Raw genomic sequence first — 249415 nt, forward strand, 5'->3', positions numbered from 1 at the left:
CATCGCTTATCTTCAGTTCATTCTCGTAATTACGGAGTACCCAGTTTTAACGCTAACAATATCAGTTTGACTCTCATATTCTTGACTGATAGTGTTTCCGTTAAGTCTGGTTATTCTGTACCTATAAGACTGGCCGACACTGATTATTTTTAGATAATAAAAGAGCGATCTACAGGCTGAAAATAACCGTTTCTTTGAAATGGAACTAGGTAAGCAACAATTTAATTTGGAACAAACTTTTATTTTCCTGATACCCTAGTATGAAATATTTGTTTTTTTTTCTGAAACAGTTATTAAATGTATTTGCTGCTTTGTTACAACATAATTTGTGTAAATATCTTCATTGTTTCCCTTTTTTGCAAGTGTTGAAAGGTATGTTATTACAACTATCAACAACTACTGAAGAATACATGTGTAATAATTTAAAAGTGAAAAAAAAATTGAAAAACTCGATGTTATATTTTCTCGAATTATTACAGAAATTTTGAAACGGTTCTAATGGCTCTGAGCACTATGGGACTTAACATCTGAGGTCATCAGTCCCCTGGACTTAGAACTACTTAAACCTAAGTAACCTAAGGACATCACACACATCCATGCCCGAGGCAGGATTCGAACCTGCGACCGTAGCAGCAGTGCAGTTCCGGACTGTAGCGCCTAGAACCGCTCGGCCTCACCGACCGGCCGAAACTTTGAACATACCTCACTTGTTATTTGGGCTAAATTTACGTTATGTCCACTTTTGAACGTGAGTAAAGGCCATGAGCTCTTTTAAAACAGTGTGACAACCGATCGACTGAACTTTAATGTGTAATATTCATGGAAGATTTGGAGGAAAACTCTCCATCTGTTCCACCTAACGCCAAAGCTCACAATATGACTCCATATAATGAAGATGCAATGGTCATATGAAAGTGAGGCAATTGATCACACTCCAAACCTGACTCTGGCTCTGATGGAAAGCTTCTTGCTAATTTCCTTAATTCTTGGATAAAATTTTTCTCGTGCGCGAAAGATGTTCCCTCTGAAGGGCGGTACTTCCACTTTATAATATTCCCATAAAATCGAATTTCAGGTTATGATGGTGGATCATTTTGTGACTTGGGTTAAAAGTTAGATATTATTGTGTTTCATTAACAGATATGCAGTTAGAAAAGTCATAGTTTTCGAGATGATCAGTTTAGTTTGTAGTGGATCCCAGTGGCAGATATAGAAAAACCTCAAGGAGAGGGTGCTGAAGGTACCTTGAGCTACCTTTACTTTTACCGTAATAAAAAATAATCAAGTCACTTACAAAATTTAACAAAGTTTATTTAAAACTGATTATACACATACACAAGACAATGCCATAGTATGGTATAAAAAAGTTACAATTGCGGTTCTCTTGCTTAAAGATGAATTCTATGTGCCTATTCTTCCTGGCAAATTAGTTAATTACGTCGTCAATATGACAATCAATGTCAGGGTCTGTTCAACAGGGCTAAGCCATTAAGTCGATCCTCCTCCATTGTCGGCCTCAGCCATGTCTTTGTACGGCGCATTGTTGAAAAGCTCCTTTCTTTTGTGGCAATAGGTGCAGGTAGACAAGCAAATATTTTGTACAGCGTGTGCAAAGTAAGGATAGTCAGATCTAGGACAAACAAACAACGGTTGTCTAACAGAATCACGCTTATTAAGGGCGTTTATACTCGTTTGCTCGTATTGAAAATCTCTCCCATTAGTCTCTTTTTAATCACGAAGAGTGAGTTTTCTCAATAACTCGATTCAGCCGAGTCGACTGACGAAAGAAACGAACGAATAGCGTGCGGGCTGACTGGCGGGTACGGCGCGGGTGGAAATGCGGGCGGCCCCGCAAGGGGGGAGGGAGGGGGGCCGCCCCCATATGTATCCGCCACTGGTGCAGCCAGACTCTTGAGAATAAAACCAACCTGTTTTCAGAAAAATGTGTTTTGGATTACTTACTGAATGCCTCTCGTAAAATGAGGTTTTTGCCACTTTATTATTATAGCATTTTCAAAGGCAGTCACACTGTGGTATTTTCGCATTTTATGCGTGAAATAGCTTTTCTCTTTTAGATCTGTCCAAACTGTTTCATTTCGTCTTTGTGTAGCTCCACGTTTAACTTGGCTGTAGACAACCTTTAAAGTCGTAATTTCGTTTCCTTGAGGCAGTTTTCTCTCGGTTTATGAATCAGGCTTTTAGTCCTTTCCTTCATATTGAAAAACAAACTTTTCTGACACTTTAGTTTTCAGGTCAGTTTTCGGTTAAATCTGCAATATCTGGAGCAGCATGTGGAGGATGTGACCTTAAGGGTTGCGTACGGACTCTCAACAATAGTTCGACAACGATCAGACGTACGACGGGCGTCAAAGGCTAAGTTACACATGTCGTCCCACGCTAAAACCATCGCGCAACCAGAGCGGCGCACTGTCGGAAGAGTGTACATGTTCTGAGTTTCCTGAAGAGAAACTTCTGTTGCGGTACTAGTAACAAGAGCCTCACACGGTGGGAGTGGAATGGCAGGGCAGCTGGAAACGTACTCCAAAGTTGAAGTACTCAGGACGGTACGATGCGTCTAAATGGCGCACAGATTGACCGAGAAATTCTGTTGGTGTATGAGAGTGCCGCGTCCAGCCGCAGTGCCGCTAGCTTTACGAAGGCCGCACAGATGCGGGCGAAGCTGATCAGGGGGGGAGGCGATCGACGGCGACTACAGGAGGCAATGCCTAGGCCAGAGATGGGCAGCAGGCGGAAGGTCGAACCTCGAACCGCCAATATTCTTAATTACAGTCCGACGTCCAACCAAGTATCCCGGCGCCTCGTTCGCACTAGCTGTTTATGTGGGTGACTGGGTGTGCGAATGACAAGCGTTGCTATAATTATTAGCGAAATCCATAGATTCAGGCTATCAGAGAGGAAATAAACGACTAACAGGAGTTACAGGTAAGAAGGATTACGTATTATTTCTCGCTGTATCCAAGAAAGTGAAACTACTAAGGTCCAGTTGTACAGCCACCGCTTATTTCTATTCTCGGAATAGTGCGGAAAAGGAGTTGTACGAACACGTAATAACACCTAACTGGAGAATAAAAGCGGAATAACTGAACCAGTGTTTATGCCGGATTAGTCAAGTTAACTGGAGAATAAACAATGGTAGGAATAGTTACACAATTAGTGATGGCAGTATGGTTTGTTAGAACGAGAAAGGAGGAGAAACGAGGACATCACACAAATTACGAATGTATGGAGGAATATGACGATTCCAAATTTATATAAAAATTTCCTACTACTACGCCCGCATCTCGTGGTCGTGCGGTAGCGTTCTCGCTTCCCACGCCCGGGTTCCCGGGTTCGATTCCCGGCGGGGTCAGGGATTTTCTCTGCCTCGTGATGGCTGGGTGTTGTGTGCTGTCCTTAGGTTAATTAGGTTTAAGTAGTTCTAAGTTCTAGGGGACTGATGACCATAGCTGTTAAGTCCCATAGTGCTCAGAGCCATTTGAACCATTTTTCCTACTACTACGACTAGTACTTTTCGATCTCATGCTTGAGAAACTTGAGTATATGAATGAATAGTAAAACTATTTCCCAACCTAAAACTTTTTGCTTGTATCAGGCCTAATAGATATTTTATATTGGTACTTGGTGAATTATATTCAGGCGTGTTATTTTTGTAAATGAGGTAGATAAAAATGATCGTTTGTGCCAAAACAGCCTCGCTTATTGGCGCTTTTTACAATTGCTGCAATATTAGAGAGGACTGTTTCGTTTTATCTAGCAGCCAGTGACAAAATAGATGTAATCAAATCGAGAAACCACTCCAAGGTATTATTCGTATTAACAGCTTTTTCAGCATTAGACAACGACATTTTGATTTTTCATGCAGCGAAACGTTTGATGAGCTTTGATGAGGCAATAGATTGTCACTAGAACGAATTCCAGTCCAAGTTGCACACCTTTATTTTTTATTCATTCGATGACTAGTTTCGGACCGAGACCCATTTCCAAGCCAACGTAACATAGTCGAAAATGCCACTTCCGAAGATGTTTTCTGTATGCACTGTAAATGTTCGTTGAACATTTTTGACATCTTCGGAAATGTCTTTTCGATTATGTTATGTTGATTTGTAAAATCATCGAATGAATAACAAGCAAAGTCTTGCAGCTTGGACTGGTTTTTCGTTCTACTGGTTAACAGAAGTTACTCGAGCTACCAAGCTCTCCCAACATGCTGGAAGTTCGTAATAGATTGTTTCGCAGAAAGGAAAGCACGCCGTGTAAACCTGTAGCATGATTAGAGAGAAGAAAATGTTAGGACCTAAGGTCTGAAGAAATGTGGGCTTGCCTTGCTTGTCTCTTGTCTTTACCGCTTTTATGTCACGCAACAGAGAAAGTTATTACTGTAGCTAATAGGCAATAAAGAATGCAAATATTTTGAAGAATTCTTATTTCCCAGTCGTAAATGAGCCCACCCAGTATAAATTGTGAGTTTTAAAGGGGGGTAGGATGTCAAACCGTCCGACAAGGAGCAGGAGAGGCACCATAGGACACTTTAATTTCCACTGTCCTGAATATAGGTTTGATGGCTTCCGTTACAAAATATACGCGCTTCAATTCCACAGAGCGAAATACAGTGACGTGCGATAGAAGAATGCTGTGCGAAGAGTCGTGGCACTGCACTTTGGCACACTTAAGACCAAACAACATCTCATACATTTCCTCGAACATACATGTTTTATATATCAGGCTCTTCAGAAGATGTGCGCTACAAAATGGACACATTTTTGAACATTCGATTTAGCTTTAAATTTTTAACTGCCTGTCTCAAACGCTCGAGGGCGGGGGGGGGGGGGGGGGGCGCCACTATCAAGTTTGTGCCCCTATCAAGTTTGTGCCCCAATTTAGAAATATCGTAGATGCGGAGCTGGACGTCGTTGGGACCTTTTTCTGTAAATGCAAAAGTACAGGGCTATTACAAATGATTGAAGCGATTTCATAAATTCAGTGTAGCTCCATTCATTGACATATGGTCACGACACACTACAGATACGTAGAAAACCTCATAAAGTTTTGTTCGGCTGAAGCCGCACTTCAGGTTTCTGCCGCCAGAGCGCTCGAGAGCGCAGTGAGACAAAATGGCGACAGGAGCCGAGAAAGCGTATGTCGTGCTTGAAATGCTCTCACATCAGTCAGTCATAACAGTGCAACGACACTTCAGGACGAAGTTCAACAAAGATCCACCAACTGCTAACTCCATTCGGCGATGGTATGCGCAGTTTAAAGCTTCTGGATGCCTCTGTAAGGGGAAATCAACGGGTCGGCCTGCAGTGAGCGAAGAAACGGTAAGTTTCAACCGTAGCCCGCGGAAGTCGACGAATAAAGCAAGCAGGGAGCTAAACGTACCACAGCCGACGGTTTGGAAAATCTTACGGAAAAGGCTAAAGCAGAAGCCTTACCGTTTACAATTGCTACAAGTCCTGACACCCGATGACAAAGTCAAACGCTTTTAATTTTCGGCGCGGTTGCAACAGCTCATGGAAGAGGATGCGTTCAGTGCGAAACTTGTTTTCAGTGATGAAGCAACTTTTTTTCTTAATGGTGAAGTGAACAGACACAATGTGCGAATCTGAGCGGTAGAGAATCCTCGCGCATTCGTGCAGCAAATTCGCAATTCACCAAAAGTTAACGTGTTTTGTGCATTCTCACGGTTTAAAGTTTACGGCCCCTTTTTCTTCTGCGAAAAAAACGTTACAGGACACGTGTATCTGGACATGCTGGAAAATTGGCTCATGCCACAACTGGAGACCGACAGCGCCGACTTCATCTTTCAACAGGATGGTGCTCCACCGCACTTCCATCATGATGTTGGGCATTTCTTAAACAGGAGATTGGAAAACCGATGGATCGGTCGTGGTGGAGATCACGATCAGCAATTCATGTCATGTCCTCCACGCTCTCCCGACTTAACCCCATGCGATTTCGTTCTGTGGGGTTATGTGAAAGATTCAGTGTTTAAACCTCCTCTACCAAGAAATGTGCCAGAACTGCGAGCTCGTATCAACGATGCTTTCGAACTCATTGATGGGGACATGCTGCGCCGAGTGTGGGAGGAACTTGATTATCGGCTTGATGTCTGCGGATTCACTAAAGGGGCACATATCGAACATTTGTGAATGCCTAAAAAAACTTTGAGTTTTTGTATGTGTGTGCAAAGCATTGTGAAAATATCTCAAATAATAAAGTTATTGTAGAGCTGTGATATCGCTTCAATCATTTGTAATAACGCTGTACAATAAATACAGTGTTTAGTATAAACCGTCGGTGAATTGAAAAAACCTTTCTCACCTTTTTATATGCATAAAGTGCATCAGGTTATGAGGGGGATTGAAAATATAAATTTGATGGGGCGTGTGTCACGTAGGCGCACGGGAAAAAAATTGTATTACTGTGACACGTGTACCTTGGGTGAAGCAAACCCACCGACACTGTAAAACAAATCAACAGTCTGTTGCAATGGAAAAATAAAGTAGCTGAAATAATTCATTATTCAGAAATAATAATTTTAATTCAAATAATAGTAGGGAGGCTTACATAGTGCGGTGGCGAAGTTCCCAGTTTCTGTTATTTACACATGGGGCGCCTTTCAACGCTGATGATGTTTTCAGCTGACGTTAACAGGCTTGTATAGAATGACGGAGAGCTATACGCCACGCTCGTCTGACGTCACCAGTTTGTGTTTTTTTACCAACTTGTGTGTGATTTACTAATAGAGCTTTCCAACCCGTTTAGATGACGATTGTTGTCTGGTGTTTATTGAGTATGTGATACCACAGTTTATGTGCCACCATGGAAGATGTGCGCCACCCCACCTGAATATAATTGTCCGTAAGTACGTGAGCAGAAAATGTCCTCAGCGCTAGACTGGCAAGGAGGAGGGAACGGGCGTTCCTGTCCCATTACCAGAGCCGTAACGAAATCTCATTCATATGGCTTTATTCCTCTGTGATTACCCGAAGTTTCTGGAGTACCAGACGGCAATAGACAGTCAAGAGGAATACTTGGTAGAGTCCTAGCTGTCTTTTGATATTGTTCCACAGACAATATGGATATTTGAAGGAGGATGGCAAACTTTGTTGCCTGGCTGTAATCCATGTATTCAGACAGTCGGTTGTCGCTTTCAAGAGCTCTTTCCATAAGGTGGAAATTGCGTATGTCAGCAATAAATTGAATATTCCTACTCTATCACTAGCGCCGCGTCTCAAAATTCTCTGTCTGTGATCTAACACTTGTATTATTTTGATCCTGAAGATGTGCACAGTCTGCTGTCGTGTAACCAATTATCCTTTCCTACATTCAATGTGTAAATCGATCAGGAAGAAACATGCTTCACGTAGTTGAACTAAAAGTGCTGTTTGTCTAACTATTGCAGTAATATACAGGTATGATCCGTGGATTTAAAGTATAATTTTTACCACCCAGCACAAAGCGGGCGATTGTGGCAGAAAGTTGTGGCGAATCTTGTATCGAGTGGCTCTGTATACACTACTGGCCATTAAAATTGCTGCACCAAGAAGAAATGCAGATGCTAAACGGGTATTCATTGGACAAATATATTATACTAGAACTGACATGTGATTACATTATCACACAGTTTGGGTGCATAGATCCTGATAAATCAGTACCCAGAACAACCACCTTTGGCCGTAATAACGGCCTTGATACGTCTGGGCATTGAGTCAAACAGAGCTTGGATGGCGTGTACAGGTACAGCTGCCCATGCAGCTTCAACACGATACCACACTTCATCAAGAGTAGTGACTTGCGTATTGTGACTAGCCAGTTGCTCGGCCACCATTGACCAGACGTTTTCAATTGGTTAGAGATCTGGAGAATGTGCTGGCCAGGGCAGCAGTTGAACATTTTCTGTATCCAGAAAGGCCGTACAGGACCTGCAACATGCGGTCGTCCATTATCCTGCTGAAATGTAGGGTTTCGCAGGTATCGAATGAAGGCTAGAGCCACGGGTCGTAACACATCTGAAATGTAACGTCCACTGTTCAAAGTGCCGTCAATGCGAACAAAAGGTGACCGAGACGTGTAACCAATGGCACCCCATACCATCACGCCGGGTGATACGCCAGTATGACGAGTAAACGCTGCCAATGTGCGTTCACCGCGATGTCGCCAAACGCAGATGCGACCATCATGATGCTGTAAACAGAACCTGGATTCATCCGAAAAAATGACGTTGTGCCATTCATGCACCCAGGTTCGTCGCTGAGTACACCATCGCAGGCGCTCCTGTCTGTGATGCAGCGTCAAGGGTAACCGCAGCCACGGTCTCCGAGCTGATAGTCCATGCTGCTACTAACGTCGTCGAACTGTTCGTGCAGATGGTTGTTGTCTTGCAAATGTCCCCATCAGTTGACTCAGGGATCGAGAGGTGGCTGCACGATCCGTTACAGCCATGCGGATAAGATGCCTGTCATCTCGACTGCTAGTGATACGAGGCCGCTGGGATCCAGCATGGCGTTCCTTATTACCCTCCTGAACCCACCGATTCCATATTCTGCTAACAGTCATTGGATCGTGACCAACGCGAGCATCAATGTCGCAATACGATAAACCGAAATCGCGATAGGCTACAATCCGACCTTTATCAAAGTCGGAAACGTGATGGTACGCATTTCTCCTCCTTACACGAGGCATCACAACAACGTTTCACCAGGCAACGGCGGTCAACTGCTGTTATGTGTATGAGAAATCGGTTGGAAACTTTCTTCATGTCAGCACGTTGTAGGTGTCGCCACCGGCGCCAACCTTGTGTGAATGCTCTGAAAAGCTAATTATTTTCATATCACAGCATCTTCTTCTTGTCGGTTAAATTTCGCGTCTGTAGCACGTCATCTTCGTGGTGTATCAGTTTTAATGGCCAGTAGTGTACAAGTCGGATGCACCAGGATATTGTTATCTATCCGAGTAGACAGCACACAAGAAGGCCGGAGGTAAAGTCCCCTGTCTCCGCTATGGTAGTTCTTGTTGTTGTTGTTGTGGTCTTCAGTCCTGAGACTGGTTTGATGCAGCTCTCCATGCTACCCTATCCTGTGCAAGCTTCTTCATCTCCCAGTACTTAATGCAACCCACGTCTTTCTGAATCTGTTTAGTGTATTCATCTCTTGTTCTCCCTCTACGATTTTTACCCTCCACGCTGCCGTCCAGTGCTAAATTTGTGATCCCTTGATGCCTCAGAACATGTCCTACTAACAGGTCCCTTCTTTTTGTCAAGTTGTGCCACATACCCCTCTTCTCCCCAATTCTATTCGTTACTTCCTCATTAGTTATGTGATCTACCCATCTAATCTTCAGCATTCTTCTGTAGCACCACATTTTGAAAGCTTCTATTCTCTTCTTGTCCAAACTATTTATCGTCCATGGTTCACTTCCATACATGGCTACACTCCATACAAACACTTTCAGAAACGACTTCCTGACACTTAAATCTATACTTGATGTTAACAAATTTCTCTTCTTCAGAAATGCTTTCCTTGCCATTGCCAGTCTACATTTTATATCCTCTCTACCTCGACCATCATCAGTTATTTTGCTCCCCAAATAGCAAAACTCCTTTACTACTTTAAGTGTCTCATTTCCTAATCTAATTCCCTCAGCATCACCCGACTTAATTCGACTACATTCCATTATCCTCGTTTTGCTTTTGTTGATGTTCATCTTATATCCTCCCTTCAAGACACTGCCCATTCCGTTCAACTGCTCTTCCAAGTCCTTTGCTGTCTCTGACAGAATTACAATGTCATCGGCAAACCTCAAAGTTTTTATTTCTTCTCCATGGATTTTAATACCTACTCCGAATTTTTCTTTTGTTTCCTTTACTGCTTGCCCAATATACAGATTGAATAACATTGGGGAGAGGCTACAGCCCTGTCTCACTCCCTTCCCAACCACTGCTTCCCTTTCATGACCCCCGAGTCTTATAACTGCCATCTGGTTTCTGTACAAATTGTAAATAGCCTTTCGCTCCCTGTATTTTACCCCTGCCACCTTCAGAATTTGAAAGAGTATTCCAGTCAACATTGTCAAAAGCTTACTCTAAGTCTACAAATGCTAGAAACGTAGGTAGTTCTTAACTACCCTGAAATATTGACTTATCTGACTCCAAATCTCAGAGTAGAGAGAAAACACAACTGTCGTGATTGCTAAAAACTGCAACTTGACTGAATCTTTATTTCTGTCTCAGAACAAATTAAATGTCAGTTTCACATAAATAATTCTCTTGCACTTGAGGAATTTAACTGATCAGTAGTAAACGTCAAATGAATCACTACAGTGAGAGAGACCCTTCAGCAGGATCCAGCTACTTATCGCAAGTCGATGAACGCACATGTACAGGAATTGGATATACATCCTAAACTCCTTCCCCATCTTGTGTCTGCTGATCGCATCCTTCTATCCCTGTTTTTGTTCATTTTGTTCTGCTATCCTCGTATCATTCTTCCTAACATAGAGCCTTGTGTATTGTTAGTGCATATGAGACCTTGATTGTGAATTGAAGTCACTTAAAATGAGAGGGTAAATCAGTGGGGAACATTGGTATGTGGGGTATGAAAGACACCTCTTGAGCTGCTGGATCTATGAGGATAGTAGCTTAGATGACAGTATTTCGCTTAGTTCCAGTGGGCGGTTGGGTGGGATTAGAAAATGTTAGAAAATTCTGCTTCTTCTGTAGCAGTATTCTAATCATAAAGCGAGAAAGAAAATAAAACAGTACAGTGTTGTGTATAGAATTTTAGTTTGAAAATATACAGGGTGTAAAGGTTGTAAAGTGCAGATATTTTTAATGGTGACTGTGGACAATGTACTGAACAACATCAGTAGTTACTTCATCTGGAGGCTAATAATTACAGTTATTAGGAGTAGTATGTTTTTAGGTTGGTTAGTACCTCCAAGTACATGTTGCAGAAGCAAGCCATTAATGCTTATTCTTCCCCTGGCCCGGTGTTGGAAGTGTGAACGTGCGGAAGCGAAACAGTTAAGCCTATACAGACAGGCGTAGTCCACTTACAATTAGTGGTGCACTTGACCACGCAAAAAACATCAGGTAGTAAATTATTGATGTGTTTGTGGGAAGAAACAACCAACATACTGATGTCTGTATATACTAAGGTATTCTGCGCTTGTATCTGTTACACACTGTATATGAGGAGAAAGTATAACACGTAGGAGCAGTTTGTCTACTGCAGTGGTTGTGAACGTGGTCCCTATCACCTGTTAGTTGGCGTTCCAGCCTTCCTGTTGGGTAGTGGGCGATAGGAGTGTTAAAAACATTTCCATTACTTCCTTAAATTTTGACGAAGTAATTTTTAAACTAGTTATTATTGTTATTATTGTTATTATTTGCTTTAACTAGCTGTGACGCTGCGTTATCAATTTTGTAATGGGAAGTTACTTCGCTACTTTATACATCACCATTACGGCATAACCGGTGGGTGGTAAGTAAATTGTACTGATAACAGAGACGCTAAAGTGGGCACTAGGCGAGAAGGGTTGATTACCTCCGGTGTAATGGTTTACATGGTCTCCTGTCGTAGCAGAAACTGGCCGCGAGAAAGAAATCGAAACAGCAGTTTCACAGCACAGCATTTTCTTTCTCGTAATCGGTTTTAACAGAAAACCTGTACATTGTCGTTTAGAAAAATGTGTAACTTATGGCCATCCGAATATTCGTTATAGTGCTGTGTAAAAATTTGTAGTAAATCGATCAAGTACTTTTTGACAGTTTTGGTAACAATGATAAACCAAGACTTGCCTTTATGTAGTAGTATAGATTAGGTCTATGCCATTGATTCCGTGGCTATCCGTTACCAAGAAATCCATTTTGCATTAATATCAAATCATCCTAGCCTGGCGCGTACGTGCTATAGAAGACATCATACATGACGGCACTACAAGGCTTGGTACAAGACTGGTTTTTAACAATAACATCAAATATTTTCAGCCATCAGCGGATACAGTCTTTCGTTCCTTGGTCGCCACCGCATTTTCGCCACGCTTTCGGACAGACCGTTGCCAATGGGCCGTTGCTGCTGGTCCACCATTCGCATCGGTAGCAACGTAGCCCGAGTAGTTACAACATTTTCAAAGAGTTTTAATCCACGCAACACGCAGAAAATTGTCTCACACCGCCCGTTCGTTGGCATCTTACGGCAAGAAAGGAAGAATGAACTGATTGTTCGTGTTAATAACGATAATCCTCCTTTACCTCCTGTGCATTACTGCAAGTGACGTGTCGCTGAGCACATTTGTTCTGTGCATGCAGAACACGTGAGGCGCCTAGTTGTTTCCACTGCACTGTGTGGGATACGAAGGTTCTGTTATAGTTGACCAACCTGCTGTCTTCAAGTTGATGTCCCCAGCGCAGAAAACAGCACGCAGGTCGTAGGTTCTGTATCTTGAGGCTGAAACTGACTTTTAGCGAGGTTCTGTTCTGAAATAATGTATCACTTCTTTGGGATGCCACTCGCGTATTTTAATATAGCCACACGAGAAGACTACATGGTCTTAATACAACACCTTCTGATACAGCAAAGTACACGATCAAACACAATGTTTACGAAAATGTATCTTTATACTATTTGTGGCAAGTGTCTGTGCCTCATGACTACCGGAATGAATCTTTTAATACTGAATACTGGCAAACACATCCTGCGACAGACAACATGTCTGTTATTCTCGACTGCCTAATACGGAGTGACGAACAGCTCGAAACACTTCGCGCGCCATACCAGAAAAGGCGTGACCCAAACGCTTCCGAAGTGCTTCGTCTGCAATTTCGTCAGTCTTGTTTTTTATTTAAATTGTTTTTAATAATTCTAAAATGACTGATTGATAGTCATCTGTTAAGATATATTTATATTAAGAAGTGAAGTCATTCCAATGAGTAGTTTAACTAATAACTATACTTTAACGTTTTGGCGCCCTTGCTCCGAACACGGCAGCCAATCACAGAGCAGTAGCATTATGCAGGCGGTCGTTCTCCGGGAATGATACCGAATCTAACATCTGTCACAGGTACCTCACACCACATTTCGTCATCTATGTACTTCTTGCATCTCCACTGCTCTGGGAACAGCTTCTTGGAGCCTAATATGATGGCTGACTAAGCCAGAAATATTACAGTCTCAGCAGACTTGTTACTCCGAGGTTAGAGAACTAGATCGCTTATCGAAATGTTAAAAATAAATTTTCTCTTTGTACTAATGTCGAGAATGAGAAACCATTGAACGAGAAATGAGAGTAGAATTGCGAAATGTGTTACAGGCTGTGAATTTTTTATGGCCAGCTCCAAAAGAAATAAAGCTGAAGACGATGAAAGCGGGTGCCGTTTCGCTAAAAGCTGTTCCGTGCGATCGCAGCGGTGGGGCGTGGCGCAGCTAGCCGATTAATGGCCAGCCGCAGAGCTCGGGGGATTATCGAATTAACGGTTAACACGCCTAATGGCCCACAATCCTCTTGCTTTCGCACCCACGGGACGCTTGGCACCCTTTGTGGAGGAAGTCAGTCGAGAACCGGATTATGCGAAAAGGGACCGTTCGGAAGCAGCTAGTTCCCACGGTGTTCTTAAAGAAAGAACTGGCCAGATAAGCGTAGGGATCGCGATTTGAGGGTTCCGTACAAACTTAATTATAAATATCTGGGCAGTGCATCCAGTACGGGGATCCAGAATTTCGACAACTTTTGCCTGTTATCGACACTGATTCTGGTAAGATATCGGTGCTGGTAATTCCAAGACCTTCGAAAATGTTTTAATTTTAAATCTGAAATCGGATAACGAGTTACAGAAAATATCTTTATCGCGTTATATAATTACAGATTAAGATTTTCTTTCTTTACATGTACTCTTAAACCTTGCTTCTTGCCAAATTTCGTGATTCTACGTGAACGGGAATTTTCCTTTAGGCTTTCATGAGTAAGTTATCCAGTATCAGAATATGTGATATAAATGACCGCATCTTTTAATTGCAGTATCTTAGGAGCTTAACTGTTTTACACAGTCAGTGGTCCGTAGACCTGAGTGTGTGACACCAGTTTGAACATGAGACCTCTGCTCTTTCCTGAGAAAAATAGGTCTTAACAGACGGAGAGATACACAGTCGGACAACAAATGACAAAAATAGTTTTTCTGTGCGATGTAATTACAGATTCACAATTTTAGAATTTTTTCCTTTACTTTTACTGTTATACCTCGTTTCTTGCCAAATTTCATGATTCTAGGTAAATGGGAAGTGCCCTAGAGGTTTCCGTGAGTGAGTTTTCGAATGTCAGAATAAGTGACATAAATGGCTGTTTCTTTCGACTGCACTGACTTAGAAACTTAACATATTTTGCACCGTGGAGGGACGACATAAGTTTTAACTCGATGCATCTTCCCGTTGTTGAGAAAAAAGGGCCTTAACAGACAGACGGACCGACACACAGTCAGATAACAAATGACCAAAAAAAAAAATTCGTGTGATGTAATTACAAATTAACAATTTTCGGATTTTCTCCTTTTCTAATACTGTAAAACCTTGCTTCTAGCCAAAGGCATGATTCTAGGTCAAAGGGAGGTATGCTATAGATTTTGATGAGTGAGTTTTCGAGTATCAACGTATGTGACATAAATGGCCGTATCTTTTGATAGCATTGAGTTAGGAGCTTCAATTTCGTATGCCGCTAAGAGACCGCAGACCTTACAATGTGACATAAACTTCAACTAGTATAGTGCAAAGAGTGGACTGTACGGTCTGTTGTCGTTTTACTTAGTTTCCCTTCTGCTGCCTGCTTCCCAGGACAAACTCATCGCAATAAGAATCAGCTTTATTGTTTCGGTCTGTGTAGTACTCTTGCATGTGGTACTGGACAGGTCCAGAGAAATGAACAGGGTTTCTGAGTTTATAGAAAGAGAGAATTTTATCGGTTGGCCGAAGTAAAATTGGCCCGAAAAATATTTTCGTAATACAAAATAAAAAGCAAATCCCCCTGTTGTGGCGCTATAGGGGCAGTCGGGACAAGCCGACCACCGTGACGTCCTCCGCTAGTGTCGTCGTTAAGATGCGGTGTGGACAGGCCTGGAGTCAGCGCACCATCTCTCACGGCGGTTGTCAGCTTCCTTGACCTCTGGGACGCTGGTCCTCCCTCACGTGGCTCCCCCCAACCGGCCGCGCGAGCCTCAGTGCACCCCTTTCCAGTCCTCACATCAAGGAAAAATCCCTGCCAGTACTGGGAATCGAACCGGGGTCCTTCGCATAGCAGCTAGTTCTTACCTTTGAGCTACGGAGCTGGACTAATGCAGTGCAGGAAGAGGTAATTAGAAAATTCACCGAAACTACTCCGAACATTTCTCGAATGAAATATACTCTGCAGAAGAGCCCAACAATATCGCAACACTCGTTACCTGTGTCCACTGAAAACATTAAACATCGTCAAAAAAGACCTGCATCACCAGTTTTCTATGAGCTAAAGTTTGCAGACCAATTTGCGAGTATTCATTCCTACCGGTGGTTTGTGAATAAAGTGGTGAAGTGCTGTCGCGGTATTTGGATCCTCAGTTTTCCATCTTTTCAGAAGAGACCTAGTTTAGCCTAGCTAGGCATGTGAACACGCACTATTTTGCGGCAAAAATAAAATTGCTGAAATGACGTGAGGGCGTACTAAAAAAAAATGGCTCTGAGCACTATGGGACTTAACATATGAGGTCATCAGTCCCCTAGAACTTAGAACTACTTAAACCTAACTAACCTGAGGACATCACACACACCCATTCCCGAGGCAGGATTCGAACCTGCGACCGTAGCAGTCGCGCGGTTCCGGACTGCAGCGCCTGGAACCGCGAGACCACCGCGGCCGGCGAGGGCGTGCTCAGTCAGGTGTAATAGCGCGAGGCGGTGTTAGCGAAGTCCGTCAGAAACACCGAGTCTGCGATGTAATTAACATGTCGGAACTCATTTATCTCGTCTTAGTGAATTTCATATCGTTGGTAACTGTTTATAATAAGATGTTGAGTTAGAGAAAAGCAGAGGGACCCAAGTCCGATGGGTTAACTAAGCCCATCTGGATCTAGGGAAATGTGATAACAGCCTAAAGATTATGTAGGAAAGGGAGAAATTCAGACAAAATAAGATATTCAATCTGTCCAACGAGAATGCAAGAAAAAGAGGAAGAGCATTGTCACAAGGTATTGGCCGTCCAGGATTTGAATATGAAACTCAGGAGATCAATTCTCTAATACGGTACGATGCTAGAGAGAGAGAGAGAGAGAGAGAGAGAGAGAGAGAGAGAGTGAGCCGCGTAAATGTCTACCTTGATACCAGTGCCTACCAATTTTAATTGTATATTACAGGCATGTTCCTACCAACTGTTATGTTCGTACGCAGGTGTAGTTGTGATTTTCGGTTTTATACTCTCTGATAGTTATGTGAAAATTTTTAACTTGTAGCACTGAGAATGGTCACTTAGTGACCGAAAATCGATTTTGCTGACAATAAAACAACAAAATACGGCGAATGCTGATTTTCCTTCCAATTCTAGCTCGAAATGTATTGTAGCAAAAAGCCGTCGAAATTCTTCTAATTTTCAAAGGTAACCTGTTTGAAGTTTTTTTGAAAATTACGTCGTACTGCTCTAGGAAATTGATGCCCGGACATTGACCAACAAATCCTACGAGGTGCATTCAAGATATAACACCTCTGACTTTTTTTTTATCACAACCTAATTACACGAAAACCGTGAAACTTGTGGCACTTATTGACGTAATGTCCATGCAGTCCCCGCCATGAATCCATGGCCGCTGCAAACGCTTCTTTAGGACTCTGGTTTGACCACTGGAAAATCAGATCCTAGTCTTATCCATTGTCACAGTCGATGGAGAGAAACCCCCATTCATGCCATCACCGCCCGTCAACATTGCGAGGCAACGCGTCTCGCGCACAGCCTTGTGGTCTTCCGTCAGCATTCGTGGCATCCAGCTAGAGGACACTTTTCGCCACTTTAAGTATCAAAAACAGTCCACACCTTCGCATCTGCCGCCAGAGTTCTGTGTGTGCCTTACGGCACTGCTGTCTGCGCCACGCACTCACAAAGAGTCCACGCGTATATTACACTACTGGCCTTAAAATTGCTACACCAAGAAGAAATGCAGATGATAAGCGACTATTCATTGAACAAATATATTATACTAGAACTGACATGTGATTACATTATCACACAGTTTGGGTGCATACACCCTTAGAAATCAGTTCCTACAACAACCACCTCTGGCCGTAATAACGGACTTGATACCCCTAGGCATTGAGCCAAACAGAGCTTGGGATGGCGTGTACAGGTACAGCTGCCCATGCAGCTTCAACACGATACCACACTTCATCAAGAGTAGTGACTGGCGTATTGTGACGAGCCAGTCGCTCGGCCACCATTGACCAGATGTTTTAATTTGGTGAGAGATCTGGAGAATGTGCTGGCCAGGGCAGCAGTCGAACATTTTCTGTATCCAGAAAGGCCCGTACAGGACCTGCAACATCCGGTCGTGCATTATCCTGGTGAAATTTAAGGTTTCGCAGGGATCGAATGAAGGATAGAGCCACGAGTCGTAACACATCTGAAATGTAACGTCCACTGTTCAAAGTGCCGTCAATGCGAACAAGAGGTGACCGAGACGTGTAACCAATGGCACCCCATACCATGACGCCGGGTGATACGCCAGTATGGCGATGACGAATACACGCTTCCAATGTGCGTTCACAGCGATGTCGCCAAACCCTGATGTGACCATCATGATGCTGTAAACAGAACCAGGATTCATCCGAGAAACTGACGTTTTGCCATTCGTGCACCCAGGTTCGTTGTCGAGTACACCATCGCAGGCGCTCCTGTCTGTGACGCAATGTCAAGGGTAACCGCAGCCACGGTCTCCGAGCTGATAGTCCATGCTGCTACTAACGTCGTCGAAGTGTTCATGCAGATGGTTGTCGTCTTGCAAATGTTCCCATCTGTTGACTCAGGGATCGAGAGGTGGCTACACGATCCGTTACAGCCAGGCGGATAAGATGGCTGTCATCTCGACTGCTAGTGATACGAGGCCGCTGGGATCCAGCATGGCGTTCCGTATTACCCTCCTGAACCCACCGATTCCATATTCTGCTAACAGTCATTGGATCGGGACCAACGCGAGCAGCATTGTCGCGATACGATGAACCGCAATCGCGATAGGCTACAATCTGACCTTTATCAAAGTCGGAAACGTGATGGTACGCATTTCTCCTCCTTACACGAGGCATCACAACAACGTTTCACCAGGCAACGCCGGTCAACTGCTGTTTGTGTATGAGAAATCGGTTGGAAACTTTCTTCATGTCAGCACGTTGTAGGTGTCGCCACCGGCGCCAACCTTGTGTGAATGCTCTGAAGTAAAAGAAATGACATGTGTCTATGTGTTCCGAAAGAGAAAAGAACTTAATAAGCAAAGGTAGCCGTGTAATTGTTCCCTATAGGCGGGTGCAGCGTCGAAAACACTAAAAATAATAATGCTGGTGATAAACTAGCGGCATATTCTGCGCTGAGGAGCGAGAAGCCCGCTCTAGAGGTACACACTGATGAGCCAAAACGTTATGACCACCGCCCGCCGCGACGCTGAATGCCGCCTGGAGGCTGTGCAGGACTTGACGCGGCAGCAGAAGTGTGTAAGCGGAGGAGACACGGACGGGGGGGATCACCCTGATACGGGCTGCAAACAGGGAAATGCATTGAAACAAGCAACTTTGACAAAGGGCAGATTATTATTAAGAAGAGCCTGTCTATGAGTATATCGAAAACGGAGAAGCTGGTCGAATGTTCACGGGCTACTGTCTTAAGCATCTACGAAAAGAGGTAGAAGGACGGTGAAACTACCACTAAGGCGCTGAGTGGTTGGACGTTCACGACACTTGACAGAACGTGGAGTTGGGTGGCTCGTCTGCTCTGTAAAGTAGGACAGATGGTGATCTGTGGCATCTTTGCCGAAAGAACACAATGCTGGCGGACGCACGAGTGTTTCGGAGCACACAGTTCATCGTACATTGTTGAACATGGAGCTCCGCAGCAGGCGAACCTAGGTGTTCACATGTTTACCCAGTGACATCGTCGATTACGATAGCAGAGGGCACCGGACCGTCGGGATTCGACCGTCGATCAGTAGAAACGTATTGGCTCTTCGAGTGAATCCACTGGGTCGGTGGTTGTGTCCACAAGCGGCACCATCGAGGTGAACGGCGGCTCGAAAAGTGCAGCGCGCCACGGACACAGGGTGGTGGGAGCTGTACTACGCGTGCACGGGACCTGTAGGAGTAGTCGGAGACGGGCTGGCGGCTGCGGACCACCTTCACCCCTCCGTGCTTCGTGCCTTGTCCGACAGCGAGGTCATCTTTCAGCAGTATAATTGTACCGTGTCTCTGAGCCAGAACCGTGCTGCAGTAGTTTGAGGAGGTGAACTGACGTTGGCCTCTCGGCGACCAAATGCACCTGACGTAGATCCTACGCAACCCATCTGGGTCGCTGTCGGGCGCCGTTACAGCACACGCAAATCAGCGGCCCGTTATCACCGCGTACCTGTGCGTAGGCGTCTAATGCCGTATACCTCCACAAACCGTCTGATTCCTGGTACGCAGATTCAGTGATGTATTTCGTTCCAAAGACCGACAAACAATCTGTTAAGCAGGTAGTCATTTTGTTGTGGTTCAGCTGTACACTTTATTTGAAGTATTTGGTTCTCAGCCGTGTTCCTCTTGCGTAAGATTTGAAGCCGTTGCCGTGGGGAGCGCACAGTGCACTTGACGGAAGTGGGATTTTTTAGGGAGAGCGGGCGCGGAGGTTGCGGCGGCCAAGTGTCGGCCGGGAGATGCGGGATGCGGCGGTCGATACGGGCGCACAGCACAGCACAGCGCGGCAGCACACCACACCACACCACAGCACACCACAGCACACGGCTGCTGCCGCTGCCGCTCCTCCTCTGCGTGCGGTGCTTCCGCAGCGGGGCCGCCCGTGCGCTGCTCTGCCGCGCCGCACCCACCGCCACGCACCGTTCATTTCCCCCTCCCCCTCTTCCTGTTGCTTTCTTCCTTCCGTGCCGAAGCAGAGCGTACTCACCAGTGTTCCAATCTACGACGGCTGTCTGGAAAGTAAAATCCCCTTCGGCTTCCAACATCTACATCTACACCCTGTAAAGCACCGTGAAGTGCGTGGCAGAGTGCATTGTACCAGTTACAGCGCTTCTTCCAGTACCATTCGCTTGTGCGGCGCGGAAAGAATGATTGTTTCAATGCCTCTGTGAGTGCTGTAATTATTCTAATCTTAACCTCACGATCTACACCTACATCTACATCCATACTCCGTAAGCCAACGTGTGGCGGAGGGTACCTTGAGCACCTCTATCGGTTCTCCCTTCTATTCCAGTCTCGTATTGTTCGTGGAAAGAAAAATTGTCGGTATGCCTCTGTGTGGGCTCTAATCTCTCTGATTTTATCCTCATTGTCTCTTCGCGAGATATACGTAGGGGGGAGCAATATACTGCTTGACTCCTCGGTGGAGGTACGTTCTCGAAACTTCAACAAAAGCCCGTACCGAGCTACTGAGCGTCTCTCCTGCAGAGTCTTCCACTGGAGTTTATCTATCATCTCCGTAACCCTCTCGCGATTACTTAATGATCTTGTAACGAAGCGCGATGCTCTCCGTTGGATCTTCTCTGTCTCTTCTATCAACCCTATCTGGTACGGATCCCACACCGGTGAGCAATATTCAAGCAGTGGGCGAACAAGTGTACTGTAACCTACTTCCTTTGTTTTCGGATTGCATTTCCTTAGGATTCTGCCAATTAATCTCAGTCTGGCATCTGATTTACCGACGATCAACTTTATATGATCATTCCATTTTAAATCACTCCTCATACCTCCTCCCACATAATTTATGGAATTAACTGGGTCCAGTTGCTTACCTGCTATATTGTAGCTAAATGATACTTAGGGAGTTTTAATGTATATTCTTAGAGTCATCATTTAAAGCCGGTCCTTGAAATTTTGATAGTACACTTCAATCTTTGTCTTCCTGTTCAATTCCTTCAGTATCTCTTGTGACACTTATCCACGGATCAAATAAACCTGTTACCATTCGTGCTCCCCTTCTCTGTACGTATTCAATATCCCCTATTAGACCCATTTGATACGGATCCCAAACACTTGCCGGCCGGGGTGGCCGAGCGGTTCTAGGCGATACAGTCTGGAACCGCGCGACCGCTACGATCGCAGGTTCGAATCCTGTCTCGGCCATGGATGTGTGTGATGTCCTTATGTTTGTTAGGTTTAAGTAGTTCTATGGGACTGATGACCTCAGTAGTTCAGTCCATAGTGCTCAGAGCCATTTGAACCATTTTTGAATCCAAACACTTAGCGATATTCTAGAACCGGCCCCACGAGTGATCGTAAGCAGTGTCCTTTGTAGACTGCACTTCCCCAGTATTCTACCACTAAATTGAAGTCACGATTGACACCGTGTGATCTTTCCATTATATATCCCTGCAAAGTGTTACACCCCCCTAGTACAGAATTACAGCCAGATATTTGAAAGCGTTGGTCGATTCGAACAGTGACTTATTAATATTATAGTCATAACATATGACATTTTTTCGTTGTCTGAAGTGCACAATTTTACATTTCTGAACATTCAAAGCAAGTTGCCAATCTACGCACCACTTTGGAAATTTTATCAAGATCTGACTCACAATATTTATACACCTTCTTTCAGACAGTATTTCATTATAGATAGCTACATCTTCTGCGAAAAGTGAGGGTTTACTGTTGACTCTGTCTCCCTGGTCATTAACATACATCATGAACAGCAAGGGTCCCAACACACTTCCTTGGGTCACACCCGATGTTACTTCCACATCTGACGATGTCTCTCCATCCAAGATAACATGCTGCGTCCTCAAACCAGTCACGAATTTCGCTTGATACCCCATGTGATAATAAGCGTAGGTGTGGTACGAGGTAAATGGTTTTCGGAAATCAAGAAATACTGCTACTACATGACTGCCTTCATCCAAAGCTTTTAGTATATCGTGTCACAAAAGTGCGACTTGCGTTTCACGTGATCGATGTTTTCGGAATCCATGCTGGTTGGCATGGAGGATGTCATTCTATTCGAGATACCTCATTATGTTTGAGCTCAGAGTATGTTCTAAGATTCTACAACAAATCTTTGTCAAGGATATTGGACGGCAGTTTTGTCGATCACTTCTACTACCTTTCTTGTAGAATGGTATGACCTGCGCTTTTATCTAATAACTGGGCCGGTTTTCTGACTGACGTGTTCTACAATAGCGTACAGTTAAAAGAGGGGCTAACTCAGCCGCAAATATTGTGTAGTATCTGATAGGGATTCCACCGGTCTATGGAGATTTGTTAAATTTTAACGATTTCAGCTGTTTCTCAACCCCACTATACTGCCTGACAGTTGAAAGCCAGCCCTCTGAGATGCGAAAGTTTTAACTTGCTGTCTTCGTGGAAAAAAGCTGCCAAGACACTTGCCATGTTCTTGAAGGTACTGAAATCGCTTACGTCCTCTTGGGACTTCGTGACTGGACGTTACTGCCAATTCAACTTTCATGGTGACAGAAAAAGCATTTATACTGTAGTTCTGTAAATGGCGGTAGTGTGCTTTTCCAGAGCCGCGCGCCACAACACACACACTTGCCCATCACAGTTTTCCAACACACGCACTCTTTTCACCCACTGTGTCGTTCCGTATAATATTGATTTAACATTTCGTAGTTCTCTTTTATTTTGTTGTCAGTTATTGTTTTTCGTTTAAGAGGACTAGTTCAAAAAATGGCTCTGAGCACTATGCGACTTAACTTCCCAGGTCATCAGTCGCCTAGAACTTAGAACTAATTAAACCTAACTAACCTAAGGACAGCACACACATCCATGCCCGAGGCAGGATTCGAACCTGCGACCGTAGCGGTCGCTCGGTTCCAGACTGTAGCGCCTAGAACCGCACGGCCACTCCGGCCGGCAGGACTAGTTCCTGAACACAAGGAGAAATCATAAAACTCTTGTTAGTTTTGTAAATAGTGGAGCTCAAACAATAAGAGTTGTTACCCTATGTAACTATTACCATATTTTAACAGGTCCTCTGAGAACAATTTGATGTATGAACCCCATCTTTTGGTCTGTCCCTTTTTTCTGAATTGTGTTTTGTAGTGTAAGTGACATAAAGCATATTAATAACTTATGTGCAACATACAATATAGTACTCGAAATAGAAACAAAGTAGTAGCTTGATTTTTTTTCTGGAAGTTCTTTACACTTCTGTGTTTAAAGTAGACTTCTAAAAGATGTTGCGATCATGTTACGCTTCAAAAAATTTTTAATAATGACTGTAAAAAATTCAATAACTCATAGTTTTGTAAAAAGGTCTTTGATTTTCTAAATTAAGTCATAATAATAGTCTGCTTTTTAGTTAAGTAAGTTTCAGAATGTGTGCAAAATTTCAGCTCTCTATCTATAATAGATTTTCATCAGTATGTACCAGAACATGAGAGAAGTGAACTTATCGGAAAACTCAACTTAAAGTTTGTTTCTCCATTTACCCTACATAAAACCAATGCATCCTAGGTCCATGTTCATCTTGTTTCTGGTGTTGTTCTCCCTCTCTTTTCTTTTTCAGACTTCTTCTTAGTCTTGCTTCTTTGGTGGCTTCCAAACTGATGTCTCCTCTTCGGAGAGCCTCCTCGATCAATGGCAATTAAACATTTTTCATATTTAGTGCACCAGGAACACCCATCTTATTCTGTTAGCTTAATCCTTGACACTGAACCATCACTGAAACGTAGCACGGCGATCAGCACAACTATTTAGTCCTACCAGAACAGTCTTTGGTATCCGTTCGCTTATACGGTTCTTAAAACCGTCATTTTAGTTCTGAGCCCTATTATGTAATTACTTCTCTAATAATCTTGTGTCACTAAGACATTTGAGGCTAAAAAGCTACAAAAAACAAAAGTGAGAACAAAATTATGTTTTAAAGAGCTGTGTGCATGACACGGAGGCGTCGTCATGTATGCAGACACATTTAAATTCTTCTAATTTTGGTACTTTCGTCAGCACAGTTTCCTCGAAGTAAACTTTTTCTTGTTTCAGAAAACTACAGGGAATTTTTTAAGACAGAAATGTAAAAAAAACTTTTTTTTTGCACTTATTCACGTACTAGTACCCTCAATGAATTGAGCGTGTATCCAAAGCGCCCGTAAAAATGAAGAACACGATAACTCTAATAAATAAAGTGCTGTGTCAGTTCTCATATTACTTGTGTCTCAGATCTGATGCATACGTATCTCGTATTCTGGCGTCTCAGTTATTTAAACTGTTCGATTCAGAACTTTATGTTCATTAACAACGCGCGAAGTTGTAACCATGGTCAATGTAGACTCAAAACTGTCACGTCCAAAGGAAAACACACACACACACACACACACACACACACACACACATACACACACAAAATTCAGAACAGAAACTGTACCGAATGTTGCTGTTTGCTGTTGAATCATCTCCGCGAACCCTTTTGTTGTGACTTCCGCAGGAAGTCTCGCAGATCCCAGCAGTTCTCAAAGGGAGCCGTGTCGTCTCAGCATTGCCGCTTTGCTGGCAGCGGTCAGTTTTCCCTTTCTAGGACGCCGCCGGCCCCGTCTACACTCTGGCGGCGGTTTCCACGTCCTATCGTTCATCATTATCTCTGTGCACCGACATCACTAGTTGATACCTTGCTAAGCGTAATGTTCCGATGGTTATTAGCGCTCACAAATAGAACTACAAACAAACTAATATTTCTTCTAGACGGCCGGCCGGGGTGACCGAGCGGTTCTAGGCGTTACAGTCTGGAACCGCGCGACCGCTACGGTCGCAGGTTCGAATCCTGCCTCGGACTGTGTGTGATGTCCTTAGGTTAGTTAGGTGTAAGTAGTTCTAAGTTCTGGGGGACTGATGACCTCAGAAGTTAAGTCCCATAGTGCTCAGAGCCATTTGAACCATTTGTCACTCGTGGATATCTTCGTCGTGCGTTATGCGGACTAGCTATTGTAGTGTCAAACACTGCTACGACTCTCAAGCTGAGTCAGCTGCCTCGGCTGTTGAGGTAGATCTAAATCGAGTGACCATCAGTATTTCATTTCTCGAGCGTCCGGTCTAATCAAGTAGATCTGCAAGCTCTGCTGCCTTTCCACTAGTGATGCTTGGATTAGGAAATAACAGGGAACAGTGGAAGGGCCGAGGTGATGTTGCAGCCCGATCGATGGCGCGAATCCCCGATCCGACTGGGGAATGTAATTACTGAAGAACGAGGCCGCGTGATGAAGGAAGGGGCAATATCTAAGAGGCCGGTAATGGATCACCCGGCGAAAGACGGGGCGGGGCGTTGGCCATCGGAGCCGCCGCCTCAGACGTGATGGGCATTTCACGTCGGCGGCGCCGCCGGGCTCTGACGGGGCGTTAAAGCGGACGTTCCACGTCTCCCCAGCTTCTCACTTTCCGTCTGCACCGTTAAAGGCGCGCCATATTCGGTTTGGCGTTCCTTGTTGATTTGATACTCACGACTGTGTTTCGTTACTGTTACTGTTACTGTTTCTGTCACCTTGATGTGTTTTTGTTGTTTGGAAACACAAAAGGAAATTTTTTTCAATAGTACAAAAACGGGAAAAAATCCCACACCCAAGAAATAATTAGTATACATAAAGAAATTTCGGGAATAGATTTTTCTAGGTAACATATTTAAGTGATTAACGTTGCAAGATCACAGGTTAACGTCAGCGCGAGATAAGCTGTAGCAAATATAAAATGCTGCTACGTCAATAACCGGTGCAACCGCCAGAATATGCAAACAAACGTGCTTGTATTGTACAACAAATGTATTCGCAGTTACGAATATGGGCTACCATCAGAAACTGCGAATTTATTTCGTGTATTTCATGACGGCTGTAGTCGCCGCAGTGGCTGTTCCTTCCGACATGCACGCCTGTCCGAAGGAACTTTGCGTCTTAATTCGGAATAACACAGGCGCTGCAATATCGTATCCATGCACTGTGTCGCACATGTGCCGGATGTCAGTTTGTGGGGTGGATTTCCACGTATGGTATATTTGACTGCTCAAATACAGGGACTGCTAATGCAGTTGGTGGATGTCGCTGGACACGCCGTCCCATGATGTCCCATACACTCAGTCGCAAAAGTATTCGGACAGTGGCAAGTTTCACAATGAGTACTCGAGAAACACTGACTGTGAAACCCAAACATATTTATTAGCAATATATATGCGTAACAACATTAATTACAAAAGAATTATTGTATTATTTCGTTTCCAAAACATAAATAACAGAAAAATTAACAGCAAAAATGAAACATCGTGCACACCCTCCTGCTACAAAAGTATTCGGACACTGTCCAATAAATGTTGATAAATTGTAAGACGAAAATGTTAATACCTTGTGGGTCCACCTTTCATTTTCAGTACCTCCCACAATCTACTACGCATACTTTCCACGAGTTTTTTCGTGAAATCTGGGCCTATATTTGCCCATTCTTGGCGCAGTTTTTCTTTCAAGGTCTCCTTCGTCTCCACGCGGAGAGTCCGTTTCAATTTATCCCACAAATGTTCGATCGGGTTCAGGTCTGGTGATTAGGGAGGGGGTGCAATATTTTCGGACAGTTGAAGAGCAACCACATTTTTACAATACGCGCGGTAAGCTTGGGATCATTGTCCTGATAAAAATGAAAGTTGTTCGCAATATCTATGTCGTGCACTCTGCTTCAAATGTCCTCGCTGTATATTCAAATACGCTTCCTTGTTCATCGTATCATCAATGAACACTAAATCATCCACACCATTGCCGGACATGCATCCCCACACCATGATGCTCCCACCTCCAAACTTTACTGTTGGTTTGAGGCTCCTGGGATTCAGCTCTTCATTGGTCTTTCGCCACACGTTTGCCTTTACGTCGCTTTGCCATAATGTAAATTTATATTCGTCGCAAAATATCACCCGATTACACCAAGCCTGATCGTATTCGGCGTATTCCCTCGCAAACTGCATACGTTTCTTGTGGTTCACTGCATTTATGAATGATTCGCCGTGCCACTCAACCACGGTACTGCGATCGTCGTCGTACTCTCCGCACGGTTTCGGGATGAACTTTTATACCGAGGTCTCCCTCCACCTCACTTGCAATTCGTGTGGCAGATATTTTCGGATTCTGTTGTACCTTTCGCACAATCACACGTTCATCTGTGAAAATGTCCGTGGCCGTCCTGTATTGCAACGGAATTCCAATCGGTCTTCTTTCTCGAACCGTTTAATAATGTCGTGAACTGTACTTTTCTTCATGTTCACTACTGCGGCAGTTTCCCTGCAGGTTTTCCCCTTCGCGTGAAGATAAACGACAAGTCGCCTTTGCTCGAACGCAGAACACTTCCCTCTGCGTCCCATCGTCGACCTGCACAGGCTCGCAATACGTGTTTACTAATCATGGCTATCGTCTCGCGGAAATGTCGGACACACTGCAGTCGCTTCACCCTCTGTGCGTCTCGGAATCAAGTATTCTCTCACGTTGTCCGCCTTTGTCCGAATACTTTTGTTGCACCTTCCCATGCCGTTTTCAGGAAATATTACGTAACAGACATGTCCAACAACAATTCTTCGTATTTGACGCGTGTTTCACGTTGCGAAATCGTACCCAGAGTCCCAAATACATTAGAAAGTGCAATTTCTGTATTTGTTCATGCGGCAAACTGCAAAATTATGCGCCGTTACGTGCTGTCCGAATACTTTTGCGACTGTGTGTATGTGGTCGATTGACGACAGATCTGGTGATCGACAGGCTGAGGCAACATGTCGACTCTCTGTAGAGCGTGTAGGGTTAAAACAGTGGCGTGTGGGCGAGCGTTATCCCGTTGGAAAACACCCCCTGGAATGCTGTTCATGAATGGGAGCACAACAGGTCGAGCTACCAGAATCACGTACGAATTTGCAGTTGTGGCGCATGGGAGGAGCACGAGAGTGCTCCTACTGTCGTACGAAATCGCATCCCAGACTCCGAGTGTGGGTCCAGTGTGTGCAGGCCGCAGGCAGGTTAGACTCAGGAACTCGCCCGGCTTCCTCTACTGCCATCGTTGGCACAGAAGCAGAACAAGCTGTCAGCAAAAAACGCAGCAGACGTCCACTTCGCCCTCCAGTGAGCTCTCGTTGGACACCACTGGAGTCGCAAACGGCCGTGGTGTGGGGTCAGTGGAATGCAAGCCACCAACCGGGCATCCGGCTCGGAGCCGTCCTCGAAGTAACCGCTTTGTAACAGTTGCAATACGATGCGCCAGTGCCATACGCCGAACCCGATGGTCTTTCCCTCTCGTTAGTGGCCGTCCGTAACGGATCTTCTTCCGACACACCTTCCCGCGACCACCGCCGCCAGCAGTCGCGTGTAGCAGATACATTCCTGCCAAATCTTTCTGCAGTGTCGCAGAAGGAACATCCAGGTTGTCGTAGTCCTACCTCGCCTAAACTCGCCTTAAAAGCATTCTTGAGTAACGTTAGCTCACTACGTCCGGTCTCAAAGGCAACTGACACGCACGACCGTTACATCCCGTCTTTAAAGCAAACCTGATTTGCATCCTCATAGTGGCGATGTCGGCGCCACTGTTTAAACAAATGGCGCGAAATGTGAAGAGACATTACTCTTTCAGACGTAGAAACACGCCAACCAACTTTCGTTTATCTCGCACGAATCCTTGGGTTGGTGTAGGGATTTCTTCCACAGCTCCCCACCCCCCCTCCGCGGCGTCAGTGTGTATAACGTCACGCAGTGTGTACTTCATGGGAACTTTTAACAGATCGGAGCCGCGGAGGCAGCCGAGCGGTCTTGGGCGCTGCAGTCATGGACTGTGCGGCTGGTCCCGGCGCAGGTTCGAGTCCTCCTTCGGGCATGGGTGTGTGTGTTTGTCCTTAGGATAATTTAGGTTAAGTAGTGTGTAAGCTTACGGACTGATGACCCTAGCAGTTAAGTCCCATAAGATTAAAAAAAAAAAAAAAGAGAGAGAGAGAGAACAGATTGGAAGATCGACGTAAAAGCTTACTAAAGAAGGCACTGTTGAAGAGAGTAAATTTCGAAACCTAGATAGTGACTCGGTCCAGTATAGTCTCCGGCCGTAAGAAGGGGAAAAGTCATTTAAGACTGTGTGTCAGACAGGATCAGTAGCTGTTATACATAAATGTGTTACGAATTTTGCTAAAGAAACGCTTCACCGCGAATGAAACATCGACGTAAGATTAGAACTGACACCTCATTGATTGATACCCTACAGTGTGTACTTGAGACCTTTGTATCTACAGTTTTGTGCGATTATGATAAGATATTGGAACGGTTTTGTAAGGGTTTTGGTATGGTTCCTCATTTTATTCTATCGTTATTATTGCATTTCATGCTCTGTGAGCATCTCACAATACAGGTAGGACATCTCCTTCCAAGAATTTGATTTTATAATCACCCATTCCGGTCTGTCATCATCCACCCACCTCTTACAGGTGTACCTATTTCTCTCTTTCCATTTAGCCGATAGGTCGTTATTTATTTTGACAATAGTGTATTTATATGATTCTATTAACATGATCCTTCCACTTCATTCTGTTCTCTTCTGTCTTGTTGTTAATTCAAAAGATATATGCAACTGATTATATTGTTTCATGCCTTATTTAACCCATTGTATTACAGCCCTTTAACGTATCTCAAGGACTTCATCTCTGCTTCCCGTATGGAATTTTTTCTACGGGACCATATACAACTGTAGGTACAGGCGTTACTTATACAGTTTCGTTGGTTTTTTTTTTTTTTTTTCCACATCTGTTTTCCAATTGTTCCGCAGATGGTTAGAAATTTATTAACCGTTTTCTCAGTGTCTCTGTCATAGTTAAAACTAGTATCACATCATAAACAACTGACGTTGGGAGATTTGTTTCAAAATTTTGTCATTTACTATTACTTTTAACCTGACTGAATATTTCCCTTTTAAAGCCATTTTCTTTGGCTTATTTACAGATATATTCATATTGTATTATACTGTGTTTCGGGTCAAGTTCGCTTTTGTTGTCTGGAATCCATGAAGTTTAGTGCTGCATCTGTTGGAAAACTTATTGACCACTTCACTTACATTTTCTCTTAAAGGGGAAGTACATTATTTCTGTGAATTGATATCGCAGTCGACAACGCCCATGCTATCGTGTACACATCTGTGCCACTACAACGGCGCTGTTTCTTCGCACGCATTCACGCCCACTACGTCTGTGTTCGGACCAGAGAGAGAGAGAGAGAGAGAGAGAGAGAGAGAGAGAGGCTGCGGCGTATTACAGCCACCAGCGGTGTCTCTCCATACTCTTGCCAACCATGTTTGTCCTGTAGCTATTTTGGAAGCAAGAATATTCGTGTTTAAGGAACGTAATTGCTGAGCACTGCGTAATTTGTTTTCCAAATGGTTGCCCTCTGCTGGCCATGGAACTGGGTGCGTGATCTGCCTAAGGTTTACATCCTGGGTTTTCTGATATTCATACAACCTTAATTCACCCCAATTGTTGTTTGTCACATTTTCCATCTTTCTGCTGAATTATCTGATGAAATATCCATTGTTTTATAAATGTGTGTTACAGACAGAAAGATAATTCCTCGAATAACGTTGTGGAGAGATAAATAAGAATTTTAAATCCCTTTTCGTGCAGAACAGTGTAAGTGGTCCAGAAAGAGGGGAAAATAAGGTAGTATTGGCCTCTTACACGGTATGGTGATAACTTTGTGTTAATGGTTTAAGCGTATTTTGAATAATTTAAACAGAATTCTTTTTCCACTTGAGCTTTACCTTCGGGTAAAAGGAAATGAGTGTCTTTGTTAAATTGTGGAAATGTAACTTTTATACTTTTCCCCAAAGAAGATCGACATTCTGATCAGAAATCCCAAGGCGAATCCAGTGTACATACGGGCTGTGTGCAGATAGTTGGAATTCTGTAGTATTCGGGACGTCGATTTGTAACATTTTCATTTATGTAATCTACGAATTACAAACTGCTTCGGGAGAATCATTTCAAAACTCTAATGACCTCGTTGGCGACGGGACGTTAAACAATAACGAGCTAGTTTCATAAATTTAAAATCAACCAGAAGCCTCAGTGCATATTCCCCTGGTTTTGTGGCATTTGATGGTTATGTACCTACCCCTCGGATCGGCGGATGTTCCCGATCAGAACCTTGTGACATGAACGTTTCTTTCCACCTATTTCAAATTTAAACAGATGTTAACTGTATGCTACTTACAATTTAGATAAAATACGGGTTAATGAAACAGCTGAGAGCCAAAGTATATGAAGCGCTCTTTCGCTACAGTCAGGGACACCTTCGTTTTTGGTGTTATTGCTAACAGCTGACGGCTGGATGTTATTTCGTCGTTACTTGCACATTATCAGTTACTGTCCTATACTTCATCCATTTGTATTGAATACATAAAAACAACAGCGGAATGCTGTCCGTGTTGTTCTACTTGCTTCACTTCCGTGGCCGTGTGACCTCTGTTGTGTCATTAAAAATGTATTTTTTTTTTAGCCAACAGCTTAGTTCATGGAATCAGTAGTAGGAATAAGAGTAACTTTCACAAAGATTTAAAGTCATTTAGTTTGGTTCATAAAAGTCTCCACTATTTTGTGCTATACACTTTTTCAGTAGCATGCTAGCAGCCATAAAAAGATTAGGTAATAATAAAGTTCAGTTTGAGAAGAGTCTAAAGGATTTATTGGTGGCCATCTCCTTCTACTCATTGATGATTTTCTTAGCAGAACCAATTGATGCGTGTATGTTATTAATAATATCACATAATGTGAATGTTGCATCCAGTTTGTACAGTAATGCGATCATTGTAAATAAGTGCTGTAAAATGTTTTTATTTTTTTTATTTGGTGATTCGTGGCTATAATACCCTAAGAATTATCGTATACACGTAAGTGTATTGAACATTTAATACGTGGTGACAAGTTTTATATCTTTTTAAATGTAAATATGCTTAAGACTTTTTTTGTTGACCGTTTTCACACACACAAGGGCAATTTCATTTGGAATATGTGGAAGATAAATTAGCATATGTGTTCTTATTTCTTGAATATTTATTGTGTATTCTTGTTTTTTGACATTTTCCACATCCCAGAGGATCTCACAAGAATGAGTCAATTGGAAAGAAAAATACATATAATCTAATCGTCTATTGAGACTGTTGGAACATCAAGCACTCGTTTCAGTGTTGACGCAAGTGTAACAAAGTGGAAGCGTCCAATAATTTTTAATCTGCGTAATAATGAACATAAATATTAGATGAATTTTTACCTAGCATGAAAACTGTATTATTTAATCGTAATGTTTTTTCTTCTGTTGCAGGTAAGCTGCGCTTGGCTCGTCGACACACGCCGTCAGTAGAGGACGGTAAGTCGGTCGCCGACGTTCTAACAGCTACCCACACTGTACTCGCGGTGCCCTGGGCTTGGCCCTGGCCCTGGCGTGAGAGATGCGAACACGTAACTTTTTATGTTTTTAATGTACTCGGCATTCTTGCCGCGACAAATTAGAAAAAAGGTCGAGCTTTCCACTATAAGCAACATCGTCTGCTTCAGGAATATCTGGCTGCCACCATCTTAGCAGAGACGGTGGCCATGTCTGCGCTGTTAGCGGCGCCCATAACGACATAAAAAGCGAATTTGGTAGTAATCTATGAGCATTTCTATCAGAATTAACAGCTCGCTTCCATGCAGCGTTAATATTAAAGCCGCTGACCCGACTGAAGCTATTTTGACATCTGCGACCTCTTTCATGACAGTTCCGCTAGGTCAGGTTTCCCACACTGTGTTCCGCGGAATGCCGGTGTTCCATGGGAAGTGAATAAGTGTTCCATGAAAGACCGTCAATAGCATGGCCTTTCTTCGACATTTTGACGATACTAATAATTTATTAAGATTGCTGTGTTTTTATTTATGATTTAAAATTGAATTAATCAACGAATGAAACAAATTTTTCTCATTTTTTCGAAATGTTTGAAACTTCAAAATAAACAAGATGTTCTATCAAAGTACCAGGATTCTCAAAGTTTTCAATCAGAGGAAGAGTTTGGAAACCCTCTGTTCTAGTTAATGCGTGGGATAAGATGTTTTCTTTTTTCATAAAACATCTTTTTACTTTTGACTGTGCCCAACGATCACTCATTTTTCATAAATTCGCGATTGTTCAAGTTTTTTGGGTTTCTTCAGAACATCTAGAAAGTCTACTAATTGACTGACCTGTACTAACTGTTGAAAAAAAGTTTTTGCACGCGTTATATACCTGCAAACGTGTATGGGCTTATATTCGAGTGGGAATGACAGAATAAGGATTACGAAACTGAAAAAATAGCTTTACTGTGCAACGGAAACAAAAAAGAATCAATATAAACGCGTCATGTTTCAGAGTGCAAAAGCACTGCCTCTCAAAAGAAACGTGAAGCACCCAGAAGACATAGTCGGATGTAAATGATTACAGTTGCAGTTCTCTGTGCATATAGAACAACCAACCTGGTGCTTTAGTGTCGTTCGTGTTTAGTATTGTTACTAGCCATGCAGCGGTTGGGAAGGGAGTGAGACAGGGTTGTAGCCTATCCCCGATGTTATTCAATCTGTATATTGAGCAAGCAGTAAAGGAAACAAAAGAAAAATTTGGTTTAGGTTTTAAAATTCACGGAGAAGAAATAAAAACTTTGAGATTCGCCGATGACATTGTAATTCTGTCAGAGACAGAAAAGCAGTTGAACGGAATGGACAGTGTCTTGAAAGGAGGGTATAAGATGAACATCAACAAAAGCAAAACGAGGATAATGGAATGTAGTCGAATTAAGTCGGGTGATGCTGAGGTAATTAGATTAGGAAATGAGACACTTGAAGTAGTAAAGGAGTTTTGCTGTTGGTTGGTTTGGGGAAGGAGACCAGACAGCGTGGTCATCGGTCTCATCGGATTAGGGAAAGATTGGGAAAGAAGTCGGTCGTGCCCTTTCAGAGGAACCATCCCGGCATTTGCCTGGAGTGATTTAGGGAAATCACGGAAAACGTAAATCAGGATGGCCGGACGCGGGATTGAACCGTCGTCCTCCCGAATGCGAGTCCAGTGTCTAACCACTGCGCCACTCCGCTCGGTGGAGTTTTGCTATCTGGGGAGCAAAATAACTGATGATGGTCGAAGTAGAAAGGATATAAAATGTAGACTGTGCAATGGCATGGAAAGCGTATCTGAAGAAGAGAAATTTGTTAACATCGAGTATAGATTTAAGTGTCAGGAAGTCATTTTTGAAAGTATTTGTATGGAGTGTAGCCATGTATGGAAGTGAAACATGGACGATAAATAGTTTAGACAAGAAGAGAATAGAAGCTTTTGAAATGTGGTGCTACAGAAGAATGCTGAAGATTAGATGGGTAGACCACATAACTGATGAGGAGGTATTGAATAGGATGGGGGAGAAGGGGAGTTTGTGGCACAACTTGACTAGAAGAAGGGATCGGTTGGTAGGACATGTTCTGAGGCATCAAGGGATCACCAATTTAGTATTGGAGGGCAGCGTGGAGGGTAAAAATCGTAGAGGGAGACCAAGAGATGAATACACAAAGCAGATTCAGAAGGATGTAGGTTGCAGTAGGTACTGGGAGATGAAGAAGCTTGCACAGGATAGAGTAGCATCAAACCAGTCTCAGGACTGAATACCACAACAACAACAACTAGGCATGGTAGGGTATATTAAGAGGCGTGAACAGTTAGAGATGTAGAGTGATCTCTGTGAAGAATGCGAAGATACTTGGTACTAGTGGGAGACGGTGTATCAGCACTTGGAAGGATTTGGAAGGGGTTTCATTTTGGGTCTCCATTTGGCTGGGTGGCAGATTCGTGCAGTATCCAGATTTGTGGGGCATTCGGATGCGGCAGTGGCTCGATGCTGGGCTGCGTGGGAAAGGTAAGGCAGGCACACTCGTCACCAAGGTTTCGTTCCATCAGGTCTGACCTCCACAAGGGAGAATCGCCGTATCGTGCTCCAGGCATATCCTGATCCCTCCACACTGCTTTTGGTGTGTTGCCTTGACAGGGACGCATGAACTACTGATGGCATTCAACGATGAACTGTGTTTCTGCACTACTCTGGATGACCATCGTCGGAGCGTGTGTCGGCGACCTGGGGAGAGGTCCCTTTGTTCCAATGTTTTGGAGAAGCACGGCGGTATTATTCCTGGCTCCGTGGTGTGGAAAGCCGTCGGGTATGATTTTAGGTCACGGCTGGTAGTGACTGAGGGAAGTCTGGCAGTACGGTGGTGCGCCGCGGACACCCTGCGTCTTGCGTGTCTTACCTCTCCTGCGACAGTATCGCTGTGCCCTCATTCAACAGGACACAGCTCGTCTACACATTCCACGTGTGTGTATGCACACTCTGCGTCATGGTGAGGTACTCTCGTGGACAGCAAGCCCTAAATCTACATACAAACTCCACAGCGCTACATATGGTTTGTGGCAGTGGGTTCGCCGGCTGGTGTGGTCGAGCGGTTCTAGGCGCTTCAGTCTGGAACCGCGTGACTGCTACGGTCGCAGGTTCGAATCCTGCCTCGGGCATGTATGTGTGTGATGTCCTTAGGTTAGTTAGGTTGAAGTAGTTCTAAGTCTAGGGGACTGATGACCTCAAATGTTAAGTCCCATAGTGCTCAGAGCCATTTGAAGCATTTTTTTGGCAGTGGGTTCCATGTACTGCTACTAGTCATTTCCTTTCCTGTTCCACTGGCAAATGGATCGAGGGAAAAACGACTGTCTATATGCCTCCGTACGAATCCTGATTTCTCTTGTCTTGCCTCCTCCGTCGTTAAGCGAAATGTACGTTGACGACAGTAGAGTCGTTCTCCAGTCAGCTGCAAATGCCTGTCCTCTAAATTTTCTCTATAGTATTTCGCGAAAAGAACATCATCTTTCCTCCAGGGATACCCATGTCAGTTCCAGAAGTAACACTCGCTTGTTGATCGTGTCTTTCGGTAACAAATCTGGCAGCACGCTTTCGTGTTGCTTCGATGTCTTTCTTCAATCCGACCTGGTGGGGATCGCAGACACCCGAGCAGTGCTCAAGAATGGATCGCACTAGTACTGTGTACGCCATATCCTTTATAGATGAGCTACGCTTTCCTAAAATTCTCCCAATAAACCAAAACTAAGCATTCGCCTTCCCTGCTACAATCCTTATATGCTGGTTCCATTTCATATTTCTTTGTAACGTCGGCCTAGGTACCTAACCGACATGACTGTGTCAAACACTAGTACTATATTCGTAGTCATCCTGTATCCTCCTCCAGTCACTCAGCTAAATACTTTTCCGTATACTATAGATTCGTCAGCAAACAGTCGCAGATTGCTGCTCGCTCCATCCGTCAGTTAATTTATGTACTCGTAAGAGAGAGATCGCCCCGATAGAGCTTGTAGGACCAGATCGAACATCAACTCTGTCCCGTTGCCTATATCCAAGATATCAAAGACCATTTACAACAGTTGTGGTCCAGGTTGCCTCAGGAGAGGATAGAACGGCTCTGTAACAGCCTCCTCAACCGAATCGGGCCAGTGGGGATGCGGAGTCCGACAGGTAAGTGGGCTCTTACTGCGAAGTCCTTTGTAAAAATGGACTCGTTGTTGTACTTACACAAATAACGTCGCATACTCTCTCAACCCGTCATGTTTCATTTCTTTTCGTTCTCCCCGTTTTGGGTGCTTAACTTTTTTTGTAGAGAAGTAAATAAAAAACCAAAATACATTGCTGGTTAAGATTTTGTATGTGCGTTGTAATATCCATAGATTCTCCTCGCAAACTGTTAAAGTGATGGATACGTTGCACCTCAAGCCTTTCCCAGACTTCGGCGGCGACCTCCTCAAGTCATCAGGTGTGTGAGGAGCGTTCCCACGACAGCGAACGACAAGTTTCATCTGGGTGCAAGCCTGCTTTGTTTGTTCCATATCAGCAGCTACCGCATGCTGTCTCAGTTGGTTGACTGAAGGAAGGTGTTCACAAGGGTGGCGCAATGTGCTGTCCAGTATATGCGTGGACCTCAGATTCCCCTCGCTAGCGATGAGAGTAGTCCGACACCTGTGAGTGACAATTGCCCGAAACCGGAGTTACTCACTTCCTTGCAGGACCTGTGGGACTACATGCCTGCGACGCCAACTGGTACTCTTCTGTGGAGATCAACAACCTCTAAATTCACTCGTCGTTCCTTTGTCACCACGGTGCTAGGGAATAGCTACTGTTGTTCGTAAAATACGTCCAGAGGGACGGTTGTGTACTGTCTGGATCGACATAGCCCTCCTAGCTGCCTCCAGATCGCAGTTCGGACCCTATTTGGTAGGTATCGGTCACCAGGTGTGTTTCTGTGTGTGTGGTTTGGTTGTTTTGGGGAAGAGACCAAAACAGCGAGGTCATCGGTCTCATCGGATTAGGGAAGGATGGGAGAGGAAGTCGGCCGTGCCCTTTCAAAGGAACCATCCCGGCATTTGCCTGGAACGATTTAGGGAAATCACGTAAAAACTAAATCGGGATGGCCGGTCGCGGGATTGAACCTCCGTCCTCCCGAATGCGAGTCCAGTGTGATAGCCACTGCGCCACCTCGCTCGGTGTGTGTGTGTGTGTGTGTGTGTGTGTGTGTGTGTGTGTGTGTGTGTTAGAGAGAGAGAGAGAGAGAGAGAGAGAGAGAGAGAGAGAGAGAGAGAGAGGGGGGGGGGGAGAGAAACGATGAATAGATGTTATCATCAACATGGACCAAGGGCACAGCAACAACGTAAAAACTGTCTTTTATGAAGTAGGAAGTTTGTATGTGATTCAGCTCAAAAATATAAAGTGTTAAAATACTGCCTGTTGGCATCTGTTTCGGGATCTTCGGCGGAAGTTAGTTTGGCGATTTTTCTGACGTTTTGCCAGCACGAGCGGCTGGCATTGTCACAGGTTCACCCTCCATTGCTGGTGAGCTCGCGGCCGGAGATTGTACAGCGTGGTCAGTAACAGACTAAAAAGTGTGTTGCAGGGCATTTCGTGCTGAGAAATAATTGTTAAGAAAAATACTCGATACGTCGTGACGTTTCCGATTTAACTAGCATTGAAGTTAGCCAGTCAGGCCATTGCGCGCGGAAATTCAAGCGGCCCGGCAGATAAAATTAAGTGTAAGTTCTTTTCATAATGTATTTGATAGAGCACGAGACTGCTCAGCGTTTGGTTTGTGTTCGATTGTTACTACCGTCCCAAGTCCAAGTTTTATATCGCTCTCTCGTTCAGTTGTAGGAAACCATACGAAGAATACGTTTGGCGACACCGTCTCTGGTGAACCATTGGAAATTGTCCACTCAACGGCCTAATTGACTCGAAAATGGCGCTACGTATCGATTTTTTTCTTAACATTTATTTCTCAGCACAACCTACCCTGCAAGTTTTTCAAACTGTTTCTGACCACTGTCGCGGCAACGTCTGAAGGCTGTTGCGCGCTGTATACCGTTGTAGTTGTCCACTTGATACGTACAACGGTTGTTGGCTGCTGCAAATGAAACCATGATCCGTTTAGCTTGAGGCTCTCCTCTTTCTTACTGAAGCTATTGTCATGTTCGTGAGTAAGCGGACGTGGTAGCTCTTCTCCACAGCGAGAACTTCTGCGTCAGTGGATTTCATTACGTGGCCGGTCTCACACAGCACATGCTCCGCCACGGTCGATTGCTCCACTTGTCCCGACGTGCAACACCGTTTATGTTCGGTGATGCTGGTGTCGATGCAGCGTCCACTATTCCCGCACATACAGGATACGCGGCATATTCCCGACAATGCAAGTGTCCTCTGACGATTTGAGACACTCTTTGGTCTTCTGGAACGGTTTCTAAATAGTCTTTACGTCGTGTTTGCGCAATATACCACCTTTTTGTCCGTCCTCTTGAGGATGTATGGTAAAAAGGCCGTACCCGATATTTCTTCTGCCGTCGTGTCACTTCGAAGATTGTTAGGTTTCGTGACGTTTCTTACACAGCTGGTTGGAGTACTTGTTGCTCCTCAGAACACTTTCCACGTGTCGCCTCTCTTCCCACGACCTCGACTACAGTCCGTCACCAGCAGTGGAGGGTGTAGCTTTGGCAACGCCAGCCTCTCTCGCTGGCGAAATGTCGGAAAATCGTCGAACGAACGTCGGCCGAAGAACCTGAGACAGGAGCCAGCAGGTAAAATGTCGAAAGTAGCCACCAAAAGTAGCCACGAAAGCCTCAACAATTTTGTACACACCCTGTTTCTGTGTATGTATGTGTGTGTGTGTGTGTGTGTGTGTGTGTGTGTGTGTGTGTGTGTGCGTTTCTACAACAGATGAACATGCAGCTGAGGACGAGTACGACGAAAATAGCTGCAAGTAATCCCAAAATAGAGTCCCGAAATATTCCCGCCTATTGCCAACCAACCTCCGAGTAACACCATTTGGTTGGAAACGACAAGCTGTATAGTAATGTTAGTATGGTGCTACAGAACCCAACATTCTGTAGCAGTGGTCGTCAAACTGCGGCGGGATCAGGCATCCGTGCGGTCCACGGTTTTATCGTTGCAGGATCTAACAACTAACAGCCGTATCCAAAAACATCAATTTATCAGGAGTGTAACTTTCGTGCTCAGGAACAACCAAAAATACGAATACTTTTAATTAAAAAAAAAGCCTCGTCAGAGAGATCCACCGCATGAGCGTCTAGGGAAGTGATTCCAGTGGTGGTTTCCCGTTGCCTTTCACTGATGATGATGAAAATGATAATGAGGATAACACAACACCCAGTCCTTGAGCGGAGGAGATCTCCGACCCAGCCGGGAATCGAACCTGGGTCCCTTGGCGTGACAGACCGCCGCGATCATCACTCAGCTATCGGGGCGGACTAATTTTAATTAGCGGCGGTGAATTCGGCCATGAGCTAAGCAAAGTTAGCTGAGAACCTGATAATCAGAAGGGTAAGTAGCGGGGCCACTGCGGGTTTAGAGGATGTGAGACGGACAGTGTTTTATTGTTGGTCTTCCATTACTCAAAACTAATGGGCGTGCGCGACTCGTACCGATCAGCTGTTATGGTTTAAAATTTTGACACAGAAGTAACATATTATGGAGACGGTCATTGCGAATGCGGTATATACCGGGTGATCAAAAAGTCAGTATAAATTTGAAAACTGAATAAATCACGGAATAATGTAGATAGAGAGGTACAAATTGACACACATGCTTGGAATGACTTGGGGTATTATTGGAACCAAAAAAATACAAAAGTTCAAAAAATGTCCGACAGATAGCGCTTCACTGATCAGAATAGCAATAATTAGCAAAACAAAGTAAGACAAAGCAAAGATGATGTTCCTTACAGGAAATGCTCAATATGTCCACCATCATTCCTCAACCGTAGCTGCAGTCGAGGAATAACGTCGTGAACAGCACTGTAAAGCATGTCCGGAGTTATGGTGAGGCATTGGCGTCGGATGTTGTCTTGCAGCATCCCTAGAGATGTCGGTCGATGACGATACACTCGCGACTTCAGGTAACCCCAAAGCCAATAATAGCACGGACTGAGGTCTTGGAACCTGGGAGGCCAAGCATGACGAAAGTGGCGGCTGAGCACACGATCATCACCAAAGGACGCGCGCAAGAGATCTTTCACGCGTCTAACAATATGGGGTGGAGCGCCATCCTGCATAAACATCGTACGTTCCAGTAGGTGTTTATCAGCCAGGCTGGGGATGATGCGTTTCTGTAACATATCGGCGTACCTCTCACCCGTCACGGTAGCAGTTTTGCTGTCCAGCGCCATCCGTCGGACATTTTGTGAACTTTGTTTTTCTTATTCTAATAAAACCCCATGTCATTCCAAGCATGTGTGTCAATTGTTACCTCTGTATCTACATTATTCCGTGGTTTATTAAGTTTTCAAATTTATACTGACTTTTTGATCACCCGATAGTTTGCAAAGACGGCTGCTGTCGAGCTTTCAAATTGAACGACCAAGCTTACATACATTTACGGCCACCGAGTTTGACGTTTTCTGTGCTTTCCCGAAGCCACAATGAAGAGGCCACTGTTTTTGAACTCCAGAAGACAAGAAGAAAAAGAATGCAGCGGGACCTGCGACCACAGAGCGCGGCGCAGCCGGCCCGCCGGCGCGCCCACGCCGCCCGCTCCCCGGCGGGCGTCCGCGGCGGCCTCGCGGAAGTGGTTCGCCATTGTTTGCCTCCTGCCTCTGCCTCCGCCTTTGACCCCATTGGCTCGCGCGACGCCTCCGGCCGTGTAATTCGGTTACGTTGTGTTCCCTGGCTGCTGGGCCGGGCCGGGCCGCGCCACGTGCACAGAGCAGAGGTCGCGCTAGAGCTAGTGCTCGAGCCGTCGGTACACGGGACAAGTCCGCCAATGCCGACGCGCACGTAAAGGTACACAGCGCCGTAGGTACAAGGGACGATCTGGGTAACGTGTCCTGCGTTCTCGGCGGTCTCCAACAGCTGTTGCCGACTTTATACGGCTCGCAAGCAATGCAGTTCGTCCACAAAAATGGGCGCGCATAAAATTCCAATATTAGTTCTGTTAAAACGCACATTTCCTGCCTTGTCCATATGCTACCCATGTTATTCTGGCTATTGTATACATACACTGGGGTGACAAAAGTTATGGGATACGTCCTAATATCGTACTGGAACTCCTTTTACCCGACAGTAACGACTCGACGTGGCATGGAATCCACAAATCGTCGCAAATCCCTCGCAGAAATAGTGAGCCACGCTACCTCTGCTGGCGTGCATAATTGCGAAAGTGTTGCCGGTGCAGGGTTTTCGGCATGCACACACCTCTCGAGTACGTCTCACAAATGGTCTATGAGATTACTGTCCGGCGATATGGGTGGCCAAGTCATTCACTCGAACTGTCCAAAATATTCTTCAAACTAATCGCGAACAATTGTGGCCCCGTGACAATTCCATCGTTGCTTGGGCTCATGAAGTCCATGATGGCTGCAGATGCTCTCTAAGTAGGCGAACATAACCGTTTCCAGTCAATGATCGGCTCAGCTGGATCAGAGGACCTAGTCCATTCCATGTAAACACGGGCCACGCCACTACAGGCCCACGAGCAGCTTGCAAAATACCTTCTTGATAACCTGTGTCCATGGCTTCGTGTGATCTCTGCCGCACTTGAACCCTGCCATCAGCTCTTAGCATCTGAAATCGGGTATCTTCCGACCTGGCCACAGTTTTCCAGTCATCCAGGGTCCATCGATACGATCACGAGCCTAGAATCCCGCAGGGGGCTCACCACTCTGTGGCGGGTTTGTGCCTGGCTACCAGGGGGCCCCAGCCTTTGCAGCCTTTTTTCCCTTCCGTTCTGCACGTCTCTCCTCCTGCTATTCTTTTTCTTCTCCATTGGGGAACATGTCTGGGATATTATTGGGTATGTTCTGCATTGTGTCGCTGCCATGCGAACAGTCTCATCTTTGTTTTTCGCCCCCTTTTCCTTTCTTTGTTTCCCCTCTCCTCTCATTCCTCTGCTTCGGCGTTTGAGGATCCTCTTTTTTTTTCTTCTTGCTCCCTGTGTGCTCCTGAAGGTCGGCCCTCGCGTCTGACACCTAACAGGTGACTGGGTAACGCGTAATTACCAGCCCCAGGTCGACAGGTAGGGTTCGCATGTACCCCCTGGTGTAGGCCAGGCCCAGGGAGGAGTGATTGCCTGAGCTGTAACCTTCCTAAGTTTCCGATTGGTCCCTCCGTCAGCTGTTTGGTAGATGTGACCTGAGGTGTGAACAATCATCCAAGGCGGGTGCGCCCACTTGTGAAGGGGGCCCCCAGTTGGAACGAGCGCGCCATCAGAGATGCTGGCAGTCATGGGGGATTTCCTCACGATCAGACAATCACCTTCCCACTCAATGTCCACAAAACGTAAATGCAATGAGGCTAATGATTCAAAGACGCTTCCCGCTGCACCGCAGTTGCTCGTGATCTCACACACTGAAAATGGTCAGTCCTTCGCCACGGGATAAATCCGCTTATTATTCAGAAACGTGTAGATTGCAATTGCTGGCCCTGTGAAATCCTGCTCTCGTTTATGGAATGGCACTTTGCTTTTGGAGAACACTTCTGATCCTCAAAGACGACAGCTGCTTCCTGCCTCACTTCTCTACAGTTACCCTGTTCATGTCGAGGCCCAAAGAACTTTGAATTCTTCCCGTGGTGTAATTTACACCAGACTGCTTGACGGGCTAACCAAGGCCGAAATACAATCTTAGCTCTCTGATCAGGGTGTCATTGCCATTCATCGTGTAATGAAAACGATAGATTCCACCTTAGTGCCCACCCGCAATCTCTTTCTCACCTTTGATAGAGTGGTGCTTCCGTCCAAGCTCAAAGCAGGCTGTGAAATTATTGTGAACCCAATGCGTTGCTACCAGTGTCATCGTTTCAACCACAATAGAACGTCTTGTCAACACCCAGCCAAGTGTGTCACCTGTCGTAGGGATGCGCACAAGGGCGATTGTCCACCTCCTTCTCCCTGCTGTATCAACTGCAATGGCGGCCATGCCGCCCCCTCTCGGGAGTGTCCAGTGTATCTTGATGAGCGGGCTGTTCAAGAGACCAGAGTAAAGGAAAAGGTGGCTTATCCAGTCGCTCACAAGTTACTGCCTAGTTGCAAACCCTGCATTCTCCCGTCTGGTACCTATAGTTCTGTTCTGGTCAGCCCTTGCTCTGTGAAGGACATGGCCACACAGACATGCGACCTCCAATTCAGCTCTGAGATTGTGAAATCTCCCGGTGTCAAGGTAGCATTGCCATCCCTCCATCCAGATGTGCAACAACCCATCAAACTCTCGCCTCAAGGGGCGAAACCACCAGCTGCACAACTGGTGGGCTGGAAAGGACAGGAGGAGTACTCCCATGAAGACTTCCTCTGTCCCTCCAGTCAAACAACACCCGAGTCTTCATCTAACCGGGAAGTCTCGAAGAAGTCCACCAAAGGCAAGCGGTATTCCCCCTCGCCACCTCAACGATCCTCTTCGATGGTGTCGGCACGTGATACCTTAGTACGGTCAGCCTCCATGTCGCTAGTGCACACCAACAACCGTTTTTCAGCGTTGGACTCCACAGATCGACCACCAAGCAAACTTATACTTCTGTGGACCCCATGGAACAGGATCCTCCTGCCTCTGAGCCCTGTAGTAGCGCCTCTTCCACAGCTGTCACTCGGCAGCTGCCGAGGTGTCACCCCTACGTCTCTTCTTCCTCGTGACTCTCCTCCAATGGAACGTTCATGGCCTTCGGTCCCACAAAGAGAATTTATGGCTGGTTTTAGCATCACAGCGCCCCCTTGTACTCTGCCTTCAGGAAACGAAATTGCGCCCTCACGAGCACTTTGAGCTTTCACATTTCTTACCGACTCGTTTTGAGCTTCCCCATGAGGTCGGAATTCCCTCTCTTGGGGGCGTCATGCTGCTCATCCGGGATGACATTCGCAGGCAGTCCATCTCCCTGACTACCGATCTTCAAGCTGTTGCAGTTCACCTTTCCCCTCCCCACCTGACTTTTTCTCCCTGTACTATATATGTCCCTCCACCATTCACTGTCACCAGGGCAGGTCTCCCCCACTTTTGCTACTCGGTGACTTTAATGCACATCATTCCCTTTGGGGTTCTCCCAGGACCTGTCAGAGAGGTGCCCTCTTGGCTGACCTTCTTAACCAATTTAACACTGGGTCACCCACTTCCCTTTCCAACTCCTTGCACACCTATTTCCATTTGGGTCTATCCTTCTGCACTGCCCAGCTTGCCCATGGTCGTGAGTGGTCCGTTCCTTGTGACACCTACACGAGCGACCATTTCCCGTGTGCTCTCCGTTTGCTGACCCCTATCCCATCCACGTGTACGCCCAAGTGGCAGCTTACTAAGGCTGACTGGCAGCTTTACTCCTCCCTGGCGACCTTCGAAGAACAAGATTTCCCCAGTTGTGATGGCCAGGTGAACTATCTCACCCGCATTTGGGAGGACGACGGTTCAATCCCGCGTCCGGCCATCCTGATTTAGGTTTTCCGTGATTTCCCTAAATCACTCCAGGCAAATGCCGGGATGGTTCCTCTGAAAGGGCACGGCCGACTTCCTCTCCCATCCTTCCCTAATCCGATGAGACCGATGACCACGCTGTCTGGTCTCCTTCCCCAAACAACCAACCAACCAACTATCTCACCAACGTTATCCTTACTGCTGTACAACGTTCCAGTCCTCGCACTTCCCCTGTGCCAAGTCGTGTCCCCGTCCCTTGGTGGGCTGATGCATGACGTGACGCAATTCGCTCACGTAAACGTGTTCTCCGCGTTTTTAACCGCCACCCTACGCTGGCAAACTGCATTCATTAGAAACAGATGCGTATAAAGTGTCGTCGCGTTCCTCGGGATAGTAAAAGAGATAGCTGGATTTCATTCACTAGTTCTTTTAACAGTTCCACCGGTACCTCTGTCGTGTGGGCCAACCCCCGACGGCTCTCTGGAACCCAGATCTACTCCCTTATTTCCGGCCAGACAGTCATTCACGAAGTCATTGTGGACCCTGCTGCTATCTCCAACATCTTGGACCGCAATTTTGCGGAAGTTTCGAGGTCTGCCCACTATCACCCCGCCTTCTTCCATCGGAAACGAGCGGAGGAGGCTCAGGCGATACCCTTCTCTTCTCTGAATCGTAAGTGCTACAGTTCCGCATTTACTAGATCATGCTCTCAGTTCATCGCGATCCTCCGCCCCAGGGCAAGACGCCATCCACATTCAGATGTTGCAGCACCTTTTTGCTGTGGGCAAGCAATTTCTGCTTAAGACGCACTACCGCACCTGGACACAGGGCACATTTCCTGGACGCTGGCGTGAAGCCACCGTCATACCTATACCTAAGCCCGGTAAGGACAAAAACCTTTCTTCTAGCTACCGCCCCATCTCTCTTACCAAATGCATTTGCAAGGTGATAGAACGTATTATTCATGCTCAGCTGGTATGGTGGCTCGAGTCTCGAAATTTTCTGACGATTGCACAGTGTGGATTTAGAGTGCGGCGTTCTGCAGTTGACCATCTCGTTACTTTGTCCACCCAAGTCATAAATGGTTTTCTGCGGTAATCGCAGGTTGTCTGCATGTTTTTCGATTTGGAGAACGGCTATAACACCTGCTGGAGAACTGGTATCCTCCGTACTCTTTACATGTGAGGCTTCCATGGCCACCGGCCACGTTTCCTTCAGGTGTTTGTAAAAGATCAAGTTTTCAAGGTGTGTGTGGGTTCTGCCTTGTCGGACACCTTTATCCAGGAAAACGGTGTGCCTCAGGGTTCCGTCCTGAGCGCTGTCCTCCTTGCTATGGCCGTTAACCCTATAACGGCCTGTCTCCCGCCGCGCACCTCCGACTCCCTTTTTGTCGACGATTTCGCCATCTGTTGCAGTTCTCCACTGACCAGCCTCACTGAGCGGCGTCTTCAGTGGTGCCTTGATCGTCTTTACTCCTGACGAAACTGTCTATATGAATTTCTGTCGGCGCAAATGGCTTCTCCCACCATCTCTATATCTTGGGCCTTCTGCCCTTCCGTTCGTTGAAACTACGAAATTTCTGGGTCTCATGCTCGATAGGAAACTCTCTTGCTCCTCCCTTGTGTCTTACCTGGCAGCCCCTGTAAGCGGTCCCTCAATCTCCTACGTGTCCTCAATGATACTTCCTGGGGTGCCACTCGAACCACCCTCCTCCGTTTGTACCGGTCCCTTGTCTGTTCGAAACTCGACTATGAGTGCTTTGTTTATGCGTCTTCACGCCCATCCCTCTTATGCCATCTCAACAGTATCCACCATCATGGCATCCGTTCGGCCACGTGCGCGTTTTACAGAAGCCCGGTTGAGAGTCTGTATGCTGAAGCACCACTGTCCTACCGCCGTGACTTTCTGCCATGCGAGGCCACCCCCTCCTGTGCCTCCTTATTTAATGATTCCTTTGATCGTCAGTATGGGGCTCGTTCCCCTTCTCTGTTACCTCCTCGAGTCTGCTTTCGCCACTTGCTACGGCGGCTTAACTTCACACTACCTGCAACTTTCACAGTGGGTGTGCACCCTTCACGACCTTGGCTTCGTGAAGCAGTGCATGCTAACCGTGGCCTTCAATCGCTTTCTAAGGACACTGCTCCAGCCTCGGCCAATCGCCTCCAGTTTCACGACCTTCGCGATAGTACCTTTGTCTACACTGATGGCGTTTGTACTGAGCATGGGGTCGGCTGTGCCTTCGTCATTGGCACCCGTGTCTTTCGATATTAGCTTTCGGCACACTTCACAGTATTTACAGCCGATCTCTTCGCCTTGTATCAGGCCACGGAGTACATCCGGCGATACAACCTTTCCAATTGTGTCCTCTGCCCTCCAAAGTCTATGTGCTCTGCACACTGTTCATCCCTTAGTACAGCGGGTCCAGGAAAACTGCCACCTGCTCACTCTCGGTGGAGCCAGTGTCACGTTTCTGTGGACCCCTGATCATGTCGGTCTGACAAGAAACGAGGCTGCTGACGCTGCTGGCAATGCTGCAGCCCTCGTGCCTCAGCCCGCGAGTGCCTCTATTCCTTCCGATGGTCTCTACGTTGCCGTCTGTCAGGAGGTGGTGTCCCTTTGGCATCGCCATTGGTCCCCCCCTTCACGGGAGTAAGCTTCAGCTTATTAAGCCTGTCCAGCGCCTTGGACGACCTCCTTTCGGCCCTTCCGCCGGGAGGAGATTATTTTAGCTCGGCTGCGCATTAGGCACTGCCTTTTTAGCCATCGTCATTTGCTCAGTGGCTCTGTCCCACCCCTTTTTACGCATTGCGTCCAAATTTTGACTGTCCGCCACTTCCTGCTGGAATGCCTTTGTTTTAACCATTTCCGTTCCAGCTTGGGTTTGCCGTCTGAATTATCAGCTGTGTTAGTGAATGACGCTCGGGCTGTCGACCGCGTTTTACTTTTTATCCGCCGAAGCAATATGGCGAAGGCCATTTAATTTTTAGTTTTGGACCTCCACATCTGTATGATGTTTTTTAGCCCTTTTTCCATGTGCCTGATTTTAGCTGTCTCCTTTTTTCTCTGATGGGACTGACGTATTGTTTTTTAACTCCTCTCTGTGTTCGTGTTCTATAGTTTTGAGTTGGGCACGTTTGAACGCGGCTGTTTTTTGCTCCCTGAAACAAAACAAACGAACGAGCCCAGGAGAGGCGCTGCAGATGATGTTAGCGAAGGCTGTTGGCAAAGGTATTCGCCTCGGTCGTCTGCTGCCATATGCCATTAACGCCAAATTTTGCTGCGTTGTCTTAACGGATACGTTCGTCGTACGTCCCACATTGATTTCTGCGGTTATTTCACGCAGTGTTGCCTGTCTGTTATCACTGACAACTCTACGCAAACACCACTGCTCTCGTCCGTTAAGTGAAGGCCGTCGGCCACTGCGTTGTCCGTTGTTGTTGTGGTCTTCAGTCCTGAGACTGGTTTGATGCAGCTCTCCATGCTACTCTATCCTGTGCAAGCTTCTTCATCTCCCAGTACCTACTGCAACCTACATCCTGCTGAATCTGCTTAGTGTATTCATCTCTTGGTCTCCCCCTACGATTTTTACCCTCCACTCTGCCCTCCAATACTAAATTGGTGATCCCTTGATGCCTCAGAACATGTCCTACCAACCGATCCCTTCTTCTGGTCAAGTTGTGCCACAAACTTCTCTTCTCCACAATCCTATTCAATACCTCCACATTAGTTACGTGATCTACCCATCTAATCTGCAGCATTCTTCTGTAGCACCACATTTCGAAAGCTTCTATTCTCTTCTTGTCCAAACTATTTACCGTCCATGTTTCACTTCCATACATGGCTACACTCCATACAAATACTTTCAGAAACGACTTCCTGACACTTAAATCAATACTCAATGTTAACAAATTTCTCTTCTTCAGCAACGCTTTCCTTGCCATTGCCAGTCTACATTTTACATCCTCTCGACTTCGACCATCATCAGTTATTTTGCTCCCCAAATAGCAAAACTCCTTTACTACTTTAAGTGTCTCATTTCCTAATCTAATTCCCTCAGCATCACCCGACTTAATTCTACTACATTCCATTATCCTCGTTTTGCTTTTGTTGATGTTCATCTTATATCCTCCTTTCAAGACACTGTCCATTCCATTCAACTGTTCTTCCAAGTCCTTGGCTGTCTCTGACAGAATTACAATGTCTTGGTTGTGAATGGTGATCCATAAAGAACGCCAGTTTCAACTGTTTACAAAAGCTTTATTAACACAGCGTTGTCCGTGGTGAGAGATAATGCCTGAAATTTGACGTTCTCGGCACACGCTTGAGACTGTGGATCTCGGAATATTGAATTATCTAACGATTTTTGAAATGAAATGTCATGTGCCTGTAGCTGAACTACTGTTCAGCGTTAGAACTCTGTTAATTCCCGTTGTGAGGCATAATCGCACCGGAAACCTTTTCACATGGATCACCTGAGTATAAATTACTTCTCCGCCAAAACACTGACTCGAACTCCGTGCCGACCAAACCTCTGGTTCGTAATGTGGTACCTTTACTCAATACACTAGGGTAATAAACTGGTCAAAAAGTTTTACACCACCCAGATGACTTGCATACGTCACATTTTTTTCATTTATTGTAAATTGGGAACCTCTTTTTTCCTGTCCATGTGACCACAGGGAATCGCTACATACACGTAACTACCTGCGCAATTCAATTCAGCGCTCTGTTTCTCCTTTCGTCAACAGTAAATGCGGTTTATGTGCACTGTTCAGGTTGATCAGTTTGTCAGCATACCTCGACGGGACATTTCGGCCTTAGACATTCGACCGCTATAGTGAAACGTTGTGTGAGATCGACCCTGGCTGTATGAAACCGACTCCACGATCAGTTTTAACAACAGTGCAACCCGCCTTGGTTGTGAATGGTGATCCATAAAGAACGCCCGTTTCAACTGTTTACAAAAACTTTGTTAACACAGGCCTTCATGTTTTACAAATTCAGGCGTTATAGTGGATCTTCGGAGTTTCGTGCGGTAACAGGACTCGCTTCTCATATATGACGCCACACAGACGAGCGCCGCCTTTGCGTAGCAGCTCCACAGCTAGTCTGCATGGGTGCTACGATAGAGTGTTCTCCAGTACAGCAACAGGAATACCGGCCACTTCTCTTCGAATGTTGGCCTCCAGCGCCTGGATTTTGCTATTTTCGAACATTCTGGACTCGAGATATCCCCAAAGGAAGAAATGGGGAGTGTCAGATTCCGCAGTAATCTTTATCTCAGGTGTGCTAGTATACAAGAGAACATCTGTGAAGTTTGGAAGGTAAGAGGTGAGGCACTGGCGGAGGTAAAGCTGTGAGGGCGAATCGTGAGTCATACTCGGATAGCTCAGTTGGTAGAGCACTTGCCGGCGAAAGGCAAAGGTCCCAGGTGCGCACTGTTTTAATCTGTCAGGAAGTTTTGATGAGTGACTCCATCGCCTTCCAGTCTATTTACATTTACAGATACCTGCATAAGCTTCGACGTCCCTGGTGACAATCATTATTGTCTGGCGAACGTATCTTTGAAATACCTTCAAAATTAACTCGGTGAACGCACTCGGTGAATGCACCTTAACGACCGCGGCGCGGAGATTGATGTTCGGGTGCATTTAAGGTTCATTATTTCACCTCGGAATTAGTTTGCTTCTTCCGTACCTCCACGGCTTTACAAAACTGTTTTTTTTTTCATAACGTATGATGTGCTGCGTACTTTGCAGTCCTCACGTAATGAGCTTATGAAGATGTGATTAGATAACGGTAGTAAAAGCAGAGCCACTTAGGCAGTTTATTCCCACGCCTCTTCATCAGAGGGGCAGAAACCGCGCCTGGGAGTCTGATACCATCATGACCACCCACAGCCTTTGCGCTTCCATGTGACTGCACAAATGATGTCGGAAGATTTGTCTCGCGAAGTAATTACTTTCGGCAAAACACTGCCGTTTCGGAGGCCGGTATTCAGTGAGCATACCTCAAAGTGAAATTTTCGCTTCTAGACTCTCTTTCTTCCAAAACTGTGGAGAACAGGAAGGAAGATAATGGCTTAACGTCCCGTCAATAACGAGGTTGTTACAGACGGAACACAGGATGGCGTTGGAGAATGAGATCGGCCGTGTTATTCTCAAAGGAACCATGTCGGTACCTGCCTCAAGCTACTTAAGGAAAACACAGTAGGTGGCCGGACTGGGATTTCAACTGCCACCTCCCCGAAGGAGATGTCAATTTCTAACCAATTGCGCTGCGTTGGTTGATCGTGAAGAAAATGTGACAAACCTCTGAGGACATCTTGAAAGTTAGAAAATGAAAATAAAGATTTTTGATCTGTGATGCAAGGGTGCGCTGAAAAGTAATTCCTCCGAATTTTTTATTCTGTTCTCAATATAGTTTGAGATGTTACGTGTCATTTATGTAATTCGGATGACTTTCCCACTTCGCTGACGCAAGTTGCAACTCTCTGCGACTAGAGGACTTCGAATTGTTATGTGTGACATGGCAGTGTGTAACGTAACCATGTCGGGGCGTGAGCGTGAGCGTTGCTACCCGCAGAAAACGTGTCTCCAACTGAAATCCATACAAGAATGAAAGGAAGGTACTATGGTGATCGTATCGGCATCAGTAATGTGCGACGTTGGGTTGTTCGTGCTCCGTCTCATAAATCGTCATCCTCCATGCAGTCTCCACGTATGGCCTCATCCGATTTTCATCTGTTCCCAAAACTTAAGGAGGTCTTCGCTCTGATAGTGACGAAGCGGCGGCAGCAGAGGCGAGGCTGTGGCTCCGTCAGCAGGTCGAACACTGTACAGTGGCGGTGGTCAACAAACTGGTCTCTCGCTGGGAGACGTGTGTTCGTCGTCAGGTTGACTATGTTGAGGAATAATTATGTAGAGGTGAAGAGTAAAGATGTTTTCACAAAAAAATCCGAAGGTATTAGTTTTCAGCAAGCCGGAAATCAAGTCCACATGTACAAAGAAAATAATTTATATTTTTCTTGAATGAGATATATATAATCATATAATACCAGGTGTACCGGTATGAAATGAGCATTTTTTGTGAAAATGAAACACTAATTTTGAATTGAAAAGTAAAAACATTTTATTCAAAGTACTGACAGTTGTTTACTATACATTTTGACCACCTTTCTGGCAGTTTGTGGACACCACGCCAATAGAAATGTTCGTCTTTTGAAGCAAACCAATCAGACACCCAATTTTCGACTTGTTCGTAGGACTCGAAGTGTTCCCCAGCCGACGCGTGCCCCATTGATGAAAACAAATGGTAGTCGGAAGGGGCCAAGTCTGGTGAATACGGCGGGTGGGGTAGCAGCTCCCAGCCAAGTGTTTTGATTGTATCCTGAACCAGTTTTGCTTTGTGTGCAGGTGCATTGTCGTGTAAAAAAATTACTTTGCCATGTCTTCTGGCCCATTCTGGTCTTTTTTCCATCAATGCATAGTTCAAATTGATCATTTGTTGTCCGTAGCGATTAGTATTCACAGTTTCACCGGGTTTTAGAAGCTCATGATACACCACACCTTTCTGATCCCACCAAACACAGAATCTTGGCGAATCGATCTGGTTTTGCAGTCGATGTTGATGGTTGTCCCGGATTAACCCATGATTTTCCCTTTTAGGATTCTTAATATAAATCTATTTTTCATCGCCAGTAACAATTCGAAGCAAAATTGATTTTCTTTCATGTCTTTGAAGCAAAATTTGACAAATGGTTTTTCGGTTTTCCATCTCTCTTTCATTCAATTCATGTGGCGCTCATTTTCCATTCTTTTGGATCTTTCCCAAAGCTTTCAAACGTTCAGAAATTGTTTGTTGTGCGACATTTAGCACTGCTGCCATTTGCTTCTGACTCAAAAGTATCATCTTCATCCAATATTGCTTGCAATTCGGTGTCTTCGAACTTTTTTGGTTGTCTTCCACGTTCTTCATTTCTTACATCAAAATCGTTATTTCTTACATCAAAATCATTATTTCTGAACCGTTAAAACCATGTTTTGCATGTTGCTTCTGATAGAGCATGATCACCATATGGCTCGACAAGTATTCGATGCAACTCTGCAGCACTTTTTTTCAAATGAAAACAAAAAATTAATTCTTTCTGAAAATCATCATTTTCTGGTACAAAATTCGACATTGTTAACACGATGAAAACACATGATGTTGTTTGTTCCATGACTTGATGTATACTGACTTTCTTTGAGAGATGTCATACCAACCTATCATCATCATAAATGATGATGATGATTGGTTGGCATGACATCTGTGAAAGATATTTAGTATACATCAAGTCATGGAACAAACACTTGATGTATACTAAATATCTTTCACAGATGTCATACCAACCAATCATCATCATCATTTATGATGATGATTGGTTGGTATGACATCTGTCAAAGTAATTTAGTATACATCAAGTCATGGAACAAACAACATCATCATATGTTTTCATCGTGTTAACAATGTCGAATTTTGTACCAGAAAATGATGATTTGCAGAAAAAATTGGTGTGTACTAGATATTTTTGACAGATGTCATACCAACCAAACAAAAAAAAAAATAATTAAGGCTCGTTCACAACAAATGTTCCCTATCGACACATTTGTATCTTAACGCTCATTTCATACCGGTACACCTAGTACATTTTGAACGAGGCTTTGTTGCCTTCGACTGTTAATAATTCCACTACGGGGAGTCGAGTCTTTGCCTATTTTCAGGCGAAATACTGCAAAAGTCTATTGTACACACAAAATTATGGTACGTCACTAGTATAGTGCCGTGCAAGATGAAAATTTAGTACGTGAAGACGCATTACTTAAGTTTTCCGGCTTTTCATTCTTATTAGTTCTCCTAGTAATTTTCAGCAAATCGTTTCTCACAGTTCTCTGTGCCGAATCTACCTACTGTAAGATTTAAAATCCGAGACAAATGTGCTTACACTATTTTAGTTTTCAGAGAGAATATAGTGGAAACATAATTTAAAAACCATAAAGCGAAGAGTCAAAACATTATTACCACCTGCTAAATGGTCTGTTGGTCCACCTTTGAAACGCTATACAGCAGTGATCGCACATAGTATGGGTTCGGCGAGGTCTCGGTAGGTTTGTGGCAGCAGATGTCTACGCACAGATCCCGCAGTTCCCTGAATCTACGGGCCAGTACGTTTGTCGGCGCGTAACTGGCGCCCCGTAGCGTCCTCTGTGTTTTACTTCATGTTCAGATCTGGCGTATTTGGTGGCCAGGGCATCAGCGTGAGTTCACTGCCGTGCTACTCAGACCACAGTAGCGTGCTGCTGCACTTGTACCACTGACAGGCCCCGGTAGCTGAGTGGTCAGCGCGACAGGATGTCAATCCTAATGGACCGGGTTCGATTCTCGGCTCGGTGTTGTGTTGTCCTAATCATCATTATCTCATCCCCATCGACGCGCAAGTTGCCGAAGTGGCGTCAAATCGAAAGACTTGCACCAGGCGAACGGTCTACCCGACGGGAGGCTCTAGTCACACGACATTTACGTTTATTTAGTTGTCTTCTGGAAAGTGCCGTGGCTACCGGCGAATGAATGAAGCGTGAAGGCGGGTGCAGTGGTCCGCAGTAATGTTCAAGCAGTCCACAGACGTCATGTCGCCTTCAGTCACTAACGTAGGTCCCACAGAAGCACAGGCGAATGTTCTCCATAGCACAATACTGCTCCCATCTCACTGCGTCCGAGACGCGGTGCTCCTTTCGTATAGCCGTTCTTCCCAAACTTCCTCGAGGTTGCTACGATTTCACACAAAACATCGGAGTATCACGATCAGTATTACTAGCTGTTTTGTCAACAGCGAGCATTGTACCCGGTCTTTCAGCGAAATCTGGAACATTCGCCCTGCTGACATTGTCACGTTTGACGAGTGCTCCCAGCAATTATTTGCCTCACCTAGAATCAACTCGGATATTCAGATGTAATGAGATATTCTCTTATTGACTTAGACGATGTTTTAATCCATGTCATTTTCCCACGTTACGCATTTCAGTGGCCCCGAACGAGCGTCCGTAACAAATTAATTGCTTGCCGGCCAAGACGCACTTTCGAGGAAGCTTCAAGGAAAATTGTTTTCGTAGGAAACATTTCGCACAACTCATTTACTCGCTAGTAGCAATTCTGCAAGAATGTATATTTTGGTAGTAAATAGCATCCACGTACTACTGTTAAACTCCAATATCGAACCTCTTCTATTTCTTGATTTAGAGCCCAAGTGAGACAAATTATAATTCACTTATAATGTATAAATGCAAATGTATTTCATGCAAAAATATAACAACACTCATACGAAAGATATTCTACACGTCGTTTCTAACCTAATGATCTCATTGGTTGTCCTTACCCATCACTCTTAATAGACCGCCCCTGTGTTCGCGTGTACATCTGTGACATACTGTACAAATGGTTCAAATGGCACTGAGCACTATGGGATTTAACATCTATGGTCATCAGTCCTCTAGAACTTAGAACTACTTAAACCTAACTAACCTAAAGACATCACACACATCCATGCCCGAGGCAGGATTCGAACATACTGTACATTTACAGTATCCAAATTGCATACAGGGGGGAATAAAAAAATACTTATGACTATTAATTTTGTTGTTGAAACTTGTATCTAGCTACAAACATTCAATTTAAAGTTTCAGCCATTAATGGAAGTGCTGGACATTTCTGGCCTCTATCCATGTTTACGACAGGGTGGACGAGAAAAAGATGAGAAAACGTCCTCCAGAAACAAGCCTATCGAGAGAAGCGCGCAGAGGGAAATCAATACTATAAAACTGTACAGAACTAGATCTGACAATGAGAGCAAATCACCTACAGCGGACGTATTTCCGGTAACATATATGTTCTCAGGACTGGAAAACTGCCTTCAAAATGCAGTATGTTGAAGTAGTACCATGCGATTTAGGTCATCGAGCGGTAAATATTAATTTGGAGCTGATAAAGTGTTTTTAGTGTCCCTATCCACTGCAGGTTAATCGATAGCGATGACAAAAAAATTCCACTGTAAAACCTTACAGCGGTAACGACATGCTTCGTCCAACACCGCTGTTCACATTTTAGAAAGCCGTTTCAAACAACTGAAAAAGGAGTATTATTCTGTAGCACATGGACTTTAAAGTCAAGCAGCACATTGCAGTACGTGGAGACATGTGAAAATGAGAAATCTGCGGGAAGGACATAATCACTTTTCAGGAAAAGATTACAATCAGTCGAATAATAATTGTAAAACTTTACGTAAATATCTGTCAGTTTCCGAAAACAGCTACTGTAAGAACGAAATTACATGTGGTACTAATAAAGTATCTGAAGCCTTTGGTCACTGTGAATACCAGAGTATCTAAGAAGAGGTGTACACAATGAATGGCAGTAGCAAAGATCTGCAATTATCATCACATAGAAGGCAATACTGCAGTGTACTTGGTGTGATACAGATAATGTAAAATTAGCAACTACGGCGGTAAATTACACCAATGTAGGAAACAGACAAGATAGAAAAACAAAAATGTCCGTTTAATATGAAAGCATTTCTGATAAAGAGAATGAATACGTTGTTTATGATAACATAAGGTGCAGAATCTGTATAACTTGTCTTGGTGTAACATGCATCAGTACAAGTAGTAAAGGTCTGCATGAAATTTATTCAGGCGGAACTTTTTCTATAAACCCTTATGTAATGAAAGGAAGGAGATTAAATGTGTAACGTTCCGTAGGTGGGGGGTTCATTCGAGACGGTACACTTGTTTAGATTTGACAGTGGTGGTCAAAGAAATCGGCCGAGTCCCTTTTGATTTTATTTACTTATCAATCAGATTCCATGGGACCAAATGAGCGAGAGCTACCTTGTGAATTAACGACCCAGTAAACACTTTGCAATGACATTTAAAAAAAATACAAACAAAAGAACTAGAGCAGTAATAAAACATTGTAAAAATTTGTGAGAGAACACGAAAAAATAACACATTACAAAAAAAAAAAAAAAAGAGTTCACGACTACTGTGAAGAATTCCTGTACAGAATAGAAAGAGAGTGCCACAAGGAAAACTTTTAACTTTGATCTGAATACTTGGGGTTTATCACTCATACCTCGTTTTGCTGGAAACTTAACTGAAAATGAAAACTGCTGAACAGTGCAAACCATTCTGTGTAATGCTCGAAGAAGTGTTGTCCAAGTGCATAACCACTTGCCGTGTTCACTGAATGAAGGTTGCAGTTTCTTCTGAATGAATCTGAAGGAAAATCCCGCCATTCCACGTAATCGGTTTTGTGAAGAAAATGTATCACGTAAATGAGGACGGTCGAACAGGAATTCAAAGCCCGCTCCTCCAGACTGCCAGTTCGGCATGCTAGGCACTGTGTGACGTCGCCTGAGTAAGGAAGAAGGAGCCAAGTCTGCCGGCCGGCGTGGCCGAGCGGTCCTAGGCGCTTCAGTCTGGAGCCGCGCGACCACTACGGTCGCAGGTTCGAATCCTGCGTAGGGCATGGATGTGTGTGATGTCCTTAGGTTAGTTAGGTTTAAGTAGTTCTAAGTTCTAGGGGACTGATGGCCTCAGATGTTAACTCCCATAGTGCTCAGAGCCATTTGAACCATTTTTGAAGGAAGTCTGCCACAAAACACACGCACACAAATATGCGGAAGACTTCAAAAGACAGAGTAATAGTTTGCTCGTTCTCTTGCAAGAATTGAACAACTAATGGAAAAGAGCTGTTAGTGAACTGGCGGAAAGCCTGATTTGCGGTGTCTGAAAGAAAAAGTGCCGCCGTAACATAATGGCCCGTCTCCAAAGTTTGCTGTACCAGTAGTGACTACTCTCAGATCCAGTATTGCCGGTTCTAGGAAAGCACTATCTGTGCCGCGAATGCCATGTTCCACCGTTCCTCCTTGAACCGTTACCTGAGCAACGTACCCAGAAGACAACAGCAATGCACGGAGGAATCGGCATTGCGGAAAAAACAGAGTGTTTCAAGGGAAACAAGGAAAGCAATTCGGAATGGAAATTTGTGGTAAGTGCTATGGGACAAAACTGCTGAGGTCATCGGTCCCTAGGCTTACATGATACTTAATCTAACTTTAACTAACTTACACTAAGGACGACACAGACACACCCATGCCCAACGGAGGACTCGAACCTCCGACGCGCGAACCGTGGCAAGGCGCCTAGAACGCACGGCTATCCCGCGCGGCAATTCGGAATGCTCGGATCAGTACTTCAGCGTATGGATTTACCAGATCGCTATTTCCTATGTGACTTGATAACTGCAGGTGTATTGTTTCGTGCCAGAAATTATCACAAACGACAGCATTAATTCAATGACCGCCAGGCGTTAGCAGTACGTCAATTACGTAAACTATACCTCAAGGCACACTGATTAGGAGTTCCTCCGATTGTAGCAATCGCCCAGTTTTGTCATTTTGTTAATTATGACAGCTGATGAACTCCAGTTATCTGGAAAGTCGCCACAACGAACAATGCAAAGACTGCTTGCAGTCACAAGAACTTCAGGGACAGTTTGGTTTCTCACTAGCACACTTGCATTCACTGTAAAAATTTTGAGAAAGTATTGCAAATTTCTGCTTCAAGAAACAAGTTCTGATCGTCGCAAAGTCCTCACAGTGAAATGATGTGGGTCAGCTCCTCCCAGACCACTCAGTGGAGCACATCGTAGATGTCTTTGGATAAATCACTAGAAACAGTTGTAGTTTTCTTGTTATGTGAGATCAATTTCGCAGATTAGAGGAAAGGCCTTCTTTTTAAATATTACCCGTAGTTGACTCGCATTTTTTTTTTGAAACTTTCTTAGTGCCTTTAGCACTTGGTGGGTTCACTGATGAGCCAAAACATTATGACCACTGACCACCGCGAGACTGGCTTGTGGAGAAAATATACAGGGTGAACATTAATGAAACCGACAAAATTCAGGGACAGATTCGTGACTGGAAATGGAGGGAAAAAAGGTCCTTTGAACATGGGTCATGTGTCCCGAAATGGACGGTGCGTGTGTGCAAGGACAACAAATCGTCCAGGAACACAGTACAGAGTTGCATCGCATCCACATCTTCAACAGGTGTTCAAAGTAGAGATGGGGGATCCGCTCTTGAACTAATTTATAGAGTTGAATCTTTCAAAGGAGTGAACAATCAGTGATTCAGAAAAAAAGAACGGTAGCTCCAAACGTTTCCCACGGCAGAGAGAGAGAGAGAGAGAGAGAGAGAGAGAGAGAGAGAGAGAGAGAGAGAGAGCATATCAGCAGCGCCTCTGCTGGTCAGAGCACAGTGCACGCCACACAACACAGCCAGCGCCGGCCTCTGCCCTGCTTCTACCTTGGCTGCCTGCATTGTGCAGTGCCCCATTGGATTTTGTTTCACATATGCTGTGCCGTCTCTATGCGTCGTCTGCCGTGTGCACTCAAAGTGGCCTCCATAGGTTGCAGTGCACGCGTTCACTCTCGCATCATTGATTGCCGCACTCTTTCGAAAGTTCTGACCTCTCTCCGAATACCATCACAAGCGTCATGAAGACGCTGTTGGAGGGTCTGCACATCGGGAACTGGTTCAGCATACATAACGCTTTTCGATACTCTTAGAAGTAAAAATCCAGGAGGTTTTAGACCGGCGATCTAGCAGCCCCTGCCATGGGGCCCCTGCGTCCGATCTAACGTTCGGGAATGATGATGTTTAGGTGCTGGCGAACAGTAATGCGGAAGTGCGGTGGCTCTCCATCATACAGGAAACACATGACCTGTCGTATTGCACATTCTGGAGTAGCCCAGGTGGAGTACTCCGCAGGAAGTCGGGGTACGGTCCTCCGTCGAGGCGTTGTTTGTCTAATAATAACCGCTTCAAGTATGTGGTCGCCAAGAATCCACGCCCACGCGTTGATGCTGAACCGATGCTAATAAAACGCCGCAACCATTCCCCAAGGATTGTATGTAGGCCACAGATGATGCTTATGCACGTTGATGATGCCAGTTCTGGTAATGGTTGCTTCGTCGGTAAAGAGGCCTGATGACAAAAATCCCATAATAGTGATGGTGTGGTGCAAAAACTATCGACAAAATCTTTCCCGTAGTGAGAAATCCGCTGCTGATAATCCTTGCATTCGTTGCGGTGATAGGGATCGTAGCGGTTCTCAAGCAGGATACACACAAAGGTACTTTGGCTTGCACCGTGGTGGCGGGCCACTTGTCTGGACATTCGTCTCAGTATCCTGTAGAATTCGGTCCTCCAAATGTGGTGTGCGCACAGTCCACCGCCTCCTTGTACGTTCATCTGTCTGGAAGAAGCCATGGCCACACAAACGTCCAGAAAGGGCCTGAAATGTCGTGTGAGGCGACCGGTGTCTGTGAGGGTGCTTGTATTGGTGTAGCCGCGCTGCCTCCCGACCGTTTCCGTGTCGACTTGTTCCCGACACGAATACCGGCCATTCTGCTGCTAAAGTACGTTGGGTCAATCACACATCCTGCAGTACACGAGGAACACACGGCACGTGGCCAGAGGAACTGTCATTCATCAACGCATCTACCACGGCAACGATGCATTTCCAGACACCCGTTCATAGGACCTTTTTTTCCCCCATTTTCAGTAAGGAATCCGTCCCTGCAGTTTGTAGTTTTTATTAATGTTCAACCTAAACAACCGGAGCAGAGGCGAATCACTTTAACAGCTATAGGGAATCCAAATGGGAAAAATCCACTGACATAGCGACTCCAGCAGACATATTGTTATAGCCCGGCGCCTGATAACGGGCATCTCGGAGAGGGCGAACTGGCTGTTCGCCAGCGTGGTGGCTGAAGGACGGTGAAATCACGAGCAGGCGACTAGTTGCTGGACGTCTACACCTTATCGCAGAACGTGGAGGACGGAGGCCTGCTCGTTCTGTAAAGCAGGGCAGGTGGCAGACCTGAGTACAGAGTACGTTCGTGTTTCGGAGCGCAAATTGTTGAACGTGGGGCTCTGCAGCAGGGGACCGCTACGTACCCTTACATTAGCCCAACGACGTGATGTATTACGATTGAAGTGCGCACGAGACCATCGAGATCGGGCCGTGGATCAGTGGAAATATGTCGAGGGGTCGGATGATCCACGTTTATTGTTACACCCGGTCGATAGTAGTGTCCTTAATAACATTATTCCAATAGTTGGGCGTGCACCGGTGATCCTATGGAAAGTGACAACATAGAGTGACCTCGTGTGCACTTCCAGCTGTTGGAACACAGTTTCCGCGGAAGCAGTTGAGATTAAACTTGAAGGTAATCTCATAAATAAAGACGGAGGTTTTTGCTTAACTTATGCTTGTAACCGTGCTCTCTCCCCGGCCAGACAGCAGAGGGACAAAGTTAGTGCTACTTACTCACCTATTGGTAATTAATATTCATTATCCATAACTTACGTCGTTGGTCATCTAGTAGTTGTATGGTAGCGCTAGTCGTCGAGATGGTGTGTGTGTGTGTGTGTGTGTGTGTGTGTGTGTGTGCTCGCGCGCCCCCAGTATTTTGGTTCTTGGTCGGTGGTGCCCGTATTTCCGAGGGTTTAAACTTCCTTGCACAGCGCTCTGTAATATACAAGTGTTCGCAAGTTCGTGTTACACACTTTCAGCACTTTAGAGGGGACTGATAACATTCTGAATTTTAGAGGGGACTGATAAAATTATGAATTGGAACCCATGTGCAACATCCTTTTGAAAACATGTAGTTAACGCGATCACTTTGATTACGATAAGTCAGTCGTTTTACAGTTCCTCTCATTAATAGCCAAAGAAGTTGCCCTTGTACTCGCTGACGTTGTGCAGTGCGGCCTCTGCCGGTTCGGGCGTGCGCGTCTCCGTGGAGCACCACAGTCACGCATGGTGACGGTCAAGGCGCCCTTTCTAGATGTCGTTGCGTAGTTGTGGCGAAATAAGGATCACGTCGATGTATTCTGCAAACGTGTATCCGACCATGTTGCTCTAACACACGCGGACACGTGAACCGGGGAGGTCCCATGGACGTCAGATGTGACATCAGCCACTCCCACTGAACCGTCGGTTGGGGCGGTTCACAAACAACAACTCAGCTACACACGTTATTCCATAACGTTATCGTGGAAGTAGGGGTCAGGAGGCGCTGGTGAAATAACACACACTGCTAAAGATACCTTTTTATTTTAAAGACTTTCTCAATAATAAATTTTTAAGTGTGGCTTTAAAAAAAAAATTCCAATAGCTGACAAATTTTATTTATGAAAAAGAGATTTCAAGGTATGACGTTAACAACTTCCCGATAATAAGATTTTAAACTTATCATATATGTATAAAAGAACAAGTCCTTTAAAAAAACCTTTAAGTACCTAATTTATACTAAATTTAAAATAGTTGTCTCTTGTCAGTTAAATAACTTATATTACACCTGTCAGTTGTTACAAGATAAATGTGAATAAGCCAGCACACAAACCTTCACATTAAAGGCAGTTCCCAAAAAAAAATTTCCTTACCTCGGTGAGGGAGTGACACGTCTAATGGGGCCCAGATCACAATAGTCGGAAAAGTTGTTGGTGGTTTATAGGGCCTCAGCCCCAAAAGTTACATTACAAGTCACCATCTCTCCGAGTTACCCAAAACCCGAAGATGTAGCAAGGGTGGTGCCTGTACAGATTCTGAACCACAGAGACACACAACACCGACCCTACATCACCCAATGAAACGGCCCGACCAAGAAGCAGTTACCACATTCCCGCGGACAGGCAAACGAAAACTGTGGTGGGAAGACCCCAACAAAACCACTGGTGAAGAAACTCATACACTTCACTAGAATTTGAAAAACCCATTTATATAACTCTGTTACATAAAAACAGTACTCAACTTCTCACACTCCACCACAGTGCCGGGGACACGTCGCACTTCCTTATGCTCATCAGAGCCAACCGCTGCCGGTGGTTTCAACGGCCGATAAGAAGACATACGGTCCCACGCGCTGACCTCCTACACCACGGCTTCTAAGCTCCATAGGCCGGCCACGTACACGCGGCTGAGGCAGACTCAGCCCCTGACAGCCGAGAGGCCGGCCAAAGCGCGTGGCAAGCAGCTGACGGCCCCCAGCAGCAGGGCCCCGCTCGCGCCGCCACCTCTCCCGGCCACCGCCCAGTACGTACTCCATGATCGTCACGCGACCGTACGCTTGCTCCACCTCCCGCCAGAGGGCGGTAGCGATCCAAACTCCGCCTGGCGTGCTTTTCGAAGAGCCGGACACAACTACGGCTCTACCCCCCCCCCCCCCCCCCGACTATCCTGTTGCAAACCTACTTAACAAATATGTTTTCAAACGTCTGTTACACAGAAACTGTACATTTGTGGTCATGGGTTCCTATTAAAAATATTATGTACTCGCTCCCCTTTACAAGTGCTCGAAGTTTGTAACCGGAATTTCCTTACAGCCTGTATTTTTGCCTTGAAACTGACGTGGTGTTTACCTTTCGAAATATCGGCGGTTGTCGAAGACGTCCATTCCCATAAGCTGTTCAGACATAAATAGAGTTATTTTCTAATTGTTCTTAAACTGACAATAGCAATTATTGCGCATGCAGAATTCTATATTAACTCAGTAATAGTTATTAGTAAGATCGGAACTCAAAGTTAAACCTGGAATGGAAAAATATACTTGTTTCACGCACAAAATGACTGTCATTCACCGTACTATAGCGGAACCTGTGGATCCACCTTCAGATGTTTATTTTCTTGCACCGTCAACATAATTACACCATTTTTTGTGTTTTTGGAGTTAGTTAACGCTGCTACCCTAATTCAGAAAACCATTTAAAAAGACGCATGTTGACTTAGTAACAAAAGAAAATCGACAATAGCGGTAATGATACAGAACATTTTTTAATTAAGTTTAATGTGACTGAAGGCGGTATCTACGCATATTTTCAGGTGAATTACCGCGTTCACGGGATATTTGCATCCTAGTTTAAGTTAAAACCTACAGTATTAGTGCGCACACTTCTGTGACTCGAGACAAATGCAGTAGTACCCGGTTGCCAGCAGAGGCTCCACCGCGGCCGTAGTTGGTTTTACGTGTGTGTGTGTGTGTGTGTGTGTGTGTGTGTGTGTGTCGGTGACATCCTGTCGCGCCGCGGGCGGCTGCACTGGTAAATATTAGTAGAACGGGAAAGACAGAGGGCGGCGTATGTCGGAGACGCAGATGCGTATGTAATTGTAGAAGGCCGCAGCGCGGCTGCAGTCGGCGCAAAAAGCCGCGAGCAGTGACGTAAGAAGCGGCGCGTGTTGCGTAGCGTTGCGTCTGCCGAGACGGGAAGAGGCGGCTGTTCTCACGCGGGGGCCACGGGCCGGCTTCCGGGCTGCGCTGCTGACGTCACGGGCCGGCGCGAGCTTGTTTACTGTCCGCGTGCAGGTGGCTCCGGCTGCATCGTTCTCGTGGTCTCTGGTTTGATGCAGCTCTCTACGGCAGTCCATCCTGTGCATACCTACTGCAACGCACATCGTCATGAATCTGCTTACTGCATTAACGCCTTGGTCTCGTCTTCATTTTTATCCCTCCCCATACGCATTTCCTTCCATTACCAAATTAAATATACCTTGATGCTTCAGGATACATGCTATCAATCGATCCCTTTTTTTACTCACATTCTGCCACGAATTTATCGTCTCCCGGTTCAGTTCTGTACCTCTTTCGTTGGTTATCCGATCTGAGGAAGCTCAGCGTTCGCACCGCAGTTAGTGAGCCCCGTCTATATGGTTGTCTGCCTCCGCTTGACGCGACCTTGTACTGGGGTCACTATCTTGGGTTCCCTGTGGAACCAACGTTGCCTCGGTCTCCCAGTAGGTCATTTACCGACTTGCAACGAAATCCTGCCTTTTGCTATTGTTTCTTGTTCCATACACTGTAGGCGGCTTTCCCTCAGTTGCTCAACGGTAGGTGCCTCTCAGTACCCCCTGCGAATTGCGTCGCACGGTCGTGAAACATCACGACGGATGGCCGCCGAAGCATTACAGCAAGTCGTTGCTCTGTTTCGTTTGTTGGGGACCAACATTCGGCAGCGCAGAAGGCAATTGAACGGATTCAAAACTACTATATTTTCCACCTGAGCATTCTCCGCCAATTAAACTAGTCGGTGAAGGTCGTTCTTGTCTTCAGCCAGCCAATGCAACATTATCAGCTTACAACAAAGTAAAAGGTGCTGATTTCCGAAAATCTCTCCCGACTAAGTCAGTCAGTGAGATGGGAGAAAGAGCAGATCTCTGATGAACATCCACAGGAAGAGGAATGTCTCCTGATACCCGTGTAGCAGACAGCACTCGTATTTTAGTATTCTAGGGATTGTGGTACAGCATTTGGACTCATTCAGTTAGTTCTTCCCGTAGCAGACAACCTCTAGTAGTGAGCGACATTTGTATTCTACATAGATTTTTAAGACTTCTAATTTTTTTTAGTCTTTATCACTTGCGATTACAAGCTCATGGTCAGCAACTTATTAACTGTCCAATTTTCGATTACGATCTTTATAAACATTACATTTCACATGCCGTAACTCTGGTCGTAGATGTATCAGATTTATGAAATTCTTAGTTCTCCCACTGCACTGGCGAACCACAGCGAAATATTAGCATAAACGTTTTGATTAATGAATAGCCGGTCCAGTTACAACATTTAATTTTTATTTCTAAGCATATTAATCAGTTCCTTGAATCGAACCATGACACCGATATAAATGTCTGGTAAAGTGCATATACATGAGAAATACACTTACGAACAGGTCCGTTGAAGTTCTGTAGCCGGCCGTGGTCGCCGAGCGGTTCTAGGCGCTTCAGTCACACGCGCTACGGTCACAGGTTCGAATTCTGCCTCGGGCATGGATGTGTGTGATGTTCTCAGGTTAGTTAGGTTTAAGTAGTTCTAAGTTCTAGGGGACTGATGACCATAGTGCTCAGAGCCATTTGAACCATTTGAAGTTCTGTATGAATCACCAGTATCCAAGTAGCCAAAAACGGAAGAGCTATCGACTATCTAGTTATTGACCGATTTACAGTTTTTCGTGTTGGTCAGGTCTTATCAATTCTCGCACGAATTGCTTCTACGATATATTCAAAATTGTGCTTTTTCATGGTGGAAGAGATATGTATTTAGCATCAGTTGGTGAGTTACAGTTTCGAAGGCAATTCACTTACTCAAAAAAGAACGCATCCCAACCCGATTTCCCTTTTCTTCGCTAAGTTTTTTTCCTTGTGGAACGCAAAAGCGGAAGAACTACACTCGCTTTCGGCGTCAGTACTGTGTGGCTCGCGTTAACACTCCTGGCCCGAAAATGTACTGCCGCAGACATTGCAGGCGGGCGGTAGTCGTGAGTATTGCCGAAAATGTGGCTGCAATTCGTGTGGCGAGCAATGTTACTGGGCAAGTTTACTTTGTCGGCAAGATGCAGCTCCAGCGCCCCGTGTAAACTTACCTTAACGAGAGGACTGCAGAGAGGCTGCAAACTCTACTGAATCGGGCATTGCCAAGGCTCATTGTCTTTTCTCTCTCATGCGGGTTATTCAATTAGCAGTTCACATTTGCTACTGGGAATCTGTCATACTTGTATTTGATATATTATTCCTCCCGACGTGTTTCTTTTGGCCATATCGGGAATCAACACTGCTTCGCAAACAAACATATATATATATGGTTAGGTATTTATATTTTTACATATTTACCTAATGAAACTGTCATACTGATCACCGGCTGCAGGGTAGTGAGTGTGGCGTGATAAGGAGTATTTCTGTTGTCAGTGTGCGATAATTACGATGTTATTAATTAACGGCTATTCTAGTCGGTAGGCGTTCCTGTGGGAGATACTTTCTGCACAGGACTCAGTATTCTCCGAGTTCGCATTATAGGCTCTCCATTTTTTATTTGTAGAAACGTTGGTATGGTGCTGTAGTACCTTAAGTGATGCGAGTAGTCTCATTTACTTTCGTACAAAGTAATAATCGTTTAGCATTATTATGCAGACTGCAGGATTGGAGGTCTGTGTAGAGGAGTTCGCATTAGAGGGAAATCTATTTCCACGTGACAGTGAAATGCATTATATCTTGGCCTTCTTCTCCTGTGCATTTCTTCCTCGGAATAAAATAAAGAGCAGATTGATGGACCATCGAATTTCAGGTATCCAGGGAAATTTGAATTTTAGCTTCCATGTTACTGATGCAATTCTTGAACTTTGCTTTGTTGATACGAAACGAATGATGACAAGTTTGAATTTTTCTGTGCCTCAACTAATAGAAAGCAGAATTTTGTTTTTGTTGTTTTCGTTAGCAGACAGACTTGATTTGGTATTAGAAAAGCGGCACCAATAAATACCTTCTTACAACCTTAGTTGCTTCAGTTAGTACGGTTGAAGAAACTCATTACACCATCCGTTGCTGAACGTACCGAGCCGCAGCCCTAAACCGAGTAACAGCTGGTGATTGTGACAGTTGGTTCGATGCACGGAGGACACGCGGCTGGGGAACGTGGCTGGGATTCAAACGACTCCCAGTGGGAGGAACCACTGCGCGTGTTGGGGGGTGTCGGATTGCGGCCGCCGTTCCTGGTGAGGTTAACACCTGTGGACGATGTCGAGGTTCCATTTGAAACTGCGCATTAGAGCTATTAGCTTAGAACACACCAATCACTAGTAGACCGAGTAAAGCATCGGTAATTACTCGGCGATAGACGGTTAGTGGGGATTGGTCAGGTAACATTGCTATATGCTCAATGATCTTGAATGGGAATTTTGTTCTGTTTTTTAATCCGTATGGCATTCTTCATACGATTCTTATAGACCACTCATTGTCATCGTGTTTTAAAGGGCTGGACCTTCTTGCCGCAAGCACATCGGTTGATCTGCTTCAGTTTCCACCTATTGTTTACTTTTGAATCTCAGTAGTGTCCTCTTCAAGTCTTGGAAGTCTGTGTCTCCTACTTTACATGCGTCGTACCCCTCTTGCATTTCTGTCTGAATTTTAGGAGAGTATTCTTGTCCTGTTCGTATCATGTTTTTTTTCTGGTTAAGTGAACTAACCACCTGCTTTATTAATAGAAACACACGTGTTACTGACACAGCTACTTTCGTCCATCGTCACCCGGCAGCTACTCCCTCCCCCCTCCTAGAACTACACCTGTTTCTTCATAGTGTAAAAGAAAAATTAAGTTCTTTGCATCATATCTTTCAGACTTAATTTTCTTGCTATCGTTGTTGGTATTACAAACGATTTAAAAAACACCTTTTTCTCTAGAGAATGTGGAAACGGCACAGTGGTACAAAATTTCAGTGAGCTCAGCCCCCCTCCGACCAAAATCCTGGATTCGACTCTGATCCTACCGCTATGCTTTTCGGAGCACTGCATGGCAATCGTAGACCAGGTAGACTTATCTAACATGACGAAAGATAGCCGGTTTGTACGCATGATTATTGTGGACAATCCGTGCTGCTGCCAGCACGGAGGAAGGTGAAAAACAGAATGTTTTAGTCCACGCAGACGCTCCAAAACAGTCATCACGTGGTTGGATACGTAAATAGAGAAGTAAGGTATCGTTCAGTGGTCGGCTGACGTATTATGAACTGGCAGGAAGCAAAGAGAGTATACTTCGAGGTAAAATGTATAGAATTTATAATGATTCTGCCAGTACTGACGAAGTACATACAATATTTTATGTTGATCCGCTGTGTGTGTTTGTGAGTGAGTGAGTGTGTGTGAGAGAGAGAGAGAGAGAGAGAGAGAGAGAGAGAGAGAGAGATTTGGGGGAGGGGTGAAAGGGGGCTACAGAGGGGACGAGGTTAAAGGAGTGGCAGTGTGTTTAGTTGGCGCACGGCGTAATGTTCACATCACCTTTGGTAATATCATAGCTCTTAATTTAGCAAATTCAAGAGTCGCCTGCAGGGTACACAGGGACTGTTACAGTCTATAGAAAAAACAGCCAGATATCGCGTATTACTTGATCCACCTCACACCACTTTGTGATGACGATGGTGCAGAGTGATGCTTTTAACTTGAAACGTGTAGCCATTGGAGCAATGGATGCCTGAGGATACTAGCGTTTGACGAGCGTAATCGGTAACTGTAACTGATAATCGGCAGTTTTGTAGAAGAGAGCATTGTCCGTACTAGGCTCTAAGTTATGCTTTACTGAAACTTCCTGGGAGATTAAAACTGTGTGCCGGACCGAGACTCGAACTCGGGACCTTTGCCATTCTTTCAGGAGTGCTAGTTCTGCAAGGTTCGCAGGAGAGCTTCTGTAAAGTTTGGAAGGTAGGAGACGAGGTACTGGCAGAAATAAAGCTGTGAGGACGGGGCGTGAGTTGTGCTTGGTTAGCTCAGTTGGTAGAGCACTTGCCCGCGAAAGGCAAAGGTCTCGAGTTCGAGTCTCGGTCAGCCACACAGTTTTAATCTGCCAGGAAGTTTCATATCAGCGCACACTCCGCTGCAGAGTGAAAAATCTCATTCTGGTTAACCTTTACTTGTTGTACGGAGCCGGCCGCAGTGGCCGAGCGGTTCTAGGCGCTACAGTCTGGAGCTGCGGGACCGCTACGGTCGCAGGTTCGAGTCCTGCCTCGGGCATGGATGTGTGTGATGTCCTTAGGTTAGTTAGGTTTAAGTAGTTCTAAGTTCTAGGGGACTGATGACCTCAGAAGTTAAGTCCCATAGTGCTCAGAGCCATTTGAACCATTTAGCCATTTGTTGTACGGATGACCAATTTCGACGCGTAAGTAATTGTCCAGTACTTATTCATAAGCAGTACGCTGTATGTTCTGTGTGCTGTGGCGTACAATCGATAAAAACTACTCTATACGTGGAATAATACACCTGCATTGCAATCTGAGATCGAAAACATCGTACTAGAAACAAATGACCTCTTCATCTCGTGTGTAAACTACAAGACATTCACATTCACATTGCTTTGTATGCCACAGTACGTAGCCCTATATAGCGTACTGCTTATGAACAAGTTCTGGAAAATGACTTACAAAATGACTTATCGTCGAAATTGGCAATCACACAACAAATAGTCGAATTTGGCCCATCACAGAACAAATAAACAGTAACTTACACCCTAGTACGGCAACGCTTACTTCCACAAATTTCTTGGAGGCTGTGGACCCACAAAACCGACACTTCATTAGAAAAGCAAATAAAGACACCTTGCAGCTCTAGGCGTACTGTTTTGAAACGTACGATCAGAGGTATTTCGGAAAAGCAACTCGTACGTGTTCGTGAAGGAAGATTTTTTTAAAGAGCGAAAAGCCTTGTGATTTTGCCGGTTCTCGTGGCCCGACGCCAAGGTGCGCTCGGCTGCCTCGCTCGCTGCGGCCAGTGCGAGGCGCGCGCAGACTTCCGGCTGGCCGGCCGAGAAATGGCGACACTTCCGGTGCGTGGCGATACGCAGCCCGGCGGCACTGTGCCTGCCGCCTGCCGCCTGCCTCCACCACAGTTTTTTTGCTGGCGCGCGCGCGCGAGCGAGCGGGACGTCAACTGACACGCGTTGTTTGCGGCAGCGGCGCTGGCGCCGTAGCGCCCCGTCCTCACCCGGCCGTGTCGCTGAGTGTGTTCGTGGACGGCAGCATGTCGCCCGGGTAAGTTGCCGGCCGCGCCCGGCTCACTATAGTTTACGCGTACTGCCCCCCCCCCCCCCCCTGCCCCCCGCCCCCCTCCCACTCTCGTTGGCTCCTATTGTACTATTGCATTTTTTGTGCTACCACACCCCTACTGCACGAGAGCATTTTTCTCCACTAGCAGTGTTCCCATTCTACGAGTAGTTGTTAACTTTTTTTGCCTCTGCGCGAAGCGTGTACCGAAGTAGACATGTTCCCTTGTTTGTGTGCTGAATGCGAAGGGTCCTGCAAGAAGCTACACTACTAGAAAATAAATGAACGCTCTGTGACAATGGCTGTACATACGTGCGGTTTCTCTCCTATACCGGGTGGTGACAATTATAGTGCAGTTGCTCACGGGGGGTACAGGGCGTATGTCAGAGGAACTTAGCAGATATGTTGTTGTTGTTGTGGTCTTCAGTCCTGAGACTGGTTTGATGCAGCTCTCCATGCTACTCTATCCTGTGCAAGCTTCTTCATCTCCCAGTATCTACTGCAACCTACATCCTTCTGAATCTGCTTAGTGTATTCATCTCTTGGTCTCCCTCTACGATTTTTACCCTCCACACTGCCCTCCAATGCTAAATTTGTGATCCCTTGATGCCTCAAAACATGTCCTACCAACCGATCCCTTCTTCTAGTCAAGTTGTGCCACAAACTTCTCTTCTCCCCAATCCTATTCAATACCTCCTCATTAGTTACGTGATCTACCCACCTTATCTTCAGCATTCTTCTGTAGCACCACATTTCGAAAGCTTCTATTCTCTTCTTGTCCAAACTAGTTATCGTCCATGTTTCACTTCCATACATGGCTACACTCCATACAAATACTTTCAGAAACGACTTCCTGACACTTAAATCTATACTCGATGTTAACAAATTTCTCTTCTTCAGAACCGATTTCCTTGCCATTGCTAGTCTACATTTGATATACTCTCTACTTCGACCATCATCGGTTATTTTGCTCCCCAAATAGCAAAACTCTTTTACTACTTTAAGTGTCTCATTTCCTAATCTAATTCCCTCAGCATCACCCGACTTAATTTGACTACATTCCATTATCCTCGTTTTGCTTTTGTTGATGTTCATCTTATATCCTCCTTTCAAGACACTGTCCATTCCGTTCAACTGCTCTTCCAAGTCCTTTGCTGTCTCTGACAGAATTACAATGTCATCGGCGAACCTCAAAGTTTTTACTTCTTCTCCATGAATTTTAATACCTACTCCGAATTTTTCTTTTGTTTCCTTTACTGCTTGCTCAATATACAGATTGAATAACATCGGGGAGAGGCTACAACCCTGTCTTACTCCCTTCCCAACCACTGCTTCCCTTTCATGTCCCTCGACTCTTATAACTGCCATCTGGTTTCTGTACAAACTGTAAATAGCCTTTCGCTCCCTGTATTTTACCCCTGCCACCTTCAGAATTTGAAAGAGAGTGTTCCAGTCAACATTGTCAAAAGCTTTCTCTAAGTCTACAAATGCTAGAAACGTAGGTTTGCCTTTCCTTAATCTTTCTTCTAAGATAAGTCGTAAGGTCAGTATTGCCTCACGTGTTCCAACATTTCTACGGAATCCAAACTGATCTTCCCCGAGGTCGGCTTCTACCAGTTTTTCCATTCGTCTATAAAGAATTCGCGTTAGTATTTTGCAGCTGTGACTTATTAAACTGATAGTTCGGTAATTTTCACATCTGTCAACACCTGCTTTCTTTGGGATTGGAATTATTATATTCTTCTTGAAGTCTGAGGGTATTTCGCCTGTCTCATACATCGTGCTCACCAGATGGTAGAGTTTTGTCATGACTGGCTCTCCTGAGGCCATCAGTAGTTCAAATGGAATGTTGTCTACTCCCGGGGCCTTGTTTCGACTCAGGTCTTTCAGTGCTCTGTCAAACTCTTCACGCAGTTAATGCGGAACCGATTTATGCTGGCAAAAATTAGTTCCAATTTTGGGCGCCAGGTGCAAATCTGACTCCGTGAATGCAAGAAAGACGTACAGAAATGTTTCCATATGTTCTGGATTAGAAACGGGACCTGGGCGGGAAAGGTCAAACAAATGAGCAGGGCATAATGTAGATTTTACTATTAACTAACTTGCAGGAAGATAGTGGTTTACGCACGCTTGCGTTCCTATAAAGCGAGAATCACATGCTGCACAAGGAGGTCTCAATAATGTGCAGACGTCACGGCGCACCTGACGGACCTTCAGGGTGTATTCTCTTCAAAGAAGAACGGATCCATAATAAAGGTGCTCATTTGTCCACACCACACAGTTACATAAGGTGCGTCCACTGACTCTTCCTGCACATCACACGGTTTAACAAGACCCAAATTCGTCAGTTCTGTGTATTCGCTGTAACCTGTACTGCAAATGCACCTCGTCATTCCATAGAATATAGCCGGTCACATGTCGTCAACGTCGATCCGTGCCAGGAGTCGAAGAGCAAATTCAGAACGTTGTTGTCGATCATGAGGTTTCAGTTGCGTACGGGTACCAGCGTACTCAGCTACCGGGGGCTGACACCAGCCTAATTGTAGAATGCAAAACTTTTCGACTTGTTAACCATGTTGTTGTTGTGGTCTTCAGTCCTGAGACTGGTTTGATGCAGCTCTCCATGCTACTCTATCCTGTGCAAGCTGCTTCTTCTCGCAGTACGTACTGCAGCCTACATCCTTCTGAATCTCCGTAGTGTATTCATCTCTTGGTCTCCCTCTACGATTTTTACCCTCCACGCTGCCCTCCAGTACTACATTGGTGATCCCTTGATGCCTCAGAATATGTCCTACCAACCGATCCCTTCTTCTGGTCAAGTTGTGCCACAAACTCCTCTTCTCCCCAATTCTATTCAATACCTCCTCATTGGTTATGTGATCTACCCATCTAATCTTCAGCATTTCGAAAGCTTCTATTCTTTTCTTGTCCAAACTAGTTATCGTCCATGTTTCACTTCCATACATGGCTACACTCTATACAAATATATTCAGAAATGACTTCCTGACACTTAAATCTGTACTCGACGTTAACAAATTTCTCTTCTTCAGAAACGCTTTCCTTGCCATTGCCAGTCTACATTTTATATCCTCTCTACTTCGACCATCATCAGTTATTTTGCTCCCCAAATAGCAAAACTTCTTTACTACTTTAAGCATCTCATTTCCTAATCTAATTCCCTCAGCACCACCCGAGTTAACTCGACTACATTCCATTATCCTCGTTTTGCTTTTGTTGATGTTCATCTTATATCCTCCTTTCAAGACACTGTCCATTCCCTTTTGTTAACCATGGGATGGACAATTCTCGTGACACGGCACGAACAATAGCACTACACTGGGTACGTGGTACACGAACAGCGTCCCCGTCAGTGCTTCCCCCGGGATAGCAGACCTTCCTCTTCTAGATGTCACACCAAGCTCGCCAGTGTTTTAGAATGTCAGTGTTGTCTTATTTAATCATTTAATGACGTTCGGCTTCTCCTCAGACCTTTCAGTCAGCGATACTCTCTCAGTGCAGCACTGTAATTGCTACCATTCATATAAAAGCTTCAGTAACAGCGCGCAGTCTCTCTTCTACATAGCTATACTGTTTACTGACGTTATGGCTTGTCAGATGACAGTGTGGATGTCATACCGTCACCAACAATGTACTACACCAGATTTACACCTGGTGGCGAAAATTGGAACTAATTTCTTTCCGGCGTAAACCGGTTTCTCATTAACTCATTAGCGTACAGTATCTACTATGTTTCGTTGCCGAAACTCGACCTCCGTCAATCGCTGCATTTTAATTATAAAAAAGCACTCCGTCGTCAGGCTACGTGTGGCCTATCGGGCCCATCCGACCGCCGTGTCATCCTCCGTGGAGGATGCGGATAGGAGGGGCGTGGGGTCAGCACACCGCTCTCCCGGCCGTTATTATGGTATTCTTGACCGAAGCCGCTACTATTCGGTCGAGTAGGTCCTCAATTGGCATCACGAGGCTGAGTGCACCCCGAAAAATGGCTACATTGCATGGCGGCCTGGATGGTCAGCCATCCAAGTGCCGACCACGCCTGACAGCGCTTAACTTCGGTGATTTCACGGGAACCGCTGTAACCACTGCGGTAAGGCCGTTGCCCGCATTTTAATCATAACCATCTGATATTATTTAGACGGTACACTCTGTCTGACAACTACATGTGAACAGGTTGTCGTCAGTTTTTTTTGTTCCTGTCGTTACTTAGCTGCTTCTGTGTTATTACTATTATTATGTCGAGCCTGGTGGGCTAGCAATAAAGCGCATATCTCAAAACGAGAGGACGAGACTTCGAATCCTACTGGAATCTTGGAAATTTTCAGTCTGTGCCTAACCTTGCCTTGAGCTCACAACGATGTGAAAGTCGATAGGAATGACACGTGGTTCGGATTGCAAGGTAAACTGTAGGTCCCTTTTCTTCGCTTGCATGACTGGGGTAGGTTAGGGACACTCAAGTCGCCGATTGGGCGCTCAGTTGAAAGACTTAGTCGGCCGTGGCCATGCTGACACACACACACACACACACACACACACACACACACACACACACACAGAGAGAGAGAGAGAGAGAATTATCTGCTTGGGGATGGAGTTCATCTATGCAATCAAGTAAAAGGCTGTTTCTTTTTATGCCATATGCGTCTCCTTTTATTTACGAAGTATCCTCGTTATTGTGTTATTGTTAGATAAGAAACAACTTTTTGTGGTGCAAGTGTCGTAATGTGAAACTGGTTCTACTTACGATTTTTTGGTTTCTCGTCATCACATACGGCACCCTATAAGTGTACCTCGTTACCCTGCGTACACCTGGGTGTCCAATTTTCGGCATTTGCGAGCACATTTCACTTAGTAAACACACACAGCCGACATAGGTTTAGAAAAAGAAAAAACAGTGAAAGCAAAATGTGCTCGCAGACGCCGAAAATCGAATATGCTGGTGCGCATAGGACGACGACGTACATTACATGTGTGATAACAAGATCCCAAAAAATTCCAAAGTAGAACGAATTAAATGTTTTTCTTGTCTAACAATGACAGACAACGAAGAAACTGTGATATAGTAATATATCGCGAAACAATATGCAAAACATTCATTACACAACCTGAAAAAAGCGAAGAACCAAGGACACTTCGTCGGATGTCAGTGTAACTTGGTACGCGAGTAACATGTAAATGATTACAGTTGCAGTGGCCTGTGACAGGTAGAACGGCCACCACAGTGCATTAGCGTTGTTCGTTTTTGTTGTTGTTACGAGTCCTGGCAGGCAATGGACTTGCATTCGACAGGGCGCCGGTTTAAATCACTGTTAGACCATCCCGATTTACGTTTTCCATGATGTCCCAAAAGCGCTTATGGTAAATGTCGGAGTGTTTCCTGTGGAAAGGACTCTGCTGATTGCCCTTCCAATCCGAGCGTGTGCTCTGTCTCTAATCCCCTCGTCGTCCATGTGAAGTTAAACACTAATTTTTTTTTTCATTCTTCCAGTTTAAACATAAATCTTAATCTGGTGATGGTATGTAGTCCTAATTGTTTCGTGAGGATTTGACACCCGCTGACAAATATTGGTTTTAAACAATTGCAGTTTCATGTCTTCCTAATGTTGCCGTGTTCTTAAAGAAACTGAAGTGCCAACGCGTGTGCGACAAAGCACCGGTAGTTTCGCCGTGGTCGGCGACTGACAAACAAAAGACTATTGGGGATGATTGCGGATTCATGTTCTGACTACCCTCCACGTGCACTGAGAAATATCAACGCTACCGATGTTTCATGTTCTGTTATCTTCTTGGAAAATCTGCAGTCTGCACTATTCTAGGTGAGGCGTGCGTGTCAAACTTGGTCTGCACCGATGCGCCGTTTCGTGCATGGCAGATGGAACGCTCCACTGTACCGGGGTTGGTAGGACGTTTCTCTGTTTCATTCACGAATGTAGCGCGGAAGAAAGATTCTGTAAATGCTTCTGTGCTTGCTGTAATTAATCCGATCTTATTCTCAAGATCTCTATGAGACCGATATGTAAGGCGTTTTAGGATATTCCTAGAATCACAATTTAAAGCCGGTTCTGGTTCTCGAAACTTTTTTAGTAGACTATCTCCGGATAGTTTCCTCCTTTCTTCAACAGTCTGCTACTTCATTCCTCCAGCACCTCAATGACAGTCTCCCGTGGATGGAACAAACTTGTGACAACTCGTGCTGCCCTTCTGTGTATGCGTTAAATATCTCCTACCAGTCCTGTTTCGACTGTTTTGCTGGATACTGCTTCGGCAATGCCTCGATAACAGCGGCAAGGCGGACTGGCTGACTGGTCGGCCTTTTGTCTTGAAAGACGTTTTGGCATGGCGGTGTGGCAAATACACTACTGGCCATTAAAATTGCTATACCACGAAGATGACGTGCTACAGACGCGAAATTTAATCGACGGGAAGAAGCTGCTGCGATATGCAAATCATTAGCTTTACAGAGCATTCACACAAGGGTGGCGCCGGTGGTGACACCTACAACGTGCTGACATGAGGAAAGTTTCCAACCGATTTCTCATACACAAACAGCAGTTGACCGGCGTTGCCTGGTGAAACGTTGTTGTGATGCCTGGAGTAAGGAGGAGAAATGCGTGCCATCACGTTTCCGACTTTGATAAAGGTCGGATTGCAGCCTATCGCGATTGCGGTTCATCGTATCGCGATATTGCTGCTCGCGTTGGTCGATATCCAATGACTGTTAGCAGAATATGGAATCGGTGGGTTCAGGAGGGTAATAAGGAACGCCGTGCTGGATCCCAACGGCCTCGTATCACTAGCAGTCGAGATGACAGGCATCTTATCCGCATGACTGTAACGGATCGTGCAGCCACCTCTCGATCCCTGAGTCAACAGATGGGGACGTTTGCAAGACAACAACCATCTGCACGAACAGTTCGACGACGTTTGCAGCAGCATGGACTATCAGCTCGGAGACCATGGCTGCGGTTACCCTTGACGCTGCATCACAGACAGGAGCGCCTGCGATGGTATACTCAGCGACGAACCTGGGTGCACGAATGGCGAAACGTCTTTCTTTTATGAATCCAGGTTCTGTTTACAGCATCATGATGGTCGCATCCGTGTTTGGCGACATCGCGGTGAACGCACATTGGAAGCGTGTATTCGTCATCGCCATACTGGCGTATCACCCGGCGTGATGCTATGGGGTGCCATTGGTTACACGTATCGGTCACCTCTTGTTCGCATTGACGGCACTTTGAACAGTGGACGTTACATTTCAGATGTGTTACGACACGTGGCTCTACCCTTCATTCGATCCCTTTCTGGATACAGAAAATGTTCGACTGCTGCCCTGGCCAGCACATTCTCCAGATCTTTCCCCAACTGAAAACGTCTGGTCAATGGTGGCCGATAAAGTGGCTCGTCACAATACGCCAGTCACTACTCTTGATGAACTGTGGTATCGTGTTGAAGCTGCATGGGCAACTGTACCTGTACACCCCATCTAACCTCTGTTTGACTCAATGCCCAGGCGTATCAAGGCCGTTATTACGGCTAGAGGTAGTTGTTCTAGGTACTGATTTCTCAGGATCGATGCGCCCAAATTGTGTGAAAATGTAATCACATGTCAGTTCTAGTATAATATATTTGTCCAATGAATGCGCGTTTATCATCTGCATTTATTCTTGGTGTAGCAATTTTAATGGCCTGTAGTGTATTTACATTCTGCAGGCAGTGCACAAAGAATGTACCTGCGTAGCCAAGAAAGGAATATCGTGCCATAGTTAAACGGGACACTCAATAACAGTACTGAGTACACGGAACGTTGAAGACAGACTTACATAAAAACATACGCGTACGTTAACATTGATTCCGGCCATGTAAACCTTGTAGTTTCTTAGAATGCTAGCCATTTTTGATGGGTTTTCAATGTTTTTGACCAAAAAAACTAGCCGTTATTTAACTGCAATACTAACCTTTAATTAAAGCCTGAAACGTCTTCTCCTATATTTCATATTTTTCAACCTCTTTGATTTTCCATATACATTTTATGTTTCAGGAATGTTAAGTTGTACATAAAAATATAATAGCTAACGACAGGAAATTTTTTAATAACCATTATTTTCAGATAATGTATTACTATACTTTCACTAACTGAAAACTAACGTCGTAAAATCGTAATTATGAATTATTATACATTATTTTCTCATGATATAATTTTTTTATGTGGTGCAATCTCAAATCTGGATCTTTGCACATGGCGATTTTCCACTTGCTTCACTGATATGTTATGTCTTTTCCTGCAGCCTTTTCCTGTTTGCCTTTTTTCTATAGCTGAGCTTACTTTGCACGTCCTCTGGGTTCTTGTTTTGCGTGGTGGAGATGGATTTTTTTTTACCAGTAAATGGTTTCCTGTAAATTGCTTTCCCAGTTGACCGCGAATGGAATTCTGTTTTTTCGCACAATTGTAATTCTACACACAGTACATTTTTGAATTTAAACACAGGCACCGTCCTATTTTGTACTTGATTGTGGACAACGCATGAAGGAAACAGAGATCAGTGAATATTGTTCTGTGCTCGAGTGCCCCGTACGACAATCTCCGATCAGGTAGATGAAACGCGACCTTTTTTATGCATTTCCCTAGGAACACAATGAAGACAGGTCGAGCCCGTCTGTATAAGTGATTTCATATTTAAGCAGGGAAAAATTGAACCTCTCTAATGAGGGTTCAGCAGTCTATCGAGATTTTCACGTCCCAACAGCTGGTGGGATTGGCAGTTAAGGTGCCGTATGTAAGCATGTCTCTTCGCTATGAAGGGTACATTGAGTGCATCAGCAGACTAGCATATGTCGATAGCGCTTGATTATCAAACACAATTAATTTTTTTGTAAGTTACCAACGTCAATTGTTTTTACTTTGATATGCGCCGAAAGTAAACTGTCATTCACATCTCAGCAGGAAGAGGATTTTCGGACATTTACACACGGCAGATTCAGCGTTAAGGGTACACTTGAAACCCATATCCGTGGCCGAGGTGGGAGTAAAGGGGCGACCTAGCGGCGACACTCCGAGGCATTGCAGGCCACTTACGCGCCACCTTTGTGCTGACAGCTGCAGATTTTGTGGTGAGTACGAGTGGCTTGGGAATACTGTTCCGCAGAACCATGCGTCATCCCATGTTTCGCCTTTGTTGTGACGTACTACGCATAACGCTGACCCCTGGCATTCTGACCATAAACAGACGCAGAAATGTCCTTCCGTATTTACACTGCACAGCAGATAGGCTCACATTTCAGCGACGAGTCGTGCCGAGCTGTTCCTCGGTTCGCAAGTAAGTAAGTAAGTAAGTAAGTTAGTAAGTAAGTAAGTTAGTACGTTACCTATGCGGGGAGACAGCGTGGTGTAATTTATCGTTGTATCCTGTATGTTTTCGCTCACGCAATACGATCGCATATAGCGCTAGGCAGCAGGAACAGATTTAAGTTCGATCAGTTAGTCATTGGCGTAATTTTGTCCAGACAAATTGTTGTCGTTGGCTTTCTCTGTCGTAACAAATGATAAAAATCTGAATGTTGGACTTCTTTCTCCATAGTTAGCGAAGCAGGTGTATTTGTAGTTTACGAAGCATATGATTCAGATGAAATAAATAAAAACTGTTGAACTAAAAAAAAATGCTACTAATTAGTACCTTTTTTACGTTTACAAGTGAGTGGCTTCATCCGACTAGTATCGACGATGTAACATATTTACAGGAAGTCAAACCATGTTCCGATAAAAATGTTATATTTCCCGTCGTGGGAAGTTCCTGGTGGAGATACCCAACCTGTTATGAAGTTTCAGGCGTGTGTCTGTGTAGTGTGGGCAGCAGTGATGACTCCCTGTTCAGTGTAGTGATGTGCTCGCGATGCTTTCGACGGTAGGAGAAGGGAGAGGGTGAAATCGAGTGCCGACACTTAGCTGCTTCTCTTGAATAGCGCCAAGGTAACTGCCACATTTAAGTCCCCATCCGAGGCATGGGTTGCCATCAACAATATCATGCCATCATTTCATGCGGCACTGCAAGAGGCTTGGAATTTAATCTGGAACAGTGGCGTAAATCCTGATACACCACCACCACAGCTACTACCTCCTCCTATCATGTCACTGGCTGACAAATAGGGGCGGTAAAATTTTTCGAACTATGGGTCCTCCGTAAAGGCGGATATTTGCATGTTACCTGATGGATGTGGCAGACATTGTCCTACTTACGTAGGCCATCTATCTTTCCTGAACCATACCCTTTCATCACAAATACAAACAACTAATCGTACGTGACTTTTCAAGCTTTCCCGGCGGATACGTTGTAAATAGTCTTCACGGTTTTGCCGCCGGATCACGTTGTGCAAATTCCACAGTATTTCCTCGAAGCAACTGTCCGACATCTTCAGGTGCTTCAACCTTGCTGGTGGCTAGGTACGACTGACTGACCAGCAAGGTTGAACCACCTGAAGATGTCGGGCAGTTGCTTCGAGGAAATACTGTGGAATTTGCACAACGTGATCCGGCGGCAAAACCGTGAAGACTGTTTACAAGTAATCGTACATATATCTGGAAGAAAGATCACTCAGATTCTGCAAGGAGCGATTATAATTTCTTTTTAGTTTTTTAATGGGTGGACGCTGGGGGGAGGGGGAGGCGCAAATCTCTTAAAACCGTTACAGCATTTGACTGTGTGATCACGTACCTACAGTTTTCTCCACGTAGCTACAGTTTTCTGGAGTTAGTGCATAGGTTCCGAATCGAAATGGGGAAACATACTAATCACTGCCGAGATTGGGAATGACGACTCACTGCCGGCCGAAGTGGCCGAGCGGTTCTAGGCGCTACAGTCTGGAACCGTAAGACCGCTACGGTCGCAGGTTCGAATCCTGCCTCGGGTATGGATGTGTCTGATGTCCTTAGGTTAGTTAGGTTTAAGTAGTTCTAAGTTCTGATGACCTCAGATGTTAAGTCCCATAGTGCTCAGAGCCATTTGAACCATTTGAATGACGACTCACTCAACTATAATATTTTTGATACGAAATTGTGAATGAATAAAAGTATTAGAGTTGGTAGAGATCTTTCACGGTAACAGATATTTAGGCTGACAGAATAATTTAGTAGTTTGAAATGAACCTAGGTAACTGTGAAATCTTACGATCGTCAGTCCAAGTGGAAGAAATTCACGGCAAAATTAGCTGATTACAGCACTGGCGTACGTAATCTAAGATTGCGCATACTACTCAGTTATATGTAATTTTGTTGCATAACCTGCTGATGCAAATATTCCCTGCGATTACAGAATTTAGCAGGCCTGAATCACTCTGCTCAATAATTTTGACAAAGCGTTCTCAATACGATGAAAAACGCACAGTGATTGGAGTAACATTGAAATGACCTTGAACATAATACATAGACGTCGCAGGATACTAACGCTTAACTTGATAACCTTATTTTTAGATGAATTACGGATGACAGTAAAATAAAACTTTCAAACTAATGAAGCAGTTGTATTTCAATGTTTATATAATGCCAGCATTCAAATAAAATAACTACTTTTAGCTGAAAGAATACTAGGCTGGAGACCAGTCATTGTATAAAATGGCTGTTAGTTTATTTAGATTTACTGATGAATTTTTCAAAATAACAGAATTTGAATTCTGTTACGTCTTTATGATACTCGATCGTGCCAATAGAAATCTTGGAATCAGGAACGTATCCCAGATAATAATGATACAGGCCAGTACAATCCACAGTGGTACGTAACACTACATTACAGAAAAATTAATATTTTCAAAAGAAATTACTGATTGCTGCAAGTGTGAGGGCGTTGTCGAACGGTTGATCGGCGTCAGCATTGGTCCAGAACTGCTCCAATCCCGAAGTCTGCGATAGCTCATTAATATTGTGCAACGGCCTAAAGTGTTGTCAAAGTTTTCTCCAGTCCCTACGAACTGCGATTATAAAAACAAATTGAAAAGACCAGACGTTAGGAGGAAAATAACGAAGCTATTAGTAAGTGATATGCACGACGCGAAAAACAAAATTATGTTGTTATTGACATCTTTTCGCTGTGAACAGCAAAGAGAAACAAACAAAAAAGCGAGTGACTATTAAATTTCTGCTGTACACCAGTCCTAAAAGAGGTGGAAGATTTAGGGCCTATACAATTCAGTGACAATTCCAAATACGCAGCTTTCATTAGGGTTAAAATTATGAAATAGCCCATATTCCGATTCAGCTTTAAGGTAGACATTAACTTTGTCCCATCACACTGCTCGCTACTTTTTGAAAAAGAGCGTCGTTTCTTCTTCGTCTTTTTCTGGCGATCAGCTTACAGTAAAATAAATGCTGCATATTCGACGACTGCTTAATCCTCTTCTTCCCTCACAATTTGAAACTTTTTCCCTCAAATTGGAACTAAAACGATACTTAATAACAAGACGTGAACAACGTCGGCAAGTTATCAGAGACAACTGCGATTCCACACGGCTGACTCCCGTGGCCCCGAGCCCTTCGTTTGGTGTGGGTGAGAAGCCGAACGCCATTGCATCGGCAACCGAGCCTCTGTCTTTCGTCAGCCTTGTGTATACGCGCCTTTAAGTCGAGCCCCGCAATTGTTCGCGAGCGCAGTCTGCCGTTTACGAGCCCGCCTCGCGGGTCAAACCTGCTGCTAGCGATACGTACGGCGGCAAGATTCCTTTCTCGCTGTCAGCACGTGCACCCGCACACGCGAGTTTCAAAGTCATTGTTAACAAGACGGACTAATCTTAATCTTCGCAATTCTCTGTGCCCAATCCTTATCCCAGAGATAAAGATTTTTCGCATTAACGTTACAAGCATGGATTTTTTTTTAGTAAAATGCACTTCATCAAAAATGCACAGGAAACGATCAGAATGTCAGTTTATGTTTGAGAAATAAAAAAGAATTTGCACAGAATTGACATTAAACTCCCTGGCAGATTAAAACTGTGTGCCCGATCGAGACTCGAACTCGGGACCTTTCCCTTTCGCGGGCAAGTGCTCTACCATCTGAGCTACCGAAGCACGACTCACGCCCGGTACTCACAGCTGTACTTCTGTCAGTATCTCGTCTCCTACTTTCCAAACTTTTACAGAAGCTCTCCTGCGAACCTTGCAGAACTAGCACTCCTGAAAGAAAGGATATTGCGGAGACATGACTTAGCCACAGCCTGGGGGATGTTTCCAGAATGAGATTTTCACTCTGCAGCGGAGTGTGCGCTGATACGAAACTTCCTGGCAGATTAAAACTGTGTGCCCGACCGAGACTCGAACAGGAGTGCTAGTTCTGCAAGGTTCGCAGGAGAGCTACTATAAAGTTTGGAAGGTAGGAGACGAGGTACTGGCAGAAGTAAAGGTGTGAGGACGGGGTGTGAGTCGTGCTTGGGTAGCTCAGTTGATAGAGCACTTGCCCGCGAAAGGCAAAGGTCCCGAGTTCGAGTCTCGGTCGGGCACACAGTTTTAATCTGCCAGGAAGTTTCATATCAGCGCACACTCCGCTGCAGAGTGAAAATCTCATTCTGGAGAATTGACATTGTGTTTGGGCGTTACAGGGGGTTCTCAGTTTTTTTTTTTTTAATTTTGTGGTCATCGGTCCCTAGGCTTACGCACTACATAATCTAACTTAAACGCTGACGACAAAACACACACCCATGCCCGAGGGAGGTTCGAACCTCCGATGTGGGAAGCCGCGCGGACCGTGGCGCGGCTAACCCGCACGCGGCAGGTTTATCAGTCTTCTGAGTGGTTTGCTGCGGGCCGCTACGTATGCCTCTCCCGTTCGCTTCATCTCACAGCAGCACTTACACCCAAAGTCCTCCATTATTCGTTGCGTATATTACTATGTCTGTTTTCCCGTCCTGTTTTTACGCTTTACTGCTCCTTGAAGTTCCGTGGAAGTTATTCCTTGATGTGTTAACACACGCCCTGTCTTCCTCGTACTTGTCAATATTTTCCACATCTTCATCTCCTCACCGATTCTCCGGAAAACTTCCTCTTCCTGTATCTTAACTGTCCATCCAGCTTTCATCGTCCTCCTATTGCGCCACATTTCAAACTCTCGTTTCCGGTTTTCCCATAATCCACGATTCATTTCCACACAATTCTGTCTTCCAAACGTACATCCTCAGAAATTTATTCCCCAAATAAAGGCTGATGTTTGAGTCTAATAGATTTCTTTTGGCCAGAAATCCTATCTTTGCCTGTGCTAGTCTGCGTTTGTCTTTCTTGCTTCCTTCGTCGTGTGCTATTTTGCATCCAAGGTTACAGAATTCGTTCAGGTAGCCTGCTTGCTGGTGGTCCCCAGTTTTGCTTACTTCCTGTTAAATTCGTGTCCAGATCGCACGTTTTCCTTTCCGTCTCCGAACAATCTGTACTAGGTGACCTTTTTTTTCCTGTAGTAGATTTATGACTTGTTTCTATACCCTGTCATCTTCCTGACTACTGTGATGTGATGGAGCCTGATACACGTCCGCAAGACATTGATACCAGTGAGCATCGATAATTTCATTGCCAAGTAAAAAATCGTCTAAGATTATGTTGACAAAGATTTGTTATTTTGTGCATAACTATTTATATTCTATGTAATCAGGATTGTCTTTGATGCTTTAATATGGAAATCTATAAATCTATTTTACCAATTGTTCATAAATTATTCGTCAGTTAATCGAAACACATCTTTCATAACAATGTAAATCATTTAAACCTCTTTACCTCAGATGTTATCTTTGCACGTATTGGGAATTGGCCGGAAGAGTGGTTGCATAATGAAGTTTTGGAAAGACATTTGTTTAAAGTAGTATTGTTTGATTGTAGAAAGAAGACACTTTTGAAATCTTTTGTGAGACACTTCTTATGAGTTAGCTGTCTAAAAATTTATGGATACAGAAGGTTCAATGAAGAAACTGATTTACTTGATATCTGACAAACAATGAACACGACAGGTCTAGAAATAGTAAACTTTTTGTACAGCCAAACCTCGAGACCTAAGTCATACCCCAAAAAGAAGACAACGAGGTCAACTTCAAGGCATTTAGCTAATTAAAAAGATACATTATGTGCTCAAAAACATCCTGACACCTCCAAAAACATAAGTTTTTCATATTAGGTGCATCGTTCTGCCAATAACTGCCAGGTACTCCATATCAACGACCTCAGTAGTCATTAGACATCGTGAGAGAGCAGAACGGGGCGCACCGCGGAACTCACAGACTTCGAGCGTGGTCAGGCGATTGGGTGTCAGTTGTGTCATACGTCTGTATGCCAGATGTCCACACTCCTATACATCCCTAGGTCCACTGTTTCCAATGTGATAGTGAATTGGAAACGTGAAGGGACGCGTAAGCGCAAAAGCTTACAGGCCGACCTCGTCTGTTGACTGTCGGAGACCGCCGACAGTTGAAGAGGTCGTAATGTGTAATAGGCAGACACATATCCAGACCATCACACAGGAATTCCAAACTGCATCAGGATCCACTGCAAGTACTATGACAGTTAGGCGGGAGGTGAGAAAACTTGGATTTCATGGTCGAGCGGCTGCTCATAAGCCAAACATCAGGCGGGTAAATACAAACGACACCTCACTTGGTGTAAGGACCGTAAACATTGGACGACTGAACAGTGGAAAAACGTTGTGTGTAGTGAAGAATAACGGTATACAATGTGGCCATCCGATGGCAGGGTATAGGTATGGCGAATGCCCGGTGAACGTCATCTGCCAGCGTGTCTAGTGCCAACACTAAAATTCGGAGGCGGTGATTTTGTGGTGTGGTCGTGTTTTTCATGGAGGGGGCTTGCACCCCTCGTTGTTTTGTGTGGCATTATCACAGCACAGGCTCACATTGATGTTTTAAGCACTTTCTGGCGTCCCAATTTGAATAGCAATTCGGCGATGGCGATTGCATCTTTCAACACGATCGAGTACCTGTTCATAATGCTCGGCATGTGGCGGAGTGGTTACACGACAATAACATCCCTGTAATGGACTGGCCTGCACGGAGTCCTGTCCTGAATACTACAGAGCACCTTTGGGATGTTTTGCAACGCCGACTTCGTGCCAGGCCTCACCGACCGACATCGATATCTCTCCGCAGTGCAGCACTCCGTGAATAATGGGCTGCCATTCCCCAAGAAACCTATCAGCAGCTGATTGAACGTATGCATGCGAGAGTGGAAGCTGTCATCACGGCTAAGGGTGGGCCAACACCATGTTGAATTCCAGCATTAACGATGGAGGACGCCACGAACTTGTAAGTCATTTTCAGCCAGGTGTCCGGATACTTTTCATTACATAGTGTATATTTTAGTAAAGTGAATATGTCCTCCAGTGACAGTTCAGAATTAAAAAAAATGGCTCTGAGCACTATGGGACTTAACATCTAAGGTCATCAGTCCCCTAGAACTTAGAACTAATTAAACGTAACTAACCTAAGGACATCAGACGCTTCCATGCCGAGGCAGGACTCGAACCTGCGAACGTACCAGTCGTGCGGTTCCGGACTGAAGCGCCTAAAAACCGCTCGGCTACCGCAGCCGGCACAGTTCAGAATAACGACGGAAATCTGTTGAGTGGACACGTCGTTGTATACACGTTATTGAAGTGGCGTGTTACGTTACACATCGTCAGCTTCTTGTAACGCTAGGAATCTCGTGTAGGCCACCATCCTGTGTTTTGTGTGATGACTGTTCTGTGAATCTGGACGTCTTAACTGATTACGTGTCGAGTTTCTGATTTCGAAGTGGATAACAAAGTCTGTATTTGCTAAATCTGATCTGGAATCCTGGGTAAAACTCTCTTTGGCTGCCACTATACTGAACCATTGGTAGTCAGTCAGTATCGAACGCAAATTCCATGAGGGTCTGGCTGAATGTCTTGTCTTGCTAAGTAACGTTCTACGCCGTTTTCTGTCCCCTCGTTCTATAATCCCCATCGTCTTTACACCAGCTAAATATGTCTTTAGCGGGTTCACCGTGCAAAAAAGCAGGAAAAATGGCTTTTGTACTAGGTGTTAACTTTATAACTGGCATTCCTCTCATTAAGGGAAACAGCAGACGCTGCTTACTGCCCAAGCACGCCCTATCCTTTCCCTCCTGGGTTGTAAAAGGCCGAGAGTCCGTTGGCATCTGCAGCCATAAAGGCTCTGACCAAATTGTGGTTGTGTTTTCCTCTTGTTGCTGGCACGCGAGGCGGTGAGTTACGTCGCAAAGTCGCAGAACCGGTCGGAGTAGCTGCAGCCACTGCCTTGGCTAAAGTCTCCGTCTTTGAGACAGTGTCCGTAGGACGCTGCGGTTTGACGCCAGTCAGCGCCCGAGGAAGTTGATACAGGCGTCGTAGGCGAGGCCTATGTGTCTGAAACGAATCGGTTTTCCACTAAACAGTTTTTAACCGTATTATGGGTCTTCGGTCTCTTCGTGGTATATCAGCTTAGTATCAGAGAGTGGAAAACATATGAATTACGCAACAACTGACTAGCATGAGTAGGTGGTGGTTAGTGTGTAACGTCCCGTCGATAACGAGGTCATTAGAGACGGAGCGCATGCTCGGGTTAGGGAAGGATTGGGAAGGAAATCGGCCGTGCCCTTTCAAAGGAACCATCCCGGCATTTGCCTGAAACGATTTAGGGAAATCACGGAAAACCTATATCAGGACGGCTGGAGACGGGATTGAACCGTCGCCTCCCGAATGCGAGTCCAGTGTGCTAACCAACTAGCATGAATATCGCCGCGAATGTGCGAGTAAAAGTAACCATGAGAACTACACAGCTTATGATACAGCTGTGGCCAAAGATTACGGTTAACGCTATGATGGAATGTCGACCCTTTTTGTCTGTGACAGATAACAGATGCACGTGTATATGACAGATGCTGCGACTTAAGTCAGTTGTGCGTTTGACGCCAAGAAACTTAAGCTAAATTTGATGCACTGTTAATCCTAATGCGTACGGAACCAAGACTGCACACGGGCGTGGCCTTCTTTGTCCGAAGCTAAATCGACGGCTGCGAATGTCTTCCTCAGAGAAAGTTGATACAAGAGAGGTCGCGTGAGGAGCGGTCGATACTGCAGGGAGGATGTGTAAGGGCTTTCCAGCAAAACGACTGCAGCCTAGTTAGTGGAAGCAGCCTTGGGCAACTTGTAGGTGAATATTATCCTGCAACCGAATGATGTCGTCCATCAAAATTTCTGGGCGTAAGGACTTGCTGGCGGGCCTCAGTTTTTGCAATGTCTTCACGTATCTATGTGCATTAGTTTGCGGCCCTGTATTCCAAAAGTCAATGAACAACGGGCCCTTGCAGTGCAAGAAAAAGGCCATCGCGGCTTCCCCGGAGCCCGTTGTTCCGATTACGCTTCAGAAGTTCCTCTGGGAAGCCCTTACACATGCTCTATACAGTGCCGATCACTCCCCATGCGGTTTCCATTTTTCAGTAGCCCAGAAGAAAGACGTTCGTCGCCGTCGATTTGCTTCGAACGAACAGGTGACCGCCTGTGTACAGTTACGGTTCCGGAGGCAACCGCAAACATTTCTCCACGAAGGCAATTACCGCCTTGCCTCCCAGTCAGACAAATGTATTGCAAGATATGGCGATTATTTTCGAAATAATAAACAGTTTACTTATTTTCTTCCATCTGTCTCGTTTCCGACTGTCCTTTATAGTTGTCTAAGTATAAATAATAATTTCAACGCTTTCGACATTTACATCCATATCCTGCAAACCGCTATGAAATACATGACAAAGAGTAATTCACATTGTGCCAATTCTTAGGGCTTTTCCCCTATCCATTCACGTATTATGGGACGCCGGGAGAATGCTTCTGTGCATATTGTAATTAATCTAATCCTGTCTTCACTATACCCATGGGAGTGGTATGTTGGAGGTTGCCGTATATTCTTAGAGTAAGCACTTAAAGCCGATTCTTGAAACTTTACGTCGATCTTCTGTGACATTCGTGCTGTTCTATGTGTACGTTCCCGTGTTAGTCGTATTTGGTACAGTTCCGACACGCTTGAGCAGTATTCTAGGATGCGTTGAACAAGTGATTTGTACGCATTCTCCTTTGCAGACTGATTGCATTTCTCTAGTATTCTACCAATAAATCGAAGTTTGATGTCTGCTTTACCCATGAGTGACTCTATGTGATCGTTCTATTTCGTGTCCCTACAAGCTGGTACACCTAGGTGTTTATATGAGTTGACCGATTTCAGATCTGACTCATTGAAACCATAGTCGTAGGATACTACGTTTTCTCGTTTTGTGAAGTGCACAGTTTTAGGTTTCTGAACATTTAAAGCGAGTTGCCAGTCTTTGCACCAGTTTGAAAACTAGTGAAGATGTAACTGAATGTTTGTGCAGCCCTTTTGACACTGTACTTCATTATATAATACTGTCGCAACCTGAACTGCAAGGGACCCAACACGCTTCCCTGGAACACACACGAAGTTACTTCAGCATCTGTCGGCGACTCTCCGTAGAATATAACTTGCTGTGTCCACCCTACACAAAAAAAAAACTCAATCCAGTTACAAATTTACCTTTATATCCTTACGATCTTTTTGGTAATTAATGTAGATGTGGTACTGAATCAAATGCTTTTCAGAAACTGAGAAATTCTGCATGCCTTGATCCGTGGCTTTCAGTATCTCACGTCAGAAACGTGTGAGTTGGATTTCACGTGGACGATGTTTTCGAAATCCGTGCTGGTTGGCGTCGAGGAGGTCACTATTTTCGAGATGCTTCATTATGTTTGAGCTCAGTTTTTTGGTGGGTCCGTGGTGACTTTCTTTAAATACATTAACGCTATGCATCACTGTCTATAGAAAAATATCGTAATAGAGAGAAAGGCTGAGAAGATTACGTAACTTGGAATTATATGAATGACAGTAAAAACCGGCCCCCGTTCTGAGGTCACTAGTACGGCGGCGCTCGTCTCTTGAAATTATTGTTTCGAATCCTGACAGTGGAAAGATGTTTAGCGTCAGTATTTTGTCGGCACCAGGAAGGAAGTGTGACCAGAATTTGCATCAGTATCCCGGCTCGGATATAGCACTTCTCAGCGACTGATGGAGTGAGGGCGTTTGACACTGTTGATCGGTCCGTGCACGTCAGAGCTCGGTAGCAAACGGGCGCGAGCGATAATGCGATTTTTCAGAGGGTCATATCTCCTGTTCTGTTGATCACAGAGATAAGACGTTCAGAGTCTTAATACACCGTGGCCTAGCAACCATTTGTATGCGTATCGGAAGAACGGGCTTACTGTGGCTATCTTGCGGTACAGGGTCAAAACTTAAACATTACACGCCGCCTCCAGCCCAGGAAAATGGAGCAAATCGGTTGGTTCTTATGCGTTACATATGGTCTAAGATGGACCTTAGGCGGCTTCTAAAATCGCCGTTTGTTCACAGGCAGTTCCTGAGAAAACCGCGAAAAACCATGATTTTATGGTACACAAAATACCAGTTGTCCGAATGGTCACTTCTGTGATGTCTGTTCTTGCCCAATCGTCGAAACTTTTGCGATATGTTTTTAAGATGATTACTTCGAGGTACGTAGAAAGTTTATTCGACATCGTTGTCCGTTGCCGAGACCCAGATGTTCAAAGTTACTGTACTTATGCACGTAATATCCGGTGTGAGGCGGAAATGCAGTGTTAACTGATACAGTGAACACGTCACGGTTCTGAAGCCACCAGATTATGTTTTTAGTCAGCATTTTTTCACCAATGAAACTTTATGACGCGCTGTTCCGGTATAATGGGCAATTGATCGCTGTTCAAAGATGCCCAAAGTGGTACTGCAGTGACACAAAATGGGCTAAAAAAGGTCTTAACATGCCTTCAAAGAACTTGAGAAGACTGCAAAAAATTACGTACAAATGGAAGGACAGCAAACACAGCAAAATATTTCTAAACATTTTTACTCTTTTAAGATACAAATCATAAGCCGGGCACTTTCGACGACCTGCGATCGATGAACAAAGTATGATTTTGTATTAATCTTATATCATACGTACTTATTTGTTTATACGTGTCGAAGGGTGAAACATACAGGAAGAAGAAATATCTCGACCAACTTGGGCTTTTTAGTCGGGAGCCAGTCGATAGTAATTCCTGTGGAAGGGTTTAGGTCTCTACAATTCCGTTTTAGAACCAATCGAGATCAAAGATCACGACTGCATGAATACAGGTTATTCTTCGTATTTTGCTGTCGCAGTTAACTCATAAAACGCGCTGTCTGTTGTAATAATTTAACATATACTGGATTATTCGTGAGCACGTTTGAGGTTTCAGAAGACGACGGTGCGGAAACTGCAAGAAGTATTTACAGAAAAAAGACAGAGCATCCATCCAAGTTTCGATTCGTAATATGCGCCGTGAGGTAGTTGCAGAGCGTACCACAAGGGTGCACCCTTTTCAGAACATGTAAACAAATCGTTGGCTCCGAACTGTCGCGTCTGGGGATAGACTACCCAATAAACTCATTTCCGAAGCGGGCTATTGTTGTTCCGCTTTCCCGAGCAGCAATGAATTTCACGCGCGTGCTAATCCACCCGTATTGACGTTTGTAGTGTCACAAACGGTGCCCACATGAGCTCTTGTAATGTGAGTTTAAAATTTTGAAACATACTGTACTCACTGGTGTATGTGTGTATTTTGTGTATGCCTTGTAACTTGCGAGTAGTTGTCTTCAGAAAGCCCAGAATCAATTACATATATAATGCTGCATCACCTGCACCACAGCATACAATACTAGCCAATGCAAACCTGCCTATTAACGTACGTGGCCATAACATTGATCTCTCGCGTATCTGTTTGCAAACTCTGTGTGCGCCACTGCAGCACTGTCAACCAGGGATGGCAGTTGTTGCTGAAACAGCCGTTTTCGGTTGGATCGGATTTTCTTTACCACGCCTGTTTAACCTGACTGTGAAAACCCCTCGAAATAACTGGTTTCTGAAATAACCATTTTCTTTTTTTTGTTTCCTTTAGTAAGCTTAGATCTCGAATAAAGATTGAAAAACTTTGACTCTCTCACTTTCAAGATATATGGAATCGAAATATTAAATTAAATAGGCAAATAAAAGAAAACGTGGCTCATGTACTGTATGCTGCTTTTATCAGAAAGTGGTAAGTGGTTGAATACTGCAAAAAATTACCAGTATTCTCCTAGTGATTCCATTTTTTAAAACTCTGCTCAAAAATCATGTTGTAATTTGAGGATCATTCTGCTATTTCGGCTTTACGAATAGTCAGTGTTAAAGGGTGAAAATTTAGATTGATGAACCCTTTTATTTCGTGTTAAATTGTCTGTTTTGAAGGTCTACAAGCAGATAAAAGCATATTATGTAGACATATACAGCATATCAGCCACTCCCTATTTTTATTGTATACTGTGAATGAAGTGTTGTTCAGTTTTCAATTTATTACTGTTACCATAACTTACTTCCTCTTCTATTACTTCACAGACATGGCAGACAAATCTTTAATCTTTCAAAGTGAATCAAGCATTGTACTTCAGTACTATGTCAGTTCGTAAAAATATTTCCAGACAAGGTCAGTGCCGTTCTGCAATACAGCGGATGTCCAGCAACGACAGCGAGAAACTATCGTATAGATCGGGTGGGGGCAGGTATTGTCACATATGTTTGTCGCTCGTTTCTGTTGACATTGTTATTAAAATAGCACGTATTGATTTTCACATTTTTTGCGATAATGCAATATTTCAAATCAAATTTTACGAGTAAAAATAACTCCTTTTTTCAAAAAGGTTTACTTAAAAACGAAAAAAAAATAGCACTGCTGCTATGACTAACTAAAGTTTCAGTTTTTCTACTCGGTTATTAGTAAAAACAAAAAAAACTGTTATAACAGACGAAACAAGTACCGAAATATACCTATTATTCAGAATTAAAATACCAGTTTTGGTATTAACCGGTCAGCTTTCCGCATCTCTAGTGTCAACAGGGTTGTAGCCTATCTCCGGTGTTATTCATTATCTACAATGAACAAGCAGTAAAGGAAAGTAGAAAGATTGGAGTAGGAATTAAAGTTTAGAGAGAAGAAATAAAAACTTCGAGGTTTGCCGATGACTTTGTAATTCTGTCTGAGACAGCAAAGGACTTGGGAGAGCAGTTGAACGGATTGGACAGTGTCTTGAAAGGAGGATATAAGATGAACATCCACGGAAGCAAAACAAGGATAATGGAACGGAATCGAGTTAAATCAGGTGACGCTAAGGGAATGAGATTAGGAAACAAGATATTTAAAGTGGCAGATGAAATTTGCCATTTGGGCAGCAAAATAACTGATGATGGGCGAAATAGAAGGTTATTAAATGTGGACTGGCAATGGCGAGAAAAGCGCGTCCGAAGACGAGAAATTTGTACACATCGAATATAGATTGAAGTGTTAGGAAGTATTTTCTGAAGGTAGTTGTCTGGAGTGTAGCCATGTATGGAAGTGAAACACCGACGATAAAGAGTCCAGACAGGAAAGGAGTAGAAGCTTTCTAAATTGGTGTTGCAGAAGTCTATTGAAGATTAGATGGGTCGATCACGTGACTAATGAGGAAGTACTGAGTAGAAATTTGAAGAGAAGAAGTTTGCGGCATAACTGACCAAAAGAAGGGGTCGGTTGGTAGGACACATTCTGAAACATCAGTTTAGTACTTGGGGAAGCGTGGGGGGGGGGGGGGGAGGGGGGGGATAAAAATCGTAGAAGGAAACGAAGAGATGAATACGGTAAGTAGATTCAGAAGGATGTAGGTTGCAGTAGTCATTCGGAGATGATGAGATTATAGAGGATAGAGTGGCATGGAGAGCCAGATTTTGGACTGAAGACCACAACAAAAACAACGGTGTCAGCTGCCGCTGTTGACTACAGAAGACGCGCCTCGTGCCCAGTTTACGGAATGTAAACGTGAAATGTAAAAGCAGAACGTTTTCTGCGGTGATGATGTTTCTTGCTGCCAAATTTTAGCGTATCTTTTCCTAGTGTATCTTTGTATGACAGAGAAAACTCAAGTGTTTTGCCTAACCGGTACCGGCGTGGCGCCTAAAACTAACATTTCGTCAGGCTATCGGGAAATACTTTCATTTCAGTTCCTTTTCCCCTCTGCGCGGGTACTATTCCTGGAATGACTTCAGCCTTGTGAGTATATTGTACCGCACGGAAAAACAGGGTTTCACCGTGCCACAAAACTGTATATTAGCCTCTAGTTTGTGGGGTCTTTTGTGAGTGCCGCAGGAGGATGCAGATTGCTCCATTGAGCGGTCTGTGGCCGTGGCGTCCCGGCAGAGCCGCGAGCAGCACAATGGGCGCCGTGCGGGCCTGGCCCGGCATATTGACGAGCCGGCGGCAGCCAGCCACTGGCTCCACACGCGGCCTGCCGTTACTCGCCGTGTTGAAAGCTGCTGCCACGCACCGGCTCTCTGTCTTCATTGTCTCAACTGGTTCCAGACCTAGGCGCCTTGGCTTTAGGCGTCACTGTTCCGTTCTACTGGGTTACTGTATATGATTCACTCGTTATCAGAGCTCTATGTTTTCCAAAGTATTACTGATGCATGACTAAACCGTACACTCACCCCAAGTTTGCATTTTGGACTCTACAACTGTTCTACGAGTGCCCCTTTGGTCACATCCGTCGAAGCGGTTGTCAAGGTCCTACTACAGGGTGACACACTGTAGTGAAATGTAGCAACATCCTGTCACTGGTCACCACAGTAGCACTGATTCGTTCTCTGAGCAGTTCTTAGTTCTTGGCACTGTGGGTACGTAAACACGGCCCACAGTGTACCCACAAAGCGAAAAGACACAAGGCGCTAGGTCAGGCGACCTTAGGGGCCAAGGGGGGACAGCCACGTCACTTTCGCCAGTGCACCAAATCCAGCGATGCGGAAGTTTAGGTAGCGGCGAACATCGATGCTCCAATGAGCGGGTGGTCCGTCCTGTTGGAAGATAACATTCCCCGAATCAGCTGTCAATTGTGGAAATAATCTCATCTGCAACATGTCAAAGTTAAGGGGCAACCGTCACAGAGTTCACGCACAAGAAAAACGGCCCATACAGCTTCCTCTGTGACACTGCGCAAAAAACATTAACTTTTTGTTGATCTCGTTCGTGTGCTATAAATTCATGAGGATGTTCAGTACCCCACACTGTCACGTCGTGGCGATTAACCTTACCATACAAATAAGAGGTTGCTTCGTCGATGAATATCAGCATGTAGGCGAAATCTTCATCCCCAAGTGATTACTCCATTGTGATGCAAAATTCAAGGTCATGGCCATAATCAACCCGTTTTAATTGTTGCACAAGCTGCAGACAATACGGATTGGAATGTAACTATCGTCGCAAAATCTTCCACAGAGTTTGCTGCAGTATTCCAAGTTCGGAGCTTCCGCGGACCTTTTATTTTTATGGACTGTCTACGAAATTTTCCCTCACTCTCTCCACGGTTGAATCTGGCACTATTGCTCGACTGGTATTTTTCTGTTTACAGAGACAACCAGTGTTCTTATATTGTCGATTCCAACGCTCATTGTTCCGCTTACATGGCGGTTCTTTTCCATTATTCCTTCTGAATGCACGCCACACTTTTGTAACAGATAAACATCTCTCATATTCCGGCACACAAAAACTCTCTTCCTGCTTTGTCAGCATTTTGTCAAGACTCTGCAATCGTAACGCGAACTGGTGGGCGCGCTAATAACTCTTGACACTTTACGGTTCTATTCGTGAATCAGTCATATTTGTACATGTAATACCTTGGAAAATATAGCACTCTGAGAACGAGTGAATCATATATAGTATCCCATTGAAAGACATGGAAATTATAAAAAAAGTGGTATCGGCAACAGACGTTGTTGTAGTTGGGACTTTCAGGTGCGAACCAACTGTTAAGGTGCGAACTAACTGCCATTAGCGCCCAAATCAGGATCTCAAATGTGCCGTCTTGGAACTACCGCCCTTAGCAGATTTTTACTTCGGTGCTTTGGGTGCATATGTGGCCGTTTTCCCAAATTTGAGCTGCTATGATGTGCCCTACGCTAGCACCTTGGTGAAACTCATTATTAAGACGCACCTTCCATTCATCAGAGGTACACTGAGGTAGAAAGTTTTAGCAGCATGGCTATCCCCATGTGGAACTTGCGACGATTTTAGAGGGACGTAATTACGCAAAAGAAGTTTAGCATTTAATCAGATTCACGTTTAGCATTGATGCTATTAGAATGCTACGATGTCAACAATACTAAAAATAGTTTAATATACCGCATTTTAGAAGCATTTCAGGGGCTTTGACACCTAAATAAGACTGCCATCTCGTTTTGGGTGAAGGTGCACTGCGGAATAAAGGGAAATGAAGACGTAGGTACTCTGGTTGAGGAAGCTGTTTGCACCGATTCAGTGAAATATGATGAAAAGCCACCTGATGATCCCCTACATACAATAAGGACCAGAATTAGCGCCCGATGGAAAGAAAACCTCGATCACTCTTACGAAATTAATGGGAGACACCATGCCGCCAAGGTACTTAACGTCCCATCACCTCCTTGATACCAAAATTTCAGAAATAACTGAAACTTTATGGTGACAATGGGGCGACTTCGGAAGATTCCATCAGCACTTCAACCGCCTCAGCATGGTCACTTTTTTTTCGGCTGCGACAGAGAACATCAGTATACTACGATAGTAATGCAGCGTCTGATGTCCTCTGGTAATGCTGTACCAGTGAACATTCAAACTCTTCTAGCAGTAAGGCATAAAAATTTATTAACTTCTATATGATTTTACAAAAGTAATATATATATAGTCAACCATTCTTTATTAAAGAATGTACTTTAGTTTTCTTAGCTCATGGACTTAATTTCAGATTAAATGAGTGGAACTCACAGTTGTTGTTTTAGCGATTTCAGGATGTTTCACATTTAAATGTTAAAAAATCATTCCGACGCCAGCGGTATACGTGATTCTCAAGAGCCATTAATATTTTTTTAAAGAAATGGAACGGTTTTCATGGGGGCGCACTACGTGGTTCTTGAACGTATTTGACACGTAGGAGCCTAAACTGCATTAGTAGATGGATCAAATTATAATGAAGAATAATAGTGAACGTGGATTGCGAGCGAAAAAGCAACAAACATAGTGGAAAGATAAAATGAACAATTATAACAACCCTCGTTTTGTAAGGAGTCTGTTTGGTAAAAGTTTCTTGGACAGCTGACATTGAGTTAGAAAGTGGCGCACAGTTAGTAGTTCGTTGCTGTGAGGGCAAAGTGGAGAGACGTCGCCTCTTAACAGATGGCAGTGGCTGAAAGAGACAGTAGCCAGTGCGTAGTATACTAGTTAAAATTCGCGACTAGATGGACGGTTGCAAGTCGCCAAACACGAAGACGCGGGGGCGGAAGGTTAGTAATCTCCCTTGGTTTGTTCCCACGAAGAGACGACCAATGTTCGTGCCAGAGCGATAGAATGTTACTTCGGAAGCAATGCTGCGATCTTCCGAGGGGCCTGGGTAGTAGAGTTCCAGCGTTGGCAGTTGCTGGCGTCAACAGCCTCATTCACAGGCGTCCTGACAACTGCTGTAACTCAAACGACGACACTTAATGGCGTCAGTACAAGCGAGCGGGTGAAGACATTCCTGGACCTGTTGGATTAAAGGCTGCTAAGATACATCGCAGAGAGGCTCTTGAAAGCTTGAGGGAATCCGAGCGGCAACAGCTGTAGAGATCCCTGTCACCGGATGTACGAGGTGGCGACCGGCTTACGTACACAGTGTGTGCCCCAAACCTTGAGAGTCTAAATTAGGCAGGTGTTAGGGGACCCTTAGCCAGGTGGAATACTGAAGCAGGTATATCGCGTAACCAACATTGCACACGCAAAGTATATAAGGAAGAAAGACCGGCTTTAGCGTCGTGTTGACGACCAGGTTATTCGAGACGGAGTCCAAGCTTGGACTGGGGAAAGATTGGAAAGTAATTCTACCGTATCCTTTTCATAGGAGCCATGAAAGTAATTTAGGTCTTTGAACTGTTTTATGTGTTGCGTGACCAATTGAAGCGTTCCTTTCGCCTCGTCCTCTGAGCTTCCGTAGTGTCGCGCGGCCGCGGCCATGGCCCACGCAGTCTTAAGCTACCCTTAAACCAGGCGAGTTTGCTAACGTCAACGTGGAGCTGTACGAGTTTTGTGACGTCATTTCCTGGTATTTCAAGTTGATGATTCATTTCGTCATGTTAAACACGAAATAAGTCTGTGATATTTCGGCAACGTGCCATGTAAACTAGAACCAATAAGAAGCAAGAACGCTCTCTACGTCGCAAGAAGAACTTGCGAGACGTCATATTGTATTTTTCGTTTTCAGTTCAAACCAACAGTTGTTGAGATATATATTATAACTTTCACCCTAGTTTTACTCTGTTCCCTTTTTGTAAACAGACGGTGGTTTGGGAGCCAGATGCAACCGACAACTGCCGCTGGAAAGCGCTGCAGTCGCAAATCAAGTTAACTAAAACGTCTCACGCGACGATGGTCCTGCCTCTCGCAAGGTTTTTAGAGTTCACGTCCACGTCAACGTTAGCTGTCTCGTCCCGTGCGAGAAGGGCTTCAGCGATTCGCGGCGCGAGACAAATTACGTGATGTACTGTCCTGCCATTCTCTTTGACCCGCGAGGCAGGGCCGACCTTCATACAGTGCGAGCTTTTCCCTACGGTATTTACATTTTCGGTGATATTGTTTTACGGCCAATATAAAAAAAATCTCAAGGATTAAAACACTCTCAGATGGCAGCGACGAGACTTTGTACGCTACAGACCGTAGGCGGAACGTCTCGCACTGTTGTTTGCTATTACTGGTCGCGACAAATGCCACGATCGCTGGTGGAGAAGAGGGAGCTAGCTGCTGCTTAGACAAGCCTTCTTTCCTATTAAGATGGTTGTTGTTGTTTGGCACGTCACTGTCCAATGCGGCGCAGAGGCCGCATCTGTATGGGTGCCTCATCGTCTGCCCCCCCCCCTCTCCCCTCCCCATACACCTAAAACTGACTGGTTGCTTTACAATATTTGTTTTTAGTACAGCCAGCGCACATGTAACGGCCGATACAAACACAGGCTATCGTTGGCCATTGAGTCACCGTACCGCCTCCGTCTACTTTCCAGCACCACCTGCCCGTAAGTCTTCCAAACGCAAAAGAGGCTAGCAGTTCCTAGACAGAAGGGAGAAAGGCACACAAAACCATCACACCTCAATTTACCTTGCAAACAAATGGAACTTATTAATTTCTGTTACGACTTCGCCGCTCTTAGGCACTACCTCCAACTAACCATTGGCTCCACGCTATCCCCATCACATATACGAGGGCAGTTCAATAAGTAATGCAACACATTTTTTTTCTGAAACAGGGGTTGTTTTATTCAGCATTGAAATACACCAGGTTATTCCCCAATCTTTTAGCTACACAACACTATTTTTCAACGTAATCTCCATTCAATGCTACGGCCTTACGCCACCTTGAAATGAGGGCCTGTATGCCTGCACGGTACCATTCCACTGGTCGATGTCGGAGCCAACGTCGTACTGCATCAATAACTTCTTCATCATCCGCGTAGTGCCTCCCACGGATTGCGTCCTTCATTGGGCCAAACATATGGAAATCCGACGGTGCGAGATCGGGGCTGTAGGGTGCATGAGGAAGAACAGTCCACTGAAGTTTTGTGAGCTCCTCTCGGGTGCGAAGACTTGTGTGAGGTCTTGCGTTGTCATGAAGAAGGAGAAGTTCGTTCAGATTTTTGTGCCTACGAACACGCTGAAGTCGTTTCTTCAATTTCTGAAGAGTAGCACAATACACTTCAGAGTTGATCGTTTGACCAGGGGGAAGGACATCGAACAGAATAACCCCTTCAGCGTCCCAGAAGACTGTAACCATGACTTTACCGGCTGAGGGTATGGCTTTAAACTTTTTCTTGGTGGGGGAGTGGGTGTGGCACCACTCCATTGATTGCCGTTTTGTTTCAGGTTCGAAGTGATGAACCCATGTTTCATCGCCTGTAACAATCTTTGACAAGAAATTGTCACCCTCAGCCACATGACGAGCAAGCAATTCCGCACAGATGGTTCTCCTTTGCTCTTTATGGTGTTCGGTTAGACAACGAAGGACCCAGCGGGAACAAACCTTTGAATATCCCAACTGGTGAACAATTGTGACAGCACTACCAACAGAGATGTCAAGTTGGGCACTGAGTTGTTTGATGGTGATCCGCCGATCATCTCGAACGAGTGTGTTCGCACGCTCCGCCATTGCAGGAGTCACAGCTGTGCACGGCCGGCCCGCACGCGGGAGATCAGACAGTCTTGCTTGACCTTGCGGCGATGATGACACACGCTTTGCCCAACGACTCACCGTGCTTTTGTCCACTGCCAGATCACCGTAGACATTCTGCAAGCGCCTATAAATATCTGAGATGCCCTGGTTTTCCGCCAAAAGAAACTCGATCACTGCCCGTTGTTTGCAACGCACATCCGTTACAGACGCCAATTTAACAGCTCCGTACAGCGCTGCCACCTGTCGGAAGTCAATGAAACTATACGAGACGAAGCGGGAATGTTTGAAAATATTCCACAAGAAATTTCCGGTTTTTTCAACCAAAATTGGCCGAGAAAAAAAAATGTGTTGCATTACTTATTGAACTGCCCTCGTATTTCTATTGAACGCGGGCATTCCGACTGAAATGCGACACACCGTGGAAAACTAGAAAAAGACTAAACAGCATCACACGTTAGTGCACGGGAACGTACTTGCAAACCCTGTCAAAGCTTTCTGTGCCGGCTAAATAATTTCAGTGATCACTGAGGACCACTTCCTCCCAGGGCGTTATACTCGACAAGGTTACATCGTTACTTCTGCCCCACAGGGCCCAGCTCACAGCTGTAGGTTGGCTCCTCTATTTCTTAAGCTCTGAGGCACTCCAAGAAACTGTTTGGCTTTCAGCCAAAGCAACCTTAGGAGCAGAATAAACGCATTTCCATTGACAAATTTCTCGCTCCCGCTTAGTTTCCAGAGCGCTGCTTCCGGTCCGGACTTTTCAGAAGTTAACGAGCATTTCCAACAGGTGCTGGACGACATCTACCGTAATGGAAAAGTCGCTAGCCCTTGAGCCAGAATAATAGGCTACGGTCGCAACCCATTTATGAGGACCGCAGAAATATGGTTCACATGGCTCTGAGCACTATGGGACTTAACATCTGAGGTTATCAGTTCCCCTAGAACTTAGAACTTCTTAAACGTTACTAACCTAAGGACATCACAAACATCCATGCCCGAGACAGGATTCGAACCTGCGACCGTAGCGGTCGCGCGGTTCCAGGCTGAAGCGTTTAGAACCGCTCGGCCAAATCGGCCGGCCCGCAGAAATATACCAGCCCGTCATGTCTAGGCTAATCAAAGCCCCTACCTCCCACATTCTGGCGTCCACAGTAGTCAAGAGAAGAGGCCCGCGGACGATACCAGCAATGATATGTTTACACTATGTCGTAGTTTTTACACCGAAACGCGTTGAACTTGAAAATTGTATTACACGTATCATGTTCACCAAATACGCTTGACATCAACATATAAATGTGGCAGGAAGGGAAGTTCCTACCACATGAAAACAGTTTCTGTTATTGTGGTGGTTTACTTGCATGCGGCTTCTGTACCGTGTCGCCACAGAGCCAAATATGTCCTGTCGGGAACTATTTGAGAGGCGTTAAGCGAAAGCGCAACACAGTTCGTATTGTGTGTTTCCACGGCGTCTGACAATAACTACGTTGCCGCCTTCTGGAGGCTGGCCTTGCAATGTGGCGTCCTGTCTGTGCCTCGTATATCTGGAGGACACAGTAAAATAGATAGCGACAGCCGACAGTCTCGTGGTATTAAATACTTCAGCCTCAAAGTCAGTCACCTTAAGACGCTAAAAACTACAATTTTAGTTTAATTTTTAAAATTTTAGTTTTCTTCTTTTTTTGTGTGTGTGTTTTAATGCTGGTCTGTTTTTAGCATATATTCCCTTTAAGTAACATAGATGATTACTTTGTGGTAGCACTTCTCTGTCGGCTTATGCCTGAGATTAAGTAATTTGTTGCCTGCAGCTCGTACTTCGAACGACCGTGCTCCTATGGCTAGTTTAAATGGCATAATAGCCATATTCATGCTACTCAGCTACTGCTCTGAAACAGCAACCGCTCACATAAATTGAAGTAGTGTTCCCAGAAATGTTCTGGATTAAAGGACACCTGTTAGATCGTACTGGCAGCGATGAATAGCAGTGTTGTGACCGCGGATCGATTCCACAGCTGCCAGATGCATGGATGTAGCAATAAACACCCTACTGTTTGGCCTGGTCATCCAAAAGAGTATACAAACACAGTTATTCTGATGACAACCACATATTATTAGTGACTTTCATAGCGCAAAACGTGAAGGAAATTAGAGAAGCAACAGCGCCTGGGTTTTGCTAGGCACGGAGGCGATAGTGACTTCAGAGGCTCGTCCTTGACGGAGATGGCCCCAAGACACGCCTTCTCCCTAACAGTGTCCGTCTGTAAGTGATCTATGGTTCCACCATCGAAACCGTTAACGTTTTTTTCTGCGTGTCGCTTCAGAGAATCTTCTGTACTTGATACTCGCATGCTGCCAATCCAGTTGGACTAGAGGCATGCTCCTCGCACGGGAACGACAGTAGAATACACTTTTCTGTTAAGTTTCCTGGCAAGATCGATTTTGCGTGAGACCTTCGTCTTCTCCGCCGAGTCTAAACGTAATAACCGCATGCTCATTTTTTATCTCACGCAAATCCCCCTCCCCCGACAGACAACCAAGTGCCATGCACCGCTGAATGTGCGCCATGGTCTCCCTCGCTCACATCATTGTCTGGTTTCAACTTAGTCCTTTTTATCATTCTTCTACGTCTTGCGGATTACTGCTGGCGCCGCTTCTCTCTCCCCCCCTCCCTCCCTTGCCTTTCTCTTCTGTCCAGACTCCCTTCAACATTCATATTTCCTTGTTCATATTCCTTGCTGACATTGCCTTCTCCACATCATTTTGCCATTTGCGTCGTGGGCGACCCCTTTTCTTCCGCTGGGTTGGTATCCATCGTATTATCATATTTGGCATCCTATCTTCGTTCATCCTATTCGCATGGGCAAACCACATGAGCTGTTTTTGTTGGAAATCGTCACTGATATCCCTATCCATTTTCACCTTTGTTGGATTATGTCATTTTTTATCCAATCTATCTTAGTATAGCTTGAGCCTTGTCTTAAGTAATCCATCTCAGTGGCACGCTTTTTTTCCCTGTTAACGTCCTAGGCTTCTGCTCCGTACAAAACTATACTCTGGCTGGACTATAGTCTTATACAAGGTCTTCTTCATTGTTCTTCTAATCTTTCTGTTCGAGAGAACAGAGATCATTGCCCTTTTTACAGCTAGTCCTTTATTATTAAAACTAGTGATGTCATCATTGTTCAGTAAATAATACCGCAAGGTATTTTGTCTATTCCACACCTGAAATTATTTCTCCAGCTTTGTCCAAATTATTTACTTTTTCCGTTCCAACAGCCAAGTACTCACACTTGTTCATGGTCATCTCCAGGCCAACCATATTGTATTCCTCTAGCTTTGTTATCGTATAGCTCAGATTATCTTCATCTTCTGCTAGTACAGTGTGGTCATCTACAAAACAAAGGCTAAATATCTCCATGTCTTCTACTGTCATTCCCATAATTTGGCATTTTCTATGCGACGTCTGCAGAATTGCTCCAGCTGCAGCTTAAAGAGGGTCAATGACAACCCACATCTCTTTTGCAGACCGTTATTCACCTTGAATTCTTCTCTCCAGCTATTCCCAATCCTTACTCTCGCTGTGTTATTTTCATGTAATTTCGTAACAGTCTTTAGCGATCTTCGATCCAAGTCTATCTCTTTCAGCCTTTCCCACACTTTGTTTGTGGTTCAAGTGGCTCTGAGCACCATGGGACTTAACATCTGAAGTCATCAGTCCCCTAGAACATAGAACTACTTAAGCCTAACTAACCTAAGGACACCACACACATCCATGCCCCAGGCAGGATTCGAACCTGCGACCGTAGCGGTCACGCGGTTCCAGACTGAAGCGCCTAGAACCGCACGGCCACACCGGCCGGTCTTTGTTGGTGGGTACATTGTTGTATGCTTTCTCTTGGTCAGTCAATGCAACATGGATCTCTAGTCCAACCTTTGTGCGTTTTTCATAAGTTTCATTGTGAAGAAGTTGTACATTACCGATCTTCGAGCTTAGAATTGTGCTTTATCCTTCGACACGTAATATTCCCTCAGTAGTACGCGTCCGGCTGTCTGGTAACTAAGCAAAATATTCGTTATCACTCTCCGCAGGCGTGGACTAGAAAGAAGGCAAGCAGGTAGGGTACGGAAAGGGAACAAGTGTTGTGTTGACTGGCCGTGACGTAGCAGTGCTCCGCTGGGGAGGGGACCGCGCTTCGCCTGGCGGTGACCGCAACTTTGTCGGTGCACTGGCGCAACGGTGCGAGCACGAGGTGCTGCAACGATAAACCTCCAATACTCGCTGACGTCGTCATGGATCTCGCAGGTAACGAATCTATCTATATTTCATAGAAAACTAATGGTAGATATGAAAAAAAACGCTTTTTGAACGTACACTCCCGCACTCGGTAGCCGTGTCCCTACCGACGAGACGCGCCACGCACGACGCAGAGCCGAGCTGAGCGGCGTAGACCAGGCCAGAAATGGGCAGTGTGTTCGCAGATGCGTAGCAGTGCACCGGTGTTCCGAAACGTGCGCGCGCATCAATTAAAACAGAAGACGAGGAACGTCGTCCAAATACTCAAAGAGCGCGCACGAACGTACGGTTTCCTTCGATGTATCGACACTGCTCGGCACTTGCTCCTTGTTGCGCAGAGCGGCCGGGTTTGACGTGCACGCCGGACGCGCCGCGCCGCGCAGCGTCGAACTTACTTCCTCGGTTTTGCGAGGCGCTGCCGGTGTGGGTGCGGATTAAGGCAGATGTTCCGCTGATAATTTGCTGGCCTGTTTTGTTTTAAACGCAGGAGATCTCCGCGCCGAAACTGCCAGTATACGCTCTCGTTGTTACCGACGACCATTATCCGCAGTTTGGGCATCCGTGAATAGATCACGACGGATCTGTTCCATTGCCACCTCGATCACCTCCGACAACCTTTCTGGGGTCAGCCTAGTTTAAATGATTGCAGGTGATACTCACCTGGGCCTGCTTCTTACTGTTTTCAAGTTACCGAAGGATGGAAGATAAGGGACTAACGTCCACTCGACGTCATGCGCTTCTTGTAATTTTTTTTCTCTCGGGTGATGCAATTCAGCCACCTTCATACTTACTAGATCGAAAGGAAATGTATTAAGACTGTACAAAATAGATCTACATCTACATCCATACTCCGCAAGCCACCTGACGGTGTGTGGCGGAGGGTACCTTGAGTACCTCTATCGGTTCTCCCTTCTATTCCAGTCTCGTATTGTTCGTGGAAAGAAAGATTGTCGATATGCCTCTGTGTGGGCTCTAATTTCTCTGATTTTATCCTCATGGTCTCTCCGCGAGATATACGTAGGAGGGAGCAATGTACTGCTTGACTCCTCGGTGAAGGTATGTTCTCGAAACTTTGACAAAAGCCTGTACCGAGCTACTGAGCGTCTCTCCTGCAGAGTCTTCCACTGGAGTTTATCTATCATCTCCGTAACGCTTTCGCGATTACTAAATGATCCTGTAACGAAGCGCGCTGCTCTCCGTTGGACCTTCTCTATCTCTTCTATCAATCCTATCTGGTACGGATCCCACACTGCTGAGCAGTATTCAAGCAGTGGGCGAACAAGCGTACTGTAACCTACTTCCTTTGTTTTCGGATTGCATTTCCTTAGAATTCTTCCAATGAATCTCAGTCTGGCATCTGCTTTACCGACAATCAACATTATATGATCATTCCATTTTAAATCACTCCTAATGCGTACTCGCAGATAATTTATGGTATTAACTGCTTCCAGTTGCTGACCTGCTATTTTGTAGCTAAATGATAAAGGATCTATCTTTCTGTGTATTCGCAGCACATTACACTTGTCTACATTGAGATTCAATTGCCATTCCCTGCACCATGCGTCAGTTCGTTGCAGATCCTCCTGCATTTCAGTACAATTTTCCATTGTTACAACTTCTCGATGTACTACAGCATCATCCGCAAAAAGCCTCATTGAACTTCCGATGTTATCCACAAGGTCATTTATATATATTGTGAATAGCAACGGTCCTACCACACTCCCATGCGGCACACCTGAAATCACCCTTACTTCGGAAGACCTCTCTCCATTGAGAATGACATGCTGCCGTCTGTTATCTAGGAACTCTTCAATCCAATCACACAATTGGTCTGATAGTCCATATGCTCTTACTTTGTTCATTAAACTACTGTGGGGAACTGTATAAAACGCCTTGCGGAAGTCAAAAAACACGGCATCTACCTGGGTCCCCGTGTCTATGGCCCTCTGAGTATCGTGGACGAATAGCGCGATCTGGGTTTCACACGGTCATATTTTTCTAAACCAATTCTGATTTCTACAGAGTAGATTTCAAATCTCCAGAAAAGTCATTATACTCGAACACAATACGTGTTCCAAAATTCTACAACTGATCGACATTAGAGATATAGGTCTATAGTTCTGCACATCTGTTCGACGTCCCTTCTTGAAAACGGGGATGACCTGTGCCCTTTTCCAATCCTTTGGAACGCTATGCTCTTCTAGAGACCTACGGAACACCGCTCAAGAAGGGGGGCAAGGTCCTTCGCGTACTCTATGTAAAATCGAACTGGTATCCCATCAGGACCAGCGGCCTTTCCTCTTTTAGCGATTTTAATTGTTTTTCTATCCCTCTATCATCTATTTCGATATCTACCATTTTGTCATCTGTGCGACAGTCTAGAGAAGGAACTACAGTGCAGTCTTCCTCTGTGAAACAGCTTTGGAAAAAGACATTTAGTATTTCGGCCTTTAGTCTGTCATCGTCTGTTTCAGTACCATTTTGGTCACAGAGTGTCTGGACATTTTGTTTTGATCTACCTGCCGCTTTGACATAAGACCAAAATTACTTTGGATTTTCAGCCAAGTCAGTACATAATTACAATAGCTTGATAACTAGTGCAAAAATGTTGAAAGTGTGATCGCAATCAAATTGATTCCAACATTAAAAACCATTGTTTTATATTTAATAGATGTCTCTTACATTTTTACTTTTACTTTCTCTAAGAAGGTAGTTTTTAGAAAGGTCGTCGAGCAGACGCTGTATAGTCTTATATCTCTGACGTCGGTATTCTGTAGCATTTTGGGATTTGTTTTATGCTACCGTATTATGACATTCCTGCAGCAGTCAGCATGGGTTCCGGAAACAACGTTCGTGTCCACGAGACCAGAAAGCAGCAGATACTGGCGTCCAGGTTAATCTCTTGCTCCTTCACGTCCAGAAGGCATCTGGTACAGTTCCACAAACCCGCCTAATAATGAACAAAATAAAAACGTAGGGAATATCAGATTATCTGTGTGACTGGACTGAAGAGTTTCTAACCACTCTCATCGGAGAGAAATCTTCAGAGGTTAAAGTGACTTCGGGCGTACCCGCAGAGAACAGAGAATACTGTCGCCGACATGAAAGTACATAGCTGAATGGTTTTTATCGTAATTCATACTGATCTAAGTTACAGTTTGTCTAGTTAATGACAGCCACCGTAAATACGAAAAAATGCAAAGATTCTGTACGTAGACAAGAGATAAACTCTACTAGTGTTTGACTGCTTATGTGGTTTCCATCGAGGAAAAATATTTCTCTTGCCGCTAATGGACAGCAAACATTAATGGTTCAATTGTCTCTGGACACTATGGGACTTAACATCTGAGGTCATCAGTCCCCTAGAACTTAGAACTACTTAAACCTAACTAACCTAAGGGCATCACACACATCCATGCCCGAGGCAGGATTCGAACCTGCGACTGTAGCGGTCGCGTGGTTCCAGACTGAAGCGCCTAGAACCGCTCGGCGCTCGGCGCAAAGGTTAATGTACACAGTTGTAAACAGAGGGTCTGAAAGGGTTAAGCGGGAAAAATAGCTTTTCTAAATGTTTAATACCAGAGTTCACTGTTCGGTGACACTGCGTTGACTAACAAGTGTCTCTACATCTGCATCTACATGGATGCTCTGCAAATCACATTTAAGTTTCTGGCAGAGGGTTCATCGAACCACCTTCACAATTCTCTATTATTCCAATCTCGTATAGCGCGCGGAAAGAATGAACACCTATACCTTTCCGTAGTAGCTCTGATTTCCCTTATTTTATCGTGGTGATCGTTCCTCCCTATGTAGGTCGGTCTCAACAAAATATTTTCGTATTCGGAGGAGAAAGTTGGTGATTGGAATTTCGTGAGAAGATTTTCGATTTTCTGCCAGGTTTCGAGACAAAGTTTCGTTGTGGATATGGTTTTAGGCATCTGGCATTGAAGGCCGCGCTAAATTTTGAGCTTTTAAATTTCGAGCCTCTGTAAGAGATTGCCAATCTTGGGGATTTTGCGTCTGTTTAAATTTGGCATGTTTGTTTCGTTGTTTCTGCAACAGTGTTCTAATTCGTTTTGTGTACCAAGGAGGATCAGCTTCGTTGTTTGTTAATTTATTTGGTATAAATCTCTCAAACCCTGCCGACATTATTTCTTTGAATTTAAGCCACATCTGGCCCACACTTGTATTATTAATTTGGAAAGAGTGGAGATATTGTCTCAGGAAGGCGTCAAGTGGATTTTTATTTGCTTTTTTGAATAGGTATATTTTTCGCTGATGTTTCGAGGATTTGGGGATTACAATATTCAATCTCGCTACGAGAACCATGTGTTCACTAATACCTATATCAGTTTTGATGCTGGTTATTAACCCAGGATTATTTGTTGCTAAGAGGTCAAGTGTGTTTTCACAACCGTGGGCTCATGAACTAACTGATCGAAGTAATTTTCAGAAAATGCGTTTAGCACAATTTCGGATGATATTTATGGGTACCTCCGGAATTAAACATGTATTTTCGCCAACATATCGAGGTTAAATTAAAGTCACCACCAACTATTATCGTATGAGTCGGGTACTTGTTCGAAATAAAAAATCTCAGCTTTATATAGACGTAAATCAGTATGAATTTTTATTATCGTGAGATTTTAGTCTCGAGACTTTAGCGACAAAATACTTTCTTGGAGTGGATGGATGACCGATCATAATGTTGTCTCATCGCATATTAATCTTCTTGTATTTAAATTTATTGCTTCCACAGATAGTACATTTAATATTTCAATCTTGTAAGTGTTGTACGACGAAATAACACTGGTCGGTACAGTGGTTGGTTCTTAGCCTTACTCCTGGAGGGGGCAGATATGATAAACATATAAAATATTAGATCACTGTATTAAAACTTGAAGAAGATGAAATACTTAACTTCGTAACAATCTACGTCCACAGGAACGTCATGAGTATTTATTACTGTCACGGGACGTTGTATATCACATGATACAGAACAAGATACTTGTCTTTTCTCACAAAGGAAAATTTAGAATTGCAAGTATGTTTCCAAGACAGGGCTGTACTTGTAGCGTCCTCGAGGATTCTGCAAATAGCTTTCCAGGAAGGGATTGTAATTAAGGCGTACGCCTTAATTACCTACTAGCAGTCATCGGCAGCTGCACGCGAAATAATAGGATTCCGGTGCAGGTTGGGGACAACTATGGACATCATTCGTTGCTAGGTCTTGACCCCAAATGCGCTCCCCTAGTGCAACCCTGCGATATCTATTTATGTCATATGTTAAGGAATTTGATCAGAATGCTTCAGAACTGCTCCTATCCCATTGACAGAGAAAAAGAAGTCACAACTTTACGCGTTGTTCGCTGCCAAACGACGTGATGAGAGAGAAGCATTTATGAATGTAAACCAAGTTTGTTTTTCTATACGGGGTATATCATAAAACCAAGTTTGTTTTTCTGTACAGGGTATATCATAATTAATGGCGTAAACGCATACGGTTGAAAATATACAGCGTCAATCGCTGCGTAAAATTAAGGTATCATAAATAGCTCATGTCTCGTCCATCCCGCGCCAAAAATGCTAGTTTTTTCTAAATGCTTGGCCATGCGGGGTTCCCATATCCGCCACTTTCCTTTCAGGCAGTACCATGAGGTTGGAAGAAATCGGTGGTGGATGGCAAGTTGTTTATTTGAACCGCCGTTCTCTAGAAAGCGAATTCAGTGTCTTGAATACTGTGCCACTTTGCTCTGGTGTTAAGATCTGGCGATCTGGTGTTAAGAGGCACTCAGCTCCCGTTCGAGTCAGGTGAGTTTCAACGCCCGTCCAGACATAGCGGTTTCGGCTTTTCATTGTTTCCCTAAAGCGTCTCGGGCGGTTGACTGTGCAGCTTCTTTGAAAGATTTTCCGTTCCATTCTTTCCCAATACAATTTTGTACAATGTCTTTGTAGACCTGCTGTCGACGTGGTTGTCGACAAGACGTTGAACCGTAGTCTTCCGTACTTGATTACTTTGACACATGACGGAATATGAGGTGCAATTTTGTCGTATGTGGACATTGTTGGAGACTGTGGCTGTTATATAAAATAAATTCTTGATGGTGTATAGCAGTATAACGTATTATTACACTTGCAGTGATAAATAAGAGGGATAGTCATGAAGTTTTAACTATCACTTCGGGAAAAATAAACCTACAAAAATAAAATCTGGTGTTGGTGTTAAGTGTTTATCTACATATTCGTCCTTCATGCGACATATTTTTCCCAACGATGGATGACTTAGCGGAGAACTTGGCGGTAGAATTTTATTTGTGGCCGTTCAGGAAACGATCCACCTTGCAAATAGCGTCGTTAGAAGATTTCGAAGTGTGCTCGTGTAACGATTTGCTCCTTAAAAGTGTAATCTGTTAACACCATACCATGGCACTCCCAAAAAACATTCAGAATCATGTTATTGGTGATGGTTGGATCTCCGCCATTTTTGGCCTTGATGAATCCACATGTTTTCCACAGCTTGTTTTGCTCCTTTGACTCGGGGTCACAGTGCTTATCCATGGTGATTAGCCGGCTAAAGAAGTCATCTGGATTGATACAGTTGCAACATTTTTCGCACTTGCCTCGTTTCTAAGGGTAGAGTGTTCTTTTTTTTTTTAATGGGTATGAGTAGGGACAGAAAAAACTGTTTTATTTTATGCCTAAATTCAGCGTTTTTACTGTCAATTTCGGTGCTATTTTTGAAGTCACGTTGTATTTCATTGTGTGGGAAATGAACTAACCTTTTAAGATTATACATGAACCTCAGTCTTGAGGACAAAATAAGGCAAAATGCAGTTTCATTGATCAATAACTATCGGTTACGGATACAGATAAACTGTCGTCCGCATGCTTTTTTTTATATTGAATGACAAATTTCACGATATTTTGTAAAAATCGCCTGTTTCACTTTATTTCGCTAAAACCTCCAATTTCGCGTTAATTTTGGCGTTATCGTTTTCGCGATATTTTCCTGTTCTAAGATACGAGCCTTCGCTCAGCGCATCGGGCGTCGACTTTTGTGAAGTTCGAAATATCGTGCAAGATGTTGCAAACCGATCCACGACAGATCCGCACTTTTTTCACTCTCGCTTCGGTTGTGATGATATTAGTCTTCGAGCACCAGGGCCTCAGTTTTTGTAGCGATTCTCGGATTTTCAAAAATAGATGGTCTGCCACTTCGTTCTTCGTCATTCAGACTTACTTGACCACACGGGAACCATCTGTGGCGCCTAACCACTGTATCATATGATGGGACATTGTTTCTGTATACTGGCACCAACTCAGTATGCTTTTTTTTTTAATAGTTGCAGCGTTTTCTTCTTCAGATGCAGGAAACGAATTACCACACGATACTCCGCTTCATTAGTGGACTGCGCGGTTTGTTTTGAGCCCTGTAGTGTCGTGCGATGGTACTGTGGTGTGGCGATTTCAGTGTGCATCAGAACAGTAGTAAATTTTCCCCCTCGGTTCAGAAAGAAATAAGACACACAGCATCTAGAAAGGATGCGACGCTTTCCTGGGATTCAGAGTGGCGTGAAAAACACAATATAAAACAGTATAAAATTGCGTCTTAGGACTACGTGTCTGGGGGGGGGGGGGGGGGGCTGTGGCCAGAACAGAGTGACTGGAAGCTGCGATTGGTGAGGCTGCTGCCAGCCACTGGTGTTCAGATGTCCGACACATTTGACCCTTCTGCATTGAGACGACCATACAGTGTGCGCTATTGCTCCCAGATTTTTCGAAGACCAGCCCAACTGAAGATTTGCCTTCTACTTTTGTTGACGATGAGCGAAGTGTCGAAAGCCAAGAAATTTTTGTTCTTCCTTACTACAGCTTTTTACTGAACACACAGCTTCGTTGTCGCCTGCGTTAAACGAACTGACGCTTTCATTTTGAGAGTCATTCCTGTAGAGGCCTCTAAAAACAAAAAGACAACATTTCTAATGTTTTTTATTCCAGTCTTTGATCACACTATCAATTCTTTTGACGATGACCGGTTTCAGTCAGTAATGACCATCCTCAGATCTTTTCTCCACCATGTCCTAAAGTGATAAGGCCGTAATGGCATCGTCAAAACGTATAAATATACTCAGCACAGCATCGTCACATAGATCTAAAATAAGGTGTAGAATAGGTCACATTTTGAATTGCAAAAATGACTGCGTCGACGATGTGACCTATTCTACACCTTATTTTAGATCTATGTGACGATGCTGTGCTGTGTATATTTATACGTTTTGACGATGCCATTACGGCCTTATCACTTTAAGACATGGTGGAGAAAAGACCTGAGGATGGTCATTACTGAGTGAAACCGGTCATTGTCAAAAGAATTGATAGTGTGATCAAAGACTGGAATAAAAAACATTTGACAGTATTGGATCACTGTTCATATACACGACTATGTCGCAGTTGGTGAGATAACATTTCTGTTGTGTATCCACGTTCTTGGCATTTCGCCGAAATACTTTTATTGAAGTTTTAGATATTTTTAATTTAGTATGTTTTGACGTTAATTAAGTTCTGGGGTAAACGATCACGCTGTCGTGCACTGCAAATCCCAGAAAATGGTGTAGACAGATTTAGAGTGTGGTGCGCCGAAGACCATTACTAATGAACCAGAAATGATGAATCGTAAACTGTAATTTACTTGAGAGCTAGTCTTTTGATCAACTTACAAATGAAACGTTGCACGGGTATTACACACCTTACGTATAATTTTGCTTTCGGCATATTTCTATCTCTGGTGAAAGACTTTTCTGCTACCGCTTTTTGAAACGAACGCTAAGTACCAAAACGAGCCATTACGGCGATCTTTACAGCCAGTTGCAGCGAACGCTGTAATTATACCAGCTCGATATTAATCAGGCTCGCCTGTAATTATAATAAAGTGTCCGCTAACGGCCGCGATCCGCAGCGCTGTTACACAGAGGCCGTCTCGTTCCCCTCCCCCCCCCCCCCCCCCACGACGTCATCAAGTGCCATTTTACTGGCAGAGTTCTGCCGCTTAATTCATTCCGTACACGTGACAAACAGCGTGTCCTCCGCCGGTAAATGGCATTATTAAGTCGTGTCGTACTGCGGCGGTCTTTTCACCGCCTCGGTCAACCCAGTGAAACGTCGTTAGCGGAGCAAAAGATCCCCGGCCCGCCTTTGTGGCGTGATGCGCGGTAACAGGCCTTTACATCAATTACCGACGCTTTCGAGTCGTGGGCGGCCAGCGGTCTGCGAGCTCTCGCAGGCGCCTGCCTGCCGCTTCCTTCCTGCTTTCCCTTTCAGTTCCGAGCGTTTTGCTGATTATACAGGGTGATTCAAAAAGAATACCACAACTTTAGGAATTTAAAAAACTCTGCAACGACAAAAGGCAGAGCTAAGCACGATCTGTCGGCGAATTAAGGGAGCTATAAAGTTTCATTTAGTTGTACATTTGTTCGCTTGAGGCGCTGTTGACTAGGCGTCAGCGTCAGTTGATGCTAAGATGGCGACCGCTCAACAGAAAGCTTTTTGTGTTATTGAGTACGGCAGAAGTGAATCGACGACAGTTGTTCAGCGTGCATTTCGAACGAAGTATGGTGTTAAACCTCCTGATATGTGGTGTATTAAACGTTGGTATAAACAGTTTACAGAGAATGGGTGTTTGTGCAAAGGGAAAAGTTCTGGACGGCCGAGAACGAGTGATGAAAATGTAGCACGCATTTGTTAGAGAATTGGCTGTTCCCTCAGCTCGAACAAGAAGCACAACAATTCATATTTCAGCAGGATGGAGCGCCACCACATTGGCACTTATCTGTCCGTAACTACCTGAACGTCAACTACCCGAGGCGATGGATCGACCGCCAGGCAGCCCGTGACGGAGCACTTCATCACTGGCCTCCAAGAAGCCCTGATCTTACCCCCTGCGATTTTTTCTTTTAGGGGTATGTTAAGGATATGGTGTTTGGGCCACCTCTCCCAGCCACCATTGATGATTTGAAACGAGAAATAACAGTTGCTATCCAAACTGTTACGCCTGATATGCTACAGAGAGTGTAAAACGAGTTGGAGTATCGGGTTGATATTGCTCGAGTGTCTGGAGGGGGCCATATTGAACATCTCTGAACTTGTTTTTGAGTGAAAAAAAACCTTTTTAAATACTCTTTGTAATGATGTATAACAGAAGGTTATATTATGTTTCTTTCATTAAATACACATTTTTAAAGTTGTGGTATTCTTTTTGAATCACCCTGTATTTTATCAGGCTCCTTGGGACTCGCCTTAAAACGAAAGAAAAGCTATCAGAATTCGATTGTAAACGAAATGGTGGAGTTCGGCTCTTAAAACTTTAGCACTATTTTTGATAGATCACTGCTCAAAAGCGGTGGGTAGTCAGGTATATACAATATATTTTGCCCCGCAGCTTCGCCCGCTTGTGCACACGTCACGTATACAGGGTGAGTCGCGAAAGACGTAACACCCCCTTTATTCCGGGGGCGATTGCACGTATCGGCATGCGGTTTTCGGCGAATCATAGCGGACTATGGGGCACATACTTTGGTACATGCACAACAATCACAACGTTTATATTGACAGAGTTAATGGGGCAAGTACATGTTTTTTAAATGGGACGCTGTACTTTTTTTACGATCATTCGAACGCTCTGGAAAAGACGCGTATAGTGATGTAACGCATGTTGCTATTGTGATCCAAACTTCGCTCAAAAGAGGGCGGAGAGGATTTACCTACGTAGCGTAGGCCGCGCACGCTGCAACTCGGCCTGCGGGTCGCGCGAGGCGTGTTTACAGTCTGCAGCCGCTTCCGACCGTACAATATTTCCCAGCGTCTTTTAAGCGAAGTTTGAATCACAATAGCAACTTGCGTTACATCACTATACGCGTCTTTTCCAGAGCGTTCGAATGATGGTAAAAAAAAAGTATAGCGTCCCATTTAAAAAACATGTATTTGTCTCATTTTCTCGGTCAATATAAACGTTGTGATTATTGTGCATGTACCAAAATATGTGCCCCATAGTCAGCTATGTTTCGCCGAACACCGCTTGTCGATACGTGCAATCGCCAACGGAATAATGGGGGTGTTACGTCTTACGCGACTCACCCTGTATTTAACACACACACACACACACACACACACACACACACACACACACACACACAACCTGTAGCCGAAGTCGGTAATGCACGCCTGTGCGCTCGACTCTCGAGGTAGGCCCGTTCGAACCGTGGTGGTGGATGCAATAAATGATCAGTCGGCAACGAGAGGACAAGTGGTTGCGTAAAGCTCCTGATCGCCAGTCTTCGCACTACTCTCCTGGATTAATTTCAGTCTTCTCCGCAGAGTCTCACGAAGTGAGAGCGTGTCACGCTGTTAGTATTGATCCCTCCGTCGAATGAGGATTTAAATCTCGACGGTCCCCTTGGTGTTACTCGACCGGAGTAGGCTATGTGCCGGCAGCGGGCTTCACCCTCTTTCTTCTCTCGCCATGCGGTTCGTTTTGATCCTCACAAACTCGCGAAGTGTGTTGCAGAAACTACAACGTCGGGCGTTTGATAAACAGATTAACGTATATGTGCTGGATGTCTTGGTAGCGCCGGCCGGTGTGGCCGAGCAGTTCTAGGCGCTTCAGTCTGGAACCGCGCGACCGCTACGGTCGCAGGTTCGAATCCTGCCTCGGGCATGAGTGTGTGTGATGTCAGTAGGTTAGTCAGGTTTAAGTAATTCTACGGCACTGATGGCCTCAGATGTTAAGTCCCTTAGTGCTCAGAGCCATTTGAACCATTTTTCTGTCCTGGAAGCCATAATAGACGCGCTGACATTCGGCATAGACGTCTACTCTGGATAAAAGGGCACGGTGGCATTATCCATAATGAAACTGTTGACCGCCTCGCTAAGACGAGCATTACGGAACGACAGTTCCGCCCAACACCGATCCCTTACACAGATTCCGACTGGGCGATCAAGAAGTCTGTTTAGAACGACTGGCATTGTGGATGGCAAGTTACCCAACACTATAAGGGCGGCCACTTGGCGACCATACAACCGAACCTCACTTCTCGGCCGTGATTCATCTCGATGCAGCTTAGTAGACGTCATGCAACCTCTCTGATTCCCATGAGGCTGGGACATCTGTGTTACCCAGTCCCCCCCCCCCCCTCCACCTATACCGGTTGAAAATCATCGCTTCTGCCCCTGTGATCAGGACTCAACGGCGCCGACGGATCTGGACCACGTCACATTGGCGTGTACCAAGTACTCGTTCACACAAGCGATCCTGTACAAGAAATTGTTAGCGAGCGGCTACCCCCTCCCTACGACTGTAACTGCTTTACTTCACCTGTTCGAGATGCACTGAAGCGCCAAAGAAACTGGTATAGGCATGCGTATTCAAATACAGAGTAATGTAAACAGGTAGAATACAGTGCTGCGGTCGGAAACGCCTTTATAAGACAAGTGTCTGGCGCTGTTGTTAACACTCTCTGTACCAGGCCTATTTTATGCACCCGTCCCTAGAAACCGGGCAATTTTACCAATATTAAAAAAATTACTGCATCAAATCTACTGTTTGGATTGTGGCAAATTTGGTACCATCTTGAAGCTGCACATTTCTACTTTAATTCTGAGTGAAAGAAACTACTTTACAATGCACAGCTTTAAGGTACAGTTATAGAAATCACTTAGATGTTTTAAGAATTTAGAAAAAGTCATACGAATAAGGGAATACAATTGTGATTTATTTTTAACCAAAATTGTGGCACTACATTACATGTTTCTGATAGTATACAGTATTACATATAAATTTCACACAGAATCATATTGTTTTTTAGTGTGGAAAATTTTAAAGCAAGGTTCCAGGCAGAGTGCAACGCCACACTGTTCACATTCGTATCGTGTCTCTTTGCGAGAAGCCTTGCCACTCTGTTTCTTGCTCCTGGAACTGCACACGTGACACACACGAGCAGCATACTTCTTAGTAGTTGCAGGTATGTGCTGCAAAAAATGTCTCTTTGTTAGCCGACCTACAGTTCCTTCATTTCTTGGAATGAATTCAAGTGTGTCGTCTTCAACAAGCTGAACTGCAAGCACTGTTATAAAGTCTGTTATTGTAATTTTCTTCCTGTGCACTGCATTGTACAGCCAAAATGCATTTGATACTCCCATAAGCAGCAAATGGAAATATAATTTTCGCCACCATTTCACAGTTCTGTGCTGGAACGGATTGTACTGCAGGCGTTGGTCTCCAATATCCACTCCAATTTTATTGAGGTTGTAATCAAGTACCTGAAGTGGTTTCAATACTACAGACCCATTTCTCTTAGTATGCGTACCAAATGTTGCTTGATGCCTTGTAGACAATGTATACACATCTCTCTTATCTTTCCACTTCATTGCCAATACATTATCTTTACGCCGAAAAGACATTTCGCCCTTTTTCAGCTTAGCAGATACTAAATCTTTAGGCAATCCTTTCCTGGATTTGTTCACAGTACCAACAGCTCCAGTGCCTTTCTCTGCCAGTTGCTGAAATAGCTCTGGACTGGAATAAAATCGATCTAAATACACAGTGTGGCCTTTGTTCAGCAAGCTGCTGTCAGACAACAATCGCAAAATAACCGCAGACGAAGAATTGTCAACAATATGCTTACCAGCATAAACTTCAAAATTTACAACATAGCCACTACTGGCTTCAGCAACAGCATATACTTTCAGTCCATACTTATGAGGCTTATTTTGCATGTAAACACGGAAACTCACACGACCTCGAAATGGGCAAATTCCTTCATCAATTGTCACTTTTTCTGAGGGACGATATGCCTGGATACATCGCTCCTTCAAATTATTATAATATGGCAAAACTTTGTAAAGTGGATGAAATCCATCTTCGCCTGGTTTTTTCTGATTTGAATTGTCAACAAGATGCAAGCATGACAGTATCTGAGTGAAACGCAAACGGCTCATGACATGGGGACAAAAGTTACAACTAAGAACAGGATTAGTGCTCCAATGGTCCGCAATTTTGGGCTTTTTCGAAACACACATGTGGAAAATAATACCCAAGAAACGCCTCATCTCACTTATAGTCACTGGCTTCCACGAACTCAAAACTGAATGGGGCTTCAGATTATTTCCTCTTCTTTTCTTCTGTATTGTCTGTGATGCATACAAATTTGTCTGTCTCTTGAGTTCATTTACGTCACTGTCAGTAAGGAACACTTTACTGCAATCCAGTACAGAACTCGACTCATCAATATCCACTAGTATCTGCCTGGGTGTCGTGTTGACAGGCAGAGGTCGGTAGGTGTCAACTGCAGTCCACTCACTGTCTTTCGGATACGGCACAGCTGCTGGATTTGAAGCAACACCTTCAACATCATTCTCGTCTTCATCTGAAGACAAACTGTCATCAATCTCGTCTTCTAAAAAGAATATCACATTATGTGTAACTACATACATCGTTTACACATGTTCAACAGATATGTGCGTACTGCACAATTACGTGGAAAATTCGGAAATACGTACCTTCAAACACACCATTGCATTCAGAATCGTCTGAATCACTCTCTACATTATCCAGAGTGTCGCTATGATTGATCAAATCCGCAATTTCTGCGTCTGATAAACCGCGCCGAAACATGATGACAAACAACTGAATGATATACAGACTGAGAACGCAAAGATAAGTTTTAACATGAATTACAGCGCTGCCGTGACATCTATGGACGCATTTTGTTAATAAACATCTGAAAAACGTATAGCGGTGGCCAAACCCGTAGAAATAACGTTGCAGTGTTTTGAATGAAATTAAATGTAGCGGCCCGTAAATTTTACGGGCTTGGTGATTTTCGCGCGATCCCAGGCCCGTAAATTTTACGGGCTTGGCGCTTAGAGTGTTAAATCGGTTACTGTTGCTGCAGGAGCAGCTTTTCAAGATTTAAATGAGTTTGGACGCGGTGTTGTAGTCGGCGCACGAGCGATCGGACACAGCATCTCCTAGGTAGCGATGAAGTGGGGATTTTCCCGTACGACTATTTCACGAGTGTACCGCGAATATCAGGAATCCGGTAAAACGGATCATATCTCCGACATCGCAGCGGCCGGAAAAAAATCCTGCAAGAATGCGACCAACGATGACTGAAGAGAATCGTTCAACGTGACAGTAGTGCAACCCTTCCACAAATTGTTGCATATTTCAATGCTGGGCCATCAACAAGTGTCAGTGTGCGAACCATTCAACGAAACATCATCGATGTGGGCTTTCGGAGCCGAAGGCCCACTCGTGTACCCTTGATGACTGCACGACACTAAAGCTTACGCCTCGCCTGGGCCCGTCAATACCGACACTGGACTGTTGATGACTGCAAACATGTTACCTGGCCGGACGAGTCTCGTTTCAAATTGCATCGAGCGAATGGACATGTACGGGTATGGAGACAATCTCATGTATCCAAGGACCCTGCATGTCAGCAGGGGATTGTTCAAGCTGGTGGAGGCTCTGTAATGGTGTGGGGCGTGTGCAGTTGAAGTGATATGGGACCCCCGATACTAATACGAATCTGACAAGTGACACGTACGTAAGCACCCTGTCTGATCTTCTGTATCCATCGTGCATTCCGACGATCTTGGGCAATTCCAGCAGAATGATGCGACATCCCACACGTCCATAATTGGTACAGAGTGGCACCAGGAACACACTTCAGATTTTAAACACTTCCGCTGGCCACCAAAGGCCCCAGGCATGAACATTATTCAGCATATCTCGGATGCCTTGCAACGTGCTGTTCAGAAGAGATCCACCCAGTCTTACTGGGTCTGCAGGATTCATGGTGTCAGTTCCCTCCAGCACTACTTCAGACATTAGTCGAGTCCATGCCACGTCGTGTTGTGACACTTGTGCGTGCTTGCGGGGGCCCTTCACGATATTAGGCAAGTGTAGCAGTTTCTTTGGCTCTTCAGTGAATATAAGTACTGTTTGCTGGCGAACTGTTGAAAAGACGCCAGTATCCAGCTTTGATTTAAAAGCTACTATGAATCTTGTCTCCACGTCGTACTAGCCCGCTTCGAAAACTGGGATATCGGTTTATGTTTTTACTTTGCGTTAAGGATACAGGGTACTTTTCCGGCTCAATATTAAGTAAAAATCAACCTCTATTTCTTTCAGGCACTGTTTATAATGTATATGTTTTACAGATTTTTTTGACTTTTTTATATCCGGTAATGCAGCACACTTTCTAAACAAATAAGAAGTATTTTGAATAGGTTTGAACCTGCTTAGGGTTATTAAAAAATTGCAAATATATTGAAGCATTTTTTTTCCAAAATGCTTCCTGAAATTGAGGTACTATTTAATCCAATGTTATTCATTTGAAGGAGACCAAAGTTTTACCAGATATCCATGACATGATGGCTGAGGTACTAAACCTATTTAATTCCACCTATTATGTAGTTTCCAAGAATAAAAATATTACATCTTACATTTTAACTTCTGTGATTTTTTTCTAATAAAAATGTTATTTCTTCTGTAATTTAGTTGATTCTGCAATAAAGCTTAGGTCTACTACAAAAGTATGGACTTTTGCAAGTTACAGAAAAAAAATTAGAGCACTGCTTTATAAACTTTAGGAAATATTTGTACCCGAATTCTGAAAAATACGATTTGCGGGAAATTGGGAATGAAGAGTCCAGTTAAACTGTGCCTCAGAACATGCCTGAAGCATAGTCTTCATCCTGCAGCATATCTTCATCTTCAAGCTTCCTCGAGGCATTCCTTTTAGCACTTCTTGCTTCTTGCTTATTTGGTAACTTGAAGAGCGAATGTTTCAGCTTCATGCACCCATTGTCACAGGCAAGCAATTGATCTTCCATATTTGAGCCACATTTTGTGCCTAAATTTCTCAGGACTTCCAATCTTCCTATCACTGTATCATTGAAACATATCACTGCACCTAGTACACCAACTTTTAATGTATTTAGTCCTACAAAAACATTCTTGGGTACTCTTTCCCATATGCAGTGGTTGAAACTTTCATTTGTATTGTGAGTGCCCCCATGAAGACATTTACTAAACAAAACAGAGTCACTCAGGTCACTAAAAATTGGTTTTATTTAATTCATAACAGCCTCAGGAAGAGAATGCTTGTGATGGTATATTTGACCACTTTCTTTTGCTTTTTGGTAACCACATCAAGAATCTGTTCCTTTAGGGCAAAGTCTGTGAACAGGGTGGTCATCTGTGGACGACTTATGAAAGTAGGTGGCCCATACAGATTTTATCATTGCTGTAATATCATTCAGAGGTGCAGTTCGTCTAATGGCCAGTCCATAATAACTCTGAAGAAGATATGTTTCAGTTTCTGCCAATCTGCCTAGGCCAGACAGAGATTTTCATTCAAATAACAACTTTCCTTTCATTTCTCTTCGTAGCTTCCTCAATCTAGCACCCATCCTCTGTTGCACTTGTCCACAACACTCCTGTTTTGTTACCAAGGTATCACCATAAACATTGAACTCATTAATTTTATTGAAAGCTTTAGAGGTACTTCGTATATCTAACGTTATAAACGGGCACCGACCTCTGAAATATTTTTAGAGCTGCATCACACACCATACCTCCACTGTAACCATCATAATTCTTATAACACGGATGTTCAATATGTCCTCCAGTGTTAGCGAGGCAGGTGTGGCAGTACTTAGATAAGCATTCAACATCAACAACCTTTTCATTCTCCAGAGAAGCAGCACTTACAACCCCATTCAAGGAACGATGTCCTCGACGTTTCCATATCCCCTCAAGTGCAACAGCAATGTCCCTAGTTCCACAAATATTTTACAGTTTCTTCTACTGCACGTTTCATAGATCCTTTAGACACAAACGTCAAGGCACCTAAAAGTATTTTTATGTACTTGCTGAACCTAGTGGGATGAGGAGGAAGGTCCATCAAATCACAGAATGTTTGAGCAGCCTTTTTTCCTTTTCCTATTGCACGCATTGCATACACTAACTTCAAATTCACATCATATGAATTATGCACAATGTTCGAAGTCATTTAGGAGGTAGATTTACTGCAGGATCTACACAGAACAACTAATTTTGATGCTAAACCCTTCGTGCTACTTTGTTGTTCAGTTATTTCCAGACAGCCTACACCATCACATTGTTTACATTACGCAACTTCCTTTACCAAAGAAGATAAGAAAAAATGGTTCAGATGGCTCTAAGCAGTGTGGGACTTAACATCTGAGGTCTTCAGTCCCCTAGAACTTAGAACTACTTAAACCTAACTAACCTAAGGACAACACACACATCCATGCCCGAGGCAGGATTCGAACCTGCGATCGTAGCAGAAGCGTGGTTCCAGACTGAAGCGCCTAGAACCGATCGGTCACAGCGGCCGGCTAAAGAAGATAAGATGCCCACATCAGCAACAACAAATTGACTACAAACAGCGTCATTGTTAACACAAAAATTTGAATCACCAGGTGGTGTGCATGTGGGAGTTTCTTCCCTGAAGAACTGATACATAGATTACTTTCAGCAGTCGAAATAACACTGGTTTCTGTAACAGAAATAAAGGAGGCGTGGCGGCATACATGACCATAACTTTAAAATTTTGTATATATAGGTCACTTTTCGTTTGAAACCCTATAATGTATGTATCAATGTAATAAGAATTTAATAAAGTCATAAAATATTACGATTTTTCCACAATTTGTAAGTACCCTGTATCCTTAAGAACTTACCTTTGTAAACGATGGCGTTGTCCCAACTGCCTATTGTAAGCTGCTATGGATGTCATTCTCCCACGAAACCGGCTCAGTTGGAAACCTGGGTCGTAATTTTGTGTTTTTAATTTATATTACGTTCTTATCTTTGTACTTCATGTACTTCACGCTGTTATCATTAGGCTATTACGAAAATTGCACTAATGTAAACTTGGCACTGTTGTGACAACTGCTGATCGTGTGTGTTTGACTTTTAGTGTTTTTACATTAGATTAAGAACTTATATTTGTACGTTCAACTCTTTTTTATTGTGCTACTGTGAAGATTGGAGCTGTGTTAACATTGAACTTTCGTAACTATAGTTTATGCATGGTCTTTACTACCTATAGCTTAAAATCAGTCAATAAAAAGTCACAGTCTCATGTCTCTTATTGTGACAGTAATTTATTTTCCAGATATCAAGTGATACTGTACGTGTGCCAAGTTTGGTAGAAATTGCTTAGGCATTACGGAGATGTGCTGTTATTCACTGTCTTTGCAAATCCCCCTCCCCTCCCCCACCCCGGCGTCCTTTTCCCTAGGGGTAAAACTTCATCGGAACTGTCACCAACGAGGCTAGCGAGTGGGAAACCGTGGATTCGACATTAATGTCAGCCGTGCCCCAATATCTTTACATGTCACGGCTTCTTGCATCCGTCACCACTACCACTACCACCACCACCACCACCACCACCACCCCTAGGGTTGTAGGGGTATATCACGCACACACTATTTTCATACAGATTATGAGTTTGTACAAAATTTTGTTGTTGTTCCAGACATTACTGAGTTACCTTTGTAATGCCACTTCCTCGGACGAGAAATAAAAATCAAATATTAGCTCCCAATACCCTAAAGATTTCCCCCCAAATCCCAAATTCCCAGAAAAGTGAATAAGCGAACGAAGTTCCATTTATCACTATTATTAGGACAATAACAAATAATTAAATCAGGAATCTAAGACTTGACAATTTAGCAATCTACGAAAGAAAGATTAAATTTCAGTAAAATTAAAATCAAAATCATAATAAATCGCAAAATTAGCATAAATTAACATTTGCAAAGTAGAACCAACGATCCCAAAGAATACTCCGTGTGAGTACTCTTTGGGAGTCGTGAGTAATGACTAAATATAATTCAATGCATTGTCAGTCCGTTACGAGAGTTAGCCGAAGCAGGTCATATATTTGAATGCTCGTACATGTAGGCGCGCTTCGTTTGTTTTTGAGATTGAATAATTGCGATCTATTATGACGCAGTAATACGATCTTCTAACTTCAAATATCACGGCATTAGAATTCGAATAATTACGCGCAGCGATAATATTTGACTGTAGCGCTCGGCGCTTGTGTAGAATCTTTGACTCAAATACAAAGCCCACTGTTACTATTTCTTAGATACTTGAAATTACGACCAGCTTGTAGGGAATTCGTTGTGGATGTGACTGTATCGGTTTTATCATTAATATTTCATTATTAATCAGTTAAACAACGATAACGAACGATTAATTTCGATTATTGGTGAAGTAAATATCTCACGCACGTCGACATTTCGGTTCAGCACTGTTATTTTGTGTAACGTCGTCTTCGTAACTTGATAACGATCTCAACACACTACCGTTTGTCGCCGAGTTTTAGTCGTGGCCAAGTACAAATCAAACCAAATCATCAAGAAGAAGAGGCGTTATACCTTCTCACCTCCATCTTCTCCCAAATGATGGTTCCTACCTCCACAGTGCTTCTTTCCAGGTAATAAGTGATACCTGTATCAAGTTTATTGGGATGGATGCAGTTGTTTGTAGGACATTTAGCGCATTTGACTTTCGGGAGAATGGAACGGGAATGCTGTGACATTTCAATTGACAAACAGTCGAAGCAATAAATGGAATACCGTGCGAAAACGCACTTGTGAACTGATAAGAACGGGTTTTCTGGGCGGTATCTACGAATATTCTGCAGCCTCTCTCTCCCCCCCCCCCCCCCCCCGTCTGCAATCACCCGTTCACACACGTATCGCTCCCATACAGACAATGAAAATGTAATTAGACCAACAACAGCAATAATTTTTCTCACGTACTCTTGATATGTTAAACTAAAAGAAATCATGTTATAAAGTAAAATTTTTAAGCAAATAATTAAAAATTACTCTCTGCCATGCGCTAGAGTGACTTACGGAATATAGATGTGTATGTACTCACTGAGTGTATTGGCAACGAATCTCTACGGAATTTATCGTTATCCCTTCCTGCACAATATGCGTGCGTGTTTCAGTAGAATTTTTCGCCTTTGAATCTATATTAATAAAAATGTAAATGTTTGTTTGTACAAAATCATAAATCTCCGAAAGTTTTTCAGTGGTTGCTTCGAAATTTTGACAAAACGTTGCTTTCGAATAGGTGTGTGTTTTTATGTGCCTATTTTAACATATGTAATACATAAATAAATATGTAATGTACAGGGTGAATATTAATAAAACCGTTAAACTGCATGGACGGATTCCTGAGTGGAAATGAAGGAAAAAAGGTTCATTGGAAATGTGTCCCGAAATGCATCGTTGCCATGTTAGATGGTGCTGACGAATGACAGTCCCTGTGACCAAGTGCCGTGTGTTCGTTGCGCGTCGCAGGCTGTGTGACTGAGGCAGCGTACTGTAAGCAGCACTTGGCTCTGTATTCGTGTCGGGAACAAGCCGACGTGGTGTTTGTGTACGGCCAAGCAGATGGAAACGGTCGGGGGACAGCACGGCTGTACAAAAACCAACACGTTCACAGACAGAAACTATATAACACAACATTTCAAGCCCCTTTTGGGAATTGATATGATTATGGGTCCTTTCAGGCTGGCGAACGTGCAAGGAGGCGGGGCGGACTGTGCGTGCATCCGATTTGGAGGACCGGATTCTACAGAGTATTGAGACGAACCGCAGTAAAAGCTCGAGGCAAGTGGCCCGCCAACACGGTGTCAGCCAAAGTACGACTATGCGTATCCTGCCTGACAATCGCTCCTATCCCTTGCCATATGCAGTCCCATGGAGGCCACTTTGAACATCTGTTTCCATGTGGATGCGACGTATGTCTGTACTGTGCTCCGGGATGTGTTATTGTCGTTGCACGCACACCGCCCATTACCTCATACATCGTCATAGAGCTTCTTTTCGTCCATTTCCAGCCAGGAAGCCGTCCCCACAGTTTGTGGGTTTTATTAACGTCCACCCCGGAATAAGGGGGACAAGTTATTACCAAAAATCTCGGAAAGTTCTTGAATGATTTACTTTAAATTTTTACACTACATTCTAACGATCATTCGCACGGGCCTTCGCTATACTTTTTAATGTTAATGAAATTCCTTTAACATGGCATTTTTCAGCCTCATCTTAATAAACGAGAAAAAAATGACATTTTGTCTACTGCTCGGCTGTGTTATTTTGAGTGGATACTTAATGCATATGATACTTTTTTATTACATCTGTGATTGTTGTTGTTGTTGTTGTTGTTGTCTTCAGTCCTGAGACTAGTTTGATGCAGCTCTCCATGCTACCCTATCCTGTGCAAGCTACTTCATCTCCCAGTACGTACTGCAGCCTACATCTTTCTGAATGTGCTTAGTGTATTCATCTCTATGTCTCCCTCTACGATTTTTACCCTCCACGCTGCCCTCCAGTACTAAATTTGTGATCCCTTGATGCCTCAGAACATGTCCTACCAACCGATTCCTTCTTCTAGTCAAGTTGTGCCACAAACATCTCTTCTCTCAATTCTATTCAATACCTCCTCATTAGTTATGTGATCTACCCATCTAATCTTCAGCATTCTCCTGTAGCACCACATTTCGAAAGCTTCTATTCTCTTCTTGTCCAAACTAGTTATCTTCCATGTTTCACTTCCATACATGGCTACACTCCATACAAAGACTTTCAGAAACGACCTCCTGGCACTTAAATCTATACTCGATGTTAACAAATTTCTCTTCTTCAGAAACGCTTTCGTTCCCATGCCAGTCTACATTTTATATCCTCTCTACTTCGACCATCATCAGTTATTTTGCTCCCCAAATAACAAAACTCCTTTACTACTTTAAGTGTCTCATTTCCTAATCTAATTCTCTCAGCATCACCCGACTTAATTCGACTACATTCAATTATCCTCGTTTTGCTTTTGTTGATGTTCATCTTATATCCTCCTTTCAAGACACTGTCCATTCCGTTCAACTGCTCTTCCAAGTCCTTTGCTGTGTCTGACAGAATTACAATGTCATCGGGAGACCTCAAAGTTTTAATTTCTTCTCCATGGATTTTAATTCCTAATCAATTTTTTTTTCTTTTGTTTCCTTTTTCTGCTTGCTCAATATATAGAGTGACATTGGGGATAGGCTACAACCCTGTCTCACTCCTTTCCCCACCACAGCTTCCCTTTCATGCCCCTCGACTCTCATAACTGCCATCTGGTTTCTGTACAGACTGTAAATAGCCTTTCGCTCCCTGTATTTTACCCCTGCCACCCTCAGAATTTGATTGTGTTGCGTATATTCAGCGTGATATTGTAAGTGCGTGAGTAGACATGTTGCTGAAAGCCGAATTAAACAGTTGCGGCAGTAATGGCGACCCTGTCCCCCCTCTTGTCATCCACGTGGAAACAGGCGTCCAACAAAAACTTTCGCATTCACAGAATTGGGGAACGTAACGATTTCCAACGCGGCTGTTTGTGCCACTTCCCTACTTTTGAAGGTGGAACATAGTGATCGTCGTACGCGGTAGACAGGTGAAGATGAAAACGGGCACTACGCGTTTACAGTCCCCCGCGCTCGCCTCCAGTTGTTGAGTTGTACCAGAAGCGCTGGCCACGACCGCTTCTTGTGTCGCGGCCCGCTCCTATTGACAGCAGATATCGGTTTTGGCGACGCGGCAGCGTGGCGGCGGGCACGTGCTCGGCCATGGCCCCTGGTCCCCGGCCTCTGGCAGAGCGCCCAGCAGCCACACCCGCCGCTTCCTGCCTGCCTGCCTGCCTGGCCCACTTCCGTCTCCAATCGCGCACGTGGGCGACGCGCCCAATTAGATATTCTCTTTCCGACAGCCTGACACCGTGGCCGTTTTCTGCGATTTTCTGAGAGATCTTTCGACAGGAGATGACTGCGAAAATTATTGTAGGCTATAGAGTTAGTTAGTTACATCTTAAGGAAGTAAAAGTTTTTATGAAATGCATAATTCAACACGTGCCCAGTTCAGTTCTTATTTGACAAACAAAGTGCATAAATCTGATTTGATCCATTATAAATGGTTTTTTGTAAGCCTGCGACTGTAGAAACAATAGGTTTGTTTATAAATAAATAAATCAATCTTCCGCTACCAGTGACTGGTAGCGTAAGATTTATTTATTTGTAAACAAATCTAGAGTGCAGAAAGTTACCCTAGGCTGTTAGTGATACACAGAAGTGCATCACATCTGCATGGAGATAAATAGCAATAGCAGTGCCACAGGCATCTGTTCAAATGGCTCTGAGCACTATGAGACTTAACATCTGTGGTCATCCGTCCCCTAGAACTTAGAACTACTTAAACCTAACTAACCTAAGGACATCCACACACATCCATGCCCGAGGCAGAATTCGAACCTGCGACCGTAGCGGTCGCGCGGTTGCAGACTGTAGCGCGTAGAACCGCTCGGCCACCCTGGCCGACTCTCCAGGCATGTGTCATTGGACCTCTACTGTGCTTGTTTTATGCTATTTATCCTAATGATCCACTATAATATTTGAATCAGGAGACAGAATTAGTCCTGTTTGCGAATGGTAACAAGCGTAGTTTATTTATTTGGAACATGCTCCATTACTATATTTCTAATACTACATGTGTTGAGTGTGTGTGTGTGTGTGTGTGTGTGTGTGTGTGTGTGTGTGTGTGTGTGTTGTATGATGACGTTGATGATGAGAGAAACCCGGTGCGGCACGTAGCCTACTCCTCGCAAATAGCGTCATCTACTGTCTAAAATGCCCTCACTTCAAGAGACAGTGCGGAGAGGTTTGGTATTTACACCACGTGCTGGTGATCATCAACTTCATGCCACCAGGTCTCCTCCCATTGCAGGCCAAATATTGGCACGGAAAGCTTTTTTTGTCACACAGGGTTCGAACCGGCTTACGTCCGGGCGTACTGCCCCCGCACAAGCGTGCGTTGGCGACCTCGGCCACGGAGGCGAGTTAACAAGCGTAGTTGGGAAGCCGATCACAGAAGCATCAACAGAGGTAACAGTAAATTGTGTTTTGTGGGAGTTACTGATTGGTTTTTAAACAAAAGGGTTTGCTTTTAACTGTGAAAAATTCACTTCATCGAGTTTTATCTGACGAAAATATCCCACCTCTTATTAACGTAATTTACAATTAGGAAATAAAGAACAGGGTATATAAATGTAAATTATTAAATATACTTATTAATGGCAACCGCTAAAATGTTTAGGTTCGGTTACTTTTGAATAAGAATAATTGGCAACTTTGGGGATATAGAGGTCAGTAAGCAAACATAATTTCATTCCCTGATATGTTGCGGAGTACGGTTATTGGGTAACTCCTCGATTGGGTACAAAGAATTCGTGATCTGCATTACCCTTTAACGAGTGTAACTTCGGCACAGAAAGGGGTAAAATATGCAGGTATGAAACTCTTCGACAGTCCACGGGACTACAATGTATAACAGACAGCAGAAGCGTTTTCAGATGTAGAGTAAGATTTTTCTCCCTAACAACTCCTAGACACGTTTCACACCATAATACTTATTGCGAATATATGATCTATCGGACATGTAACTAACTAACTCTAGAGCGTACAATAATTTTCACAGTCAGCTCCTGTCGAAAGATCTCTCAGAAAATCGTAGGAATTTCCGCTCAAATATAAAGTCAATGAATAAGTCCAAACCTTCCATTCAGTCCCTCGTGGATCCGTCGTGTTTCGAAGCTTGTGACAGCAGACAGAGAGTAGAAATATTAATCATCGTAGTATTTTGTTTTAATGTCGGGCTTACGCGTCAGGATACTATCAACCCAATAACAGTTAAAACGAACAAGGAGCCACTTCCTGACGGGGTTCCCATTACATGTTGCAATAGTCCCGCTAGACTGGAAAACCCTGCAGGTCACTTCTTTTGACTATAAATGGCGAGTCGCGAGTGGGACTCGCACTCTCAGGGTTACGTACAAAGTTAACTACGAGTGTAGACTGTAGACTGTTCATCCACTACGGGAAACGAGAATCTCTACAGTTCTTGCCTGTTATAGGCATCGATACTGACAAGACTTTGGAGAATCTTTTAGTTTCAAGTTTGAAGCCGGAAACAAACGCCAAAGTAAATATTTTCTTCGTGTGATATAATTACAAATTAACAATTTTCTGATTTTTTTTCTGTACTTGTGGTGCGAAACCTTGCTAATTGCCAAATTGTCTTGACTCTAGGTGAACGGGATGCACCCAATTGGGTTTAATGAGTGAGTTTGCGAGTGTCAAAATATGTGACTCAAATGGCCGTGTCTTTTGACTGCATAGAGCTAGAAGCTAACTTGCGTAACACCACAGAGGCATCATAAACCATAGTATGTGACATAAATCTCAAATTGTTACGTGCACCCGTTCCTGAGGAAAGGACAGAGAATCTGAAAACAAATGACAAATTCTTTTCGTGTGATATAACTACAAATTTACAGTTCTCGAATTTTTTTTTCCTTTCATTGTACTAAGAGCTCTTACATGTTGCCAAATATCATGATTCTAGACGCGCGGGAATACCCTATAGGGTTTGCTGAGTGATTTTGCGAGTATAAAAGATTTGACATGCAGGGCGGTATCTTTTGCTTGCATTGACTTAGAATTTTCAATTTCGTACAGCCCGGAGGGGCCGTAGACCTCATCACATAGGATCGGCAGCACTAAAAGATTGTTCGCTGGCACTGCTGTTGTGCGGAGGAAAGTGTCGTCGTTGGACGATTATAAGAAAATACATAAAGACTTGGACAACATTCCGCATTGTGTAATGAATGGCAGCGATTATTAAATGCGGATAAATGCAAGGTAATGTCCTAACAGAGAGAGAACGAACCCGATAGTATTCGATTACAAGATTAATCGTGAACATCGTCAGCACGTCAGCGCTCGTATTAGGAGGAGCGTTCAATAAGTAATACAACACTTTTTTTTCTCGGCCAGTTTCTTTGAAAAAAATGCGGAATTTATTGTGGGGCATCGTGAAATATTCCTGCTTCAGTCCCTGTGAATTCATGAAGTTCTGATAGGTGGAGGCGCTACACGTAGCTTTCAAAATAGCATCTACACTACTGGCCATTAAAATTGCTACACCACGAAGATGACGTGATACAGACGCGAAATTTAACCGAGACGAAGAAGATGCTGTGATATGCAAATGATTAGCTTTTCAGAGCACTCGCACAAGGTTGGCGCCAGTAGCGACACCTACAACGTCCTGACATGAGGAAACTCTCCAACCGATTTCTCATACACAAACAGCAGTTGACCGGCGTTACCTGGTGAAACGTTGTTGTGATGCGTCGCGTAAGGAGGAGAAATGCGTACCATCACGTTGCCGACTTTGATAAAGGTCGGATTGTAGCCTATCGCGATTGCGGTTTATCGTATCGCGACGTTGCTGCTCGCGTTGTTCGAGATCCAATGACTGTTAGCAGAATATGGAAACGGTGGGTTCAGGAGGGTAATACGGAACGTCGTGATGGATCCCAACGGCCTCGTATCACTAGCAGTCGAGATGACAGGCACGTTATCCGCACTCCTGAAACGGATCGTACAGCCACGTCTCGATCCCTGAATCAACAGATGGGGACGTTTGCAAGACAACAACCATCTGCACGAACAGTTCGACGACGTTTGCAGCAGCACGGACTATCAGCTCGAATACCATGGCTGCGGTTACCCTTGACGCTGCATCACAGACAGGAGCGCCTGCGATTGTGTACTCAACGACGAACCTGGGTGCACGAATGGCAAAAACGTCATTTTTTCGGATGAATCCAGGTTCTGTTTACAGCATCATGATGGTCGCATTCGTGTTTGGCGACATCGCGGTGAACGCACATCGGAAGCGTGTATTCGTCGTCGCCGTACTGTCGTATCACCTGGCGTGATGGTATGGGGTGCCACTGGTTACACGTCTCGGTCACCTCTTGTTCGCGTTGACGGCACTTTGAACAGTGGACGTTACATTTCAGATGTGTTACGACCCGTGGCTCTACCCTTCATTCGATCCCTGCGAAACCCTACATTTCAGCAGGATAATGCACGACCACATGTTGCAGGTCCTGTACGGGCCTTTCTGGATACAGGAAATGTTCGACTGCTGCCCTGGCCAGCACATTCTCCAGATCTCTCACCAACTGAAAACGTCTGGTCAATGGTGGCCGAGCAAGTGGCTCGTCACAATACGCCAGTCACTACTCTTGATGAACTGTGGTATCGTGTTGAAGCTGCAGGGGCAGCTGTACCTGTACACGCCATCCAAGGTCTGTTTGACTCAATGCCCAGGCGTATCAAGGCCGTTATTAGGGCCAGAGGTGGTTGTTCTGGGTACTGATTTCTCAGGATCTATGCACCGAAATTGCGTGAAAATGTAATCACATATCAGTTCTAGTATAATATATTTGTCCAATGAATATCCGTTTATCATCTTCATTTCTTCTTGGTGTAGCAATTTTGATGGCCAGTAGTGTATAACGGAGGTGCGTTCCAGGTAGGGAGTTGTCATTGAGTTTATTTTGGCGGGAAACCAGAGCATCGCAGATATTCATAGGCGCTTGCAGATTGTCTACGGACACCTGGCAGTGGACAAAAGCACGGTGAGTCTTTGGACGAGCCGTCCATCTTCATCGAAAGCTGTCCGACCTCCCACGCGCCTGTCCGCCGCACTCAGCTGTGATGTCTGCACTGCTGGATCTGAGCGTGTTCGTCACCACAAAAATCCAAATGAACTTCTGCATCTCTATCACAACGCAAGGCTTCGCACAAGCACCGAGAGGAGCTCACAAAACTTGAGTGGACCGTTCTTCCTCATCCGGCCTACAGCCAGGATCTCGCAGCTTCCATCTGTTTGGCCCATTGCAGGATGCGCTCTGCGGGAAGGAGTACTTGGAAGGTGGGGAGGTCACTGGTGCAGCGAGACGCTGGCTCCGGCGCCGACCAGTAGGGTGACGTCATGCGGGCGTACAGGGCCTGCCAGTAAGGCGGCGTGAGGCCGTCGCATTGAACGGAGATTACGTTGAAAAATACGGCTTCGTAGCCCAACGTGTGAAGCATAATATGGTTTATTGGAATGCGGAATAAAACCAACCTGCGTTCTGAAAAAAATAAAAACTGTTGTATTACATATTGAACGCCCCTCGTATTTAGGGATAATGCTACGAAACTATACCAAATGGGACAAAAACGTAAAATCAGAATGAGGGATAGGAGATGCGAGACTGACTTGTTGGTAGGGTTCTGGGAAAGTGCAGTGCATCTGCAAAGGAAACTGCAAACAAGACGCTAGTACGACCAGTTCTAGTGTACAGTTACAGCGTTTGGAGTCCTTATCAAATAGCATGACGAGATAATATCGAAAGAATTCAGAGAAGTGCCGCTGGGATCGTACAAGGACCATATAGCCCTTTTGAAAGGGTAACAGAAACGTTTGGGAAACTTTATTGGAAATCCTTAGAAGATGTCGTAGTTCCTGTGAATCTCTGGTGGGTATGTTTCTTCACACGCAGATACATGATACTATTTTCGATTTAATCACCCAAGTTTGTGTAAAGAACAATCGGAAAGGAAATCCGCCCCTTGGTCGCGGAACCATTCGAATACCTTTTGAGTGGGCCTCCTCATCGTTGGCAAATCCATTTTCGTGCAGATGTTCTTTCAGCTTGTAGAAAAATGGAAAACACCTGGTGCAGGATTTGGACTCGCCAATAAGCATTACGGCCGGGCGTGGTGGCCGTGCGGTTCTAGGCGCTCCAGTCCGGAGCCGCGCTGCTGCTACGGTCGCAGGTTCGAATCCTGACTCGGGCATGGGTGTGTTTGATGTCCTTAGGTTAGTTAGGTTTAAGTAGTTCTAAGTTCTAGGCGACTGATGACCACAGCAGTTGAGTCCCATAGTGCTCAGAGCCATTTGAATAAGCATTACGTACGTCTGTGCGGCCGTGACGAAATTGTTGGCACTATTTCGCCACGACTGGACGCGACATTGCATTTAGTCCTTATACTACGAGAACTTCACGGTGACTCTGTGTCTAGTTTAGACGTTTTGCCCACAAGAATCATAGCGCCCCGCGTACTTCAACTTCGAAGTACATTTCCAGTTCCCACATCGATTCACTAAGATGCACACCTGTTATTCGAACCACATGCAAACCGTTTTCGCAGGACACCCAGAATATTTCCTCTCTTCTGGCAACGTGCCACTCTTGTTTGCGCAGTGGTCATAGCGTGGGACGAATAATAGTCGGAACCGCCTGGTAGAAGTTTGCACAGATCACAATTTAATCATCGCCAACACTTGGTTTAAGAATTACGCGAGATGATTGTATAACGTGAAGAGATACTGGAACGTTTCGGATTGATTGTATGATAGCAAAACAGACGTTTCGGAAATAGATATTAAATTGTAAGACTTTAAAGGGGCAGATTCGAATCCGAACATTAATTTATTGGTTATGAACTACAAATTAAAACTAAGCAGACAAGGCCTGGATAAGTTGAGGTTGTTGACAGTGTCAGACGGAGTATTAGGCAACGGTTGACTAGAAGGGGGAAAAGGAATCCAATAGAAGACGAATGGTTAGAATAGTGAAGGGAGCAGAGCATCAAATAGGTACAAAGCACTACTACAAGAAACCGTTTGATATCACAAGAGGTACTGAATTTAATTGCCAAAAGGAGAAAATATAAAAGTGCAACAAATTAACCAAGCGAAAGGGAGTACAGGCGTCTAAAAGCGATATTGACAGAAAGTGTAAAATGACCCAGTAGGAATGGCGGATATAGGACAAACGCAAGGCTGAATATTAAGAGCTCAGATGGCAAGCCAGTGTTAAGCAAAGAAGGGAATGCTGAAAGATGGATGGAGTATATAGAGGAACTATATAGGGAAAACAAACTTGTGGTCAATATTATAGAAAGAGGAGAGGAGGTAGGCGAAAATGAGTTTAGAGATGTGGTACTGCGAGAAGAATTTTACAGAGCACAGAAAGAGCTAAGTGGAATAAGGATTATGACATTGCGAAATTATATATTGCGAGGAGAAGTTTACAGAGCATAGAAAGAGCTAAGTGGAAGAAGCTCCCTGAAGCGGACGACATACCCTCGGAATTATTGAGATCCGTAGGAGGGCCACTCAGGATCACAATTATTCCAACTGGTGTGGGGCACGCCGAATACCTTCATACTTCAGGAACAATGTAATAATTCCGCTTATAAAGAAACAAGGTACTCACAGGTTTATTTAAGCCATGGTTGCAAAATACTGACAAAGGCTGTTTACGAAAGAATAGAAAAACTGGTAGAAGCCGACTTCGGGGAAGATCACTTTTGGTTCCGGAGAAATATAGGAACGCCGAAACAGTACCTGTCTTAGAACATAATTTAAAGAAAGGCAAACGTACATTTGTATAAAATACATGTTTGATCATCAGCTGCTTTTATTTTAATGCCAAATATCGACCGGTTTCAGTCACATACCATCTTCACGGGTTCTATCCAAAGATACGAAAAGTTACCTGTAGTATACAGGAAATGCTACAAATTATTTTCCGAGGAAAAGATATTCGGTTTTAAAACAAAAGCAGCTGATGGTCAAACATGCACAAAAATATTTAAAACCTACATTTTATAGCTTTACACAGATAACTTCCTACAGCTGCTAAATATTTTAAGAAAAGTATTTTTATAACCATCAGCTATAAACATTCAAATTTTATAAACTGTTATAAAGTTGAATGTGTACAGCTGATTGCTATAAAAATGGTTTTCTTCTACATCTATAGCATTTGTAAATTAAAAGAGAGCTTTTGACACTGTTGACTGGTGTACCCTCTTCGAAATTCTGAAGGTACCAGGGATAAAATACACGGTACGGAAGGTTATTTACATTTTGTCCAGAAACCAGCCTGCAGGTAGAATACTCGAAGGACACGAATGCGAAGCAGTGTTTGAGAAGGGAGTGAGACAAATTTGTAGCCTATCCCTGATGTCATTAAAATCTGTACATTGAGCAAGGAGTAAAGGTAAATTTGGAAAGGGGATTCAAGTTCAGGGGCAAGAAATAAATACATTGAGGTCTACAGGTGACTTTGTAAGAGACAACGAAGTACTTGGAAGAGCAGTTGGGTACTTTCTTCGAGAAAGATTATAACATGAATATCAGCAAAAGTAAAACAAGGATAATGCAATGTACTCGAATTAAATTAGGCGATGCTGAATGAATCAGATTAAGAAATGAGATGTTAGAAGTACTTGAGTTTTGCATTTGGACAGCAGAATAACTGATGGTGGCCGTAGGAGAGAGGATATAAAATGCAGAATGGGTATAGCACGAAAAGAATTTTTCAACTGGAGGAACTTGTTAACGTCTAACATAAATGTGTCAGTAAGTCTTCTGAAGATATTTGTCTGAATAGTAGCCCTGAACCGAAGTGAAATGTGGACGATAAGCAGTTCGGACAAGAGGATAGAAGCTTTCGAAAAGTGGTGCTACAAAACAGTACTGGAGATTAGATGGGAAGATGGAATAACTAATTAGGTGACACAGAATCAAATTGGTGTAAAAAGAAATTTATGGTACAGTTTGAATAAAAAGAAGGGATCGACTGACAGGAACATCCTGCTGAAACAAGGAGTAGCCAATCTGGTAATAGTGGGAGGGGGGGGGGGGCGGGGGAGGGAGACACGAATTGTAGAGAGACCTCGGCCTGTACTCGTGCAGGAAGCGGGCGCAAATGGATGGACGAGGGCATCCCGAAAAGTAATGCCTCCGAATTTTTTTTGTATGAAAACTCTTAAAAAATTTTCTAAATGATACAAACCTTATTAACATTCTACACATTTGTTCTTTATGTCTACATACAGGGCGTTTCAAAACGAAAGAGCAGATTTCAAACATTTATTTCTCAAAAACTACAAATGATAGAAACACAATTCCAACGGTCCTTCACTCAATATGAGTACCAAATGTTACACAACAAATATCAAAACTGTACCTCAATATGAGCACCATTTGTTACACGACAAATATCAAACCGGTATCTCATTTCTTGCCACACACGACGCAACTGGTCTTTAGTTACCGAATTCACGGCCGCAACAATTCGATGTCGTACCTCTTGAAGAGTAGCGGGCATAGGTGGGACATAAACACAGTCCTTTATGTACCCCCACAAATAAAAATCGCAGGGAGTAAGGTCTGGTGACCTGGGAGGCCACAGACGATGACATTGATCTTGTGCTCCTGCTCTTCCAATCCACCGTCCTGGAATGGTGTTATTTAGGTACCGTCGTACAGGTTCAGAGAAGTGTGGTGGGGCGCCATCTTGCATGAAGATGAAGTGATTTGAATCTTCCTGAAGTTGAGGAAATAGCCAGTTTTCTAACATGTCCAGGTAAATGGTTCCTGTGATAGTTTTCTCCATGAAAAAGAAAGGTCCATAAACTTTGTTTACCGAAATTGCACAAAAGACGTTAACCTTTGGTGAGTCTCTTTCATGTTGAATAACGTCCCTCGGAGTTTCACTCGCCCAAATTCGTACGTTATGCCGATTAACTTTACCAGAAATGTGAAACGTTGATTCATCTGAAAAAATTAATCGTTCGGCAAAATTGTCCTCTTCCATGTCCTGTAGAATTGCAGTTGAAAATTCGAACCTTTTGTTGTGGTCGTCAGGACGCAATGCTTGCAATAACTGCAGTTTGTACGGCTTCATGTGCAGACGGTTACTCAGAACGCGCCATACCGTTGTTTTAGACATGTTTAGTTCGTGACTTGCCCGTGTCGTGGATTTTCTAGGGCTCCTTTCGTAAGCTGCACGGACACGCTCGACATTTTCATCCGATGTGCGTGGACGACCCGTGCTTTTTCGCTTGCAGATGCAACCATCTTCTACGAATCTGTGATGCCACTCATAAATTTGCTTATGACGAGGCGGCTGTTTGTTGAATTGACGGCGGAATGCACGTTGCACACCAACAATGGACTCTAACTTTGCAAATTGCAGCACACAAAATGATCGTTCCTGTGGTGTCGTCGCCATTTTCCTACAAACAAACGCCAGCGCCACTGCGGATTTGCATGGAACTTCTGCGCGGACCATTGAAAAACTTTGAACCTTTCTCTGACAAGAAACGTTTGAATTGTGTTTCTATCATTTGTAGTTTTTGAGAAATAAATGTTTGAAATCTGCTCTTTCTTTTTGAAACGCCCTGTATTTATTTCTCAACATAGTCACCCTGGTGACGGAACACATTTCTTCCAACGAGAGACCAGTTTGTTGATGCCGTCGCTGCAGAATATTTAAGTTTGTTGGCGGAGATACAAGCTTACCTCTGCGTGCACCACTTCATCACTACCGGAGTGAGGTTTTGGGCCGGCCGTTGTGGCCGTGCGGTTCTAGGCGCTTCAGTCTGGAACCGCGTGACCGCTACGGTCGCAGGTTCGAATCCTGCCTCGGGCATGGATGTGTGTGATGTCCTTAGGTTAGTTAGGTTTAAGTAGTTCTAAGTTCTAGGGGACTGATGACTACAGATGTTAAGTCCCATAGTGCTCAGAGCCATTTGAACAATTTTTTGAGGTTTTGGAAACAGACAAGAATCGGATAGGGACAGGGTGGGACTGTATGGAGGATGATCGTTGACTGTTAATCCCAAGGCGTCTGATGTTTACAGTTGTCGTGGCGCTCGTGTTTGTGGTCTGACTTGTCATGCCGAAGGAGAGGATGATCCAAGTGTGGATTAACGTTTCGAATTCGAAACTCGATTACACCACGCTCCAATTCAAATTCCTCTAGCAGGAGAGGGCTCAAATATGTAGACATGAGGAATAAAGATTTACAATGTTAAAGTTTGTTGTTATTTTAAAAAACTTTTAAGTTTTCCCCCAAAAATTTCGAAGCATTACTTTCCCGCTAGCTCTCAAATGGCTCTGAGCACTATGGGACTTAACTGCTGAGGTCATCAGTCCCCTAGAACTTAGAACTACTTAAACCTAACTAACCTAAGGACATCACACACATCCATGCCCGAGGCAGTATTCGAACCTGCAACCGTAGTGGTCGCGCGGCTCCAGACTGAAGCGCCTAGAACCGCTCGGCCACTTTGGCCGGTTGAGCCACGTAGTTCGCAGCGGTTATATAGAGATGGAGAGACCTGCACAGGATGGATTAGCGTGGAAAGCTGCAACAAAACAAACTAGGGTCTTCGGACTGAAGACCCCAATAACAAAAATGCCAATCGCTCCAATTTCGAACGCATGACGTTGTTAACAAATCTCTTGAGAATCCGAGAGTTTCTGCTGCCTCTTCCTCATATAATATCGGGCATTATAGATATTTTTATTTGTTTTATTATTTTATTTATTGGTGTCAAATGGCTCTGAGCACCATGGGACTTAACATCTGAGGTCATCAGTCCCCCAAAACTTAGAACTACATAAACCTAATTAACCCAAGGACATCACACACATCCATGCCCGAGGCAGGATTCGAACCTGCGACCGTAGCGGTCGCGCGGTTCCAGATTGAAGCGCCTAGAAGCGCTCGGCCACTCCGGCCGGCTGAAAAATGAACATCTTATTGATAATAGCACAGCTGATCAGAAGTTGGCGCGGAAGATTGATGTATCCACCATCTGTCTTGAAGTACGAAGGCCGGTAACTGGAAGGTTCATTGGAAGAATCTTGTATGATGCTACAGGACACTAGCGTTTAAAATTTTCGTAAAGTTACTCGTCTTACATTCTCATTTCGACGTCTTTCACTAACAGTATGATGATGTAAGCGACTTAAATTGAGAACGCTTCTACCAAGAAATCTCGAAGATTGTCAGCAACGTTTCCCTTTGGTAATATATTAGTATAAATTAAATTTCACGTATTCATAGCATATTTCATTTCATAGGCTAGGGCGAAAGCCGGTCTTTAATTATGATGGCATTTTTTACAGAGACCATTTAAATGAACGTCAGAGTAAACGTGAGTTCTACTGTAAGATAAATGTGTGGCATTACTAAATGTCGTAGGCATAAATGCGCAAAAACGAACGCACTATGTCGATAATAATTGCGTAACTCGATTATTACTTTTGTTTCCTCTCAGGTACTTCGTATTGTGCTCGTACGTCAAAGATATGCAAACTGTTGTTAGAGTGGTTTGTGTAGCCACGGTTCTGAAGCAGGAAATATTAGACCTGCCTTTTTTTCTCTTTAAATATACAAAATGTACATTCCGTAGATTCGGGGTAAAATGTCCGAAACTAATAGTGGGTAATGAAATAAATGTGCGAACGTAAATAGTGAATGGTTGCTGCAAATTTTGTAGCAGTAGAGCTGTAAACTACTGTAGCCTGTCCTAAGTAAGGGTAGAGTCTGGTAGCTTTTCTAGTAGGCTTGGTCAGTTAAGGTCATATATTCGTTACTTGTATGTTAGGTGTGTTGCATACCTATCCGGCTCTGACTCATATCTTTCGCTTTTTTTACGTCTTCTGTCAGTGGCGTAATAGATTCCCCTAGAAACCGGAAGCACTGTACCGTGTACAAACTGATTGAAAATGTATAATCGGCCATTAACCTCCAATCTGCAAAACTGAAATTGTCAATGTCTAATTCAGGTTTTATTCGCAAATTGTTGATTTGTAACGTGAAACAGAGGTAGTTGTAGTAAAAATAAAAAAATACAGATTTGTCATATAGCACAAGAAAACGCAAAAAAGGGTCAATTTTCGTGTGTGTTAATAATGGCAGGAAACTCTTGCCTTTGAGTATAATGAAAAATGTTCTGTTGAGTATAAAATACCAATAATGATTATAGAGACTTTTTTATGTTTGTGAATGTAAATTGTTCTTGCGTCAGAAGTAATTGCTCTGGTTACATAAAAGCGCAGAAGTTAGGCGATCAACTAATTTTTATTACTTATTAGGATATAAAGTACGCAATGGACTAGCACTGAATGACGTGTGGTTCTAATAATGTGCAAGACAGACAAACAAGGAGAAGTCATCAGCTCCCAGTTTCTCTCTCAAGCATTCATTTATGTTTCTTTCTGTATCAGTGCTACCAATCCTGCCGATAATCCTACCACTTACTACGTGATTTATGTACTGTACCAAAACACCCGAACCGTAGTTTTGATAGATTGTAACTCCATTTATCGGTAATAAACATCTACATCCATACCGTGCGAACCGCTGTAAAGTGCATGGCAGAGGGTACTACCCATGTACTGTACCACTTATTAGGGTATCTTCCAGTTCCTCTAACGTACGGAGCGCGGGAAGAATGACTACTTGAATGCTTCTGACCGTGCTGTAATTGGTCTAATGTTGTCGTCACGGTGCCCTACGGTAGCGATACGTAGGGGTTCTTAATATTGGTTCTTGAAATTTTGCGTCTAGGACACTCGGCGCTATCGAGAACCCGTCAATTCAAATTTTTCGTGAGACAGTGGCGATATGCGTTAATCCATTGTGGATAAAAACAGTGAGTTGAGGAAAGTCACGGGATACCTTCTAATGTCGTGACGGACGTCCTTTTGCCCGGCGTAGTGCAGTAACTCGATTTGACATGGACTCAAAAAGTCATTTGAAGTCCCGTGTAAAAATATTGAGCCACGCTACCTCTGCAGCCGTCCATAATTGCGAAAGTGTTGGCGGTGCAGAATTACGCGCACGATCCGACCTCTCGATTATGTCCCATAAGAGTTCGATGAGACTCGTGTCAGGCGATCTGGATGGACAAACCATTCTCTCTAACAGTGCGGAATGTTGTTCAGACCAGTGGGGAACAGCCGTGGCGTAGTGACTCCGCCCACTGTCATCTATAAAAATCCCAAATTTTTTTCGGAACGTGAGGTCATTCCAAAGGATTTAAATATGCTTAATCTCATGTTAGTAAATTGTCAAAGTGTCTGTAGCAAGATCCCCGCGTTAATCTCCGAAATAAACAGTAGAAATGCCAAATATTGTATTAGGTACCGAAAGCTGGTTGAAACCAGACATAAAAAGCAGTGGAATTTTGAACTCTGATTGGACAATGTTTGGGAAGGATAGGACTGATGCTCTATGGCAGGTGGTGAGTTCATTGCAGTTAAAAGCTGTGTAAATGCAGTTGAGATCGATACTGCGTCGGACTGTGAAATAGCCTGGGTAAAGCTGTCAATTAGACAAGGATTGACCATTGTATTAGAATGTGTTTATAGACCACCAGCATCCGCAACAAACGTCGCAGAACGTTTCAGGGGAAGTCTTGAGTACATAGGAAGTAGGTATCCAAATTATCCGTTAGTTATAGGTTGAGACTTTAATCTAGCATCCATTGAATGGGAAAATTACACGTTTATCACAGGGGGCAGAAGCAAAGATTCGTGTGAAGTTATTCTAGGACCGCTCTCAACATACAACCTTGAGCAATTGGTTAGAAAACCAACTCGTGATGGGACCATATTAATCTTGGCGACAAACAGATCTGATCTTTTTGAGGAAGTTAATCTAAAATAAGGTATTAGCGACCATAAAAGACTGCGTAGAGTTTTCTTGTTTGGGAAAGCAAATAAAAGTGTCATTAATGAATATCTTTATAGTCAGCTAGTCAGCTCCAAGCATTCACCCCCAGAAGGACAATGAGGCACTCTTTTTAACGAATTTGAAAGCAATATTTTATCTGCAGATTTAAAAATAACCCCAAAAAATTTTGGTCGTACGTAAAATCTATGAACGATACAAATAATTCAATACCTTCTCTTACTGACAGTACGGGTAATGTAACTGATGGTGATAAACAGAAGGCCGAAATTCTAAACCTAGCTTTCCAAAACTCGTTTACGATAGAGGAATGCAGCACTATCCCCCCTTTCTACTATCGAACAAACGAAAAGATGGCTATCAGAGATCATTGGAACCGCGGAAAGTTCCACGGGACTGGAAGAAGGCCCAGGTCATAGCAATCTATAAAAAGGGTAGAAAATCGGATGCACATAATTACCGGCCAATTTCACTGACATCGATTTGTTGTAGAATCATGGAACATATTTTGCTGTCGCTTGCTACAAAAAGTGCGCGCTTACGGTCTATCCAATGACATATGCGGTTGGATAGAAAGTTTTCTAACAGACAGGGAGCAGTATGTCGTCCTGAACGGGGTAACTTCAACAGAAACAAGAGTAACTTCAGGTGTGCCCCAGGGCAGCGTAATAGGTCCTCTGCTTTTTACGATTTACATAAACGATCTGGTTGATGGTATTGACAGTGGCCTTAGACTGGCCGATGATGCCGTTGTCTACAGGAAAGTAGTATCACACGAAAGTTGTGAACAATCAATGAGGATTTGCAGAAAATAAATGCGTGGTGTAATGACTGGCAGTTATCTCTCAATATTAGTAAGTGTAACCTACTGCGTATAACAAGGCGAAAATCCCCATTAATGTATGAGTACAAAATAAATGATCAGTCTTTGGAAGCGGTAACATCAGTCCAGTATCTGGGTGTAACTATTCGAAATGATCTGAAATGGAATGATCAGATTACAGAAATAACGGGTAAGGGGAACTATAGATTGCGGTTTATTGGTAGAATCCTGAAGCGATGCAGTCCTTCAAAGAAGGAAATAGCTTACAATACGTTAGTTCGTCCAGCCTTAGAGTATTGTTCGTCTGTATGGGACCCTTACCAGCTGGGTCTGATTCAAGAGATTGAGAAGGTCCAAAGAAGAGCGGCAAGATTCGTGACTGGTACATTTAGCCATTGCGAGAGCGTTACAAATCTCATAGAAAGTTTGAAGAGGGACACACTTGCAGATAGACGACGCGATAAACAGAAGGGGCCGTTCACGAAATTCCGAAATCAAATCTTCACCGAGGATGTAGAGCATATATTATTACCGCCAACTTTCAAATCGCGTAATGATCATCATTCAAAGATAAGGGAAATAAGAGCTCGTACTGAGGCGTTCAGACAGTCGTTTTTCCCTCGCGCGATCCGCGAGTGGAACAGAGGGCGGAAATATAACTTTGGCGCGAATTGTGCCCTCCGCCACACACCGCTTGGTGGCTAGCGGAGTATATATGTAGATGTAGATGTAGAAGTCCACGAATGGCTGCAAATGTTCTCCGAGTAGCTGAACATCGCCATTTCGAATCAATGATCGGTTGAGTTGGACCAGAATGGCTGGTGCATTCCACGCAAACGCGGCCCACACCACTATGGAGCTGCCACCAACTTGGACAGTGCCCTGTTGACAACGATTTGAGTCCACGGCTCCGTGGGATCTGCGTCAGACTCGAACCGTACCATCACCTCTTACCAACTGAAATCGGGACTCGTCTGACCACGGTTTTGCAGTAGTCTAGGTTGCAACCGATAAGGTCGCGATCCCAGGAGAGGCGCCGCAGGCGGTATCGTGCTGTTGGCAAGGCGCTCGCTTCCGCCCCCTACTGCCGTAGCTCATTAACGCCAAATTCCGCAGCACTGTTTCAACGGTTACTTTCGTCGTACGTCCCGCACTGATTTCAGCGGCTATTTCAGGCAGTGCTGCTTGTCTGTTAGCATTTTCAACTCTACGGAAACAACGTTAAGTGAAGGACGCTGGTCCCTACGTTGTCCGTGGTGAGAGGTAATGCCTGAAATTCGGTATTCTCGGCACGCTCTTGACACTGTGGATCTCGGAACACTAGCGATTCCCGAAATGCAATATCCCATTCCCTTAGCTCCAAGTACCATTCCGCGTTCAAAGCCTGTTAATCGTCGTCGTGCGGCCATAATCACGTCGGAAACCTCGTCACACGAATCACGTCAGTACAGATGACAACTCCTTCATTGCATGCCTTTTTATACCTTGTGTACGCGATTCTACCGCCATTCCACGACTTTTGTCACCTCATGTATAATGTCATACTGTAAATAGTTGTTTGCTTATCACAGCAAAGAGATTTAAGGGTGAGCCTCCAGGGCATCGAACAGCCTAGCGGGAGAGTAGTTTTTGAGGAAGGGCGCGGCAGATAGAGAGCGTGATGTGTAGGGTGGGCTGCCTGGCAGCCGGCGCCCAGGCGCCGTTCCCGCCGCCGCCTCCCGCCTCCCGGGGCCGGAGCCGATCGATGGCGAGCGCCCGCCTCCCGCCGCCTCCTCCCGGCCTGGACCCTCGTCCCGCTGCGCCGCCACGCTGCTCGTTTGTCAGATGCTGGAATATTCGCGCCCGCAGCCGCAGCCGCGCCGGGAGCACCTATATAGTCCCGCGCGCGCACTTCCGCGTCTCGGTGCGTAGTCGGCTAGTTGGCGAGGCGATGTAGGAGCGCAGTGCGAGTCGTGCGTGCGTGCGTGCGGCAGGGGCAGCGGACTGGGGCGCGCCGCACACCTGCTCTACCCCAACGCGGCCCGCGTCGATGCGTCACCGCCGCTCGGGGGCCTGAGTGAGTCTGGTGCGGGAGGCCGGTCTGTCCGTGTCGGCGAGACGACGCCCGCGACGGTGGAGGATGTGGTGAGCTGCCTGCCCCTGGGCAGCGCGCGCATCTGGGGCTACGAGGGCGGCTGCTGCGCGCGGCAGGGGCGGGCGTGGGCGGCGCGGGGGCGGCGGCGGCGGCCATGCGACGAGCCCGCCGGGCCCATGCGCCGCGTCCTCGCCACCTGTCGGGATGCCGCCTGGGACTGCTACGCGGTACGCCACGCACCCTCCGCCGTTTGCGTCGGAACACCACCGGTGGCCTGGAATCGAACGTACTCTAGCTGCGGTTTTACAGTTATAACACACCTCAGCAGCGAATATGGCAAAATACTGGTCCTTTGCACGATTCCTGAGGGGATTTTTCCACGCATGCAACGATTTATAATTAAATTGTGATCCGTCCCAGCATTGCACGAATAGTGTCAGTGGCCGGGCCTCTTGTCTGGCATAGTGGCCGTAAACTTTATACACAAACGTTCCACATGAAATGTTCTGTCTGTCAGTATAAACCGAATCAAAAACCCCCTACAGTAGTTCCACAGATTAGGTGTCACATACAGACAGTAAAACGCAGCCTGGGACTTTGTTCCGTACTAACCTATATTCTGTCTCTCTCTCTCTCTCTCTCTCTTTCTCTCTCTCTCTCTCTCTTTCTCTCTCTCTCTCTCTTTCTCTTTCTAACTCTCCCTCCTCCTCTCCTCCCCCCCCCCCATCTTAAACGTCTGCAGAATCATTTTAGTACGCGTTCATAAATTCTATGGACTAGAAGTGGTCATCAGGCAGATAAAATTTCAGTTCATGTTTGAAATTAATTTCATTATCCATTAAATTCTCTATAATTCTAGATAGGTTTTATGACTGAGTATTTCATTCTGACAAATGCAGATACTGGTGTTATAGTCAAAACTTCATTGATCAGGCATTGTTAAAACTCAGTCTGAAGGCTGAAATTCTTTCCACCAGTCTGTTTTTTTTTTTTTTTTTGTTTTACATTTGTGGTGTATTGTGCACTAACAGCTAGTTTCAAGATCTTATCTGATTTGTGGATAGCTGTTCCAAGACCGTGATCATACTGACGAACATGCTACGCACATCTGTGCTCGTCGTGTGCCTTTTGTTTTCTAAAAAAAACGAGGACAGTTTATCTGCATCTATTGTACATTTGAGAATCGACTTAGCTCGAAAGTAGTTAATAGTACTTGACAGAGTACTGTTTTAAAATAGCAGCCTGGTGGTAAGGATTTCATTATTCAAACTTATTGAGGCTGTGGTGCTCACTCTGAAGTAAATGACACACAATGCTTCTTATCATTTGGTGTCATATTCTTAGTTTTTAAGTGCACCCACCCAACTGCATTTTAACAATGTATGATCAGTGCTAGATTTGATTAATCTAAATATTTCAATCTGACTGGGTGACACACAAAAATAGCCAAAATAAAAGGATGTTGTAACATTAGTTACAACAGCCAGTTTGGTAGGTCATTGTCGTTCAAAAACAATTAAGTTTGGCTATAAATCTAAATAGTTTGGTTATAAATCTAAATATGTTTGATTATAATAGAAGGAAACATTCCATGAAGGAAAAATATACCTAAAAACAAAGATGATGTGACTTACCAAATGAAAGTGCTGGCAGGTCGACAGACACACAAACGAACACAAACATACACACAAAATTCAAGCTTTCGCAACAAACTGTTGCCTCATCAGGAAAGAGGGAAGGAGAGGGAAAGACGAAAGGATGTGGGTTTTAAGGGAGAGGGTAAGGAGTCATTCCAGTCCCGGGAGCGGAAAGACTTACCTTATGGGGAAAAAAGGACGGGTATACACTCGCACATACACACATATCCATCCACACATATACAGACACAAGCAGACGTATTTAAAGACAAAGAGTTTGATTACAGACAACTGACGACATTTTAAAATAATAAGACTAAACAGTCATGCTGGAATAAATGTGCCTCCTTGGTAACTCCCTACATGGATTCAAAGTACATTGAGAAATTATCCAGCAACTGTGGACACCATGGCAAGACAGAGGAAGAATTTGTGTGTGGATGTACAACTCCCTTCACGGTATACATTTTCCATAACTCTTACTACCGAGAGTTGGGGGGCTATTTTGTGCTGGTGGGCACAAAATTCTAAAATAAATCATTAATTGTTGTTGACTTTTATTAACAATATCTGTTTTAAATAGGTAGTAATATATAAGTAGGATTCATAAACTGAAATTATCTGTTATAACAATTTAGCGGTACCAATGCACTTTCCGCAATGCGTACAGAGAGGAGTGGTATTTTATGACCACCACAAAAAATTTTTAAAAGTGCAGATTTTGTTGATTGTCAATTAGTTTATTCACAACGTGCTTTTTACAGATACACTAAAAACAATAATTTTTTTTTCAGAGTTTTGAAGTATAAAGTACATGACAAGATTATAATATTTTCGAAAGGTCAGCAGAAGGTAAACCCTCCACCTCCACTTCCTGTCCTCCCCATTGATATTGTGAGGGTTAAGCAGCAATACTGATACCAAGATTTCAAATTGACCCATAATCAATTACCACCAAGCTGTCAGCCACATATCAGTTTATTTATTTAGAATTTTTTCTGCCACTTACCTCATTTTTCACCTCTGTCAATGATTTTTTGAGTAAACAAAATGCTGTGTACACTATGATTTGAAGTCCATGTTAAATAGTATATCCCTCTGTAACTGACTTGAGAGCCATTTCTAAGGTGAAAGGAAGTCAGTAGCATACTACCTCCAGACGAACTGTTCATAGTAAACCAGTGCAGTTTTCAAACTGCCCTTGGAACAGAGAACAGATTTAATTTTTGTTTTGTTATATGTATCATGAGAGTGGAATTTTGGTCAGTTCTGAAGAGATGACTAAAGGACTCTGGAAAGTACTCAGTTAAGTAATCCCTTGGCTCCATCAAACATGACCTGAAACTATTTCTGCTGGGAAACCTGCGCACATTGTCAGCTTTTCTTCAGGATGCTAATTTGTAGTTACAAGTATTAAATAACAAATCCAAAGATACAGTGTTTGATCCCCGGTGAGCCCTAGGGTTTTGTTGTGGTACATAATCTAGATATTCAGTCCTTACAATGCTTTGTGTATGTCTGACAAAAATCACGCTACACTCTGTTTCAGGCCACATGTTTAACTACAGATTGCCCTGTTATGATTCGGTGAACTTGTTAACAGGTCAGAAAAAACTAAAGAACATACCACTTTCTGTATGATATAGATTTCTGCTATTCTTGGCTGCAATTAATCATGATATACTAATAGTATATGCACTCACATTCTAGTCTTCTGTCCAGGTTATTAAGTTGTATGTTGGTACAAATGTAAGAATAAAAGTCTTACGTTTGCAGTTTCATTCCTGGTCTCTCTAGGCTTTTGAAATTAGACCAGCCGTTCCTGTTCTATTGACTGTAGAATAACATATTTAAAACAAAAAAGTTGTGTTTCAGTAATTCTGACTCATGCACCATTACTCAAGACATTTGATTGTTTTAATGTCCTGATATAGAAGTTACATGTTTTATGTGATAAATAGTTCTGCATATGATGGATCTTGTGTCATTTCTGAGAAATTATGCATAACATGATTCTAAGTGATTAATGAGAAAAATTTTAAGTGTGTTCTGATTACAGTCACTGAGCACAAGGTAGTACAGTGGTTAAACATTGGACTTCTGTTTGGGAGGATGTCGGTTCAAATCTCCACCCAGTCATCAAGATTTAGGTTTTCCATGATGTTCCTGAATCCTCAACAATCAAATGTTCCTCCTCAGGCTGAATTTAACATTGTAAAATTAGACCAGAAACTGCTACTTTGGGGAAAAACCTTTTTGCTGAAATTACAGTTACAACTTCTGTTATAACTACGCTGATTAGCTCACGTGTTATCTTGAAAATATTTGAACCAGAGTTACAAAACATGGACACATGATTTCCTTGTGAAAGCAGTAAACTGTGATAACGTATTGAAATGGGACAGGATGTTTTAGTTATCCCCTTTCATTTCTACCAATTACTCTCGAGTCCTTTAAGTTTTCTTTTAATTGTGTAGTATGCGTTACTTATGAAGAATGTTTAAGCTGACTTATTAAATAGTTGTATTTTAGCAACCTTTTTGATTTCCTTTGCCAGTTTATTACACAGTTTTATTCCCTGATAGAAAATACTGCTTTGGGTTTTTTTGTTTATTTTTTCTTGGTAAATGTAAACCCAAACTGGCTCCAGTATCAAACTAGTGGCTTTGTGCTGCAAGGAGAAAATGATTCTGTAATAATATAAACAAAACACATCATAGATCACCGGTTTGGCCAAAATAGGCCTTTTCCGGACTAAAATATGGAGTGTGTGACAGCTATCGCTAGCATTGAGACTGTGATTTGTATACAAAAATGGCTGTTTCTAACAGATTGCAGCCCATTGATATGTATATGTGTAACAAATGCTTCTTCATCTTCAATTATTTTATCAAACAATGGAAAATCCAAGAATGTAATCAGAAGGAAAGTAGCCACTCACCATATAGCAGAGATGCCGAGTCACAGATAGGCGCGCGCGCGCGCCCACACACACACACACACACACACACACACACACACACACACACACACACACACACACACAGAGTCACGCAAATGCAACTCTCACTTTTTTTGACATATCTCTGTTCAAAGTTCTTCTATTCCATCTGACAATTTTGTACATTCCTGTTGATTCTCTTTCTTTCTGAATTATAAAACTGAATTTTTGTTTCTGCTTTCAGAGTGGACTTTGTGCTGCAACAGAGATGGAATCTGCACGAGGTGGCAGCATTCGCATCCAGCATTTGACTGGCGCGACCGCAGGTGTGACTGGGGAGGGCAGGTCCCGCTTTCCCAAACTGGATGAATGTGCACACTTCCACTATGAGGCTGTTGAACTAGGCCCTCTGCAAGTGAGTTGGCAAACATTATGTGGTTATTTAGCAGAACACAATTCCAGCAAAACAGAATGTTACTACATTAGTTCGGTAACTGTGAATGAAAATTTAAATCGTAGCATCTCACTTGGACTAACTGATAAACAGGAAATTTCAGAACCCGTTATTTGTGAAATAGTGAGTGTGGTTTGTTTTTTATGTGTATGCTCTACATATGTGTAAATAGGCAGTGCTACCATCAGGACTTTGAACTGGACTAATAATATGTATACAGATGCTTTTAACTTATCTCCGATGAAATTTTAAGAAAATAGTTTGTTTTTTATTTTGTTAGAGAAAGTTATGTCTTCTGAACACTATTTAACTTTATTACACATAACTGTTCAGTAATAAAAAAGAAAAAAAGAAGGGGTAATGATTTATGACATTGACCATAGTAGACCGAGTTACCAGTTGTAACATTTTGTGTGAAAATGTTTCAGAAACAGTATTTCCTTGATAAAAAAAAATTAAGTTAGAGTACTAATGGATCTTCCGTTCACTGCAGTGTGTGTAATTTGTTATTATACTTGCAAAAAGGCACTTTTCACCTCTCCGTTCTAAGTGGTATATCTGTTTTAGTTCATGGATTCAAAATTCCATATTTATGGCACTTGTTAAATTGTTAGTGCTTGCACCTCAGCTGTTTGAATTTTACTCCATGCATTTCCTTTCAAGAAATTAACTGTGCCTAATGAAAGTGTAAGTCCTACATATTCTCAAAAATTATTAATTGTCAGTAGATATTTTTACTTCTGCTTGTACATACTTCCCTGAAAACCACTGTGAAGTATATGGCAGGGGGTACTTCCTGTTGTGCCACACACAAAGATTTCTTCCCATTTCATTCTCAGGTGGAGGACAGGAAGAATGTGCAGTGTTACATGGCTTTATGCTTAATTACAGACTTACTATTTTATCAGTTGATTTGTTTTCACCACATAACGCCTGCTGTTTACGTCCTTCTTTGTTGCTGAGTGACGCTGCAACTCTTCCTTTCCTATATCTTTACTACTTTTTATCTATATAAATGATGAACTATTGGTTTTGCCATTTAACAACTTAATAACTGTTGAAGTATATACACAGGCATCGGGTCCCACCTAATGTGTCACTCGCCTATACGTTTTACATGAACCTTTGAAGACTTGATCGATCTGTTTACAAAGAGAGGCAGAATATCTCTTCCTTTGACGTTGTCCAACAACAACCTAGGAAGCTCGACGCCCTCGCGGCCCAGGCTCTTCCATGGCTCGCGGTAGTTTGCAGCATTCGTTTTATTCCTTGCCCACTTGCCCCTACGTCGAACTTTCGTGGTGATCGTTGGGCAACATCTTCCACGTTATCTGCAACATAAATAAACTTTCTTCCCACAGTATTTCTGAAAACCCAAAAACAAACTTAAAGAACATAATAATAATAATAATAATAATAATAATAACTATTCTTACAATTATTCGTATAAGTCTTGGTCAATTTAATGAGGGATGGGACAGGCCTAAACCTTTTGACACCACAAATGGCTGCTTTTGCACTCCCTACACCACAACATAATAACATTCAAATTAACACAAAACATCAACACCACACAGGAACAGACAACAAAACACTATGTATTTGGTAGCACTGAGTAGGATGAACTAAAACAAATAGTACAAAATCACAACATACAAAATATTAGAGGAAGTATAGATTACAGAGCACACAGATTATACAATATGCACGAACAATCAACACCAAGGCATCATATGCGAAACAGAAAACTACACCCTGGACAGACAAAGAAATGAGACTAAAATGAGATGTGAGTGGGAAATGAAATCTCTACCAGCAACTGTGGATTCACAGAGACAAACAGACTCAAATTGCTGCACTGTGTATAGACAAGCGAAGGACATTTTCAAACAAACACTACTACAGACCAGGAAGCAACATTGGGAACAATTCATGCCTACCCTCCCCCTCCCCCCCCTCCACACACACACACACACACACACACACACACACACACACACACACACACACACACACACACACACACACAACAGAACGTTTGGGGGGAAAAGATACTCACAGACAAAAATAAGACCCCACTAGAATTAGGTACACTAAGGCAGGACGACAGGACAAAGACAAGAGGGTGGAGAAGTTCAGTATAATTCCTGCTGAATAAATTACTACCTGAAAATGTCACGAACGCAGACACACCACAACAAACAACACCGAAAGATGAACTACATGCACCATACAACATGGTTGCCGTCATTACGTCACCTGTCCATTAGCTCAGGGAGATGTTGCAGTAGCGATAAGAGAGTTCAAAGCTAAAAAAGTGCTGGGGCCAAATGGCATCCATTCAGAGGTACACAAAACACTGTCACCACAGATCACCCCATATTTAACAGAAGTACGTAATGACGCCTAAAGACTAGGCAGGGTGCCTACAGTCTGGAAAACCTCGGGTGCTGTGATCATAGAAAGATCCGTGGACGGACCAATGTGTCTTATAAACACAATGGCTAAGGTTCAGGAGAAGCTGCTGTGCAGCTGACTGCAGGCCCACAGAGCTCTCCACAGCCTTAGCCTTAGCCTTAGCTTTAGACTGGGAAAATCCATTGATGACACAATTAATCAAGCACTCGGAATTGCTACAAATACACCAAATAAATATGCCGTAGCAATAATGATAGACATCACAGTGCCTGTGACAACCTGTGGTGTGCAGCACTGTTTGCGAGGTCTGACAATTGGAAGTACTCCACTCCCTATATAATAATCAGGAGCATGACCAAAGGATGCCCACAGGGATCAATTTGTGGACCCATCTTCTGGGACATCACTAGTGAACCCTTCCTAGAACTCGTGGATGTAGACAATAGGACTGATGGAGTTATTGCCTACACAGGCGACCTACTGGTATTAGTTTCTGCTAACAGTAGAGCCCACCTAGAAGAGGAAGCATTCACACAATCACAAAGTGGTGCACAACAAACAAGCTCCAGATAGCAGGCCACAAAACAACATATACTCTATTGAAGGGTCTATTGAAACTGGATCCTTCAACACAGGATGACTGCAACATGCTATCTAGGAGAACACATAGAAAAAAGTTAAACTTCCGTGAACACATCAGAATAACTACAGACAAGGCAGAAAAAGTACTACACAAACTGACAAGGCTAAATTCAGGGCAATACAGACTACCCTTGTCAGTAATCAGAACGTACCACTGTGCATTCTTTGAATCATTACTCAATTTTGTGGCAAGTACATGGGCAAATTGATTAACCCTTGCCACTAACAGAATGGTGGTAGGGTGGGGCAGAGAGGTGTCCATCCTAGACTATTGAGAGCTTTCAGCACCACATCAGTCAGAGCACTATGCATGGTGCTCAGAATCTACCTGATTGATTTCACCATCAGATATCGGGCTGCACAGTACTGGTTAAAGATGGATAAACTAGACCAAGTTAGCCAAATAACCGGTGTACCGTTAAATACCAAGTGTCAGCTTAAACTCTGGGAAATGGAAGCCTGACAGAATGAGTGAGGCACAAGTGATAAGGTAGAGAGAGTCCATACATTCTTTCTGGATGTATCGGAATGGTTAGTAATGAAACGTGCCTACAGAGCTGTGGCATGGTTAACTTTGTAACAGGACACGGACCTTATCCCATGCAATTGAACTGTGTATGTCTGATGCAGAGACCTATTTGTACTTGTGAGGAGATGGGATCTCCCGATCATACTGTCCTATTCTGCAACAATTGGAGACGCCTCAGGGACACAATACAAGCACACAACATTTACGCTGAGCACAACTATACGATACGCCTATGAAATAAAACGGAATGGACACCGTTAAATACACTAACAGACAAGATTTCAAAGGCAATACACAAAGAATACCCCCATACATGACCGTACAGAAGACAAGACAATATGCAGCAGGATAACAGACTCTGTAGGGTGGATAACGACACACAAGGTGACACAGAGAACAAAGAGGCAGATGGTGCAGACGACTGCACATTGAGTAGTTAGACCGCTACTCATCAGACTTTGGATTACATGCTCCTGGAAGTTGACAAGTTTATTGGTAAAATCTCTGGGCTGTCTTTGTGATAAGGAAGAACTTAACAGATAAACAGACCACTTTATAAATGAACCCTGCAGCATCAGTCAATACTCCCACACAATCTGCTTATGATGTATTCGGGGTCTTCATAATTTCTGATACCTTTTAGAAAATTATTTTTCCAGAGATAGGTATCATGTGTTTCTTTTTATCTTGTATGAAGGGAATGAACCATAGCCTCAAATTCAAGGTATTTCCTGCTTTTGACAGTCAGTGGGATTTCCTTGATAAAGTTGCAGTTTGAAGCTTGTTCTCCAATGCTGTTCAATGTAGTTTATGAGACGTGTCCAAACCATACTTTTTCCAGCTTCTCTAATAGATCCACTCTTCACGTAATGAATAACTACTAGTTTAAATTTTGCATCATGACTGCGTCAAATTCCAAAGTTTGTTGATAATATTCTTTTGGTGTTGCCACTCATTGGTCAAGACTATGAGAGCAAGCTGAACAGTAATGTATAAGAATTATTAATGTGAAAACTCTTAAAGCTTTTTAAATAAAACAAGTGTTATTAACTTACTACATCTTTTTTCTTCAAGTCTGTATATTTGCAGCCCTCTGCTGTTGAAGGGCTCTGAATTACAGCAGGGAACATAGTGGAATGTAAAGTAACTATGTCAGTGTGTGAGAAACAGTGTGCTGTAACCGAGTTTCAAATTTGAGGAGTTTGTCCATACATGGAGCACCACCTCCTTCAACATGACAATGCATGAGTGAAATGACATCAGCAAAAATCTGACACCTTGCCTTCACTGTCATCGATCATCCTCCATACAGTCTTGACTTGACCCCCAACTGATTTTCTTCTATGTTCAAAGTGTAAAAAATGCCTTTGAGGACTTCACTTTGATAGTGATGAAGTGGTGCAAGCAGAGGTGAGGTGGTTTGTGGCTTTGTCTATTAACAAAGTCAAACATCCTACAGTTATGATATCAACAAACTGGTCTGTGGTTGGGAGGAATGTGTTCATCATCAGGGTGACTATGTTTAGAAATATATATGTAGACGTAAGGAACAAAGGAGTAAAATTTTAATAGACTTACTGTTAGTTTTTTTTAAAAAAAAGACTACTTTAAGAGTTTTCACGAAACTTGTGGAGGCACCACTCTTCAGCACGCCCTCGTTTTACTGTGTAGTTAGAAAAAAACTATGATCGTCCTGTTCTGTAAAATAATCACTACCTACATGAACATCAACCATTAAATGTGTTTCTTCATATGTAACAATTAATTTCCAGATACTAGAGATATTATTGCTCCAATTTGAACCAAGGAATGAGTCCTACAGTTAAAGTTTTTATGATGCAGAAATGTATCAGTATTTGTATGGTTGCGCACATAAGCCTCACCCAGATTTTCATGGCTGAATTTTGGGGAAAATGCGTCTTACATTTGGGTCATGAAAATGTGAATCATACCCACTTTTGACAATAAACAAGTCAAAATATCACTGAAAATATTTTTAACTATGTGGTTGCACAAAAATTGAGAGATTATAAGAGTACATATAGATCTTGCTGTAATATGATGATTTCACCCATACAAATGCTGTTTAGTGTGTATGTATTTGCTCTGTGGCTTTTTTTCATGGGAAATTTTTTGATACAAATAACAAATAATCGCTAAGCAGGTCAACTACGCTGAGGATGAAAAAATCATTCAACTAGTTGTTTGATGAAGGTGACATGTTAATATTGATTCCTTTGCACTTGGACAAAATATTCACAATGATTTGCATGTAACACATGCCACATAAGTGAAATGAATAAAAACAAGAAATGCTAAACTGCGGGGACTGATGACCACCGATGTTAAGTCCCTTAGTGCTCAGAGCCATTTGAACCATTTGCTAAACTGCAATATGATATGGTGATCTTATTATGTAGGCAGAAAGCAACAGAGAACATTAACATTTAAATGCTGATTGGATGCAGTTATAGTGAAGGAAAAGTACCAAGAATCTCATTAAATACAAGCAACACTGTGAAACAAGAGAGTAACCTCAACTTAACAGTTTCACTCTTTCAGTTCTGTTGCTCATAGTATACAGCTCGTCTTTCTGCAGTTATATTTTTAAGAGTTCTGTTGCCGGGTGGCTAGTGGTCTACTTCTTGTGATCATTTTTAAAAAATGTTTTCAGTTGTTTCTGAATCATCTCATGGCATGGAGAACCTGTCCTTAACATTCTTGGAGCATACTGATAGTCATTTTATCACCAAAAATTATCCTTGCAAGTTAGTTCTACAATTTAAGTGAACACTATAGAGACTGTACATATCATAATTAATGGAGAGTTACCTTAATTCTTTCCTGTGATCCTTTTCCATCATACACTGAACTAGCATGCATGTTCTAAAAATGTGGAAGGAGAGACAATGTCTTTCAGTGCTCCCTCATATATGTGTGCACCCATATCTAATTCCTTTACTGCATGTAAAACCAACCACACCATGTTACATTACACATGAAAATATGAAAACCGGAAAGGACTACAGCTCAGTTGTGTACTCGGTTAGCTAGTTACATCCATGTACCATTGACCATAATTCTGACTGCTTGTGATTATATTCAACAAGTTATTTTCACAGTGGAAAACATGGATGGCAACAGGCTGACCATTTATACGATTCCATAAGTTACTCTTCTGTACATACAGTGATTTGTATTTAACTGTGTTCTCAATAATGGTGTATTGAGATGGAAGAATTCAACTGATTTTGGTTGCTATTAAATCTACATCTGATCTGATAAAAGTTAGTCATATTTCACTGTCACTTGTGGAATAACCCAGCTTCACTATGCAACAGTGACTGTGTGAAATAAGCAGTGACTTCCAAACATTCAATAATGATAGCAAAGCCTGATGTTAGCAGTTCTATATATTGAACAGTTATTATACAGTCTCCTGTTGTTACCTTACAACACTCTTGTAAAAGTAGTATTTTCTTACAAGGGGGATTAATCTCTGTTCATCTGGAATTTTTTTGGGGCAGTATACATTTCATTCTTGTAGTATACAATATTCAGTACCTTTTAATTAATACATAAATGCCCCTTTGTGCCTGTCAGAATGGAAGATACATTTTCTGCCTTGCTGCTTGGTATCAGATGTAACCACAGCTCAAGTATCTGCCAGCAAAAAGCTGCCATTGCTTGTGAGGACCACTTAGTAGATAAAAAAGTGAGCACAGATGTCTCTGAGTTTCCCAGACAACCAACAGTAGCGTATAGTTGTAAGATATGTTAAGTGCACAGAGGAGCAGCTGCATGTGCGTCGTGTGCTTTCTTGATAAATCTAATAATTTCAAGATCATTTTTGGCGTAGGAATAAAGCTACTAGTTGTTTCTTTGGCATTGCTTCACTCACACAGTTAGATGCTTCTTTGGGTAACTCCTTTGATGTATTTTAGTTTCAGTTCAGCTATTCAAGGAGATTTTATATTAATCTTGTTTACTTGTAAGGTTGCCTTTGGATATTAACGTGCACTAGACTTCTTGCATGTGGTTATTCAGGCTGAAGATATTGTTGAAATAATTAGACAGGATTATTTGTAAACATGTGAGTGACAGTTGAAGTACTGGCTGCAACTGAATGAAGTATTTTCAAGATATGTTGGTTTCTGGAGGTTACTGTAGTATAACACATGGATTTGTTAGATGATGGTCTCTTCAGTATTCAATTTTTGGATGATGCTTTGAGTAATAAGCAAACTATTGAGAAAATGATCAATAAATAATGTTGCATTGTGCTTTTACATTGTGCTACTTGAGTCCTAATTTTATTCCTTTGTATCTGCTAATGCACAATGTGTGGAATAGTCATTTATTACTGTTCACATGATGATGTATTTAACATTTATGTAGACTTTTGTGTGAAACTGTTAGAGATCTGGTATGTAACACTCCATAAAGAATGTAATTTTCTTTGCAGATCTGTCTCTATGAGGAAGAACTAAAACCATTATGGAGTGAAGACTCTGAGAATAAATGGTGGCATGTGTCAGTTACATCGCAGGGAAAGAGCTGGGTAATACGACGTTCCTATGACAACTTCCGTTTGTTGGATCAGCAACTGCATCGATGTATATATGACAGAAAATTCTCAGGCCTTCCTGAGCTTCCTCCTGAGGACAATGTTCCTGGCACAAATCATGAAGTAAGTTAGAAGGAAACTGCAGTAAAACTTTTCATTTCTGACCTTTTCTTTTCAAGCAGCCTGTCTGTCTTTTTGTGGTAATTTGTTGTAAGTCAAATTCTTTCTGGGAGTTCAACCATTTGTAGTTGTTTATATCCCTTCCCCTCTCCCACACACGCACACACACACACAAACACCCTGTTACACCATGATATACGGCTATTCATAATATATAATTATGGATGACTAAAATACAAAAATATCTAGAATAGGTGAATGTATTTCTCTTGCCTTATTCTTCTTTTGTTTTTATTGTATTTTTCTTTTCTCTTTCACTGTGTACTAATTCAGAGAATAAAGAAAAGATTTTCTCTTTTTATGTTTAGCTTCACATAGTATATTTTCATGCAGTGTAAAATAAATTCATTGGGGATGATCTGAAAGTTACATTATTCTTGAAGAATCAAGTTTCCCAAGATTAGTTGTAATTCTTTTTGTTACTATTACTGGTTTCAACAGATCTATGCTGTCTGCTATGTGACTTTCAGTGTTCCAAAAAGCGTGTACATCTAATAATGTTACAGGAGCTGATGATGATAGCGTAGCTCTGTCGAAACTGGTAATAGTAATAAAAAGAATTACTAGCATTGGCAAACTTGATTCTTCAAGAATAACATTATGTACCTGTGAATAAAACAGATTTTATACAGATTGGTGACTAGCACATTTGTAAGAGGTTGTGGGGAAACTGTCTGAAAACTACATCTACACTTCTTGGTGCATTGCCACTTGGTGGAAGCAAAACATGTCTCAATTTTCTTCTGCAATTTATTAAATTGCTAGCAAACCAGGCAGTGCTTTGCAATTGCTTGGTATGTATGGGAAATGTATATAAATCCTAATCTTCCTCTCCTCCCTCCTGCTGTTCTCATCACTTCCTTCCCACTGTCTATGTCTGTTTCGTTAGTCCTCCCACACCTCACTGTCCTTCTCCTCTTCTCCCTTCTCTCTGATCTTGAGCTTTGTTTCTTCTTATTGGAAACAAAATCTTAGTTGGGAACTGAAGTCCTGTTCAAATGAGTTGGTAAACCTGTTAGGATAATTATATACAGGGTATGAGGGAGACCTCTTCAGCTGGTGGAACACTGAGGATAGTAGCTTCAGTGCATAATTTTAATCTGTGAATAAGTAGGATTAAAAAGTTTTGCACCAATCGGATTCCATAGTAGTATTCTAAACATAAATCAATAAAGCTGAAATGTAACGCTCTTCTTTTCTATTGAAGGTGACTGTGAGGAAGAAAATAAAACAAGCACATTGTTGTGAATACAATTTTTGTTTAAAACTACACATAAGGAGAAAGGATGTACACAGGAGAAACAATTTGTCTATTGGTTTACATACCATACAATGTAGTTAAAACTGACGGCGAGAAAGAAAACTAAACAGCACATTTTCACAGCACAGCATAGCATTTTCTATATCACAGTTGGTTTTGATGGAAAATCTGTACATCGTTGTTTTTTTTTAAATGTAGCCCATGTCTGTCTGAATGTTTATTAGATTATCATGTAAAAATTTTAAATAAATCAGTCAAGAACTTTTCAAGATTTTTGGTAATGACATTAAATAACATCTTGTCTTCATATAGCAATATAGATGAAATGAATTATGAGTACAGTTCATGCACCAGATTAGAAGTGTGTGTGTGTGTGTGTGTGTGTGTGTGTGTGTGTGTGTGTGTGTGTGTGTGTGTGAGGACAATGTCCAGTTTTATACATTTATAATTTAGGTGGGTAGTTTTACATGTCAGATGAAGAAATAAGACCTTTTTGCTTCCCACTTGGTTGGTTTACAGCTCTTATTTACTCTTTTTATTGTTGGCAGTAAGAATTGTATTGAATGTTTCATACCTTGTCCACAGGAAAGCACACGCCAGTTGCTGTCTGACTATCTGCTGCGCTTCTCACAGTTGGCAACAAGTACAGTCAATTGTGGGCCAGTGCTCAACTGGCTTGAGCTAGACAATAGAGGCCATCGACTATTGGTACCTGATGGGGACAGCTGCCCCATTAACACACCAGCTGTGGCAGCAGCCTACGCAATTCGCCGATATCAGGCTCAGGCTGGTGACGAGATTTCCTTTGAGGTAAGTAATCTGTTCAGATATCCTGCTCTCTATTTGTTATTATTTACTCTATACATTACAAACAGAAGCCAAATCTGACAAAAAGGAGTTTTGAAACTGTTTCTGATCCTGTCAGTCAGAACGCTTCTTCCTCCAACTTTGTACTTTCTATTATTCCACTGTCACTAGTATAAATTTCACAGCAGAAAATAGAAATTGCATCAGAGTTAGTAGTTATATAAATTCAGTTTTTATAACGTAATAAGGCAGGCAGTTCATCTGAGCTGTATATAATCGTTCTTGTGCCTCTGTAAAAGATTGTGAAAAAATCAAAATCTGCTAATGTAATATAAAAAGTGGGTAGACTTCTTGTGCAGGTTTATTCACTTTGCAAAAACTTGTTTTATAACCCTATTATTTATGTATCCCAAGACATTTTTCTGGCATGAAGCTTGTCATTTGCCTATGGCAATGTCTTACCTGTGTGAAAAGTGCCATGTTGCACTGTGTTCAGATTACATAATAAACTTGTGGTATTTAGTTTGTTAGCTGTGAGGCAGATGAGATTAAATATTTTGCTGCTCTTCCCATTCTAGAATCTTGGTTGTAAATGGAGATAGCTATGTAGAAAAAATAATCCCATAAACAATATGTTGTGGAAAAGAATAGCAACCTTAATAAAAGTAATACTAGGAGTAAAAATAGCCCCCACATCAACAAGTTATCCTTACTATTGCAAAGAAAGGAGCGCAGTATGCAGCTGTAAAAATATTTGACCACTTTTCTTGTGAATTAAAAGTTTTAAAAACATATTGAAAGTATTTCTGCTTGCAGACACCTTCCATTTCGTAACAGAATTTCATTTAGATAATATCTGTAGTGGCTGGATTGCATTTATGAAGCTTTACTTTAGATTAAAACAGAAGTGAAAATTCAATTATGTAAATAGGCAGCTCATAGCCATGTTATAACAGAATAAATGTATTATTTATGAATCCACTGCCATGTTTCACATTATTCCAAGCTGTCCCAAAATATAATCCACAGAACATAGAGATAATTGACTGCCTCAGCAGAAGAGTGATGTTTGATTTGATTTGATTTATTGAGCACCCATTTTATCATGTACAATGATATGGGATGTACTTACTACTGAAGATATAATAACAGCAAGAGTAGAATTGGCAGATACAAAATTTTAATATATATTTAGTTTTTGTAGGTCCCCTAAATTCCTTCATCAGGGCAAAGAAAATGGAAAAAGGGAAGCTTATATACACATATGTTGTAGACAGACTAACTAACTGAAAATCTTAGCTGAGGAGACACACAAGATTAAAATGGAGCGTCAGGGCATAATTCAATGTCCGTTGTGTTCCTGTTAATTTTCAGTAAGTGAGCTGTTTTTATATTGTTATTCCTGTTCATTCTCTGTGCCCTGTATGTCCCCTGAGTCGAAATTTCAAGTGATGTTTTTTGGCTTCAGCATCTGCATGCAGAGTGTGGTTTTTTTCTCTTTATTTTGAAGAAGGATTAATATGAAGTTGGAAGTTTGACATTTAACTACATTTTTAAGTTTGTGTATCTGTCACTATTATTTGAATATAATAGAGGGAAACATTCCACGTGGGAAAAATATATCTTAAAAACAAAGATGATGTGACTTACCAAACGAAAGTGCTGGCAGGTCGACAGACACACAAACGAACACAAACATACACACAAAATTCAAGCTTTCGCAACAAACGGTTGCTTCATCAGGAAAGAGGGAAGGAGAGGGAAAGACTAAAGGATGTGGGTTTTAAGGGAGAGGGTAAGGAGTCATTCCAATCCCGGAGCTTAGGGGGAAAAAAGGACAGGTATACACTCACGCGCGCACACACACATATCCATCCGCACATACACAGACACAAGCAGACACGTCTGGCAACAGCGCATGGAGGCCTCGATGGTCACCCATCCAAGTGCCGACCATGCCCGACAGCACTTAACTTCGGTGATCTCACGGGAACCGGTGTATCCACTGCGGCAAGGCCATTGCCCAAAAATGAACCTCTAAATACTGAAATTATAAAGCTCTCAAGAAAACTACTTTTTGCACTTCATTTCACACTTAGTTAACTTTTCTATTACAATACTTGCTTATGAACTACATTTGACATTATATTATTTAGTGAGTAGGTATATAAATTCTTTAGTTTTATCAGAATTGTGTAAATTTATCATCTACAAACTGCTGCTCCAACAGGGTTCTAACTATCTCATTGTTGTGTATCTGCCTAAAGTATATCATTAATGCCTGATGTGCTTTACTAGCCTCATACAGTATGTCCTGATAAACAAACTGCAAACTTGGAAAAAGTGACATCTCTGACCACAGCACCGCATAATATTATCATTTAATCTGCTATTTGTCATATGCAGATGGAAGCCATGAAATACCTTACCATTTTATGCCTTTGCTATGTGTTACAGATTGGGGACATGATTTCTGTGATTGACATGCCACCTCCAGAGGAGTCAGTATGGTGGAGAGGCAAGCGTGGTTTCCAAGTTGGCTTCTTCCCTAGTGAGTGTGTTGCAGTAATCGGTGATAAGGTCCCTCACGGGTTGCCTATTCCACAGCAGCAACAGCAGCAGCAGCCGCCTCCACAACAGCAACAGCAGCAACAAATAGAGCAGCAGCGACAGCAACCTAGTAAACCTGTATTGCGGAAGCATGGAAAGCTCATTGCCTTCTTTCGCTCTTTTATTCTGGCACGTCCATCACGTCGCCGGCTTCGTCAGTCTGGTATCCTCAAGGAACGAGTGTTTGGCTGTGATCTTGGAGAACATCTCCTTAACTCAGGACATGATAGTGAGTCTAATTGTTTGTTTTCTTGAAACTGTGCTGTTTTGAAAGTAGTAAATGTAATCTTGATATCTACCTAGTCCTTAGTATCTAAGCTCTGCTAACATGATTGATACACTCAGAATCCCATATTGTAAGTTAATTAGTTATCCCTTGTTTCACAATTATGACAGATATTAGCAAAATACTGGTAGAGGGTGGACCTTAACTACCTCTGCCAATAACCCTCCCCTCCACCCTTCTCCCCCTGCTCTCTCTCTCTCTCTCTCTCTCTCTCTCTCTCTCTCTCTCTCTCGTTTGCACACAGATGATACTTCATACTGAGTGTTCAGTGGGCACATAAACAAGATGAATAAATGTTGCTAAGCTTCCAGGCAAGTTCTCCTTCACAGCTCGCAGAATACACATACCTCTGCAGACCTGAATTATTCCAGTTGATTGCGTTATAGTGGCACTGCAGCTAGCCTAGCTCAGGAAATCCCTTTCCCTAATAGAAATAGTACTAAAGAAACAAATTTCCATGACACAGGCATCCCTGAACCAACTGTGCTCCCTCTAAAAGATACTTTTATCATCCAGTCCCAGTTATCTACACACCATCTCCCAAATTGAAACCCTTGCTCCACCAACAACTGGAAGAATGCTCCGGAAACTGGCATCCTACTCCCACCTTGGAGTACTGCTAACCAGTGATACCTATCCTACTCCTAGTGAATAACCCACCCCCCACCCCCCATTGTCATCCTGCCTTGCTGACCTTTCCCTATACATCCCCCAAAACTGCCAATATCGAACACTGCCCCCCCCCCCCCCCCCAAAAAAAAAAAAAAAAAAAAAAAAAAAATTGTTTAACTACCAAAAACCTTAATTCTGAAGGTATTTCAATTCTATCTAATGTCCTTACCTTCAGTCAAACACCTAAGTTCAATCAAGCTGAGCTCATCAAAGACCTACTATTCCTTGTCTCACAGTTGAGCTGCATTGCTGGTATGACGGGATAATGTAGCTGTGTATTGCATTTGCTTTGAAAATTACTTGTTTGAAAGCTAAGTGTAATTTTACACCTTAGTTTATGTGTCTACAAGCTGCACAACGAGATGTTGTCTGTGGTTAAACAGGTATTTATAAAGAAATGTTATTACCAAAACTCATTATTCGTGCATATGTGCCACCACTAAAGTTTTCTATTGGAGGTATTCAGGTGTGAGCCACTTGTGGCCCAGCAAACTGTGCAGTTTGGAGGGAAGCAACAACAATGCCAAGTTTTGAGATGATGGAAGCAGCTGAAAGAATACATGTCACTCACAGCTGACCTGTTTACTTAAGGAAAAACAGTTTGTGCAACCAAGTAGCAAACTACAAAATAATTTCACTACAGTTTGCAGTATGCTAAGCACAGAAAAGATCATAATTGTTTTGGTGTGTATTAAGAGCCACAAATCTCCTGTAATATGTCTCTATAAACAACTTTCCAAGACTTCTTGTTATCTGCATATATGTAGAGATTTCCGGCTCTCGATACACCCGAGCAGCCAATGTAGAGCAGTCCATGTGAAAAACATGGTGTGCCCAGATGAATACCCGCCATTTTTAACATTTGTCCTTGGCTCTTATCTATAGTGATCAAGAAGGCCACTTTCAAAATAAACTGCAAGCACATGAACTGGAAAGGCAAGTTTGTTAGGATGATGAGAATTAATGATATGGATACTGTCTCTCCTTTGGCTCCGCTTGTGATGATGATCGCCCGTGTGAAACAATTTCACAGCATTCTGACATGTAACCTAGTGCCATTGCACAATCTTGGTGCATTCAAGTTATGCATCAGTATGACAGGCACACCCACCTTCAGCTCCAGCTTGTGGAACAGCATCCTCAACAGCTCTGATGAGTTTAGGAACTCTACAGAGTATGTAGCAGAGTTGTCTCTTGCCATCACTTTATCAGGTGACATGTAGATGGTCACCTCACCAGGTACTTGATCAACAATTTTTTTGTTGGTGTGATTCATTCTGGAGTGCCAGAATTGCTCTGTCACATAACCAATTCATATTGCTCAAATTTTGCTGTAAGCTCAGAAAAACCTCATATCAGGTTATCTCCTGAGCTTACAACATTGCAGCAGAGGTGCAGTCTTTCTGTATTTGGTCACAGTGAGGAAGACTTGAGGCACATGGTGAGGCAGCTGCCAAGTGCCTCATTTGATGACCAGCAGCATCTGTCGGAAGTCTCCTGTGAGCAAGGGAAGTACTCAACCCTTCAACATTATGTTACTGCTGACTGTAAGCTTTGATTGAGTGCTTCGATTGCACACTTGTGTGACATTGAGCATTTTTCCCACATGATCAGTTTGCACTGATGCAACAGTGGTGTGACCACTGCTCTTGCTTATAGTGCAATTGGACATTTTCTCACTCGCGAGATTCAGCAGAAGCTTGAACACTGAGTGGGTAGAAGAAGAACTACTGCTGAACAAGGTTGCAGCTATCCTTGTGGAACTGCACCAGTAGCAAATTCAACAAGAATATCTTGCCCGTACACTCCCACCCTGCAGGTGTGTCCCGGAAATAGAGACCCCCTTCTCCACTTACCACATGAGTCACGTTTTATTAAAAATATGCTTTTGATCTTGAGCTCTCAAGGCTACGGTATCATAACTGAGCTCCCTGAGGAAATCGGTGGACAACTATACTGCTTGTTGTGGGGTGGGCATGCCAAAATCAGACAGCTGTTTTCCCACCATTGAGAAAACTTTGTCCTCAATAAGTTTCAGCACTTTGATGACATATGAGTCATCAGTGGCCTGTGCTGTCCCTTGGTACTGATGTGTGATCTCTTCTGATAATGCAGTTTTATATTTATTCCAAAATGTCTTTAGGTTTGAGTGTCCACAGGTGCTCGACATGATAGTGAAGAGCTCTCTAAATTTGACGAATGACCGGCACAGTATGGCATCCTCCATTGTAGTGTCCCAGTGGCCGTCGTCATTGAAAAGTCCCATTGCCTCACATTCTTTCTGGAATGTGGGTTTTCCCTGCTCATCAACTTTTTTGAGGGCCTGGAAACTGATGGGGCACCAGACATGCATCAGCAGTAAATGCACACAATAACACTCAGTGTGTATTGCATGCACGATGTATATTCTGTAGGTAGCTGATGCCTTCACACATTGTCGGCCTTCAGTTGCGGTGCCCTGCACATGATGCTTCCATTCTTTCCATAACACATTCTATGTGTAATATTTTGGCATTCCTGAATACAGCAAAGTTCAAGCAAAATCGTCCATCTGGCACTGCCGAAAAAATGCAGTGACGGTGGTAGTGGACGGTGTCACTATTCAATAGACAACAATTTGGCCTCTGTGAAGTACGTGCGCTTGCCCTTAGGAAGGTGCTCTACAAGGTGTGTGACTTTTGAGTGCCTCTCCTGAAGAGGCAAGTCCAATATTCGAGATGGCACTCTGTTGGTGCTTGGAGCAGTGAGTGCAGAAACACCCAGGTATTGTCCATTACAGTGCCTTACATGGTACCTCTCCCTTTAATTGTGACCGTATGTAACTTGTCCGTGGACACTCCTGCACAATGGATATTCAGTCTCGTTTGTTTGGGTCTCTCTAATACTGCCCAATTTGGTGTATTTCCCATCCTGCATGCACAGGGACTTCAACTTCAGCATTCCGCATAGAGTGTGTAATGGGCTCTTGGTGGCTGTGTCTTGTAGCTGTTTGTTCACATTGTGATCGGGCAGCTGTGCTGATATCACTTGATCAGTTTGGTTTGGCCGCAGTTTTTGTTTTAACCACAGCGACAAGTGCACATGTGGCGAGCTGTGTTTTTGCCATTTAGTGGAATACATGAAGCACTGCACCTCACCAAAAATGTGCCTTTTCATGCGGAGGGCCACCACCTTTTTGCAATTTGGCCTGAAAAAGTAGTGTTATGATATTGTGCCAGTCTGTTGATTGCTGCCTGTCCATCAGTTCTTCCCTGATCTTGGTCCGGGCTGGATTGAATGTGAAGGTGATGAATAAATCCAGCTGACCATAGTTCTGGACATAGGAGAACTTGCCCTGGGTATATCTGTGGAGGTACTTCAAACTGTTCACGAGTGATGATAGGAGGATGACCATCTGATATAAGTCGTTCGGATTTACATTGACATCATTTGCAATGGTATATTGCAGGTAGAAGTAATTTTGTGCACATAGTTTGCTTTGATTTAGCACTGCATACCTTAGATGCCCACGTTCCTTCTTCACGTACATGTCTACCGTAGATAGGGGCAGAAGCACCCGACTCCAAAGCAACAAGTTGCAGTTATATTCATGAACCATCCCCAGCCATGGCAAGTATGTTGCAATGGTCTGCATGCTGCCTGCTCAGCAAGTGATCTGCATGAATTACCATCCTGGAGCTCTCATTGGAAATGATCTCGAGAGCTGTTTTAGACGTGTGCTCCAACACATTGTGATCATGCTGAACTTTTTCTATTTTCAGTACAGTCACCTGTTCAACCGCCTGAACAGTTAGGCGGTGTCTATCAGTCTCCTCGTCATCTCCCATAAAGTAAAATTGTAAAAGTTGTGCCTGCGCATTGGATGGATGTAAAAGGGCCCTTATTTAATGGTGCACTTTCCGCTGCACTGTAAAATTCCAGGCGTGGTGAGAATTCTGTAAGCTCCAAGGTCATCATGTGTAAACATGAATTAAATTTTTTATGGGGTTTGGAAATCACTGTGAATCATCAGTCTCACCAGAAAATAATTCCTTTAAAGGATCAACTGGTGCTTCTAATGTGGTAATGGATCCCTTGCCACCCAGAGCAACAAATTCCTGCCATTTCCTCCTGTACCATTTCAGTGACCCACAAAATCTGTGTGCCTCGTTTGTGCAGTCAGTTTTGATGATACTGTGGTTAGTGAAATCTGTAGTTGGATCATAGTTGAAAGCACACTTTTTTAAAAAAAATCTCCAGGTATTCCTTGCAAATAATTGGTGACATTCAACTTTGCCTCTCAGACTGTTCAAGAGGCATGCACAGAGGCCATTCGTGCTGCATTCACCTGATGCAGAGAAGCTGTGTTTTTGGCTGTCTCAGAAGCAAGCTGAGAGGCCATGTGTTCTGCTGTATACTTTTTGTCATTGATCATATGACAGCTCTGGTGTCTCCACTGCATGCTGAGGTGCAGCACATTCAGTGTTTTGCTGAAGTTGAGTATGAGCCTGCATTGACACTCTGTCTGCTCATTTCTCCACTGTTCAGCATGAACTAATGATTTTTGCTGTCGATATATCTACATAGCTCATTGTTAGATCTGTGAAATATTTTATCTGTGTTTCCCAGTCATTAGAAATTTAAACAGTAATAAAATCAGTTCCTCGGTTTAGGTACGATATCCGATGTAAGCAGCACAACCTAACAAATAACTACACTAACAACAATACATCTACATCTACATCTACATGATTACTCTGCAATTCATATTTAAGTGCTTGGCAGAGGGTTCATTGAACCACAATCATACTATCTCCTTACCATTCCACTCCCGAACAGCGCGCGGGAAAAATGAACACCTAAACCTTTCTGTTCGAGCTCTGATTTCTCTTATTTTATTTTGATGATCATTCCTACCTATGTAGGTTGGGCTCAACAAAATATTTTCACATTTGGAAGAGAAAGTTGGTGATTGAAATTTCGTAAATAGACCTCGCCGCGACGAAAAACGTCTTTGCTTTAATGACTTCCATCCCAACTCGTGTATCATATCTGCCACACTCTCTCCCCTATTACATGATAATACAAAATGAGCTGCCCTTTTTTGCACCCTTTCGATGTCCTCCGTCAATCCCACCTGGTAAGGATCCCACACTGTGCAGCAATATTCTAACAGAGGACGAACGAGTGTAGTGTAAGGTGTCTCTTTAGTGGACATGTTGCATCTTCTAAGTGTCCTGCCAATAAAACGCAACCTTTGGCTCTCCTTCCCCACAATATTGTCTATGTGGTCTTTCCAACTAAAGTTGTTTGTAATTTTTACACCCAGGTACTTAGGTGAATTGACAGCCTTGAGAATTGTACTATTTATCGAGTAATCGAATTCCAATGGATTTCTTTTGAAACTCATGTAGATGTAACAAGTAAATGTAACAATCAAAGAAGAAGAAAAAACAGTTAAATGAGGGAAAGAAAAACAAACATAACCCAGATATTGCAAACCAACAAAATCATCAATCACTCACATCTAACCAGAAAAGCCATGTCAGTATCCTAGAAAGCAAACTTTCGGTACGCTAGAAACAACCAAAATCGCTGAAAAAGCTATGAATCATTGAAGCCAATGAGAGAAACTAAGTCAGTGTTCGAGAATCATTATAATATCAAAATCCAAGTTCTCAACATCAGTTCTTCTGAGCTAGAAGCAAACAAAATCTACAAAAAAAATCATAAATCATCCAAATCCAAACAGAAAATTGAAGTCATTGCTTAAGGATCCCAATATATCACAATCCAAAACATTTCCCAAACATTCTGTGAGTTGCGAAATATTTTCATGCTCATATGTTACAGAGTTTAGTGATGATTTTATCCTACAGGAATATTTCTGCTGTTCTGGATGTATGTATGTGCTTATTTCATTTGTTGAAACAGTTAAAAATAATCCCTATGCTAAACTCATAGCATTTATTTGATAGGTAACTTTTATAGATGACTTTTTAGTCACATTATCCATCCCATAGGAACAGTAGTTATGTTGACCATCTCACGGGAACAGTGACTTTTTGGGAATAAAAGGTACCTTGCGTGTTAATTCAGGGTATAGGCTATCTCCATAGTTCATCCAAATGTGTTCAATCATTTCAGCATGAAGGAGTAAGAAACATACAACTTAATGAAGAAAGAAAGTTAACAATTTCTAGTTCGGTGCAGCACAAACTTCATAATATTTGTGCACATGCAACAATGTCATTTGCCCTCACATATGTAAGTATTCTCAGCAGTTATCTTCACATATAATCATAATCGTTTCCAGCCTCATCCAGCCTCATGAAAAGCCTACCACATTCTACACATAAAGGCATCATTTCTCTCTGTTGCACACATTTAAATGACACTGTTGTTGTAGGTTTTCAAGTGTCTCAGAAGCTATAAGATACACCTGATGCTCAGTGGCTAAAATGTGCTGGGCTTGTAAGTAAGTATGGATTAAACACTTTGAGGATTGTACAAGTATTGTATCCATTACTTTGAATCATATTTGTAGTAAATATTAAACAATAAAAGCATTTACACAAATACAAAGCAGTTCAAAAGATAAAGAGTAAATAGTTTTTTCTAAGAGTAATTATTGTTCCACATTTCATACTATATGCTCCAAATTTATACATATCTTGTACTACACACTTTTAAAAGTACCCTCTGTGTTAATTCTGGGTATAAGCTAATTCCATCCCAAAGTTGTTCCAAATCCATCCAGCCGTTTCAACATGAGAATGTAACAAAATACTCAAACTCAAATTTTTGCATTTATAATATGTATAGGACTTTTAGCCACGTACTATATATTACAATCTTCAAAACGACTCACGAAGTAGTTAGGCTATAATATTTTATTTTTTTATTGCAACAAAAAGCTCATATTATCATTGAATCAATAACAACAGAACTATTATATATAATCAAAGAATAAACAATCTGTCCCTTGTGCGCGCCGCCACAGAGTAATGCTATCCTTCACTATGTGTCTACGGATGCTGGCGACTCCCACACAGCCCCCTCTCCGATAGAGCGGAGCTCCGGGAATGTAGGGGTATTTATATTTCACCTGATGCCCAGCTCTTGTGTGTACTGAAGGCATTGGTTGAACTTCTTCAGCTTCTGTTGTGGGTAGTGACGGTACCCGCTTCCTCTTGTGGTGGTGAGGTGGTTTCATCCTGGTCCAGTGGTGTACCATTTGCAATGTAACCGTCAATTCGGTCTGTCGTGCCACTTCTTTATTGGTGAAGAATTCTGCAGGCAGTCATAAGGGTTCACCATAAACCAATCCTGCGGTGGATGCCCCTAAATCCGTTTTCAATGCTGTGCGTAGGCCCAACAAAACTAGTGGTAATGCTGATGACCAAGATTGTGCATGGCACATTAATGCAGCTTTTAATGTTCTGTGCCAGCGTTCCACATCCCATTGCTTGCTGGGTGGTACGCTGTGGTGTGATGATGTTGGAACCCGCAGAGGTTCAACTGTGCTCGTGATATGTACTCCACCAAGGTAAAGGAATTTGTTTTCTCAGACCACTCTATGTTAACAGTAGAGTTAAGACATTTTATAAAAGGGGATGAGAGCAAGGCTGCACAAAAGTTAACAAAATCTGATACCTTAATATTAACAAAACACAATCTCATAAAACTAACACACCACCTGAGCATAACAAACTGGGACAAATTATTTCAAGACTGTGATTCCAGTGCCCAAACAGTTTACGAAACATTCCACAATTACTTAACAAGTACTTTACAAGCCCATCTTGTTCAAAAGAAATGCCATAAAACAAGAATGGGTAAATTTTGGTACACCAAAGAACTGGAGAATCTAAAAAATAAGCTACTGCTGTTGAAGCGCCTTGCCAAAGTAAACAGTTCTAATGAAATTAAGGATCTCGAAAAAATCACTAAGAAACGGTATAAGAAAGAGTGCAATTGGCAAAACAAAGATACAACACAAATCTCATAAAAAATAGTAAAAACCAATGCAAATCAGCCTGGTCAGTAATTAATACTGTTAAATGTGAAGTCAGAAACGTTGACAAGACAGTCCCAATACCAGCAGATACATTCAATAAATATTTTGTAAGCTGTGCTGATGATATCAAAAAGTTGATCAGTAAACCCAATGTAACATGTATAGATTATCTTAAGAGAGCGAACCTAAATCATAATAGGGCTAGATCATCATTGAAACACTTTAAAGAGGTCTATTAGACTGTAGCGTTCTTATATTACACTGTCATGTTACCTATCACATCAGAACATGATGCACGTCTTCTAATTTTCTATAATAATTTTTTTTTAGAATATATATAATCTCACCTTCTCTCCTGTTTACAGTTCCTATGGTCCTGAAATGTTGTGCAGAATTTATAGAAAGTAACGGTATAGTGGATGGCATTTATAGGCTTTCTGGTGTCACATCCAACATACAAAAATTGAGGTATGTCACGGAAATTTATAACTAACTGATAATGTTAAGATTATAATAGAAGGAAACATTCCACGTAGGAAAAATATACCTAAAAACAAAGATGATGTGACTTACCAAATGAAAGTGCTGGCAGGTCGACAGACACACAAACGAACACAAACATACACACTTCTGCCTCGACTGACATCTCTGCCCAAACTCTTTGTCTTTAAATATGTCTGCTTGTGTCTGTATATGTGTGGATGGATATGTGTGTGTGCGCGAGTGTATACCCGTCCTTTTTTCCCCCTAAGGTAAGTCTTTCCGCTCCCGGGACTGGAATGACTCCTTACCCTCTCCCTTAAAACCCACATCCTTTCGTCTTTCCCTCTCCTTCCCTCTTTCCTGATGAGGCAACAGTTTGTTGCGAAAGCTTGAATTTTGTGTGTATATTTGTGTTCGCTTGTGTGTCTGTCGACCTGCCAGCACTTTCATTTGGTAAGTCACATCATCTTTGTTTTTTTGATAATGTTAAGATTATTATTTTTAGTTTAATGATTATGCTGTCTCTTTGTATCAGGTAAATATAGCCTCAAAGGAGGAGTCATTGGACTTGGTGTGGTTCTGAAGCATAATATGCAGTCTGTGGTCATGCAACTGTTGGAAATGTAAATGGTGTAACAGTATCTGTGAACTGAGTTTGTGGCAAATGTCAATGTATTGCAGAATACTGTTTCTTGTGTAACTATGAGAATCACAAAAGGTTGTGCTGTGTACTCTCTGTTCCATGTATTTCTTTCTTTCTTTTTTTTTCTCTTTTTTTTCATCTTCAGAGTTCATATATTATACATTTGATAAAGATAAAGAAATATACCTCAATTCACTTAACTGGCTTCCATTACAAATTTTACGTGTTTTGTAGAGGTTTAGTCATTGTAACAATGGGGAAGAAAATCGATTGTAGCTTCATTGCTGGCACCATCTGGGCTTTCACTTGTAGAGATTTAAGGAAATGACAGAGGTGCTTTTATTAGTTGCAGCAAATTTTTAAATCTCTATAGACCTTTGAATACTGTTCTTATTAACTGCAGAAAATTTTTAAATCTCTGGTGTCCTTTACATATTGTTGATTTCACATTTGTTTCTCTGTTCCTGGATTTGTTCATTTTGCTGCTACACCTTGCTTCCACATCACCACCATCCACTTCTGTATGAAGACCACCTGTAGACTTTTGTATGCATTACTGTCACTGTTAATATGCTTTCATGTTGCATCTGTATGTTTTTCTAATACACCTGACCCTCCACCCATTAGGTCTTCCATTTGTTGCTGCTTACCAATTTATGGTATGTATGTCCCATTTGCTTTTCCCAATTTCTTAAACTAATTTTCTGTCATCTGTAACAACATAATTCAATTAAACTTTTCCCTTTGACTTTGGGTCTTGAGTGGCTTTCCTGGTTGGATCTTAAAAAGTTAAGTTTTTCCAGCTGTCATCTCTCTTGTCAGGTGAGCTAAGCCCTGATTATTAAAATATTGTAACTAATGTCTGTGCTTTGTGGAAAGCAGAAAATTTCCTGTTGTTATTTGGTTTTAGTGTCAGTGCAGCTTCAGTTTGAGTTTGACAAGTTCATCAGAACAACATTTCCGTGTAGATGATTCCTTTCCAAATCTTGGTCCAACCAGAGCAACTATTCCTACTGATTTTGCAATAGATAAGTAAAAAAGAACTAGTGGTTCTGAATCAGATTCCCATTTTATATCATCTGCTGTTTAAAACTTGTACCAATTGCAGTGTTCACAAAAGTTTATTCTACAACTCATTGTGTTGTGGAATTGGTTGTAGCACTGTTTTGTGAACCATGTTCTGCTGTATGCCATCCCACAGGCTTGTAATTTCTCCAGTAATTTATTGAGTAATGTTTATGTTTGAGGTTAGAAATCATAGTAACTTATTTCATTTTGATGGTAGTTAAATGTAATGGATATATTTTCAAATTATATAGAATGTTAAAAAAAGTACACTATATTTTTAGAGGTGGTAGTAGGGATCAAAACAAGAAAACAAAATTGTCTTGTAAATATGGGCTCTAAAATGCTGCGTGTGCGTGTTAAAGTTGCTACTCTAGAAATAATAATTTTGTCAATGTTGTATTCTTTTGTTGTCAGAAATGCGTTTGATGAGGACCGGGTTCCAGCCCTGTATGAGGATGAAGCTATTCTTCAGGACATACATTCAGTTGCTTCACTACTGAAAATGTATTTCCGTGAACTTCCAAATCCACTTTGCACTTACCAGTTGTATCATACATTTGTTGGAGCAGTGCAGGCTGGTACTGATGAAGCAGGCCGTCTGGCACGGATGAGAGATGCTGTGCATAAACTTCCACCTCCTCACTACAGGTGTGCACAGTATTTTATACATAGGGATTCCAGAAAAGTAACTGAGGTGAATCAGATTATTCTGAAATAAATAAATGAATTTGATATTTCAAAACATTTTAGAAGGATGTAACTAATTTTATTTAACACATTCTTACGAAGTGTCTTCACATGTCAGTGTGTTCCTGTGAATGCAAACATACAGAGTGAAACAACGTGGTTGAATTTCTCGCTTTTTGAACATGCGTATTTTTATAATGAACAACTGCAATAATTAATTATTATGATATATGTTCTAGTAACCAAATTATTATTTTAAGCATAATTTTCATCATGAAAATCATGTCTTATATAAAATCAGATTCACTGTCAATCATAGAGACTGTCTTATTTCCATACAGCATAGATTCACTATCTTTTAATCCATATTATTAATATAATTCATTTGACTATTAGTCATTGGCAGAAAGATTAATTTGGTGTTGACTGCTGTGTGTACATTTGAGTTTGTTTATCAAAGTCATCATTTTGAGCTAATATTTCAGTTAGAAATCAAAATGTATTTCATGCAGCCACTTTCTGCTTTATTTAAAAAAAAAAAAAAAAAAAAGAAAAGAAAGAAAATTGCTTCCAGGACTAATAAAGAGTAATGAAAAAGGGCTCAATATTTGTTTTGCAGGACACTGCAATACCTAGTGCGTCACTTGGCACGAGTAGCTTCTAGAGGTCACCTCACAGGCATGACGCCTCGCAATGTGGCCATTGTTTGGGCCCCTAATCTGCTCCGCTGCAAGGAACTGGAAGTTGGTGGTGTGGCTGCCCTGCAAGGGGTTGGAGTACAGGCAGTTGTCACGGAGTTCCTGGTATGCTATGCTGACCTTATTTTCTGTGAGGGACTACCGGCACAGGTTCCCATAACCAGACAGCAGTCGGAGGCTCTGGATGGTGAGTTTAGTGCAAAGAATATTATTTCAGTGTTAATTGTGTACACATTCTATCCCTTCCTATTGTAAATGATAAAGTGAGCTCTGAATTGCTTCTGTTGCACACCAGAGATAGATAATTTATTGGGTTGGTGCATACATTAGTAGTGTTATTCCTTAAGTTTGATAAAAACAACAAATACATTAACTTTCCAATTTGGTTACTGTTGAACACACGTGGTTTTGAGGCAAAGAACTCATCCAGCCATGTTCGGATCACACTTTCATCTGGAAAGGAAATTCCTTCAAGTCTCTTGTTCGTTGTTGTTGTTGTTTTGGTCTTCAGTCCTGAGACTGGTTTGATGCAGCTCTCCATGCTACTCTATCCTGTGCAAGCCTCTTCATCTCCCAGTACCTACTGCAACCTACATCCCTCTGAATCTGCCCAGTGTATTCATCTCTTGGTCTCCCCCTACGATTTTTACCCTCCACGCTGCCCTCCAATACTAAACTGGTGATCCTTTGATGCCTCAGAACATGTCCTACCAACCGATCCCTTCTTCTGGTCAAGTTGTGCCACAAACTTCTCTTCTCCCCAATCCTATTCAATACTTCCTCATTCGTTATGTGATCTACCCATCTAATCTTCAGCATTCTTCTGTAGCACCACATTTCGAAAGCTTCTATTCTCTTCTTGTCCAAACCATTTACCGTCCATGTTTCACTTCCATACATGGCTACAGTCCATACAAATACTTTCAGAAATGACTTCCTGACACTTAAATCTATACTCGATGTTAACAAATTTCTCTTCTTCAGAAACGCTTTCCTTGCCATTGCCAGTCTACATTTTATATCCTCTCTACTTCGACCATCATCAGTTATTTTGCTCCCCAAATAGCAAAACTCCTTTACTACTTTAAGTGTCTCATTTCCTAATCTAATTCCCTCAGCATCACCCGACTTAATTCGACTACATTCCATTATCCTCGTTTTGTTTTTGTTGATGTTCATCTTATATCCTCCCTTCAAGACACCATCCATTCCGTTCAACTGCTCTTCCAAGTCCTTTGCTGTCTCTGACAGAATTACAATGTCATTGGCGAACCTCAAAGTTTTTATTTCTTCTCCATGGATTTTAATACCTACTCCGAATTTTTCTTTTGTTTCCTTTACTGCTTGCTCAACATACAGATTGAATAACATCGGGGAGAGGCTACAACCCTGTCTTACTCCCTTCCCAGCCACTGCTTCCCTTTCATGTCCCTCGCCTCTTATAACTGCCATCTGGTTTCTGTACAAATTGTAAATAGCCTTTCGCTCCCTGTATTTTGCCCCTGCCACCTTTAGAATTTGAAAGAGAGTATTCCAGTCAACATTGTCAAAAGCTTTCTCTAAGTCTACAAATGCTAGAAACGTAGCTTTGCCTTTCCTTAATCTTTCTTCTACGATAAGTCGTAAGGTCAGTATTGCCTCACGTGTTCCAGTATTTCTACGGAATCCAAACTGATCTTCCCCGAGGTCGGCTTCTACTAGTTTTTCCATTCGTCTGTAAAGAATTCGTGTTAGTATTTTGCAGCTGTGGCTTATTAAACTGATTGTTCGGTAATTTCCACATCTCTCAACACCTGCTTTCTTTGAGATTGGAATTATTACATTCTTCTTGAAGTCTGAGGGTATTTCGCCTGTTTCATACATCTTGCTCACCAGATGGTAGAGTTTTGTCAGGACTGGCTCTCCCAAGGCCGTCAGTAGTTCCAATGGAATGTTGTCTACTCCGGGGGCCTTGTTTCGACTCAGGTCTTTCAGTGCTCTGTCAAACTCTTCACACAGCATCGTATCTCCCATTTCATCTTCATCTACATCCTCTTCCATTTCCATAATATTGTCCTCAAGTGCATCGCCCTTGTATAGACCATCTATATACTCCTTCCACCTTTCTGCTTTCCCTTCTTTGCTTAGGACTGGGTTTCCACCTGAGCTCTTGATGTTCATACAAGTGGTTCTCTTATCTCCAAAGGTCTCTTTAATTTTCCTGTAGGCAGTATCTATCTTACCCCTAGTGAGATACGCCTCTACATCCTTACATTTGTCCTCTAGCCATCCTTGCTTAGCCATTTTACACTTCCTGTCGATCTCTTTTTTGAGACGTTTGTATTCCTTTTTGCCTGCTTCATTTACTGCATTTTTATATTTTCTCCTTTCATCAATTAAATTCAATATTTCTTCTGTTACCCAAGGATTTCTACTAGCCCTCGTCTTTTTACCTACTTGGTCCTCTGCTGCCTTCACTACTTCATCCCTCAAAGCTACCCATTCTTCTTCTACTGTATTTCTTTCCTCCATTCCTGTCAATTGTTCCCTTATGCTCTCCCTGAAACTCTGTACAACCTCTGGTTCTTTCAGTTTATCCAGGTCCCATCTCCTTAAATTCCCACCTTTTTGCAGTTTCTTCAGTTTTAATCTACAGGTCATAACCAATAGATTGTGGTCAGAGTCCACATCTGCCCCTGGAAATGTCTTACAATTTAAAACCTGGTTCCTAAATCTCTGTCTTACCATTATATAATCTATCTGATACCTTTTAGTGTCTCCAGGGTTCTTCCATCATGATTCTTAAACCAAGTGTTAGCTATGATTAAGTTGTGCTCTGTGCAAAATTCTACCAGGTGGCTTCCTCTTTCATTTCTTAGCCCCAATCCATATTCACCTACTATGTTTCCTTCTCTCCCTTTTCCTACACTCGAATTCCAGTCACCCATGACTATTAAATTTTCATCTCCCTTCACTATCTGAATAATTTCTTTTATTTCATCATACATTTCTTCAATTTCTTCGTCATCTGCAGAGCTAGTTGGCATATAAACTTGTACTACTGTAGTAGGTGTGGGCTTCGTATCTATCTTGGCCACAATAATGCGTTCACTATGCTGTTTGTAGTAGCTTACCCGCATTCCTATTTTCCTATTCATTATTAAACCTACTCCTGCATTACCCCTATTTGACTTTGTGTTTATAACTCTGTAGTCACCTGACCAGAAGTCTTGTTGCTCCTGCCACCGAACTTCACTAATTCCCACTATATCTAACTTAAACCTATCCATTTCCCTTTTTAAATTTTCTAACCTACCTGCCCGTTTAAGGGATCTGACATTCCACGCTCCGATCCGTAGAACGCCAGTTTTCTTTCTCCTGATAACGACATCCTCTTGAGTAGTCCCCGCCCGGAGATCCGAATGGGGGACTATTTTACCTCCGGAATATTTTACCCAAGAGGACGCCATCATCATTTAATCATACAGTAAAGCTGCATGCCCTCGGGAAAAATTACGGCCGTAGTTTCCCCTTGCTTTCAGCCATTCTTGTACGATAGAGAGCAGAAAAGGAGAAAATCTGAGGGTGCAAGATCAGGTGAACAAGGTGGGTGTGGAATGACTACTCAACCAAACTCCCATATAGTGTTTTTTGTCAGTCTAGCAAAATGTGGGCTGACGTTATCGTGGAATAGCACCACTTCACGCAGTCTTCCTGGTTATTGTCTTTCACCTGCAAGATGTTTCAGTTGTTGACAATAAATGCCAGCAGCGATAGTTACACCTCAGGAAAGCAATTTTTAGTACAACACATCATCGCTGTTCCACCAGATGCATAACATTATCTTTTGTGGATGTGTGGGTCCTTTTATGGGGAGTTTCTGCTTCATTTGGGCTCAACCCGTCCTTTCTTTTCCTTATGTTCGCATAAAGACACAATTTGTCATCACTAGTAATGATACAGGGTAGGAACAGTTGGTATTTTCATGAGTCAATTGATGATGAGCAAGCAGAGATACACATATGGCCACCTGCCGATTTTTGTGCTTTTGGCTTAGAGGATGCAGTTCCCGTACACCCGATTTTTGGACCTTCCTTATTGTACACTATGTGATCAGAAGTATCCGGACACCCCCAAAAACATATGTTTTTTTATATTAGGTGCATTATGCTGCCACTTACTGCCAAGTACTCAGTACTCAGTGACCTCAGTAGTCATTAGACATCGTGAGAGAGCAGAATGGGGCAGAACTCATGGACTTCAAGCATGGTCAGGTAATTGGGTCACTTGTGTTATACGTCTGTACATGAGATATCCACACTCCTAAACATCCCTAGGTCCACTGTTTCCAATGTGATAGTGAAGTGGAAACGTGAAGGGACACGTTCAGCACAAAAGTGTACAGACCAACCTCGTCTGTTGACTGACAGAGACCACTGACAGTTGAAGAGGGCATAATGTGTAACAGGCAAACATCTATCCAGACCATCACACAGGAATTCCAAACTCCATCAGTATCCGCTGCAAGTACTATGACAGTTAGGCGGGAGGTGAGAAAACTTGGATTTCATGGTCAAGCGGCTGCTCATAAGCCACACATCACGCTGATAAATGGCAAATGACACCTCACTTGGTGTAAGTGCATAAACATTGGACGATTGAAGAGTGGAAAAATGTTGTGTGGAGTGACGAATCACAGTACACAATGTGGCGTTCCGATGGCAGGGTGTGGGTATGGTGAATTCCTGGTGAACGTCATCTGCCAGCGTGTGTAGTGCCAACAGTAAAATTCGGATGAGGTGGTGTTATGGTGTGGTCATGTTTTTCATGGAGGAGCCTTGCACCCCTTTTTTGTTTTGTGTGGCACTATCACAGCACAGGCCTACATTGATGTTTTTAAGCACCTTCTTGCTTCACACTGTTGAAGGGCAATTCAAGGATGGTGATTGCATCTTTCAAGATGATCGAGCACCTGTTCATAATGCACGGTCTGTGGTGGAGTGGTTACATCCCTGTAATGGAATGGCCTGCACAGAGTCATGACCTGAATCCTTCATAAAGCCTTGGGGATGTTTTGGAAAGCCGACTTCGTGCAGGGCCTCACTGACTGACATTGGTACCTCTCCTCAGTGCAGCATTCCATGAAGAATGGGCTGCCATTCCCCAAGAAACTTTCCAGCACCTGATCGAACGTATGCCTATGAGAGTGGAAGCTGTCATCAAGGCTAAGGGTGGGCAAACACCATATTGAATTGCAGCATTACCGTTGGAGGGCGTCACGAACTTGTAAGTCATTTTCAGCCAGATGTCCCGATACTTTTCATCACATAGCGTATGTAAACATCACATCATGGTGAAATGGTCACAGTACATCACATGTGCCTGTTTTCAAGTATACTGACATGGATCCGTGTGGATTAATGCATTTAAATAATCTTCATGAAACCCCATAGGTCTTCCTGAATGGGAATGGTTACTTATGTCAAAACGAACCTCTTTAAAAGGAGAAAACCATTTTATTGCCATGCTGCATCCAGTGGCGTTATCCTCATACACATCGCAAATGGTTCTGGCTGCCTCTGCTGCTGCCACCTCTTTACTGAGCTCAGACAGAAGAACATGTCAAATATGTTTCAATTTCTCTACTTGGCATTCCATTTCTTAGTGTCCACAGCTCCACTCACTATCTCCAAATGACAGTGTCTAACTCAAGTAGCAACTGTGAACCACAGTCTAACATATACAGTCACAACACTCACTTCTTTGAGAATCGTTACCATCTGACAGTTGGTGCAACAGTAGCGAGACAGCATCTGTAAAATTAAAGTTTGTTTTTAATCATTTTTGTACTTAATTAGTGAAATAGTTATTACATTTTTGTATTCCAAGCATTATTAAGTTTTCAAGACATATGAATGATCGTGAAATACATGTAAAAACAGCCTGATCTTGTTTCAGTGACATAAGCTACAGCTTAATGATGAAGAAATATTTTCAAATATATGTATAATTACAGCTTAATCCAGTGAAAACAAGAAAATATGAACACACATATTTCATGCATGAAAATAATATTATTCTTTTGTTGCCTGTTGTTATTATGACAGGCACTTTCCGTGACATGTAAAACATTGTAGGAAGCATAATGTTATGCACAGTCTTACACTTCACTCATTTTTCTAATACAAAAATATCAAGTAAATGTAATTACTTTTGTTTCAAAAGTGAATGTATTAAGATTCGTGCCATTTGTGGCACAGATGCAGCAACAATTGTGGAACTGGTTTCTTCTGCATTGGGAAACGATTTTATTGCTTTTGTTCTTTTATCATGTCTGTGTGGTTTTTCCTTCAGCTACAGTTGTGGTAGCTTAGCCACTACATTAAATAATGTAGGTATTTCATTCCATACATGTTATATATGTTCCACAGTCACTAATTTGACTGGAAGTGTATTGAAGAAATCTTCACATTTTTGAGTACATATACGACGCCTTTCTGCAAAAGGTCAGATCTTCCACTGTTTATTTTTTTGTTCTTAAAGAAAATGACATTCTCCAGTGAATATCTTTAAGTTACAAGAAAATTGTAAATAACCTGTTCTGTAATGTAGTGCTTGACACCTCATAAGAGTCATGAGGAAACCTAAAAAAAGACAAATCTGGCATCTTCTTCTTCTTGTTACTGCACAGTGTATTGCACTACAGACACTCCCATTTGTAAAGATCATTCTACACATTAATATATCAATTACCGTTTGCCTTCACAAAATGTCGTCAAACTCAGCAATATAGCTTTCTGGTCGCTTGGTGACTGCAGTCGCAGTGGGTAACGAATGAGGGATAGAGTGTCATGATTGTTATGTTAGACTGTGAGTGAACTAAAAATAAAAAATGCCAATCGACAAACAAACCCATAGCAACCAGAAAACCAACAGGCAAAGCAAAAATGCTATGAACTAGGCATGAACCTAATTGTTGGTATACTTATTATTAACTGTTTTTGAGCCATAGTAGTAATTGTTGCAGGGTAGTATAGAGTTTTTCCTTTTGGTATTGTTCTCAGCAATCTTGATATTATTGTCAAAGTTATGTAGATTGTGAACAATATATTACATCTGAGAATAAATATACCACTCTAGTTAGTATTCCCCCTGCAAGATAATGTTGATCAGAAACTAAACATTGTGTTGTGGAAAGTAAATTGGTCAAGTTCAAAATTACACAGTTTAGCCGATAAAGATTCCCACAAAACAGTCACTGATTCCTCTACATCATATAGCTAATTTAAGAAAAAACTCATTTCTCATGAGGAAATCTGTGCCATATATCAAGTTGTGGGACAGTAGCATTAAAAGAAATGAGTCTAATGGTTATTAAATATTTTCAACATTTCACGGCTCTGTCAGCTACTGTATAACTATTAATTTTAATTTTAAAAACCAACAGCCTCAGTTGCAAAGATTACCAAGATTTACCTAGATTTCAGTCAGGATAACTCAACCTTCTTCAGAATAAAAGTAACTACCGTTTGTCCATAGTGGACATCGTCAAGCTAAAACTACAAATCCATAAGTTATCGTCAGACTGTAAAAACTTATCTGAAACTTGGTGAACATCACTCCAGTCAACACACTTAAAACTATTGGCCAACATAGGTCAGTTATGCTCAAAGCTAAAGTGTGACTTGGTGAACATCGCTCTGGTCAACACACTTAAAATAATTGACCGACAGAGGTCATATGTACTTAAAGAACTAGTCTAAACTATGGGAGGATGATGGGAAAATGGTTAAATTATGATGTGATTTGGCGAACAACCCTGTTGGAATGATATTCGCCAAGTCACATTTTAGCTTTAAACATAATTTCCCAGTCATTCCCTAAGTTCAGTGGCAGTGGTCACCAGGCCCAAATTATGATGGCAGTGTTCCACACACAGTTTTTACAGTATATGTGTGGATCACCTCCATGAAAACAAATCGAATACCCCATTGCCGCCACATTATCCCCTGCTTTAGTGTTTTCTGTAACTCATAACCATAACTTCGTCATGAAGCTCAATCAGGCACGTGCAATAGTTTATTTTTACTTGATTCTAGACCATTTCAGGTCAAATATACTAATCTTGAATAATGATCATCTGTTTTATATGGCCCGTATTGCCGGATGTTACAGATTAGATTGTTCATAAGTTCATTCATAACTATTTGTGTGCTAAGTCAATAGGATGTTCATGCTTTGTAACCATAGCTAAGCAACTGCTTAACATTTATGTCTCAAAAGTTTTTTTAGACCTAGGCATAATAATAACGATGTTGGCTTTATATTATCCTTCCCACTCCTAAGTTCTTTTTAGGTGATTAAACTTCATGCTTAAGCACAAAATTTTCCTAGACAGGCCATACGTTGTAAGCACGTGATGTCTTCCTCATATCATGACCAACGAATACTTCATAAATGTTAAGACAGTCAATCTAAGTACGTTCTGCACAGGATAACATATACGCCCTTTTCCTCAGCTATACCTTTTATTTCACTTTACTAGTAAATTCAAGGTCAGGGGTTAGGTTCACGTCTTGTCCCAACAAGTACCCATCACACAGTTTACGAGCAGGCGCAAGGTATTGTGTCGACCTAGGCGGGCCTCGTGACGCTATGGACAGTTCCAGTACAGCACTCGTGGCTGCCGCATTGAGGTCGCAAAGTGGGGCCAAGGCAGTTTCAGATAAGTTTTTACAGTCTGACGATAATTTATGGATTTGTAGTTTTAGCTTGACGATGCCTAATGGACAACAGTAGTTACTTTTATTGTGAAGAAGGTTGGATTATCCCAACTGAAACCTAGGTAAATCTCGGTAAACTTTGCAACTGAGGCTGTTGGTTTTTAAAATTAAAATCTAATGTGTTGTGACTTGGCAAGACAGCCAAAGCCACTATGATTGGTAGCCGAAAAGCACGCGTTTAAGCTCACGCAGGCTGACGTGAGGTCTGGAACAGGACAATGTAATTAACATAGCCAATAAGGTACGTTGCTGCTGGAATACTTAACTTTAATTCATAATTGGTGAACATCGGTCTGACGGTACATGCATCACAAGATAAATAGCAAATGATAATGGCGCCTTGCTAGGTCGTAGCAAATGACGTAGCTGAAGGCTATGCTAACTATCATCTCGGCAAATGAGAGCATAATTTGTCAGTGAACCATCGCTAGCAAAGTCGGCTGTGCAACTGGGGCGAGTGTTAGGAAGTCTCTCTCTAGACCTGCCGTGTGGCGGCGCTCGGTCTGCAATCACTGACAGTGGTGACACGCGGGTCCGACGTATACTAGCGGACCGCGACCGATTTAAAGGCTACCACCTAGCAAGTGTGGTGTCTGGCGGTGACACCACATAATGGTTGTTTTGAACACTTTTAAATATTTTGATCATAAGGTAAAGAGAGAAATACAACACAAAAAATAACGTAATCAATATTCAGCAATTTGCATATAAGTGGCATATTTATTCTTATCAGTTAAGGCTGTATAACTTCAATTGCCAATTGAGGAGCGTTTTTTTCAAAACTTGATATGTGCAAAAAAATTTCAAAATTGAGTTAGGTGTGGTAATGGCATAATTCTGACCTTTTACATCAACCCCTAAACCAAGCCTTAGCAAAAATCGACCATTGCCATGTATATGAACACTTCGAATCACAAGGTTTCAGCAAAACATGATATATACATTCTTACAGTTATAGCAAAAGTCGACAAATGCAATATAATTACTCTTTCATGTCTCAGCTCTCTTTCCATCTTTCTGCACCAAGCTGTTAACAATAATGGAGTACACTGGTTGCTTTAAGTGGTGTTATTGTTGTAACGATATGAACTGGTGGGAGTAGTGTTGCAAGCAGACTTCATTGTCATCGGAACACCCGCAGCTTACTTTTAGACAAGTATTTGCTTGATGCTCACTTGTACATCTACAAAGAAGTATTGCAAGTGGAAGCAGAATGGATGATGAGCGTTGTGATTCTGAAAATGGCGTACAGGTCAATGATTGTTCTGATGAGTGAAAATCCTGATTCAAGACCAGCTTACATCGACCTGAAACACAAAGCAAAAAGTTTAAAAACAAACCTATCATTAAAGGCTATCATGGACTTGAGGTTTCACCTTCAAAAGCTACAGGAATGAAAGAATGCAAAGTTGCTGAACTCTGCTATGAAGTTGTTTCTCATTTTCATCACCACATGATGTCATTAAATAAAATGGATCAAGATAAGTTTCTGCTAAAATTTCTTCACCTCGGCACAGAGAAGTGGATACCCAGAATGCAGAAAGGAAGAAAACATCGCCAGTGAAGTGTACTATTAGAAAAAGGAATAGTGGCGTCGGTGTAATTGCCTTGTCCGCCCCAGTCGCCCATTCGTTTCCTTTGCTGAGTGTCTTTTTAATTAGACTCAGTGCTGGTTCCCATGCCCTGCTGAAGTTGTAGCCACACTCTCGGTTGATGAGTCCGTCCATGGTACGAATTTCTATGGCCCCTCTAACGATGCTGTCCCAGTATTTAGATGTCTGAGCCAAGACCCTGGTAAGTCGGTACTCCATTTCATGATTTTTGGACTAACAGTGCTCTGCGACTACTGACTTGTTGGGGTACCCAAGTCGAGTGTGCCTCTGATGTTCTCGGCAATGATCTTTGATGGTGCACACTGTGTGTCCAATATAAGTCTTCCCACATTGACACAGAATCTGGTATATGCCGGCCTTCCGCAAACCAAGATCGTCTTTGACACTTCCCAATAATGCTCGCATTTTATTGGGTGGGCAAAAGACAGTTCCTACTTGGTGTTTCCTCAATATTCATCCTATTTTCCCTGATAGTGCGCCAGTATATGGTACATTCTGTCTTCACATGCTGTACTGTAGAGGTGGGGAGGAGAGCGCATGTGATCTGCCATTCTGAGTACCCATTTTTCCGGAATACAGTTTTGAGGTGTTCCAGCTCTTGGGGTAGACTCACTGTGTCAGAGATGGTGCATGCCCGATGCACCAGTGTTTTTAGCACCCCATTCCTCTGTGCAGGGTGGTGGCAGCTATCTGCTTGCAAATTTGGAGACTGTAGAAGTCACGGAGATAGAGAGAGCCACTACCTATGTACCATATACTGGTGCACTATCGGGGAAAATAGGACAAATATTGAGGAAACATCGAGTAGGAACTGTCTTTTGCCCACCAAATAAAATGCGAGCATTATTGGGAAGTGTCAAAGATGATCTCAGTTTGCAGAAGGCCAGCATATACCAGATTCCGTGTCAATGTAGTGAGACTTATATTGGACAGACAGTGCGCACTATTGAAGATCATTGCAGAGAACATCAGAGGCACACTCGACTTGGGTACCCGAACAAGTCGGTAGTCGCAGAGCACCATTTGTCGAAAAATCATGAAATGGAATACCAACTTACCAGGGTCATGGGACAGACATCTAAATACTGGGACAGCGTCGTTAGAGGGGCCATCAAAAATCGTACCAAGACGGACTCATCAACCAAGATTGTAGCTACAACCTCAGCAGGGCATGGGAACCAGCATTGAGTCTAATTAAAAAGACACTTAGCAAAGGAAACAAACGGGCGAGTGGGGCGGACGAGCCAATTACACCGATGCCACCACAGACACCAACGCCAGCATCTCACCGACCGCTGATGTGCAGGCGCAGACTGTGGAGAGAACGCCTCACTAGGGGAGAGGATTTAAGATGGCTACCCGCCATCAGGAGCTCAGTTCGTCAGCGCACCTGACGATGGCGACATGTCTGATCGCCGAATATTGTGCCTGTTGGACACTATGGACTGGCAGTACACCTGTGGACTGTTCGAGTAAGAAATACGTGGGGAGAAACTGAAGAATCACATTTATTATTATTGTTTGTGTTCTCAATAAAGTCAAAAACTATAAATATAAAATGCTATATATAACAATATGTACAAAAATACACATTTTACGACAGTACTATGAAAAGGAAAGCTGCTGCTCACCGCATAGCAGAGATGCTGAGTCCCAGATAGGCACAACAAAAAGACTGTCACAAATAAAGCTTTCGGCTATTGAGGCCTTCGTCAACAATAGACGTAGACACAGTCACACACACACAAGCACGCAAATGCAACTCACACACACAACTACATTTGCGTGTGTGTGTGTGTGTGTGTGTGTGTGTGTGTGTGTGTGTGTGTGTGTGTGTGTGTGTGTACATCTATTGTTGATAAAGGCCTCAATGACTGAAAGCTTTATTTGTGACAGTCTTTTTGTTGTACCTATCTGCGACTCAGTGTCTACGCTATATGCTGATAGCAACATACCTTTTCATAATATTATACATTCCTTCATAGATTTTCCATTGTTTGACATTTTACAACAATGCAGACATATAATAAACACTACAGCACATAAAAATATCAGCTGTGGAAAAAACCACACAGAATTAAAGAAGGCAACATAACTGATACAAGCAATAATTATAAGCATTTATTGGCTTTTGAAAAAAAAACTGGAAAAATCACACTTTAATATAACGTAATATAAATATCACATATCCCATCAAAGGCAGGGCTGCGTGTGAAATCAGTTGTGTGATCTACCAGCTAAGCTGTAAGTACTGTGTCTGTGCTGCATTCTACATGGGCATGACAACCAATATGCTGTCTGTTGTCATAAAAGGCCACCGACAAACTGTGGCCAAGAAACAATGGACCACTCTGTTGCTGAGCATGTCACCCAACATGACATCCTTCATTTCAGTGACTGCTTCACAGCCTGTGGCATATGGATCCTTTGCACCAACACCAGCTTTTCTGATTTGCAGGTGGGAACTTCCCCTGCAATATATCCGATGTTCCCGTAACCCTCCTGGCCTCAACCTTTGTTAGTCATCTAGCCCCTTCTCTGTTCACATTCCAGCACTACACAGCCCTCTATCCCAGCAATGCAGCCAGTCTTTTTACTTCTCTCCTTTTCCATTAGCCCTCCCCCCCCCCTCTGCCCTCTCTTCCCTGCTGTCCATCTAACCTCCCAACTGCACCTAGCTGCCAAGCCGCCATATCCTTTCCTCACCTTGTCCCTGCATGCTCCCCAGCAGCAATTCACCATCCCCCACCCTACCTTGCTGTACTTCCCCCTCCCCATCCCAGCCTCTTCCTTAACTGCACCCAGTTGCCTCTCCCATCATTTGCTGCTGCTACTGGTCATACTCTGGCTTCAGCTGCCAGAGACAGTGATTTTGTGTGTGTGTGTGTGTGTGTGTGTAATAAGTTTTTGACAGAGGCTTTGTTGACCGAAAGCTTATTTTGTGATAGTCTTTTTGCTGTGCCTTTCTATGACTCGGCATCTCTGTTATATGGTAAGTTGCACCTATCCTTTTCATAATATTATTACACCATAATATAATGTTATAAAAATTAAATTTTAATATGCTTCATTACAGAGCTTTGTTACTCTCAGTGAGATGTAGAAATCATTTAAAAATTCAAATGCTCAAACATATCTATCTAGGTGAAAACAGAAAAGCTCATTTTATGAAAAACTGTACCTATTGCATTTATCAAGTTTTGAAAAAAAATGCTCCTCAGTTACGGAAGTATACTGCAATTATCCTGGATAGCTGGAAATATGTGTCCAAGACTTAAATTCCCAGATAATAATAGTTAGGGACATGCAAAATGCTGGAATATTGAAATGAGCATTGACAGAATCTCAGATGCTGTGGCTGTTCAATTCAGTTTATAATCCACAGAGAGAAAAAAGTTTTATGCCACATAACAAAACCATCTAACTGAATGATTTTGAGAACTATTAACAATAATGCAGATTTTTGCTAGTTCCAGGAAGGCGAAGTCGGCCTAAGAGTCTTGCTATCTCTACTCCTACAAAATTACTATCCTTGGAGGAAGCTCGATCACGAGCTTTGATGTCATCTGGAAAGGGAGAACCAGAGTACATTGAAGTAGGTAAGTTGCAGTTCATTTCTCAAACTTGTCCGAGAAATTCGAAGCTTCTGCATGGGGTTGTTGTTGTAACACATAGCAAGTCTGCTTATTAAAATTGAACTCATAAAAGAAATGTACAAGAATTAGTATCTACCACTTGCAGTGTAATAGTAAAATATTATTTCGTCCTTAGAAATTGCTTGGAAAATATTTTGTGCACCTTGTCATTTTTTGTTAAAAATACTATTAATTTAGAATTCACACTACAGTGTATTGTAATAATAGAAAATATAGATTCCCATTCATTAAGTGTTGCCACATACAGCATGCATACTGTTTTGTGTTAATCTTCTTTAAATGTGGTCTGGCAATAGGACCTGTAAAATATATTATTATTCAATAAAACCTAAGAGTTCTTCTAATGAAAATATTTATGTAGGCTCATGTTATCTGTTGGAATTACTGAAACAACACACACCTATACAGCAAAATGTTGGTAGCTGAATACACTCTGCTGGGACTGTAGTCCTGCAACTTGAGTGGTTGTATCAGGTGGTGGTGGTGGTGGTGGTGGTGCTGGTGTGTGTGTGTGTGTGTGTGTGTGTGTGTGTGTGTGTGTGTGTGTGTTTGTGTGTACTCTAGCTTGAAAAAGGATTTTTCCAAAAGCTAGCGAAGTTTTCACTCTTGTTTATGTGCCTGTGTATGACTCAACACCTCTAATATTCAGTGTGTTGTTACCTTTACTCTTGAATTATTTACAATGTCTGTTACAATAGTTAAAAGCTACTGGCCTTATTAGTAAAAATTTGCATAAAAGAAAGTATCATTATGTACATGCAACAACCCAGTACTTTATGTGAATTTGATGAAACAGGTGGAGGACCAGCCAGCCTTCCTGCCAAATACCACACTGTCATTGAGCTCCCTGGTGGTGGCTCAGCTCGTAAGCGATCTGGTTCCAAAAGGTCACCTCTTGGATGGAAGTCCTTTTTCAGTAAATCAGGCCGCAAGACTGGAAAAGCAACTACGCCATCTGATTTAGGTCTCAATCAGGTAATTATTTTGAAAAAAAAAATTAACTAAAGGCATAAAGTTTACACACAAAATGCAACCATTGACTTTAAAAAATCATGCTGCACTTGTTTTTCAAACTTGGTGCAGTGAAAGTGATGTCATGAAAATGTGTTATTGTTTATAATCCAGAATATTGCTGTATTATATGAAAACTATTGTTCGTTTGCTGTGTAAATTGGTTGTCATCCTCACAGTTAGAAGATGTTTATGTTCCAGACAACTGCAGTAACGGAAGCAGATTTGTCAGTGGGAAGGCGACGCTTGCGACCTGTAAAGAGTGCGGAGTCATTGGCCAACTCGTCGAGTCGAAATTCTGCTGCAGTGACAGATACAGATCTCCCACTGCAAGCCCCGACGGCAGGAGTACCTGAGGATCTTGTTAGGGCTGGTGGTCATAGCCGCTCTGTTTCACACGATTCATACTTTGATCAGTTGGCAGAGACCCCAGCACGTACTCGTGCACATGCTAGGTATGTACAAAACAATGCTAATTATTTGTTTTTGTTAAAATCCACTGTGTATCCTTAAAAACTTGTGTTGTTTGGCACTAAAATGTTGACTCTATAAGCAGAGATAATAATAGTAATTTGTTATTTCATGTATGCAGCTGGAGGTATTTTGTGTTGTTTAGTTGAGTGGCAATTTCTTTATTTTGCTATTTTAGTTATTACTGTCCTATTATGTGGAGCAAAATAACTACTCATCCACTCGACAATACCTGTGGGCAAAACAGAATTCAATATTTGTTCAGCCTCACAATTAAAACTTTTTAAGCTTAACATTTTGAACGTTACAGGCCATCGAGGCTAGCAGAAGAGGAGCGAGAGGAACACTTCTCTTCTTCTTTGGACCTGAGTGAAATTCAACTGAACTTTGAACTGGAGGAAACGGAAATGCGCATCTTCTCAGAGGACGAGACGTTGCTGTCGGTGGGTAGTGGGAGCCTGGTCTCCCAGGGCTCGCCTCGTATCTGGCCAGGGGCTGCCCTCAGGAGGGGGGTGAGTAGGACAGGCAACCTACCTGCCCCTCCCTGTGTAGTGTAGGCTAGCAGTGTCAACAGTGAGTTAACCCTGCATTAATACCAGTTAATTTGTAAACTGCCTGCCCCATGAATTTTTAACCTCTTTGAGCATCTTGACAGCCCATTGTAGCCAGATATGTGGTGTAATATTATGTAGCAACCTCTCCTTCCAATTCACATAAATTTGTTGTCGAGGAAATTCCAGTTTAACATGTCAGTATGAACTTATTTATTGATGGTCATTTTTGACTTGTGAAAGTTTCCTGGAATTTCTGTTGTTGTTGTTGTAGTAGGTTGTGATTAGGTTTCTATAATATGTTATTGTTGCTAGTGTGTGAAGTTTAGCAGTAGTGTATATATATAAAAATCGGCATTTGTGTTGCAGAATAAGAAGGCTCTTACTGACACTTGTTACACTAATGTATTTAGTATCAAGATTGGCAGTGAGCAACTCATTATCCACTGTTGCTCAGCAATAGTAACCACCAGAGAAATATAATATCATAAGCAGAAACTCTGGACTTTCGGGAATGGTGCTCAGTATATGATCCTATAGATTCTTTGCACTGCATCCATCTTTGCTTCCATGACAGGAATCCATCATCATAAAACTCTTAAGCTTGATCATTACCCTGTTGTTAACATTTATGGGTTAACATACCAATATGAATGGCACCCATCTCCTGACAAGCCACACCAGTGAATTATGCCTCGAAACATGCTTTTTTCCGAGTACATTCAATTTCTCTTCACTTCTTTAGATGTTTACATTTGTTTATGCATTGTGAACATTTTTTCTGTACTTGCAACGTTTTACATTAACTGTCTTAAAAGCTTCCATTGGAAAATTCTGCAATGCCCTTGGTAAAGAATCTGTTGATGACACATACATAAATGTAAACATCTGGAGATAGGGTGCCAGGTGTCTTGAAATGTCATCATAGAAAAATAAATGCATATAAAAGTATCTGTTGCACTTATTCATTACTGTCAATTTTAACAGTTGCAGTGTTTTAATAAATCCACAACAGTCAAGAATTATTTATTAATGTTAAAATGAGAAAGGATAGAACAACAAAATACAGCAATGAGGTAGGCAATTCCAGTCAACAAGCAATTAGGAGCAACATTGTGATTTTTGGCTACAAGCAGCTCATTCAAGTGTTTGAAATTTGGTGTATTGATATCCACAAACACTAATAGCAAGTATTTTTTAAATATTTGTCAAAAATGATGACTGACTGCATAAGTGTGGATTGTTTCTGCAGCACTAAATAAGTACAGTGTGGGTGCCTTGCTCTTCCTTCCTCATATTTCTTCCGCGGTCATGATTGAAACCAAACACGGAGTAGATCCAGCCTGCAGTCCATTGGTTGCCCACCTGTATTCCAAATTTTCATGAGATTTTTTATTTTTGTCATGTAGCTTGATGTTTCTAACAGCCACCCTTGTTTGCGAGATATGCTGTAGTTTTTCTACTGGTGAACAATGTTTTCATTTGATACAGATTGTTCAACGTAGCAGAACATGTATGGTAGTGACCCCTCTATGATCCTAAAATAATTTTATCACCAATTTATTGTGTGATCTGACAGAGAACTTGACAGTATATTATGAGCATACAAAAGATCTCTCAGCAATATCTTGCTCAGCTAATCTAAAGTAGAAAAATGATCTCAATCTACCTGTTTGTTGCAATCAGATCCTTTGTGAGAAGATTAAGCTGTATCCTTGCTCTAAATTTTACCTTGTCCACTCTTATTTTCCTCAACGACAACAGTACAGTGTGTTTGTTATTGTCATCTTGACAGTCAGAACCTGAATGCTTCCAGTCTCACACATGACGAACACAAAAAAGCATAATGCACAGTCTTTGCAGAGGGTCATCACTCGCATTTATTTCTGAATTGTGTCATCTCCCTTGTAAAAAAACTGTAGCACACATTGAGCACATATTTTAGGTTTGTGAATTATGTGATTAGCATTAACCAGCATACTTCTGACATACTTGTTTAGTCAATAATCTGTCTTATGATGATGCTTCTATCATTTTGGATGAGTTCGTCAGTGACTGATGCTTTATCATTTGTCATGAAGGGTGACAGTTTATTGACATGTGGCTGATTTGTAATGTGGTGGTTAACACCCTAAAACCTCTTAAGCCCCAGAAATACTTCATCTCAATTCATTGTTTTGCTTCTATAGACTGGCAAGCACTTACTGTAAATTGATGTAGCTGATTTATTCTTGGATTTGTAGAGGGATTTATCACTGGCGGGTGAACTATTATGTCGTGTTGATTACTTGTTTAGTGACTTACCTGAAACAACCAAAAACAAGAAATAGTTGTACACCAGCTGGTAAAGGACCAATGCTGCTGCCATAAAAAATTTCTCTTTTATGTTCATTATCATTATTGAATTACTGTGAATAGTGCATTACTATTTCTCTCACCATGCATTTTGATTGATCTGTGTGTACTGAATGATGCTCGTTACAGTTAAAAGTAACAAAATGCAAATAAGGGAAGAGCATGTGATTCACAGCATGGTTTGAATGTTTCTGAAGACAAGTACTGTGTCAGATAACTAACTGTTAAGATGACAGTAACAAATACACTGTGCTATTGTTGATGAGAAAAATAAGAGTGGAAAAGGAAATATTTAGAGCAAGGATACATTGTATTCCTCTCACAAAGGATCTGATTGCAACCAACAGGTAGATTGAGATCACTTTTCTACTTCGGACTAGCTGAGTGCGATACTGGTAAGAGATCAGCTGTCACCTCAATCTTCTGGCTAAATTAGGGTTAAGAAAATTCGTTACACCACAAGTATGTGGGATTATGTTCCTTTTGATGAAAATTTATTAATTCCCATGTTTGGCCACAGAGGTAGGTGATGGCTCATTTGCTGCCACATGAAGTAAGTGAATATTGATTCTTTTATTACAATGTTAATAAATACTCATTGTTTTCCACAATGATGTAGATTATGTTAGCTACGTTCACTGAACAGAAAACTGTTCATATAATGTAACTGAAGTGTTTATTTACCACATAGCAGAGATGCTGAGTCACAGATAGGCATAACAAAAAGACTGTCAGAATATAAGCTTTCGGCCATCAGTGCCTTTGGTGTGTGTGTGTGTGTGTGTGTGTGTGTGTGTGAAAGTGGATATTGTGGCAGTCTTTTTGTTGTTATGCCTATCTGCGACTCAGTGGAGATACTGTGTGGTGAGTAGCAACTTTCCATTGTTGCATTCAATCCTGGATTTTTCATTGTTTGAGATGTTTATTTGTTGGTCCTTTCATTGGCTTGGAAAAAGTGACCTGTGAGGTAAATAATTGGGCAATGTCAGGCATGGTCTACAAGAGGAACTGATCGTATTCAAGATTGTCAAAGGCTATAGAGCAAGGAACATTGATGCAGATTCTATACATGTATTTGTATACATCTTCATTGAAACTCTTTGTCCACAAGGAATTCTCATCATTGCTGTATACATAAGGTGATTCCGACAGACTGGAATTTCCATGGCTTGTGGCTAAAAACAGATTTTAACAGAGCCAGGAACTGCTGCTAGATGTTAGTAGGCTACTAGTTTTTCTGAGCCAATACCTAGGCATGCTAGGAGCCTTTGCTGACATTGATGAGTTAGTGTGTGTAAACCGTACCAAACTGGATCTCTGTTGTCTGGTGAAAATCGTTGCAATTTTCTCTCTTTGAGAATTATGGCCAGGATATCATCTGTTGAGAGCATAGAAAGATTTCTAGAGAAACTACTTGAAAAGTATGGTGCAAACTTGAGATGGTCTCATGACATTTTCAGAGTGTTTTAGTTTTACAAATTTACTGTCTAACTTTACAGTGGAATTTGATCAGAAGGACTGTAAGAAGGAAAGGTACATTTTTTAATATTTTGTTTGCATATTACAGATAACTGTATAACTCTCATACATGTTTGCTTAGTTTTCTTATTCACTGAGCTGCAGTTTTGGATGTTGGGATGATTATTCATTAGCACAGTCACATCTGAAATGACCAAAATGCCCCATATATTTTGAACTGAGTTGAAAGTCTATTCTATTACCTAAACAATGTGCCAGGTGAGACTGTAAGGTCAGTGTGATTTGAATTTATTGTTGCAAAAGCAGTTAAATACTTACCTCTCGTAGTTACAGTACCTTGCCTAGTCTGTATTAGATCAAACAGAACCTACTACTGAAGCTCATGGATTAACTGCATGATTTTATGTATGTAATTATCCATTGTGATTAGTATTTTTGATTGGCTATTTCTGTTTAGACAGAGGTTTTTATAACAGTTTCCTGTATTTTAGTGTACGGTAGTACTGGGTTCTTTCATTTCTCCAGTGCTTGTTTCTCTAATGAAAAATGTCATGCTAGTCCATATGTCAAGAATAACCCCCAATAAAATGCATTATAGATACAAACAATATTTAGGTGGTATGGACATGTTAAAAGAATGGGAATTTGCAGGGTAGCAAGATGGTTACATTAAATGAAATTTGGAGGCGAGAGATCTACAGAAAGACTGAGAGACATATGGATTGAGGGAGTGTTGGAATTCGTCAGGAAGGGAGGAGAAGACTGGGTCAGAAAGGAGAGAGAATTGTGTGGATGATGATGGTAGATCACGTGGCATAGAGTAAAACAACTTAAACCACAGAGTGGTGCACATATTTTTGAACACTGCAACTTCTTTGCCGCAGTTGTTACTCTTCAGCCACTGACAGTCACAACTGTTTTTATTAATCATTAAGAGTCTAAAAAATATTCAAAATGGAAAGGTTCTGCAGCTGAATGACTCTATTGATTGCAAAAGTTTCACAAAGCTATCGAAATGCCTATAAAAATCGGACATTAGTATGCACAGCCAGTTGTTCATAAGCATGCACAAAATGTCATACATTGATACTGTTGAATAAATATTTTATTTGCTGGTTGTCAACCTTGTAATATTTTGACGAGAAGCCATAGTTTGTGCATGGTTGACAAGAAGACAGTACTGGTCAGTATGCTGCATGCGTGTCGCCACCACTTCAGTTTAGTAAAGTGGCAGACAAAGACCAATTGACTCTAGAACAGAAAGTGTAGGCTGTATTATTTTACATTGAATCAAAGAGTGTAGTAGAGATTCAGGAACATTTTCATGTTCATTTTCATACAAGACAGCCAATGTATAGACTAACCACAAAATTTGAATCTGACAGTAGTATTTTAGAGCAAACGTGATCTTGTGACAACACAGTCTGTACTTCAGGGAATACTGAAGCTGCGTGTTGAGGTTTGTCCCTCACTTTTGCCACTCCTAGTGGCATCTAGTGCCGAATCTAGCAAACTGGAGTGGTCAGCTTACCCAGTGTAAGCTGCTCCATATTAGGAACTTCACAACTGCACTTCTGAGCACCTACCTGTCCCTTTGTTCAGGGCAGGCAGGCATTGCTGAGGGCCCACAGTGAGCGGGTGTGACAGTTACCTGGGAGAATCCGCAGTGAGCAGATGAGTCTGAACTAGGTAAGCACCTGAGTAGATTGTGTTGTCTAACGTGTTAGAATAGGTGCATGAAGACCATACAGTGGGCGCAGTTGTATGTCGCAGCCTGCCAAGTGCTGCATTGAGCAGAGTGCATTATATCTCACCGTGTGTTAGATTAACAGGTAGCCTGGGGACTCTGTAGTGAGCATACGTATGTCTTCACCAGCGTAGGGCTGCAGCTTGCGGGCACCTTGTAAAATTTTTATGGAATAAAGTATTTTTATATAACAAGTCATGTTCTGTGTAATCATTGCGGAGTGGAAATAAGGCGAGAGCAGTGAGTTCACTCACACTATAATCTCAAAACTTAAATGTACCAATGCAGGACCACAGGCCTGCAAGTGAACTGTGTACAGTGTAAGAGTGGCTTTGACATGAAATCCTAGGAAATCCACAAGGCGAGCTTCAGCTGAGATAGGCATCTCACGCTGTTTTCTTCAGAGAGTCTTCATGCTGTCATGAAGTTATTCCCATGCAAAATGACGGTGTTGCACAAACTTTGCCTGTTACAAATGATGATGCCGTGATTCGTGGCTCGTGGTTCTCTGATGATGATTCATCTGAACAGTAGTATCAATAGGCAGAACATCAGATTTTAGGCATGAGAAACTTCTGTTGTTGTACATGAGACTGAAAATTATGGCGAAGAAGTGAATTTGTGGGCTGCCATTTCCAGCTGTGGAATCACTGGGCCAATATTCTTCAGTGACACTGTTAACAGTGTGGAATACGTGGAGATGTTTCTGAACAATTTCCTTCTGCAACTTACGCAACATGATTATCAATTGAAACACAGTAGCTCATGCAAGATGGAGCTTGTTCTCGTACAGCAACATTATTCTAGATTTCCTGCTCAAACTTTCAGGTGCCATGTGATGTCCCATTGGTATGCAGAACATTTTAAGGATATTTTGTTCATTAAAACTTTCATAAACAATTTTCCATGTATGACATTTTGCACACCACCCTGTGTCTGAAAAGCAAAATTAAATGTGCACAGAGGTTTATTGATCAAAACAGGGATGTAGAAATGCAGAGACCTATTTCCACTGTAACAAGTTGCAATATACAAAACATTTGATTTGAACCACATAACTAAGTTAAATTGTTTGTAAAAGATAATGAGCTTTCAATAAAGATTTGATATAATCACGGATATGAAAGGGGACATATGGAAGAGCAAGATTAAAGGAATCTACTGACTTCATATTCTAGCTGTTGCATAATGTTCTCTCAACTCAAGGATGATCTGACTTCTCACTTTGTAATTGCAGTTATGAGGCAGGAGAGTGTTCCGTATGAGGAAGTATAGCTGGAAAAACAATAGTTATCAGAAAGGCATGGAGTGCAGAAGACAATGATGAATAAAGAGAACCTCAAGCTTTTGAAATTTTCCGTTATTTTGAGATAATTAAGAGATGCAGTGCAAGTATCCAAGTCGTCAGGCAAATTACAGAATGTTTGAATAAATATTAGATTTTACATCAAATCTAAAGTAAACACGATTTTCAAACTATGGAAAATCCAGGATGGAATGTGACAATATTGTGAAAAGAAAGTTGTCACTCACCACATAACGGAGATGCTGAGTCGCAGATACACACAACAAGGAGACAGTCACAAATGTAGCTTTTGGCCAGTAAGGCCTGCGTCAGAATTAGATGGCAAACACACACATACACACCCACACAAATGCAACTCACACACACATGACTGCAGCCTCCCTATTTCCATGACGTAGCACCAAGTGACTTCTGCATTTTTTGTATACTGAAAAAGACTCAGAAAAGGACCAGGTTTCAGAACAAGGAAGATATTATGCATAATTCAATGGAGCAACTGCACACCATGCCAAAAGAGGCTTTCCAGTGGTGCTTCCAACAGTGGCAGCAGTGTTTGGAGAGGTGTGTAAAGGCTGAGGAGGAGGAGATAAGTGTTTAATGTCTTGTCGACCACGAGGTCATTAGAGACGGAGCACCAGCTCGGATTAAGGAAGGATGGGGAAGGAAATCAGCCATGGCCTAGGAACCATCCCGACATTTGCCTGAAGCGATTTAGGGAAATCATCCTGAATGCGAGTCCAGTGTGCTAATCATTGCACCACCTAACTCAGTAGAAGTGGAGGGACTACTTTTTTGAAGGTGACTAGTGTCAAACAATTATATCTGAGTAAAGATTGCTTGTATAGATAGAAGTTGGATAATTTTTAACAGTTCTCATATAATATGCTGATCATATAGACCAATGTCAAACTGTAACTACTGCCTTAGTTTTTGAGTGATTATATGAAGAATAGTTGAAAATATCCGGGAGACAAACATTCTTTGCTTTCTGAATGATCCTTTCCTAAGTAACAGATAACTTTTGTAAATTGCATGTTTTGTTGTAACTATAGCAGCATCCACACTCATAACAGAGAAATCAAATGTAGCAATGTAACAGTCTATGAAAATGAATTATTAATATATTATTATATTAATATAATTAATAATAATTATAATTAATAATAATTATAATAATAATTAATATATTAATATATTATTAATATATAGTATACAATAATAAGGACAAGTTAACTAAAGTTCCTGACTCTTCATATTTGTCGTACATTGAGAAGTGTCACATTGGAGACTATAGCATATTGGCTACAGTCTGGTTAATAGGTAGGCAGCTTAAAGATAAAATTTATATTCTCTATATATTTTTAAATTTTGGTGTTCATTTGTATATGAAATTACCATGTAAAAACTTTCTCTTGCACAGCAGAGTGCTGCAGGTGAAGCATCCCCAAAGCGACAGCAGCGACCAGCAGGTCCCCCATCCCCACGTTCGAAGCGCTCTCGTTTAGAGCAGCGACTCGGGTGTTCTCCACACGATGAGCTGCGTTACATTGACAGTCAGAGTCCTGAATCTGTTTCGGCAGTTGGTATTAATAGTGGTTTGCAAGTAACAGTGCATGCTGAGGTAAGTTCAAAGGCTAGGGTGTCATTTGCTCATGTGGAACAAAATATTTGTTTTTTTGCTTTCCTCAATATATTTTTTTCAGTTTTTATACTGAAAGAATGTTCACATTGTTGCAGGTGCACCCTCTCAGTTCACCTCCATCAACACCTGGTTACCGCCCTCTGCTGGACAGTAGTCCTGAGACACCTGATCCAGACAGGCCACATACCAGCATGTACCAGGATATGTCAAGTGCCAGGTCTAGCAGCACATATAGGGACGCTTCTGGCGATGAAAGATCTCCAACGTATCATGAGATGTCTGATACAAAGTCAAGTAGTACTCATCAGGAAGGCTCTTGTGACGAGAGATCTCCTGGGACCACTTTTGATGACTTGGCAGGGAGGAGGCTAACGGAATCCTACTGTAGTACGCAAAGTGATGCAGATGTTGGCGTCTATCAGAATGTGTCACTTAGTGCCTATTGTGAAGAATCTGAAAGTGAAAAATCTCAGCATGCATATGAAAATGTTAGCAGCACAGCATCACCCCATAGGCACAGCAGTGCTGCAAGTGACAGTGATACCATTTACCAGGAAGTATCGAGAGCAAAATCTTTGTCTTGTGATGTGCCAAATAATGTGTTGAACAGTGCGTGTTACGATGATGTGAGTGAGAAATCTTCTACTTTACAACACAGTATCACTAGTGAAGAAGGAGTTAAAGATGCAAACTGGAATATGAATAGTGAAGTGTGTTCTGGGGCTTTCCCAGTTTCAGAAAGCTGCAGTAGTGACAAAGATGATAGGTTATATGAGAATATTCCTCAGTGTGTGAATCATAAGTGTGGAAGTGATAGTAGTTCAACAAAATCGTGCAGCAGTAGTTTAGCAGAAAATGATCACCTACAGGCAAAGACGCCTTCAGTAACAGCTGTCTATCAAAATGTGTCCCCAAGTGGCTCACCATTACATTCTGCATTTTCCAATGTTTATCAGAACTTACCAAGCAGGACCTCAGAAAATGTCTACCAGAACATTATCCACAACTATGAACCCGTTCTTCCAGTAAAAGAAGTGCAAAATCTAAAACCCACAGATCTCTATGAAGATGCCCCAGAAGAACATGTTTATGAAGATGTACGTCCTTTGGTCACAGATGGTATTGATTTGTACCAGCAAGTAAAAACATTAAGAAGATCAGTTCATGAAGTAAATCAGTTACTTGGGGAAACAACAGGTTAGTGATATGACACTTGAAAATAAGTCTAGGTGGCATTTTTTAAAATAAAATTTGTTAAATTGATTTTGGTGATGTGGAATGTTTGCAACAGGTATCTGGTAGATATTGATGATTATTCTGATATTTTGATAAGTCCATCAGACTGCTTATTTTTTGTTTAGAGTTTTCATCTCTTACACTGCAGGTAAAGTATTAACATCCTCCATTTGACGTCTACTACTGAATACAAGCCACCTCTAGACGCTTCCATTATTTTTTGTTCTTCAGATGTATGCATTCATAACAGCCCTGCATATTTTTTGGTGTTATCTATCCATCTTCCATTATGTCTTTATCTCAGTCTTTTTCACAACTTTTTGGAATCCACTTAAAAGCTTTATTGATGTAGCTACTGTGCATTCATGTGGCCTAACTTCTTTCTACCAATCTGATCCAAAGGTATTTTGGTCTTGCTAGTGTGCAGTAAGGGCATACATGAGAAAGCGACAGCAAAAAGTTAAGAGATGCTATTTTGGCACTATTGTGCAAATGTTCACATCTGTCTTCATTGTAAAATGGTGCCAACACCACTGTCAAACCACAGTGACTCCACAATTTATCATGAACAGTATAACAAACAAACAAATCTAACTTGTGTAGTAATTGTATATCTAAAAACAAAGATGATGTAACTTACCGAATGAAAGAGCTGGCATGTTGATAGACACACAAATATACACACAAAATTCAAGCTTTCACAACCAACGGTTGCTTCATCAGGAAAGAGGGAAGGAGAGGGAAAGATGAAAGGATGTGGGTTTTAAGGGAGAGGGTAATGAGTCATTCCAATCCCGGGAGCGGAAAGACTTACCTTAGGGGGAAAAAAGGACAGGTATACACTCGCGCGCACACACACACATATCCATCTGCACATACACAGATGCAGGCAGACATTTGTGTAATTGTCAACACCACAACATTTCCAACCGTGCTCAGCAATGCAATGATGGATTAGACTGAACTCGAGTTTTAGTAGAATTTCTAGAAAAGCATGAGACTCATGCAGCAATAAAAACTACATGTTCCAGAGGCCAGGAGGGGCAAGTGTATGCCACTTGTCTGCCTCACCCCCCCCCCCCCCCCCCCCCCTCCCTCCCCCGACCCCCGTTCAGATGCTTATGCGTTTTGGTTACCGTATGCAATTTTATCTTTCTCTCTCAAAAAGTTCTCGTTGTATATTCTCATATCCTGAGCTCTCTAGCAGAATGACCACCTGCATGCCAACAAATGTGGATTTTAAAAATACCAGTCATGCTAAACTTCACACAAATCTTTCTCGTATGACTTTCTGAGATCTATGGATAAAGCCAATCAGGTGGTTACAGTATTTCTTGAATTCTGAAAAAATTTGACTCCGTACCACACCAAAGCTTCTTAATGAAACTATGATCATATGTGGTATCAAATAAAATTTACAACTGGATTGAGGATTTATTGGTAGGGAGGATCAGCATATTATCTTGGATGTTGAGTCATCAACAGATGGTTAAGTAACTATAGTCATGTGCCAGGGAAGTATATTGGAACCTTTGTTGTTGTTGCTGTATATTAATGACCTGGCAGACAATACTAATAAGAACCTCTGGCTTTTTGTAGATGGTGTATTTGCCTATAACGAAATACTGTCTGAAAAATACTGCACGTACATTCTGCCCGATCCTGGTAAGATTTCAAAGTGGTCAAAAGATTGGTAACTTGCTTTAAATTTTCAGAAGGTAAAATTCTGCACTTCAAATACATAATATCCTGCAATTACAATATCGGTGAGTCACGACTGGAATTAGCCGACTCACACAAATATGTGTAGATGTAACAATTTGTGGGGACCATCCTAGAATATCGCTCATGTGTGTGGCACTCACACTTGTAGGACTAACACAAATACTGAATGTATGCAAAGAAGGGCAGCACGAATTAATGGTACCAGGGTTGTTTGACTTATGAGGAGGCATCACAGAAATGCTGAAAAACCCTAACAGGCAGACACTTGAAGATAGACATTAACTATAAGGCAATAGTGTACTTATAAATTTTCGAGAACCTGTGTTAAGTAAAGAATCTAGGAGTATACTATAGTCCCTTCGTATCACTCCTATAGGTACTGTGTAGTAAAGATAAAAATATTTACAAGTCCCTCTGCTAGGAACTTCACAACGGTTTGCAGAGAATGGATGCAGAATTCAGATCTCTGTTGACATATTTCTGGACAGCTTTGTTTAATTTAGCTTATTCTATCATGTCCTTTTACTGTTTGAATCCCTTGCCTTGTCTTTAACTGCTGGATAATACCACTTGAGATGTTCTTTCCATTTGGTTCCTTTGTACTAGCAAACTGTAGTTTGCATAATTACCTTGGATAAATAACTGCTGCTTTTGTTTAAGTTTTTATATTATTTAATTTCTGAGACACTGAAATTCTTGATTGGTGTTTTAATGTGGTACAGCTCCCTGTTCTCTGATTCCTTTTTGAGGAGTCCTCTAGATTGTACATTTCATCTTAAAATGTTATGAACACTTGCAGCTTGCAAGTGGTTTAATGCTGCATCATTCTCTATACAATTTATTTATTATTTGACATAATTCAGTCAGTTTTATTTTTAGTTGTATATGGTCCTTGCCATGTTGTTTTTCTATTTGTTTCCCATATATTCTGGAAGAGTACATTAAGGGCAAATATTACTTTGTCAACAAATTTTGGTGACATTTGAAGTTTGTCATTTCTAGTATCATACGAGAATTTTCCCACTATAGAATTATTTTATAAGTTTTCTCCTACTTTCGTATTAAAATTGTCCATTAACATCTTGTAATGGAATTTGCTGTCACTAATCAACTTTGTAACTCTTCATAAAGGTCTTCTTCTTCTTCATGATTGGTGCATGGATTTCAGTGCCTTTTATGCAACGTCTTATACGTATTTTTGAAACAAGTTTTGTCTGAAACTACTTCAGTATCTGAACATAAATCGAACCCAACGTAAGTATGAGATGACAGGCAACCAAATTGATGCTTCTAAATTAGGATAAGAGATGTATTGTGTGCTGTAATGGAAGTGCTGTTGTCTCTCTCTCTCTCTCTCTCTCTCTCTCTCTCTCTCTCTCACACACACACACACACACACACACACACACACACACACACACATATAAAATACTGTCCAGCTCAATTTAGTTATACTGTCATTATTGGATATGGGGTACCTAATAAATTGGAATAAGCTATCAATTCTGAGGTATTTCAACTGAAATGATATGAGAAATTATACAGCTAATAACGAAGATTGTAATTTACTCCCCTAGCCCAGCAAACACTATATTATAAGTATAGTGCAATTAGAGTAATTTTGTTAAGATGGCCTTCATAATCATAATATGATGATAAACAGAATATTAAATAAATGGGTAACTACTGAATACAACACAGTAATGATGCTGCATGACATATACGTAACCCTTACACTCACACACACAATTGAGAAACTCGTTAAAAAATAAATCATTTTAAAACAGAAACCAAAAACAAATTCAATACAGTGTCCTTGTACACTGCCAGTTGGTACCAGTATAACAAGCAGAGTGAAGGTAGATATTGCAAGGAACATTACAGGATGAGCCAGTAACACTCTACTCCAGGGTTAACTAGAAAAGCATTAGATGTTTCCATGTTTGTGGTGCTGGATGGTGGATGCACACATTGCTCTCGATACTTGGCTGTTGGCATTGTCTGAAAGTGCCCACTCCTAGCGAGTGAGCTTAGACGTTGTACAACAATGTGGGCCGATTAAATAACACGTAACGGGTCAGCGCCACATGTCCTACTGGACGTCAGTGGGTTGGGGTTACTACAGCCCCCTAACCTATTGTCGGAGCACCTTTTAGCTGGTGCCATCCGAGCATCCCTCCTCCGTTGCAGACGATGGTATTCAGCGCTCGGGAAGGTGACGTCCATACTGTCTGTGGCACTGCTTGTGGAAGCACGCCAGCGAGTGTGCCGTGGGACTAAAAAGGAACACTAATGGCTTGTGATCAGTCACCATATGAAACTTAATCCAGTAGATAAACACATGAAACGTATTGTAAGAGCCTCTTTCTCTGTTTGAGAATGTCTTCTGTGCATCATTAAGTGTTTTCGACACAAAAGCGATGGGCTGAGCCATCTTCACAATGCTGAGATAATGCCCCAATGCCATATTTGTGATGTGTCTGTTGCAACCACAAACTGGAGCCCTGGCTGATAGGTGGCCAAGGAATAGAATGGAATGCAAACCACCTTTCAATATCTTGAATCTATGATAGCAGATAGGATCCACTCAGAGGCAGCACCCTTCTTAAGCAACTGATTTAAGAGGATAGGAAACCAAGGATCCCTGCAGAAGTAACTCGTGCTATTACGCAACTTTGTGTAAGAATGCTTGAAGCTCCTTCACATTCGGAGGACACAGAAGGGCCAATATAGCTTCTATGTGCCTGTCAGTCAGCTGAATCTCCTGGTAAGAGGCAACGTGCCCCGACTATTCTATAGAGGGTTGGCAGGAATGCAACTTCTCCAAATTGCACCTAAGACTCGTATCATGCAAGGTCTGAAACGAAAGACGAAGCTTGCAAAGATGGTCCTCGGGTGACCCAAATGTCGAAGTAATTGTTACATCGAGGAATGTATTGAAATGTCGTGTGGCGAGGCCCTCCCGGCGGGTAGACCTGATCGGCTGGTGCAAGTCTTTTGAAGTGACGCCACTTCTGTTACTTGCGCGTCGATGAGGATGCAGTGAGGATGATGAAGATGACACAAACATCCAGTCTCTCCCTGAGTGGAGAAAATCTCCATCCCAGCCGGGAATCGAACCCAGACCCCGGTATGACAAGCTATGGTGGCGGACAAGGAATGCATTGAGTAAGCTGTTCCAAGTAATGCTGAAAACTAGCAGGTGCACTTGAAACAACTAAAACCAAATACTTAAAATGGTATGGGTTGTATGGCTTATTCACAACAAGAATCTGACTTGATTTCTACAGCTACATCCATATCTGTACTCTGCAGACCACTGTGAAGTGCATGACAGAGGATACGTCCCATTGTACCAGTTACTAGAATTTCTTCCTGTTCCATTTATGTATGGAGTGTGGTAAGAACAATTGTTTGAATATCTCTTTGTGTCATGTAATTAATCTAATCTTGTCTGCAAGATCCCTATGTAACCAATACATAGGGGGTTGTAGTACATTCCTAGAGTCATCCTTTAAAGCTGGTTCTTGAAACTCTGTAAATGGGTTTTTCTTGGGATAGTTTATGTCTATCTTCAAGGGTCTGCCAGTTTAGTTTCTTCAGCATCCCTGTGACTCTCTCCCACAGGTTACACAAAACTGTGACCATTTGTGCTGCCTTTCTCTGTATACAGTCAATACCCCATGTTGGTCCTGTCTGGTACTGGTTCCACACACTTGAGCAATATTCCACAAAAAAACGGGCAAGAGGAGGAATCTGCTGTCTATTGTAACTGACAAGACGGTGTGAAGTATCCAACAGCGGAGAGGAACCAAGGCATAAATTAGTAGTAGAATTTAGTAGCAAGGTTGCTGTACTGTTGTCCACCTGAAGGCTTAATAAGTCCCATCAATACACAATATCCGTAGGTTGAAATGTGAGAGACGCAATGGGAGCAGACCGAGCGAGGCAGTCACAATGTGGTCTTTCTTATGACACATGGCCCAATGCCCGGTGCTTTGGAGACGCTAGTGGGTGGTCATGTTGGACAGAGCATTCTGGACTTCAGGACAAAAGCTTGGGAAAAGTTTCCTGGTGTGGCAATGTCTGTGTATAACGTGGTGGCCAAGTACACTCCACTGCTGTGACCTCCTCTTCTGAGGGCATGCGAACACGTATCTGCCTGTTGCTGTCAGAGTTGACCATGTCTGTCAGCCCAAAGATGTAACTGGCAGCCATTGGCACACGAAACTTCATTGTGGTATCCAGAGTATTACTTCTAAAAAGGGATCCTCAGATTGCAATGCCCTTTGTCAAACTTCGTTATTGGGAGTTGCCTGTATGATAACATCTCAACCATAATATCTAAATAAGATTCATGAGATGTACCAATAATGAAACAGCATTTGTGACTTAACCTCTCCAGTTTTACAGGCCAAGTGTGGTAAGGTTGATGGGGTAGCTTTCTGTATTGATAAAACTTCACTCTTGCTGAAATGACATGAATATGCCTATGGTAATAAGAATTGAGCAAATGACACATTTTGTCAAATGACAGAGATCTCAGATCCTGAAGGGAGCCAACTTCCGTAACAACTGATAAATTTGTGGCAAAATCTAAGACAGAAAAAGAGCTTTGATGGAGTCAATGTCTGCTATCTCAAAGGCTGCAGAGTGTTGCCACGTGTGTTTTTTATACGATTACTAGTTTTCAGTATTGTCACCATAGGTGGGTAGGTTGGTAAAATTTGAGGACTCCTTAACAGATCCATCAATACACTGTTCAGCATGGCCATGTTGCTGCATTTTTGTAAGTGATGCTGGTTTTCCATAACTTCATAGGACGACCTCCAAAGATATGCCTGTTGACATCATGAATTTGCATGAAACATTGAAGAATGAACCTTACTTGTCACCACTTGTAAAGTAAATAACACAACTGAAAAACTCAGAAACAATAAATCACTTTAAAACAGAAAATTGTCATTGTACATTGCCAGGTTAATACATGATAACAAACAGATCTGTGAGTGGATTCGGGAGGACGACGGTTCAATCCCATCTCCGGCCATCCTGATTTAGGTTTTCCGTGATTTCCCTAAATCGCTTCAGGCAAATGCCGGGATGGTTCCTTTGAAAGGGCACGGCCGATTTCCTTCCCCATCCTTCCCTCACCCGAGCTTGCGCTCCGTCTCTAATGACCTCGTTGTCGACGGGACGTTAAATACTAATATCCTCATCCTCCTCCTCTGTGAGTGGAATGGAGTTACATATTGCGTGTAACATTACAAATGGACCAGAAGCCACTCTGCTCTCAGGTTAAATAGAAAAGCATTAGATATTTCCAAGTGGTGGCACTGGATGGTGGAAGCGTGAGCTGCTCTTGATACTCAGCTGTCATCGCTTTCGAAAATGATGCCTCCTGGTGAATGAGCTTAGATACCATGTGCCAGCATGAGCTTATTAAATAACATGAGATGGGCTGGCACCTTGTGTCCTGCGGAACTTTGATGGATGGCAAGGTGCCAGGGCAATTGAGATGGGAACAGGGACTGCCACATTAACTCGTAATCACACACATGTATTTTTGTGATGTTACTACACATTTGGGGTATTTTTTACCCCAGTTATATTATATATATATTTCTATGACTTCCTCAAATCCTGCCCTGAAATGAGATCCATCCTTCATGAAATCCTCCCCACTCCACCAAGAGTGTCTTTCCGTCGTCCACCTAACCTTCGTAACCTCTTAGTTCATCCCTATGAAATCCCCAAACCACCTTCCCTACCCTCTGGCTCCTACCCTTGTAACCGCCCCCGGTGTAAAACCTGCCCCATGCACCCTCCCACCACCACCTACTCCAGTCCTGTAACCCGGAAGGTGTACACAATCAAAGGCAGAGCCACGTGTGAAAGCACCCACGTGATCTACCAACTGACCTGCCTACACTGTGATGCATTCTATGTGGGAATGACGAGCAACAAACTGTCCATTCGCATGAATGGACACAGGCAGACAGTGTTTGTTGGTAATGAGGATCACCCTGTGGCTAAACATGCCTTGGTGCACAGCCAGCACATCTTGGCGCAGTGTTACACCGTCCGGGTTATCTGGATACTTCCCACTAACACCAACCTGTCAGAACTCCGGAGATGGGAACTTGCCCTTCAGCATATCCTCTCTTCTCGCTATCCGCCAGGCCTCAATCTCCGCTAATTTCTAATTTCAATTTGCCGCCGCTCGTACCTCACCTGTCTTTCAACATCATCTTTGCCTTTGTACATCCGCCCCGCCTGACATCTCTGCCCAAACTCTTTGCCTTTACAAATGTCTGCTTGTGTCTGTGTATATGAGGATGGATATGTGTGTGTGTGCGAGTGTATACCTGTCCTTTTTTCCCCCTAAGGTAAGTCTTTCCGCTCCCGGGATTGGAATGACTCCTTACCCTCTCCCTTAAAACCCAAATCCTTTTGTCTTTCCCTCTCCTTCCCTCTTTCCTGACGAGGCAACCATTGGTTGCGAAAGCTAGATTTTGTGTGTATGTTTGTGTTTGTGTGTGTGTCTATCGACCTGCCAGCGCTTTTGTTTGGTAAGTCTCATCATCTTTCTTTTTATATATATATATATATATATATATATAGAGAGAGAGAGAGAGAGAGAGAGAGAGAGAGAGAGAGAGAGGGGGGGGGGGGGGGGGGGAACATTCCACTTGGGAAAAATATCTAAAAACAAAGATGATGTAACTTACCAAACGAAAGCGTTGGTATGTTGATAGACACACACACAGATCAATTGTCATTCTTCCAGCAGACAAGGGTTCCACGACCATGGTACTTGATCGTTGGGAATATGTGGCTGAGGGACTGCATCAGCTTTCAGACAACACTACATACAAAGTTTGCCAAGGTAATCCCATTCCTGATGTCCAGGCGGAGCTTCAAGGAATCCTCAGAACCTTAGGCCCCCTACAAAACCTTTCACCTGACTCCACAACCTCCTGACCCCACTGACACCCTGCACCCCTACCTTCTACCTACTTCCTAAAATTCACAAACCCAATCATCCCGACCGCCCCATTGTAGCTGCTTACCAAGCCCCCACAGAACGTATCTCTGCCTACATAGATCAACACCTATAACCCATTACATGCAGTCTCCCCTCCTTCATCAAAGACACCAACCACTTTCTCGAATGCCTGGAATCCTTACCCAATCTGTTACCCCCGGAAACCATCCTTGTAACCATTGATGCCACTTCCTTATCCACAAATATTCCGCATGATCAGGGCCTCGCTGCGATGGAGCACTTCCTTACACGCCGATCACCTGCCACCCTACCTAAAACCTCTTTCCTCATTACCTTAGCCAGCTTCATCCTGACTCACAACATCTTCACTTTCGAAGGCCAGACATACCAACAATTAAAGGGAACAGCCATAGGTACCAGGATACCCCCCTCGTACACCAACCTATTTATGGGTCGCTTAGAGGAAGCCTTCTTGGTTACCCAGGCCTGCCAACCCAAAGTTTGGTACAGATTTATTGATGACATCTTCATGATCTGCACTCACAGTGAAGAAGAACTCCAGAATTTCCTCTCCAACCTCAACTCCTTTGGTTCCATCAAATTCACCTGGTCCTACTCCAAATCTCATGCCACTTTCCTTGACGTTGACCTCCATCTGTCCAGTGGCCAGCTTCACACATCCATCCACATCAAACCCACCAACAAGCAACAGTACCTCCATTATAACAGCTGCCACCCATTCCATATCAAACAGTCCCTTCCCTACAGCCTAGGTCTTCGTGGCAAACGAATCTGCTCCAGTCCTGAATCCCTGAACCATTACACAGCTTTCGCATCCCGCAACTATCCCGACCTGGTACAGAAGCAAATAACCAGAGCCACTTCCTCATCCCCTCAAACCCAGAACCCCCCCACAGAAGAACCCCAGAAGTGCCCCACTTGTGACAGAGTACTTTCCGGGACTGGATCGGACTCTGAATGTGGCTCTCCAGCAGGGATACGACTTCCTCAAATCCTGCCCTGAAATGAGATCCATCCTTCATGACATCCTCCCCACTCCACCAAGCATGTCTTTCTGCCACCCATCTAACCTTCGTAACCTCTTGGTTCATCCCTATGAAATCCCCAAACCACCTTCCCTACCCTCTGGCTCCTTTCCTTGTAACCGCCCCCGGTGTAAAACCTGTCCCATGCACCCTCCCACCACCACCTACTCCAGTCCTGTAACCCGGAAGGTGTACACGATCAAAGGCAGAGCCACGTGTGAAAGCGTCCATTCGCATGAATGGACACAGGCAGACAGTGTTTGTTGGTAATGAGGATCACCCTGTGGCTAAACATGCCTTGGTGCACGGCCAGCACATCTTGGCACAGTGTTACACCGTCCGGGTCATCTGGATACTTCCCACTAACACCAACCTGTCAGAACTCCGGAGATGGGAACTTGCCCTTCAGTATATCCTCTCTTCTCGTTATCCGCCTGGCCTCAACCTCCGGTAATTTCAAGTTGCCGCCGCTCATACCTCACCTGTCATTCAACAACATCTTTGCCTCTGTACTTCCGCCTCGACTGACATCTCTGCCCAAACTCTCTGCCTTTACATATGTCTGCTTGTGTCTGTATATGTGCGGATGGATATGTGTGTGCATGAGAGGGTATACCTGTCCTTTTTTCCCCCTAAGGTAAGTCTTTCCGCTCCCGGGATTGGAATGACTCCTTACCCTCTCCCTTAAAACCCACATCCTTTCGTCTTTCCCTCTCCTTCCCTCTTTCCTGCTGAAGCAACCGTGGGTTGCAAAAGCTTGAATTTTGTGTGTGTGTTTGTGTGTCTATCAACATACCAACACTTTCGTTTGGTAAGTTACATCATCTATATTCATAAAACTATTCAGAAAATTGGAATGTACATGTATACATCACAATATTTTAAACATATATTTAAGGACTTTTAAGATGTAAACACTCACTTCTAATGACAAAAAATAAATCTCACAAAGCCTTTTTTCGGGGAACAACCTCACATTGCTTCTTCCACTCAAGCATGATTGACCTCACAGCAGGTATGATACATGAATGCAAGTGCTTCTTGGTGGCGTAGAGTTTTTCCTTTATAGCTTGATTGAGATATTGCAGCCACATCCTCTGAATCATCACTTCTACACCTTGCTCAGTATGTGTATTATTATCACTCTTTAAAATGTGGTCATTTTCACTCTCAGGCTCATTATTTATCTCATATTCATTTGAATAATGTTCTACATTGGATGCGGTGTCTATATCTTGTTCGAATCTGCAATCTGTTCCCCAAGTTTTGTGGCTACATTATCACATGCACAAAGTATTTTGTACCCAGGCATTAGAAGAGCTCTTTATTCAACAAGACAGTGGGTGAAAACTAGGGAACTTAAATATTGTTGCATGTATGGACAGTAGGTATGTGGGAGGTCAGAGCTATAGAATTTATCTGCTTGTGCCACCAACATATCAAAGCTATAGTGAAGGAGGTATTATTACTTTCAGCAGATAAACAGCACAACACAATGACAATGTTGGAATGTGACAGCCAAGACATCAATACATGTTGTTACAATAAATACTCAATTAATCAATAAGATCAAATAGAAAAGGAAATTATTCAGTCATATTCTTTTCAGCTGTATTCACAAACTTTAATTCCAAAACTTCTGTTATTATTAAACAAGTTTGATCAGGGAGTTAATTATTACAAAAAAATCTAAATCTCATATTGAGAATTGTTAACGTTTACTTTCTGGTAATAGAATTGAGTGTCATGTATCATTTAAATCATCAATTGTAGCATGGCGCTCAGAATACATGACAGTTGGATTAGAATTATGTACCATGTAATGAATTAGGTAAATGATCACCAGAGCTTGCAGTCACATTTCATGCAAAATTATATTGTTCATCTATATACCACTAACAACCCTTTTACACAGATAAAGACTAATAGTAATTTAATCATACAGTTTTTGTGTGGCAGCTCACAATCACAAATACCTTTTATTCTCTTCTCTGTCACGCAAATGCCACCATCTTTTGCATCCTCCCTCTCTTGATGTTCCGCCACCACCATTGCTCTTGACAGCTACCATTCGACTCATCAGAAGAATATTTACAATATGAAAGATTCTGTTTTGGTCAATCACTCTGACAGTTTCAGAGTTAACACAATACTGACTCCCTGATGCTGCATGTGTGTGTCTAACATTTCACATAATATTGTAATTGCAAATGTTTATGTAGTTTATACATGGTGGCAGAAGGAATTCTAAATTTTGAAGTAATGCAATTTGCACAAATAAACACAGAAAAAAATTTTTTATTGTCAAGTGTGCATGTAAACAGTGTGCCATTTATGTCTTCATTACAAAGTGTCACAAACTGTCTCTTTAGTTCTTCAAAATGGCTTCAAGAAGATGTACTCCCTATTGGCATTCACATTCTAATATCCTATTATGGAAACTCTGGAATGCTCGGTGTAGCATGTCTTGGGTAATAGCAGTGATTTCATTTTAAATCTTCTGTTTCAGTTCATGGACATGAGCTGTACACATTACTTTTAAGATGTTCCCTAGAGGAAGAACTCGTATACGTTACGATCAGGGGAACTTGCAGGCCATGAAATGACACCATTACGTAAAATGACACACTTTCCAAACAGTCAGCAAGTGGCTTCCAGTGACTGTCAAGCAGTATGTGACATGGCTCCATCCTGCTGAAACCATACGTTTTCTATGTTAAGATCGTACAGTGTCAGTGCAAAGAATGGTTCAAGAATATCAACACACTGTGCAAATGTTATTGTTGTTGCAATGCCATCATTACATTAAAAAAAGTAAAGGCCAGTGATATAATGACATCATACAGCTCACCACGCTGTAAGCTTGGCACTTTGTAATGGACGCTTGTGAACTTCTCAAGGATTTGCCCATGCCTACTAATGGAAATTCTGTTACTTAATGTAACTATTAAGGTGGAAGTGGGCTTTGTTTGACATCCGTATGCTGTTAGGGAAATTGACATCATTGTCTATTTTAGCCAACACCCATTTGCTAAACTCCCTACATGACACAGCTTCTTGTGGATTTAACTGCTGCACAGTGTGTAACTTACAGGGGTGGAACATAAATTTGTGCAGTATTGTTTGTATGCTTCATTGCCCAGTCTCCAGCACACATGAGTAGTTGAATGGAGGAGTGAGGGGCTCCTCTTGGTGGAAACTCGAATAGCTGCAATGTTCTCTGGGATACATACCAAGGGAACATCACCTGGAGACTTCTTTTTCACTGCTGAACCAGATTCTTCAAACTTGCACACCCATCTTGTAATTGCATGAGTAGATAAGACATATCCATGATGTCCTAGCTGGTAGTGCTGTCGAAATACCTTATAAACAGCAATCACACTATCATCTTGCTTGTAAAACATACTCGCGGTGACATCGTGCTCTGTACCATACAAGTGCAGCACGATTGCTAAGTGGCAGAGTGTTCACAACAGCTGAATATTGGTTCAAAAATGGTTCAAATGGCTCTGAGCACTATGGGACTTAACATCTGAGGTCATCAGTCTCCTAGAACTTAGAACTACTTAAACCTAACTAACCTAAGGACATCACACACAAACATGCCCGAGGCAGGATTCGAACCTGCAACCGTAGTGGTCGCGTGGCTTCAGACTAAAGCGCCTATAACCGCTCGGCCACTTCGGCCGGCTGAATATTGGTTCCAAACAACTGCTGGCAATACAGTGTTGAAACACTGACATAGAAAGTTTCTTGTTTCCCTTTGCCAGCCTGTATATAGTTCACAATATTTATACAACATTTGATATTGTCAGTGAGATCGAATAATAATCACAATAATATATGAAATGCGAAAAAAATATTTCAGTAGTAATAACTGTGTTGTAGTGTCAGAAGGTCATCTTATAAAGTACAACTAATTACTGGAGAAGTGCACATATAGCAAAATGTAGACAGGAACTACAGAGCACAGAAAAACAACATAACAAAGTAATATTAAAAATAATCATGATAGATGTGTCTCCATTTATCACTTTAGCTTATAAAATTTTATTTACAAATAAATCTCCATAACAATTAAACAACGGAAAATTCAGAATGGAGTGTAAGAATATTACGAGAAGGAAAGCTGTCACTCGCCATATAGTGGAGATACTGAGTCGCAGATAGGCACAACAAAAAGACTCTCACAATTACAGCTTTTGGCCATTGGCCTTTGTCAACAAATGACGTGCGTGCAGGTTTGTGAGGGCGAGGGGGAGGAATAGAATGGTGGGATTGGGAGCAGGGGTTGTGTAAGGATGGACGAGTATATTGTGTAGGTTCGGTGGACGGCAAAGTACCACTGTGGGAGGGGTGGAAATGATAGTGGGCAGGACATTTCTCATTTCAGGGAATGACGAAAGGTAATTGAAACCCTGGTTGGGAAAGTAATCCAATTGCTTCAGTCCTGGGTGGTACTGAGTTATGAGGGGAATGTTCCTCCGTGGCTGGATGGTAGGACTTTGGAGGTGGTGGGAGACTGGAAAGTTAAGGATACCAAGAAGTCCCTTCTGTACAGAAGCCATCTGTGGTCGTTGCATCGGCAGTGACAAGCAGTCACTCCCGAAATATACTGAGAGTCTCACTGAAGCCTTCACTGACTGTAATTATCCTCCCAACCTTGTACAGAAACAAATCTCCCGTGCCTTATTTTTCCAGTCTCCCACCACCTCCAAAGTCCTACCATCCGGCCACAGAGGAGCATTCCCCTCATAACTCAGTACCACCCAGGACTGGAGCAGCTGAATTACATTCTCTGCCAGGGTTTTGATTACCTCTCATTGTGCCTTGAAATGAGAAATGTCTTCCCACCCCTCCCACAGCGGTATTCCATCTTTACAAAATCCCTGCTCCCAATCCCTTACCTCATGGTTAATACCCCTGCAGTAGACCTAGATACAAGACCTCTCCCATACATCCTCCTACTACCACGTACTCCAGACTGGTCACTAACATCACCTGTCCCATCGAAGGCAGTGAAACCAGTCATGTGGTCTACAAGCTAGGCTGCAACCAATGTGCTGCATTCTATGTAGGCATGACAACCAGCAAGCTGTCTGTCTGCATGATGGCCACTGACAAACTGTGGCAAAGAAACAAGTGGACCACCCTGTTGCTAAACATGCTGCCAAACATAATATCCTTCATTTCAATGACTGCTTCACAGCCTGTGCCATATGGACCTGTCCCAGCAACACCAGCATTTCTGAATTGCACTGGTGGGAAGTTCCCCTGCAATACATCCTATGTTCCCGTAATCCTCCTGGCCTCAACCTTCGTTAGTCACTGTCCTCACCCATCCAGTCCCTTCCCTGTTCCCATTCTGGCACTACACAGCCATCATTCCACCACCACACCCAATCTTTTTATTTCTCTCCTTTTCTGCTACTTCCCCCTCCCCCTGCCTTCCATCTAACCTGCAGCACTTTACTGTCTGCCATCCCCACCATACTGTCACTATCACTATCTCTCCCCCTCCCTGCCCCAGCCTCCTCCTTACCCCCACCCAGTCGCCACTCCCATCATGCACCGGTGCTGCTGCTCGCAGTGTGGTTTCAGTTGCCTGAGATAGCAGTTGTGTATGTGAGTTGTGTGTGTGGGGGGGGGGGGGGGGGGCATGCGTGCGTCTGTGTGTATTTATTGTTGATGAAGGCCAATGGCTGAAAGCTGTAATTGTGTCTTTTCGTTGTGCCTATCTGCATGTCGGCATCTCCACTATATGGTGAGTGGCAACTTTCCTTCTCATCACCATAACAATTGAAGGTTAAGCATGTCTGTAATGTTCATTATGCATTTTGCAGGGGAATTTTTATCTTCACATTTTGCATTTTTGATTACTGAATTTGCAAGGTGGTCATAAAGCCTGCACCCTAACATTGCAACAAATTGGTATTAGACTTATACATCCACAATGACAGCAGGCACAGAGTGCACAGTGTTGTTATTGGAAAGGGGTGGATCTTAAGGCAGAAATTACCTGTACATGGTGAACATTGAGCTTGGCACACAGTCGCTGTTGTGAAAGCAATGTTTTCTGGTAATAAGATGGTACATTCAGCAGGTCTTTAAACTTAGATCTTCTCAGTAGATTTAAAGAATGTAGAATTGTATGTCATTTATGTGTTTTACCATAACTTGCCTTTTCCATTGTGTCCTGCTGACAATTATTGACAGAGAGGAGAGGGGGGTATATATATGTCTCGTTGGGTGGGAGATGTGAAGTGTTTGTTCAGCCACCTAATAGGACTGGATATTTTCTTTCTTGAATACTGGAACTGTTGTTTTATGATGCATGATTTGTGTGACTTAGTATGTGTGTTTTGTGTAGATAGTTGTGAACTATAGCATTGAGTTTCATTGTGTAGTTGATGATAGGGGCAGAGGATGAAACACAATGTCTGTAGAAAACATTTCTGATAGCACCTAGAGGATCACATATCTTTATTTCATGTTTGTGATCACAAATATTGTAGGTCCTCAGACAAACAGCTTCGGTCAGCAGTGACCGTCATCAGATCTGCAGTAAAACACAAATATGACATGTGGATGTCTACAGCTTAAAACAATAAAATGGGCCATGAAGAAAAGGGTTACTGACGTACACGTGAAAATTATTTGCTTTGAATATGATAAGGCGTATCTGTTTTACAAATAACATATTGTAATACACTGGTGCCATAGTTGCCTCGTCAAATGCCAAACACAAAATCAGTGCCAGTATTGTCTCACATTTATAAATTATGTTATATACTAGAGTCATCTTGTTAGTAGTGCTATTGTTGAAAACAGACTGCTGTACAGTAGCCGCAAATTGATTGTGTTGCTAGCTCACCAGAGATGTTGCTGTAGGTGTATACACATTCTTCAATGATATAATTGTATGATATAAAAGAAAAAGAAGAATACAGTCAGTCAAGTCTGTAGTAGGCTTGCCAGGTGTAAAAGTCATTACAGTAATAAAATGCTATAGACACAACGGAAGTTAGATTGTTCAAAAGGAAAAAGTTAAGTGACAATAATTCTTATATGCTCTAGTGGCAAATTTTAGATGAAAATATTAAGATGTAAGTAATAACTAGCTTATGGAATACACAGAATAGTATAAAAATAACAAATAGCGGAAAATGCCCAATGTTTTCTTATGTTGAGAGTATAACTCTAGTGTTTTCTTGTCCCTTCTCTGTTTTTATAAAATGTTTCACTAAGTAGATAATCTTGTTAATGGACTGGTATAGTGTTTTATCACTATTTTCTCAGAATGGCATGTCACAGGGTATTAGGGGACCTCTGGCTGTTACATTCCTCCAACCACTTCTCACCTATGCGGCATTCTGGTGGTAGCGCCAACAGAGGGCACTGAATATTTGCTACAGTATGTTTCCGTTCACTGGGCTTCTTTTGCTGTTTGTTTTTGTCATTTATATATTAATCAGTGTACTCCATAAGCTGGTTATTACTTATGCATTTGTATTTTCATCTGAAATTCACCACTAAAGTGTATCAGAATTATTGTCAATTAACTTTTTCCTTTTTAATAATCTGATTTTTGTCATGCCTTAATTTATTGTGTTTTATTACTGTAATGACTTTAACAATTGGTAAGTCTGTTACAAACTTCACTGGCTGTATTTTTGAACATGTGTGCACCTATAGAAGTGACATCTGCTGAGCTTGTGACACAAACATTTTGTGGCTACTATGCAGCAGTTTGTTTTGAACAGTAGCACTGCTGACAAGATGATGTTTAGCATTTGACAGTGCCACTATGGCTCCAGTATATTGGACAGGTACACCTCGTCGTATTTTAAGCACTTAATTGTCACATGTCTGTCAGTAATACTTTTCTTCATGGCCTATTTTATTGCTTTAAGCTGTAGACTTCCCCTAGTTGTATTTGTGTTTTGCTGCAGATCTGAAGACAGTCATTGCTGACTGAAACCTGTAGTCTGAGGACCTACAATATTTATTATCATAGACGTGAAGTAAAGAAATGTATTATACATTTTCAGATCACTGTTCCATTTGAAACCACGTCACAGCTTGTGAAGCAGATGTTCTCATTCAACTCGTGGATCATCAATAGGATCACATCTTGAGAAACAGATATGAGGATTACATTTTAACCCATGGTAGTGGGACACAGTGCGGTATTCGAAAACTGATCGTGAGGGCCTCTCCTTGCTTTACAGGCCATATTGATGAAAGTATCTACCACAGCCAAAATCTGAACTATCTAGCCCTAGATCCATTACCTCTGAATTATGCTACGGTTAAAATAGCTTTGTGATTGATGTTTCAGCATAGCTTTGTGATTGATGCTTCAGCAAGTTGAGTAGAAGGGACCATGCATCAGCCAACGCTGCTCTTTGTAGAGCTCTGTGTCATTGTTGGTGTTTTGTAGGTACCTGCAGAGCCTTACCAGTGAAGAAGAACTCCAGAATTTCCTCTCCAACCTCAACTCCTTTGGTTCCATCAAATTCACCTGGTCCTACTCCAAATCCCATGCCACTTTCCTTGACATTGACCTCCATCTGTCCAATGGCCAGCTTCACACATCCGTCCACATCAAACCCACCAACAAGGGGATTACACTGCATGGAGGGGGGAGAACAGCCAATAATACTGCCCCATGCTGATGAAGTCTTTCAACCATAAAAATAAGTTACGTGAGCTATAGCATGTTTTTTGCAATAGCAGCACATCCAATGGTGGAAATATAATGCAATGCTACACTGTACCAATTGCAGTCATCCAAATTTACTGTTACTTATTCTACACTTTGTATGAGAAAGAGGATGGAAAAGCAGTCCACTTTATGATTTTCCAAGTGAGTAAAGTTTAGATTTTCACAGTACCATTGCACTCTGCATTGGAAACTGATATATACTTTAAGTCATTTGGAATGTTGACCAGATGGACTGAAAGCAGATAATAGATACTTGTAAGATTGGAGTTTTTATGGGTTCTTAGTTTTACAGCGCCCCCCAAACACACATACACATACACATACACACACATACTACTGGTCACTGCATTAGCACCTTGCCTGGATTTCATATGACATATTTTCCCATAGTGTTACTGTGTCCTTAGAGCCATGAATTTATAGGTTCATTTCAAATTCCTCCAGATGCTCTTTGCATCCATACTCTGCGAATGATAAAAAAATAATAGTTTTATGGATTTACCTTAATTTCTTGCAGAGTGTGGCTCAGTTTTGCTTCTTATAGCTTTGCTGCTGTTGTGATTTTAAATGTTTTTGGTGTATTTAGCTGTGAATTGTAGTTTGTTAGTTTGTTACAAATGTGTGATACTGAGTATTGTTACAGTTTCAGAAGCAGATAGCAGAATCAGTGAGAGTCCCTCTGACAGTAGCCACCATGAAACATTGGACACAAGTTCCAATTTGGATCTGGGGCCAGATATAGCAGGAAGTACAACACTGTTAGATACCGCAGTCTGTGACAACGAGTTTGAAAATAATGGTGATCTAAAACATAAAAAAACAGAAATTGTTAGTACTGATGATGTGAAGAATGCTTTTGTTTCGACAAGAGATACTCCGTCTAATGATGGTTCAGTTTCGGAATTACTAGATGATGAAAGCTGCAATGTGGTTACAGAAAGTGTTGCAGGTGGTAGAAGTGTTGCAGCCTCTGCTAATGTGAGAACAGAAGAAAGATCTCAGAAATCACCACAAAGTGTACAAGAGGAGTTTGCTTCTGGTGTTACATCATATACTCAAAGTGGTATTATTACAGTAGATCCTTATGTTCCAAGAGGAGCTGTTCAGAAAAGTGATAACAGACTATGTGATAATAGGAATGTAGGTTATGACAGTGGGAACAATATTGTTAGTAGTCCTGGAGTGGCAGAGGAAAGCGTCAATGAGAGTGAACCGTCAGACGTGACTGGGCCAGAAAAATGCTCTAATCATAGTACTGAATATTCAAGGACACTGCAGGCATCTCCAGCTGACCATAATGAATTTCAAAACCCACCAGAAGTAATAGAAAGTGCTACAATTTCTTCAGGTTCAGCAGTGGATGATTGCAGTAGTAATAACAATAATTATGTGGGAAAAAATAATGCTGATATTTACTTCCGGGAAAATTTTCTTAGTGGTGAAAGAAACTCACTCTCCAGGCAGAGTAACAAAGAAAACTCAGAAGACAGTGCACCATCTGCAGAAACCAGCCCTCACAGGAGAAAAAGGAACACATCTTCTGGAAGTGGTAGCAGGTCAACACCTTTCTTGGAAACAAATTTGGATGACACAGAAGATTTTGGTGATTCCTCAGGAAGTAGTCCTGTTCGTGAAACCAGTCCCACTTCCAAATTACCCCTGGACAACAATAGGCGTCGATTTGAATCTGAGATTGGACGCGAGATTTTGCGTGAGAGGCGGATGAAGCAAGAATTGGAGGAAATACGTAGTCAAGGTCAGTAAAAAAATGAAAAAAAGAAAGTGTGTGCTGTTAATTTTTTATCATAACGTATTACAGCACAAGAGAGCTCTCTGTAATCTTAGTGTTGGAGTGTTGGTGTTAGACAGTAGAAATGTGAAGAGCTGTGGTTTTATACGTGGTCTCATTTTGTTGAGTTTATTTGATTCTTCAGTCCCATATAAAATGACATTATTCTGATAGTTTTCTAATAACTTATACACTCGCATAATGGAACAAACTATTTTTATTTCTGTATTTTATTTATTTGTTCATGTTTTGTTGTTGTAATGTTTAGTATTATAGAGGTTTTATTCTCATTAGTACCATATTTACCCAACTATAAGATGACCCTTGCTTTTTTTATAAAGTTCCTTGAGAAAAACTTATTTTTTAACATATTGCGACTAACCAAAATTACAAACTTTTATTGGGGACTTGAGGTATCTGTTCACGTAAGTTGCCATTTCATAATACAAGGAGAAATAAAATCAACAGAAGAAATTGATCACATTAATTTTTATGTTCACTGCATTCTTTGTTTAGACCATCACATGTGGTACCACTATTTTTTATCGTCGTCATTGTCATCATCATCATCCTAACAGTGGAGTTGTCACAAATATTTGGCTGTTTCTCCCGAGTATGTTACAGGTTTTTTTTAACACAAAGCAGATTCCACTTCTATAATGATGTGAGAATGTTACAATATCTTTTACTACAAAAACATATTGTCTGCTCGCCACTCTCTCAATGGATGTGTATAACCAGCAGCTGACACACCCCCACCCCCCACCCTAATCATTTGCATCGTACCTCACGCCAAGTGTCCACAACAGTCTAGACTTTTAGCATCTCGTGCAGAAATGTATGCTATTGCTGAACATTTGGCAAATTTTAAAATCAATTCGATTCTAAGTACAAATGGCTTCAGGAAAACTGCAGTTTAAATGGTAGATGTTCATAAAAAGCAGTTCATAAGTTAGCAGTGCAGATTTCCATGGCTGGCAGCAAGACGAAATTTGCTGCCCACTCACCACGCCACTCGCCACACTCGTGATAATTCTCAGCTAAGATTATGTCACTGTTCCCCCTCTAAGCCTTCTGTAGTGCTAGGCTGGAGCAACAGTGAAACACAGACAGCTATATCTTCTAGGGTGCAGGACATGTATAACAACAGCAACTAATACATAAATAAAAGATCACAATAAAGGTTAAGTCCAATTATAGAACTTTTGCTCATCCTCGCGATCTAATGCTGTCTCTTGGTGCTAACTCCACAATGGGTCTTTCCACTATAATTTATTCTTGCAACAACAATTGTAGTCAGTTTAATGTGATTTGTTCTGCTTGTTAGACTTTAATTCTGGATTGATCTTATTTCTCGTTTCATCTGAATGTTACCATCTTGTTCTAAAGCTGATTAAAAGCTGGTAATGTTTTGCCCCAGTGTTGTAATACATGAACAGCTACCGAATTTTGTGTTGCAATGCACTTCATAAATCATTAGTTTCTAACAACCAAATAAAATACTAACCTGGGTGGTTCAGAATAATGTAATGGTTTTTGAAGGACAAGATTTTCACATTTGAATGTTACCTTTACTAAAAAAAGCAGCATAATGTATACAGTATCCATTCATGTATGAGAATATCTATTGCAAACATGTTCAGATACAACAAAAGCATGTGAGTTGATAGAATTTAATGCTATTTCCTCCAGTGTTTTACCAAACTGTTAAATTTTTAATCAGGCCAGTGTGCTGTTATAGTGTCTAGTTCATAGTTTTTCATGTACCCATCCATTGCATTAGTGCTGCAAGTCAAATTTCATGTCATTGTTTGAACAAGATTGATATGTATTGTGTTCTTCTGTGCATCAGGAAATCTCGAGCCTATTTGAATGAAAGTATTATTTGGTAAACTCCACTGTGCAGAACTATTCAAACTAAATTTGTACACGACACCAGTAGCCAAAGATTCATCTGTAAATGTAAGACAAACATTACGTTAATCTATTAAACACTGTAAAAATGTTTACCTCAGCGGCAATAATTTAATTTACAAGTATAAGATGATCCCGTATTTTTCAAATGGCGATTTTGGAAAGGAACCTCGTATTGCATTGACAGTCATTTGTTTACTGTCAACTGTGTCACAAGCACAGTGAATTCTACACAGTTCTTCAAGAGATGGCTGAAAATTATAATTCATTATTTAGCTATAAGTAGCTTTCAGACACAAGACAGGTTTGGTAAAATGGGAGTACTGCCCATTGTTTATGCTTTCAAAGTACACTGAAGATGATTTGGAAGTTCAACATGTGTGAACAAAAAGTTTATGATTGTGTAGTGTATCATCATAGATGGATTTTTGGAACACCAAGAGCTGCCTAGGGAACAAGTCAGTCAATGTTTGGTAACCTAAATGTGGAAATACAATACAACCTGGAGCAGTATCACTTTCAAGACATTTTCACATAATGGTATTATGTTTCATTTTCAATAGCTCTAACATTCTAATATATACTGTATTGTAGTACACTTTGGGATTTAGAAATGAAAGTGTCAGTGGCCTCTGATACTCATCATAATGGTAGACATTTCTTCATTGCCTGACCTGCCCCACCTCATGTAAAAGCTCACATTGGGGTGACTGCTATCACCAATGATACAACTGCTGTCACTGACCAAGCATGATTTTCTTTGGGGTTAGCTGTCTCTGTTAATTTGAATATAGAACTAGGCTACCACTCTATTGAATGGGCACATAAAATTCCACATCAAAAAAATTTTTGGTTGTAACGAGGAACAAACTGAAATTTTTTGTGAACACTGAGCATTGCATGAAATGAGTGACAAGCAGTATTTGTTTGAGCTATCTTTATCTACACATTGAAAATACCCCCCAAAACACCAAAGAAAATATGTGTGGTCTTCCTCAACAATTTATTGGAATAGAAGGAAGAACCAACAGCATTATAGTGAAAACTTACAGCAACTTTCTTCTTTCTTAGATAATTAGGTATTAGTCCACTAGTTTTAGTTCTCCAAACCAAGAATGCAAAATGTTATCAAGCAATACTGAGGAATTTTCTGCTACCAAAACAGTGGTAACAACTTTGAACCACGTGCTTTCATTTTTTCAGGAGAGTGATTCAATTTCAGTAACCTTCAGCCCAGTTGAGCATTTCTTGAGTAGGTTATAGAAATACCTACCATATTAAAAGAATAGATTGCTATTTACCACATGAATCACAGAAAGGCACAATGAAAAAGAAAATTAGAAATGTTTTAGCTTTTGGACAAGTTTTTCTTCAGAAGTCGAATACTCACTCAACAACAACAACAACAACAACAACAACATCTTACAAGCACGTGGACACTGTCTCCTGATGTTAAGGCCTGACACAAAAGAAATATGTCAGACACACAAGACAATACATTATAAGACAATGGAAATATTAGGGTCAGGAAGGCTCACTTTTTTATCTTCTTTATTTTTGCCACAGCATGGGGTGGTAGTAATTGTTTATGAATGCATTGTATCTAAAAGTAAACACCATCACTCTGTAAAATGTTGTCCTTTGTTAAACTAGCATTCCCAAGTATCACCTTCTCAGGTTTCTGCATAAGCAACAGCCAGAAACTATTACCTTTCTTGAAAATATGAAAACAACACGTTTTACACCACGAAAAGTCACAAATTAATGGAATAATTACATAAAATGCTTTAATCCATGACAAGACCTGCCATAAGGCAGAATACATTTAAATGTTTTGTACTCATTAAGGCAGTGAACTGATACTTTAGTAGGGATTTAATTAAACCTTTATGCCTTGCAGAGCTACTGATATGTACAAGTACAAAGTGAGGTGGTGCATTCAAGGCTTTGGACTTGCATTTGGGAGAAATGGGTTGCGAATCAGTATACAGGCTTCTAGATTTAGGTTTTCTGTGAGTGCTCGTGGTTTTGTGCCCTCTTCCTGTCCAGTTTAAACTTTTGGTTTGGCTCTAATAATCTCGTAATTGGCATGACATTAAATCATAATTTTCCTTTCTTTGCATCTCCAAGACTTACCACCTTGTTATCAATCATGTGGCTTAGAGTGTAATTAAGTGAGAAGCACTAAAATTATGGAAAGTGAGTATGTAAAATGGTCACTTCAGTCAAAATTTGATATAAACACTTAAATTTCATTTGTGCTCAGGGACAAATGCACAGTAACATCACTACAGACATTCACTCTCACAACATTTGGAACAAAGATTAGATTCTCTTTGATACTGACAGCATTTTCTTCTTGGAAAAGTCGAATAACATAATTCCATTGATTCTCTCAAGGACGTAGATCAAATTGTCCAATATTAATTTGTCGGTTACCATTTCTTTATAATATACAAACTTTTTTTTTTTTTAAGAATCTGTATTGGTTTGGATCAACATTACATTTCCAATGACATTGAGTAACAAAGAGCATAAATCATACACTCCTGGAAATGGAAAAAAGAACACATTGACACCGGTGTGTCAGACCCACCATACTTGCTCCGGACACTGCGAGAGGGCTGTACAAGCAATGATCACACGCACGGCACAGCGGACACACCAGGAACCGCGGTGTTGGCCGTCGAATGGCGCTAGCTGCGCAGCATTTGTGCACCGTCGCCGTCAGTGTCAGCCAGTTTGCCGTGGCATACGGAGCTCCATCGCAGTCTTTAACACTGGTAGCATGCCGCGACAGCGTGGACGTGAACCGTATGTGCAGTTGACGGACTTTGAGCGAGGGCGTATAGTGGGCATGCGGGAGGCCGGGTGGACGTACCGCCGAATTGCTCAACACGTGGGGCGTGAGGTCTCCACAGTACATCGATGTTGTCGCCAGTGGTCGGCGGAAGGTGCACGTGCCCGTCGACCTGGGACCGGACCGCAGCGACGCACGGATGCACGCCAAGACCGTAGGATCCTATGCAGTGCCGTAGGGGACCGCACCGCCACTTCCCAGCAAATTAGGGACACTGTTGCTCCTGGGGTATCGGCGAGGACCATTCGCAACCGTCTCCATGAAGCTGGGCTACGGTCCCGCACACCGTTAGGCCGTCTTCCGCTCACGCCCCAACATCGTGCAGCCCGCCTCCAGTGGTGTCGCGACAGGCGTGAATGGAGGGACGAATGGAGACGTGTCGTCTTCAGCGATGAGAGTCGCTTCTGCCTTGGTGCCAATGATGGTCGTATGCGTGTTTGGCGCCGTGCAGGTGAGCGCCACAGCCAGGACTGCATACGACCGAGGCACACAGGGCCAACACCCGGCATCATGGTGTGGGGAGCGATCTCCTACACTGGCCGTACACCACTGGTGATCGTCGAGGGGACACTGAATAGTGCACGGTACATCCAAACCGTCATCGAACCCATCGTTCTACCATTCCTAGACCGGCAAGGGAACTTGCTGTTCCAACAGGACAATGCACGTCCGCATGTATCCCGTGCCACCCAACGTGCTCTAGAAGGTGTAAGTCAACTACCCTGGCCAGCAAGATCTCCGGATCTGTCCCCCATTGAGCATGTTTGGGACTGGATGAAGCGTCGTCTCACGCGGTCTGCACATCCAGCACGAACGCTGGTCCAACTGAGGCGCCAGGTGGAAATGGCATGGCAAGCAGTTCCACAGGACTACATCCAGCATCTCTACGATCGTCTCCATGGGAGAATAGCAGCTTGCATTGCTGCGAAAGGTGGATATACACTGTACTAGTGCCGACATTGTGCATGCTCTGTTGCCTGTGTCTATGTGCCTGTGGTTCTGTCAGTGTGATCATGTGATGTATCTGACCCCAGGAATGTGTCAATAAAGTTTCCCCTTCCTGGGACAATGAATTCACGGTGTTCTTATTTCAATTTCCAGGAGTGTATGTTGTTGTACAGAAAATAGCATAAATAAAGTCACTGACTCGCTGGATTTTGTCAGGAATCACCAGTGTATCAGGTGGTTGTCTTGTGATTCTTTCTCTTTTGTTGTGTATGTGACTAAGAAAAAAGCCATTATGATGGCCTTATAACAATTCTGCTGATGTCAATGTCTGCAATTTGTGTGTTACGTCTTTGTGGTAAAGAATTGTATTACTAAACACTGCTTAAACTATGTGCTTCAGTATCAGCCATATTCTTAAATGAAGCAGTAGTGTCTTCTGTCACTGCTGAAAGATATAAAAGAAGGTGTAAAAGGGAAAATAGTAGTCAGGTATCATTTTACTAGTTTGATAACAAAAAGTGGGAGGCACTATTTTCTGACTGCTCTTAAAACATGCAACACAACTTACAATTTAATGGAAGTTTCTCTGTAAGAGTAGAATGTGTGATAATGAAGCATAAATGCATAATGCAGTGTTCTTATTCAGTCAACTGTCAATTTGTATATGTTAACTTTCTGTATCACTGTTATGTGAACAGGCTCATCTGTGCTTTCCTTCTCTGAACACATCGTTTGATAATTCAGTTTGGTAGGCATGCCACATGATCAAGAAACGTCACAAGTTATTTTGCAACCAGGTTTCTTTATAGACAATCTGTGGTCTCAAAGGATATTAAAATCTGCTGAAGGTTGCTTTATGCATGACTAAACTTCCTGGTGTTAAAAAAAATTGAAAATGGGCGATTATTCACCTGCAGATGAATGATGGGTATTGATAGCCACATGGAATAAAGATAACATCAATAACACTGTCTTTGGCAAGGGTTATAAGGTGAATGGGAAGGATTTCTGTAAGTATCTCCTAAACAGGTTGGAATGGTGAAGTGCTTCAATGGTTCTTACTTAGCATTTGCCCCTACCTCTCCCTTTCCTGCTACTAAGCTCTTTCATTCCCTCAGTTACGAGTAATAACAGTCACACAAGGAACAATCCTAGCTTTGAATACGTACCCTTATTTACAGAAAGAAGTAGTTAAATGTAAACATACACATTTTCAATATCATATAAATCAATAAGGTGGTCTATTGTGATGAAGATACTAACACAAGAGGAGTTGGGGAATGGAATGACAAAAGCCTGTGAGGATTCAAATAATGGAAGGGCGGGGAAGTGGTATTAGTGTTCATTCTGGGCTTACAATGGTAAAGAAAAATGAGGATGAGCCCATAAGTGGCTAGGAAGGTCAAGGCATCGAACTTTCTAGAAATATCAAGGGGAGGTATTGGGGCTGGAATACAGGAGGATAGTCAACATGATTTTACAGCATCCAATGTGTAGAGTGAAAACAACTTTTGATACAGACTTTCGATATAGTTAAGCTCGTATCTAGTTGAAAAAGTATACAAGAGCTTCATTTTACTCTTCACATACTATTTTCATTTCAGTATCACTTTCTTTAAATTATCCATATAACATAACTTGTTGTCATAAATTTTTCAAGAAAATACATTAGAAATATTTGGCCATCTACAGCTACAGGAGGACAGGCTCGATCTCGCCGTCCTGTTCGCTCCCTGCCTGCAAGACCGAGTGACACATCAGTGCCTTCTCAGCCACTCCCACCCTGCGTGCGGGCAAGAGAGGCTCGCGCTCGCCGCCAGCTTTCTTCAGGTTCCCTTAGTTCGTCATTAGATGGGGGAAGATTCCCATCTTCGGTTCTGGTGCGTGCAACAACATCACCTGATGTTAATGTGGATTCATCTTCCACACTAAGATCATCTGGCATGGCATCTGCAACATCACAGGCTCCTGCTCATCCTCTTCCTCTGCCTTTGCCTGAGGATGATGATCCACAAAGGCGAGAACGTATTGAACGCTACAAACAAGAGCGACGGACGTTCTTACGTGAAAAATATCGCTCAGAAAGCTTTCGTGGGGAGCGTGATGAGATGCTGCAGCGGTTGAAGAGACGAGCGGGTCGTACTGCTGGTGGGACAAATGAGGTAACCAACTTATATCACTTTTTATTTTATTGCACATGCTTGTATTAAAGAAATAATACAGATAGTTTTTTTCTCCAGCTCATCATTGTACATTGTACTCTTCATTAAAATAATTTGGAGATCCACATTTCAGAGTGTCACATAGAGAAAGCTATCAACCAATTACAACTCTCTCTTAAGCTACATGTGCAGCCTTGTGAAGCATGACATATTGTACAGCTGGAGAGGTTCATAGTTGCCTGTGTGGAGCTAACGCAACAAGTGCTAGATGTTGGATGGCAGGAAGCATGTGAATATATTATTTCCTATGTAGGTATGTACATGGACAGTTCCTGAGAGAAAAGACTTCTGAACGATTCAACTCTGGAATACTTTAAAGGAGAGAGAGAAAGCACTGGACCTGAGCTGTGCTTCAGAACTGAAGACATGTTAACACATTGCCGACGATTCTGGGTTTACTTGTGTTTCACACTCCATATATTATGGATGGATCTTGGGATAACTCTTGTTTTCTACACACTGTCTGTAGATGCAGATGCTGTGGTGTATTTTAACTACTTTGTCTATTTGGATGTTTACACCAGTAGTCAATGTATCAAACTTGATTGCTTTTATCTACTTTTAGTTTACTTAGCATTTACTATTTTTGTCTTTAAGTTCTTTGTGCTTTTAGAGCTGGACATCTTCAGAAAATGGAAAGGAATGAATGAATCTGAAATACTATTGGAGCTTTCTGACAATTATTATTCAGGTGTTCCTAGTGCGAATGAAGATCTGGATGACTGTGTGAATGAATATGTTTTAATCATTCTGAGGACAATTCCATGAAAAGTGATATCTTTAAACTATTGGAGAAGTATAAGGTGGCAGTATTTTTAAATGCTTCTGACAATGATGATGACAGGTTTCTGTTCTTGTGAATGATTCATTTTGTCACAATGTTCATAACCCTTTTGAGATAGCACCCTAGTCTCACTTGCGAGATTGAGACTCGGTTGCCATCTCGAATGTGTTTTGATAAAAAATATTTATAAAATCACTTTTTTAAGCAGAAGACATGGAATGTGATCTAGAAAAAAAAAGGCAGATGTCTTACCTTGTATACTCCAACAAAGAGAGACACACAGAAAGTGGGCCTTTCAGAGGTAAAAAATTGCCACAGAAAAATCTAGTGCACAGATGAGGTTTCAAAAATAAAAAAAATAAAAAATAAAAAAACATAAGCACCCATAAAAAATGCAGTAGACTGCCTTCTTTGTGCAGGAATATTCACAGGGATTTATGGAATATTGTGTGTCATTGGCATTTGTTGATGAGCAGTGAATATGCATTTAAATTGGTCAAAAAGAACCGAAAGCCAAAAATTAATACTTTGCCAATTTCACCACAGCACCATGCTTAAAAAGCAGTAAATAACATCCTATTTGAAACGCGATAAATAGTTGTTATCAAAGTCCACATCTACATCCCATTGGTACTGATAATAACTTCCACTGATAGTTCAAAGTGTGTTCTTGAAGGATTTTTCATTTACTTGAGCTTGTTGCACAATAATGTAACGTGTCATGGAGTGGCTAATTGTATTAATGAAAATGTCCCCAATGTGCAAATAAAAACGGATTACATTATTTGGTCCTAGTTTTATTATTGACATTCATGTTTTTATGCAGTTTTTGCATGATACCTTTTACAGGGTCCAGTCTTCATTTGGCTGATGGCATCTCATTTTGCCAGACCTTTTGATGAGAACCATGTGTTTCACATCATGATGCTACATGTCAAGTTTGTAATTTGTCTGTTTTCACTCTTCCGTCATTCTGGCATTGGTTGAGTAGAAGTCGTTCCAGATAGTGTTGTGTTTTCTACGAGTATTTGCTGTGTGCTTTTGTAGGCCATGGCATTTGGCGAGAGCACCTGAATTCTGATGTCTTCATGATCGGTAAGACCACATCTAGTGGTTTATTTTGAATTTGTAGATCATTTTCCAAGGCCCATTATGTGGGTGTGTTTAGCTCTTATTTTTCTTCTGAAACTATTACCGTTTCATTCACATGAAGTATGAACAATGCTGAGCTGTCCATAATCTTGTCATGTTTGCTACCATGATGTTGAACATTGTTGACCTTACAACTTACAGAATTGTTGATAAAACTGTTAATTATAGCTGAACTAGGAATAATCACTAAATGAATGGAGCTACAACTATTAAAAAAATAAAAAGACCATTTTGTGCCATGAAAACTTGCTCTCACATACAACAAAATTGGTTTAGGGAAATTCAAGATTTCAATCCACGAATCTCAAGCAAACTGTAGTTGAAACAGTTTCCATGTGTTTATTAAGCAGACAACAGTTAAACTGATACTTTTCTGATGAAGGCTGTAGCTGAAAGTTTTGCCTAAGTGTCTTTTAATTGTGCTTGTCTGCAACTTAACGTGTCTTTTTTGTTGTAAGTAGCAATCTGTCTTTTCCTGCATTGTTGTTTTTTGTTGGTGAGGCACCTCTAAGGAAGGACATTGGCTGAAAGCTTAGCAACAATACAGTGAATGGTGATCTTTGCTCTTTCCATTACTTGCAGACAACAGTCATTTCATTCATATAACCTATGAAAAAAGATATCCTCAACAGTTGAAAATCTGTCATGACTCATGTTAGTTGAAAATGTGAGACAGTTGATCTCATGAGAATGTTTGTGTTCATAACTGGTTATTTACTATGGGAAGAGACCAAATTTTTACACCAAAACCAAACTGTTATTAATAACAGTGTCTTTGTAAAACAGAAATGATACCCTGTACAGGCATCTGGGAAAGGCTCTTAATTTTAAATGTGAACATTTTAGGTAGGGCTTTGCAGTGAATGTTATAAAATAAAAATTGAAACTACAGTTTACTGTAATCAATCACATTTTATTTTTATTCCCATTGTGTTTTGGAGAGTTAAACTTCCATTATTGGTCAGATTTATGCTAGTAATTAAAGTATATATTACATGTACAACTTTTGGATAACCTGTGGCACTGCCTAGTGGAGGGAGTGTGGAGGGGAGGGAGGGTGGGTGAGCTATTTTAGTACAGGATTCAAAGTTACTTGAAAATTTTTTATTGCGTATGTGAACAGTAATGTATGTTATGTAAACAAAACAGAAAATGGAGCCTGTGACCACTGAAAGGAGTTTTCATTTATGTTATATTAACCTATGCAATCAGAAACATTCCCATAACTTTGAACCTTCTAATAAAGTAACACTTTTGTCTTCTGCTACCAGGCATTGCCTCAGGTTATACAAAGGACATACGTGTAACATGAAAAATCATCCACAGGACATGTGATTAAATAACTAAGTAACTATCAGTTAAAAATAAATGAGGCTCTGATGTTGATTTCCCTTCCATGAAGTCCTGGATTTTTTAACACTTTATCCATGAACAGTCTCATATTTGTCACATATTTCCTCTTATTTCCAGATGATAAAACACCTCATTTTAAAAATTATGATTTTTGTCTTCTCTCTCTCCCTCTCTGATGTCTCCTATGCAATAGAAGCTTGAATTTTTACCTGATTAATGAAAAATCTTTAAATTGCTAATCTGTTAATGGTTTTCTGTCTAACAGCTAATCATGCTCAGGTCTACAAGGAAGATTTTAATAATCATAAGAAAGTGGACTACCATTTTTTTTACAAAAATTATATAATTATGAGAAATTCATTTATCTGAATTTTCTTTTATGGAAGCAATGTTTTTTATCCAAAGTTTCTGCTGCTGTAGCTGCTTTTACCAGTACCACAGCCACCACCACCACTGTTACGGAAACTACTACTATGGGAACTAACTAAATTGTGCTTTTTAAGTTATGGCCCCAGGCATTACAGCTGTATAATAAAAGAGGAAGGCTTTTAGTTTTCTATGCCTTCTGCAACTAGTTTTCTGATTGTAAAGTATTAATATAGTACATAAATTTTTGTGAGATTTTCTACCTTTTATGGCTTAACATTCCTTTACATTGCATTTTGCAGCAGCCTCCTGAAGGCAACAGTGATCAAGCCAGTGTTCTGAGTGCCAGACTACATGAATCATCTGCTGTAGAACCTGAAAGAAGCCCTAATTTGTCAAGGGATAGAGAAATCAGAAGAGTGTCTGATGATCAGAAAAGTAGTGATAGCATGAAAATAACAGAGAAAGTATTAACTGATGTAGCACGTGAAAGGCGGATATGTGAAGAAGATAGTGTTGTGACAAGAACACGTCCAGGAAGAGCTAGATACACGGACAGAACAGAGGAAGAATTGCGGACAGGTTCACTACGAAGGTCATCAGCACCTCAGCAAGGTCCTGGATGTATTCGTGATATGGCTGCACTATTTGAGGCTCGAGATATGTCTGGCTCAACATCTACACCACCATCACAGCCGACCACAGTGGCTGCAAAAACTTATGTGTCTTCTGTGTAGCACTGTTCAAGTGAGGTATGTTATTTATTTCATCAAAGTAGTCATTAACATCTTACTCATAACAAAATTAATGATAGTAGTAGTAGTAGTAGTAGTAGTAGTAATAAAAATGTAATAATAATAATAATAATAATAATCATAATCTTTTTTACTACTGTCCAGCAACATCCATACAGTTAATCATCAGTTCACTCTTTTGCTATTCTTATCACGTGATATACTGTGAGGATAAGATGATTTTGTCTTTGTAAATATTAATCCTTTGGTCATCATCAAACTTGATGCTTCACATCAGATTTCATTGTTATTTGGCAGTTTTAGATGGTGATGTGTACACAGTACACAGATTACTTTCTCCTGTCTTGTCAGTTTGTTGATGTCTACTATCAGGGGAAGTAATTTGCATGACCCTATTATGTGATGATTCAAAGCTGGAATTATTTTCTGCTTTATCATGACTGGATACTGCTTCTCACAATTTTGAATTATTTTGCATCTTTTTGTCCTTCTTGATGTGTTCTTCTCATGTCTGAGCCAGGTCTGAGACAGGTGGTACAAAAATTTTAGCATTCTAAAAGTTCCTCTTTTTTTTAAATAATATTCAACACCTGGTCTCTGAGGAAACTGTTTCTTTTCTTAAGTGTCTCTTTAGCTTTTGATTTGTCTTGTCGTTGCAAGATTTTTGTCTGTGCTTGAAGAATGCCCTTTACATATCTTAGACTTTTTAATGTATTGTAAATCTCTTACTATTATTGGTGTTTCTTTACATTTTAATTTTTCCCTGAGTCAGTAAACTGACTATTAATAATAGCTAGGAAAGAATTCTCACTTCGAAAACTTAAAGAATGCAAAATGTTGTGCATTTTTCTCATTAATTCTGATGTTGCTAAGATGATAGGAAGATTGTTGCTAATCCACTGCAATTCGAATTTTTATCTGATGTTCCACTTTATTATGACAGTAGTAGTGATTTGTCATTCCTTGATGTAGTTTTGTAAACACCTTAAATATTTAGATTTATTCATATCTTAACAACTTAAATGATGCATTTATACCATCTATATCAAAAGGAAAATTCATTTTAAAAGACTATGAATATATGAGACAAAATTGTCAGCCAGTACTTACCTGCAACAGGTGAAATTCTTAGCATTGCTGATAGACACACACATGTAAGTACAAGAGAATACTAACCAGCAATTTTGTCTCATAATTTTATAATTGCCATATCTGTTTGATGACAGGTGTATTATTGTGAGTACCCTGAACATGATAGAATATTTGCCACACTTACTTAAAGCAGATATTTGTATTTTTGCAGCTATCGAGGGACCTGATTGGTGGAGTGAAGTTTCCTCAAACCAGACAGTTTCTGGAACTGTACATCTGTGATATATTGCATTTATAATGTTTCAAGACAGTTGCAAAACTGGCAACAGAAAAACAAGTAGCTGCAGTTTTAGCTTTTGCTTACGGAGAGGCATAAGGATCATTAAAGATCCGCTGTTTAACAGACTGCTTTCTGGACAATATTTATTTATTTATAAATATATTTTTACATTGTTAATTGTTTTGTAATGGATGCTGTGTTGTGTTCTGTGTAACACAGGGTATTTTTCATTTGCTGTAACAATTTTTACTGCATTTACTGGACCTCACTGATGTTATGAAGAGAAATAAGTTATAGCAAAAACTCAGAACTGGCTGAGATTTGAGGATATAATGCTGGACTTAATATCCGTATTGCCAGGAAATATTCGTTTCTGTTTAAGACACTGACATATGATTTGTAGTACACTCCTCCTGAAAAATTATCTTTGTACAGATGTTCTCTGTATGAGCTTTTTACAGAGTTATGTAGAACTTTTGTTTACCTTTGATTAGTTAGCTCAACTTCACCCTTTCTTTTATCATTTTTATTTTTTTAAAATAATTATTGAAAATTGTATTTGTATTTCATATATGTCTTGTTACATTTCAAATATATTTGTTACTGTTTTCTACTTGATAGTTAACATATTAAACACTTTAATAGTGTTATGTTCACTCCAGTTGGTAATTATCATTTTTACCAAGCTCAGTATTATGTAGAGTGTTTCACATAAGAGAGAAAGAGATAATGTTTCATAATGGTGTCATTCCAGTGGAATGGATGAAATAAAATTCATCTAACTATTGACAAATGCTGAGTAAAGACATGCTTTGAACTTTCTTATCATCTCTGAAAAAAACTATTGTACTGCAGTTTGGCTGTTGGGCTAATGTATGGACACACATGACAACACATCAATTAGAGACACAATGGCAACAATGGGACAGGATTTTACCATTATAATATTATAATATTGGGGATGTTGCTGATCATCAGTGTACCATCTGCAAATCACTATTTTCAAGGCTATTTTTGTAATAATATTCACATAAGCGTATGCAATTTCTGAAATAGCTATCGATAAATTTATGTCTCTTTGATGGATGAGAATACTGTGAAAAATTCAGTTTTTGTTAATGAAATAAATCTTTACACTTGTTCCTCTACATCTTCTCAAAATGAATTTCTGTAAAGAAACTTGTGTTTTCACTGAGCAGTACATGCTACAAGTGTATCGTACACTACAAGGCATTTGTATTTTTAAGAGGAGTCTGGTAGTAGCAACATGAAATGATCATAGATAGACTTCAAAGTATTTACTCAGTACATTCTTCATTCAAGAAATTATATGCAAAGGGACCATAACATTTGATTGCCCATGTAAGTAGTTTTTCCTTATCAGGATCTTCCATAAAAAATGTGTTTTATCAGCTGATTATTATTTGTTAACCATCATGAGATTCCACACTGTTAGATGTATTGTTGTTGTCATTAATGTATATTTATATCTGTACTTTGTACAAACACGTGCAATGTAAACATCTTTTTCGGTATATGTATATAATATATGAATGCAAGTTGGTTGCTTATACATGTAGAATGTTAATGGTAAAAGATACATTTTTCCTGTTCCTAAGCAAGATAAACATAATGTCGTAACACTATGCTACATGCTACCTGCTTGTGAAAAATTCATTGTAAAAGTTTTGAACAGTCTTGTTGCAATAAGTTAGACGCTTTAAGAACATTTATATTGTTCTTGGCATATCTGCTGTGTGAAACATAAAAGGCAAACATGTTAGATCAGTCTCGACTTTGGAAGTAATAAAACACACACACACACACACACACACACACACACACAAAAGTCACATGTTACTCCAATGACATTCATCATGCTATTGAAAGATTCAAAACCTCATACTGCAAAAATATATTTTCAGCAACCGAATGGTCGCTTTGTTAATAATTGCAGTGGGATGTAATTATAGTAAATTATTATTGCACCAGTATTTTATTTCAGGTTGCTGTACACAAGATCTGAACAAAAAGCACTGACACTGTGAGGTTCAGAGGACAATATTAGAAACATGAAGCTGCATGTATGATTTATATAAATGGTGTGCATGTAACGTCTTACTTCTAAAATAGGTGAGGTTATTTTTATACATATTTGACTTGATTTCTAATTGAAAAACTGAAGTTGGTTGATTGAAGCATTGCTTTGCCAGAGGAGTGAAAAACGCAGATGAAGGAAATTATTTAAAATATTGATTGTGAGGGTGTGAGAGTTCCATAACTGTATTGATGTTAATGAAGCTGTATTTGGAATGAACTATTATTTTCTGCTTCATATTGCTGTGATGCACCAAAGGATGGATTCAGTATGTAATATAATGGAAACCCACACAGCAAGTTCAGTACTGACAGTGGTTTTTACTATGAGACTCATATTACTTAGTAAATTGCATGGGCATTATGAGTGTGACATACTTGAAATGTTCTTTTGCAACTAGTTAAGCATTTCAATAATTTTCAAAAAACTGATGATTGTATTGTAACTTATACATATTTTTATCTCTTTAACTAAGAATCCAGGACTTGGCTAAGTTGTAACACAGTAGAACACTGAGAAAGAAAAAGAAAGCTTTTACATTTGGCAAATTCTGTGTCGCACCCTGAATGGCACTCTTTTTGTGAAGAACTATTACTCAAATTAATTTATGTCTTCTAAGCAATGATTTGGATCACTAGTGCACAAATTTAAGAACGCATTAATATATTCTGGCTCTTTCCGTATGTAATGGTTTTATGGATGTGCTGTTTTATGACAAATATGCAATACCTGTGTTAGTTTTAGCCATAAAAGTGATCCATTGAACATGATTGCTTAAATTTCAGACATAGGAGAGTCGCTTGTTTTTAAAATCTGTGTTTTAGACAAAGAGCCTCCTATAAATAGTCATACATAAAAAGCTGCAAATCTTTAAAAATTTCATCAGAGTATTAATAAGGAAGTAATATCATTGATATCATGAAATTCATAAAATATTCAGCACAGAGTCATGCAGTGAACAGTGACATACCAACCTTCTGACACTGGGAAACTAAGAGACTACTTTTCATTAGTATTTGCCATGGGCACCTTGTATAACAACAAGGGATGTGTTACAAGCATACAACAGTATAGAGAAACAGCTTAGAGACCACTACCTCTCGAGCTACCACTTTTTTCTGGTTTAAACACACACACACACACACACACACACACACACACACACAGTTAAGGTGATGCTTAGTCTGGAGCATCTGGTGGGTGGATAGTTGTGTGTGCTCTGAAATTAAAAAAAAAAAAAAAAAAAATACTCTTCCACATAGTAAAGTCTCTTGGGTATTACATTTGTGTATGTATCATACATCAAAGAGCTACAGGTGAGTGACTACAAATCCTTATTTTTGTTTGGCATCAATTTAAAGTGTTTTAAGAACTGAATAGGACAGAAGAATAGGTAAGAATGAAATAGTCTCAAAAAGGAATATTTCCATAGTTGCTGTTGTGCTCTTAACCAAAAGACTAGCAAGGAGAGCTACATCAAACCAGTCAACCCTGTGCAAGCTGCTTCATGTCTGAGTAACCACTGCAACCTTCATCCATTTGACCTTCCTTGTTGTATTAAAATCTAGGTCTCCCTTCACAATTTTTACTCCCCACACTTACATTACCAAATTAGTTATTCTTTGATACCCTAAATGTGTCCTACTGATCCTCTCCTTTAGTCAAAATGTGCCAAAAATTATTTTTTTCCCAATTCAATTCAGTACTTTATCATTAGTTATTTGATATATATAACCATCCAATATTCAGCAGTCTTCTGTAGCACCACATTTGACAAGCTTCTTTTCACTTAGATCTGCATAGGTAATGATGAAGTACCATGTACCAAGAATGTTTTTAGGGTTTTAAAAGAAATGATGTAGGGTGTGTAAAGAAAGAGCCAATCAAGGTTTGATAATGATCAACATTGTGGAATTCATGTTGAAATTTCTTGCCTCTTCTGAACTGGCTTTTCATGCTTTCTATAAAAATTCTACCATTGTTGGTAAGATATTTTATTAAGTTGGTGGTGCCTTTTGATTTTTTAGATGACACAGAAGATGAAAAATATAATATCTTCACCATGTAAATTGTCGCCACAACCGTATTAGTGTGCTTGTGGAAAGGGGAAATCTTTTTGAAGATTACGGGAGACAGTAAATTTGAAAGAAGACTTAATCTTTGAAGAGAAATAGTTTGGTGGTTATTATGATAGTTTCATTACCTTTTCGTTGGTTGCTGCTGATGGTGATACTGTTCTGTCTTTAAGGACGGCTTTTTTGTGTCAAACCTACTTTTTTCCCCTGAAGCATACTGCAATTTGGGAGAGTTTCATACCAGACACATCAGTTTTGTTTACAAATCATCATTAGTCATAGTCTGTGTTTATTAGTCCTTTTTACACATTATGAAGTCGGCCAGCTTTCCTCTATCATTAGCAGAGGTTGAAATAAAAAAGAACTTGGTTGCTCTATCACTGTTAGTGATTTTTTTGTCTTTTAGGAACCTGCTTTTTCTCTTACTGCACTGCTGTTCTATGCACTTTGCTGCACTTTTTGTAAAACTCTGCACAAATTATCTTTTTAAAAATTTAGAAAGCTCAGAGAGTAACAACAAAGTTTTTTTGACTTCAGCCTCTGCTCTCGACATGGGGAAAACCTGTAGACTACAGAACAGATAGAAAGGAGTAATGAACACAAATCACCACTGATGATGTTTTGTATATAAAAGCTAATGTGTCTGCTCGTAAACAGCAGAATGATGATGATAATAATAATTACTGATAAGTAACAGCTAGTGCAGGAGATGGGCATGGCCATCCAAATAAACTTTTTCTTATTTTCATTGTGAACTGCAAGCCTACCTTAACTTCACGCCAAAAGAAGCATGCTACCACATTCTACTGTAACACAAGAAGAAGAAAAATAATAATAAAAAATTTGTGAAGCTCAGTATGCATTCTCTGTTCAGACTGTGTCTTTCTTCCAATTCACATTTGTATTTTACATTTCATTTCATTGTGATGTGACGAGGTCTACACTACAATCTAAGAATTGTGGTTCAACCTCATCCAAATCTAACAACTTTAGTTCTTTAAATATAATTACAAAATATTTTGAATAAAGTCCTTTTGTCAGCTATCAAGCAAAACTGACATGATGACAGTATTTGCAGAGTTTTGCTTGTAAAAAAAGTATGTGAGCTAACTTCCAAAGAGGATTTTATTCTAATTGACACTGGTCATAAAAACATATGCACAAAATAATTTATCTGTACAAAATATTTTATCTGCACAAAATATTTTATCTCTCCTATCCGATCACAATATTATTGCACTTGGCCTCCCGCAGCTGTTATCAGAAAAACACGGTGACATTACGGTAAACAACTACAGTTGTGACTAAACAAAGTGCATCATATTTTAAATGATTTCAAGACAGTTGTGCATATACTATCAAGTGGTTCAGTGTGCCTTCGCGAAATATCACAGTGAAAACTCACGATAAACCGACCAATGTGCTGTCACTCCCAGGTGCAATAATATTGTGGTTGACTAATAAATAAACAGTTTATCTTGTTTGGAACACACAGCCATGCCACTTGGGAAGTAACTGCTATTTCATTGTATGTACCACTCTTCTGTTGAGTTTTACATGAAATTGAATCATTCTATATAGACTTTGAGAGATGCATTTCATAGCTGTGTTCTACATCCTTCCATACCAGTAAGATGTGCACAGAGTAATTATTTATCAATTACTTTGAAGCATATATGTCACGTAAGTGTCAATAAAGTGATTAATAGAACCTTTTTATCAATTTGCAGCTAAAACATAAGTGGAATGTAGCAAAATTTAAGTTGTCATGAAACAGCCTGACTTATTTCTACAGACTGTTGTCAAGATATTTATTTATTTATTGCTCCTCTGGCAAAATATCCAGAATACAATTTTTTGAGAAGAATGAAATTTGAAGTAATATACTGACAATAACATCATTTTTGTAACCTCACTGGCTCACTATGGCTCATTCCCTTGTATATAAATAAGTATAAGCAATCATGTAACAAAAATGATGAAATGCCACAGGACACAACTGCCTTAAAAATATGTCTTGTGTGCTTAAAGAAATGTGCCTGCATTTGCCTACATATTTCAACAAACACCTTCTGTTAGCACATTTTATTAGTATAAATTCTGTATTCAGGTACCGACATTATAAACTGATATCATAAATATTTGACATACATAATTCACAGTAAATTTCAGGACAGAAAAAAATTTAGAAAATTTGTGTAGCATATTCCTTCAGTAGGTTTGTGTTGTCCTTTATTTTTGCTCAGAAGTTAAGAATACTACTTTCTATCTTCCTCTCACTGGACTCAGTTTGGATGTCTTTTCTCCAGCCAGTTGGCAAGTGATAATGTTATGCCCATTTTTAATGTTATACCAAAGTGTGCAAAGAAATGTAGCAGTTAAAAGATCTTGATAAGATTTGTATTATAGGTGTAAATCATATTTTTTCATCAGAATTTGTGTTGTCACTTGACATTATGTGCTCTTATATAGGAATAAGTAGTTTACATAATGTCAGTTGGGATGTGAAGAACTGTTACATACCACTTTCATAATTTTATTGTTGGGTGTACTTTTTTTAATGTCACATTCATAGTAGGAGCTAATACGTTACAAAATGTGCAGCACATACTGAAGACAAGAGATATTCATTGGAAAATTTCATTTCATTGTCTGATATTGTTAAATATTTACTACATTTATTTTGTTTATGAAGAATGAGATTAATTTCATTTAAATGACTGTGTAGTCTTCACTGAATATTGTGATTAAAAGCATTAAAAAGCAACATGTGTAAATACATAATAATAATAATAAATACTACTATTGACTTCATATTATTTGAAATTCTATGTTGCTGGATAGCCCAGTATCCCCAATTTATACTCCCACCCCCAATGAAGTCAAAACTTGAAATGTTCATTGAACAGTATATGTAACATAATAAGTGATGGATTCATATTTAACGTCAAGAAGTTGCTACTGCCAGAAATCAATTTTATTTGTCTTTGGCGCAAGACTGTTTTATTGGTGTAACTGTAAAGCAAACACATGAAAACTCACAATAACTGGGATTTATTTTCTTGTAGATTCCAGCTATCGTGAAAGAAATTTGACTTTAGGATTTTTGTGTGTGTGTATCATGTTGTACAAATTACAACATACATTTAGACAGAATGAGATATTCACTCTGCAGTGGAGTGTGCGCTGATATGAAACTTCCTGGCAGATTAAAACTGTGTGCCCGACCGAGACTCGAACTCGGGACCTTTGCCTTTCGCGGGCAAGTGCTCTACCATCTGAGCTACCGAAGCACGACTCACGCCCGGTCCTCACAGCTTTACTTCTGCCAGACGAGATACTGGGAGAAGTAAAGCTGTGAGGACCGGGCATGAGTCGTGCTTCGGTAGCTCAGATGGTAGAGCACTTGCCCACGAAAGGCAAAGGTCCCGAGTTCGAGTCTCGGTCGGGCACACAGTTTTAATCTGCCAGGAAGTTACATTTAGACAGTTTATTTATTCACACAAAAAATATAGTAAAACACAAAGGGAGAGAGAGAGAGAGAGAGAGAGAGAGCTGTTGATGCAGTTTATCAACAGATTATTAATTTTACCTTCCCAGTATAGTGAATATTTTTAGTAATACAGAGAATGTTATTTGCTACACAACTACACTAATTCCTACACATCAGTATTTTAAATTTAAAAATACTATCAAAACGGCAGAAGAAATTGACTGAGACACATTACTAGAGTTTTTCATTAGTATTTTCCCTCCATTTCTTTGTGAAAGTTCTTTCAACAAATGATTATGGTAAGTGAGCTACTACACAAGACACATCTCAATCATTGTCATGTTATAAGTAATTAACTTCAGGCATGTCTACCGATGGTCTTTGTAGTCTGGTCCCTTCAACCCCCCCCCCCCCCCTCCCCAAATAATCAGGCATGTCTATGGAAGTAGGTTGGGACACTAGCTGTTCATATTGTTATTAACCCTTTTAGTGCCAAATACGATCTAATCGGTTCGTGCCGACTACGCGAAAAGTGCCACATAAGATCTAATCGTACTGCCATTTTTGCGCACTTTTCTTTCAAACTAAGGCACATATCGTGGTATATCGATGTCGTGAAGACAAACGAAGATCGAAAGATAGTCGTCAAGTACTTTGTTTCGCTTGTCGATGCCAATAATCGATATTTTCAAGTTCCAAACAAGGTTGTTTTCCATTCATTTTCTCATTTAGAATATTATTCAAGGAAAGTCTGTTTAACTACTTTGATTTTAACCACCTTATGTGAATAAGAAATTAAAAATTATTTAAAAATTTAGATCTAGAAACTTCATTTCAAGTGCATACAAAAATCCTTAGAGTTCTCCCAATTCTCTCTTCTACAGCACTGGTTTACTACAGGACAAAACATGACTGTTATTAGGTGCAGCATGTCTTTCATCTTGGTAACAACCTCAGTTTTCTTGTGACAATTACAAGATTATAAATGTGTAATGTTTAGTGCACCAGAGAACAATTATATTATCATTAAAGCTTTGTAAGATGTGGTGCTTGAGTAGGTTTTTTTGTTCATACCTGTTAATATCTGCTTATATACAGTAAGCTTATTATTTGTGGGTAGAAGATATAATATAACCATGTATAACTTGTCACCTCCCTGATAGTAACCAGTGAGCAAGACGATGTTTTCCAACTCCCATGTACCAAACAATATTTTGCAACCGGTTGGCTGTATAATCCTATGTTGTCCCATGGATTAATTATTGTGGAATCAATAAAAATAATAGCACACTGTCAAAAAACAAAAAGGTGCCCATGTGCCTGCTGTTGTATTCCAATAGAATTCTGGGCGCCACCAGCACACACACATTATTCGGGCTATTTAATCTGACAACATGGTACGCTGGCATGTCAGCTGATAGATTACATGTATGCTCCCATAGGTAGTCTTCCACTTGATAACACATTTTTAGTTTGGTCACTGGTGGCCCTCTGCAATACATACATACTGCCTCATACTGGAAGCAAGTGGACTCAAATATGATTTACATTTTAGGATCTGAAAAGAATATTATAGATGTTATGTGGAGAACGTGGTATTACATTTGTGGCTTATTAATGATTTGAGGCATTGTTTTTGGAATCTACTAAAATGGCACAATTAAATAAAATAAACTCTGTTTCCAAGTCACTTCAGTTGAGTTATAATTCCCAAGCTCTCTCTGCCATTGTCTTCAGGGGATGAAAGTACTGACTGCCGGGAATGGCAAGGTATACTCCTTTTCTTACAAGTAGCTGAGTGCATATTCTTCCAAAGGTAGTTTGAATTTATTCACTAGCAGGAAAGAAAGCCGAGCAGTGCATAGATGTGGACGCACATGAAGCCCTGTGATATTATGGACTGATGGAATGTGAGATGCTGGCGACACCCCTGAGATAGTTCTTCCTTATAGCTGCTGAACACCTTTCTTTGATTTTGTTCCTTGTAAAATCTTGTCTCCATGGCCAGTTATATGCTTGTCTCCATGCCCAGTTATATATTACCCTGATCTCTATCAAAATTATGGTACAAGAATTGCATTTTAGTTGCCTCTGCCTTTCTGTAAAATTAATTAATTGGAAAAGCTGAAAGAGAGAGGAAGAGGGGCAGAGGGAGTGAGTAGGAGAGGTAAGGGGAGAGGGAGGGGGAGAGGGGGGATGAAGAATAGCCTGTAAAGCATGTAGTTGTGAGTGCATTATGTTGGAGATAAGTGAATTCGAACATGGGCAAATTGTTGGTCCTCCCACGTGGGTGCTTCTGTAAATGAGGTAGTGGAACTCTTTGGTGTTTCAATAGACATAGTATTAAAGATTTTGATGGCATACAAGAAAAGTGCAGAAACATCCTCTGCAAAGTGACAATGGGGACGGAAGTATTAGTTGAGTGATTGTGACAGATGGTCAGTGAAGAGGACTGTCATTGCAGAGCTGAATTTTGCACTCACAAAACTTGTCAGCACCAAGACAACACAAAGGGAGCTTCATACACACAGATATTTGCAGACTGAGCTGGAACTTCAAAAGCAATGATCAGTGATCCATTTACTTGTAGCAGGAAATCATTGTGCCAACGCCATAAAACCTGGAAGAAAGTCATTTGGTCAGGTGAGTCTCGTTTCACACTGTTTCCAACTTCTATCCATGTTATTCCACGGGCCCCACGTTTACTCTGCAGAGTCAGATTACTGTCGAGGATTACGTGACGATTCTGGCCGATCGGGTCCATCCAACGGCACACTGTTTGTTCGCCTATCGTGATGTGTTCCGAGGTGAAAGGGCTCCTGCTCACGCAGACTGCATCATCCAGGACTGGTTTTTTGAGGGTGAGGATGAATTATTGTACCTCCCCTGGCCACCACAGCCACCACGTCTCAAGATTATTGAGTCCTTGTGGCCTACTTTGGAGAGGAGGTTGCATGATTGCTATCCACCTCCCATCATTCATACCTGAGCTATTTTGCAGGAAGAATGTATATGGGTCTCTTGAAAATTGTACAGAACCTGTATTTATCCATTCCAAGGTAAATGGAGGCTGTTTTGAATGACAACGGGTTTTCTACACCATAATACTCACTGTAATGCACTGTGTTTTTAGTATTTCCTTATTTTTGTCCAACCCCTGTAAAATGGCCGTCAGAATGCAGTAGGGTCTTTCAAGTTTAGTGACGGTACCAAGCCTAGTAGGGTATATAAGGACACTAGCAGCATCAGATGTTATCACTGTGAAAGACACTGGGATACTGTGTACTCATATGAGACAGCATTAGCAGCACCTGCAGACTCTGAAAGGTGCTTCATTGCAGATCTTCATTTGGTCAGCCGGTCGAATTGTGGAATATCCGTATTTTTGGGGGATTTGTATGTGACAGTGATCCAATGTTGGACTGCATAAGGGCAGGCAGACTTGTTGTCAAGGTTCCTGTCCACCACATCCAACCACCACAAGGGAGGATTGCAGTATTGCACGCCAAGTACATTGTAGCCCCTTCCCATCTGCATATGCCAGCTAAGAAGAAATAGTGGACTCCTTGCAACACTCTGTGTAATCCCATACAAATGGTTGGACACTAGCAGCAGCCTGACTAGGGAATTAACATCTGTCATCAACACAAACAGCTGTGTTGGGAATGGTGCCATGATCAGGAAGAATGGACAGCTGACAAATAACATCACATTGTGTTCAGTGAGGAATTGCAGTGCTGCACTATCGTGGATTACCGTCACTGGTGAGTATGGTGGCGGCCTGGGGAGATAACTCACAGGACAGTGCCTGTCCACATATGGCACTTATGTCTATGAACTGTTTGTGTGACAGTGAGATACTCCTCTGGTCAGCAAGATCTCCATACCTGTCCCCAACAGAATATGTGTGATACCAGTTCAAAAGTCAATTCCAACCCAGTTCCTGTATCCACTTACAATAATTGTGGGCCAGCTTGCCTTAGGAGGGGATACAGTGGATTTATAACACAGTTCCAAATCAAATAAGTGCATCCATCCTGACCAGAGGGGGTGCATCACCATACTGATAAGTGAGCTCATATTGCCAAGGTCTTTATACACTCCTGGAAATTGAAATAAGAACACCGTGAATTCATTGTCCCAGGAAGGGGAAACTTTATTGACACATTCCTGGGGTCAGATACATCACATGATCACACTGACAGAACCACAGGCACATAGACACAGGCAACAGAGCATGCACAATGTCGGCACTAGTACAGTGTATATCCACCTTTCGCAGCAATGCAGGCTGCTATTCTCCCATGGAGACGATCGTAGAGATGCTGGATGTAGTCCTATGGAATGGCTTGCCATGCCAT

The 249415-nt window shown here is 42.3% G+C and overlaps 1 protein-coding gene, 1 non-coding gene and 1 pseudogene across 2 annotated transcripts; 1 reads left to right on the forward strand and 2 right to left on the reverse strand.

Moving 5' to 3' along the window:
• Positions 1 to 70837: 70837 nt before the first annotated feature.
• Positions 70838 to 240652, forward strand: LOC126101584 (GTPase-activating protein CdGAPr). The gene is made up of 18 exons (XM_049912238.1): positions 70838 to 70855; positions 151774 to 151944; positions 160038 to 160262; positions 162166 to 162390; positions 164845 to 165226; positions 174320 to 174422; positions 176563 to 176796; positions 177455 to 177720; positions 191379 to 191507; positions 192361 to 192539; positions 192777 to 193030; positions 193357 to 193558; positions 201905 to 202105; positions 202222 to 203323; positions 222517 to 223629; positions 231077 to 231546; positions 235564 to 236013; positions 237320 to 240652. Exons 2-17 carry the CDS (start codon positions 151798 to 151800, stop codon positions 235996 to 235998), a joined length of 5667 nt encoding a protein of 1888 aa, XP_049768195.1. The 5' UTR covers positions 70838 to 70855; positions 151774 to 151797; the 3' UTR covers positions 235999 to 236013; positions 237320 to 240652.
• On the reverse strand, positions 164294 to 164411 carry LOC126102306 (5S ribosomal RNA; annotated as a pseudogene).
• LOC126102824 (small nucleolar RNA SNORD72) lies at positions 190990 to 191069 on the reverse strand. Its single transcript, XR_007523088.1, has one exon. It is a non-coding gene; the product is annotated as a small nucleolar RNA SNORD72 (small nucleolar RNA).
• Positions 240653 to 249415: the final 8763 nt, after the last annotated feature.

Source organism: Schistocerca cancellata, chromosome 9 (assembly GCF_023864275.1).
Source record: "Schistocerca cancellata isolate TAMUIC-IGC-003103 chromosome 9, iqSchCanc2.1, whole genome shotgun sequence".
In the NCBI taxonomy this organism is placed as follows: Eukaryota; Metazoa; Arthropoda; class Insecta; order Orthoptera; family Acrididae; genus Schistocerca; species Schistocerca cancellata.

Excerpts from the sequence above, each read along its gene's own strand:
- LOC126101584 (XM_049912238.1), top strand. The coding sequence starts at position 151,798 with ATGGAATCTGCACGAGGTGGCAGCATTCGCATCCAGCATTTGACTGGC. Across the intron at positions 176,797-177,454 it reads CTTCCACCTCCTCACTACAG|GACACTGCAATACCTAGTGC; the intron begins GTGTGCACAGTA and ends TTTGTTTTGCAG. Across the intron at positions 192,540-192,776 it reads CTGATTTAGGTCTCAATCAG|ACAACTGCAGTAACGGAAGC; the intron begins GTAATTATTTTG and ends TTTATGTTCCAG.